This window comes from Netta rufina (assembly GCF_964035555.1).
Source record: "Netta rufina genome assembly, chromosome: 12".
Taxonomy (NCBI): domain Eukaryota; kingdom Metazoa; phylum Chordata; class Aves; order Anseriformes; family Anatidae; genus Netta; species Netta rufina.
Window position 1 is genome coordinate 19,268,654 of NC_140135.1, and position 220,864 is coordinate 19,489,517.

Consider the following 220,864-nt stretch of genomic DNA (forward strand, 5'->3'; position numbering starts at 1 on the left):
ATTAGGAAAACAGACTTTAGGCAGCATACTTCAAAAACATTACGTAAAACGAAGGTAAGTTGAAGTCTTACACTCCAAGCTGATAAATTTACTCAGGTGTGCCAGTTCACATTTAGTAGTGATATATGAAACAGTCCTAAAAATCTTGCAGCAACGCTGTTTGAATGATACAAGGTATAAGAGAATAAAGAAAAAAAAATCAGGAAAAATAACTTCTTTCTGTAGCAGACTCTAGCTACAAAATAACATGAATAACCTAGTCAAACACTTAGCCATTTTACTGGATCTTTGTCAGTTGTGTGCTACTGGCAAAACTACAAAGTAATTCGCAGTCTTCAAACCAAAGTATAACGGAAAATGAACAACAACAACGAAAAGGAAAAATAACAGCATACGTATAATTATCTGGTTGACTTGAGGTCGGGAAATCATCAAAATCTTGTCTTCTCAGTACAGCTTTTGGCATTTTTCCAATCCAGGCGTCCTGTTTGTAAGGGATTAGGTGGTTACAAAGTGAAAAAAGGCAATAAATAATAAAAATAGCTCACCATGTACAGTATGTTAGCAATTGTTTTTGGTGGAAAAAATGTATAAACCTATTTGTTTATCAGTTATAAAATACATTGTTTGTTATAGACACATTTTAATATGTATAAATTCAATTTATCTAAAAAGACTCAGTAGAAGAAAAACCTTTAAATATTTTGGTCATGTGGAAAACGTACCTCTGAGACATAACTGAGAGATACCCAGGTAAGTCTCTGCGCAAGTTAAGTGAACTAGGTATTAAGGGTCTTATTGAGGCCTGCAATTTTTGTTGAGTCTCTTATGATTAAAGATATTAAAAAAAAAAAAAAACACCATTCCAAAAATAGCAGTGGATTTACTTCATATTTATGCAACACAGAGTCCAAAATTAAACTGAATACAATGACTGATAATTAAAATCAATTCAATATTGCTGTTTAATTTAAACTGGCTTCTGTCTTCGAAGACATATTGCTAGAAGAAGAAGGAAAACATGAAGAAACAAAATATCTATTCTATACTGTTCATAAAACTAGTAAAATATATTAATTTGCTAAAGGTATCTTTGTTTAGAAATACAATGACCTGAGGTAATTTTCAAAACATGATACCCTCAGGAGAGGGAGCAACATTCAGGGTAGTTCATCTGCAAGAGCTGAAGCTGTCAGATACAGATTTCAGCTTTGGCAAAGGCTCCTCAGACTACATGACAATACGTGCACTTGCCTGCCTTGTCAGCAGCTCACTTTTTCCTGACCACCACATCTAGCAAGGAGATGAGGCAGGCAGAAACACACCATGTGCCTCTGGGCTACAGCTTGCTGTCCGGAGCATGAGGAAGTAGGGAGTACTGCAGCCTTACTCAACACAGTTGTTTTACAGTAGTACTTCTTCCCTGAACAAAATGTGCAGGATTTCATCTGATTTACACTTTGAAAGTGACACCATTAGTTACATGAAATCCAGGATTATTTAAAAAATAAACAGCACCATCTGCTGGTGAAGGTAGGCTCATGTCTTAGTTTTTCCCCAGAACATTTCCAAGATATCGATACTTCACAATTACATTTCACAGAAAATAATCTATCATACAAGATTATCTTTTCTCATACAGCCTATAAGGTCTTATTCTCAGCGAGTATACACTCTTATGTATAATCACTTGAAGTACAGAATGAGGAAGCAAATAGACACACAAAAACATACTCCCTTTCATCTTTCTTTTTATTTCAGATTTCCTGTTCTGATCTTGGAAAGTATTTATCCACCTTTTCTTTGCGCTAACCACTAGTTCAAATGATGATCACCTTGCCTAATGGAAAAACCTTGCATGCCAGTGTTAGCCTAGTCCTGAGTCAGCATCCATCCCTTCATGGACCAAAGGCCAAATCCCAGCTCAGTCACAGATAATAGCAGTAATCTTGTAAATGACTCTGTCTGCTCTATCTAGGAATGTTGCAAAGGTCCCAGTGAAATACTTTGTTACAAAGGTGGTGCAGGTAATTTAATCTCAGATTTGTTTAAGGGAGTTTTTCCTTTCTAATATAGACACCAGGAAATGGTTAAATATTCTAGCCCCAAACCTAACACAGCTGTAGGCAGTGAATTTTAAATAGATATAGTGAGATCTGTGCCAGTGGGGCTTATAAATTAGGTAGTTACATACTGTTTACTGAATTCATAGATTATGCAGCTGAGAAAGGATAAAGATCAACAACATATTTGTTACAGCCACTTCTTTCTGATCATCTAAACCGACCCCGCCCAGCCTTCAAAAATGTCATTGAGAAGCATTGCTCACAACCTGAAAAGAAAAGAAGGGTCACAGTATTGCAATTAATCCAGCCTGTGAATTCTTAATCTACTGGAAGTGGAATGAAATGTATTTGAAAGAAATATATCTAATTCTCAAAGTTTTAAGTCACAAATAGCTGTGGGACATTACTGATGACTCTCATTCAAGCAAAAGAATTTGAAACTGAATAGATCTTTCCTCCGGTGAAGTACAATGAATAAACAGTCAAATAAAACTGCAGGTGTGGCTCTTCAAGCAGTTTAAACTGGTTCAAGTCTAGAGAGTACCAAATTCTCTCTCTCTGACAATGCATTCCTGGCCCTTTCATTGCACTGGTACCAGCACCAGTAAACCACATGCACTGACCGAGTTCATGAGCTGGTAAGGCTGAAGCTAGCTTGCTAGGCAGCTGGTAGAGCACAATGATGACACAAGGGAAGAGGCTAGAGCATGTAGCTTGAGCTTATATTCAAATTCTCTCTCTTTATAATGCAGGTATTCTAACTAGCCTAGGAAACATTAATTTGGTATGGTTTTAAAATAATCCCTAGTTCTTTGCTTTCTCTTATGCAAACTAGATTTATTCCACACATCCTGGAAATCAAGTACTGGGCAAATAAAATGAAGATTTTGAACTCAGATTAATTTTTAGTTTGACCAGATGACAATTTTATGCTATTAATATACCACGCTGCTGAACCACAAAATCATCTCCAACTTCCACTAGAATGAGGAACAGGTGATACACACCACACAACATCTCTTACCCTTGGTGGCTGCTGATGTCCCAGGTTACCAGACAGCTCATGAGTAAATGCAGGGTTATGCTGTGCTTCACGGTATGGAGAATTTGTCTGTTTCCTGGCGGGGGGGGGGGAACGTGCATTTAGAACATTAGCAAGTTTTGCAGGTCACACTGAATCTTTTTGTGCTGCAGATTTGTTCAAAAACCCTATCATAAGTTTAGATTTACTGTGGAATGACTATGTGAGAGCTATGTATTATTGCATTCTTCGATGACAGAAAGAAGGAAAGGAGGGGAAAAAATATATATATATTTTCAATATGTACTTGGGTCAGATTCCAAAGAAAAAAAGCACAGAAGTGTTGAAAGCAAAGAGCAGGTCAAATTGCCAATACTTAGGACCAAAGAATGAGTGGAATAGCGTTTAATCTGCAAGGCTCTTGCCAATATTTAATGGTCTTATATCCTTTTCATTTTAAAATTTGTGGAAAGTAAGTCAAGCCTTACTAGCAAATAAATCAACAAGAAAGATTCGCCAGTCTTGAGTTAAAGTAGTAAATGGACATAGTAATCTTTAAAGCTTGCCTGTTTAGTCTTAAACAAGAGAAACAATGACTTTGAGTGAGTTTGTGCACACAGTGGTAAAGAGTTGAATAACTGTTAAGGTGCTTTGATTTAGGTTTAGACTGCACAAAGAATAAGAATACTTTGGTAGAGGATGATAGATGGCAAGTTTGATTTAAATATCAAGAGGTTAAAAATTAACTAGAATGCCAGACTTCTTTTGCTGTACTTCCATTTTGATTATAAAAGCCCTTTTCACTGCATACAGAGTAACTTACCCTTCTGTTTTGCTTGTACAGTAGTGCACACACTGGAATATTACAATAACTAGGAAAACCAGTGCTACTGCAGGAAGAGTGGCTACTAAAATTAAATCCACTGTGCTCCAAAGCTGGTTGCATTTAGGGCCCATGTACCAATAATCCTTCCAGCCCTCTTTGTAGTAATCACATCTGTAAACAAAAACATTTTAGAAACATCGTTTTAGTTTAAAAATAAGTAATAAAAAATGGAAATATATTACTATTTAATTATTAATTATTGAATACAGCATGGGTCAAAGGATTCAGTACTTTTCTCTGTTCATCTACAGATGTTTCTTATCTGAGAAAATGTCTACCCTTCGTATTCTAGATCTGATGCAAATGCACTCTGCCAGTCTCTGGGTCAACCAATAACTGCAAATCCAGGCTAGCATTGCAGTAAAACCAAGATGATAAGCTTTGCTGAGAACTGGGTGTATTTCTCCAGTCACAGCACGATTCCGGTCAAAGATCTTTTTGCCAACAGTAAGCATGTAAAACCTTCAGTATCTCCTGAACAGATACACAGATATTTTACCATAATTAATATGCGATGCATATATTGACCTGGATATGATTTAAAATACATATTTATAGTTTCAAGAATGTAGCATTGTACTTGTTGGGGTTGCACTAACATTTAGACAGAATACTCAGTTATCTGATCTGGTATATGTTGGCTAAAACTGGAGGTCAGCTGCATACAAATAAACAACCAAATATTATGAATATATTTCTTTGACTCAACCAGGTAATCAGACGAGCTTCACAATTCGGCCCTGTTATTTTCTTGTTGATTTCCTGCAACAAGTGTAAGGGTCAAACTGTATGTATAAAAAAAATTATGCCAAATATGTGAACAAGATCTTCTGTTCATATGATGATTTTTTTAAAGGAAAAAAGCAAACACAGAAAGGAGAGTAGGATGTTTATATATCTGATTTTTTTTTAAACTTTAAAGAAATTTTGATTTACCTCGAAAAAACTGTCATGACTTATTTCAGTTCTAAAGTACAATATCTGAGACAATAGCAAGCATGTGAAATTCGAGGATTGTAGTACTTATCTAAACTATGAAATAGTTCTAAAAAAAAAACTAAACAAGAAAATGTTACACTCATATCCCAGATGTGACGCTTTGTAGCAGATTTATAATCTTATTCAGACTGTGAACCAAGAACTACATCTACTGTTGCGGATCACCACTGCAGGGTCTAAATTTAGCTCTTCATTAACAATGCATTTGACAAGCTGCATTTACATGGCATATAATTAAAAAAATAAAAAACATGTAAGAGAAAACCACACCCTACCTGCAAAAAGGTTTTTCATTTTTACATTGACAAGAGATATTCGTAGGACAGAAGTCGTCTGTATCACCCAGGCAGGCTTTAAAGTCCTCAACTGCAGTGCAGTTGGCTGTAAGTCAAAAGAAAACAAATATTTTAATGCATTTATACAGTAACATACTGTTAGTGGGCTGTATTTCTAATTACATCAGAAACATAAGCTTCATATGGAGTACTCTTCACAGAGTACTAAATCTTACTTTCCAGTGACTTGCCCCTTTAAACTTTTGAAATGATTTGAGAAATGAAGGCTTACCTGCTCAAGTTACTTTGAATTTGTACTCAACCTTCCAATTAGCCAGGAAATGTATGGCTGACATTACTATAATTTCTATGGCATCATTTATGTGTGGCTATATGTAAATTGCACTATGCATCATCTCTGAATTGTTGGCAAAGACTAGAAATAATGAAACCCATTTGAGACTCAAACCCTCTAATTATAATACCAAGCGAAACCTTTTTGTGTGTTTTGCATTATGATTATTCCTTATTTTCCTACACAAAAGGATTTGTTTTGCATGAATATGGGTTCTCCTCCAACTCTTCTTCTGTGTAACATTGTGGGCTGTAAATTATGTTCCAGAAGTTGACTGCTTACAATACTACAGAAACATATGGCTGTCTAAAAATAATTTCCTCATTAGCAAACCTTAATCAGACACCAGAAGTTACCGCATTTGGAACTCACACCCTGCAGTCTTTGCTACCTGTTTCTTCCCTATGATTCAGACTAAATGCTGTACTCATCACTCATACCAGGAAGGTACAAGATGACTCAGAGGTTCTGGTGAAAAGCCAGTGAAGTCTAGGATTTTGGGAGATGTATCTGAAAACTTAACCTGTAAAGTACAACCGAGTGATCAACTGATAGACACCACTGGAGAGGCTGAGGGAGAGAATGACAACTGGTAGGCTGTACATTGCAAGGCCAAGCACCACTATGATACTCTTAAAAAAAAACAAACAACCAACAATATGGCTGAGTATTATTTTGCATAGCTTTTCACAATGAAAAGATGTGCTTTTAGAGTGTGCCCTTTGACATTAAGGCCGTAATATTCTATTTCATTAAGGAATACACCACTGAGCCCCTCATAATACTAACTTTAAAAATGTAAAAAAAAAAAAAAATTATAGAAAATCCTCCAATTAAAAAAATCCTGACCAATCCTACATACATCAACAGAATCAGAGATACTTCCATAAAACTTATTTAAAATAACCTTTTTTCAATGCATTCTGGCTATCATGCTTAGTTAATGATCATTTTCTCTCTTTTCATCTCAAAAAATTTTGAAAAATACTTTCTATAAAATTAATGTACAAATTTTTAAAATCCATGTAGTGAATACTACTTCCTACTGAAAAAGAACCCAATTGCCTTATTTGTTTAACATACTTCCCATTTGACAGGGTAACTTAAAATGGTTCAAAACTACCAGACAACATAATATATCTGTTGCATTTCATATGGTTGTGATCTTCATAATGTACAGAATACACGATAACAGGTGTAAGTGAAAGCATTTTTGTCTTCTATGTCTCTATAAAGTCTCACTACACTCTTAGCAGTATAGAACCCCAAAACTATGAAAAACTTCAGCAAACATGGTTAAGCAGCTATCACACAAAGGTTTTAACATTTTCATTGTTTTCCCATAAATAAAAATTATCTCTACCTAACCAGTAAGGAGAATTTACTCGGAAACAATACCATTGGAATCACAATACCATAGAAGCACTGCCAAAGTTTGGCCAGCTATTTGATAAAAGCATCACTCTTCTAACAAGCTATAGAGCAAAAATGCGACCATTTCTTACGTTCTGAGGCTTGTTGACTCAGCGAAACACCGGCCAGCAACAGAATGAAAAGCAAGACGTTAGGAACGGACATCCTGAAGCCGAGCGTGGTAACAGATGGTTTCTTCCACATTTTGCTAACAGCAGAATGCACTTTCTGCTACTGTTATTGACTGTCGCAAGTCAAGGATCACGGATTTTGAGCTTGTTTTACAGCATCCTTCTCTATAAATATTACTAATTAACTTATGCCAGATACAACTTCCTGGTAATCTCTGCAGTCTATTTTCTTTGACAGAAACTGGGTAGTTACATCTAAAGAATTTGAGTGCTACCAAAAGAAATCGTAGAAGACAGGTAGGTCCCCGTGACAAGACAGAGCTGTGAGGACTGCTCTCCTGGGACAGAGAGCACAAGCATGCACCTTTACAGGCAGCCACTCTATATAGTATAATGTTTAGCATTTTTCAGGCAGCTTTTTTCAGTTTTGGGGGGCTGCATTTGAGCAATCCCAGCATTAGAAGCACATTGCATGTAACTGTTACCTAAAATTAGTTAAGCACTCTTTTAGGCTGTCTTGTGTTGTTTTTTTTTTTTTTAGCTGCCAAAAACGATTTATACGTGATGCTTACATGCACATTCTATTATTTTAGTCTTGAAAATAATAACTGAATAAGAGTAACTGACTTAAAATCTGCTTTACTGAAACTAATCTTAGCAAGAGTCCCAATTACAATACACAGTAGTGACACCCAACTCACTAGCTCATGCTAGAAATCTTAGTGCGCTACAAAGATTTGTAGTTGACAGCACTGGTGTCAGTGGATTTCAACAGCCCACTGAGTGCCTTACTAAATCGAAGTTGACTCCTTTGAAGTACTACCAATGCCAACATCTCCAGAAACTGGAAAACTACAGGAGAAGAGAGGAGGGAGAAATTAAGATCTGAAAAAAGCGCTAAACAACAAATCTCTAGTATTTAATCTCTTTCATTATTGCAACAGTTTATATTATTTATTTTCTATGTGATTTCTATGATGCTATGGTTTGATAAGATGCGCTTTGCACAATGAATGCTTTGTTTTTCAAGTGCTTTAGCAGTTTTCAAGAAACTGGTATGAGCAGGAAGCTTTAAACCCTGGAAAAATGTGGTTAACGGCCACTGGAGGAACAGAAACTCCAATTATTACTTCCTGGGTGAGGAAATAACCTCAGTCACTTTATGGGCCCTGAGCTACAGCCTGAGTCAGGTTACAAACCAAGTTACAAAGGAGAGAATGGGAAAGTGTTTATCCATTCTTCTGAGACTAAAATTAACTAAGGATGATTTAGAAGGGCATTTCTCCCCCAAACTACACAAGAAAATATTTTTGAAGTAGTTCAATTTCAAAATCACACTGTCTGATTAGTACCTTTACTTCTGAAAAAGTGCTACGTTCATGAAAAAGATTACTTGGGTCACTTTATACTCAGTTTATGCAGTATTACTCTTGCAATTTCCACAGTAGGCTGAAAAAGACACACAAAAGGACAATTTTGGTCTACCTTCACATCAAATGTTCCCTGAAAAAAAATTCACTGCACAGTAATATCCTCAATTTGTAAAGGCTTCTGTGTGAACACACACGAATAAATGGAGATACACCCAAAGTTTGTAAAATACAAGCTGTTTAGAAATTTGTTAGTACAAATTACAGTTTTTATGATGATGCTCTTGACATTTCTCTCTAACTCAAGATCCCAACACAGATTTCTTTGTTTAACAGGAAATAGTTGCTTATGAACACATGCCAAATGCAGTTACGTAACAGAAAGGTACACTTTAACCTTTATTTTTCAAAGGATAAATAATTATCTGTAAAAATCAATGCCTGTCATATTGTAAATTCTTAGAACAATACTGCTTTGACTGTAATGCCAACAGTTTTATAGCAGGGGATAAGACCGATTCTCAACCCTGCCAGAAGACTGTTTCACAACAGATACCAGAATCATACTGTTTTCTCAAACAAGAAAAGAGAAATTAACATATACCTCAGTAAGAAAAAATGTGGCATCTTTCCTTCGACATTACACAAAAGCATAAGTACCTGTCGGTTCACATACTTTGCTCTTCCAGCTGACACGAAATTTTCCCTCTGGCTCCAGTTCACAACTTCTGAGTGCTAAGCACTAAACACAGGCGCTTCATGTTGTGGGATAAAGAAACACCTCCACCTCCACCAGGGCTTTCAAATTTGATTAAAGCAGAAGATGAAGGAATTTTTTGATTTGCGATTTTTACACAGGTGAGTTGTTCTAAGCAGTAAAAACAATTTCTTACAACCCATAACTGAAAAGTCAAAGAATGAATTGCATCTGGAATAGCGGTATTCTGACTCTGCCCCTCAAACTCCAAACGCCCAAATGAACATCCCTTTCACCCTTTTCAAGTCAGCGCTACAACTTTTATTCCTCTTTCTTTTTTCCTTCTACAAGTTGTTAGTATGTACTGAGACACTCTTTCTTGTAGGATGAAATAGATGTAGCTATTAGACTTGAAAACAAAGAAGTTTCTTCAAGTAAAAAAATGAGTACACCAACAGGATTTTCCACCTTTGAGATTTCCTTCTCCTTAGCATTTCTGTTTGGTTTGTACGTTTCTTCTGGTCTACAGGAAGAGCTCATCAGTACCGTGGCAATATAAATATTATGGTAACTTCTCAAATGGTTTTGGTTATATTCTATCTGCTTGACTGTAGCTTCCTATCAGCACCTATCTGAGCTTTTATTCCTAGAATCCCTGCAATTTAAAATAAAAGCTACATGCAATCTAGTGCACAGTAATGCTCCTCTTTAAAAGCACAGACTTTGTAGTACTGGACTTTCTTTTTAGATTTAGAATATACATTTATATATTTTAATGTTATTCAGAAATACTCCGTCACTACAAGATAGGTGCACTGATTAATTAATCTGTAAAATATCTACTAAGTTATTCAAGAATCATAATGACAATCTGCCATTTAAAATAGGTACATTACTGGTTTACACGTTTTTCATTTGTCTAGGTAGTTACATTCTTGTTTACACCATGTATAACATTATTCATAACCCCTGGATTGGCAAATTACTTTACCTGGAATATTATCATGGAGCCATATGGAGGTAAATACTTCTGCTATCTGGCTCATTCCTTAAACAATATGTGCCACTCCTCCAATATGGATAAAAGCCATTTTTTGTCAGTTCTGAGCTTCAGCATTCTTGAAAAGAAATTATCAAGAAAAGATGATGGAAGCACTTCTCAAAATTTAACACACAAGCACAAACAACTGAATGGTGTGTATTAATATGTCCTGCATGTTGCTTTGATGATTTGTCCCAGGAATGCATGTTTCAGCACTTCTCAGATGAAGTTATTTTCTTCCGAGCATTGGTGACATGGGTGTGACTTAGTCATGTTTATCGATTAACATTTACTATGTACTTTAAAGAAAAGGAACAGAATATTTGCTCTACAATTGAGGAAACACACGGAAGTTAAACTTAATGTTTAAAAGCATCTTATCACCTTTTATTTTCAGGTGCTTCACAATGATAGCACAAAGTAAAGTGCCACAATTGGTTTTACGTAAATAAAGAAAAAAAAGAATCAACAAACTCCAAATCTCTGTGTAAGCAATAAAATAAATCTTAAATAAAAGAGCATACATTAATTTAAAAATATTTATAAAATATTATCTTGTGACTCAGTTCTTTATTGGACTTTTCAAAAATATATAATTTACATCATATAAAAAATACAATATATATTCTTACTTCTATTGTGGTACTGTGTAATTCTAATATGAAAGGAACTCTATCAGACTTAGGTTAAGCTGTAAGGTTAAGTTACAAAAAATCAGAGAAGCTTTTTGCACTCTAGTACAGGGCTGCCTATGCCTGTTCCTTAACAGCTATCCAAGGGAGCTTCTTCCCCTGCTCCCAGAAAAGTAATTGCTATGCAGTTTCCCTCTGCATCCTGAAAAATGTCACCACAGTAAACAATGCAAATCTGCATCACCTCTTACCTTTCTTGTTGACTTCTTGTGTTAGCACATCACTTGAAGGACGTAAGTTAGAATTTAAATAGAATCTATGTGTAGAGGAGATGGTTTTGCCTTTTATTTTAATCCAGAATCTAACCAAGGGGCCAGAGACAGAGACAGACAATACTGGCCATCCAGTCTTGCACTTGAAAATGACCATTTCTTCATCACTTTCATTTCCTGCCTTATGTCTTCAAATGTTTCCCTGAAAATGGCACATGCAACCAGCCATCTAATTTTTCTACTGCTCTCTCTGTGATGGAACTCTATGCATCTTGTCTGGTTCTGTGAAGATTGACTTAATATCCTCTGATTGCTGCCTGAACTCTGACAGTTTCCTGGGCCTTAAAAAGTGATTAAAGAAATAAAACATGACTAACTCAGGCGGCCCAAGCAAGTTTAACTAACTGAAATCGTTTTTTGTATCTCACATTTACTGACTTTGTGTTGGACTCTGTATAGGCCCAAATTTGGATACCAAAATATCAGATCTGTGTTTGAGCCACCGTAAAAGCCTTACTTGTGATTTGCTTTTATTCAGCATTTCTGCTTTGTGCACATCCCATCATGCAATATCCCCTCACTACTTTTGCTAGTTCCACAGTAACACAAGGAACACTGTTTGCCTGTACTAAATCTTCTGTCTTTGCAGAAGCAGCCTGAGAAGAAGGAATCAGGTTGTGAAACCTATTCTTATTGAGAACAGGAACAAATATCCCTTCACACCCCAGCACTGAAAATATGCTCGTTTGAGGCAGTGCTTCTTTGGGGTTTAAGACTCCCAAGCAAACCATCTGTCTGCATAGTGGTGTTCTCACTTTCTGTTCTCACTGCCTACTACTTCAGCGTTTTTACAGATTTGTCAGCACTTTTAACCATTTATGCATTTCTTACTTTAACCCTGCAAATTATAGCAGGTTTCCATTTCCTAAACATTTCTAATTCACTCTATGTAAATTGAAGCAGTATCATTCTCATGCATTAAACAATTTGCATATAGTTCTTCTAAGTATTAGAAGTAGGTAGAAGCTAATGCATAATCCATAATGGATGTTTTAGAGATCAGTTGTGTGTTTCCCAACTTAAGTGACATTTGAACACAAAACAAGCATGCAAGACAAGAAGTTCAGTTTCCATTTACCTTTGTGAAAGAGGTAAACAACAACAAATGACTTTGCAATGAAAAGAACTGACTTGTTTATACAAGCATTACAGATAATGCTAATCATATGATAAAACAACTAATTTTTTAAGGCTACTCAGAACAATAAGAAGTTGCACTTCATTCCAGAGCTGAAAGTGAAAAAGAAACAAAGAAGCCTCTCTAACCCCATCAATCACATTCTTCTATAGTGAAAATCTGAGCTCAAGTATAGAAATACGTTTACATTTTCAAATCTCCTTTGTGAAATGTCATTTATTAACATGTTTGGCACAGAGAAACCTCACTGTGAGAAGACACTGACAAATCTCATTTTCTCAGTGTCGCACTAGTAACACTGAATACGAGTGAATTCTCACTGCTCATTGGTAGTGAGAAACTAAATATTCATTAAACAGAATCATGCGAGGCAATAATACAAACTGGGATATATGAAAATACCTGATTAAATTATACCTCACAGAGCATGAGTCACAAGGATCATTCCTTCCCTTCTTCCCTCCCCCTTATCTGTAATACTTCGTGAAGATTTCTAAGCAGACATCTTAGCTTCTTGTACTGTACATATCCACATCTTCTGGGTTGGACTGACCATGGTCCATAAGTTTTGGGTCAGGTTTAAATTTTGTCGTCTTCCCTGTTCCTGTTAAAAACATGAAAGAAGCATTAACAAAATATATTTAATATATTTTTGAGCTCTAAAAAAAAGTTTATTGATGCATTTTGAGAATTACTGAATTATTAAGCTGTTACAAATGACCAAAAATACACATGTTCTAGTTAAAACTGTAAGTGTCACAGACCGACAAAGTAATGGTTGTCAGGGCTGTTGGACTAGATGATCTTCAGAGGTCCCTTCCAACCTCAGCCTTTCTGTGATTCTGTAATGTTGTAATTATTAGCATACAACAGCAGATGGAGTTCCTGAACACCACAGGGTGAGAGAAGAATTAGCGATGCTTCTTTGCCCTACAGATGGAAAGGAAGGGAAAGCTTAGGATGTGGAAGAAGTCTTGATTCTTTCTGCCCACGCTGCTCCCAGGAGCACAGCTGACCCCCCGGCACAGCTGAATCTTCCTTGAAGCTGCTGCACAGCCACTCACAGCCATATGGTAAGGATTCCAAATGGAGAAAAACACACTTACATAGTTTCACTTTATGACTTCAAAAAGACTAAGATTAGTAAAATGTGTAGCCCTCACGCTCAACCTGCACGTCAAGGCACAAACACTGAGACATTTACTGATACTGTCATTATGGAGGACCTTTGTGAATACGATGCAAGGTTTATCTAGGACTGTGCCTCCTAATACTGCTCCATATCTTTTCCAGCTACATCATCAGTTGGTTTAATAAACGGCGCTATGTTCCCGTAAAAACTTTGCTTTGTTTGGACAAATAAAAATAAAGCTTGCTGACAAACCAGATTAATTTAGGAAACATCTGTATTAGGGATGTGAACTAATTCCATGGGGAATTCCATGGGGAACTAATGCATGGGGAGCACCACTGCAGAAAACTAGCAAAATAAAATCCAGTGCTTTATCTGTCATTTACTTATTCCTCTTTTACCAACATCTGAAGATAAAGAACACATAGAGAAAAATGAACATTAATTCAAATTAGCTGTTTTCACAAATAAAAATCCAGCAATTATCCTTAAATTCTGGCATAGAAAGATAATGTAAAGTAGGTATTTTACAGAAGTACTTGATGACATGATCTCATTGCTAGCAATATGCAATACGGTACAAACCGCATGGAGTGAAAGAAAACATTACTGAGGAAGAACAAAAAATATATAATAATTTTCAAAAATCTGACAGGTTCCACAGTGAGAAAATTATCTCCCTGAGGCTGTGATATGGTTATTAAATGATTCTGTCTTCAATATATTTTCAAGAATAATACACTATGACAGCCTGTTCCATTTTAAAGCAAGGGTAACTACAAAATGAATCCAAGGAATTCAGAACCTGCCTTAGATTTGCATGTTGTAACTGAGATTACAGTTTGAATTTTTAATTCACCTGATGAAGGCACTGGATCTTTAGTACTCCAAGACTCTATTGGAGAAGATTCTGTTCTATTAAATGATCTTGACTCAAAAGCAGATTCAGGTTTTGTATTAGAAATTTCTTTCTTCTTCTTATCTTCTTGTGTAACTGATTTCGACTCTTGCTGCAGCTGTGAACCAAACATGAATAAAATGCTTAATACATTACTGCAAAATAAGGTTAGTGAAAGTTTATCTTTTATTAAATTATTTTCAGATATGAGATCATACAATGACATTCAGCTGGTAGTATTAGTCAGTTGCATGCAGTGGACACAGCTGTGAAACAAAAACAAACACAAACAAACCTGCATAAAACCTCCCCCCAGTTCAGATAGCATAACTTCAAATTCACATGTAAGCAATTTCATGAATGCATACTTCAGTCTGATCTTGTTTATACTTGAGACCCTCAAATTACTTCACAAAGTCACTGTTCTTTACACATGAGGAATCTATAGTCTTACACAAGACAGAAAAAATGTTTAGATCTTACAGAACACTTACTGCCCTTAGTTAACAGAAGACAAAAAGACATAGTATCTCCTTAGTAATATAAAGTAATAGGTTATTCTATGAAGAAGATAATGGCAAGCAAAATAGATAAATTTTCCATATGCAATAGGTCAATATAAAGAGGTTAATGACCTCTTCACTATGGCTGCAACAAGAACAGGACAAGAAAAATATAAGCTCAATCTGAGATGAACACAATTTAAATCACAGAGTAATTTAAACAGATGTCCTGAAAGGACTGTGGAATTACCTTCACTGATATGTTTAAAGACAAATTAGTCATATCTGTGCTAATTCTATGTATCTTCTCTATCTTAAATTCAGTGATCTCCTCAGGACCAAACCTTGAATCAGTTTCTTAAATACTAATGACAGAGGATCTGAGTGTCTATTGGTTTGAGAGGTATAACAAACCTTACATTAACTAAACAATGAAATTACAAAAATATCAGAAAGGTTTTTGCGCCTCCCTTAATGCTATCAGTAATCTTACTGATTATACTTATCAGCAGAATGGTACTTGACCTTCTCATTTACTTTTTTCTTCCTTTGCATTTATGAGTTATGGTCATTATTTCAGAAAGCCTACCTTGGAGACATCCTCCTTTTTTGCCCACAGTGATTGTACCGCCTCATAGATTCGATGGCTTGCAGAAGATACCTTTTTCCCTGTTACCTATTTAAAAAAACAAAAAAAAAAAAAAAAAAAAACCAAACAACCCACAATTTAAAAACAACTTTAACCATTCAAAATGCAACACATCTTATTTTGATGAGAACGTGATCAACACCATACTGTGTTAAGACATATTGTAATCATCTGCTTTTCAAAATCTAGTGCATATTTCTCTTACGTCAAGCAAATCCTAAATAGCTTGATTTAGGATTTTTTAGGACATTGTTATTAGAAATCCACAGGAAGCATTCATATACATATATATATTCACACATATATATGCAAATAAAATCAAAATATATACGTCTATTCAAAATAAAATCAAAACCCTGTCAGGATAGTGTTTTGTAAATGTTAGCACAATAGACTGCAACACCAGCTTTACAGGAATCCAGACTTGCCTCATTATTTTGGAAATGATCCAAGACAGTAACACAAAAGGGAAAAAAAACTTCAAAAGATGACCTGGCCCACGGAAGCAAGCAATTCTTTGCTTTAAAATGTCCAAATCCTTCAGTCTTTCATATTTTAGAAAAGTAATTTTATAATACTGCATTGAATAAGGAGAAATGTTATAAGTGCTCTGTAGATACATAGTATTTCACAGCTGCAACCACAAAAAATTGTGTTGAAGCATAATGTAAGCAGACAGGAAACAAGGACTTAGCTTCCCGAGCTAGGTTATGATTGATGTACAGTGTAGCATTTCTATTCATTTCTGATTCTTCCAACCCTGACATAAAAGTTTTAAAACGAGTCAAGGAAGTCCCCCAATGACTCTTGAGAAACTGTAATCCTCATTGATTTGTACATAAGAAAAACAAAAACAAATAAAAACTCTTAGCAGTTTAGTAATATAAGGGTGCCCAAAAATTGACACTTAAATCAAATGAAACTGCAATGTTGTGACTGAATTCTCTGTTAATTCAATATTAAAACACAAGGAAACTTACCTTAGCAATTAGTACTGACTGAGCTGGGTAGCAAACTGAAATTCCTAAAGTAGTAAGTCCCAATGGATAAGCAATTTTCTTAAATCTAGAACCTGTATAAAGACAAATATTCCAAATAATTAGACACTAAGGTAACATAAATCTAAGTGGTAGTATCAATTAAACACAATTGTTTAACCCCTAACAATTGTTTATATCCAATTTATTCCCACTATGGCTGAAGGAGGGAATGCAGAAAACGATTAGTATTCAGTAAACAGCCAGGTTTGTAAGAAAGAACTGGTATTCTCAAAGTTGGTTTCCTGAATGAGAAGCAATCCCAGACCAGATTTTTCCAAAACTCTGAAAAATGAGAATAATGTCTGTGTCAGTTAGGAGCTGCAGTGATTCTTCACTAGTTCCATGCACACTTTCAAGGACACAGACTGTATGTAGAATTTGGAGAAGGTAGGAAGCTGGAAACTTAGGCCTTTTTTATTCCAATGTAAGAATGGCTGGGCCATTCTCAGGAGTTACTGTTTGCTGTCAAGAAGCCCTGATAGCAGATTCTTAATTATTATTTTTTTAACGACTGTCCACTGAAAAGCAATAGGAATACAATAAAAATCCTTTTAGTAATTTACCAAAATCATGATGAACTCATTTGCTTTGCAAAATTCTCAGAAAACACGTGTGCACTCAGGTATTACAGATGAACATTTTCTGAACAGTATTTTCTAGCAGGATAAGTATTATTCCTTTAATATTTATCTTGAGAAAAGAGGATGATGTAAGCCTGAAATTCCCCTTTTGATTTCAAAGTTGCTGAAGTCATGCCATCTGATGTATATTCTCTCATACCTGGTAGCTAAATGCCAACAATCTGTAGTAGGTACTTTTCTCTAGATTCTCTTTGTTTTCACTATACTAAACAATCTTATCAATTTGTCTCCAAATTCCTTCCCATATACACACACGTTGAAAACCAATAATGAACAAACTCAGATCAAGTGAATTGCTGTCAATTCCACCATCAAAAATAGCTACATAGTCCTGCTGTAGTGGGTCTTAGTCATCATCTTAAAGAAACATTTCATGATGTCCTTTGAATTGATCAGGAAGGATTTTATTTAAGTAATAGTTAGGTTTTTTTCCTCAATTTCAGAAAAATCTTTTGACAAAAGTAGTACCTGCTAAATATTCAACACATCAATGATGAAAATAAGCAAAAAAAAAAAAATAGCAACCCTACCTTTTCTCGCCAGCACTACACCAGCTAGGCCTGATATTGTAATCATGCCAACTTTGGGAAGAAATTCTGGTGGTGGATTCTTCAGGTAAACATAAGCATCTTAATAAAAAAAAAAAAAGGTATAGTAATTCAACACTACTCTTTATCTTTTATTTCCAACTTAGGAAATAAAGGCGGAAATAAAATTATAAATATCCAAAACTGAAAACAGTCCAACACTGGAGTTTGTGTTAATGAATGAAGATGCCTTATTTTCCAGGTGCACAATCTGAAGCCTTTGTTAGCCAGGACCAGAATCCCAGTCCTCGAAGCACAGCAGTAAACTAAGAAATTTTCTCCTTAGATACTTATGTATGTTTTATAAAATGCTAATCCTTAAGAAACAAAAAGAAAAACATAGCTTTAAGTTATGATTTTACTGTGAGTTAATATAGATTAATTAATACATATTTTTGAATTTCCCAGTATATTACTGGGATAGAAAATTACTCTTATCTTTAGTTTCAGACTTGAGCAATTATTTAACTCTATACTCAAAAGTTTACAAATTAAAATAAGAGTTAGCATTGCCAATGTGCTACCTACTCAAGAGTCACTCCCGTACTCAAACTTCAAAAAACATTTTGCAGAATGCAAGGCAAGGGAGATGTTCTCTGTACCTTCTCTCATCACAATCACAATAAAATCTAATGTTTTGACAGTCCACAGAAAATTCTAAATCTGCAAAAACAGAATATATCACAAGATCTCAAAACATGGAGAAAAAAACCAAAGGAATAAGAAAAAATTCAAAGGAATAAAAAATACTACTTAGTTGGTCATTTCTCTCACTTGAGAACAGAAGTGAAACTCCACAGTGATATAATGAATTAGCAGTGGCTCTAGTAACCTTTTTTTACATCTCCCAAAAATATCCCAGTGCAGTCTCCTTCCATCTTTTTTTTTTCCTCTTTAAGTACAATTTACTGTTTTGACCAGTTTTCTAAGTTGCTAAGAGAATCAACAGAAAATGTTCACTTAAGAAATTCTTGACTTGCCTACCTTTCCCAAACTGAATTGAATCCATTATTCCATTTTTAACAAACAAAAAAGCATCCTATAGAAAAATAAAAATAAAATAAATGTAAATACTTTGCAAAAGTAGACGCTTTCAGTACAGAACTAGCCAGTAGGTACATAAGGATCAAAACAGTGAGATAAACAAGTATAACTTTTCAAAAACAAACAACCCCAAAACACAACAGATCAGTGAACTTTACAGCAGCTATGTTGAGATCACCAAATTTGCATTTTTTAAAACTTCCCTCCACATGCAATTAAACAATTTCTCTTTAATATAATGAGAGCATTTTCAAAATTAACAACTTTGTGTTTAACCAACAAGACTGTAGTGCAGCAAAACATCTGGATGCTACCTGTGTAACGTAAGACAATTCAATTACAAAATACAATCTCCTCTTCCCCTGCTTTATTGGGTAAGTTTCTCTGACTTCATCTTTAGATTGTGAAAATGGTGCTCAGTTTCACTGAAGATATGCAATGCTCATTTGGATTAAGAGATGCACTCAACTAGTTTGCATTACTCCTTTCAAATCAGTCAACTTAATTACAAGTTGTTCTTTATCCTATTATTAGTATATTTGTCCTCAGATTGCTACACAAATCAAGTAAATACACGTTCTTTAAGAGATTAATAAAAAAGAATCATGAATTTTATCACTGAAAAAGTATTCGTAGTAACACTGAATTTGTGCCACCAGAGGTCCCTGCTAGTCAGCCCCTGACACTTCCCAATTAAGGGCATGGAAAAGTTTGACACAGACTTATAACTAACTGGTTTCAGTTATGTAGTCATTAATAGAATTTTCAGAGACCATTGGAAGTGGAATTGACAGAAGATACATGTACACATTCTGATTTCTGTCTTTTTCTGCTCAGGTCTATTTTGTTTGTAATAGGAAAATAGAAGCATAACATTTCATATATTAACAGCAGTCAGCGTAAGAGGCTGCCATTGACTAGCAATCAGAATGGTGACAGGTATCACATCTTCTTCTGTGACTAGAATAGTCAGTAATAGAGTTGTGACATATTTTTGACAAACAGCTAGTAATATCCTGCTTTAGCTGTAATACTGGATTCACTCAGTTTGTCTTTCCTGAAGTACCTGAATCAGGTCTTTTAACCAGTCATTTGAAAGCAGCACTCTCTCTCTATGGAGACTGTACCTGGGATTTCAGAATCCCAAATGCAATAGAGTTATGCTGGCAAGAAATAAACTATGTAATTCTTGCTGCAGAAGTCAAGCAAACTTGACACTGTGGGCTGGCCTAGATCCACTTGAGTATTGACTGAAAGGGACCTATTTGATCTTCCTGCCTTTTGATTCGGAAAACAGGGAGAATGCATAGGTTCCCTATTAAAAGAACAGTAGAGGACTATGAGAGAATGGTTCATTTTTGTGTCTTAAATTACAGGTCTCTCCTAATACAAGAAACTGAAAATAAATAAATAAGTAAGTATGATGTTGTTTGAAGGTTTTAGTCTAGTGAATTATAGGAAACCTTGGATAGAGGTACTTCTTACCTTACACCATCCAATGTAGCGGCCAGTTGCCTGTCTTACTGAAGAGAATTGCTTCTGCAAGTGACCAGGCTGTTCTTCAATGTATTTCAATTTCAGAAGTGGTGAGCTGTAAATTGGAAGCTGGAAAGAAAAGCATAACTGGACTGCAGAGAGAATGTTTTGTATACCGAGTAGTATTTATCTACACTGAATAATGTTTTTCAAGACCACAAATCTTTAGTCTTCCAATTACAGCAATGTCTGCAGATTAAAACGCGCTCTTTTACATTTAGAAAATCGCATTACACAAGTGTGACTACAGGTTAATTCTTCAGAAATAAAAACAGAAAGTATTGTACAAGTTCCAAGAAGTAGAATTACTGAGTATGATAAAAATATATTTTATTCATCGTAAGCATAAGGCAGAAGAGCTGTAAGATACACATAATTTATTGCTAGAAACTGTACGATAGAAAAAGACTTACGAGCAAGGATTATACTCTTTTACTTTACCTGGCTTAAGTCTGGAAATAATGTAATAATCAAAATGAGATAAAACCTCACTAGCATACACTCTTCATGTTTTATTTGTGCTGTAGAGGCCAATTATTTAGGAGGTAATGTAAATTATCACATAATACTCAAGTATGTATTTTATTTACCGGGTAATAAAAATCAGTGGAAAGATATTTGTAGATTTTTCTAGCATTCTTTTCAAGAATGACAAGCTCTTACTTGATTTGGCTTCACCAGCTGACTTTTGGATTCCTTTTCTGTCGCTGCGTATACAGTACATGCAAACGGTAGACCAGAAGAAACAGCTGCCAGCTTTACCACCTGAGACAGATGAAAAAAGGGAGTTAAAGTAGAAATAAAAACTTCACTGCAATACAATCTGAATTTTACTATAGGATTGTGCTTGATCAAGTATGGGATTAAATTAGTCACTTTCAAAATCTTTTTAAAATAGCATACTTTCAAAAACCTCCCCATATTACAAATATTACATATTACACTTTCTGAAATACCAATGGTAAAGAAAAAGCTAGGAATCACCAAGTTCTATCTAAAATACGTGGGAGGATTTTATGATCAGTGCCACTTTAATCATCACCCATTATGATAAACTAATCTAGTCAAAGTATAAGTGGTCCAAGTCAATGAATGACCTTTTTATTTCAGGAAAAAAAAAAAAAAAAAGCACCTCAATTTTATTTACAGGAATTCCCCATAATGTCAGCCAAAGTCATCTCCTTTCCAATTCAGAGAATGGTTCAACTATTGTCTGTTTGGAAAAGCTGCATGTCAACAACAAGCAAAACCCCAGTGCAATAACTGGAATAAAGAACTGTCTGCTTAACCTTTCAAATGACGTCACCTGCAATGCAATTTACCGACATTAAGCTTGGTCATGATAGCCTCAAGCCTACTTAGAACACTGAAGTTGGAAAAAAATAGTTTATGTTACACAAAGCTTAAATTCAAATACAGCTTCATATGAACTTTTTTTTTTTTTTTTTTTTTTTTAACCTCACTGCCTTAGCATTCCAATTGGAGGTGCACTAAGCATGCTGGCATACGCTGATCGCGGAGCACTCACCACTGCCATCTCACCACACCCCAGACAACCCAAGAACGTCCCCAGGAGGCTCTGTGGGTGCTCAGGATCTTTCCTAGCACTGGAAACCCCCAGGATGCAGCAAATAGGTGGAGGAGGATAGCAATAGTCCCAGTATGAACCAATTAACACAATAATTGTCCTTGAGATAATATTGCAGAGAGCAAAACAGCACAGCCTGAGCTACAGAAGATGGTCCACGAAGATAAAGCAGTCCTCAAGGAAAGGCCTGGCTTTTATATTATTAAAAAAAACCTACTTCAGATGTCCTTTAATTCAGATAACCTATTTCAGTACAAGGTGCCTACCAAGCCAGAATACCAATCTGCAGTAGATACTAGAAGCAAACTAAAATTTAGAAGTGAGAAAGCACAAAAAAGTTACGTTGTTCGCTTACACCTGATTAAGTTGTTTGAGCACTACAAACTCTGCTGTGACTTTCTAAGTGTAACACAGGAAGCTGAAATGTGAATGCTGAAAGCAGTCCAATTCCTGACTGACACTAATTGCTTTGCTTTTGGGTACCTGAAGACTAATGCATAAATGTTTAAAAATCAGCTCTACTACCTAACGCTTCTGTTGGCACAACCACTGCAAGAAGGTTTCACTCTTTTCCATGGAAATCACAAAGAGCTGAGGAGAAAGGAAAGCAACATCACCTTGCCTACATTCAGTGGGCTTCACTACGGTGAGTTATCCTCTTTGTTGAATGACTACGTATATTAAAAATATGTAAATTAGCTAAGATATTTTTACTTTATTATTATGAATTTCTGAAAAATATTTGATTAAAATAAGATAATTTACCTATGATATCTTCAAGACATTATAGAGAACTAAGAAACTACAGGATCATGTAGTCCTATCAAAGGCTAAGAAAGAAATACAGAGAAAAACATCTGCAGGCTGTAAAAATGCTGGAATTGCAAAGTCAGTCAGTAAAACAACTCCAGAATTTCAGTCAATTACAGATTCAAAACAACAAAAAAACTCTTGCTAATAAACTTGGGAAGTATTTGAATTTGCCTTTAAAAAAAACAAAATTGAACGAGTTTAGCTCAACATCTGCTCTGCAATTTAATAATAGTTCTGCTTTCTGAATTAACGCTCTGACCTAAGCCTATGAAAGTAACAGAAGAAAATCACTCTGTCCCTCATGGCAACAGATCTAAACAACAGAAATTATAAAAACCAGGAGCCCAGATGACACTTTCTGGAGATAAATTCAACATGAATATAGATCTAAACATCACCAGAATTACAGATATCACCAGTTACATGCCTTCATGCCCTACTTAGGAAAAAAATGAAACTCCACAAATGCACAATTCTGTTTCAAGAACTGGTGCACAAACAAGGAAACTTCTCCAGAAGGTTGAAACAAATTTCCAAATGACCAGAGGAAATCAAAGAAGCGGCCTATATCCAAAAACCTGATGCACGTGTCTATATTACATATCCCTTCTCTGTCCCAAAACCAGAATCTACTAGCCAGATTAAAACGAGATTAAAATTTTAGTAGCTGCTTCATGCCACGTTTTCATTGGAGAGGTGCTATTAAACGAATGATAGGCATGGGCTTATAGTTTTCTATTATCACTTAGATGTCTTGATTTGGAGCAGAAAACTGTCTCTGATCCTTTATTTTTCCCACAAGTTACATGAGACAGGAAGATCATTAGAAGCTTTGGTTCACACATGTTTATTTACAAGTCTCTAGAGACATTTACAAGACATGCACACAGGTGCAACAAAGTGTCCTTCCACTTCAAAAACAAATCCACTGAGTTTAAGTTGAGTTGATCTTTGTCTGCCAGATGGTAACCAACAGAGAAGGTAAACTTAACAATGGAAATCTATTAATTTTTCATAGTAAATAACACCACACAAATTCATGTCACTTATCCAAAGGTACTGAATCATTCAAATCTATGTACTCGACAATATTACTTCAGGATCACCAAGCATATGGTGAAGCCAAATGGTTTCCTTTTTCAGGTACAGCCTGAGGTAAAAGGCTTCATTTCCATTCTGCCGGCTGTCCTCATTTGCATCGTGTCTTTCCCTGCAGATGCACATGCATTGTAAATACTTCGTAAAAGTATGAAGATTCACGTGTGAGCAACCTATTCCTCAGTTGGACTGCGAGGACTGGAAAACCCACGTACATATTCGAGAGAAAGCCTTGATCTCTACAGGCACGTTTTGCCCCGTTTAAACACACTGCATTATCTCCAGTTAAAGACCTTTTAGGTACTTGTGACCAGGTTAGTTTGTAACAGCGTGCTTCAGTGATGTGCTACCCTTACAATTCTAGTAACAAGCAAGTATCCTGACGGTATTTCAACTCTCCAATAAGGAGCAGAAGGCATTTCAGAAAGCCTTAGTTAGACGGAGAACGGCCCGAAGAGGAACACTCCTTTTATTCCCCGGGCACAACGCAGCAGCTCTGCAGCCAGCTCCTTGGGGCACCCGTTCCGTGACGGAGGGGCGCGGTGCCGAGGCCTCCGAACTCCCACTGCGCCTCCAGCTCCGCTGCCCCGCGCCCCAGCCTCCCGCTCCCAGCCCCGGAGAGGAGAAGCCGCGCAGGGGCAGCGCCGGGGCCACAGGAGCCGCAGGGCGGCCGGTCCGCAGCACGCTCCGCGGCCTCCCCCCTGCGCTTCCCCAGCCAAGCGGCGCCCGACCCGGGCAGCCTCCGGCGCAGGAGGCCCCGGGGTGCCCTCAAGCTTCCCCCCGGGCCGCGGGTGCCTCCCTGCGGGGAGCCCTGGGCCGGGGGAGCCGCCGCGGCAGCGCCCTCCCCCCGCCAGGCGGCACTCACCTTGGTCGCCATCTTAGCGACAGCCCCTGGCGGCCGCGGGGCGGGCCGGGCTCTCGGACGCGGCCCCGGGCTCCTCCCGCGCCGGGCGGGGAGCAGCGGCCGCGTCGGGTGTGTGGCGAGCTGATAACCTTAAATTAACCTTAAAAGATGTGGCTCTGGTCAGCGTTACCTCTCCTGGCTGTGGGAAACGTTCGGTCTAGAAACGTTCTGGGTCAGGGTATATGGTCACTGATACTGCTGCAGTCACAAAGCACAAATCCCAAGTGTCCCCATTTTAAAACATGAGAGAAACAAAACATGTAAACCGCATTTGCTTTAACCAAGGAAACATAAAAAGTTTTCTCAGGACTGTTCAGGTGAAGCAGCCACGGTTTGTTGTTCAAACAGCTGGAAGACCTCAGCCCAAGCGAGGGAGTGCATCAGCTGCTGCCCGCGTTGGACCCAGGCCTGAGGCCTGACTTTTATTACTCCTTTTCTAATTACAGTTATTACAGAACACACACACTAAAACACCGCAAACACAATTTTTTTAAGTGCAGATAATTCAGTTTATTGAAGTCCAAATTTACAACTGAAGTTTACAACTTTTTTTTTCCCCAAAACAAAAGCTTTGTTTGAATTTAGGAAGAATAAATGTTCTTTTTAATAATGTACAGACTATATCTCTTAAATAAGTTAATATCTTTGAAAAAAGAGCAATATGTTCCTTTTTTAATGTTGCAGTGCAACTTACAACTTACACGTCTGTGCAATGTACCATGAGGTATATGCCCAGTGAGCAACACACAGTGAAGTTTTCCATTCATAAATTTTCATTGTAGACACACAAAAAGTTAACAAGTTAATTCTGTGATAGAAAAAACGCAGCCAGTTACAGTAATTCACACAGAACTCATCTGAAAAGAGGAAAAAAAGAAACCTAACATTCACTGCCTATATAAACTATTGGATCATCTCTCAACATAGACGAGTATAAAATTAAAAATACTGTTGTGAAACTGAAGAAATACTGTATTATCCAGGGGTTGAAACCTAGTTTACCTGTATTAGTCCAGTTAGAGCAGTTACTTTTCTATCTCTGTAGCATCAGTGAGCTGAGGGACTTTACCACAGTACCGGTAGAGCATCTGCTCATGAAAGCGCTTAAGCAAGATGGTAATTAGAGAAAAGTTGCAGAATGTCGGAAACTGTGATATAACTCAGGCATTTTCCCTGGCATAGACAGATGGTTCACCGTGACCTCTCAGTTCATCTCACAGTTGATTAGAAAAACAAGGCTGAAACATGGAAGATTACTAGTATTTGAAGCTTTGACACTTCAAACTTTTCAAGATGGCTCTTACTAAAAATACTTATTTTTCATAATGACATAAAACATATATTTACTTTAGAAAGAATCAACCACAACATAATTTTGTGATAAATAACAGTTCTGCCTCTAATACATATATACATACTGCTTGTAAACAAAAAATGCCCACAGGTCATGGAGTCTCCATGATTTTTATACAAGGCGCTATAGATTTTTTTTGTTATTGAAAACAGTCCTAGTGAAAGTTTGGTTTATAACCTCCTATTGCTACAGAAACAGTAAGAATGTTTATATTTACAAAGAAACAAAGACCATGGAGACCCCATATCATTATTTGCTAAAGACTTTAAGTTAGCGGGGTTTTCAAAATACACATTATCAGCAAGTTCAGATTTAATTAACAGTACAGGTTGAACACCATCTACTGCTTTGGTATTTCAACCCCTGAATATACAAAGACATTACTACAGCCTACTTCACAGTTTAATGCAAGTAAAGTGCAAGCCATAGTACAAGGGTGTCATACATTTTCATACATGTAAGCATTATCTAAAAAAGGCTCTCTATACAAGTTTTATTAGCTACTTTAGTAAACTAGACAGAAGTCACCTATGGCCCAGCAATTAATGGTCTTGCAAGGATATTTTCTTTGTAATACAGTATGTGTCAAATGTAAAAAGTTTATTAATACTAGTGCATTTCTCCTATATCCTAACCTGTTCCCATTTCAGATTTTTAAGTTGAAATCCTTGTTTCTCAATAAAACAGAAGTCTTAACTGGTAACTTAACTGGTAAGGTCTTACTGTTAGTTTAGCCAGTGAACAAGATTTGTTAAGACATTTGCTTTGTGGTTGCTAGTGAAAAAATGCAATAGAGTAAATATGTATAATGTGGCATCCTTGTTTAATCTGCAGCATTCAGACAGATGCATTTACAATTAGTAAAAAGATCTGTATTGATACCCTCACCAATGCCTGAGAATGAGTAATATTCTAGAAATGTGAGGACAGAAGCCATCAGGTCTGACCTTTCTGGTCAAACAGCAGTTTGTTGACATATTTCTTCAGCATTGCTTTCTTTCAAATACTGCTCATACAGTGGCATTAATGCATACAGTAAAATCCCTAATTGTCACATTAAACGCTTTTAAGTGTGATAAAAACAAACATGTTAATTTGTCTGGCCTGCAGTAAGATGAATATGGTTCTCAAAAACAATGCTGGGCAGTATCTTCCTGAAAAATTCTGTACTTTTATTAAGACTAGGTCCCAGTAGTATATCAGCTCTCTCTCTCAAAAATATATATTAAAAAAAAGTGCCTGAGGTGCCTGTTCTATTAATAGTCAAAGAAAAGCCTCAGTAAGGGTCAACAGTGAAATTCTACAAATTTTAGCAAAGCTTAGCAATTCCCTCTGTGAAGTAACCCTTTGGAAGGTACCTTTGCTGTAGCCTTCACCAAACTTTGAATTGAAGAATAATTAATTTGGCCTGGAAAGCTGTAATTGCTGATGACAGTAAAAATAAAGCTAAGTTGCCACATACATCTAGCAATTCTCTGCGACACTCATTTTTTTTCCTTGGAAAAAGCAAGTGGTGCAGCACATTTCTAGCTTAAAAGATAGCAGCCTGTATCTGAACATTAACTAACAGATCATATTCAGAATTCCCTTCTTGGAAAAGGTATCAAATCTCATTCTCCAGTATCTTTTAGTAGCAATTGATTAGTTTCTCCTTATGGTCCTAAAATGTAAAGTGCTTGTGGCGTGTTTGAGAAAGCAGAGCTATATCAGAAGCTGATGGAACAGTAGGGTAATTTTTGCCAATGAAGTAAAGCAACTTGCTTTGGGGAGGGTAAAGACCCCAGGTCTAATGCAGGCTGGTTTCTGTGAGTGGAAATGTACTCCTACCTGCGCTGCCCTCAAGCATGGAGCCAGTATTCTCTCAGCTTTATTTTTATTAGAGGATTTGTACATACAGACTCATGAGAACCTCCTCCTCCTCCTTTGACTACTTCTTGTTCATAACAATTAGAGTAAGTTCAGGGAAGTTGTCACCTAAAATCTATGAAAACAAGAAAAAAGCCTTAGCTTTCTGAGGAAGTGATACAGAGATAGCTACTAAGGTATTTTTTAATGATCAAAGAATTCAGTGAATACGGAAGAGTGTATTAAAAAAGGAGGGGGATCAGTAGTTTAGGGGGAGCATTAAATCAGTTTTATATACCTGATATATACTTTAATATAATATACCTTAACAGTTTCATCTGCATTGTACAGTGTTAGAGTACCTTTTGCACCAGGAGAATTTGACTTATTTGAATTTTGTGCATGGATTTTAAATACAATATCTATATTGCACTGTGCATGTCAGTTACTTCAACAAAGAAGAGCAAAATCCTAATTAATGGCTATGAGAATTTCAACGCAGATGAACCCATAACACTGAAAGACTTAAAAAATAATCTAACCAGGAGTATGATATCTCGTTTTTTTGTCATTTACTCCTATTTCAGAAGTATTATTTTTTTTAGTGAATACTGAGAAATTAATATTGAGATTCCATCTGTTTTCCTTATTATTTGTATTATTTTTGAAAAACATCTTCCTAATGATGTTTGTCATTTTCAGCTGTATCTATAAGTAGCATTTTAGAAAAGGAATAGCTGTTTTCATGGTTTACTAAGGACTACTGAATATGCTCAGTGAACAATTGCCATTTCTCTTAAGTTACTATACAGTAACATTTGAAATTCTTTGTGAAAACTATTTTAAAATCATATAAATCTGTTTAATATGAAAGCACAGATCATCTTTTGGGTTTGAAATGAAAGGGAAGTTTAAATTTCTTTATGAATATATGAAATTTATTCCATTTAATTCTGTGTCTATCTATCACTGCTTGCACTTACAATATAATCTGGTTTATAAATGGATTCTATAATTTACCCTTCTGCTTGTTTCACTGCAGCATATTTCTCCCACATTACAAATAGTGAAATACATCTTTTAGAGATCTTCTAGGGAAAAAATTTAGACAAATTCCCTCTATTAATGCTTCTGCTATTCAGTTGTCCAATAACTACAATGTTCACATAGTAAATACATTGAAATTGAGTTTCACATTTTGCATGAATACTCAACTCCAATTTTGGTGAAACCTGTGGTGACAAATTGTCCTCTATTTCCTGTATGTTTTTTATTATCTCAGGTGCTTAGAAGATTAAGTGTATGTTTAATATTCAAGCAAAACAGGTACAGTGTGATCCTTGTCCACTCCGATGCGTGCATTTAAGGAGCCATTGTCTTCAGTGATTCTTAAGTACACGGTTAATTTGTTAAAGCAGGTAAAATATGCCTTCATGTTGTATATTCTATCCAAATGTTGTGATGTATTTATTACAATCATGCTGTGACTTAACTGCTTGTGTGATGTAAAGAACTCAAAACAGCTGTCAAGTTATACATCCTTACTCTAATACCTTTGACTATTATAGGCTACTACTGCATCCACCATGGTTCCAATAAATGCAAGTGGAAATGAGAAACAAACCCAAATCTGAGTTGTGTTTCTCCAGCTGCTGTATTGGGTCTACCTTACAAAGTTTGGCAGCAGACAAACTGCATAGGTGACCTTTACGTGAACAGAGCAGGGGCTGCCCTCACGTCAGACAGAGCGAGCCCTTTCTAGTCTGCTCAGAAACAGACCCTCCCTTGAGCAAAGATGAACCCATCAGTGAAGCTGATGCTGCCTCTGTCATTAGTATTTAAGAAAGGATGAAATTGCTGTGCAGCAGCTGTGAGAGAGAGAAGTGAGAAAAATAGAAGAGAAACAGCTCTGCAGACACCAGTGCAAGAGGAGGAGGAGGATGGGGATGTTCCCAAGGTGCCAGAGCCGAGATTTCCCTGCAGCCCATGGAAATTGGACCCTGGTGAAGCAGCCTATCCCTCTGCAGCCCACAGAGGGCTGCGCTGGAGCAGCAGGTGGATATGCCCTGAAGGAGGCTGCAGCCTGAGGGGAGCCCACGCAGGAGCAGGAGGTCTGGCAGGAACTGGGGCCTGTGAGGGACCTGTGCTGGAGCAGTGTCCTCCTGAAGGACTGCACCCCATAGAAAGGACCCGTGCTGGAGGAGCTCTGGAAGAACTGTGGCCTGTGGGAAGGACCCACACTGGAAGCTCGTTAAGGACTGTATCCTGTGGGAGTTACACCGTGCTGGAGCAGGGGAATATAGTGTGAGGAGGAAGGAGTGGCATAGATGAAGTGTTATGGACTGACCATATATCCGTGCTGCACAGCATAGGAAGAGATGCAAGAGTCAGGAAGGAAAGAAGGAGTGAAATTGAGCCTAGGTAGAAGGAAGTCAGCATGGGTGATTTTAGCTTTGTCTTTGTTTCTCATTAGCCTTCTCTATTTTTAATCAGCAACAACAACAAAAAATAAATTAGTTTCCCACAAGCTTTGTGAATACTTAAATCTCTTCCTGGATACTAGGACTTCTTTGAGATAATAGTTTTGCCAGTATTGTAATGAATTGTATGAATTTTTCAGTTCTTGACATATGAGAGACAATTAGGTTTATATTGTGAAAAATTATCAGTGAATGCCTGTGTTTAAGTCAAATGATATTAACTGAATTCACAACTCCTTTCTTGTGCTTTCTAGAAATATTCTAGCAAGCATAGTCAAAGGAAATTGTGAATGTGTGTTGGAAATTTAAGTTCAGTAACATTCAGAGCAATCTTTTTTTTTTTTTCTTTCTTTCTTCTTCTTTTTTTTTTTTTTTTTTCTCAAGAATACAAGTATTTTCTCCAAAATCTCATTCTTAGAAATCATTCTCATCCAGTCAAGGAAGTGAAATACGTGACGTGACGTGCGTGTCTTCTCAAATCCAATCAATACAGATTGGTTTTCTAGTGATGTACTGAATAACTTCACTCACTTGCTGATGTACCACAACAGTTAAAAATTATTGCCGGACATGATATAATTTTGAATAATTTACTTAGCTCTATATGCCAGTCTATTACAGAACTTAATTGATTAGTTCAGGATTTTTTTTTACTTAATTCTCACCCTTGAAGCATCAGAGCTTTCTTGAATTTTGTGACTCACATGTGTCACTTAAATTCACAGTGAAGAAACTATGAAAACCTGCAGTATGTGCCATATTCAGTGCAGACATTTTTCTTCCACCATGAAATATTTCAAATAATGTTAAAATCACCATAAGTTGCAGCATTAGTGAACAACTGACATTGTTCTACTCATATCTTAACTTCTGTGCCACACCTGCTCACTTATTTTCATTCATTTTAAAGGCAGGCACAGTATTTTACAAACACAGTATCTAATGGCATGTACAGTATGCCCATAGGGCCAGATTGGGATCTATTTGCTAGATGTACAGTGTACATTTTAAGGCACACTATAGGGATTGAGTTTACATTTTGATAACTCTGTCCTTTTATTTGCAAAGATGGTCACTACCTGGAAATGTAGAAAAATAATCGTTCATCTCTAAGAGCATCCAATGTATTTGTGTTTTTATTTTGTATTTTTCTCAAGAAAAATGTGTGAAAATGTTAACTTTAGGGCATTTAGAAAGTAAATATCAACTACTGTGTTACATTTTATATACATAGATATATGTTTATGTATATCTAAATATATAAAATGACTGTGGGAGCTCATACTAGAAGCTTAGTTTCAGTACAGTACTTTAAATACACTGGTGTTTGTTTTCAGTTACACTTCTGCACTGCTTCTTTCTAACGCAGAGCTTGATACGGACATCGGTTGATAATAGCAAACAAAAAATTTGTAAAGAATATTATTGTCTCATCATGCAATGTAGTAGGCATCCTGTGGCACTATTCTCTTATCCAACTTATTTACAGTACTGCTGAGTACATTATTTATAAATATTACAGTGTTTGTCTTATGGATTTTTCATGGCACCCAGCAGTTATTCACGGTACAAGTCCTGTCACACGTGAGTTTCAATGAATGAATGTGTATGTGTCAGCATTGGTGCTGAGGTTGCAAGTTCAGAGGCTCCATTTTGTGATTTCAAAGCAGCACTGTACTCACAAATGTCCAGGAAAAACTCATAGTTCTTTAGTTTCCAATCTTTAAACTTCTTTGACGTTAAGTTGGGATCATCCAGCAGGTTGTTGATAACTGTGAGGTCCCCTTCCTTTGCCTATCAAATTCCAGAAAGACACAGTACATGTCAAAATGAAATGTATGCCACACTTTGTATCTTGGCATTTTATTTCTGCTTTCATTTTAATGCAAAGTGCTAGGCAAACTAGTATTCAAACTGCACTTCAATTTTTTACCTATACTCAGGAACTACTACAGCTTAAACTGTCTGACAGCTCATTCCTTGGCACTTTCTATAACAGGCCTAGAAAGAGCAACAAGTAATGTTCGGTTGGTTTGTTTTGGCTTTGTTTTGTTTTGAGGCCAGAACACCTTTGCTCTCAAGAAGTGTTTGTTCTAAAGCTACAAAGAAAGCCTCATCCGTGGGGAACACTAAGAGATTATACGTTTACACGTTTATATTGCTCATACACAATATGAATGATAAAGCCTTACTTTTAAAGTGCTCTTGAGTGCTCTGATGTGGTGAAGCTTTTCATTGATAACTGGATCATTACATCGCTTTACAAAAGACTTGCGGAACTCCTGCTTGGTGGAGGGGCGCTGCTCTCCAAAAGCTGACAAACTAGCTTGTTCCAGAGACTTGTACAGCTCTTGAAGACCATCTGAATTTTCTCCAGTTTCTTTTAAGTTTTCTGAGAGAAAATAAAGAAACCTAAGAACAAATCCAGCAATTCAGACAAAGTTTCTAAGAACAGCAAACAATACTGCAAATTACTGCATAAAATAACTTTTAACACTGTCTTTCCATTTTCATTTTGATGAAACAATAACATTTTGATCAGCCATAAAACTATATTCTTAAGCACTACATCCAAGCATTTAAATGCAAAGTCCTGAGTAGCAACTGAAGAATTTATCAAAATATAGTTTTGCTAAGCAAAAATCTTGCTGAGAATAATGGCAGTATTGCTTTGGTTTTCAATGCAGTAAGGAGAATCAGAATATCTCTGAAATCTTACCTTCTACGCAAAAACTATTATGCCTTCTAATAGGAATTTTCTCTTCCAGCTTGTCATCTGCTCCTTCTATGGACTTCAGACGCCCCTTACCCCTGACATCTCTGTTTCGTGGAAGGCTTTGACTACGTTGCTTCTGTGGCCTGCTGTGAGAGCTGTGTCCTCTCTGACATTCCGCCAAGGGGAAAGGCCCATCCTGTTCATAATTATGACGTCTTTGTACTGGTAATGTTGCTTGTTTTCGTCTGTCTGGTGACATTCCAGGCCGGCCACTCATGTATTCTGCATCAGGAGGAACAGTTTGAAGAAAATGGAGCCCTGAACTAGTTAATGGAGTCTCTATCAGATCCTGCCATGAGCGTCTTTCTCGGTAGGGAGGTCTGCATCCTGACGAGTGTGTGCTTCCTGCTACATCTTGTCGAGAATCTTCAGCAGAAGAATGAGAATATGTGGATTCACTTGAAAAGTGTCGTCCATGTTTGGTTTCAGGGAATGGACTTGTCGAAGTCACCTGAAAAGAAACAAAAATATCTGACTATAAGACAATGTTAAAACAGACCCAAGAAAATCACGATAATGTATAACATTACACAATATATATTAATAAAATGGACTTACATGTGTGTTTTAATATGTCATAATATGAACCTTTGTAAACAATATAATTAGCAGTGAAATCTTTTATGCAAATGCTATGTTTTAACCACTCCCTATTCTTGTTTTGCACATTCTCTGCCCATGAGCAACTACTGCTGGAAAGAACTGTTGGAAAACAAAGGTTTCCTGAAGATAAGCCCAGTTTACGCTCAGTCCAGCAGTGTGCTGTGAAGACATGAAAGCCCCCGAAAGAAACCATAATTGGATTTTTTTTTTTTTTCGATAAACATCAGCCAAATAAGAAAAAAACTTCAGCACCCAGGAAGATTTTTGAATTTGGGGGGACTGCTGAGCTTATCAAATCATTTTAATTCTGCTGGGTCTGTGTATCATTTTAATTCGAAAAAAAAGAGAAAGGCAAAAAAGTGAAAAAACAGAAAGGGAGAGGCTTAACCTGTATCCTGGTTGATAAAACAGCATCACATGGGTGAAAATCAGTCTGAACTTCACCCATGTGATGCTGTTGCCTCAGTCACTCTTTCTTTGGTTCTGGTTGTATGAGGATCGTGTCATTCACGCTGAAGAAAAATCTGAAAGAAAAATAGAGAACAGTCCTATCTGTGCTTAGAAACAGATTAAATATCACAGCCTATGTTCTGTATGTTAGAAATGGTATTTGATATTAGAACCTGTTTGCATACAAAATATTTTTAACTCATTTATCAAAACTTTTCCCTATACAATATAGTAGAAGTATTTTATTGTGTTTATCAGCTTCTTAACATCTTATGACACTACCAGAAAACATTCAGTTCTTAGATCACAAGGAACACCACTAATTTCATTCTTACAATGAGATCCGTCTTTGTTCTGTCTTCATAATAACTACATTTTCTAAACTAGCAAAATGCAAAGCAAGGCACACATTGTTTGGTGACCTACTGTCAAATGCAGCATTTATAACTCACTGAGGGTGTTCGGTGATAGGATTCACACAGTGTTGAAGAACCTTCCTGCTTCAGGGTTAAAGAGCCATCAACATCATCCTGGTCGCTTTCACTCCAGTAATCTGCTAACAAAGCATTCTGGGTTTCAGTCATGTGCTTTTCCACAAGAAAGCGGTTCCCACGTTTTCAAAACATTACTAACTTACAAGGGTAAACATTTCAGTCACCTGGGTGTCTTGGCAGTTATTAAAGAGCAGACTTTGTGAAAACGTCTGGTACTTAGATACACAGGTATGAAGAACCTTCTAATGTTTTAGGATAGTGTTATGGAAAGCAGATGAGGTACCTAACTCCCAGCATACAATAAAAAAGCAGCTTCTGGTCACAGAGGAGAATTTCCTTCTAGGTGCCAAACTACAGCTGAGACTAAATACTTAATAGACCATTAATAGACCATAATCCTGGCCATCACAAAAAAGGCAAGGCTGGCACCCGAGCTCAGCAGATGAAGAATGGATCTAAAACACTTGCTGACCTGTGACTGTGATGTCTCTAGAGTGACAGGCATACTTGATGGTTCTGCTCTGGGAGGTCATACATCAGCCTGGACTTGGAATTCTATATATAATTTTTTTTTCATATTTCTTACTATTCTGGATTTTATTTGTTGGTGGCACTACTAAATCTAGTTCTTCAAGGATAGATATTCTTATGACAATCTATGTTTTAAAAGACACAGCACTCATGCTAATAAAGAAGTCAGTTATGACATCTCCAGCTTCATTCAAATAGTGAACAGGTCTACTCTGCTTTCTTCTCCTGCTTATCATCTCTGAAACATTACCTTCATCTGGATGAATGTCCTTGTCATCAGGTGTGTAACCAATTGCTGCAAGACCCAGACGATTCATCCACCTAATAGAATAAAAGAAAATGAGGAAGAGAAATACTTAAAAGCAACATCTAGTGTAAACATGAAGTCACACAGATTTCTTATTCTGTAGAAAAGTCAGAAGTAACTGTTAGTCCAAAAACTGAATACTGTTCAGGCTGTTAAAATCATGATTCAGTTGTATTCAGGGGTTAATCATTTCAAGTGAAGGTTGTTACAGTTCACGTACAGTGCAGATGTGGACTTCTGTTCATATCTGCTGGAGCAATTTGCCTAGTGGAGTATCAGGCCCATTACATTTTATTCTGCTGCCTAGAAAACTGAGGAATTAAGTCATAAGGAAAATGTGAAACATACATGCTAATATGCTTGCTCACGTTAATGGCTTAACGTGAGCATTTACATATAATCTTCTGTGTAATACAGAGAATGTCCAACTCTGTCTCCATCTTAAGCAGAATAAAATCCTCTCTAAATCTGCATCTGCAACCTATTTGTGTGGAATAGTTTCCTGAGACATTGTGTAAATGAATATACTACATTTATTCTGATAGCTACTTCAAAAAGTTTCCTGAAAATGCTGACAGAATACTATAAAATCAACTAGAATGATGATGGTAACTGTATGAAAACCTATGCTAGGAAATAAGTTGTATTAAGTTTACATGCTTAAAAAGCTGAAAGAAACTATGACGGTATACCACTAGCTATTTGCTAATCTAAATTTATGATAATGGTGATATAAATGTTAAGGCTTGTCATGCAAAATCAATATCTTTTACTTTGATTTTTTTTTTTTTTCAATACACAATCTTAGATTTCTGAAACAAGACTTGGTAAAGTGAAGATGCTTCAATATTGGTACTTTGGTATTTTACATTAGATGTTCTAGTTTCTGCTTCGTCCCCAAATAAATTAGTTTGTTCAAAAATAAGTTTTATTGTTTGTTTGTTTGTTTTTCTAGTAGGAGAGTATTACAGCTTATTTTTAGGAAAATTATTTAAAACTTTTTCTTTACCTAACATGACTTGATGTTTATACAATAAACTGTGGAAAAGGATGAAAAAACAACAACAACAACAAAGAAAAAACAACAAAGATGGATTCATCTACTGGTCTAAGCAATGCTATGCCACTGCTCGGAGCAATGGTCTTCACCTGTAACATTGGATATAACACTGACTCATTGTATGGCCTTCAGCAAATCATTCTACGTATCTTACGCCTTACATAAGTATCCAAAGAGGATAACAACATTTACTTCTTAATAACAGGTTTACTGAGAAGCTAATTTTCTACACTGCTCACCAGCATAATTTTGTTCAAGAAAGGGCAAGCTGATCGCTTGACATTTGCTTCTTTTTAAAGGCATGTTATTTATTGCAGTAACTGAAACGACATCATAACTTTGCTCATTATTAAGCACTGATACTTACTACTTCTCAACAGTTATTCCTGAATTTCTGAACTCATTAGCATTGGAGAAAATAGTTTTAGTCATACTTTGCCATATGCCTTTGGCAATTAAGCAGAATACCTCAGTGACTTTAACTACAGTTCTGCTTCAGCACCAGTGATAAAGTAGGACTCTACCATCTTCAGACTGAACACAAACTCAGCCATTTTTGTGGCCAGTGCACTGAAATTTATGTTGTCTTAAATTTCTTGCCTATTTTATGTTGTTTCTCATTGTTAATTGTTGCTCTTTGTTGATATAACCTTCAAAAGAACATGGATTTTCTTAGAGTATCAGCTTTACTCATACGGCCTCAGTGTCCAAATCTGATTTAGCAGAAGGTAATCTGCCTTCTGCAACACTGCTCGTTTTTTTTCCTTTTTTTTTTTTTTTTTTTTTTTTTCCCAGAAAGCAAGAATATCCCCAGTATAGTTACAAGTACATTCTTACCTCATTTACCACAATTTAGAGCTAGCTCTTTGTCAAGCCAATGAAAAGGATATCTGATGACATTCACTAGCTTATAATGATAAAATCTCTTCTGATAAAAGAAAAGAATCTCAATCTTAGGTTTTGTATTTTTTAAGAAAAGCATGGTGAATGTTTTTGAGGTTAATCAGGAGTTATAGAAGTGCTGAGATTACAGGTCCTTTTCTTACAGTTAACACAGGAGGAAATGCAAACTCAAATCAAAAGGAAAGCTGTGTAAACCTGATGAATTTGCCTGATGAGCAAACTACTTTCTTTTTTATTAAGAAAACAGACTGGCAAAGTTACAAAAAAGTTCTCTCTGGAAAGCTTGGAACTCAGCCTCTTGGTTCAGAGCTTTGCATTGAATGCCTTGTAGGCTAACATCAGCTTTCAGGAAGGCAAAGGGAGCTGTGTGGCAAAAGTAGACTCTTTAAGGGATAGATAACAATGTTTTAATGGAAGGCCATGCAATGCAAGACAATGTGCTACACCTGCCAAGCACCTACAACAAAGAAGAAGCTATTATTTATTTTTATTTATTTATTTATTTATTTATTTATTTAATTTTTATTTTTTACCTTAGCAAACCAAATGGAGGGAATTGTAAGCCTCAGGAGAAGTCACGTAAATACATGGTCAAGTTTTGTATTTTGTCTCGATGGCTTAAATTCTAAATAAATCAGATTTTGTTTTAATTAATTCTGTTGATTACAAATAGGCACTGTTGTCATTCATTGAGGATAAAATAGAGCTGCATGGTAGGAAGCTAAGTTAAATTTACTGAGATAATTCTGGTTAGTACCAGGGGATTACAGCCCAAGGTCTGTTCTGCGAGTCTGATTCTACCCCAAGGCTTGGAAAGGGATGTTTACTGAGGGCAGACTTGAACTAATTAGCTGTGACAATGATCAAAACTTGATACTTAAGAGTGAGTCATGCTTGAAATGTCCTGAATTGTCAGGAGTCAGGAACATGTTCTCTTACTGATCATTTAATAAAAACACTAGAAAAAATGGGCCAAACAAGCAGGGAAACATTTTCATACAGCTTCAGCATTTAGAATACTATATTAAAAAACCAACAATATGCCATCACTCATTGTACAAATGCAGTTAGGGATCTTGTAGATTCCTAAAAAAAGCTGAAAGAGCTATCAGTATGACGCAGTTGCACAAAATGCTAATGCCTATATTTACGATAAAGGAGAGTAATTATCTGGTTTTTGAATCACTCTTCAACCACTTGGCTATTTCCGTCTAACAGTCCAGAAAAAAAATGACACAAGTGAAAAAAAGTTCTTTGATAATTCCTCTCTGTATTTTATTTTTTTTTTTAAATAAATGTGTACAAGGCAGTTAATTTTAGGGTTATAGTTAAAACTGCTCCATAATTCCATGGAGAACAGGTCAGGAAGTAGTGAGTTGCTGTGATTCAAATAAATTTATTTACTAATACCCTCAATGTTGTATAAACTTTTTGCAAATGCAAGAAACTAATTCAGGTGAAAAAGTAAATAATGGGTATATCCTGAAAACGTTTAAATTCAAGAAATAGTCCCTTCACTTTAACTATTTCTTTCTATTATATATTCCCTTAAAATGAAACCAATGAAACATCAAGACATTAATGCACACAATAAATAAATACACAGTTTTATATTTAAAACCCACTTCCTAACTTTCTCACCTCTTTCATCAATTAATACTTGTAAGACATCCCAGGTTTGTATTGCAAATGTTTCAGAGTAGGAATATATCTTTGTTTTTGAGACTGCATCTACACTACAGGTTATTTGGCTAAAAGAAAAAACAGAACTGAAGTGGAAGTTAAATGTGACTTAATCAAGTTATCTTTAAGTTTATTAAAATATAGATTCCCTTGAACCATCTATTTCATACATACAATTTATTTAGTGCAATTTGTATTTAATTTCAGGTTATAAACTTTGTATTATAACCTCTTACATCACTGAGATAATTGGATTCCAGAGTTCGCTGCAAAATTCTTTTCAATATAGAATTATATTTTAAAATCAATTTTGTATTTCATTTTCTGGCTTCTTCCTGACCAGCCTTTCTTAATTGACATCTGAAAAATCAATATGTTTCCCTTTTAGGTTCATGGGGTACATTATTTTCACTATTGCTAAGGCTGTGTGGGTAATGCAGTCATTTAACAGACTAAAAGTTCCTGTAATAGGTATAGCTAAAATGATTCCTTTTTTTTTTTCTGAACAAAAATGAAGCCCAAACACATAACCAATGCCTCACTTCAAAATATAATGGTGAACAGTCTTCTCAATGAGCTCATCTCTCCAAATATGTCCAATCTCAACAGCCTATATTTTTACTACATGTATTTTATTTGTCACAGTTGCTGGAATTTGTTAGGTAAAATCATTGAAGGGATAAACTGTAAGCACTCTCCTTATTTGATAATTTGACATGACTCTGTTGATCTTGTTTCATGCATTGTCTTCTTAGATTTGTCAGGCTGGAAAAAATATGAAAAAAGCCCTAGACACTCTAAGACTTGACAAGTGAACCATAGCAATTTATGTCCTCAATGCGTGTGCACATACTTCATGCACTTAATGGGAATTTGTTTTATTTTTTTTTATTTTTTGTAATCTTCACTCTGTCAACTGAATGCACAACTAGGCCTTTGTAGTCTGAAGTGTGTGTTGTTTGATTTGCTTGGGTTTTGTTTTGTTTTGTTTGGGGGAGGGAGGAACTTTGGTGGTTTTGTTGCTGTTGTTTTCCTGGTGGATGATAGACAATAAAGTTCACAACCCCTGTAGAAAATAAATTATGCTTCCAGTAATAAATGAAATAGCATCTTATTATACAAATATAATTGTGTAACGCAGAGAATATACACACAATAACTTTATGACAGACTACAATTTCAAATAAAACCCTAAAGAAATCTACCAGAACTGTCACAGAAACTCACTCAAGTGGACCTCCTTTAGCTAAATTGCAAATACGTTTCCAAACACATTTGTAGCAGCTCTACCACTGCCTCGACAAAACAAAAGTAGTCGTCATTGCTAAGTCAGGGTTGGACTGCCACACTGATACTTAAAGGAATTAATTAAGAAGACAGTAAGATGTTTTCTTCATTAGTGAAATGCAACTACATAATGCAGCCCTGTCCTATAGACTTACCAAATTACTCTGGCTAATTCACCAGTTTCTGGCTATCCATGCACAGGCAGATACTATTAGCTGCCTGCATCTGCCACTTCCTTTACTAACTATGGCATTGGATTACGCTGCAGCATGCACAGCCACGTTGTGTTCAATTCTTTCTATTTTTGCCATAGTACAGGTAAGGAATGGAAATCTGTAAAATCCAAGCCATGATTTTTTAACTTTTAATATGTTATGTCATTTTACTCAGTTATTGAAGCTTTTATCCTAGTAATAATGACTGGCCAGAAAAGGTTTGGAGAGTCTCAGTGAAAGAGCACTCCTTAGGAAAGATTCTTCAAGGCCAGGGATGGGGTTTTGAGCGACCTGGTCTAGTGGGAGGCATCCCTGCCCACGGCTAGGGGGTTGGCACTACATGATCTGTAAGGTCCCTGCCAATCCAAACCATTCTATGACTCTTTATAAGCAAGAGAACTGAGTTTCTTATGGCCTGAAAAAGTATGGGTGGAGTCTGAGGGTTTGGAGGTGAGGGTGGAGTTTTGTTTTTAAAGACGATTTACTTCTGAAATTGTGTAATTTCATTTCTACACACTCTTAGAGAAATCAGATGGAACGGGCTACACAATAGAGTTAAAGGCCCGATTTATATATTTATAAACACAATTTCTATTATTGAAAAAAACATTTTTTGCAGTGTTGACTTTAGTATGTCCAGTATAAGATTACAATGTGACTGTAATGCATCTTCATTCACCACTGAGAGGTACAGCGCTGTTCTCAAAAAATCTGCTCTTTTAAATGCAGACAAACTGTTTGACTCCCTGAACAGCTGTATTATTTCACAGTGGTATTATTTCCAGCAGAATTTGATTAAGTTAATTCTGTAATTTAAGCTAGTACAGAAAGCCAATGTAAATCCTAGCTCCTGTGCATTAGGCATAAATTCACACCTGAATGCTAATTTGGATTGTGTATTGGATAATTGCAGTTGTGTATTGCAAACTTATTTTAAATCCTCTAATGTAATGCTATAAGCCAATGGTTTTCTAACTGTATTAGGGGGAAATCATAGTTCACAAATCTATGGAAGGTAGTCCATAGATGGTTGAAAGGAGGAGTTACGTGGCTAGCCAAGAAATAGGAGACTTTGAAGACTTGCAGCTCTGTCCTAGCACTCCCTGACCACTATAGCTCTAACTGCTCACTCCCACATGCATTTCATCCAGCCCCTGGGGCCTGCAGCTAATTCTCGTCAGAAAAATGTTTTACTTGTGCTGCAATTTATGTGCTTCTATGTGAGCACAATAGCTTAGAGGATTGCAGTGGCCTTAGGAGTGACTGTATCTTCCCTGAGTTTGAAAATAGTTTACAGGAACGTTAAAAAAGAAGGGGAAGAGCTGCTGTTCCTGTTAACTTATAATTGTATAGTTGTAGGCTTAAATTCAGGGATTTCTGCTTGAAAAGTACCTTTCACATTCCCCAGGCTTGCTTTCTTATTGCTTTTCATTCGGTTAGAGTCTGGAGAGTAAAAACTCTTTAATAACTTACTCAGTGCAGTTTCTTGAAGAACTGTCAAATTAGGACAGGCAGATCTGACAGGGTTAGTCTTCTGCTCACTTGTCTGGCAACTCTTGTTTAAGAAAGGCAGCATCTAACAGGGGCATATGTCTGAGTTTTTTACTTGCCAAGATCTTTCCTTAGGTTTTACTTTACTCATAAGGGAAGATTAAAAGTAATTTAAAACTGTAATACTAACCTACCATCTCAGCTGGCAAAGATCTGTCAAGGAGACTAACGTGCCCCAAATTTAAGTAAGATAGATGAATGAACTTCAGTAATAAACAGGATAGTTTAGGAAAGCCTTAACTGACTTGCTTGTTACATACATAACATAAAAATAAACAGGATATGAACCCTTAAATTTGCTTATATTCAACAGCATTTGAATTCAAAATACTCCAACCTTCAAGCAGTTTCTTTTTAAGAGAAAAATGGTCTTAGAAACTTTCATATCTTTACCTGGAAAAATACTGGAAACAACCTCTACAAAATCAATCTATCATCATTTTAGGTTTCAGTGGGTGGGAGATATTGGTTATATATTTGAATGAATGCCAAAGATTTATGGGAATTATTAAAATCATGAAGTTAACCTAGTTATTCAAATCAAGTGTGATCAAATTATTCAGCCTATAACAGGAGCTTTTTATTTATTTAACATTTGGAGTTTATGATCAGATTGCAAATGAACTGCACACTTCAATCACAAGAAATTTTTAAATAAAGTAGATATTGTAAAACAACTGAATATTCAATTCAATGCTAATTTCCTTAGAAGTATTAAAACCATAAACAGGTAATACATGGTCTGGTAATAGATGAAACACTTCTGTTAAATAAGGCATTTAACAAGCCTGGAATACCACATGACCATGACAAGCAAAATATGAGTTCATCAATTTCATTATTAATTCATTTCTAAGAACACAGCTATGCTCATGTAGACCTGAGAAAACAGCATGAGCATTAATTTTGCAAAGCAAAGTCTGTCTGCAACATGCTACACAGCAGGCAAAATTCAGCTGCAACAGAATAACACTACCTGCTACACACAAATCAATTACTACCCATTGGTGGCTAGCACTTTCAAAAGCAATGTATTAAAGTATTCAAGACATTACAATATTCTGGAGTGTAAAAAAAAACAATCTAGTAAACAGTGAATCTTAAGTCAGAAATTAAATAGAAACAACTGTTAAAACCAAAGGTGGTGGTAAATACAGTTGAAGAAAGGGTAAATATTCTCCACACCATAAATGAAGAAATACTGTTTCTCAACTTTATATTAAATTGCCTTTACTTTTCAGTGTAACCGTGGAAAATCCAGTTAATTTTTTTGGTGACAGCAGAGGAATAAGATACAACAGAGAGAGAGCATTTGCCATATTTCCTTAGTTTACATGGTTAGCAATTTGGTGGAAAGGTAGGGATTTAGTGATTTGTGAAATTAGTATTTTAGGTGCATTTTTCATTGATGAATCTTGCTTACTCATTTCAAATTTCAGACAGGATATATCTGGGACAAGGAATTCCAGGAAGTATGTGAAGGCTGCAGGGGATGCAGAGGGATTTTACAGAGGTAGCATTGTAATCCATCATTTGGGTTGCTGAGTGAATTACAATTACTCCATAGGAAAAACACTTCTGATGAAAAAATACTGCAGAAAATAGTTCAAGGGGAACTTTACCCTTCTTTGTCCTCTCTCATGGGAAACAGAGACAAAAAGTCAGAAAAAATGCTCTAGTGAATTCCAAACTAATGTGGCAGTATGATACGAAAACACATCCTGGCACCTTTTCAACTGTTACGCTCCACAACAACTGTAAACTGTCATAAAGACAGTTTCCTTGTCTCCCTAGTGTAAGAAAATCAATGGATGTTTTATTGAATGTGCATCAAGACTTCCTGGTTTTCCTTGAGTCAGAACATTTTATGGTATAACAGAGAGAGAGGATCAATGGCACTTCAACAAATCATAGCTATCAAAGTAGCTAGAATTAATGTAGAAACCATGCATATTTAAAAATAGCTGAAGATCCTTACTTCAGTTTTGGGCAAAACAAATCTCAGCTAGATTACATAACTGAACAATGAAACAGTGTTAACATTGGAAAAAAAAAAATCTTTGCAAATTTTCATCCTAAAAGTGATATAGCTAGCAGCGATACAGTGAGATACCCCTGAGAACTGAACCTCCTCCTCCTCATCATCAGTGGATGATGAACTGGTGTGAACTGTTTCAATACAGCTAATCTTATACGTCAATACAGTTTAAAAATAGCCTCTCAACATTATTGTTCCAAAGAAAAAAATCCAGCTGTATCCTGAAGGTGATTCAATCTAAGTTTTCAAACAGAAAGAACTAACTAAATCTCAAAGTTTCGGTGGTCTATGCAATGAAAGATTTAAGTCTTCAAAGTAGGGCAACATTGTCCCATGTGTCCTTGGTTTTTACCACAGCTTTGAATAAACAAATTCCTGAAGTAGCAGGAGGAGGTAGAACATTTGACTCCGCCTTTGATCCTCAAAGGCACCTTCCCACCTTTATCTAACCTCTGCCTTCATCACTGAATCACAGAATAGAAGCACAGAGTAATTTAGGTTGGAAGAGATCTCAGGAGGTCATCTGTTCCCACAGCCTACCCACTGCAGGGCCAACTTTAATTTTGGATCAGGTTGTTCAGGGCCCTGAATGCCCTCCCAGTGCAACCAAGGACATTTAACAACGCACAGCAACACCACCAGCAGAACTTTGCTAGCCTTGATAGGAGAGTGATAGAATGGATCACATTTATGTATTTATTTAAAAGTATTCTGTCATGAATAACAACAGCATCTCATTAGTTCAGTCCTATGTAAGTTTAAAAAATACTTCAAATTGCTTTTCTTCGGCTTTAGGTGTTATGTTCCCATGGATTACCATTACAGCCAATTTAAAACTATCTAATCCCATCATGTGGGTATACTCTCAGCTTTGGTATGCCTGTATTGTTTTTATATACCAGAAACACTTAGCCCATAACATTAATAAGAATATTACCAGCTTTGATGAAAAAAATCAGAAATGTGATAAACAAAAGTTTTAATGAACATAGATGTGACCAACACCACTGACTTTCCTAACATGCCTTTGTGGAATTATGCCATGTGGCATGACAAAAAAATTCCAGCAAACAAAATAAACCATGCAATGTAATGCTGTATGTACTAAAGTCAGTAGAGAACTAGAGTGGACCATACTGAGATCACTGTCAGCATTACATCATGCTTAGGAGCATATTTCTATATGAGACTGAATATTAGTTTATATTATTGGAGTACCAGGATAAAGAACATGTAACTTACCTATTCATTTCTTCTAGACAGTCTGTTGCAAAGTAGAAACTCTTTATTTTGGGGTGACATGCTTTGAAGGCACTAGAAAATAAACACAAAGATGAAACAACAACCTTTATTTCAAACAGCTTGTCTTCAAATTTTCTTTACTGAGTCATATGACTCTAGGACCTCTTAAATGAATGTTTCCCAATTTAGATGTATTTTTAAAAATTCCTAATTACACTCTTCCTACAAACTATGCTTAACAGAAAGTTGTAGGGAATATTAGTGGCAGGTTTACTTTGTTTGGAAGCTGATAACAATAAAAAAGTTCTTTAAAGAGCCTTCATCTAAGTAGTAGCTTCTAACTCCAGCAATTGCTTTGTCAATTTACTCTAAAATCAACCATATTCCAGGTACTTTTCATCTTAATCTATTCATCTCTACTATATTTTTTCTCTGATCAACATGAGTCAATAATAGTTAACAGTTCTTCATCTGACATCTAGCAACCGAGTTGACATTATTTAGACTAAGCCCTTATCTTTATTGTTGCATTATAATTTATGGTCAATTATATGTATCTCATGATTTTGTGTAACACAGTCTGTTCTCACAGCTAGTTTTGGGTTCAAAAAGATGGATTTTTTTTTTCTTCCCATTTGCTGATTTCCAATATATGCAGAGGTTAATTTACAGCGAAGTTCTTTGAAAAGTGCTAGTTAAATTATAAATCTCTGAAGTAGTTCCAAAAGCATATCACAACAGGTTTAAATTAATTTATGCACTCTTTTACTTGTGTAACTAGCACAATATTAGTAGTAATATTGCTGACAGCACTGACCTGTGGTACTGAATAGCAGCATGACAGAAGGTAGCTGTTAGACTGACATTATTCTCTGCACAGCTAACATACTTTCTCCTTTCTCAAAGGTCAATTCCTTCACCACTCCTCTGGTCAGTGCAATTCAATTCCATACAAGTGATTTCATGAGATAAATTCTGATTTTCACTTTAGGCTGGCTATATACAGAAACCATTACAGAGTACATGCATGGGATAATCAAGCTCGTATGTCACAGCATGAGTGATTGCAGTTCATAGAAAAGCATTAATGAAAAGCATTTTGATATTGTGTAATTCCTAAGCTCTCTCCCCTCAGCTGAGCATTTATTTGGAAACTACTAACAAAGGTAATCATAGTTCTTATGATTTTTTTGTTTGTTTGTTTGAATATAATTAAAAGAAGTATCAAAAAAATACAGACTCAGACCAATAAAGAGTACTATTTTTATTAGTTGGCAACTGTTAAAAAACAACAACTATCATTTGTAGAATTTAGGTTAAAATACTGACATTTATACTGTAATTACTAGATGTTAGAATTAGATTAAGAATCATTACATGTGGCATTAAGAAAAACCTGTAACACATGTTTTCCACTATTAATAGCTTAAATGCAAATGAATGTTTTTTTTTAATGACTATGATATATTCCAGTTTCCACAGACAAGAAATGAAGGCTGAAGAAGCTTCACTTGGGCACACCTACTTTGTTATGCATATTGGTAATACAAATGCATCCAGTAACAGACTTTCCTAACAAAAGTTCAACAGAAGAATGAGATAGCAGGGTTGTGTTCCTCTGTAGCTTCCATGAAATTAGACATACATTAAAAGGGTAAATTTACCTTTGCACTGAAGATCATCATAAAACATCTTACATCCATAAAAAGAAGACGTAAGAAATATTTAAGTATTGTTTTAGAATCTGGAAACTGGTAATTTCAACTGCAGATCTTAATCTTACTAGCTGCATCTTCTGACTAAGAGCATGTCATAAGGCCTTTATTATAAGAATATGATTTTCTATTGACGTAAAAAGGTCATCAAAACAGACAGTCTTTACTAGTTAATACCAGCTGGCAAGAAATAAGCAAGAAAAAGTGTCTGGATGTTCTTGCATGCACTGTAAATACTAATACAGAATTTTGAAACAACAGTTTGTATGTTGGCAAATGAAAATAGCAAATACAGGAGAAATCCCTGAATAGGAAGGAATTTTTTCTGTTGCCCACTAGATGGCATACACTTGCTAATTATATGTACTGAATTTTAAGATTTTAATGCAAGAGATTTTGATCTAAGCATCATATCTTCTTTTATGGGTATATTCTTTTCCCTGATGTCAGTACTCTTTTCAGTTGTTTGGAAACTATGCAACGTCTCTACCTGCTAGTCTTCCATTTGACCAACAGTCTCCCAGACCTGAGATTTAAGAATTGGCTTGAACTGGAGAGAACTATGCAGTAGATCTAGAGATTCTAATCCTGTTGATTAATCCTGTTAGGATATCACATGATGGAGTTTCTGCTTGTAAACAGGATTATTTTTCTAGACAGGAAATTTACATACATTAAAGCATTAGGATGCTAATAATAGAGTTTCAAACTTCACCTTTTAATAGGCAGAATATGTCTGATAAGCAGACCTTAAATTTGGTCTCCACTATTCTCATGTATTGTGATACAATCTGTAATTATATATTTGAATGCTACATTCTCACAGGAACCCTTCCTCAGTCAAGGTGCAGAATGAACTTGCTTGTGAGATAAATCATGATTATACAACAGATAAGTCTACTTTCTGTAGGACTCCTGTTTTAGTTGCTACAGAATTCATGAATGTGTCAAAATAGAGACAGAACAAGAATTGTTTCAAGGATAAATCAGCTACATTCTGTAGTTCTTCCTGCTTATGTAAAGGAATTCTCATGTACTCCAAGTCACAGCAGCAGACTTAATAATCAGTCACTATATAAATGTTTCTTAATGTCTTTTTGCTTGATGTACTGAAATTTACTTACATGGTGAGTATATGTGCAATAATACATGTATATTGTACTGTTATTTATTTATGTACTCTGAAGAAAAACAGGTCTTTATTTTTATGGAATGGGTATACCAGATCTGTGGATACTTTTAAGTATTTTGCAGTTCTGTTTCTGAGCTGAAAAATGCAACAATAAATCCATCTTCACTTTCCTGAAGTGTCACAAAGATTATTATTAGAGAAGCTTTTAGATACAATAGCATCAAGAACTGCAAAGAAGTCTCCAGGGAAATAATTCCATATGTGTAAATAAAAATGAATAATGTGGAAGGAAGATACATATAATTTTACCTTTGACTTGTTTTGGAGCATTCCAAACTGGATGCTGTTTGGTTTGCTGTCTACAAAGTCTGTCAGGCCCATTTCAGAAGAGCTGCTCCACAGCCAGTCAGCTGCCAGCAGGGGCTTGGCTCATTCACAAGTGCAGAATTTTGCATTGTCCTTGATGAACTTCAAAAGGCCTTTGGTCAGCCCATACACCCAGACTATGTAAGTCCTCCTGAATGACAGCCCTGCCCTTGAGAGTGTCCTCAGTTTGCTGTCATTTAAGCCGCTAATGTGGGACCAGGAGTGTATTTCAATTTTTAGGAATGCTACTCCTAATAAATCAAGTTCCCTGCTATTTAAGGCACAGTAGCACATAATTCTTTTTGCAAAGTTATAAGGAAATAAAAATTACTGAAACTGTAGCAACTCTCAAGATAATCTCATGTCTATCTATAATATAACAATGACATTTCATAAAGAATTCTGACTGCACAGTTTCAATATCGAATGTCAACAGTATGGCAGATGTTCTAATGAACTTAAGACCTAAATTTTCAACATTGTTGAAGATTTTGAAAGTTCAGGCAATACAATAGTTAGTGATTAATTACATCCATACTTCCATTAACTTTGTGCATCAGCTTCATCACAGGACATTATAATTATCATTATCTTTGAAAATAATGTGATATTCATGTTATGTCACATAAAAACTTCAGCAACTAAGATTTCTAATATTATGTGATCATTCTTAATCATGAAGATTAAGGTGTTCCCTAAAAGAAATGGAAAGTTTTGCAGTGTGAAAGCAAGAAACTGCCTCTAGCAGGGACAAGGTCATTCTACATCCAAATATAGCCTGGAGAGTTAAACCAGACTGAGATAATGCCATGATTCATTTAATAATCAGGGTACCTTCATTAAATGCATTAATGAGGCAAATCATCAAACCGTACAGAATAATGCATTCAATGACTATATATTCTTGTCAAAGCTTTCTTAATGCTATTTCATTCAATGTATCCTATGAACATCAGTAATAGCCACACTACAAAACAACATTTCCTATCTGACTGGAAAACACAAGTCTAAACTTAAAAAATAAAAGCCATTATTTTAGTAAGACTTCAAATTCCTTTGTTCAATAAGGTAAGTCTCCTGTCTGGAACATTTCACATTGATGGCTCTGAAAACAAGAAACCTAATGTGATTTTGCTGGACTTCTTTTATGCATTAAGATACTAAGTACTGTTTCAGACAATTTTAATTTATGTAAAAACATATGGACCTACCAAAAAGAAAGAAAAAAAAAAGGTGTCTTTCCCCATCCTTATTAACTGTCAAGATAACTGCTTTACTAACTTTTGCACTGGTGCTAAAATGGACTCAATCATATAGAAGAACCCAATCAGACTAATATTTTCAGATTTCAAGCTTGCATGACTTCCAACACCTACAGAAAACCCACTATTAAATGGCAAATATATCCTAAAGTGGAACAAAGTGAGAACAGATCCCGTAAAATCTGTCTTTCACTAGTCCTCTTTAAAAGGAGGCAAGAAAATCCTAGCTGAAATGTTTCTTGTAGTCTAGCAGAGAGAAGAATGAAGTGTGAGTTAGAGCTTTTCCAGACTATGTTTGTTCAGAATGGGTCACCACCACCTTATTTGTAAAAGGAATGCAGAAGAATCAGACCATGGAAAGTTGTTGCTAGGCTCACAAAGACTGTTAGCCTTTTAGTGGAATCAGGCAATATCAGTCATGCTCAGTCCTGTCCTTGGTAAGACAACGTAGAAGAGGATCAATACGCACACTTATAGAGGCTGTAGAGTAGAGCTGTAACACAGGCAGGGCCCTCCATTCACATATGCTTGATATACTGAAATGTAAATGAATGTAACACTGGATTTACTTTCTCTGCAGTTTTTGGAGGAGGAGGTAAAATAGCAGCAAATGTAAAGCTGAGTTTTTATTGTGTGGGAAATATGTAATAGTCCATGAAGGAAGAAATCAAAGGGAAATTCTGGTCAGCGAAAAAAGGGAATACTATTAACATCTTCATTATACTTTTACCTCTGGACCTACCTCTTTTTGAAAGTATTCGAAGCCTGAAGCTTTCAGTAGTGTGCAAAGTTTTAGTTAATCAGAGTTTTTCTTTGCATATACCCTGCAGAAATTGTCCTGTGAGAAGTGTTCTGAGAAAATGTGTTCTAATGCTTAGAGCAAAGCTCTGGAAGATATTTCTAGCTGTGCACAATGACCTGCTGTTTGATCTTTGTTAATTCACTGAAATTTGCTAAGTGTTTTATATTCTAACAAAAGGATATTATTTTCTCCTGTATTTTTGTTCAATATCATTATTAATATCTACTTGTTCCACAGAGGAATTTATAGTGCTCAGTTCATGTTTAATTTCTGCAGTGATACCCTCAGTTGAAAGGAGTAATGGAAGTATAAATTGCACTGTCTTTTTCTCAGGCAGACAGTAATAACACCTTCACACAAGAACAAGCAATTGAAGAGGTTTTATTTTCTAATCAGCAGTCTCTACTGTAATTCACACCTTCAGTATTTTCTTGTATGTACATTCATAGTTGTGGAATGTATTCCTCAGAGCAAAACCATGTTTAGTCCTTGGAAAATCATGACAAAAATTCAGGATGCTAGTTAAAACTAGGAAAGCTTTAGTAACAGTATCTTATATGCTGTTCTATATAGCTCCTGATGGCAGCAAGTTTTAAAAATCTAGATGAAGCCTGCAAATAATTCAGGAGATAATGGTGAATTGCTAGGCTCAAAGCATTAGAATTGTTAAACCTACTGTTTGACGACTATGACTTCCAATTCCAACACTGCCTGCAAACAATTTCCAATGAGTGTCTGTTATTAAATATGTAGCAAAGCTTAACATATGCTTTTTACTGGGTGCGTAATGCAGTAGCAGCAATATGCGCACAAGAACCAGACATAAAAACACAATGTTGGCTTTGTATTTGGAACCTAAATATTTCAGCAGTTGAGAGTAACTCAATATTGGGTATATAAACTTCCTCCATAAATGTGAAAATGGAAATTATATTCACCATCCCTTGTTATGATATTTAAGATATTTCCTCCGGTAATTGTTTCTTGCACATTTGATTCTTATCTAGACGACAACAAGGTACCCGAGAGTTTTATTTGTTTGCTTTACTTATTTAACTGAATTTGGAACTAGTCTATCTGAAAAACTGACCAAGGGGTTATCCAATTGTTTGGAAGACAGCTTATGGATTTTACATCTTTCGAAGTAAAGAGAAACATTAAAACCTAAGTAGTCTTGTAATGTGTTATTTACAAATTTCAAGATTTTCTCTGCAAGTTTTCAGTGCTATATGTATAATATACTTCCAAGAATGATCATTTGATTTATAAATATAATTGACACATTACTTACTGTTTTTTTCTGCATTCAATTGCTCTATCGATCCTGAACTCAGGTAAGCTAATGAATCCTTCTGCTTTTTCATCCTATCAAAAGAGAAGAAGAAGTGATGGTGAAAAAGAACATACAGTTCAAGAGAGAAATAAGCAGTAGCCATTTAGATCTTACACTAAGAACAACTATCCAATCAATTAAAATACTGAGCATATTTTCTACATAATGTTTTTACTTAAGCATTCAGTTTACTCGATCACAGAAGGTCAGAAACTTCTAAGATTTAAGTTCCTTAAAGGTGTTGCAGTTATCCTAATTCCTTTTGCAGAAGGTTACACAAAACTTTCCAGCACCTAATATAGCATTCAGGTCATTAACAGCTACAGAAGAAAACTGCCAGTTTTTTCATCATATAGTCTACACTTTAAAATGGTCTTCTGGATGTCTCCTTTTAAAGCCATGATTGTGCAAACCATGAGGAGGTTCCTACAATGAACTCACCACTGTTTAAATGGAAAAGTAATAACTAGAAAATATTTCTTGTCACTTTTTACTTCTTTTGATGTAAATTTCCAGAAAAAGCAAGGAGACACAGTAACACGAGTCAGATTTTGGAAAAGTTTTAGTAAGTGTACTAAGAATTATGGCTTGGCCATAAATGGACTGAAAATCAGGGGGACATATAAATACCACCTTGCATGTAACAGTATCAAACAAAACTTACAACCCTAACCCTGAATGCCTTTCTCATTCACAGCCTGCAACAATCCTGTTTTGAGCTGCAGAGGAAATACTAAAACTGAGGATAACAATGCTATTCAAATTGTCCTCTTGAAGAAAATTGAAAATATAGACCAAATACCAGTAAATCAAAGCAGGCCGTACACAGACAGCTTAGAACAGGCAGTGAGGCTCAATGCAAACAAACGGGAGAATAGCCGTCTAATGATCTTTGCCCTGCCTTCCCTCAATTATTTCGTTCCCACAGATATCCAGATTGCACAAGTGTAGGTCCACTGGTTTTCAATAACATGTCACCGAGCACAAGGTGTTACACATGAGAAGTTTCAAACTCCAGAATAATTCAGCAAAAAGCAAGAAGAACATCTACGTAAGAACAACTTTCAGAGAAAGATTGGCTAATTCCAATTTTCATACCTGCTTTGATGGTTAATTGACATGAATGGCAAAACTTTATACATCTTCCCATACAACTGAAACAAAGGACAGCTGAATGCGAACACTCTATTATTCCAAACAAATACTATCTGTGGAAAAATATTAACTATTGACATATTTATTACTTTAAGAGTACCATGAACTTCTTTTATTTTATTAGGCTTAGACATCAACTTTGGAGACTTCAAAAATATTTCCAAGGGAAGTACTTCCAGCTTGAGTGACTCAGACATGGTAATTAAAGTTCTCTAATATTTTATCAAATATTAAAAATAGACTTTATTTAAAAGAATGCTAAAGCTTAATGTTTAATTTTGTCTTTCTCCAAACACAGAATATACTTACATTCTGGTTTGTGTACCAGTACAAGGAAGAGTCCTTCAAAATAAACCAGTACTTCTTCCATTTCTGTGTGAAATAACCTTTGGCATCTTTTTTCTTCCACAGCCAGCCTTCACAATCTCCATGCCCCAAGTCTTTGCAGGAAATCCGTCTTCTGCTCCCACCCGTTAGAGAGCTCCCTGAGAATGTGATGATAGTGTAAGATGTGTGAATGCTATTCTTCTCAATATATAGTATCTTCTAATATAATATCTTCTCTAATTCTTCTAATATAGTATCTTCTCAATATGAGCATGTTACTAATTTTTACTGATAAATCAATTTAAAATCTTTCAAGCCAAATCTTCTCCAATTTCAGAGAGGAGATTGAACGTACAGTTTCTAAATTCCAAATACTTTGCAGCTTTGCTTTCTGGATGAATAAGAAACAAAAGGGCCTTATGTAGAGGCTTAGTTAGTCTCTAGAGGGATCACTTCTTTTAGGGTCGCATTTTTATCTGATTAAGATTTGTATCATCATTCCAAAGTAAAAACATATTTCATTTAGCCTTCAATTTGAAACTCAGAGAATGACATAAACATAATCTGTGTATTGATGTAAACAGTACTTCTTCCATATATCTTCTGTTGCTACTTTTATCACTAGTAGGCCTGTCAAATTCTGGGAGTTTTAAAAGTCAATTTTTAAAGTCAATAAAAAAGAAAAATAATCCATTTCCATTAAAATGCACGTGTACATTTCTCCTATACTGAATTTAATTGAAGAATTGTCATTTGATCCTGACCACCACCATCAGTAAAGAACTCTCATTTTTTGCTTTCAAAATGTTAACTCAAATAAGTTACCTTTTGACCATTTTCTGGATTTTACCCTGAGGGAAGCGTAATGGAATGACTGTAAGAAACAAACAAACAAAAAGGAACTATGAAAAAACAATGCAGGTAGTAGTAGAAACAAGAAACAGTTAGTTTTCACTGCCATCTCCATGGTTATCCTAGGGTTAGTTATCATGGGATAACTTTTGTTGTTTTTCTCTTTTTACTATTATAAACATCATAAAGAAAACAACACAGTGCTAAACCTACAAATTAAAATCTAATTTTTCATTTACTATTTACACTTCTTGCAATCAAATCATTAAGAATGGGCATGCAGTAATTTGAAAACTGAGGATATAAACTCATGAACCACCATGCCCAGAAAGCAAATGCATGCCACAGAAGCAACTGTGAAACCATATATTACGTAAGAGTGTAAATACCATATTACTCAAAGAAAAAATAACATTAAGATTTTTTTTTTAACATTTATATTTAGGATAATGGAGGATTCCAACTTAAGCAACTTTAAGCACTACCAAAAGTCAGTATCTGAAAAGAGGACCCAAGCTACCTGAGAGACTGAGGCAAAGTTTAGTTTAAAATAAAGGTGGAGGAGGAAGGAGTGGTTTTGCACATTCTCAGGCCTATTTTTAACCTTTCTGTAACAATCACCAGTTTACAGTATTGAACATCATGGACATTTTCTACGGTCTTTCAGAGATCAGTAATTTATTCTGGAGACAGCTGGCTCAGAGAACACCAGCTTGCACATCCACAGACAAACTGTCTCAGCTCCATCCTGTGTTCTGTTTATCTCAGGTTGTTCTCCCAGTCAGTCACAGGATGAATGCTTCACACAAAAAATACTGTAATTCTGACAGGTGACAAGCTCTGTAAGTGTACATGCATTGTGTTGCTAAGATAGTACATATTCTCCATTGACTTGATAGCTGCGAATTTATCTCCTTGTTTTGAGCATCAAAGAAGGCAAAGATTAATGTTTGTTCCTCTGCTACCGTAAAAAAAAAAAAAAAAAAGTCAGAAAATGAAAGAACAAAACAAAAGCTATGAGAAAGTTAACAGTTGTACGGCAACACTGATGTTTCACTGATGTACTGTAAGCTGCAGCAGCAGAACTGGTCATAGTGTGCCAAGAGGAGTTCTGTGGTGACCGTGGCTGAAAGAACCGGGTCAGTGCTCCTCTTTCTGCATAGAAATGTGTTAGGACAGAGCATGTGTCTGTGAATAAGAGATCACTACATTTTTACACAATTTAGGCTAAAAAATACAGTAATGAAATAGAACCCTGTACATTTAATCACATCTGAAAACTGTAATTTAATTAAAGAGCTGCAAGAAAATGAACAGCTGGAGGATATGTGCATTAGGACCCTCACCAGAAACCGGTATGGATCATTCAGAATAGCAGTTTTTAAAGTAACGAAAATGCAAGTACAACAAATCAACGAGAGCTGAAAATACCAGCTATTCCAAAAACATAAGTTAAATAATCCTACTATGCTTTGTTTATGCATACACAGAATGCATTCAAAGCAAGAAAACTAGAGGAAGTGAAAGGTTTGCTATGTCTTGGGAACAAAAGCTTAATTAGCACTGCTAACTTAGAGAATTCAAGCTTCATATTCTGAGAGATAAAGCAACTAACATATAATTAATGTTGTGGTAAAAACTGTAGGAAAACAGTCAGAACTTGCAACTTAAAACAAGTCAGAGTTGCTATGGGAAACAGATTGATGATAGGAGAACATACTGTGGTTGTCAGCATTTAAGTTCTCATCTTAAAACCACAACACAAAGCAGAGTATTAAACAAAACGCACGTCCCCACCCCCACCTCACCCCCAACAGAAGCACACCACAGGAAAAAAAAAAAGTGATAGAACTGAATCTGTGCTACATGAAGCTAAATTAACGAGACATCAACGTAATCACAGTGAAGCAGTAGGAGTGCTGTTTAGGTGTCACAGAACCACCACATGAAAAGTTAGGCTTCGTTTAAGAAATGCCCTGGAGACTAGAGGTTCAGTTACCTGTCAGGATGAAGGGAACCAAGCCTATTAATGCAAGGCTGCTTGCACATACCTCTGCTAGTTTTAGACAGGGATTTTTAGCGAAGAACATAAACATGTTCAGAACATGGCAATCAGTGCATCCGCTAGTAAAGTACACAAATCAGAGGGTACACAGTGCTGATCTCCTCAGATTACATGCAGCAGATTATTTGCAGTACCACGATCCTGAGGAACAGCACCAGGTTCAAGTGCTTGCCAGGGGAAGCAGCAGGCAAGGCAGGGATTGGCAGGTAGAGTCAATATATCAACAAACACAACCACAGCTTTTCACAAACTTCAGAAAATACAGCCATACACCTTCCACTGCTGTCACTGGTCTTCAGCATCACTGCATAAATCCCTGGGAGGCAGAACAACATCTGGTAGCTTTCAAAAGTTACTTAGTGCCTACTTAGGCAAACCAAGTACTAAGTCATATTGAAGAAACAGGTGTTCTATAAATGAAGTTTCCACTGCTTGTCCTTTCTTTGAAGTAATTGCCAAAATATGAAATGATAAAAATGTCTATATATTTTGCATTAAAGACCTTTAAAATTGGCACTATCAAACTCTTTGAAAATCAAAATCCAGTATCACTGAAAATCTAGATCCTATATGTATCTCTGTCATAGTATGATCACCATTTAAATATTTTACGAGTTTTTAAAATTTTCTCTTCCCTTCGGGCAACATTCTCCCCAGATGTTCCTCCTCCTCAAACTAGTACACACCTTAGAACACATAATAAGGGTCTAACTAAATTTAACTAAAAGTACTGCATGCACACCAACATGCCGTGGTTGCAGTAGATACTTTTCTGAATACGGAAATTATTGCTAGGTGTTTGTTTACAGCTTTTTCACAATACAGAAAAAATTGAATATCTCTAGTATCTTCTAAAGTATGCCAATTGAATTGATTTTTTTAAAAAAGTATTTTATAAATCATTACCTTCCTCATGGATGTGCTTCCTTGACGGTCAATGGCAGAACTAGCATATCTGGGATAGAGAAGAAGAGAAATAAATCATAGGTTTTTAGTTTCAGGGCTAGCTGTGCGTTTCATATAGCAGCAACAACATCTACCACAGGTATAAATAATGGACTCCTAGAGTTGGTAATAAACTAGGAAGGAATAAATATTTTTAAACAGGAAAAAATAGAAATGCAAAATAAATAAATAATGTAGGACTGTCATCTTAGGAGTTATTTATGTTTTAAAATGTAACAGCTTATGGAAAGGCATTTGAACTGATACTCTGACATTTAGGAAAGACCTACACATGTTCCATATACTGCAGATTTGGTTCCTTCCCTTGTCATTACAGAAGCAATTTGAATTTGCTTCTCTGTTTGATAAATATGTATCTTCCTTTGTGTTATTTTCTGGGTATCTTAACTTTAGCAATACGTAAGCAGATTTATAAGCACTACAACATTAACGAGCATGTAACTGTTGGGCCAGATCTGATGTGATTGTCAGATGTTTGCACCTAAAGAAAGTCTATACAGTTCTTTCCCTGCTACCTTCTCTTTGATGCTCTGGAAGCACTTCAAAACAGGAAATTCATGAAGACCACAGCGATTTAACAGTTAACTAAAGAAAGATTATTTACATAATCAGAAAAACAGTAATATTTTTGCAGTAGTGATATCCTAACACTGCCTTCTTGGCTGGCAAACATGGGATGCAACAGTTCCATTTGCTGCTGGAAGGAAGTCTACTGATCACTTTTTGTGCACCCAGAAGCAATCTGGATGTAAAGAATAGAAACCGATTCTTAGTAAGAGTCATTGTGCTTGTTAATAACAATTTCCCTATAGCAGAGAAACTGGTGTGCTGCTTACTTCTCAGAAAGGGAACTGCAGAGTGCAGTTTGAGTTCTTTATCCCCAGAGAAGGTCCAGGAAAATTTCAGTTTTCTGAGGATGAATGATTAGCATCCTGACAAAACAGCAGTGCACACCATGTCAGGGTAGAAAAGGAAATGCCTGAGACAGCCCCAGTTCAGCAGCCCTGTTTGTGAATTTTTCTTTTGTTAAGAAAAGGGGACATGTTCTGCATAAGTTTCTCGTATAAATACTATGTGCACAAAAATCTCTCTCTAGATATTTAGCAGCAGTTGTATTCATAAATCCCTTTGATACACTGCAATAGTGAAGGCTGTTAGGTCAGTACAGATACAGCAGTGGTGCACCAACACTTTTAATAGCATTCAGTTCTGGTTCCTCAATATCAATAAGGATAGAGGAAAGCTGAAAAGGAACTCATTTGTCTCCCAAGGCAACTAACGGGAATGTTATGGAGGTTTATGAACTCAAGAGATCTCTGAGGAAGCAGATAGCCAATGTCTCCTTCAATAAAGGGGGTGTATAAGCCCCTAAGATATAGAAAATCTGCAGTTAGCTCCTTTTGTTTTGAACCTTCATTCATTAACACAATTAACATTTTTGGTATCCACGGCATCCTGCAGCTATGTTCCATATCATTTTGCTACAGGATGCCGTGGATACCAAAAATTCATATGGATGTTATATGCAAAATTATTATCTATTAACTTGTATTATTTATTATTAATCCTATCATTAAAATTAAATTTATTAATTTAAATTAAAATTATTTATTATTTATTATTATTAAAATATTATCTATTAGCTTTCTCCTGGAGTTCTCTAAAGGCTAACAAAGCAGGAAAGCATCACCAGAAGCTACCCATATATAATTACAAGTATTGGGCACTGATGGAAACATGGTGCTGAGTCTGAGTCAACTTTGTCTGACCCATCACAGAATTTATTACACTCTTCTTTTCCCCTCATGCTTTAAAAAGTAAGAAAAAACAGAGGTGGGAAAGTCTTAAAAATGCAAATGCTTTTCCATATGTCATATAAATAGAAAAAGAGTGCAAGAATGGAAAAGAAACTGAAAGAAATCTTTTTAAAAAGAATTAAAAGGACTATGGACATTTTAAGAGATTCCCAAAAATCTGTCAGCCAATTGACAGTAAACAATAGGCTGGCTTCAGTCAGCAAGACAGGAAATGGTATTTTTTCATATAATAGTTTCCATTATTAAGAGAAATTAAATTTACCAGTATAAACAACTACTGCATTGTCAGCTAAAAGCATCTATCAGTCCTGAATCAAAGGAAATTTCTAGACTGCAGTGAAAAGATGGGATGACACCGATAGATGGATAAAAAGATGCGTAACATTGGCACTGAATTAAAATTATAAAAGTTAATAGGTAAGTCTTAGAAGCTCTGGGCTGCCCATAGATTACACGGATTAAAGGAAACAACTAAAAAACAAAAATGTTCAACTTACAACATTTGGTAAAGGAACGGACAGAAGCCCAAACCGCTGCAAGGCAGATTTTGTCATTAATGCTCCATTTCTGTCTACCCATGAGAATGCCATAAATGCACTTCAATCCTGCTGGGCATTTTCCCCCTGATTTCTGGTCTGTTTCTTTAATCACAGCTTTGACCCATCTGGAAAGTGTCAGTTTCAATGCTTCCATTCTTTCTCTCAGCCAATATACAATATGAATAATACATCTGTTTTTTTATCTGAAAAGTCCTTAGTCAAGTTTTATTAGCTTCCATGCAAACCCAACAATGTGTCTCCTTACAGTAATCATAGACTCTTACCAGCAAAAATCTTGTAGTTACAGAAATAGCCTGCAATCAGCATTCTGAAAACTGTTCAAAAGTTATCTTATGAAAGGTCAGGAATATGTGGTCTAATGTACAATGAGCGTAACTTTTCATTTGGATACATTTTCAACAGTCTAGAAGAGATTTTTTTAAAAGGTTTTATGTCTCTCAAATACTGCTTCCAAAATTAAATGATTCCTCAGATATTCAGATCCATGGATAATAGAAGAAATGCTGACCTTTCCTTCTCTTCAGACAAGCAAATTCTCTACATGGTAGTGACAGAACTGATTAATTTATACATAAAGGAACCCTAGGATGTCATCTGTTAATTTGTCTGTATCGTACTTGGTTGAGTTATTCCTCACCTTTCCTTTTGTGTAAGCAGTTGTTACAGAAGTGAAAGGGAAAAGAATGAAGAGGGGGAAAAAGGCATATGGAGTTTTATGGCTATAATGGCCTAGACTGATATTTCCCAAATAAATTAAGACAGTTGATCTTCTAAATGCTTGTTTCATGTCCATGTATAATACTATTTTTGAAACAAATTCCAGAAGCTAGAAAAAGGAGGCTCAATCACTTATGAGTAACTTGTACCAGTCTAATAAAAGAGCAACAAATCAAAAAAATTATTTTAGGGTATTTGCAAAATCAATCATTGCATAATATGACATAAAACTCAAGGTTAAATGCAGTCTATCTCCAGTCTCAGTGTTACCTGCATATTGACTCAGTATTCAATCAGAATGGTGCTGAACATAGAGCTAAAGTAGAAAGGCTAAGAATGAGCTAAGAAAAGATTGAAATAACTGACATAGTTGGATCCAAAACACCGAATTTAGAGGACTCAAGTATTGTGACTTTTGACTAGCATATTAAAGGACATACAAATGAAAGCGCAGTCTATTGATAAGATTTGTAATCAGGATTTCAAATGAGAAATAGTGCTATATGGTTAGAAAAGAGGGATAGTGAATTAGAATAGAAAAAGTAAAAGGATGAGGGATAGCAGTACTATTTGATAAAAGTTGTAAGAATCTGAAAGAACAGGCATGCCTGTTGAATTATTTGTAATAAATGCTGAGAATTGTCACCTACCAAACACTGAATACATGAAATCAACAGAATAGATGTACACCTCTCTGCAGATTTGCTATCAGAGCAGTTATAGCCATTTAAAAGCATCACCAACATTTTTTGCATTTTTTATTTTTAAAAAGCTGTTTCTTTTAGAAAACAGAAGTGACTTGTTATTTCTTCATTTATTAAGCATTACTAAACAGAGTGCAACTGTGACACTCATTCCCATTTTCCCTTCCAGGAGCATGTTTTCTTTTTCTACCATATGAAGATAACAACACAACTTCAAGTGTCCCATAATCTCGAGCAAAGAATAACATTTCAGCTTGTAAAATTCATAGAATATCTACTGAAAGCAAGGGCTGATTAAATCAGCTGCATATAAATGAAGTATCCCTTGATCACATAAGCAATCCTCAAAAAGATCAGATAAAATCACTCTTACGCATTATCAGTCCTCTTAATTATAATATCCCAATTCTCTTTGTATTACCTTCAGGGTCACTAAATCCACCGTTAAATGAAAGTTATAACCCTATCTGAACAAACTGATGTATCTTGCTAGATTGCTATCATTTTGGCTTCTCCACAGGTGATAGGATACAGATAAAAAATTCTCAAATGATGGCCATGAATACAGTCTAGAAGCAAGAATAATTATTTTAAATATTCCTTACCTTTGACCTAGTCTTTGGTATCTAGAATAGTTACAATCTATACTGTTTACTTTCTTAAGCCCCTGATTAAGGGAGCTCTGGCAGTAAGGGATTATAAACTAGAAGCAATATAAAATGATTCTAATTATAATAAGTTGCTAATAACATTTTCCATTGATTTGAAAATCATTTTAGATACTAATCACTTCTTCGATTTGTATTTAATATTTGACCAAACAGAGCAACCCAAATTTGTCTTCTGATTATACAAATTTTTAAGAATTTTGTAATCTGTGAAAATTTCCAGTATGCTTAAATTAAAAAAAAAAAAAAAAAAAAAAGACAAGCATTTAGCAGAGCTAACTCCTGGGACAGAAATAACTTAACAGGGTATAAATTATATAATAGTGCATTTTACTACTGCAGTGATATAACCTTCTCTGAACATTCTGAGTGGGGACCTATCTGGAATGTCCCACTTTATGCACAGACTACTTTGAGAGCTTTTGTTGCGAGTTTCCTGTAAGACAGTCCCTGTTTCATAAAGTTACCTGAATGTAGGATCTTAAGATCCTTGCAAAGAAGATTCAAGAGAGAATTTTTAATCTGCTGCTTACGCATTACAGACTACAGTGAAGCCAGCATTTGAAGATACTTCCTGCTGTCAGCTGGATATCTAGAAGCATATGGGGATCCAAAACCCAAGAGTTTTAGTAACTCCTCCATTAATCCACAGCAGCTGAGAACCAGCAAATGGCATATCACAGCCACTGAGATGATAAACATTTTTAGGTATTAATATTTACAAAGACTTAGCCTATTATGAAAAAGGAGCTGAGTAGTACTTCTACATACAAGCAGTCATAAAGTAATAGTTTTAAAACCAATTATTCAGCAGCAGTTGGGCAATGCATGAATGATACCATTCTTTTTGCCTTCTTTTCCTAGCAGGCCTCTGTAAGATCTTCAAAACCCAAGGTCCCTGTAATGATGTCACAGTTACGTTACAGACGCACGTCTAGAATTCACAGATGTCAAGGCTTCCTATTACTAGATTTTTTTTCCCTAAAGTAAAATTAAGATCAAAGAACACAATGAACACTAAGCGCAGTCAGAGGTCTGTGCGCAGAACAGCTGCAGCAGCAGCTACGTGTTAGATGCCTATTATCACTTTTTCAGCCCTGAAACAACAATAAATGGGGTGAACTGCTTCTGGTAGAAAGGAAAACAAATTAGCTGCTTCTTTGGGAACCTTTAATTCGGCTTGTCTTCTTAAAACCTGGGAGCACTCACACATTTAGTGATTCTACCTGCAATTGCAGAGGGTAATTTCCTAAATCATGGCACCTGCTCAGAAGTGAGTCCCAAATTCTCCAGGGGTGACCTACTTTTCTATACACAATATTGCTTATAAGTACAGCTCAAATTTTCTACATTGGTCAGAAAGAGGTAGAGTTTACTGTGTGAATAGCCAATATCTTACAAGGAGGAATGTGGATACTTTGCATGGGCAGGGGAAATTCAGCTAGCTCTACGCATAGGGCAGGGCCAAACACATCCAGAAAAGTTCCAAAGAGAGTTTTAATGTACAAATATCTCTTTTTTTTTTTTTTTTTTTTTTTTTTTTTTTTTCTGCTCAAGTCTAAGAAAAGCTACTACATCAGCTTTACATTCTACTACTCTGTATTTCTTTTAAGCTAGATATTCATAGAAACATTCTGTAGTCTCATATTTCTCACTCATCTGTTTTTTGATGTTTGGCTAGTGTTTGGTTTTGGCTAAGGTTTATGGTAAATATTCCCTGCAGAATGATGTATATTCTACTACAAGCAAAAAGCATCTTTCTCACAGCTTTTGGCATTTTCTTTTTAGAAAAATAATGCAATCATATCATGAAAACTGCATAAATAGTCTTACTTTCATTGATTGTACAGTTATTTTATCCAAATATGTGAAGCTACCCAGTGTTTGTCTCCAGCATCCCAAAACATTATTATGCATGTTTATCTGAGCTGATTTTAAGCTGAAATATTTCCATTTAAAATTATTTGAGCCCCTAAAAGAAGATGATTAGGAGCAAGAAGATATTTTTCTTTTATTGCTATTTTTCTTTTATTTGTATTTTTCTTTTAAAATATTTTTCAAAGTTTTGAGAAGATACAAAGGAATCATGTTTTGGACCTAAAATATAAAATGTGGGGGAGAAAGATTAGAAAAGGGAGAGTCACTCTATAAAAGAATATGATTTCCTAGGCCCATGTAAGTTTTCCAAAATTGCATTAAGCCATACATCCATGGAAAATATGGCAGAAGTCCAGTAGAGATTTGTGTCCTGTTCACCAAGGATGCTCCATCTGCCAAACTGAGCATGTGCGATCCTTTCAAATTAGGCATGTTTTGCTCTAGGAAGAACAACTCTTCTTTGCAACCCTTCCTTGTGACTGCAAGAAACTATGGGAGTGGACAAGAAAAACAAAAAAAGGCTGCAGAAAGTCAGGTGGGAGGCACCTGAGCAGCCATACTGTGATGAGGAAGGAAGTAAAAGGGAGTAGCAAAAAGCAACAAGAAACAAATGTGAGGGAAGAATAGGATATAATCGTATTCTTCTGAAAATTTGAATGGAAGAAGGGCAAAAGGTGTAATCTAATTGCTATAAAAAAAAAAAAAAAAAAGAAAGATAAAAGAAAGAAAAAAGACTAAGAAAGACACATTTTTTCTTCTTATATAGTAATTCCTATTTTACAAGATGGATGCTGCTTTGGCTCTGAATTGGGTCTAAATACCAAGTCAGACTATACTTAATTTATTGCAAAAATATCTATATTTAGATGTTGAGATAATGGACTACTACGTGGTGTCAATAGAGAGAAGACTGCCCTTATAAGATGAAATAGAATTTTACCCTAGATAAACTCATTTGAACTCGATCTTTACATCACCTTCTTCTTAGATAACACTACTACTCAGTTGAGTTGAATGCTGTTTTAAACATGCAAACTACGATGTTTAATACACAGACATAAAAATTCTGACAATCCTGAAAAATCAGGCACCAGGTCACTTGTGTTTAGGGATGAACAACTGTGTTTGCTCTACCTAAGGGTTTTGATTGTAATGTAGTAAAATTTATAATTTTGAATAAAACTGCCAATTGTAGATCCTTTCAACCGATAAAAGCATTGTAAAGAATTTTATTTTATTTTTGGTATTCAGTGCATGGCTTAGCTTTGTAAACAAGTTTAGGCCATATATGATGAAAAGATAAAAAAAATTCTCCACGTGAACACACTGCAATAAACCTTAATTATGGCATTCCATGATACCCAAGTATCTGTTATTTCAAACCTTTTCTTTAAATATGATATATTGGATGCAATTGAAATATTTGGTACATACTTTATCAGGTAACAGCAAAGGAAATGAAGACAAAATTACTATAGTATTCATTAGAATTAGTTGATTAAATTCAAATGTAAGAGAAACTTAAATCCTCATTCTTATCAGATATCAACTATGAGACAATTATAAACAGTAAATTTTGTACATACTGAATTACATGTTCATTGGAAAATTCTGCCTGTTATTTCAAAAATTAGGCTAATCATGCGTTTTTATCCTCAAACTGATTCTGAAAAGATAAGTTTAAAAAAAAAAAAAAAAGCTGGGGGGGAGACATTTGGTACTTTGTAGTAGGATCATTTTTTTACCCTTGTAATTTTTAATAATTTTACATCTGATGTGTTTTGAAGTAAATCCAACCTTTGTAATCTATCTTCATATTTGATGTAGTTAGTAGGCGAAACAATTGCATCATTTTCTAAATGTTATTAATGCTTTTCTCACTAAGACCTGAAAATTTATTCCTCAAATATTGCAGCTAAAATTCTACAATAAATACATGTAATTCATAGATAGATTATGTATCTATTTAAATACAAAATTAACAGAAGAAATTACCTTTCAGTATCTCCACTGACTGTGTCCCCTGCTCTCTGTAGAGAAAAACAAATAGAATTAAGCAAGACTAAAAAGTACACTTCCTTGGTGCACTCAACTTTGTGGTAACTTCAACTGCAGCGAAGACACAGAAACAAACCACAGTACTCATTCTGTAACTCTAAGGAAAAGGAAACGGAAAATTTGAATTTCAAACTAAATGTTATTTCACAATGAAGATCATGTATAAAGCAACTTACATCTGCACTTTCAAATAATCTCAGCTGCTGTAGCATTGTAACCAAAGCTCTTCAAAATAAGAAAGGAAGCTAAAATGTTAGCGTGTCAATGTTTGCAAAAATGTTAAAATGTGAGAGAGCTATAGAATGTGTTAGATGTAAAGGATGAATATTGCAATATAAATATCAGAAGAAAACTGTAGAGGATTTTAAGAACAATGAGGAACCTGTCATCAAAACTTTCTTCAATCGCATGCTTACCTAGATTTACGTAACTTGATTTCCTACACTGAAGTTTTTCATCTAAGGTTTGGAGATGAACATGCCTTTTAGGAGTAAGTGATTCAGTATTAAAAATAAAATCTTCAGACTGCTTTCATTATTTAAAACTAAACTTTCTGATGGAGGAATTTTCCCACAGCTAAAAAGCAGTTTCTCATCATGAAATACAGAAACTGACTCTTGAAATATCTTAGACTTTAAATCCTTTCTGAATAACCAAGTAGGAAACAGATTTATTTTGGGAATTCTAGTGCTTCTGTTTTAACATCATTACTTTAAGTATACTGTAAAGATATTTAATCACACATGACCTCAGTAATCAGTCACGAAACATAACTGTATACTTCATACGTGAAAGACAGGAAGTCTGCTGGTTCTATTTTTAAGCCTGCCTGTTCTGTATTTAACTACATAGACCATAAAACGTATATTCCAATACGTAAGGATTTCTAATAAAGTTTTAAAATGTTCGGGGGACAAGCATTAATTTTTCCACCTCCCTCCTTCGCATATCCCCCTGGTGTATCCATGCAAAGAATCATTTATCATCTTTTACCATGCCATTTCTACTGTGGACAGTAGGTGGTTTGCCACTGGAAGCAGACAGAAAACCTTAAAGTATGACAGTCCATGTGCCAATCATCAGGGCATGCTAGTATCCCAGTTACCTATGATACCCCTCATGTTCCTGCTCTCTCTGTAATTATATAAAAAAATAAACAAATAAATTTATGATAGGCCTTACAACAGCCCAAACCTAAGTTTGCTACAGGATGTAGGGGCAGCTACAGCAGTTGATCTTACCCCGTTAAGTATTTATTACAAACAATATGGAAGACCATTCAAATAAGGCAGCTGAGGAAGAGTATTGAAATGGTGCCTTCACGCTTAGAAGCAGGGAGTTCTCCCATATTTCTTTTTGAATCCAGGTGATGATAGGAGATCCTTATGGAGTAACTGAGCTCTAACAGGCTTTCCTGTTTAACCTGAGTGCTATAAATGACTTAACCCTTCTTAGAGTACACTTGAAATCTAAAGGATAAAAAATATACAAAAATGAAAATACACCATCCAGAAATATTCATCAAATTTTCTTGAAAGAGCCTGAGAGATAACAGCATACACCTACAGCAAAATATCTGTTTGAAGAGCTTCAGGAAAATCCTGCATAATAAAAGTCAGATTTCTGCTGCTGTTAACACACTATTAAACGTGAACGAACTGATCGTCCCTGAAAATACCATGGACAGCCCAGTAAATATTGTGTGGCCAACCAAGTAAAAAAGCTTTGACAGCAGAACTACCCATGTTATTGTTACCGAAGTAAACTTTATTCATACTAAAATGCTCAAAGATTTTCTTCTCACGTCCCTCTGCTTTCTCATGTTACTAACTCTAGTGACTAGGAAAGCAATTTCATCAGTTTCAGTGTACTAATTCTTAACAGATAGAGGTCTGGCTTTTCTAGCACTGCTCCCAAATTGAAGTAGTTCCAGACCAAGGTTTATTCACTTTCTCTCCAAATGGGACGCATCCCACACTCTCCTTCCCTGACAAAGATAATATACTTCCCCCTGTTCACACTCTGCTAGCCATCTTCTCATCACCTATATTACAAACTTTCAGTATCACTACAGAACTTATTTACAAAGACCACCTGTACCATGTGTGACCATCTCAGATCAGTGTTCCAAAATTGCTTTTGATCAGATTATTCTTTAGTGCAACTGGAAATGTTTGTTTGGATGTTGTGAACTCACATATATTAGACTGAAAAAGAAATAAGTGAAATATGCTTCTGCTCATAAAACATATTTTTCTAATAGTCTTGTCTTTCAACACCACTATTTTAATAGTGCATTAATGACCTCTAATTTTCAAAATTATTGAATAATGTAATCTAATTAACTGAAGGATTTAGCAGGCTTCTTTCAGTAACCTTGCATGTCAGTTTTATGAACAGTTGCTTCTTACACTGTTATGCTCCTGATATGTAGAGAACAAATTGCCTTATCCTAGTTCTCAAACTAAAATTTTACTTCATCTTACTAAATGCCACATCCATGACGAGTAGACACGTGGGAGGCTCATGAAGCACAAGTCTTGCTATGCTGCCACAGACCATAAAGCACAAATTCAGTGAATTCAGGTCCCTGACACCTATCAGCCTTCTTTCAACTAACTTCACATTTATGTAGCACCAGCAATTTCACTGGATCTATTTCCATTTCTACTCATGAAATTCAGAAGGAGAATAAAGCTCATACATTCTACCAAGCAGATCTGATGATCTTCTCCCATCAGGAGAAACTCTTATTTACCTGAAGATTTTATAAATAATCGATAACTAAGTAAATCATTAAAAATCACAGAAAACGAAAAACCTCTGAATCACAGAGAGAGTATAAAGATATTTAAAATTCATTGTTTACTTGTTAAAAGTGGGAGACTAGAACAGTTTGATAATGAGAGTCACTAATTGCAATGATCAAATGAAATATATTGCATCTGGATATGTCATTTATTCAGATGCAAAATAGATCTTCTTTTATTTTTATTATACATACTGTTTTCCTGTACTTAGATATTTAATGCTCGACAAAAATTATTTCTTCAGCTGCTTCCTTAACTCACATATTCCTTATCCTAAGCATTTCTTTACACTATGCTTGATCAGAAGTGAAACAGTAGCCTTGCTGCCAGGGGCTTTATTTATCTCTCTAGCTCAGTGAGCTGAAGCCTAAGCCATTCAAGATGTAACGCTTGCAAAATTATTATGCTCTGCTAAAAATGAAAGCTGCCTTTGAGGTTTTTCTTCCACTCTCGTTTAGGGGAGAGATAATAGACACAGGAAATAATCTTATGCAAGCTACATGCATGTACAATTCCAAATCATACTCAATTTTTAAGCTGAAAAAACTGTGACAGGTGACAAAATTAGCTAAGGATAGAAGGAAAATATCCACTCAGAATTTTTAATTATTTTCTACATCATCAATATTAAGTCAGTGAATAGTAAGTAATAGCAGAGCATTTTTTTAACTATTTGGGGGGAGAGGGGAAGGGAACACATTCCAGATCATACATGAGATTTAAAAAAGTGTTCTAAAAGACCATCTACAAGAAGACTGCCCTGTGGCTAATAATTTCTTATGTAATAAAGAAAAAAAAAAAAGAGAGAGAGAGAAACAAAAAAAAAAAAATGTACTTAAAGCCCACAATTCAGCAGTGATTTTGCTGCACAGGATTCTATGGAAAACGTAAGGGAAGTGAAGAAGGAGAGCTGCTCAGGTGGGAAAGGTGCAGTGCAGCTTCAAAAAGTTATACAGGTCAAGAAAAGAGACAATTCTTTTCTCTTCCTTTTTCACATCTTTCCCATTTCTCAAGGTAGGGCAAGGTAGACCCTGCCCTATAGGACTGACCTCCTTTGCTATAATGCCAACAGTGTTTTCTCTCAACCTCCCAACCCCCTTGCTCATTCTCTCCCTAGGAAGCCTGCTAAGAAGGAAAAGAGGGAAAGGATGGGGGCCAAAACCCAAGACAGTGTGTAGCGAGGAAGACTATGAGGACTGTCTTCAGAGTACTACAGCTGGCTTTCTGCACACTGATCCTGTGGTCAGTAACAGCAGGAGATGGTATCTGTACTACAAGGGAGATGAGTTGTGTATTTGTATTTGGTGCATTCTTCTGGATGATAAATATTGCAATTCTGGTAGCAGTAATATCAGTTGTTGTTAATATTTATGAACAAATGCTGAATCAGATCAATCCAAATGGCTCTTAAGTTATCTTTAGAGTGTACCAACAAAATCAGAAACAGTTCTTCAGGCTACAAAAAATTAATAAAAATAAGCTTTAAATTCATTTTCTAGAATAATACAATACAGTAAATCTTATCTCTGTTGTGATTTTTTGGAGTCAGAAGACTCCAGAATGCTTTACAAATTGCAGTTTACATATGAGCATAAAGTTAATGAATGCTTCATTTGCGACCTTTTATTGATACTTAGTACTAGCTCATTCGGAGAAACAACAATTGAAGAACAATTTAAATATGTGCCAATACAGTAAAATTATTTATGAAAGCATGGTGTACGTTTGTGCATATCATTGTATTTGCTTTGCTGTGAAGTGTCATAATATAACTATCAGTTTAAAGAGTTCAAAACAAAAAAGGAAGCATAACCATTTGGAAGCAAGCAGTAACACATAGCCTGCATTATGGTAGAATTGGTGAAGCAGGTATCACAGGCCACTGCAAGTATAACAGTTATAACCACTGCAGTTGTGTTCAAAGCAAAATTTCAGGACATCTCTTGTGAAATACTGCACGGCTGGGTCCCAAGGCAGGTCTACACCAAATGATGGAGGTGCCCATAGCTCACCTGAGCTTCACAACTGCATGTTGCTCTATGGAGACAGATGGAGATACTGAGCTTGGATGCAGATGTAGTGTACTATTTCAGGGGCAACTTCAACCATTTTTCTAAGCTACATCTGGAACTGAAAAGTATCTCTGAAACACATGCTGGTTTACATTGTGCAGATACATCAGCTAAATTTGGTCTTAGAGAATTCTACACACTTCTCACATTGCAGCACAGATAGAATATAAAGGGTACCAAAAATTCAGATTCAGTGATGGTTGACAATTTCACTTCTTTAGTGCAGTGGAACTTAAAGGCAAAACTTTTCAGCCCACGTGACAGAATTTATTTCCCTTATCTTCCTAGATATACTCTTCTGAGCTGTGTTTATAGATACAGTGTCGTTTACAGAATTATGTCTGGAGAAAACTGTAAAGAACTATATTTTTGGACATTCGTGCTGTAAGGTCACAGCCAGATACTTGTCAGCTCAAGTTTTGATGTACCCAGTTAAGGTACAGTACAAATGCAAAATCTTATCTTGCAATCAATAAGACTAGACAAAATCAGTTCAAAGCTACAGAACCTAGAAAAACTCATTTTAGCTACTCTGAGCTACTAGGTTTCTCATAATCACTCTCACAGGGATTGCTCAACATACCTAGGAGGTAGGGAAAGAATGTTTTCCATGTTACAGATGGGAATAAAATAAATAAAAAGAAAAGATAGAAGTTATCCAGTAATTCAGAAAAGAAACAAAACTGAAGGAACTCTGCTTGACAGTTAAACTTTTTTTTTTTGTTTTTTTTTTTTTTTTTTGTTTTGTTTTTTTTTGTTTTTTTCTTCTTCTTCTTGCAATAACAGAAAGCAAGAAATAAAATATAAGCACTTTTCCTACAAAACTGGCAATAAAAAACACCTCCTTCAGTTATATGGAACTGAATACATATGATTCTCCCAGATTCGCTCGATTATTGTACTTATCATAGTAGTACTTAGATTGATCATCATCTAAAAAAAGCATCTGGAACATCTGGCACATCCCAGCATGCATACATTATAGAAAAAGACAAAAACATTGTTCCTGAATACATTTTAGTTCTCAGCATGTATCACTAAACTGTGTGTCATTTGTTGAGCTGTCTTCTGCAGCTCCATGAACTGTTAGATAGCATTTACATCACTCAGTGCTGACAGGCATGTATTACCAACTTGTGTGATCAGCAGCAAGAAAATAAATAGCAAGTTAAGCAATTGCTGTGAAACAATGACTAGCCCTAAACCAATATAATGCTTCAAATTATCTTTAAAATAAAACAAACAGGTCTACTGCTGTAACATTCTCACTGACTGCCCTGCAGCAGCTACTGTTTGGTTTACGACACAAATACATCTTAATATGTATTAAAAATTAAGCCTCTTTTACATACTGAATTTTAATTCACAGAAAATTTAGGTGATCTAACATTTTCATAATCCAATTTCTTAATATATGATGCTACAAAAAAAAAAAAAAAAAAAACAAACAAACACAAAAACAACCAAACAACAACAAGAAAGCCAACAGTTACTTTGTAGATAATAATCCAGAAGATCAACCATCAAGTAACACCAGATGAGCAACTATTACCTTATTTGAGAATTTAATGTAGTAACCACTTAACTGAATTTGAGCTTCAGAAGCTGAATTTGAGATGTTAAAACCATGAAGTTGAACATTTTGTGGATTTTCAAGTTGATTCTGGAATAAGAACTCCAATATAGACAAAAGGTGGTTCACATGGTGCAAAATGAAACTGAGCAGCAGAAAATCTACAATTTGCTAGAGATTTTTAAAATCCTGAACAGCACTTTAAAGATGGAAAGTGTTTTCCATTCAAGACTTTTTTTTTTTTTTTTTTAACTATTTAAAATACTGAAGGAAAATTTATTCAAGTATATTTGGTCTATTGTGTAGGGGTCCTATTTGATAAATCAATTTTATTCAGAAAGAGATCCGATAATACAAACAAAATAAAATTATTTTCATTATTATAAAAAATGCAAAATAAAGATTTTACCTTTGTTCTTTTAAGTCCATAGTCTATTTCAATAGTATATTTCAGCAATGTATGTATATATTTTTGTGATATTTAGATATGTCTCAATACTTAGGCTTAGGCTAAAAATGTCACTACAGAAGCGAAGGATTAGTATACATACACAGCTATATTCTAAGAAACAATTTATTAATGATAACAGAATTTTTAATTGCAATTCACTCTGTGTCAGATTCAGTGACAAGCATCACAAAATTGCCTATCAACTAAATTAATCATAAATATATACTGAATGGACAGTGTTTCTTATATGAAATATTTTATTGCATCATGGTGTTGTGGATCATTTTATATGCTGGGCAAACTGCCAATACTGCACTACCTAAATATCCATTTTATATAGTAACTCTGCATCCTCACTTCAACTTATGAAATCAGTCTAATTGTTTAATTCTAGGTTCCAAATCCACATTCCTTCCAAAGCATTAATCTAGTACTGAAGCTATGCAATTACCAATTTTGTAAAACTTCTTATATCCATGTCTGGTAAATCTAAACTTTTTTTTTTTTTTCTTCTTTTAAATATGTATTTATGTAAGAAATACATTGCTTAAAAAAGAAGGCAATGGCTAAATGACACCATGTCTCAGTTTCTCCTTTTATCATGCTGTATTTGTTTGCTTACAAATATATATAATATATGTCTTAAGGAAATGAGATGATCTACTTAAAACCAAAATTTCTATATAAAAATATAAATAATTTTTCTTTTTGATGTCAAAATGACATAAAATGCTCTTTGATATTTAAAAGTTTAATTCTGACTAGCTATTTTTCACATTTTTTTTTGCTTTGCTTTTCAGAATTCTTTCAGTATTCAAAGTAGAAAGATGTCGTTAATACAAATGATCCTATACTGGCAAGAACCCAGAAAACCTGTGTCAGCAACTCCTGTGTATTTGTCAACTCAGTTCCTCTTGTATATTTATTTATAAGACAGTAGACTGTGTGCTTGAGGTATTTTGATTCCTTTGACTCTCTCTTGAAGGACTGCAAAGTTCTGTCTCAAATGCTGTTTGGAACACTTCTGCCGATAGAAGAATTAACACCACTGTATGTCAGTCTGTAGAACGCTGGTGACAACAGCCCTGCATCTGGGAACTCAACCAACAACTATCATTATCAAAAAGGCACAATTAACACTTTATCATTTATGAGCCATTTCCCCTTCTTCAGAAGTCAGGAGAGTCAACAATCACCACTCAACCAAAACCTCATGAAAACCAGTTGATTTATCTACACAGTTATGATTTTATTTATTTTTTCTTCAGACTTGCATAATGACTTTTTCACTCACCCTAGCAAGGTAGCTAGTAGTTTTTACTCTGGATTTGAAATCCTTTTCTTTGACTTTGTGATCCTGACAATCCGTGTAAGAGTTTACGGATGGAAGAAACACCTGCAACTAAGCAGTCACACAACTTGACTGATAAAGTACTTGACATTTTCTGAGGCTGGGGAAAAAGACCTTCCATGTTTTCCAAAAATACTAAGTCCTGGTGGCATAGGAAAGGGAAATTTAATTATTCCTGAAGACAGAAGTATCTGATCTTCAGACTACCAAATGCTGGCAGATTGCAGGAAACAGAGATGAATGGAAGGCTATGTTCTGAATGTATCCCCTTAGGCAGACCTTACTCAGCTCTCACACTTGATGCAAATACAATCATCTCCGAAGCTTTTGCTCAGGGAGAGAAACACTCAGTAGAAGCCCCAAATGCAAGAGTATGAAGAAACTTGCTACAAGTCCTGCTTTTTCCTCTTACATCTTCTATGGAACTGTTATGGAACTGTTTACAAGGGAGCCATTTACATTTTACTTCTAAGAGGAATCTCAGCATGATTAGAAAATAAATACACATTGAAAAGCTTCCTTACTGACTGCAGGGAGGAATAATGAAGATACTAATGTTTGAGCCCCAAACACTTTGAAGATACTACTCCCCATCGTGAGAGTGGAACAGTCTGCTCCTAAGCTGTAGGACCATGAGCAAAACTTAAGAAGGCCTCTACAGAGGACAAGATACACATACAAAGCATGAACAGTGAAAATCGATCTCTGGAAGGCTATTCATTATTTCAGGGTGTCCAAATCAATACAACAAAATTCTGTACTAGCTGACAGTCATGAGAACCTAGTGATTTTTCATGGTAGTTACACGAACTGCCTGTTCCTATGGCAGTTACAATTATTAGAGATTTTTTACTTCTATGTTAGTTATAATCCACTGAATTTTACTTTCTCCACAGTTTTCACTCCAAAATATTTCCTGCATTATCAGAATGAACAAATTCACATTACTGGACAGTGACCATGGTACTGCAATATAAATAAGCAGTAACTCCATTAAGCTTAAGTACATTTTTAGAAGACACAGTGACTAAATTGGATATATAATAAATTTAAAAAGAATCTATAATTAATTATTATCAGAGCAAGAGAGCCTTATAAACCTTTGAAAAAAATATGATTGAATTTGACTAAACTCGGTGAGAGTAATTAACAACACTACTGGACTTAAAGTATCTCATACCAAATGGTGCTTGCCCTGCATTTTTTCATCCATGTAGACTATTCTTATGTGAAAGCTATTTTTAAAGGAACATTAAGAATATTTCTTGGACCATAAAATACAATATTAAAATGTAAAGTTCAAAATATGCCTTAGTACCTGTATCATTCCTAAAAGGAAATGATTTTAATGTTCTTTCCATGTAACAACATAATAAATAAAAATGTAGTAATATCTTTTGTTATATACTTACATGATAAAGTGGAACTGTATTGTTTTCTGGGAGTGAGAAATTCAAGATATCTTGCTGTCCAGGTTCAAGCCTAACGTTAACAGTTGATGTCAACATAGATGAACTAATGGGGTAGTTTGGACTGCTTGCATTTTTGCCCTTTTTCCTTGACCTATAACCTGTGTCCCTTTTGCTGTCTTTCTGTGTCAGAGGTTCTTCTTGGATAACCAATATCTTGTCATCACTCAGATACCGCAGGAGGGAATTCTCAGAGTCAGTGGTTGGATGGAACAAAAAGAAAAAAGAAACATCAGTAAGACAAAACAGAGAATCTGTGTTTCATTCCTACAATCATAAATGTTAATGCTTACTACCAGCTAAAAAGAAAACCTCATTTTCTTTTATTACAAGTTTACTTTAATCTCATGTAAGTTTATGATAACTATGTGGTATGATATTTGAAACATACAGCTTGCTTCGACTGAATATTATCTGAAGTGTGCTTGAACACAAGGGAAATACAGCATAGATGATTTTTCAGTTTTACATATATAGAAAGTACTGGCTGCCATGAAAAACCATTCTTATTAAATATATGGTGGTCCACCAACACTATAAAACAAAACAATAATAAGAAACACAAATGTATAATACTTTTCTTTTTTTTTTTTTTTTTTTTTTTTCCAACAATACAGATAGAGATGAGACAATCAAATGAACCTTGAAAACAAAATTATTTTTAATTTGTTAACAGAATCTTGGAGTCTAGGAATTCAAATTTAAATCTGCCCAACAGACCAGTTGGTGCATGCTTCCTCAAATTTTACATCATTCTCTCATCTCAGTGATACAATTGCTAAACAACACTGTGAATTCAGGATTATGGAACAGTTTACAGGGGAGCCATTTACATTTAAATTTGGAAAAGGCAAACAAAATTTCCAGTCTTTATTGCACGTGGTATTTAATCACCCAAATTTAGAATGTACATGTGGGCTGGTACTCACAGACAGAAGTAACATCTAACTTACCATTATTATTAAAACCTTCAACAGTACTTAAACAGACAATGAGATTTACAGCATGTTTAATGTCCCATTCAGTTAGAGATATTTACACATATAACAAGTGGAGTTGAGTTATAATAGAATTATGTATGCCATCCTCAACTCTTTGTTAATAAAACGACAGTACTTTTACATGCTTTGCAATCTTTAAAACACTCAGTGTGAATATTGGGAATATTTTCCAGGACACATCATATGCATGTTGCATATTCCTTTTATTAATTTATAAGCACACACACTTCTAATCTTTATATACCTAATTCCTGAGTCAGTGCATCTTTACAGAATTTTATGTGCCATTTCCAATTAAAGTTTTGCATTTAAAAGTAAGTGTCTCCTGTACTTGACAAATTCCACAAAACTTTTGCAATGTTTCCACTGCAGTGTTCTTAAATATATCCCAGCTATTCAGCCACAAAGCAGAATGAAGTGTCAAACTCCTGGTAACACCAGATGGAGATTGTACTTCTAATATTTTAACATTTACTTGAATTTACTATTATTCTTATTTTTAATAAACTAATTCTCGCATCTTTTTAATCTTTCTAGAAATCCTATTATTTTCATCTTCTACAGGTTACTTACTCCTACAGATAACTTGCTGTGGTGGTTTTAGCACACTTGCATAAATACTTTGTGTTTCCTTTAACATGGTGTTAAAATTTGAATGGACTTTTTCAATGTATTGTTCATGATTTATGTTCAGCTGTCAGCCACAACAATGCCATTTGTGAAGGCGACTTCTTTAATCTAAGCAAACTTTACAGAGGAAGCCTTAACTGAAAATTAGCTCTTAATCACCTAAATGGTTATCTTGGATTTTGAAGTCTCAAAGGTGGATTCCACAATATAATTAAAAAAGTGTTCAAATCAAGGCTGCTTTACAATGAAATTCTTTGAACCTTTCTAGAAGAAGACAGTTAAATTCAAAGATAATCAAGACAATTAATTAAAAAATATCCGTTGTTAATATTTCAAGCTCTTTCTGAAATTAATTTTACAGTTGCAAAAAGTTTAGGACTGAAATAATACCATTCTGTGTAAAAAAAGTTTGATTGATACCTTGTACTTATAACACCACTTATTATTTTACAGAACTGCAAGGATCAAGAACTGTTATTATTAGCATATGATGTCTAAATCTTTTAGTCTTTTTTCTTTTCCCTTTGGTGTTTATCTGTCTCCATACTAGAATCAAAGTAAAACCCTTCTACTGATACAAACTCAAATTTTCAGAAATACAAACAACCCAGATACTAAAAAGAGCCTTTTATATTTTTTTGTGACAGTCAAGAAAACTTGATTTGGTCCTTGTGATGATATTTTCATGGTTCTTAAGAAACAAAGAAAGAAATCTTGGAGAACAGCAGAGGGAAAAAAACAAAACAAAACTCACCTCGGCTTCCCCTCTTGTACATGTTTTGTTCTTTTGACTCCCCTATCCAACTGTAGTCAGTAGGCATTGAAACAGGTCTTAAATCACCTGGAAACAATTCAAGATGAACAAATAAAATTTTTGAAGATTAAAAATAGAAGACTCTAGAGTAAGTAATGCATGTAAATTAGAGGCATGACATAACCCTTCAAAGCAATCCTCTTTATTAGCACCTATACATTATGAAAGCTGCAGCATTCAGAATTAATTGAACACCACATATGCCAGATTCTCCTCTTCATTATACCAACCTGAAGGAACTGGCTTCAGTGAAATTTTTTGTAAATATAAAGAAGTTTTTAAGTCTTTTCTGGAAGAAAACAAAAACAAAAACAAACTTGCTCGCTTATTAAATAGATGTTTTGGAATAAAGAAACAATAAGCACCTAACATGCTTTAGTAAAACTAGAAGGATTATTACTACAGCTACATTACATATCTATTAGCTATCCAGTAGAACCTATCTGATCTGGAAAAGCACATGGTGAGTAACAAGGGGATCTTACAGTTTCAAGGAAGGTTATTGATTGCCTTAAAAACAAAAGATGGAGTACAGTTTGCTAACAACAACAACAAAATAAAGATTCAGTCATTAGGGTTTTAATTAATGTGATTTTATAGCACTGCAGTTGTGAGGTATTCTTGTGCATTATTCATTCCCTACTATCGTATCCGCAGAACAGTGAGAGCAGGCCATTACACTCGGCACACTGCAAAACTGGCTATAAAGCACAAGCACTTTGTCCTTGTCTGTGTGCATTAGTATCACAAAACAAAGACACACAACCTCTCAATTACAGGTTAAGGTCTTTTTGAACCATAAAGCCAAAGATTCCTTTTTTCATATGCCAGCTGACTAAATACTTCTTTAAAATAATAATAATAATAAAAATCTCTCGATTCCTCAAGTAGCTTGCCACTGGTTTGTTTCTGAGATAATTATAGAATTTAAATGTCAACAACTGTTTTTTTCTCACTGTCAGTTTCTTCAGGTTGCTTAGAATGACTAAGTATTTTCTGTGGGTTATTACTGTGTTAATACGGGTTTTAATTCATCTATCTCCCCAAAACAACATTTTCAGCTACTAAAATAACAGGAGGATTTAAGAAGAAACAGTCATACAAGACAAGTATGTTTTCAGATAAGACTATTTTCTGAAAATTGAGGGGATAACATATACCTAGAGTACTGAGATTTTCAGTGTATGGATATATATGTAGTTTTCCTATGTGCCTAAAAGTCGATACAACCTTTAAATGCAAATTTATTACTCGACTCCTAATCTAAAAGCTGGTTTTAGAAGAACAATACGGACAAGGAAAAATAATTAAAAAACAACAAATCAAACAAAAGTAAGACCCAGTAACATAGAAAAGAATGAGAACAAGTAAGGATTTCAAATTTTAGAAAAAGCAACAACAAACAATATGAAACTAGAAATGCACATAACAAGTGGAGATCAACAAAAAAGCTTAGCAGTATATCTGTTCAAGAGGAGGAAAGTCTGAAACCCTGATGAGATTTGTTACACATAAATCTGAGATGCTGCAGTATGATCAACATTAAAGATATGAATTTTGGATGGGAAACATACAAGTTGAACAAAGAAAAAAAGAGATTTTGCATATTATTTTTAATTGCAAGTTCTTTCCCAAATACCTGTAGCCTATATATAAACTGTTTTTAACAGTGCAACTTGAATATTAATCAGAGAACTGGAAAATCTTTGTGTATAATAGTAGAAATTGAAAGGAAAAATACTGATTTATGATGTTTTTGCCTGTAACACAAACAGAGGAGATTTGATATGCATTGCCACAAGAACTCTAAATACCAGAGCATGTTGGAATCAAGACTAATATGAGATGATAAGCCTTGGAAAAAAAAAAAAACAAAATGCACTGCAGCCATGATAAATAAAGACTTAATTTTGACAAATGTTTGGAAAAAATGGGCTTATTTGCCTCCACTGATTTTGCATATATTATCAGTACTGAGGGTCTCATTTTCCTGAGTATTCTTCCACTTACCACCAGCTGCAACAGAAACTGGTTTGTAATAATCACTTTAATTCTGGAAAATCCCTGGCAGGAATTTTTGAGCTGCAGTTTGTGTGAGTCCTAGCAATAATGAAAGCATCTGTTCAACCATGAAAGGCTTCAGAACTCTTATTTTTCCTACTTAGCCCATGGCTACCCGGCTCCAGCATCAGATGCATGTTTCTTAGACCCACCAGAAATCATGTTTTTCCAGAGACATACAGTCACTTTCATGATTCAAATGTACATTTTAAAGTCAAAAATTTAAAATGTACACTATAGAAGAACAGAATTTGGATTTGGAAATCTGTTAATTATCAGATCAATATAATCTGTAGTTAAGAAAAAAAATATCTGGTTTAACTATTCTTTTAAAAGCTACTAAAATGTATTCCTGAGATTTGTAAATCAGATTCCTTCTAGATTTTCAATGTCACATAGTTAGGGAAAATCACACAGAACTCTCTATCATAAACACAAGACTCTGGCATATTACTGGGATTAGTTGCAGAGCCCAATGTCTTAAATTTGAAATCATTATGCAGCATGATTTTAAGCAAGCCAAATACATCCATCTGGCTCCAATTTCCATCACCGTTAATATTTCTCTTTCATTCTAATTTTATTCTAGAACCATGCTGCATATCAGGGAGATAAAGACAATGTTACTGTACTTAAGATGGAGTCCTACTCTTTGGTGTTAACCTGGTTACAGATCATATAAGCATCAAGTATATGGCTGTACAACTTACTAAAAATGTTTTACTTGTAACAAAAATCTGTTAAAATTTCTCTATTCTGAAGAAATATATTCTTATATATAAACATGATCATGTACATAAACATGATCCTGGCCACACCTAAACCAGGATTGCTTTCAAACTATTAGAATGAAAAGAACAGTGCAATGCTTAGGAAACTGGATGTCATTTGCTAGGGAACTCTACAGTGATTAATCATTGCACTTGACGTAATTTTATGTATACTTGTAGCTGCCACATTTTTAGACTGGAATCTACCCTCTCAACTCTGAAAACAGCAGGTGAAATGACGTAAGCATCACTCATATGTTGATCTTAGCCAAAAGGTAATGTAGTTTAGAGTTTAGATTAGATTAGCCAGATAGATTAAGTAAACTATGCCACAGATGTATGTATGTAATACATTCAAAATACATATGAAAGTAATAAGAAAACCTCAGCAAACAGATTTATTGACAGTGGAACAACATGCTTGTACATCTTAACTATTAAAATGTGTTCTGGCACCTGTGGCCCTCAGTTGCACCCTCTTCTAACATTTATGGTGGAAAGAACACCTCAGTCTGAGAACAGGAAGAAAAAGCCACAGAGTCTCTAAGTGCCAACAACTGAAAGAGCAGGGAACCCACATTTAATAACATCATGGTATCAAATCCTACACCAGACTAAACCAGTTTTAAGACAGACCAACAGCATCAGTGTCCAGAGTGCTTAAAAATCCCCTCCCCAGCTGTTCCGTTTCACCTGTTACCGAATCTTCCACTATTAACTGCCTCTGGTGTTCTCTCCTTTGAACTGCAGCATGTTTTCATTACCTGTGTTCTTCACAGACACATTTTTCTTTACTACTGTGAGCTTGTGAAATATTTTCCCTTTTCCAGCTATCAAAGACCCCACCAAAAATATATATATATACATTTTTTAACAAAACTAGAGAAAGGAAAAAACCTTTAGCTTCAGAGTAGGTGAATGAAGTACTTATTGATGGCAACATATAAATTGATCAAAAGACAGAACCTAGTCTCAGGGAACATTATGACCAAAAGGAGTTGTCATGCCTTTCTCTGAGGCATGGAAATGCCATTTGCACCACCAAAATCACATGCTACTACAGATTTATAATACATCTTTTATCTTAAAATTCTGTAAACTTTACAAAAATAACTTACTGCCTCAAAAATAACACCACTCAAATACATGGAGAATACACTGGTAAGTCTATTTAATACAGTGCTGAATTTGGTAGACCTTATGTCTTATAGATACTTTAATACCACGTCTTTTCAGGCCCTTCATTAAAGAATAATATCCAAGACTGTTACAACCAGAATAATCTCCAAGAGCTTCAGAATAAAAGCTGGTAAATCAAAATGCTACCTATCCAAGTAATGTGAACTCAAATATTATTCCAAATTTTAATTAAGAACTGCACAATAAAATTATTTATAACTTCTATAATCCTGATCCTGAACATTAGATTGTATTTATATTAATTATTCCTTCACATAAACTTTTGTCTGAAGTTCAGAGCCAACAGGTCATGATCTAACAAAAAACGACAGATATTTGGGGGTGCTGTAGCATTCATAGTACAATTTCTAAATCCAGTCAATCAAAAAATGTTAAAGAAACCAGGCCTACCATGAGTGGGTGTTTTTTCTCTTCTTCGCACTCCTGTAACTCTGCTTCTCTCATACTCAGAGCCCAAAGGATGGCCTTCACCTTCAATTAAGGTGTAGTATTTACCACTCTCGTGTTCCAGAAAATAACTTGGAGACTCAGAGCCTTTCATTCCAGATTTCCCAAATTTGCTGATGTCATCACAAGACATTATTCCAATTTCATCCCTAAAAATTGTAAGCCAGAAGATTGCAGGGAAATTAAGCATTTTATGAAAAAACTAAAGTGTACCAACTATCTAACCTAAGCACTACAAATGAAAAAAGTAATGTAATTGAATTGCTACATATGAGAACTTTTTAAGAGTTTCAATTTCAACAAATATAAGTTAAAGAAATCATCATTAGATTTTATTTTAACTGAAAGATAAACATAGCTATTCAGAAGTTTTCTACTATTTGAAAGGAAGCATAAGTAATTGGTGTAACATGAGATGGCAAGGATTTCTGTTGCAAAATGCATGCTTGAGAATAAGCTACATGTGGTCACAAAAGCATAAGTCAAAATAAATGATTAAAGACTTCTTTAAGTGGTTTTCTAGTTTAGGACCCAAACCAGGTTTTGCTCAACCTGTATCTAGCTAAATCAAAGGTAAAAATGTCTCAAAACAAAGATACGTTACTTAATGCAATTCTAACTCTTAATTTTACTAAATATATGGGTTTGGGCATTTTTATTTTGTTTACTTTTATTGGTCTAGTAAAATTAAAATGTTATTATTATTATTATTATTATTTTGTCAAAAGCTCACATTCACTAGGAAGTAAATACCTGGGGCCATAAAGTCCTGACATAGGAGAAAGAATGTAAACATCTTGGAGTGCTGAGTTCTCCATTTTGGAGGACATGCCCATTGTACTTGTTGGTGTTGTAGAACTGCTTGTTGGACTGGTTGGAATTACAGGCTGTAAAACAAACAAAACCCAAACACATGAAGAACAAATTAATGTTTTCAGTGCTACAAACAACACTTAGATCAACAAGCACCATTTTACAAATCATGACCTCTTTTTGGATTAGCCATTTTTGGATGAAGACTACAAAGACCAATTGTAATCTTTTTTGAAATGCAAGGCTTTCTGTCTTCTAGAGATAAACTTTGAGAATATTTTTATGTGTTTCGAGTACAAGCAATTTTAAATAGTGGCTAAGGATATTTTTCCTTGAGAACATCAGTCTGCATAGGGGTCCAAATTAGAGTCTTCCCTGCTTTACTGTTAAACCTCTCTTACTCTGATCAAGTGTTTTGGGTTTCTTTCATCAGTACAAATAGATAAAAAGTCACTGCCCATGACAAGTATCATTCATGACTGTCTTTCTCATACCTTGTCTGGAAATTAAGACCTACTACATTATACACAGTATTAACCACTGCATTTAGCATACAATCACTATTTCAACAATTTTCTAGTGACAATAACAGTAAAAAGACTAAACAGAACATATTCTAGTAAACCTCCAACTTACCTGCAGTTGGATACCCAATTTATCCATGGGTCAAAACATAAATTATCACTGTCACCAACAGACAATCAGAAACCCAATTTCACAGAGAAATTACCTATACCAAGTCTCTTGTGAATAATTCCCAGAAAATAAGATCTTTCCTTTCCACTCTTCTTTATCACTTTAGTTACTTTTTACGTTCTAAATACTATCTGTTTCCCCTTATTTTGGCTAGCAAGTTTGAAAAACTTGAAAATAATTAAGCAATGCTTCAATACCAGAATAAAATTGAAACATAAATGGTAAAATCAACCCTCACCAGAAATAAACAATTGTTTGCCAAATGGAAAAAAAAAACAAACAACTGTTTTGGAAACAAAATATATTGCTATGATCCTGAGTGTGTTTTGCAAATATTGGGGATAATTAAATAGTGTATCTATTTAAAAGTGCTGTTCAAAACAACAAACATATGGCCCCAGTCCATCCTGCAAAAACAGCAGGACAAGATACAGGAAGCTGCTAAAGCCCATTAATACAGCAACAATAGGCTTGAACATTGACATCCCTTACCTTCTGAGGGAATATGAAGATTAAGGATGGGGTACTGAGTCTCTGCTTTCTCCTTTGAAGGAATAAACTCAATCCCCAGAATTCCCCTGATGGGTGAATTCACAGAAAATACACAGGCGTCACTCTTCTACATGGATTGCCTGCGGTAAGGGAAAATGGGGCTTTGTAACTGTGTATCACCCTATGAATTCCTACAGTGTGGCATTTTTGTCGGAACAGATTCATTCATGCTAGTGATACAGACAGCTAATTGCTTATTGGACAAGCTGCTATTAAGAAAGGCTGAATGTTCAACAATAAAAGTACTTCTACTCACAACTAAGAAACAGAAACTTTAATATTATTACTCACAATAAATGAGTATTTCTCACATATTGGCAAATTGCTACAGCTGTGCTCTAAAAGAACTGGTACATTCACGGTGTGTTCAAGTCTTCTGGATTATAAATTTTTGAAACTTGAAATATACACATTTTAAAGTGTGTAAATAATTTTTGTCCTCAGAGTAAGAGAATGCAATGATACACATGAATACGATGGAAAAATAATGAGTAGCACTAAGAAGAAAAGGGATTCACTGTTCATCATTTCCTCTAAAAGAAGAGATTTAGGAGAACAAAACACAACTATTTGCCACATTTTCTTTGCATGAGGTGTTTCAAGAGTTTCCTTGCCCAAGACATTTCTCACTGAGACATGAAAGTATATGGGCAGCACCCTAATTTCCAAGTTAATCTAAACAGATTTGTTATTTTCCTTCTCATAATGTCATAGAATTTATAAATATTTATATTTATTTATAAAGCGACATCTCTCCAAATGCATATAGTTTTCAAAATCTGAAATGAGCTACTTGAGTAGAATTATTCTAAAGTTACTTAAAAAGTTTCAGGGCATAACATGCATTTTCTGTTATGCAAAAATTATTAGAAAACTGTCACCGTTTGACTAGTTTTACTACTCATGTCACTACAGAGCAGATTCTATAGTTCAAGCAAAACAGTAAAAAGTTTAATGTTCCAGGTCAAGTACTTGTAACAGGAAGAAATATTCTCATTAAATATTTATAGAAATAAAAAATACAATAAATGTACTTTCATTGAATGAAGTTTCTGGTGTGCTTATTTTTATTTTTTTTTTAAACAAAACAAAACACAAGAGTACTATTCGCCATTGAAGATAAAGTAAGTGTTGAGTGGGAAGACAATCGGAGTTTAAAAATGAAAATAGATTTCTATTATAACATAATGTCAACTAGAGACAAAATGAGAAAATGACTGAAATGTCTCACTGAAAGATAACTGTAACAGAATGTCAGCCTATTTTAATAGTCTGCTGATGTTACTTATCCATCAAGGGAAACTATATACAGCACAGAAATACTACAATTAGACCAAAAAAATACATTCACAAATTCTGTATCTCTAATAATTCAAAAATTAACTACTTGGTATGCTTTTTAACATAAATATTGTGAAAAAATAAATAAATCACAATGCCTATAAGAACCTTAGGCAATAATAAAAAACATAACAACTTCCTGCTGAATACCAGCCAGAGCTAACAAATATTTCAGGCCTCTGAATTTCAAGTTCTGAGATCCTACTGTCTGTATTCCTTCCCAAACTATGTAGTGGTTTTGCATGAGAAATAAGTTACATTTTAGCATTTAGTGAAAGAATCATCGTATTTGTAAATAGTACACATACAATACTTCATGTAGCTATGTACAAAAGTGTTTGCATGATTTCTTCTAAATAAATTTATTCTAAAATTATTCTATTTTTAATTATTCTAAAGAAGAACTTTATACATCTCCCATCAATGACTATGCAATATTCTTCAGAAAAAGGACTGTCACTTCCTAGGTAATGGAGCTAATAGCCTGATTCCTCTAGGATCCTGCTTTCTACAGTATATCAGGGGAGGGAAGCAAAGAAAAGCAAATGTTTCTCTCTGGTTTTTCTAGAAGATTTAGGTTTGTTTCATCTTGATATATCTATATTTCTTTTCTTACATCTTAAGCAATAAAGTAAAAAGGAAAATACAGAAGAAAATCAGACAACTGCTAGTAAGAAAAGAAAGCTTGTAGTCAAAAACTGTTCAGAGATTTGCTGTTTAAACCTTACCGATCCTAAATCAGGATGGAAGAATTGCTTTGCATGTGTTCTATTTCATGGTGTATTACGTTACCCTTTTTTGTGACAGTCTGACATTTGCTGAATTATTTTCAGTTTTTCATCTACTTTAACTCAGACTTTTTTGACAGATTGCTACTTAGCCAGTCATTCCATATCCTACATTCATGCAGCTGGTTACTTTTGTCTAAAGTAAAAAAAAATTCTGTCTATGCGGAGTGTATTCCACTTATTTTTTGAGAGTCTGTCAGCCTCTGATGCTCTGAGTGCCAATTTAATCCATTAGTGATAAAAAGCTCCAGAAAAACAAATAAATAAAACCAGAAGCCTCCCTACCAATTCAATGAATTAAACTGATCTGGAGGATCTAAACAATGCCAAAGTCAGACAAAGGCAAGGACATTTGGCAGCCAAGAACAGGGCAAGGGAAGTGAGATCACTGTTTTTCAGCAGTATCAAGCTGTTAGGTCAGCTGTCCAGGAAATACAAGCTTTGGTGTCATCTTGAAATCTAATCATGCTAGTTCCAAGCCATTAATGACAATAATAAATAACTCCAGATAGAGGTAAGAAACTGGTAAAACTGAGAACTGCATTTGGATTTTTTTTTTTTCTAGGTCCTATCACTTGAGCTCACTTCTGTGGCATGAAGACTAAAGAAGACCACAAGATGCCAAAACCGTGAAGTTAGTTTATAACTTATTACAAAATCTACCCTTAAGAAATAATATTGGCAGTGCTCTTTTTATTTCCTGAGATGATTTATATGTTTATTGAAATCCCTCACTACTGTTTTCTGGCATAGAAGAAACATCCTAGTGAGAATCACACTTAAAGCACCCTTTGTTCCTCAGGGGCTCTGGGCCATCAGAAGAGAACACGTCACAAAAATAGAAATTGTTGATAAATCCACAAAAATAGCTTGGTGCACTTTCATTTATCTGACAACCATGACAAAGGATGACAAGTTTTGTTGAAAATATCAAGTCATTTATAGAACAGATATTGGCATCATAAAGCTTCCTGAATTTGTGATTCTTGTGAATTCAAATTCTTTAATATAATAATATAAGGAGAGGATCTCTATGGAAGCACTCTTACAAGTGCAATTTCCATTTTGCTAGCTCTGGAGACTTCATATGAAGTTCACCCAGAAAAGGTAGCACAGAGAAAGGAAAGATGGCAGTGAAACAAAGTGTCAGCACTCCTGAGCTGCAGGGATTGCACAAACTGCTTAAGTGAAGCAGCTGTGTAGGATGCAGGCACTTTGGGGAATGAAAGGTTCAGGAAGTGGCAGGCAGTAAGAAAATTTGTCTGCATAGGGTTGTAGGGTTTGCTTTGTTCCATTCATTTAGAAACACATCCACATATCTTGCGAATCAAGCAAAACAACTAAGTTTCCATGTTATGAAAGTGTATACACTTATTACAGAATGTTATACAGTATTAAAGACAAAATGTAACTACTGAAGGCAAGCTTTTAAGTTAGTGACTATGCATGTTTAAGGTCAGTCTTTTTTATTGTTGTTTCTACAACATATGTTGATGTTGTAGGAAGAACCAGCTGTGACGTTTTTTATTTATTTATTTATTTATTTATTTTTCTTTAAATGTCAACAGGTTTTCAAGGCATATTTATGCAGAAATATCAGAGGCTCTATTAGCATTGCTACCAAAAACAAGTAGAGGAGAAATGTAGGATAGAAGCAGACTTTTCCTGAAATTCAAAAGGACTACCACTCTTGGTGAAAACAAGTAGTTGTGATAGGTTGTGAAATAATGGAAAGAAGGAGAGGCAAGGGGAGGCCTTTGCTAGCCAAAGAAAACTACTGAATCTTTGGCTGCTTACTTTCTTAGCAGTATTATTCATAGATATTCTTTCCTTTTGTGAATTCCTGTGGTTCCCAAATTCAGGGAAAAACAGAGGAAAACAACCTTATTGACACATATTGCCACACAAACTTAGCACTGTATTTCAAAGGAAATAGGGCTTTTGAAAGAGGTTCCTGTTCATCCCATCAGAAGGAACAATTCTAGAGATTTCCTTTATTAGTGGAAAGAATTTGCCATGACACCAGAGTTGCAGCAGCCTTCTTACCTGAAGCGCAAGAGGCTTCCACCTCACGTTTTTCAGCAGGGCAGGAGCAGAAACCAGAGTATTCTGAGGACGTTTTTTCAAGGTTAAAATCACTCCATTTGGGTCTTCCCGCAGTGCATTTACTAGGTTCTTCAGCTGCCAGCCAACCTAAGAAAAAATTCCATAATTGAATTTTGAAAGCTTTCCATTTAACTTTACATGTGAAGGAACTCTTCTATTAGCTGGGAAGGTGTATTACAGCCCGCTCTTTCTGAACATAAGCAGTTTTTATAAAGAGTTTCTGATTAATTCTGTTGGACTGAAATGCTGCTGCTGAATCTGGGTTATTTTTGTTATTTCTTTTTGCTAGGTTTCTCAACAAAATAAGGCATAAGTGAACACTGTCTCCCTTTAGATAATCTGTGAGGTCACCGTACATTTTAAATCAAGTTTGCAAGTAGAACTGATGTTTCAAAAATAGTTAGGGTATAACAAGTGCCACACAGATTTCAGGAAGTGATTTTGCAAAGGCCCAAATTAATACCCCTCAGAGAAAGACAAGCAAAACTCCCCTTTTATACAAAATGGTTGACTGGATAGCCATTCCATGTGCATGTTGCTTCTGAACAGACACAATATTAGTATTAGTATTAGTATTTTCCCCAGGTAGTGAAAGCATTACTGAAAAAGAGGGCAGGGAGATAGGATAAGGAATAAGAGGAGGCAGGTATTTTACAGGAAGCCAATGATGAGCCAATGGACAAAGACCAAAAGTATAATCCCTCCTTTCCTAAAGGATTTACTATAGGGGACACGCCAACAAACACACACACACACACAAAACCCAGAAAAAAAGCTTCTGAAAAATTATCCTTATTTGTCTTCTATAGCACAGCTATCTCCTTCACTTAGTCTCACCTTGTTATTACTGGGAAATAACTCAAATTACAAGAGCAAGCCTATATAGAAAGGAGTTACTAGAAAGAATGACCTCTTGTAAGTGACAATGAGGTTACTGGTTCACATTTAGCTGTGTGAAACAGCAAGGCCTGCAGAAATATTTATAGGGAGGACTCTGGAGGACTTTCCTAGCCTTTTTTTAAAATCACATTTTCTCCAATTCAGATTTGATTTCTAGAGTTGCTACTGAAGAAAAGTGAATAGGTGCAGGATGTTACTGAAGTGAATCAGGCTTTAACTTGAACACTGATGGTCACCTTCTCCCCCAGTTCTGCTAAACAAAGCAGTATGGATCCAATCCTGCACGGAATATGTCCTGCAAAAGTAATTTTCTTTTACAGAAAAGCTGAGCTCCCAGCAGCTCTAAAAGTAGCCTGTATTAAACTCTTCTCACCTTTTTCTATTCCAAATACAGCAGATTTTTATTGTGTTAATAAAGGACCATAGTAAAGGCCTGTTGTAGGTTACTCGTGATTAGATAAAAATGACCACAGCTCTTAGGAATCAGAGCACTGTGTGTGAACAGCATTTCTGCAATGACAACATTACTGAGGCTGAACTGTGGCAGCCTTGAAGTGAGCTATTACGAATAAAATGCTTTAGGGAATCCAAGAGCTGGAGCTGTACAAGTGTATGCGAGCCTTTGGTGCCATTATATTTGCTATGCCCCTTGACTATGCTTAACTGGCAAGTTCATGGTAACATGACCAAAATGTGTATTCCCACTACTATTAAAAATAAAATATTAAAAAATTAGATTTAAGTGTTCAGAATCAGTGCAGTCTACATGTATCAGCATATTATATCAAGTACCATTTATAATTACTTCCTTTTAGAGGAAGATAATTGATTATACATGAAGGTGGAGGTTCAAATCCTCTCACAAAGGCCTGAGAGAAGTTTAGCTAGAACTTCACGGTTTATACCTGATTTCTACAGTGGGCCGAAGCCCGGATCCCAAGTGTGAACATTTGGCTTGGAAAGCACTGTATGTCTCATAGTGCTAAAAAGCATTTTAATAGCTCTTTACAGTTCTATTCTATTTTTAACATTGCTGGTTTACTGAAAACTCTCTAAAAATGCACTGGTCACAAACAGACCACAACTAAACAAAAATATCTCAACTTCCATTCCATACAAATGCTTCTGGTTTGCACTTTGCTTATAACATGACAGGATATTTGTGTAGAAACACACACATATATTTTGCTGAATTTTAAATTTAAAAGTGGACGGACTATTTTTGATTTTTATAGATTGCTGTAATTTTCAGAATGCTGAAGCCTTTGGAGTTTTGTGTGCTCCTTTTAGATAAGAATGATAAATAATTAAGCTAATGATAAATTATTCCAAGGAGAACCTTAATGACAAAACCATTAAATAGCAAGATCTATTAAAGAGAAGTCTGCAATCATTACTACTAGGCTATGATAAAATGCTCATAGGAATTTGGACATGTTATTATAAATTGTATTACTAAAAATATCTTTGTGAAAATAGAAGTCATTACAGTGGATTAAAAATCTTAGTTGAAAACCAGTCCTTCAGACAGATTTTGACATTTATTCTTAAACAGTCTTTAATTGCAATTACTGGCTTCTAGCTGTGGTGAGATGTGTTCAGCAAAACGTTTTTTTGCTCCTTTAAAGTTTTTTACCATTCAGTTAATCAGGTTCTACAGTATGGGTTAAGATATTTCACTCGGTAATAAAAGTTAACATGTAAATTAGATTAATGAAGGAAAAAAAGGCTAGCATGATGCTTTATTTTCCTGAATAAATGAAATTGGAGCAATTAGGATAGCCATTACACTCAAATCAACAAATTCAGGGCATTGTTATGTTCTCTTTGCACAGCACAGTAAAGGTCTAGTCATGGTGCATGTTCTCTGCTAAACAGATTTGCATATTGTAATACAACACGCTATTTCCATATATTTGTTCTCTTTGTAAATCAGACCTACAAAGCAGAGTGTGGAAAGTCACACGGCTGCTGTACTCCTTGTTCATAACCCAAAGAATGTGCAAAATACTGTCAGATGCCAGCAATGAAAATTGCCACCACAGTAATATACAGTTTGTAAAGAGAAAAGATGAGAATCACAGGAAATTTGATACTCACTGGCTAAAAGTACAATTGACTTAATTAGTCCAAAGAAAATACTCTTTAATTTAGATGTTAAACATAGAAGAAACAGAGATGAATATAACTCACTGAATAAGGTAAGAGGCAGGCAGAAGTTTAATTTTCTTTGGTAGTTTACATTTAGGATTGTTCAATCGATAATTTTTATTGCTTTGTACATCAGCAGTGCAGAAAAAACGGCTCCAGGGGAAAAAATGTATTGCTATAGTCTATTTTAAAGGATTAATTTTCTCATAGAAAGTACAAGTAAGTTAATTAGTGGAAAGTGCAATATATGGTAACTTTGAAAACAATAACTAAAAAATTTTAGTCCCTATGGTGCTAAATTTCTTTACCATAAAATTATAATGATATAAATATCCAGAATGCTATAGTAATTTTGTATACCTAAAACTGATGATTTTGTAGTTGGGACTGCATAAGTAGTATATGCAGAAAAACAAAGCTTGCTCATTAACCCACAGTAAACTAGTTTGTCTTCTTGTTCTTCAATATCTTCTTCAGAGTCCCCCAGTAATGGCTTTTTCCTTCTCATTTAGAAGATCTAGATTTGTCTGAATGTGATTCAGAACACATCCCACCAGCAGTAGGGATTTGGGCATTTTTATACATCCAAACCATGTTCATGCTGGACAAGCACCTTTTCTCCTTTTTTAAAATAAAGGCTATCTGGCTGATGATGATTGATGGATGATCTGTATGAAAAATAAACTAACATTAAAAATTCCTAACATGATAGACAACGACAACAACAAAAAATCTGAAGAAAACACTAAACACTGCATTTGTGGATGAGTGCATAGGCATTAAGTCCATGACATACTCACCTATAAAAGGAACTGAAAAAACAGCAGGACTGTTGAACACATTGAGGCTTATCAAAGGATTCCAGTGGTTAAAACCACCACCACAGTTATTTACCTCCATGCTGATTTCCTCAAAACTCATTATGTGTATTTGTCATGGTACAAATTTAGAAAACAACTCAGAGTGGAACTCTGAGTGCTTAGTGGACAGAATATCTATATTAATTTCTCTGTTTTTCCCAAAAATTCTGGGGATAAAGCATAAATGTGATCCTTCAATTCCTTCACTGTTTTGTCAACCTCTAAGTACTGACTGGGACTCTGAAAAAAAAAAAAAAAAGAAAAACTTCCAAGAAATACAAAAATACACAGTGCACCTGCCAGAAGGAAGGTAGGCTAAACCTCCATGTGTTTCTGAGAGTTATGCACATTAAACTCACTGTATCATTTGACCAGCTTTAATCTTACCTAGGATGCAAAAAGACAGACCTTAAACTAAAAATGAGTTTAAGAACTGCATTGCTGGGCATTTGATCTGGAAATCAATTGTACAGAATGGTATTTACTAAATAACTAGAACATATGATATTGCACACCACCTGCAAACAAGTAATTTTGCTTTGACTCCAGTAGGACCTAACCCCTACATGAACCAGGACAGATGTTTCCCCTCAAGGCTCTTTCAATACATAAGCAAACCCATCTGGATATTTACTTGAATCTTAACTGTATGACCTTTCTTCATATTTTCATTAAAAAAAAAAAAAAAAGGGGAGGGGGGAGGAGAGAGAGGAGGGAGAGATGAGCAAACTCAACTTGTTGTTAAAGAAACAGTCATCTTTTGTATGTTAAGTCTGTTGGTAATTCACTTTGCCTTACAATACTGCCCAGGCTAGGGAATTTATCAAGGGAATTAGTTTCATTAACATGGAAATCAGAAATTATTATTAAACAAAAATGTGCTGCGAGATCATAAGACTTTCTGTCACTGATTGGAAAGCTCATCATTAACACCTGTAGCTGATTCACTCTCCTCATTAATATCCTTAGTGTTACTAAAAATAGTTGATGATGGAAATACCAACGTTTATCTATTATCTTACAGTTATTTTCATTAAATAACAGAGAAATGCAGCAAGATTCCAAGATAATGCAAAATGTGCTACTGGAAGACACTGTTACTAAGCCCTTTTGAAAGGCAGAATCCTGAGATTCAGTGATACATGGAAATTTCTTTGCAAACCAAATGACTTTTTTGGGGGGAAGAAGTTGTAATTGTCATGACATCTATTGTTCAGTTTTTATCTCTCCTTTTCCTACTTGCATTTCACAACACAGTGTGCTGAAACACAGATCATATGACCTATCACCACGGCTACAGATTTACCTCCATCTAAAGTGAGCACCCATTAAGACTCAAATTTCCAATTCAACACACATAAATCTGGAATATTAATTCAATAAATATCTTAACATAAATAAATTAGTGCTGGAAATCATTAATTGTTACAGGGCTCTTGACTTTGTATCTTCTCTTTTAGAAGACTCAGATTTCTATGAATGGGATTCAGAATGCAACCTACCAGCAACAGGGATTTAGACATTTTTATAAATCCAAACAGTGTTCATGCTAATTTCAAAGTACAAAATTTGACAGACAATGAGCAGTATGAAAGGGCATTAGGCTGTGGCTCATGTATTTACAGAGCATCCTCCATTCCAAAGAATGAACCTATCAACTATGAAAATGCATCCCCATTATTTTAAAATAACAGCTATTTAGATGTAACATAACAAACACCTTACACAACAAAGCAAATGTGTTTGAACGGAAAGAGCTGTTCTAGGCTACTACATCCTTTTGTTATCCCTTCTACATAGTTGTAGGCAGCTGTAACTTAATCATATTCATCAGTTCTTCAGTCACCATCTTAATCAGACCTCTCAAATTTCACCACAAATTTTCTTACAGATGTTCACATGGATGCTTGCTCTTCTACAGTGTTGTTCTCTTCCTTAAACAGTTATTTCCTTTCCTGGTCTGTATAGCCTATAGACCTAGCTGGCTGGGTAACCAAAATTTAAATCCTTTTAAAAAAAATAAAAAAATCCTTCAATACATTTTCCTTTTTACCCCATTACATTTGCAAATGTTCTTACGCAAATTCACCTTTGAAGACTGCAAATGACCTGAACATCACACAGTATTTCAGACAAGATATTACCAATGTCAAGACAATGGTATTAAAACTCTGTTTCTCCTGGAAACATGTTCCTGATTAATTCCAAGTTCATCTTTGCCATTTTCAGTCACATCACCTCCATGGTGATGAGTTGATTTGGGATTAATTACTACATTCTGACTTCAGGATTCTTGCCAGCTGCTCCTGAGTAACATTTAGCTTTCAACATGAATTACTAAAAGCATTATTATTGCTCTCTGTCCTATCAAATGACCTTCAAATTCTAATCCTAAAAAGTAAAAGGAAAAAGGTTTTCATTTTTCTGAACTATTTTCCCTAGTTTACCTAACACTTTTGTATACAAAAGTAGATCTAACATCTATATCAATACTTGTTTGGATCTGGAAGATTTCTGTTTGAAAAAATTATCAAATGTAGAACATTAAAAAAAATTATTTTTCATAAACTTATACTGTAATTCATCTAACATTCCATTTTCTTAAAGTCTTTAGTTATCCTTCATAATCCTCTAAATCACCTGTAAAACCTTGCGTAGTATTGACTAGTAAGTTTGCCTCCTTATGCTTCCACAGCATACAATGTTATCTTAAAGCAGACAACTCATTAAAAATCCTTGCTTAGTGAGTTGCAATTGCAAGTGTCAGTCCCTTCAGTAAACATATGCAGATGATTTGGCTTTAATTTATCAGCTTTGCTTCCATCCTGAGAATGGATGTACATATATATATATATTTGTTATGACTGGGTTTCTTCTCTTTGTCTTATATTCTCTACTATTCTTATTATGGAAATTTGAAAGAAACAAATATTTCTTGGCCACAGACAAACTTATCTTTAATTTCACCCTATTTTCACTGCACGACAGTCCCAATTCTCTGACTAAAGAATCACATCCCATCCATAAAACAACGTTAGTTAAAGTTAAGACAAAATGAAATTTACTTTCCTTTTATTTCAACTAAGCAGCAGAAAATACTATTCACAGAACTTGAGGTGTAATTATTATTTTTGTAAGCAAATAAATGCACAGTGGTATATTCAGCACTTCTGTTTAATTTCATAGGAGAGGAAAGAAAAACTCCACAAGGCATTCCATTTTTTGCCAACAGGCAAGAACTAGTGCCTGTTGTTACTAGTAGGGTAAAAGAAAAAGAGCTAATGTCATTGGATTTTAGAAGGTGTAACTTATTTACCAAGTTTCTTGTGCTGTTTTATTAAAAAAAAAAAAAAAAAAAAGCAAATAAGGACATTGGATAATGATTAAATGATCTTAACAGCTAGTGGTGAATCAACTGATTTAATTAATTTCTTGCCTAAAGTACTATTATTTTTACTTTGATGTTCATAATTATATAACAGAGGGTTCATTGGCTTGACCAGTTTTGACGTAGTAAATCTTTTATTTCTAACTCCTTCAACTGTTGCATTATATAAGTTTTAAGCTGTTTCCCTTTTGGAACTCATTTTTTTAAAACTTTCAACTACACTGAAGAATTAAAATAAGTGTTCTTTTTTGTGTTAATAATGTTAATATATTTGTTAATATAAATGATTTCAGTAAGAGTATGAATACAGCTATCTTTAGCAATCTGATCATTTCTTACTTAATTCAGATAATGCTTTATATAAAAGTAGCATATGAATTTTAAGTAAAATTCAATTATTTTGAAGACATAAAGCCAAAATATTCTAGCCTCATCAATACCAAAATACTTAACTCCACACATCAGCAATCCAATGGACTGACATTGTCAGCATACTTAATCCTCTGCTATAGCTTTACAACCCCAGAGAAATGCCTCCAAGATTAAAAGTGCTGTTATCTGTGCTGACTCCACTGGAATGCAGGGACAGTACAACTGTTTTCAACTCTACATCTTAAACCTGTTTAAGAGCTTACTCCTTGCTCAGCTATGAAATGGGTAATGATTCTTCTCTTAAAATGGACCTCCTGATGAATTTCAAATTGAAATAAATTGAAATTATTTTTTATTACTTAAGGAAAAAAATCAGTATCCTATTAGATTAATTTTTGCCTATGTAGGATGAAAATGAACATTAGCCTTTTAAAAAGTACAGACTTATTTGTACTATATTAGCACAGGAGTACTGCTTTACCTACGAATGAATATGTTTTTACTGTACAGCTCTGTAGCTCGATGTTAAATATGCAAAGTATCACAGTTGGGAATATGAAAAGGTTGTCAAGGAGGGTCATGCATTAGGATGAAAAACTGAGAGTGCTCCAATTATTTAGGTTACCAAAGAAAAGGTGAAGAGGTAGTTTGATTACATCCTGAGAATGCCTAAATGAGAAACTGGGTCTCCAGTGTAATAGATAAAAATAGATCAAGATCAAATGCATACTACAAACAAAAAGACACCCCCCCACTCCCCTCCAACGAGAATAATTAACTAACAGAACAGTATATTACAGGTTGTGGGAACGTCACTGAGTGTTTTGAAAAAATCTAATTATCTTAGTAAATGAGCAAACATCAATTTATCCAGAAAATACACTGGCCTATTTTAGTCTAAATCAGATGAGATGATGCCAATAGTCAGCTACAGGATTAGCACCTAATGAAAGAAACCTACACTTTCTTTAATCAGGAAAGTATTTTCACTAATGGTAAAACAAAATGACTATATCTAACCATCTTCAGAGCAGATCTTTTCAAAACAGTTAAGAGAAACTTTATGTGATACAAATCCTCTGAAACACAGAAATTTCAGAGGAAAGTGTATTTCTCCATTTTTATATATTTTTTTGGCCTTTTTGTCCTGTGTATACATTTTGTGAAAGCATGGAGTGCTTTGTGCCTACATGTTCCACTGCTGGGTGAACAAGACAGTCTGTAGCTCTGGAAAACGTGCAAGACCACCACGGATATGCAAGACTTGTTTTGTACAGTTTGCCAACTGCCCCCAGGACTGTTCATTTCAAGTGGGTTGAAATGGACTGTTCATCTCAAGTGCATTCTGTGAGCTGGCCTTACTAGTATAAAGATATTGACTATATGGGAATTTAATGAACCTAATGAACCTAAAGAAACCTCTGAATTATTCTATCCCACTAGTGGAAATAATGGTATTTATAAGTATGATATCAATTGTCACAACTTGTGATAGCTTGGGTGAAGAAGCAAAGTATAGTTCGCAGTTGGACACATACCTCTGAAACACAAACACTAAAAATTACTGGCTGACTTTAAACAGTCACAAGGAAGACAGAATAAAGCATGCTCAGCATTTGCAAAGGAAGAATACATTTCTGAAAGAAACTGCTTGCCATTTATCCCTTTTCATAGCTTGTTACAGACTTCAGAATGAATAATTAACAGTGAGGTTTGTTTTTTTGAAAAAGTATTCTCTGCCACTTGACTCAGCTGTTGGCAGCGTGCCTGCCCTTAGATAGAGAGGGATTACAAGCATCAAACACTTTGGGCTCGTTATAACACACATGGGAAGTTGCTACCCAGAAAGCCAATTCTTGAGTAGTTGAATGAGTGGATTTTCACCTCTGGGAGTAAAGATTAAATCAGGTTTGTCACTTGAAGAGTATGTCTGATGGAGAAAGCCAGTCTAATGCATATTTCAACTTGTACTGTGACAACTCACAGATCCTCTGTAATGTAAGAGTTTCATGTTGCATTAAAATTGTAAGTAAAAATGAGGAAGTTATACTTCTTTTGAAAAGAAAATATTTGCTCTCTAATCATTTTCACCTCCCACAAATGCCAAAGAGGTTTCTTAATTTTTCTGGTTTTGTAAATAAAATGAAATGTAGGTTGGTACACATAAACAATAACTGCATACGCTGTGAAAAATACAATGGTAGGCACACTTAAATGTACACAGATCAGGCACCACAGTATCTTAGACTTAACACACGCTTCCCCATACATATGCTTATGCAATATGAAATGGATTAACAGTTCCACCAACTTTATAAAACTGCTCATCACCTTAAAAATAAATATGAAAAGAAATATATGGCTGTTACAGAATTCCTGCATTTTGAGTCTGAATCCCAGATTAAAGAAAATGCATATTTCTGTTTAAGGGAAAAAGTTAAACTTGCTGGCATATCCATAACAGGAAATCTAAGAACTACAACCAGTGCAATCACTGTAAATTGTCAGTGTTGATTCTGGGACCACAATCTTGAACGGCAGCTAGAGAAAATATGTTTGGCTTAATCCTTCTGGGTTAATTAATGACAATTTAAAAAAATAAAAATGCACAAATTAAATGTAAGCAATGATTATAATATTTTAAAAGGCATAAAGAGTGATCTAGTTTGCTACAGTTACCTAGTAAGAATTATTGTCTTTTTAGCAGTGGGAACAGTCAAAGCCTGCAGACCAGAACTTCTAAAGTACTTACCACAGTTTGATGGTTGACCTGGATCACCTCATCGCCAGCATGGATTTTCTTACACTGGTCAGCAGGAGACTAAGGACAGGAGATAACAATTAACTTTACATTTCAGGGGGGACCACAAGGAAAGAGCAGGAATGAAAACTATGAATGAGAAAAGAGGCAAAAAAGCTCTGCTCAAAGAAGCATTATTATCAAATAACTATAACTTACTATATTTACAAGAAAAAAAAAAAAACACATTTATACAGAACAATGTTTTTCTGGTAACCAATGACAATTCAAAGATGAATTCAAATCCTTCTTCCCATGGTGATGATCAACCTTTTTGACTGGTTGAGCTATTTTAGTTTCTTTACCTTTCGGAGGGGAGTACTGGGCCGTGAGCTGTCACAATCTTGCTGGGAATTCACTGAGTGAATTAACATCACATAGCAGTAAAGCTGCTAAGCCAACAAATACTGAACTTACTACATGTGCAGGGTCAGGGCTGGAAAAAAATGCATATAACAGAAAAGTAGGCCTAATGCAGTCCTTTACATAGCAGGTTTACTGCTTAAGTTCATGGCAGATACCCTGCAAATATACTACAGCTCCAGCACTTCCAAGACAGCACTAGATTAACCATGTGAACGCGAAGTGGTAATTTAAAAAAGGATAAAGTCCTCGACAGTCCGGGTGTTCTGTATAGTATATACTGAACATACATACATACGCACACATACTACTCCACCACCATAATTTGGGGAACTCTGAGTCAAAAACCTACCTTATTCTAAATATAGCTGCTTCTGATCATGTTAAAATGGATCAAACCCCATTGCCTTGCAAGCCACTTGTACACAGTCAACTGCATGTCAACAAATGTGTCAGAATACAAGATTTACCGGAGCTAAAGGTGACTTGCAGCTTATATTCATTCACTGAGTACCAATCAAAACTTCCAGGAAACTGTCAATAGCTCTTTTGCTGGACAGACTTCTCCAATCACAAATCCCATCCATTATGTGGATGCATACTATAAACAAATAGAAGGAGTAAAGACAACAGGAAACAATGCAACAAAAGCCCAAACAGCCACTGGGCAAAAAATGGCTGCAATTGCCTCTAAAAAAATGCCAAATTAACCTCAATAGGTAGGCAAGCATCACACAGGTGGTTGCTTCCTCCTCCTCCTCAGCAGAAGTGGGAGAAAATATGATGAAAATGCTCATGGGCTGAGATAAGGACACGATTTTACCTATGCACAGGATTAAACATAAGCCAGAAAGATATTCTGTTTCCTTTTGTGGAACACAATGCGAATATAAAGTTGGTTGCTTTAAACAGTGAATGAAAGGTAAGCAGGAAGCTGAAGTAAGCGCCACTATTCGTAATGGGTTTAACTTCAGTTGATATTAGCTGAAAAAGCACAGGCCTGGCGCTTTCTCTTTTTAGCTCCTTTCCTGACTTTGATGAGGCTGAGCTAATTATTATCTTTCAAAATTAAACACTGGCTCTGAGGTCAATTATACCTTCAAAAGGAATGAAAAATCAATTTGCTGAAATGCCAGAAATTAAACATCTTTGAAGCTTTTTTATCTGCACATATGATTACACTTTTAGAAAAAAGAAAAAAAAAAGAAAAAAAAAGAAAAAAAAAAGAAAAAAAAAGAAAAAAAAAGGAACTTAGTCTTATCAAAAAGTCAAAATAAAAATGCAAGTTTTAATGGCTGGTGAACTTTGTATCTTTTCACATGAATTTCAGTTATAAATATATATTTCCCTGCAAATTGTATTATATTTCTAAAATAAATTAAAATTACAGTGAAAAAGTATATTAGTACTTCTAAATGTTGCCAGTAGTGTTAATATAAGTAAGCACACAAATTTTAAGCTTAACTTCCATTAGACTTGTCTTATGATTCACAAATTTTTGCACACAAAACATAAGGCTTTCCCTGGGTCTGTAGTATCTAAAAATGGATGATGAAAATGATCAAAATTATCTCAATACATACAAACCAAGCAGAACAAAATATCACACATGAAGCTCACCCATACGGTGCAGAATATCACTGATGTATGCAGGTAAGTGTGTACATTTTTGGCTAGCTGCACAGAGGAAATTTCATGTTTCTTGGGTGTCAGCATTGCACAGTTTCAATATTAGCTGTATAAAATTTGAACTTGTAATTTATGCAGCTATACGCTCTTAGAAAGAATGAAAACAATGTGACTAAAACATGGACTATTTGAAAAACAGAAGGGATAGGTCCTATTTTAAAGTCTGTCATAATAATTACATTGCAGCAGTTGAAGTAAAATTATTTTTTTTTTCAAATTTGTAATTATGAATTGCAAGTTAAGTAACAAGAAGCTTCTTCACAGAAAAACCAAACAATGTGACAAGAATAACAATCAGTCATACTGATTTACATGCTACAGCGTTTCTGTGTACTTTCAATCCAGATATTGCCTCATTTCTGGGACTACAATGAAAAGGATGGTTAATACATTCTTGATATCTTCTACTTGCTACAGGTACTGGAAACTATGAAAACTTAGTGGTGGTTAACTCCTCCTAATACAATTCAGGAATAACTATTTTTATAAAAGAATTTTTCATATGTCCTCACACAAAAATCATTCAGATTCTTAACTTTTCTTTTTTCCCCTAACATTGTCAAGTCACTCCCTTCTCTTTCATTTGCTCCTTTTCACCATTTCTCCCTTCTTACTGATAGTCTTGTCAGTGATTACTGCTAGCTTGAAAACCTTCTGGTTTATCAAAGATTATTCTACAACCTGAATATAATATTTTAAGTTATTTTTCTGTGTTATCCATTTATTTTTATCAGCCAATGCTGCTGATACTGTAAATGCTTTAGAATTTCTTATTTTACAGTCTGTTTTACAGAATTGCTTAGACCCACAGAACCTATTCGTTTCCTATGAGGCAATCTTAGGACAGGTATCATCTCTACAAGTTTAATTTTTCTAGCATTCTACTTTTCAAGAAATTTCATTTACTAATTAGGAAAAGAATTTAAAAAAATACTGTCCATTTTAAAAAGAAAACAACAACAACAACAACAACAAACACAAAAACAGCAGAAAAGTATTCATCATTGTATGACAATGTACTCACTGCAAAAAGTAACCTAAAGTACATATTAAAGGTTGGTCAAATTACATCCACACTTATCATCAACTCTGCAATGCTTTAACTAGTCTGGTTATAACCGTATGAGGCAGATTGTTTTCTGTTATATTACTGATCTGTTGAAAGCTTTATTTTTTTTTTAAATATGAACTTGAATTGTCCTATGTTTTGAGAGGTTTATCTGAAGGAGATAAAATTAAATACAGCAGATTTTATTTAAGACTAATGATGATGCTCTTGTATAAAACAAACAAACAAACAAACAAACAAACAAAAACAACTAAATATAAACCAAAATACCTTTGTGACAGAGAAAACACATAATTAGAAAGGTGTACTGGAAGATAGAAGTTCAAGATTTTCATTTTATTATAACTTTTGGTCACTTCATCAAAGATATTTTTCTATATCTATTTTTAATGGTTCTAAATTTTTAAGGTAACATGATATATGTAAAAAAAAAAAAAAGATAAAAAGTAGCTTGTTTCATAGCAAGTTTTGACACTACAAAATAAACTGCAGATCTAACAAAGATATTTGCATGCATGATAGAAGTCTTTTAGGATAAGGAAGCTTACATTTTCAGTTGTTCCTGTGATTACATGCAGCCCATCATATGTTGATTTGATATACATCCCCTGAAAAAAGACCAAGAAGGGTAATTAATTCTTGCAGAAAACAAACAAGTGATGTTTGCATGATGATAAAATAAGTACACATATTCCAGTTTAAGGACAATACTATTTCAACAAACTGGCATAAACAATGCTTGAATAACATTGTTAAAAGTTAAACAAATATGTACCAAGACCCATGATAAACAGAAGTTTTCTCACTTATTGCATTTATAATTCCAATATACATTTTTTGAAAGAATTCAACACCAAGCATCAGCATAAAAGCTTGTTAAAATGCGGTATTTGTAATATTTAACTTAATATCTTTTTATTACCAGTGTCATAAAAGAATCAACAAAACTGAAACAATGAACAAGAATAGTCTTTAAAATTATATGCCACATCTTCAGAGAGTTACTGGTTCATGTTCTAACTTGGAAAGTACGTAAGCCAGTGCTCATATTGCCAATTTATAGAGAAAAATGATCTTGGTGAACTAACAGGAGCTTTATAATTAGTCCAGCATGAATTGTGCTTGAAGGAGGTGATTGATGAGATACAGAGAGACAACCTACGTGGGTATCTATGTATACACACACACACACACAAACACACAGAGCCTTGAATGTCAGTGAGACTCAATTGCTGCATTCTTCTTCAGGAGTAAGGTCATCTCTCCATATAGTATGGTTATCCATCAAATTTTGAAATCTAATTAATCTAATTGATACATTGCACTGCTGATTCATTAGCCTTCCAATAATTCTGCATCACTGTGTATTGTCAAAATGGAAGTTTAGAGCCCCCAGCAAATAAGAAAGAACATTTTGTTCACAGAAACCAACTTCAAGAATCCTGAACATTAATGAAGATTTGCAGGCTAGTTGCTAACCTAAAATAAGTAAGTAAGTAAATAAATAAATAAATTCTATGAAGGTAAGATCCTATTGCTTTATACAACTACCTTAATTGTAAGTGTGTAGAGAAGACAGACCCAAACTCTTGGAAGAACACAGTGGGAACGAGAGAAGCAACAGACACAAGATGGAACTTGACAGACCTTTATTTGTTTATTTATTTTGTACTATTATTTTTTAAAATCATGATGGTGATAAAACACTGGATTTAGTTGCCTGGTCAGGTTGTGGAATCTCTGATATTGCAGATGACCAAAATTAACTGGATGAAGCCCCAAAATACGTGCTCTAACTGTATCTGTTTTGACTTTTCATCATGACAAAATGTGGCTTCTACCTTTATGCAAACTAATTCAATTTCAGCAAGTTTTAACTTTATTTAAATCTTAAAAATAAAGACTAGCTAAAACTGATCATGTTGCTTAACTCTGCTTCTTAGGAAACTCCACTATATATATTACACACTCTAACTACTTGTTCTTGTAAGAGACAGTTTTATAAGTTTTTTAATTTGTTCATAACATAGATGCTCAAGTTAAGTCTTGGCAGTTTTGAAATCATTTTCATAAAATACAGTTAGTTGGAAGAAAGTTTACTAGTGAGTCTTCCACTATTTCCTTCTCTACAGCTGGCTTAATTTTATCATTGTTTGCTATTTTACTGTCTCTACAGTACCTTCAACTGCTATTGAAAAACATCTGATTCACTCTTTCCCAACTAGAAGACATACACAAGAGATCATGAAAAACCCTGAATGTCCTCATTAGAAGTGGGATACTGAGTCTCCATTAAGAAACTTACACAGAGATTAAAATTCGTCTAGTATGCTGCAATTCCACAATGAACTTTTCACCAGAATTTTAAACAGCACCACATCCATCACAGAGGTCTGTTACTTTAGCACATTGTAGATTTCAGTCACATTTCCAGCCACACTTTTATTATCAAATTTAACATCACAATTCTAACACTTTACTTGTTGACAAGATTAATTCCTCACCTAATGGATCAATAGATTAATAGATTTTTAAGGTGAAAACAAAACACAGTGGTAACTTTTCACTAAGTTTTACCATATATTTCTTCATAAAATTCCTAGCCTCTTGTTAAGTTATATGTATTTTCTGGAAAAAAAATCACACACTATGATTCTATCTTTTAACATATGCCATCTGAGAGACAGAAAAACTGACTAATCAACTAAGAATTATCCTACAGTTTGCTCTTTCACTTCAGCTATTAGAGTTTAAGAACAAAATACATTAAAATAAAGTATTTTTGTGAATGATTCAAATTGGTCTAGATAGAGCTTTCATCCTTGTATCCCCTTAAAGAAAAATGACAGTTGTTTTTTGTTGACCACTACAGTAGCACTGTACCTCCTTTACAGGAAGAGATACATTACCTGAGAACCCTGAAAGATTGTATTTTATCTAAAAAATAATAATAAAAAAGTTATATTCAGTTATTCCTCTATATAGTTCAGAATGCAAGCTATTTATCAAATATTTATATATTGAACATAAACAATAACATAAATATTTATATACGCATTCCCATCATATATAGAGGAATAGCTCAAAAATATTTTTCCACAGAGGAGAAAGCTTTGAGTATAATTCTGAAAATAAGAATAAAAATATTCTTAAAAAGCACCCCCTGAGAAACAGATACCAATTCTGAAAATTGCTTTCTTTAGTCTGTGCTGTATGTTCTAGAGGCCAGATACGTTCCATGCTTGAAAGACAACACTTCAAATCCCTCTTTCCAACACTGTAAACGTTTTTCCCTAAAAGACATGTCCTTGATATGCCACCTGTCAGCACTTGCCTACCCTTCGTAACAGACAATGCAGTGTGTAAGTTGAATCCAGCTCTCAACTGCCTTCTGTGGCATGAAGGTTTTTAAAGGATGATTTATCCTTCAGTAAGAAAAGACACAGTCAGAAAAACACTCAGAGGAGGGAGCTTGTAAATCCTGAAACACATCCTAGCCTCTGGATGGGAGACTTGCAGTGGGAAGTGGCTTTTTTGCCTTTTCTGGGATAGAAGTAAACAGTTGCTCTTTCATAACTGATTACGATATTCTGATATGATCAGATAGTATCAGATCAGATATTCTCTCTCTACATATATGATATCACATCAGATACCATATATTCTGATGTAACAGTCAGATATGATATTCTGAAAAATCATGCTGATCTGAGAGATCATGCTGATCTTGTACTGAGTTGTGTGCAGTGTTTAGAAATTAAAATCACACGTTAAAATTCACCGCAAGTTATTGTAACTTCAAAAAGTTTATCGTGCAAATGAATGGAAACATGTCATTGTCTAAACAGAAAGAATGGTAGATTGGATTTCCATGTCTAGTAAGAGAGACAGAGTTTGACAATGTTGAAAGTTACTTTAAAATGTAATAGAGAATATATGGAGAGTGTTTTGGCATTTGACTGGTAGAGCTTGGGAAGGAATAGAAAGAGACAAAAAAAAAAGTAGTATGTTTCTAAGGTGTGCTTCCCAATGGAAATTATTTTGTCCAGCAAACAGCCATGAAACTATCAGCAGAGTGTCTTCTGAGGAATGCATGAGATTAGACTATTTTTTTGACAAAGCAGACTGAAAAAGAAGACACTTCAGAGGCCAAGAAGAAAGAGTATTAAGCTCATAAATGCATGTATAGAAAGCTTGAAGATGCTAGAACTCAAGGTACACATTCAAATTGAATAATCTCTTTGTGAAAATGTAAGGGTACAGAATTTATACAAACAATTAAATAAAAAGACACACCCCCGCAGGAATACTGACTCAGTGTAGTAACTGCATGGACTTGGACCTGGAAATTAATTCAGTTTATGTTTAAGTTTATGCAGTATCTGTAGGATTTCTGGCTCATTTGCTGAAGAAATTAGAAGATATATAATAAAAGCAATTTTGCAAATGAAGTTCTGCAAATAGAGAAAAACTCATAATTAAGGCAACTGAATATTATTCCAGATAACTGAATTCTAATATAAATCTGAGCAAATAATTTACAATAGATTTTTCACCAAAGGCAAACAATTGTGTTCATTTTCTAGGTGCCAGCCCCGTATGAAGCTGTAGCTAGAGTTCTCAATAGCTCTGAAAACCTTAGCTATACTTAAAATCAAGGGAGACTGTTTTAAACCGAGTCTATAAAAGTAACAAGCATTCTGAAAAATCACACCATAAGTACTTCCAGTTGAGTTCCAAAAAATAGATTTTCGGTGATTTTGGCCCAAATTTCTCTGTACATTAGATTCTTATCTATACAACTAGAATTGCAGCATCATTTTCACAAGTGTGTTTTGAGGATAAATTAATTAGTGTCTGTGAAGCACCCAGTAAGGCCATAAAAAAATCTCATGATGAAATTAGTATCTCAAAGGAACACAGAGCTTAGATGAAGAGTGGTAAATAAGACATCAAACCCTACACTGAATGATAAGGATAAAAATGGAACTCTGAATACTTTCCATTCAGTGAATAGCATTCATTTTTCTCTTGAATGGAGCAGAGATCCTGTGGAAAAAAACTGCTATACAATCATGAGAAAGCCATTTGTAATTCATTACTCTGTTCTATATTTGATTCTGATTAATGTTTTCTTTTCCTAGTCACATGATTTTTCTTTTATTCCCATTTATAGTCCTTTTTTCACATGTGTTTTTTTTTTTTCCTAAGCAGAACATAATGTCAGCAAAATTGATTATAAAGAACTTTCCAACCTACCATGTTATAGTGCCTTCACAATTAGGCATAGAAAACTCAGTCATTCACGGTGATTTCACTTCATCTAAAAAAAAAATTTAAATGGGCAATTTTGATTGCAGTATTTGTCTCATGTCCTCTGTCAGCAGTACCCACTTATTGCAGTTGTGTTGGCTACAAACTTATCGGTACGCTGCAGATGGAGAAGTACACCACAGTTCTTCCACTTAGTGATAGAGCCCAGCCTGCAGCAGTGGTACAGCACAGGCCCTGTCTGCTTGACGTTCTGCTGGAAAAGAGGGCAGTCTGGAAGAAACTGCAGGCCACATGACTGACCACGACAATGCAGCCAACAAGTCTTACCTCCGCCACCTATGCCTTAAAGGATTAAATCATACTCTGAGGTTGCATGGTAGTCTGTTTAGAGAGTATACCATTCATAACCAAGAACTCCTGAAAGCCACCTGCTTAATAGGGCACATTTCTGGATAGAAAGGAAAGTCACAGAGATCCAGACTGCTCGTGGGCAGGATGTAGTAGTCTTAATGCAAGTCAAAAGCACTGTCTGTTTTACAATATATGTATTGGACAAGCTGTAAATGACACTGATCTGGCATTTCCTGGATATCCCTGCACTAACACAGAACTTGGACCAAGAAAGGAAACCAAACCACAAGTAGAGAAGATCTGGCAATTAGGATGCAGCAGCACAGCAAGCAATTTGTCTGTCTTTAGGATTATGTACTGGGCTACGTGTCTACGATGCCACAGAATTAAAATTAAATGCACTTTATGATGCTGTGGTGTTCTTTGTTAACTATAAAGACTAAAATAATGTATCTAGTCATACAAAAAATTACTCATTAAAATACAGCAGTCTCAAATTAATATGCATACATCAATAATTATGCTCTTGTAACTTTGATGGAACTTGCACATGATGTTCATTACTATTCAGTGTCAGAGCAAAGATTAACATGGTGAAATAATACAAAACATCTCAACTGACAGGAATTAGAACAAATCTGTAAATCACACTTGGTTACAAACAAGAAACACATCACAATGCATATAATGACATTAAAACATATTTTAAGTTGTCAATACCGGAACTTTCTGCAGTTGAGCCCGTGCAAGAACATCCAAATGCCTGAAGTGCTACCATATACTCTAGATTTTATTGAATGGTTTGAGTTGAAAGGGATCTTAAAGATCATCTCGTTCCAAAGTTCTAGTTTTAGCAGGATGTTAGGTTCCCAGGCACAATCCCTATGAATCTTACAGCCTACTGATGTCAGAATGATTGTGAAGTGGGGGACTAGGGAGAGGAGATAGAAGCCTTTGCCCATTGACACTTAGAACCTCATAAAAAACCCTTGTCCAAATATAACAGTACATTAACACTAACAAAGGGTAGACAAATAATTATTACATTATCAACTCAAGAGAAAATCTTAATGGTATGATCAATTGCTACTGCAAGGCAGCCAGGATGTTCAGAAGATACCTACCTAGTCTGCTCAGTGAACAATAACTTATGAACGTAAGGGATGTGTTTTGTTTCTTGGATGATATTAATTAAAGTTTTATTTGAACTGAGTCATAAGGGAGTCATATAACTTCAGTGCAAGACCAAGAAACATACCGTCCACTAATCATTTTCAAAGCACATTAACTAATGGTAATTAATCATATGCTCATATGTTTGCCGCTTGCACATGAAGCCCTAGGTAAAACAGGCTTTATTATTATTATTATTATTATTTATTACAGTCCTTTTATTTACATTAATGCTAATGAAAGCACTTTCAGAAATCAGATTCAGCTTACAAAAAGAAATAGGACACTGCATGAAAATACATTTTGATTTCTTGACAAATTAAAAACAGAAATAATTTTCAATAACTGATGCTTGTATTCTGTATTCTAACAGTTAAACTGCTTTGCTACTTACCAGACCCTCACTGGGCATAATGCTGGTGAGATGAACTACCTCAAGATGTGCTGACTGTGACACCAGAGAATCAGATGAGAGTGAAATGATGTGGTCACAAATTCCAGACAAGGTTTTACACTATGAAGAAAAACAAGTCAATATAGTTACTTATATTCAACTGCAACTACTGGCAAAAAAGTTCTTCTTCTGAGAACTATCTGAGAATAAACAGATCATTTATTTCTTAGCATTGAGAAACCTACAGGTTGTCAAGGAGCTGGAAAGTCAAGGATGAGAGCTTAAGTGAACAGAAAATATCCATGTCAATAAAATATACATGCATGTGCAGCTCTTTTGACCAAAATATTTTATTATGCACTGAGAACATCTAAATACCTGAATTAACTTCTCCACCCTGACTGTATGCAGTTTAAAAAAAAAAAAAAAAAAAAAAAGCCTGATGAACTTCAACTCATCTGTTGTCATGATGTACCACTACAAATAAAATGGAAGTAGAGTGAAACAGACAAAATAAATGCCTTATACACCAACTTAATAAGCTATTTTGGTTACCAAATAATCAGAGAAATTCCATGAACAATGGTAACTCAATGAATTTTGCATTTTACAACTTAGGTCTTTCCTTTGTTTAAAATAATACTGGCAGAAACAGTGCCTGAAATAGTATTCTTACGCATCTTCAAACACATCCTTTAACTGATATTCTAGGTCAATGTAACAACGTAATAATTTTATGCTACGATGCCTTCCAGCTAAAGATCTCAAAACCTTAATGTGAATTCACATAAACACCTTCCAAGTAGGAACTGTAGTGCATCAATGGTAACAGTGATAGTGACAGATTAAACCTATTCATCAAAGCCAAACAACAAGGCTGTGGATCAGAAAGAAATTCATCTGGACTCTCAGAGAATTTTCATGTGTAAAGATTTATTCCCATGTTTGCATGTGTTTCTTAAAGTGCTCCTTCAAAAAGAATATACCTAAAAATATTTGAAACTAATCTGAAAGCATTAATTTAGATGAATTCTAGAATGGTCTTCCTGTCAAAGTTACACTGTATGCATCTATTTTCCTTCGGGGGCTATACTCTCGTTTTCACTAATTATTGCAAATGGTAGTGAAATCCCTTAAGGGAAGTTTCGTTTCAGGCATTTGCAAAACCATGAGGATTTCTAATATCTCATTTGACACTATACATATAAGTTAAACAAATAAAGTTGTCACAATGAATAAATTAACTGACTGAATTTATACATAATATTTCAACTCACTGTATAGTTACTCATCTGGAAAGTTAAGTACAGCTCTGGAGTACTGGATGTGGCATTTGCATTTTGTACCAGATGCAAGTAGCAAAGCCTCACATTCAGGTATGCATGACTGCAGCTAAAGGTCACCAAAATAACAGGAACATTTCTAGCAGTTTCAGCTCTGGGCCAGAAACTGTAAACGAAACTTTAGGTCTTGTCTTCTCCCACCACAGATATGGAAACTGGCTGGCTCAAAAATATATTTTACTGCTACATACCGCCTGACGGCTGGTCTGGCTGTGTGGATATACTTTCAGCCTCCTTTCAAATTACTATCATATCCAAAGATTATTTTGATTTCAAACTAAGGCAATCTCTTAGGCTTTGACATCTTTTTAACATCATACACACAGATGTGATGCAGACTAAATCCACAGACAATGCAATCTACTTTCTCATGTTTTATAATTTTACAGTTGTCACCGGCAAATACTTTCTCAGTAAATAAACTTTGGAACTAAATAAAAAAGTTTAATCTTATGGATCTTTAACATCTCACCACAATTCAGAAAGTTATTGAAAGCTGATGTAGGAGATTAGCAGCAGCGAAATACTTAATAATAATATATTGAAATGATTAAAAATACCAGTTTGCTGTAAAAGTAGTACAGCAGATACAAGACAGACCTGACATCAGTTACAAATAATGTAAAGGCTGAGACAGTCTTGATGGAAACAACTGAGGAGAATTCATGAATAACAGCACAGGGACTGGAACTAACATTTGATCTAACACTGTCAATGTGAGGAGACACATTAGCATATGTTAAAGTATTTTTAGTGTAAAAAAAATAGCAAGCACTGAAATCCTATGTACTAGTTCCAAAAACACCATGAAACCATGTTCATGCTCTCCAGATTGTGCAATACCACTGAACTTAAGAAAATCTCAAACAAAAATGGGTGCTTCATGAAGCTCAGTACTTGATACAGTGGAACTCTACGTACATTTTTACAGGCTGTCTAAAACTATTTATTACACTCCTGCAATGTGCCATGACAAGAACAGAATCTCTAAGACAGCACTAAGTCTTAAACAAACCACAGAAACTTGTATGTCACAAAAATATTTAACTATGGCAGCTACTGCTAGGTTTGTACAAAGAATTTAAGTTCATGACCTGCATTTACTGCAGAGAGAAAGAGCACCTAGCAGGTTGGCATTTTTAATTATCATAGGTGTACTGTATATATATATATATAGAACTGACAGAGTCCTATAAAACCTATTTTGCTGGGCAGACATCCAGACAAAAGAAACCTGACTCTCAGACATACGCTGTTGCTTGTTAATTGATCCTGAAAACTACTCCTTCATAATTTATCTTTTCCCATAATACCCGAGCTGCAGAGCAGACACAGTCTACTCATATGACTTGTGCAATCACATCATCTGAGCATACATATGCCTAGTGTGGAGCTCCTCCAAAAAAATCTACACTTCAGTGAAGCTTTCTGGTGACTGATGAAGAAAGTCAGTCCTGGATCATTGGTTTATACATCTGCCTTCACTACTCTACTCTATCTGTCATAATAGCTTTCAGAATTAAACCAAAGTTACACGTGGTGTGGAGTTACAGATCCTTTGTCCTATAAATGTAAAATTTTACTTCAGAGTATCACAATTATTTTTCTGGAGCATTTTCTTTTATTTAATTTTGCTGATTATTTTTAAGAAATAAAATAAAACCATAAAGGGAATCAACAATTTACAAAGCTCATTCTCTAATTCAGTATCCTTAATTTTTATTTTATTTTTTAAAATCCTGTGAGAAATATGGTGATTCTTCTCACTCCACTTCAGAGTTATAATGAACAGGCTGATTTTCAGAGCCTGGATGCTCTGTATTGGGTAGCTCCAGGTAATTTTGCTCAGGCTACAGTGAGTTCTACTGCCTTGGGATCCAGGCTCCTTAGGGCTCATCACACTTTCATTGCTAAGCCTAGAAAAGACTTATAACTAAAACTTTTCTCTCCTTTTCTACCTTTTCATGCTTCTATCCAGAACAGGTAAAGTCAAAAGTAACATTCCTGATAAAAATGGAGTTCTAGCTGTTGTATACAGTTAGAATTACAAGTCATGGGTTAAAAGATGTTTGTATGTATATAAATATACACTCCAAATCCCAGAAGGTTTCAGGTGCTTTTAGAAGTTCTTTTCAGAATCAGGTTTGCAATAGTAAGCTTTTTTTTTTTCCTGAAAGTCACTGCATGCTTTCAGAATTTAACAGCACATCAATGTTTTATGACAAATTTTAATCCCTGCTGGAAGCAGAGTATGTGTAAAAGGGTTTAAAAAAAAAAAAAAAAAGAGTCAGGCACTTGGTTAGAGCTTGTCAAAAGCTTATCTGAACTTGTAAATCCTTTGAGATTTCCCTTTTACAATACATTTTAAGTCTATCTCACTGTCAGTATAAGCTTTCTGTGCTGGTACCATGAAAATATAAAGTATTTGCACTTAAAGGCCAATATCCAATCAATAACTTTGCATGAGATACTTCAATTTCTCTTGAGTCATTAGATTTTTAGAGTGCTGAAGGCTCTTACAGTGTTCTCAGTCTGACAACCAATGAAATTAGTAATGCAATAGGCGATGGATCCATTGATGGAGTTCCACATCAGCAATCCTAGTAAGACTACTACACTTCTAAGAATGCACCATCTCAGAGTACCATGAAGCTTCTAAAACAACCTGAGAACAATAATTTGCAATTAACTGCAGGTATGACAGAGAGCATTCCTCCGGGGAACTGTGTGAAGGGGGGCTAAGAGGATATCCAGTAGGATAGTAGGACTAGAGAATACCGAAGTAGAATACAGAGATTACTTACCACATGAAGAATTTTATTTTCTGTTTCATACACTGTACAATCCTGTGGTAAAATAAAATAACATAAAAAATAAATAATTAAAGCAACAATTAATTAACTTTATTTAAAATCTATTAAGAAAAACATGCTTTATGCTTATAGCTCTCTCTTACAGATTTACCTGTAAAGACAAACAAGCTCTTTAGTTGTGTCCAAATGATTATTTCACAAAAGTAACCATACTTCTCTTGTGGCTAAGCTCCAGGACCTATTTTTCCATTTATAGTAAGGAAAATCCTGTGCTCAATACCAACAATAATATACATGTAAACCAGGGGGACGGATTTGTGACAGCAAGAAAAAAATAACTGAATATAATTTATCTGGCATGCTGGAAATTCACTGATAATCAGATCGAGAGAGACATTGCCTGGCCTTGCCAGGCGGAACACCAGCTAGTGGTTGTACAGGTTGTGTAGGGTGCAGCCATGTCAAAACTACAACTAGGTAGGCTGTTATAAGGCACGGGAAGGAAGAGTAAATGAATATATCGAAAATTACAACACAGTGTGTCCACTTTGCAAGTTTTCTTAAGGATAATAAATCCTAGCACTCCATAACTTCAGCCATTAGTCCCTTAACTCACATTTTTATTTAACAGAATTTCAGGTGCCTAGAACATTACTTGCTTTTTTGAAGCTTTTTCCTAAGAGATCTACCACCTCTACTGTTATTTAATGTTTGATGATTTTTTCAAAAAGATTCTGTATTGCAAGACAGAGTCACGGCAAGACAGTATTGAACCCTTTGCTACAGAAGTGGGCCCAAATGCTCTGAGGCAGCTCTAATTCACCTTTCTCCTGCCCGTCGGCACCTGGAAAGCCACCCCAGCCATCAAGATGTGTTTTAGTATAAAATTAAAAGGAGCATAAAGAAAACACAAGTTGGCCAGGCAGTGTGAGGAGAAAATAGAAATTCCTGGAACTCCCCCCAAACCTCGTTACCTCTGAGGGCAGCCACAGCCAAGCCCATGGCCCTGGCAGCCCCAGCTCCAGAACCTTCCACTGCTTGCCTGAGGCACGCAGCCCACCAGGCTCCTACATGGTGGGCGCCCGCCTGTGATGCCTACCTGCCGTGTCAATGGGGTGCTTTTATGTAACAAAATTAACACAGTTAAGTGCAGAGGCCACGTCCAGCTCGTGAGCCTGCTCCTGTGGGGCACCGCATCAAGGAAGGAGTCCCTCAGTGCACCTGAGGCTACTGCAGGGCAGCTTCAGGCTGAGCAAAACCCACAGCCCAGCGCACAGACCCAGAGCACAACCGACTGCCTCAGCCTCAAATCAAAGCATCAAGTTCATCTTCAAGGATGGGCACATCTGAAGAGAAATTAATTTCTAAGTGAAGACTGTTTTCAAAATATTGTCACGGAATAAAAGTTAAAACCAGATCATGAGTGCCAAGAAACACAGAATTTATATTAGCATTTCATGGTCAAGCATCCCTTTGATGTTTCTTCTGTATTCATACAGTTATTTTCTTCAGCACAAAAAAAGATTTCAATTAGTCAGTTCGGTTGGCATTGCCCAAGGCAGTTTTCCCTACAACTTGTACACACTTCAAACAGCATATCCACCATCTCCTTTAACCCCTCAAGTACCAAGAGAAACAAATGATCACAGGACAGCTTATAGCTTGACTTCAGAGCTAATGGTCCTATCTAAATTATTCCTTTAATTTCTGTGCTAGAAACACAATATGAGCTTAATTCTGAACAGGCTTAATTAGTTCAGGTCAAAGACTTGCATAGTAAAACTGAAATTTTACTGTTTTGTAGAGCAGAATTAATGTTAGCTATACTTAGGTTGCACATTCAAGATTAAATTAGCATTAAAAATGTTAATGGTTTTGGGATTCCTTCCAAATTCTATGCATATTGACTTTTTTTTTTTTTTTTTTTTTTAATATACATCAGACTATTTTAACTGAGAGGTTAAAAGCACTTGTGATATTATACTAAAAATATTATGATATGTAGGACAATATTCTTCTGTGGTTTTTTTTTGTGTTTGTTTTTTTTTTTTTTCTTTTAAATATATATATATATATTTAGAAAATAAATATCACTTCTTGTGATATTCTTTCTCTGTCCTGCATAAACAAGAGGAGGTTAAAAAATTGTGTTTTTTATAAAATTATTTTTTAATTTTATTTAGTGTTTAAAAACTTTTTAAAAATAGTAGCTGCATTCTATTTCTTTAATAGCTGCATTCTATTTCTTTACTGTAAAACAGCAAAATAAAGGAACTGCAAAATAGTCACAGCAACAGTATTACATAAAAGCCAGCTTCTGCACTGTCCAGAACATCATATCTTTCAAAGGTACAGGACACCTTCACAACTCTGATAAGGTAAAAGAGCATGTTTCTGAATACTGATAAAGAAAAAAAAAAATAGGACTCAGATACAACATTCATAATTTTAGTTTACAATTCTGAAAGTGATTGCAAGTACTGCTGAAATTTTCAGATACTGTAAAGAATATTTTATGACATGTCTTGAGGACAATTAACACACAGAAGTACTTACACATGTAAAATATTTAGTTCATTATGTTAGCACAATAAAGCAGCATGAGTTAACTCAAAAAAAAAAAAACACAAAAGAAACCTTATGATGGAGCAGGTCTGAAAAGAACTTAAAACTTTGTATTTGCCAGTTGAATGCCACTTCCCAATATTACACTTCAGTAGAGACCTACTGCAGTCTGACAAAATGATAGTTAAATTATGTTGCTTGCATACATAGCATTGAACACTTCTGGAATTCACACATTAAAAAGAATGAGACTGTCTTAAATTAGGTAAATACAGCCTGGTAAAGACACTAGAGTAACTCATTTTACCTGGTTTAATTAGTAAAAATTTGATCATAATCTGCATTTAGACAACAGTGAACAGATGTTTGATAACAGAATGTTCTTCTGCAAGCAAGAGCATAACAAGATTGAGGGGCTGAAAGCTCAAATCTGTGAAGTTCAAACTGAAAATAACACTCATGTTTTTAAGGGCAGTTGCTGAATCACAGAATAATTCAGGTGGAAGGGACTCTGAAGGTTATCTAGTCCAACCACCTGCTCAAAGAAGAGCTAATTTCAAAGTTAGACCAGGTACAGGAAACTTCTAAAAACCATTTTTCCATCAATTGCAATGTGAACTAGATAGCTTTAAAAACATACGCATCATCCTAAACATAAAGTATTTGACTAAAAGCAGGGAAAAAATCTGTGATATGATATCTTAATTTATCTCAGAGAGGTTGATTAAACATGACATGTGGAAAACAAACAAAAAGTATTTGGCTGTTATTGAAAAAAAATAGCTCAAGTTGTGCTGACGTTCTTTGGTAAGAACTTTTTTGTTTAGAGAATGTTTGCTTCTATTGAAGAATCTATCACAGATTTAAACATCTTTGAAATTATCAGGAAAAAATAGTCTGAAAACAGCTTCCACTAGAACAAGTGAACACTTTCTACTCAAGGAAAAATTAACCACTGGCTACATTTTAATAACAAAATCCCTAACCTGTTATCTCCCAGTTCCTCCAACGTAGCCACAATTCTGTATCAAAACCAAATCCAAACTCTGTTAAATTAATCTGATGAATTCATTTTCAGAACAAAAATAAGAGTTATTCTGCTTTAACACTAAAGTTATACTTCAAAACTTAGTCTACAGAGAGCTGAAATTTTAAAATACTCATCATACTTTTATGAACATTATCATCAACACATTTTAATGGATCATTGGACCTCAAAATCAGTGCCTCAAAGTTTATGTAGTTTTTTACATAATGCTATTCTTTTTCCTACTTATTTTAGTGAAAGGGGGATTGTGAGGGATAAGAAAACTGAACAGGTGTAAAACTAGAGAAGATCCATTTTCTTATAGCCAGTGTGAGAAGATACTATTTACAGATGAACAAATGGCTGATGACTCATCATAGCACTTACATGGCATGTAAATAATAATACCCAATGTTGCAATGCTTGTTTTTTGTTTAAACTTTGAATGAAAATCTTATTTCACACTTACACAAAAATTATGACCTAACATCTAGAAAATTTATTTCCTCCTTACATCCAAGATTATGACACTAAGATATGTACAGTACATCCTAGCAAGAAAATACATAAGGATTGTCTGTATTAAACTCAGATTACACAGTTATGTCCACTACTTAACGGGAAGTTCACCTTGAATGGCAGCTGTAAATAATACACACAAAGCATGTTAATTTTGCACAAAATATATCTTCAGGTTGAAAACATTCCTCACTCACCTAATGTGCTAAATGCATGGCCTTTGCTGCTGCTTTCACACTGATTAGATATTTAAAACTTATTCATTAAAAAAAAAAAAAAGTATCACAAAGGATCTGAGATCTAGGTTTCTACTAGTTATGTCTTTCTATTAGTTATGCCTTTGAATTCATATTTATTCATATTTTATCCTACAGTTAAGACCACAGTTTTGGTTTAGGTGAGACACCTTTGTTTTCACACATCAAAATAAATTTTCCTCAAATTTAGTAACAACAAAACCATCTCCCTAAGAATGATGCTGCTTTATAAAAACAAGTTAATAGATGGCTATTAAAAAATAAAGATCTGAAAATAAGATAAGGAAAAGATAAAACTTGACTTGACTTGTAACTGATCTGAAGAAGTAACTAAACATTTTTCATTTTGGAATGTATTGGAGTTTACAGTAAAAGACAGATTGTTTTTAAGTTGTCAAAAGAAGGACAGCTTTTGCAGTGGAGTAGAATTGAAGGAAAAAACAAACCTCAAACTATTGCTAGCAGAAAACTGAATTTCATCTGCCAAAACCAATCAAATGAATGGCAGAAATGAAGACAGCAATTCAAAATTATATGATTTCCACCAAGTCCATAGGGAAAAATCAAACTCAAACAAAACGCAGTATCAGCTGAAGGATGAAATCAGAATCCAAACTTTTTGTATTGTAGAGAAGTTCATTTTGCTTAGTCTGTAAATCAAAAATAGTATAGTGTTATAAACACCTTGTAAGAGAAAGCTTAATAAAGATACATAAATAATTAAATGTCTACATAGGAATTTGTAAACCAGGAAAAGAGAAGAAGGATCTTTGTTTTCCACTGCAAAAATGCATAAAGGACAAAAATTCTTAAAAGGAAAGAAAGCTAAATATTAGAAATTAAGGATAATATTGTAAAAGACAAAGACTGCTATTTTTTTCTTAGCCTTAGTTAGAAAATACAAATTCAAAATATGCTTTTTTTTTGTTTTGTTTTGTTTTGTTTTGTTTTTGTTTTCCTGTAAGAACTAAAACAAAACAGAAAAAAATAGTCTGCAGAATGCCACTACCTCTGGAAGCCTTTGTAACTAAACAAGTTCTATGACTACTCTACGGTGTGGCTACATGGAAAAGTTTGCCAGCATACAACAGAGGGAGGCAATGGAGCCCTTCTTTCTTCTTGCTTCCCCTCCTACACTCTTCATCTTCCCCTTTGCTTCATTCTAAGACAGTCCTTATCTGTTCTCTAACCTCTCCACATATCCCAGTAACACTATTTTGTCTCATCATTTTTTTTTTAACAACTCACAAGAAGGGACGTTGAGTGTAAAACACTGCAAAATGAATTTACACTCAGCCTTTATGTACCTATTCTTACTTCAAGAATATGTACCTATTTTTATGTACTTTTCTTACTTCAGCAGACACTGTCAGAGACTAATATTATTTACATACTGTATCAATCTATCCAGACAGATGAGGATAGCCAAGTCTAAAATCTTTCCATCACTCCCACAAAAAGAGAGAATATACAAGGAACAGAAAGATAAGGCTAAAACATATTTTTTTTCTACTGAAGTAAAAGCTTAACAATGCTTTTACTATGTCGATTTTAAGCAAGGGGACTCAGAAACAGTGGAAGATAACCACTCCTACCTGTTGCACAATGGTTGTTAATTCCAGGCACAGTTGAACAATGTTGTTTTTCAGCAGTGAGTATTCTGTCACGCTGACAAATGGAGACCTGTGAGAAGGAAAGAATAGCTTTACATAGTGTTAAGGATAAATCGTGTTTACAGTATAAGCAATGGTAAATAGTATAACAGATTAATGGTTAGTAAATTCATTTTCATAAAGGCAAATGTAATCAGGTCAGTTAATTGTTCTATGGCTTAGTCCAAAAAAGTCTTGAAATCATGAATATATTTTTCAGTAATACAGTCTATGGTTTTTGGAGTCTCTGTGGGCATTTAGAAGATATATGTAATACTGAGATCAGGTCTACACCACAGAAGTGTGAATCACCTAACCACGACAATATCCAGCAGCAAATCACACAACTTTTTAAAAATATGCCTTTGAAACAAGAAACAGTGTTGGCAGGAAGGATGTAAAGTGGATTTTGGCCAGAACACCAGCAGTTATCATTCTTAAGGATGGTGAGATATGAGCTTCCAAAAAAAAAAAAAAAAAAAAAAAAAGTTGAGATTTCTCGTGTATTGTTCATTAAAAAGACAACATTTCTAGAATGACATAGAATGACATCACTCTTCAGCAGCAGTTAGCACCTTAATTCTGAGAGCAAAGTAATGCATACTTAGTCATTAACAGCTTCCTTCACACTAGGATTTTCTGTAGGCTTTCCAAATTCTAGCTGAATCTGACCTCATTTGAATTTACAAGAACTGACAAGGTCATAGCCCAAGAGAATATGACTGCTGGCATTAGGTTAGGAAGATGTCACCAGGATTATATAAATCCTGTGAAGGAGGGTGATTCACTCTCACTATGATTTCTAAGGTGCCATTTATACATTCAAGAGCAGTCAGATTCCAGATAAATCTCTCCATTGCTATAACTCTACAAAACTGAAACAAAACATAAATTTCATGATGTCATTTTATGTTTTGGTTTCTGTCTTCCTACAGCCAAAATTTTAACTACATTTATCTGGAGCATTACTCGTCATCAATTCAAATTCTCAAATTCTTGCTAGAAACTCCAATAGGAATTTTTTTCTTTCCTGACTAAGCAAGTAAGATAATATACTTTTAATATTCTTAATTGATTAACTTAACTCCAGCTTATTTTGTGTCCTTTTGATGAAAGAAAGACTGTTCAAATTCTATGATCTTTTCTTCCTCATCCTCCTTTCTGAAATTACCAATAATGGGCAACCATTTACAGCAGTAAGATGTCAATTTTTGCAGGAAATACTATCAAACTGAAAGGAGTATGAACAAATAAATAGAGAATAATTTATCACCCTCCTAAGAGAAAAGGGTTCTACATTTTGCCTCTGATATTTTTGAAATTTGCACATCAAAATTCACAGCTAGAATTAGCAGAACTGACATTTTAATATTAGAACAAAAGGGTACAAGAACAAACTAAAAAATCAAAATCAAAATCAAAATAAAAATAAAAAAGAGGAATTATTCTCATGGGTAGAGGATCAAGGCAGAGTAAATTACCTGTCCAGCCAGGCTAGTAAGTTCTTGGCAGCACCAATCAGGTCAACTACAGAGGTAAGAAAATCATTTGGCAGTCGTCTGGAGGCCCTGCCATCATAATGGCCACTCCTCCTTCTACCCGTTATAAAGTTCTGAAGATTTTTGGCTGAGGCATTCAGCTTGTGAGAGAGAGTTCTCAGGTTTTCGGTCTCCAAACCATAGTTCTGAGGGGAAAGAAGAAAACAGACAATCAAATGAAACAGGGTGTTGTAAACTATGTGAAGGGAACCGTGAGGTGAAACCGGCACGTGGCTGAAAGGATCACAGATCTGTGGATGCCTAGTGTCAGACCAGCAACAGGCCGCTTTGCTTAAAGCCCACCCATGGTGCCCACCCAAGCCTCTTGGTCCCACCACACAGGGTCCCACTCAGATTAGCATTATTCCCCCTACTAACTTGTAACGACTTCACCTTAGCAGTGCTCCGCTACTACTTATACTGTGAATAAGGTTAAAAACCTTAAAAACCTTAGGGAGTCCTAGCAACAGGCTTTTATGGGGTAATTCCTTGCTGAACTTTGCTGCTGTTGGTGAACAGCTGTCACACCACACGCAACATAACATGCAAACGGTCAGGTCACATCAGACCAAAGATGTGGTACTCCTGTCACCAGTGAATGCCTAGGGACAAATCTGAGAAAAGAGCAGGCGTGTAGTCAACGTGCGAGTGGTTCAGAGACTTCAGGCAAGATAGCGCCTTCATACTTAATAGTTCTTAATGGATCTTCTTCCACTGTTATCATTCTGACTGTTTTTGTTTTGTTTTTGTTTGTTTTTAATTTACAACTTTTCGCATTTTTATTTTTTTTTCCCTTTATGAAGGGACTTCAGCTCAAATAGAGTAACTAATTAACTCGGATTCACATAGAAAGTCTCAGGCTGAACTGAAACAGGATCTCTTGCTGCCACAACAGGATGTAGCATGGGAAAGATTTTAATGAGCACTTAAACAAAATCAACTTTCACAGTATGAATTGATTGCCCACTATTAATTTCAACTATGCATATGTTATAGAGGATGACTGTTCATCAATACTGCATATTAATTTTTCTGCCTCAACTTCTTCCTCAAAACTGAGGATAACGAACAACAAACAAATATGCTATCTTGCTGAATGCTGATGTGGATACATGTACAAAAAAGATTAAATATTTCCAACGCCAAAAAAGGAAAATTGTATGGAAGTCAAACAAAACACAAACGAACAGTAGGTAAAGTTGTTTTCTGAGTTTGGACCAGTTCTGGCCGGTGCATAGGCCCTTGCCTTCTATGCCAACCACTCTTCCTCTCAAAGTTCACTCTGAAAAATGAAGGAAGCCCTCCACCTCAGCTCTGAGGAAACCTACCAGGCATGGAAACACTTTGGTGCCTTCTAAGTTAATTCATTACAAAGAGCTTACTTTTAAAAATAATTTTAAATGCTAGGGACAGAATTAATTTCAGTATTATATAGATATCATGCCTAAAGCATCCCAGTCAGTCAATGGGGTTTGGAAGCATCACATTTAAGACTGAACAGTGAAGCAAATGAAAATTACATTGGCTTAGTTACAGACAAGAACAATTCTCTTAATCTTTTTTCCAAAACAAACATTGTACAGTTAACTACAGCTTCACTGAAGTGAAGCTGCTATTTTAGAAAAGTTTGTAGTTAAAAAGAATACTGTATTTGATGTTAGTATTGGCATACAATCTGTTTGATATTTGCAACTAATCTTTCTTTTGTTAAAACACTGAATTCCCTCTGCTATTTCCCTCTCCTTTTTCTGTCACTTCTCATGCCAAGATGATGAGTAAGTGGGTGTATTGCAACGTCTTCACCAGCTAGCAAACTAAGCAGCGTCCCGTTTCCCCTTGGGAAAATTTTGATTTTGCATACTCAACAGCATTTTATAAGGATGATAAACCAGATCTTCCCAGTTTTATTTCTCAGTCCAACCTCGGTTATCCCTGTGGTAACAAACACAAAATGTTTCTCCCAATAATTCATTATTACTTAAAAGCTCAGGGAACCTGACAGTTTGCTTTCAAGGAAGGCCATGTAGGAAAGGAAAAAGCTTGACCAGTGAATCTCCAAAAAGCCAGTATGCTTTCACTGAAGTACAAATCTTGAAGAAAGAGGGCTAGATACTACCAGTGCAGTCAGCTGGACTGAATTTTATAGATTTGCTGAAGTCACCAGAAAACACAAAACATGTTTGAGGAAATCCACCTAATGTTGTATCTTAAGTTTTTTAAGTAGCATACCAATGGCAGCCTTAATTAACATCAATATAAAATTGTAAATATAGTGAAGCGTAGATAAAATATGTCCATAAAGATAATCAGAAGGTTACAGGAAATTTTTCAGCAAAGTAAGAGTGCTGATGCAAAGCAGTGATTTAGCTGAGATTTAGATACAATAAAGGCAAAAAGATAAAATATTACAAAAATGACAATGACTCAACATCTCTGTAGAAGACAAAGTAAATTGCACTAAATTTAAGATTGAACACCTAAGATGTTCAAATAAATGAAACAACCATAAACAACTATAAAATTAGAAAAAGAACGGTTAAAAATAATCATTGAAAGTATCTTCCCCAAGCACGTCCTCCTCCTTTACTACATCACTGCTCACCTCGTGCCACCTGCACGTTTCTCTCCCCACTGCCAGCCTCCTTTGTGACAAGTTTGGCTGGCTGCAGGCCTAATGTCGTGAAGCCCTACAAGCCCCACTGTGGCATTGTGTTAGGAAACCATCAAAAGAAGCTACGGCTCCTTTCAACCTGCCCTAGCCACTAACCAAGGTGAAGGGATATAAAAGAGATTGTCTCAGAGGAGACAAGAACAAACAGGTGGTTACACACAGAATTTGAACCATATCCATTATGAGTCAGTGAAGGTGCTTAAAAACAAGGATGGAGAAGTTGCAGTTTATGATAATGAATACGGAGGTGGGTAGCCCTGTTCTCTATATATGACACTGCAAGTATTCAGATCTCTTCTAATTCCCATAGGCATCTCATCTGCATGATGCTCAGAGATAGTCTCAGACCTGCCAAACTAAATCATTATCATGGCTCAGATATCAGACCTCAGTTTTCACAGCTTTATATTCTTCTTTCAGTATTAAATATGTACTGTTATTGTGAAAGACACAATAGAAATACAAAATATAGAAAGACAAAATAGAAATTTTGTTCTCGAGCTTGTAAAATTCTATCTCTTGCAGGTGATTTCCTTCTTGCATGTAAATCCTAGATGTAAATCCTGCTTACAAAACAAAATGAAACAACAAACAAACAAACAAAAACAACAACAAACAACCAAACAACCAAACAAAAGAGAACAGCAACAGAAAAACAGATACACAACCTCTAAATGGGTTCAGGAGAGTGCCATCAGCATAACTAGGATTATTCCTAATATCAAGTCGGAAAAAAACAACCAATCAACGTTTGCTTGGTTCCCTGTTTCTATTTCATGCCACTTAAGGTTGTTACATTGTCTTTTTTTTTTTTTTTTGGTCAATTTACTTTATTAGTGGCAATGGACATACAGGTTTAGATAGCAAATACTGCCTATTAAAGTGACTCCAAACACTGTCTGACTAGAATGCCATGCACTTTGTCAAATTACCCTAAAAACTTGGGCCCATGGCAGCAAAGCAGGCAAAGCAGGTGTGTTGCAGAAAGGACAGCCTCTAAAAAAGGATTAAAATAAGAGCAAATCTGGAACACAGAGGTGTGACTGGCAAATCTACTAGAGGTTTACTTCATGTTTTTCAAGTGAAAGCACTGTTCAAACAGTAAGATTTTTTACATCTACTGAATATAGTATATGGCAGCATGAATACCTTCACATAAGATGATGATTACCTTATGTGAAGATGATCTGGTTTGCTCAGTGACAGACTGACTCAGTAGTATATTTTACATCAGAGCTCAGCAATTCCTGGTGCCAAATTCAATGATCGGAGTTGGAGAGAAGGATTTCAAGAAGTAGAAATTAAATGCAAATGTGAGATCAGAGCCAGACAGGCTTATTATGGAAGAATATAATTAGTAATGATGCCAAGATGAAACTGTGCTTAAAGTGATGCTTGACAGTGAGCTGTACGACTGAAACTTAAGTCTGCTTGCTGTGTGTAAAATATTTTTCAGTTTTAGCTATTACACCCTCTAAGAAAATTCTCTGATTTTTGAACCATTCACAAGGATTTCTCACCATCCCCCCAGTCCTGTTCAGCCCCAGACACTTACTCCAGTGTTACTCCCGGTGACTGGGGTTACTGGAGGGTGGGAAGAAGAAGGAGACAGGACAGATAGCCTCCAGGGCTTTTGCAGTTGATTTTTTTTTTTTTTTTTGAAGTCCATAATAATAATAACAAAAACAAAAACAGGTGGCTGTTGTCAGAAGCCATACTATATCAGAAGACAGGAGATAACAGCAGTTTATTTGAACAGCCCAAAATAAACTATTGTTTTTACCAGTGAGATTTGATTTTTATTTCCTTTTAAAGCAGAGTGGAAGGAATAAGATCTAAGTTGGTGAATATTCAGTTTCCAATATGCCCTTTTAACTATACGGAAAAATAGGAAATCTGCATCCAAACAGATATTTCTTCCTTTTTACATTATAAATTCCAAATGAATAAATGGCTAACTAAGGACACTGTGACAAGGAACCCTCCTGCTCTGTGTCCATAGCACAATTACAGCTGAAACCTGCTTGTTGTGTACACAGATTTTGGTATGAAAGTTCCAGTTTTAACAGCGGAAAATTGATTTTTCTTCATCCGTCTGACAATGTGACTCATTTGTTTACATATTAAAGTAGAACGAAACAGAAAAAATCTTCAGCTCCACTTCAGGTGTTTGCAGATCTTATGGCATATATGGAATAACAGGATAAATTAGCATGTAATGCTAATAACACGATCTGTGAGGATTTTTGCTACTAAGATAAAATAGTGCTATTTTTGGTAGCAAAAAAGCAGACCCATTCTCAGATCACACAATCGACTTAAAATTGCTGTGGACTTGCAACCTCTGAAGCAGCTCTGTGGGGATGCCCTGGTCCCATCCCCGCTGCCTGCTGGCCCCCACCAGCCCCCTGCTCCTCAGGGGCTCTGCGGCCGCCACTATGAGCCCCGGCCCCACCTGCCTCCCCAGGGCACATAGCAGCACATGGGGCTCGGAGCTGGCGAGGAACTGAAGTCCCCAAAGGCAGCTCTGGGCTTCTGGAGCCCTTTGGGAAGGTGTGACGCGTCAGATGGGATGCCACGGCTCCCTGCGGGCTGCAGTGCGCGACGTGCTGCATCTGCGCAATGGAAACTGCAGCGCCCACGAGAGCATGTATGCAGTTAGCGCCTACGGAAAACAGGCAAAAAAAAGCCTCATAAAAAACATAAATCCAAACCCACATGTTGTAATTTTAGCAAAAAGTTCTGACAGTTGAAAACAATGAAAAGCTAGGTGGGTTTGCGTAGTGGTTTTGTTTTGTTTTTCCATTTCCTCTCTTGTTGTATATTTGAAAGGTTAAAAACACAACACAAGCTTATTCTAAAATACTTGTATTTGTAAAAAGTTCTGTGATGTCATCAGGTAGACCCAATGTTAAATAGGAAATCTTTATGTAAATAGGAAATCGAAGGAGGTAAAATAAATTTTTCATGTAAATCACTGAGGACATTATCTTAAAATTATCTGAACAAATAAACAACTTTTACTATTGCATTAAAACACTAAATTAAAAAGTATGTATAAAACCTCGGTTCCCCAGAATGTGGCCTACTTTAAGTATTTATTATAATTTCAGATAAAGTGCTAAAAGATCTAGATTGGTGTTTTATGTGAACAGAGGTGACGTAAATTGAGCTGAAGGGAAGAATAAATTATACCCTGTAATTAGCATATTAAACTTGGTAGTGTTAAAATTCTGCTGGAGCGGTATGCAGATAGAAAAAAAAAGCTACGTGATTTGCAGCCCACTGACTGCTACTCATTTGGCATCACCAGTTCTTAGGGCATACTGGAGCCCACCACTCCATTTTTGACATGCTGTACTAAATATCTTGTATACCTGATCCTGGGGATCTGGGGAAAACCAAGAGTTGCATTGCCAGTGATCGCTTGTGCCTGAAGGCTCAGACCTGAGCAGAGTCGCCTGCCTGGCAGCTTCTAGCATGAGGCCTAAGAACTCCTCTGTCTAAAACCAGCCAGCAAAATCCATTAGTGACCATGTCAGCCAGGATACAAATTCACATCTAGAGACTGGAACCTAAAACTTAACACAATGGCAAAAATGGGACAATGCTTATAATAAATATATATATAATATGGAAGTTAGTAAAAGTTAAATATACACATTTATATAAAAGAAACACCCTGTTAGCAAATCTGTGTCAGATGTCGTTCACACAGTGTCAGACTTGTCACTGCACAGTAGTATTTTAATTAGGTAATGATCATGATCACACACTTGGTGAGCAAAGGAATGAGACTTCTGAATAACAGGCAATTGAACCCAACATGACCTAATTCTCAGAATGTCTTATCACAAACCTCCATTTCTGCACAGTTTAACTTCTCTGTCTGTAGTAATGTCTAGTGGAGTTACTGTTATAATAGCTTTTCCTGTTACTTTATAGCAAGGAGATGCCATACTGCACACCTAAATGTATTAGCACACAAAATGATACCTATTCTGAAATTACATTTGGATCATTTTCCTGGATTACAAAAGATACCTAGCTTACTAAATAAAGTGTGCTTTGCTCTGAGTTATGGCAAGCAAAAATATAGGTCACCTCTGGATATGTGCTACTTAAACTAAAATATTCAATAATTTTATGTATTTTTGAAAATACATAAAATCCTAGCACCTGCTGTTTTGCAAACTAGAAATAAATTCCCCTATTCAAAAAATTCATGTCTGGGGACAGCAGTTCAAGAATATTGCCTGAACATGCTTCAGCATTTTCTTTGAAAGATCTCATTCTAAATCAGTAAATTAACAACAATATAATAAAAACAATCCTTATCACCTTCTTTAATAATATTTGACTATCAGTTTATTATGGCCGTTAAACTCCAGTATTATAGCCTAGTTTATGTACATAGAACACAATGATATTTCATAAAAGTATGGAATTTATTAATTTAACTATGGTAATAAGATGCAAATATGCAACAGCATAATACAAATTAGAGCATATTATCCGAAACCCCTCAATTCTTTCCTGTGCAAAGCTTTCCTCCCCCTTGTGCTCCCTTCCATTATAATTATCCTACCTTTCCGAAGCAAATTGTGTCACAGTTCTTTCTTGCCTCCTAAGCCTATAATTTGGAGCTTGTCACAGTGCTTCTAAGCACTTCATGTACCTTCCTATTATCTTGTAATAGATACATTAATTAAGATTAAATATTTTAACCCTATTTAAAAATGCAATGTTTGCATTATATTTTTAACTTCCAGAGGAAGCTTTAGCATTTCCATTGTCATTGATATGCATATTTTAACCTTATTTAAAAATGCAATGTTTGCATTATATTTTTAACTTCCAGAGGAAGCTTTAGCATCTCCATTGTCATTGATATGTATAATGTAATCAACCGTAATTAAGGTACCTTTAAAAAGTCGTTTTATGGGGAGCGCCACGCACTGCTGATTCCAGAATTAGAACACATGATAGTCATTCCTTTAACAATCTGTCTGGAAAAAGACCCTAAGACCAGCCCCTGAAGCAGATTCATTCAGAACACAGAATTTAAATAAAGTTGAAAAAGTTTTATCTGAGTGCTAAGACAGTTAAATGGCTGGACACCTGCTCAGAGGAACCAAGCGTGAGAAAAGCAGATGAGGGTGCATTGCTGTGGATACCTCCTCTGAAGACATGAAGAGGGTACAGCTGGAACGGGCCTTGCTGTGAGAAGGGAAAAGAGATGGTCAAGACAAGAGCACTGGCCCAGTACACAAATATGTTCTTTATGGATCTCAGAAGGGCCACTGATTGTGCCCAGACTCGGCTCGCTATATACCAGGTTAAAACTGCACAGTATACTTGTTTCTATTGTGGACTGGTTAGGATGATCAAGAATTAACCAGTGTTCTTATCTAATCTCTTGCCTAAACATTTTTAAGTGGCTTTTACATTGTAGCTCTTGCTGCAGATCTCTGAACTGCATAAAGCCTTCTTGCTCTGCTTAATCCTAATGAAGACAACATGATTTTAATTCTGTAATATCCAAATACTCTCTCTACTTGGATAAGCTTGAATAAACTGGAACATCTTAATTTTTCTGTTTATATCCATATACATATCTACAGGGAGAGGGTAAGAATATATTACTATGGTACAAATATCTGAAACAGAAAAGCATTAGAAAATGAAGTTTGTTATATTAGATTTAAAAATAACCTACATTATACAAATAAACTACACAAGTACGCCAGACTAATCAGTATGAAAAGTATACATTTTATTAGTATATTATATTTTTATTTGCATCTTTCGATTATACATTTAGCAAGAACTTGATTATTTTTTTCTGTTTAGCAATAATTAAAGACCTATGCCTTGCTATTTATCATAAATGTATATATTTGTTTAATAAATATTTAAAAATATTACCTTCACTGGAGGTATGTAGCAGGGACTGTAGAACAATAGTAGGAAAGAATGGTTTTTGAAGATTTTGTTAAACACAACTTTTTAATTTCTAGATTAAAAAATCTTTGATATTTGTTACAATGAAATGGTTTGACATTACAAATGGAACAAGAGGATAGGACTAAAGATATATTAAGTGTCAGTTGCATTATATCACTTGCTTGGAATCATCTTCTAAAACGTTGAAATGGCTACTTATCTATAATGTACACCTTCACAAAAACTTTGAAAAAGAAAGCTTCTTGAGATAAGGTTCTCATTTCAGTTGAGAAGCGGGGCATGGACATTCCCTTCTGAACCATCAGTAGCGTTATTCCTCTGCAGGCAATGAACCTTCACTTTCAGGACCAGAAGAGACTGAACCTCACCTATGCTTAAAATAGTACTTTAGTTTATCTCAAAGAGAGGATGCTTTTACTACTTTTACTTTGAACTTCAGCAGCATGCCTCTGAGCAGTTCTTCACTGCTCTTCTGCTGTACAGAAAGAGCAGAAAATTCACATTTTCTGCTCTGCTCCAACTTCACAAAGGGCTGGGATCTAAACTCCCAGGAAGTGAATTTGCATTTAAAAAAAAATTATCTATTTTAAAATGCTTTTTTTTTTTTTTTTCCTGAGCGAAATGGTGTTACAACAGTACGAAATAATGAAGCTTTCTCATAAACACACTGACATAAAACTGACTGTTCTTCACCATCCATACATCATTGTTGCATGTCAACCTGATATTTGTGCATATTTAACAGCTTAATGATGACTTTCAGAAAATATACCTGCAAGAAAGTAAATCTGTGGCAACATTTCTTTTCTGATATGCACAAAATCAAAACCAAAGAAGATGAAGGAAAGTTAGTCTATTTTGTGGTTTCTTTTCACGTCACAAGATAAATTGATTCCAATTACTTTACTTCAGTATTAGGTAAGGCCTGATCTGCATATGGTTTCAATTAAAAGCCATAAGTAGGCCAGAGCTCTGTGATGGCTTGACCTCTTCCATATGTGCTATGCACAATAAGCTGACTGGGGATACAGTGGTAAATAAACAAGACCAAAGGATTTTAGAACTGAGAACTAAGTATTGCCTGCGTTAGTGGTTACCATGCTTGCAATTGCTGTTTCCCAGCATGTGCCATGATGCGTGTTCCTGCCAAGATGTTACATCTTTTTTTAGGGATATCTAAACTATACCCAAATCCTTCTTTAAATTTCCTTTTGCAAATCCATGAAACTCCACTGGCTTTATTTCTCCGACATAATGTTTCAAGCCTGTACCTACCTTTCCAGCACTCCCTGATCCTTATATGTGTTCACCATTCCTCTCAGCAAAACCTACTGAAGGCACAAATGTGGAGCATGCTATTCAATAACCACAAACTGTTATTATTTTTTCACTAAAATCTTGTGACCAATTAACTTAAGGTATTTATTTAACAATAATCATAGTCTTGTGGAAGAATCAACCACCCAATAACAGGAAGTTATTGGGTTTCTTAAGATTCTTTAAGTATCTCTTAAAATGAATTATAAGACAAGTGCAAGACTACAGAGAATAAGAGATGCAGTACATCACACAAATTTACAATTCTGAACAGCCCTGAAACGTTCAAAGTTCAAAGAACAAATGATAGGCTTGTCTTTTGGAAACATAATGTCAGAACTGAACATTTCACTTGGTATTTTCAAAGATTTTATCTTAGGTTCTTGCAAAACTGGTAGTCCCATGTAAAGATTTTATCCATGACAATTCAGAGAGAATCACACAATAAATTAAATTAGTAACAAGATTCCTTTGAACTAACAACAATGATAGTATGATATAAAATTAATTTTTAGTCATGAATTTGGTGAATGCCATTTGAGCAAGTCCACCCTACAACTTCATGGATATGGTCCTCTTTAATATCTTCATTGATGATCTGGACGAGGGCATTGAGTGCACCCTCAGTAAGTTCGCAGATGACACCAAGTTAGGTGCGTGTGTCGATCTGCTCGAGGGTAGGAAAGCTCTGCAGGAGGATCTGGATAGGCTGCACCGATGGGCTGAGGTCAACTGCATGAAGTTCAACAAAGCCAAGTGCCGGGTCCTGCACCTGGGGTGCAATAACCCCAAGCAGAGCTACAGACTGGGAGAGGAATGGTTGGAGAGCTGCCAGGCAGAGAAGGACCTGGGAGTGATGGTGGATAGTCAGCTGAATATGAGCCAGCAGTGTGCTCAGGTGGCCAAGAAGGCCAACGGCATCCTGGCTTGTATCAGGAACAGCGTGACCAGCAGGGCGAGGGAGGTGATCGTCCCCCTGTACTCAGCTCTGGTGAGGCCGCACCTCGAGTACTGTGTTCAGTTTTGGGCCCCTCGCTACAAGAAGGACATCGAGGTGCTTGAGCGGGTGCAGAGAAGGGCGACGAAGCTGGTGAGGGGCCTGGAGAACAAGTCCTATGAGGAGCGGCTGAGGGAGCTGGGCTTGTTCAGCCTGGAGAAGAGGAGGCTCAGGGGTGACCTTATCGCTCTTTTTAGGTACCTCAAGGGAGGCTGTAGCGAGGTGGGGGTTGGCCTGTTCTCCCACGTGCCTGGTGACAGGACGAGGGGGAATGGGCTTAAGTTGAGCCAGGGGAGTTTTAGGTTAGATGTTAGGAAGAATTTCTTCACTGAAAGGGTTGTTAGACATTGGAACAGGCTGCCCAGGGAAGTGGTGGAGTCACCATCCCTGGAAGTCTTCAAAAGACGTTTAGATGTAGAGCTTAGGGATATGGTTTAGTGGAGGGCTGTTAGCGTTAGGTTGGAGGTTGGACTCGATGACCTTGAGGTCTCTTCCAACCTTGAAATTCTGTGATTCTGTGATTCTGTGATGTATATATACACATATGTATATAAATTTATGCATAACTGATCAAAAAATTAGTCAAATATTCAGGCAGCTTATTGCAAATGATATTATAACAGACTAGTAACAAAAATATTGTGAAATGGTATTTATGAAACAGATTACTTCTTGTGAGTGAGAAAAACACTTTTTCATTTTTTTCCCCATCATGGAAAACAATCATTCTTACATCAGTGTATTCCCTGTACTTTCTTCCCACTGCAAACCCGTGGTATATTGCTACCTGTACAATGTATCATGCATTGCATCATTCAGTATAGCTTTCAAATCAGGACCTTAAGGAGAAAAAAAAAAAATCCATTGCTTTTTGCAACGGAAAGAAAATTTTGCAATTGAGATACATAAGCAATAAATAAGAACTAATCCTTCCCCATGAAGAAAGCTACAGCCTTAAAAAAAAATAAATAAAAAATTCATAATAAATATAATAATAAATAATTTTAAATAATTATTTTAAGCATCACATAAGTCTTGCTCAGTTATTTTTCATTAAAAGACTAAGAATTACCAATTTATGTGTTTCATGTAGACCAATACTGAGACAACAATTTATTTGACTTTTAAGACTGAACACATCACTAGGCTTTTATGTTATTTTAAAGAAAATTAAATTAAATTTTATGTTAGTGGAATAGTATCCTTTTCATTTAATGGGAAAGAGTTTATCTCTTCCTGCAACACTCTGTGTTATCCTCGCTTTATGATCCCAAAATAGCACCCTGTACCCCCTTAATCCAATATACTTTTCCCCAACTATTTAATGTAATTTCCTAGGTCTGAATCGATATTCCATTAGCTGGATTCAGTCAATGAACTGGCTTTCACCACCTGCATATTCTAGCTCTCAGGTTTTCAGTGCTGGCACACCACAAATATAAGCTACTGCAATCGCATACGTACAAAGGAGTTAAACTCTAATTAAAGTTCTTGGTTCTGGAGTGCTCAATGACGGTATCTCTTCTATTATGAACTTCACTGCAAACACAGAAATGCTCTTTTTAAATAGCTTGTACTGAAGGAAATTAATGGCTTTTCAAAAATCATCAATTCTAGAATAGAGGGCTTTCATGTTTTCTGTCAGAAATTTGCATATGTTTCTTGGTATTGCTGCATAACAACTGTATGCTATTTCATAACACATTCTGATAAATAACTTAAGTCCATTATCCTGCTGAAATTGTGAACTTAGCACATTGTATTGAAAGACTTTACCAAAGGTTGAGAGTGGGAAACACCCAAGAGCACATAATTGTCAAAGCAGATGAGGTTTCTGTGATTGCCTCGCCAGTATCTGCAGCAGCTGATCCTTTTAATTAGGGGATAACTCTTTTGTACATAAGGAGGGAGTTTCAGTGGCGTTTTCATGAAATCACAGCAAGATCCATCCTTTCATACTTCACTAAAGGGAGCATGAACTTTTCAAAGTCTTGCAGTGGCAACAGGCCAACAATTTCCAGCCATTTTTATTGCAACAATGATGTCAGTAGCAAGCATTATTTAATCTTCAGCATATATCTGTGAGGGTCAAATAGGTATGCACAGCACAGAAGCCAATGGAACATGAAACTGAAGTTACCGGTTCTGAAATGACCCTTTGTTATTGTTAGTTTTCTCCTTCTCACACATGAAATGAAATATGAAGGATAAAGACCATCTGAAGCCAGGGACATGAGTCTTGGTTTTATAAGCCAGTGCACATATGGACATCTGAGCTCAGTAAATTAACGTGGACACACATCACCAAACAATAATTATGTTTTACATCAGCCAATAAAGAGCAGAAGAATGATGGGCTCCCACTGTCAAGGCTGCACTAAATTCAACTACAGAAAAGTTTTTATTAGTCTAAAATTTAGTACACCTACCAAAAAGAAACAAGCCTTAAATACAGTCCACAGCCAATATCAAAACAAAACGTCTGACTAGAGTTCCAGTTCCGTATTCTGTCAGTGTTTCTGTGCTGTCCAGAACCAATGGCATTTCCACTGCTCTCCAGAGCCGGAGCACTCACCAAAGTGTACTTGGTCAAGATTCAGTTCACTATGCCACTTTTATGAAAAATTTAACATTACTTGCCTTTTCTATCTATACGCGTTTATATGAATCAGTACATGTTGTGTATTAGAGCTCTAAAATTGCCAAATCAACGCCCTCACATACACAAATGAAAGAAACGGTTGCTAAGTGTTAAATACCATGTAACAACACAACGCTGTTGTGAAAAGCACATTTACTAAAGAAATTATATTCTGTAGTCTAGGGAGTTCTATATAAAAGCAGGAACTCGTAAAAAATAGATCCTATGACAGCTGACCAGTTTCATATGACAGGATTGCTACTTGTATTATAACATAAAAAATGACATAACAAAGCCCAAGAGACCTAAAAAGGATAGCCCAGCAAACTCTGTCACTGCAACTTGAAATGGAGCTTCATCCCTTCAAGCTGGTCCACACTTGGCTCTTATTCCTGTACTCAGTCTGTATTTATAAAAAATCAAATGCACAATTTCCTCGGACCCGTGTGTAAATACATAAATGCATTCTCAGCAAGAAGTCCCCCATAAATATGCAGAAATGGAAAAAGAAAGGTGTAAAGCACTGTTTTATCTCAGATTAATGTTTGTGGCAGCATCGATGCAATCTCTTACAAGATTTCTTTTTGTGGAAAGCTTTAATCAAATATACTCTAACGTTGTTAAAAGCACTGTAGAAATTTTGCAAAGTGTTTTAGCATGAGGCAAGAAATGACACAGGACACAAATATTACAAGGCCCTCATTTTAATTCAGTTTGGACTTGAAAATTTTACTTACTAAAATTTGATATTGCTGGTGGTACTGCTCCAGTACTCCAAAATATTCTTTCTGTGCAAGCGATAGTCTTGGAAACCATGCACAACTAGTTTCTGTTCTGGTGTAGATGTAGTCTTAAAAGCACAGAGTAGTCACAAGGAAGACTACTCTCTCCCCTTGTCCTCTGTTTAGATAATTCACATAGCTGCATTTACCCCTGGTAAGGGAACACTGGGTAATTTTCAAATTAAAGGGTATGGTTGGACTGAGCATTCAACACAGGTAACATAATTGCACTCAGGGTTTTTCCTTTTCCAGCACACCACGATAGCAAAACCCTGATTTTCCTTCTTCTTGCCAGTAAGACAAAGCTACTATGCATGCACGTGTGTGCATGTGTAAAATACCTATGAGCAAAGATATTTTTAGCCTGCTGCGAACTGTCTGTAGAAACTTAATTATCTTTTGTCAGTGTCTTGATCATAATAGATTTTTTAGAAACGCAAGAATTGGCAACACACTTTGAAACGACAAAAAAAATTACAAATCAACATGCAATCCTTAAAATCACCCAAACTGCTTGACTTGAAAGCCTAAAGAAGAATGAAGCAGCTAATTAGACTAAGCAAAAGATGATACATCCTTTCTAATATGTGGAATACTTAGCTAACTTATTCAATAGCTTAATTCAATAGTTTGGCACAGCATAGCAAACACCACAGGGCTGCCAGAAGTTGAACTTCTCTTCCAAGTGAAATTAATAAAGCTTTCTGGATGCGTATGTGTGTGTATAGACAGAAATAATGTATGTGCCATTTTCCTCATTATACTGAGGAGAGAGAATATCTCCATCTCTCTTGGAAGAAGAAAGATGACTTATTTCCATCTATTTAAGCATCAATATATAAAATGAAGAATTCACTCTAGAATAATTGTATTAACCTTTGAAATATTGGGGGGTGGGTAGAGGGGAGAATGAGTATCTGACACATCCAATGACTTAAAGATGAAATTTGATTACACATTAGATAAAGGAAGAAAAAATCCTTCCCAGTACTCTCACAGCATTGACAAACTATTAAAAAAAAAAAAAAATCAGCTGAAGAAAAGATGAAAAGGATGTAAGGATGAAAGAATGTAAGGCCACTGAAAAGTAGCATTACTTTAAGCAAAACTTTAAATTTATATGTAATTTTAATACAGAAGAAACCTCATTGCTAGATGCAGAGACAGCTATGAAAGGCTGGCTGTGTCACCTTCAGCGTGGTGTATCTCACAATAAACTCCTGCCAACCGCTTTCAGGCTGACCAACATAAAATACTAGTATTGCTGTTACTTTGTCAGAGATAAGCCTAATTATCTGTCAGAAAAAAATCATATTGATTTGGTAGCTACATCCCTCCCATACATAGTTTTAGAAGAGCAGTAAATATATGAGCAAATTAAAGGCACACCAGCTGTTCCAGCCATGTTGATGCACAGGTGAGTGTTTTGCCTTCTAGCAGAAAAACTGTCACGCTTGGGCTGCTAGCCTTTGCTGGAACTGCAGAGAGAATTTTTCTAATCTTTATTTCTCCTTAAACGTTACCACAGCACAGAATTTCACTAGCTGAATGCCTATGAATTAACATCATTTTTAATTACTTTAGATACAATCTAACTTTGAGCATGCTTTTCTTCTTCTTCACATTCATCTTGCTTCCATTCATTATCAAAGTATTTCTTCCTACCAGACTGTTTATACTTTAATTTGCATGGCCTTTTACAACGTAGTGACTCCAACCGTCCTAGTTAAATTTAAATGCATAGATTTGAAAAAAAAAAAAACAGCCCATGTAGACCCCCCACATTACTCCTTTTTCCTTCCAATATATTTTACTGTCTCTAAAATAATTATTTTCCCCAGGCCCTACTACTACTCCTTCAGGTAGCCAATGCCTTTGTGTGGCTAGTCCTCCCATACACAGCCTGATTAGCATTTCAGTGTTAATACCATCACAATCCCAATCCTAAATGGCGTGCATGTTTCAGTTCACAGATGTTATTTAGGGCACTTCAAATAAATAATTGCAGAGCAGCCTCTGACCACAATAATGTGAAAGGACTTCAAGATGATTTTTTCACCACATCCATCATTTCCAATTATCTTCATAATTAAAACAGTACACAAAAAATCATCTTTCTAGAATGGTCAAGTAATTGAAACAAAATATGGCTTACCTATGACTTTTCCTTCCATAATACATAAATTCAACCCTGAGTAATCCCCAGAAAATGCCAATACTTTGTCCTATAGTGAAAGATGCTCTCGTCTTTTGCCCCATAATGTTACCTTTTCAAAAAAATAACGGATTCTAACCTTTCGAATTATTTAATTTTTAAGGTAAATACGTGTACTTCGATATCATCATATTGCTACTTCTGCTATGTTTGGGTGCATCAAATACTTGTATTTTTCCCTGTTTACATTTCTTGCATTGCCTTCTTTCACACTGCAGCTCATCTTCCAAAAGAGAATTTTCTCTGTGCAGGATTCTCATAAGTCTGAATAGAGAAAGCTCTGAATTCAGCTTTCAGAAGAAAAATTACAATCCTTGATATATTACTTAGTATATATTACTAACCTCTCTTCTGATTTTATTCAGAAATAGTAATATGGTTTGAATCAATTAATAAAGAAATAATATTAGTTTATATTTTTACTATATTTTATTTGCCATCAATAGCTTGCATTTGAGTCTAATTAATATGTGTTTAGGACAGGGAAGAAAAACAGAGGTGCCTTCTTTATTTTTTTGTTTTACTTTTGCTCGTAGAAGCCCTCATTATTGCTGAGCCTGCTCTGATGAGCGTTTAGTTGTGTATATGCTGTGTAATGGTTTGCATCACACAGACAGAAGCAGAGGTACTGCTCTTTAATGTGTAACCCCAACCAAACAAGCACTCCCTCCCTTTCCCCAAAAGCCAGTGGGCTGACAGCCAGACCCTTAGGGAGTGCATATGGGAGCACGGCTTCACAACACGCACTTTCAGCGTGTTCCAAGAGCCTGAGACAAGACAGTCAAATTTCTCTTGGCTTCCTGAAGCAACAGAGCTGTTCTGCACCTGAACTCATGACCAAGGTGCAGCTGAAGTTCTGATGCATCGCTGAGCCTAAGCTTACCTGAGAGATTTCTACAGTACATGTAGCTTCTGTTTGAAGCATTATGCAACCCATTTAGCTAAGATGGAGTGGAACATCCTGCTATTACTGCCTGTAAGAAATAGGTCACGTAACTTGGACTCTGCCAATTGCCAACTAGAAATCAATTTAGAATTCCATGTAGAGAAAAAAAATAAAAATCAATGCTCATTGACATGGCCCAGCGAGTGGATGATCCGCAGCGCACAAAGCAGTACTGACAAGTATTGATGTAGCCAGGAGTGCAGCTATCTGTGGGTGAGCCAGGCAGTGTGCAGAGCCTTGCGGATGCTCGGCCAGCATGCAGCTGGCAGCGCCTGCCCTGCTGGGTGGTGCTGGCCAAGGCAGTGAGGAGAGGAGAGAGAGCGAGCTGCTTACTGCTCCTGCTGCAACCGCCCCTCCACGCACGGCATTTTACACCAGACGGCTTAAACTGACATTTCCTTTCTTTTTTTTTTTTTTTCATAATAAGTTTTGAAAAAATAAGTTTTTGAAAATGTGGATATATGAATCTGCAAATACACTTGGTACATACTGACCAAACATAAAAACAGACACACAGTTCATTAATGCCCTAATATCTCACTGGCTGGGGCTGTTCCCTGGCTGCACTTAAGCTACCTTAAGTTTGCTTACCATGTAACTCAGAAAATTAGGGCTCCTTAAGACATTTTGATTCCAGTAAGGTCATCAAATTTCCAGAAATTATGCTCGTTCCTGTATGGTGCTTGTTCCATTAGCAAGACACAGCTCCCTGTATTATTTATAAGTTTTTATAAGTTTTGCTTTTTTTTTTTTTTTTTTTTTCCGCAAGACTACCCAGCATATTAAATATCCATTACAGTGACAAACTCCGATCCATGATTCTAATTGATCACCTCAGCCAGCAATCAAACTCTAGTACAATAACTCATGAACGTTTCAAGATGGAGCACACTACTGCAATATCTTAGACATGTATTTCAGGTGGTAATAAAGGCAGCATCACATATCCTGCCATTCAATTATTGCTATCATTTAAAAGAATTAAAAGGTTTCTTTTCATCGTGCTTTTAAGATTTAAACACTTATAAGTGATTATAGAATAAAAATAGACATATTACTTGATCTTGTAAAACTTTTACTTGTGATCCTTGTTCAGTAGGAAGCTGCAAGGACTGAAGAGCATGTTGTGCATAGCAGCAAGGAAGAGATGTCAGAGGCAAGAGAATAGCCCCAAGAGCAGAGCCGCAGGCAGCTTCGATTCACTCAGCAGAAAGACACAGAATGGGCAGGAAGATAAAAATTTAGAAGCAGAAGAAAAAAAAAAAGTAGGAGTTCTAGAGAGTAAAAAGGAAGGAAGGATGAGGGCTTAAAAGCAGGACGCTAAATAAATAATACCAGGAGCTGGAAAATCCCCATCCCTGCTTTAAAAGGAAAAATAACAAGGTCATGAGGTGGCACAGTAAGAGAAGAGCTGCCCTGCTGACCTGCAATGGGGCCAGCATTTAGGAGGTATGGGGTGGTTTTGTTGTTGTTGTTATTTAAAGAAAAAAAAAAAGGGAGGGGGGGAAGAAATCAGCAAGGGTCCTCCTAATGGGTACATTTGGCTGAAATTTTCTTTTTCCAGAGGAAATTTCTTGGGTTTGCTATGTCTGACAGGCAAGAGCATTGCATTGTTCTTTAGATAAAATAATGTAACACTGTGGGATATTTATGTTCATTTTATGTGGAAAGCAATGATTTAGATGAAAAAGTTCTAAGTTTGATTCTAAAGGCTTCCAAAACAAAAAAAAAATAATGTTGGGCTATGCAGTGCACATCAGTTTAGGGGTATGTCTGCATCAGGGCCATAAGCATTTTTCTGGTTTTGATATTATGCGTTATTTTTTAATGTATTATGACATACAAATTATTTAATTCATAGAATTTCATGTCAAGTTACATTAAGTATATATTGTAATTAGAGGTACTTGCAAGAAGCACACATCATATAATAAAAGGTACTTCATACTGGTTTTAATTCTATAACATCAAGTGCATTGTTGAGGCAATTGTTCTCTATTTTATTGCTAAGTGACAGTTTCCCTGCTGGAGACAATTTATCTTATCAAAATTCCACAAGATAAGCTACTTTGTGCAAAAACAGGACTCCTGAGAAAGAAGTAAAATACTGGAACTGTCACATATAATTTACCTACTTAAAAAAAAAAAAAAAAAAGGTAAAATTAATTATATTTTCAATAACCTGTTCACTATAACAAAGGCAAGCTTTTTTTTTTCTCCATAGAATTTGGTTAAGTCTATTTCATTAGCTGGCAGGAGTTAAATAAAAGGAAAAAAGATCACTTACTGATATCAAATATTTTGTTCAGAGGCTAACAAATAATAAAATAACCTGTTACATGAAAAACAAAACGAAACAAGCAAACAAACAAACAAAAACAGTTTTCTTCAAAATCTGGATGCTTTCAGGTTGTTAAAAAAAAATTTAACACTGACACCTGTCTGTACTTTGGATAAAGTCAATGTTACCATTCCTATCTTGTCTTAAAGCTCATTTTAAACAATCTTCCTGCCTAATTAAAATTACTTTCTGGCTCTTTAATACAATCTTTTTGAATGTTGGCATGGTTAAAACATTCAAGTCTACTTGGTTTAGGATAGTGTGGCAAATGTCAGCGGAATACAAGGGCATATGGCATATAATTACAGAACCATATGGGTGCCAGTAGTAATAGTCAACAGCATTTGAATACAGGACCTGAGAAGTTAGAGGAAGAGCAATAAAACACTATCATACGTAATCATAAAATGGATACGTATGGTTTCTTTATAGCTGAAAGAAGCCTTTAAGGTCTGCCTTTTAATCTAGCACAGCCACTGTCTGTCCAAGGATATAGCAATAGAGTTTAGTATACATTATTTTGATTTTGGCTTGGAAATTTATAAACCCAGGTCATTAAGATGAGTGATGGAAAAAATCACTTACCAATGCACATAGCAGATCAACAGCTTCCAGTATCAGTTCTTGGTGGCCAATGCGAGTGACTCCCAGTTCCTCAAGCTCTTGGTGAGTGATGTGTAGCAGCTGTTCACCATTGATCTTTTCCCTTTCAAAATTTTTTATGTATTGTTGGAGGCAATCATCAAGGCCTATTGAAAAAAAACAATGCCAACAATGCATATTCAGAGAATGAAGACAAACAATAATAATACTTTAATCTACAAATACAGAAATTTCTGCCGAACACAAGTATAACTCCTTGTTTGGATCTATTATGGAAAAGAGAAAAATATAATTCAACTTACATAGTAGCACACCTCAGACTTCTAAACCCCAAAATTTGTGCTACTCACATTATTTTCAACATCCTTAAACATTTTAACACTAATTTAAAGCCTGTGTGGTAGGTATTAGGGATAACTAGATGATACATATTGCTAATGATAACCAGAAATATATTCATCTCAAGTAGTACAAGAACGCTAAATGAATTAAGAGGATGAAAAAAGTTCACCAAAAATATCTGAGAAATGCATTGCTATCCATTATTCTATTTAGAGGTATATTCCTTAGCTAATAAAGTGATTTAATTAGATATAATACAATTAGCCTATTTCATTGTAATAGAAAATATGAGCTAAACATGTTACTAATATGCGACACCATAGCCTTATTGAATGCTAGGAATAGTTAGCATCCAGTAATAAATTTCTAAAAAGAAAGTTATAGGATGACTTAGAATAACCAAACCACTTTCTAGGGGAGTGAAAGCTTTTGGAAACCAGGAGATCATTGTTCAGTGGTCATGAATAAGACTTGGATTATCTAGCTGTCTTTTGTCCAGAAAAAGGAACTGTTTCCTCGTTATGCTGTTGCTGACCTTAGCACCCAAACCAGCAGCCTCTTTCTAACAGGCACCCAAGCCTTCGGGCTATTGCAGAACAGCCTGCAAATGGGAGATGACTTCTCTGCATCTGCTCATGGTTGTAAATGATTTAATGAATGGTTTTATGAAAGAGTATTTCAATTTGCATTGATTGCAAATTGGTCACTGCGACTTCTGCATTCATCATGTAACATCTGAAACTCAGTTGTTACGCGGTTCTGTCCCCAGAAAGTTGCACAGTAAATCCCCAAAGCCACGTATTTCAGGCTTGCTTTTAGTCAATACTTGCCTAAAACTCCTTTCTGTGAACAAACTCATCAGAAAAAGTTTAATTTCTGATAGTACTTTCAGTGACTATTTTGAACAGAAATGAAGCACATTAATGTATAAAGTGTCCTTGGCTACCAATAAGCATTTGTAGCAGTCGGAAAGATTTAAACAATACCAGATGAACGTGACATCCTATGAAAAGTGTGTAGCCAGACGTATGAAGCGTGCTTTTATGCCAGAGACAACGTATGACAGAAGCAAAATATGAAAATTGTGTTAGGCAGACCGCTCTGTAATAGCTCCCCAGGGCACCTTCCAGAGGCGTTGCCTCAATGGTGCAAGCAGTATGGCAGCTGACAGCAGAATCCAGAAATACATCCTTAAAGGACACAACCACCTCGTAGTGTGACAGCACCTCAGGAATACCCACACCAGGAGACACCAGCCCTGCTGCGCCTGGCCCTGCCCGGAGCCGTGCGTTGGACCCCATCGCTCCTCGCCTTGCGATCCAAAGCTTCGCGCTCAGGGTGAGGCTTACAAAGGAAGAACTTGGCTAAGAGTACTTTCATCCTTCCTGATCGTGGTCGTGATTATTTTTAGCATGAAAATATCAAAGATTCAATTAGAAAGAGTATAAAATGAGCTCACTTTGACTCACCAGAGCCAAACGGAATATTTACTTCCTCAAGCTACTTAGGCCTCATTAGTGCTCTTTATGCAATTTTCTCAGTGTAATTTCTGTTTACAAATAAGACTTACATTAGTTAATATTCATAACTACGAAGTGGTAAGGGGCATTAACCCTGTTTTATATGTAGGTAAATAAAATTAAATCTCTATTCCCAAGTTACATAGCATCAGAGTTCGGCAGGCTTGCAGCTCTGAGTGTTCTTACAAACCTCACCCAAAAATGTAAATACCCAACATATCCTTCACAGCGCAGTACAATAATTCAAGGGAAATGGCTTAAACATGCATGTTTAATTTAAGGCTGAAATTTAACCTCCATGAATGAAAATTTGTTACATTGCCTCTTTGCATTTTTAATTAAAAGACAACTTATTCCATCCAGATGGACTAGGAAAACTTGATCTCTGGATCCAAGAAATAAAGGAAAAACTTTGACATGTTTACTGGAAACTGTGATCTTGAAAATTAGGCAAGCACAGGGCCTAATTCAAGGAAACATCAAGAGAAAGGAGGGGAAAAAGTAGGGAGAAAGGGCTGGGGAAAAGAAAACCCTGTTAGCTTTGAAAGATTTATTTCCTGATCCGCACAATTAAAAAAAAAAAAAATCATTAAAACAACAATGCAAGGCAGAATGTATTAAAAGGAAAATAAAAGTTCTGCATAGAGCTAGCTCAAATCAGATTTAGGTATTAACTCCAAGCCAATGTTACAAAAGAGATGCTGCATATTACGGGCATCAAGGCCCAGCGAGATTAAAATGAATCTTCCCATTGATGTCAGCAAACATCAGGGTTGTTTTACATTAAAAGCACAAACATAGTTTGCATGTTATGTAAAGGTCTGTCCCTTCGTCTCTGGCATTAGAGACAGACAATGAAGAAAACGGTACAGAACTGAGCGGAGGACAAGCACAAATTGTTGTCTTCTGTGTAGGGAGTCAAATTACGAAGACAGGGCAGCTCTCACGGGGGAGAAGTGTGGTAAAAATAACCTAGTCGAGTGTGAGCCATCACAAAAGAAAAGTCATTTCTAAGTTAAAAATGTGGGATTTCAATTTTTCATAAGTGTCTCCGCAAATTACATTTATTCTCCTCTCCTTTTCATACATGCTAATGGATTTTTGTTACTTACCACGGATTATGTTGTTCTTCCCATCTATCCTAAAAATTCCTGACCGAATGATGGTTTTGTTCATACAACACCATTATTCCCAGGGGAGAATGTAAGACAGCTGGCTGGCACGACAAAACGCTGGCTGTGAAACGCGGGGTTACAGGCAGGGCACACAGGAGAGGTCCCTGCCAGTTCAGCCTGTCACAGACGTGACTGCTCTCATGAGCTGATTCTTCTGACAGAAGAGGGTACACAAAACAATACGCTCTCTCACAAAAATGCAAGGTTGCTCATTCTGCTTTTAGGGTCTAGCATGAAAGAGCAGGAGAACAGCTCCGTGACCAGTTTGTGCGATGAAATGAAGTACGGTTACGGCCAGTTTGGCAAAGAAATCAGAAATATTTTGAATAAAGCTCTGAAAATATTTAACACTTTTCCCAATTAAAAAAAATAAATAATAATAATCATGTGAAAAGCACATAGCAGAGCACTGAAACCATGTCTGCACAAATGCTTACATACAACAGCAGACATGAAGTACAGACGCTGCTGTCTGTGGAATCAGGCTCTAAAGGACAGAGCCTGGGAGTCGATGGAACAATCTCAGTTTCTTCAGAGGGACTGCACTCTGCTCTGCCTTTGACCTGGAAAGAGCAAATTAGTATTCCTATGGAGGTATCTCACTAGGCTAATAAAACTAAACAGTCATATCCATCATTACGTGATGGTGTCTTATGAAAAAAAATCAACAGAAAGGGAAACAGGGACAGATTCAACTTTAAAGTACTCTTGTGCTAGGTACTGGAAGGAATCCGTTCAAGCTGCTGTGTCCTTCAGTCGAGGCAAATGCAAATGGTGACCGGGCTTGTCTACAACGGTGGCCCCTTCTGTAAGAGGACAGCAACCCCCAGCAGGCTGCAGAGCCAGCCGTGCACCAGCGGGGTCATCCTGGCCTTCCACCAAGCATGGGCTGGACTCAGCCTCCTTGGGTGACATGGATCAGAAAAGGACAAACTGCAAAGAAAGGAGGAAAAGGCAGAGGACCAGAAGGAGCACATGCTTTGAGAAATGCTTTGAGAGGATCCTGCTGGGGCAGGTTGGAAGCCATAAGGAAAAAAACATGTTTTCAATTCCCTGCTTTTGCGAGTGACCTCAGACGTCTCAGATAAACAGGACTGCACCAGGACCACCCGCCTGCTGCCATTAAAGGCTTCTCTTCCAAGGCAAAGCAGCTCACAGGTCCAGAAAATTAGCTGTTCTTTATTTGGAAGAAAGGAAACCATGATTTCTGTGCTGAAAGTTAGCTAATTGGCAGGGGAAGGCATCACACACTTCTCCTTTCACAAACTGCAGAGAGCATACGCAGATCTGCTTCATTTTAGCCAGGGCCCAAGAGCAGCTAACGGCCCAGTCCAAGCAGCAGCAGTTACAGAAAACAAATAGGTTTTCTGAAATCATTTGATATTTTCTACATAAAGCAAATTTTAGCAGCCAACTAGAAAGATCTGGAAGAAATGGCCTGGTTAGCAGCAATTCATGGGGGTTCTTGAGCAGAAATACCTGGGATTTATTACATTGGGCTTAGGCACAGTGCATGTTTTCCAGTCCTTACGTAACTTCTGACAACGCAGACCATCAGGTGGGTATTTTCTGTCCGTGACATTACAAGCTCTGTAAAAATTATTTGGTCCAAATAAAAGGAAAGGCATAATCCTCAGGACCACGTTGATGCTAAGCTTACTCCCAAACACTGGCTGCTTGTTCTTAAGCCCTACCAGGAGGAAAAAAAATGGTTTAGAGTGCCTTGAAAAATTATCTTTATGACCCCACAATTCAAAAACAAACAAAGGGAACATCTTTGAGACACCCTGAAACATCAGCCCTGGAATATTTCAGTCCTAAACTTTAGAGCCAATCTACAAATTAGAGTCTCATGTCTTTTGCACCTTCAAACCTACTTGTTACAAGCCTGACCTATAACATAGTATTTAGATCACAAAATTGTACACAAAAACTGCATTAAACATCACAACACATGAATGCAGGAATAGACATAAAAGAAAATTATGAATATTCTTTAAAAAAATCTCAGTTCTGGATTATATGACCTCTAGATGCTTGACTGTGCACATGTAACATGCTGAAATGGTGCTTCCAGGATAGGTTTCCTCCGTGCCATTATGGCACCGTTCACACAGACGGGTGCTTTTGGTGCAAATCCAGGCAGCCTTCTGCTGCCTGAGTGCCACAAGCAGGAACCACAACAGGACGGGCACTTAGAAAGGGTGTGTGTCTCCCAGGGACTGACTGGTCCCTCCACATCCCCCACTGTCACTACGAGCACACATGGCACCAGTCTGCAATACAAGCCATCCTCATAAATCCTATCCCATATGCAAATCCCAGGGAATCCATCACCACTGTCACTTTTTTTCTTTCTAGCCTGGCCAAAGCAACAGGCTTTCCCGTAATCTCTAATTGCCTGCTCCTTTTGGCAGCAATTTCCCAAGATAACTATAGTATCAAGACAAAAGCAGTACTGAAATATTAATATTTTAAGAGTTCAGAGCACCTGAAAAGAGGGTTTTATAAGCAGAGGTGTCAGGCAGTACTAATAACAAAGGAACAAACTGCTCCACTTACAAAATCTGATTTAACATTATGCCGTCACCCTTAAATTGACATCTGTATATATGAAGTAAATGACTTAATATAGTTCTGCCTTCACTACCTATGAGGGAAAAGAGCAAGTGAAGACATTCTACTTCTTCCCCACAAAGTGACAGCCATTGCTGAGCCGCGGTATAATCGCAGGAGTAATAAATGGCATTTTCAATCAGCTTGCTGGAACTAGACCTGACCTTAAAGATGTTTCTGGAAGAAAAGTGTCACGCTCAGAGAATGTATCACATTTTCAAAGCAAGAGCACACTCCTTCACAGCAACATTAAACCCGAGAAATGTCACTAATGCTGTCGCTGATGAACTTCCCATAAAAGTGATAAAATACCCAAGCAGTTTTGCTAACTCTGTGCTAATACAAGTTTGCGTTTGCTTTTTCTCCTTGACACAGACGCAACAGCAGCCTCTGGTCATTTTTGAAGCAGCATGGCTGAAGAAGGACTGGGAAGAGCCAGCAAGGCTGCAGCAGCTTTGCATCCAAACCTCCTCTTTGCTTGATTGCATGCCTCCAGATTGCAGTCCAAGCCGAGGACACTTCGATGCTGAACCTGTCGCATTACATTTATTTTAAAGAGAAATGTGTTGGCCAAATGCAAGGCAAGACGTTGCATCTCTTTCCAGTATTGGACTCATGTAACACATGGCTTTGCTTTCAAGGGGCAGGGTTTGCTGACCACCTCCGGCAGAAGCGCAGAGCTCTGCAGAGAGCACGGTGCCACTCGTCCTCGCCGCTCCTTGCATCTCACCCAGCTCCATGGGGGCTGTGCAGGGAGCTGGGTCAGACTGCCCCCTGGGAACCTCGCCCCGTGTCCTCAGCTAATGAACTGCCAAAAAGGGGGTGGCAAACATCGCTGGGTGAAAGGGCAGCTGCTAAAGCTGGTACCACTGCCAAAACCCGGGCTTTTCAGAAGCTGCTCGGTAAGAAAGCCCCATCTGACAATTCTTTACTTTGCTGTCATCCCTATCTGATGAGACGGCAAATGTAGGATCACCATCCCAGCCGTATTGAAACTATAAAAACTGATTTTATGTAGTCTTTTTATGTAGTTCTTAACTGAGAGGGCCATAAGTAGATAGGGCAGACATTTAAAGTTGGGTGAGATGAATCTTGCTCTAAAAGCATCTCCGATAAGCCTGCAATAGGGCTCTACATTAAGTTCAGTTCATATCCAAAAACATCCAGGCATAATGTCATGGAAACTCCAGAACAACTTTGGACAAAGCATGGAAAAACAAACTGGAAATTTGAGGCCTGTATACCACTGCAAAACTCTCCTAACAAAGCAAAGTAAACTTGTAACAGGGTAGCCAGAAGCCCCAAATCACATTTTGTCAGCAAATGCTAACACTTGCAGAGCTGAGTGGTGGTAAGAGAGCTGACATGGAAGAATCAAATGTGCTACAGATGTCTCAGTGCCAAAAAACATTAATCCTTGGTTTGACTTCACAGACACATTTCACTAAAACTTCTAGATACCAAAAGAAAGGCAATCCCAGCGTGTGTATTTATAGTAAGAATCACAATGAAATGAGGTTTCTGCTCAGCGTAATTTCTCCAGCATCTATGACTCTAGGCCCCAATTCACAAGCAGTCGTTCAAACACCTGCAAGACACAAATCCTAGAAGCATAACATGGGCTTGGTAATTCCTCCCAAAGCTCTTCCTGTAGTTGCCAAAACCATGAGGAAGCTGCTTTCAGATGGTTGCAGGCGGTAAAGAGAAGGCTGGGGCTCAAGGGTTTCTCAGGGATGTTTGGCAGCTTTGTTGGCAGCATCTCTTGGTCAGCTGCTTGGGAGCCGGGGTTTCACACACACCTCTCATCCTCCACCTCAAGGCACAACGCCTCTCGGTTGTGCCATCCTGGTGGCAGTGAAGATCTGGGTGACCTGAAATCAGGCTCGTAAACGCTTTGGAGGAATTAGCTCCAGCAATCAGTGACTAGCTCAGCTAGGAGTCAGGTAATTGGCAGGAACTGTCAATTAATTGTCAGGAAATTCCCAAACTAGAAATTACTATTATTGTTACACATGGTGTAACACTAGCCAAATGGGAACAAATCACACACACACACACAAAATCAAACTATAAATCCTACCAAAGAAAAGGTTTTCTCTTTCCCTGCATTTACTTATTTTTATTCTACTTATTTATGTTATATGACAGTGCCAGATAAATGTATTATGGTTGGTTTTGAATAGAATGAGGGCTGGGCATTTTTATTTACTACCACTTTTCATGCGGTACCAGATTAAGACAGATTAAGTCTCTGGCTTCAACTACATGATGAAAAATATTACTACATTTTAAATCAGTTATTTTGTATTTTAACTCTGCATTCTAAATATTTTGCTATTTGATCTGGCCATGGGTTGTTCAAAATAAAATATGTCTGTGAACATGAAACTGGCAATAATTTTATCATATCTTGAAAGAAATATTTTGCCAAAAGGCCATGAATAAAATATGATTACAGCTCAACATATCAACACGCAAAAAAATCTCATCTGCTCACTGAAAGAGCGAAGTTATTGGTAATTCAGTACCAAAAGAAAAAAAAAAAAAAAAAAGCAAAATCAGGTGATTACAGAAAAGCTAAAAACCACAGGAGATCACACACAGAGATATTCTAACTACTACTTTTTCAAATGCTTTGGATGTTTATTTTCTTTTAAATTATTTTTTTTATATGGCAGCATGCAAAAAAAAGGGACTCAGGACAGGACCAACAGGACCGGCACCTGACAAAGCAGCATCAGAGTGGAAGTATTGCAAAATTCCCATCTAGAGCTAACTACTGCTGCAGCTCTACAGGCCATGGCTGCCGAAAAAGAGCAAACGAACTCAGACAGATTCCAAGCCATTTCTAGTTATTTTTGTGTTTTTCATGGGAACAGTTACAGCTACTGACTTAAAACATCAGGCAAGGAGTAGATCTGTAATAGCAATGTAAGTAGCAAGAGCTGCCTATAAAACCTCTAACCAGCTGCTGGTGAAAAGGCAAACGTTTACCTTGCTAGGAACACTAAACCAACAACCCGGAGCAATGTGCTGCATTAACAGAGCAGGAGAAATTAATTCTAATGTAAGCAAAAGCAGCACAACATAAAATAACATTTCTGGGGACATTCCTCGTGGCTTCTTAGGGAGCAGCCTGCTGGAGTACTCCAGCAGTCATTTCCCAGGGACATCCTCAAACAGCCTCCTCTGGCTCACCGCGCTATTTTCCACCTCTGCCAGAGAAGCTAAGAGGGAAAGCCATTAGAGGATTAATGGAGCTCGACTGAGGTTAGGCAGCTCCTTAAGTCACTCTTAGGAAAAGGCCTGCTCTTGTCACCACGCTTTCCCTGCCACAGGCAGGAGGCTGACAGACAGACAGGCTTTGATCTCCTTGAGGTGTCTTGGAGCAAACCCCAACACATGGCTGGGTAGCTCACGCAGGACCAAGCTATGCAAAGATAACACAGAAACAGTTAGTGGGAAGAGAGTATATAAATAAATCAAAGAATTGGAGGTTTCTGTAGAAAATAAAATAGGTATGACAAGAAAAAAGCAGGGAAACAAGCCTGAGATGACCTAGAAAGGTGACAAAAGTGAACAAGGCACGACTTTCGTATTTACATAGTGTGTTTTTCTCTAAATTATGTAATTAGTGTTTTCTAAAACATTTTTTCTGACCTTCTAGAAATATGGTCTGAAACAACTGTAGCTTCAATTCATAGTATATGATGGATCCTTGTGCCACCCGTCACTGCCATCAGTGTTTCTGGTGCTGCCGCCCAGCAGTTTCTCAGGGCAAGGTGGCTGCTTGCAGCCAGCTGGCTACAGCTCGGTGCGTCCAGGTTCCGAGGGGCGGTCTCTTGCCTTGTCTTATGCAATAGTAAAAAAAATATCAACTTGATAAGCTTTTACACGAGTTATAACACCACTTACAACAGCAGATTTCAGCCCCCAGCTGGTGTAGAGCTGCTTACAAACAGGCAGAGCTGCTGCAGGCTGCCAGCGCTGGCTGAGCAGGGCTCCTCAGGGGGTTCATGCCACCAGGGGCCCACGGCATGCTCAGTTAAAAGAAGGCAAAGAGCAAATACAACTCGGTTGCTGATTCTACAGACCACAGCAGAATTTCAGGCTGCTTAATCAGTAAGAGGATTTAGCAAACAGCGAGTTACAATTTGCTCCCTACCCAGCTGGAAGTGGAAGCCCAGAACACCTGCGTAAGTGGATTGCACGGGGAAAGGTGGCAACTTCTGCCTTCGTTTCTGCCAGAAGGAGAAGCATTTTTATGGGATAAGAGGATTTGATTAGTAGTTTTAGTTACAGTTGTGCTAGAACTGTATGCTCTTCCAGGTGCCATAGATACTTGGATCATCATAGATTTAAAAAAAAAAATACACCAGCAGAAACTATTCTTGTAACCTGAACCTTAGCTCAGTCCAAAGAGTAAAACAAGTACATAAAAAAATGATGGAAATAGATTCAGTTGTGTAAAACCATTTCAAATCGTACTATTTCATTTCCACTACTTAAAAAAATATATATTATTTTTTAGCTTTTAGAAATTAAATACTAAATACATAATTTCACTGAAACAAACATGAACTATTGGTAGTTTTCGGTTTGAAAATGCATTTAATTATTTTGTTCTACATGCACGATGTGATTCTTGCTTTTAAATGCTTTAAAGTTACCAACTTTCTACATAAGACATCTCTACCATCACATCCCCTATTTCACAATCTCTGTAAGAAATAATTTAAAACCTTTCAGAAACTAAAGGCTAATGCCATTTTGATCTCAAACACAGCAGCTGTAAATGACTGAATCAGGATTTTTCCCTGGCAGTTCTTTAGTAAGATAAAGTTACATTCTTAAATGTAGTTTATAAGTAACTTGATAATGTAGATTAATTGACAGTGCTGTTCACAGTGGTTCTTTTCCCTAAAATGTATAATTGGAACCAGGAAAACTCAATTTATGCTGTCCTTTAAAGCCCAACTAGTGATGTTATTTCTCACTACTATCAATTTTCAAATTCTAACTTAAAACTCAAACCAGGTGTACCTGTAATCACATTAAAAATGGTTTACAAAAATTAAATGTCCTTGATTTTCTTTAGTCATTTTCAGAGATTGGACCAAAAAAAAAAAAAAAAAAGTATTTCCTCTAGAGGGCTTCAGGATCTCCAAGATTGCACAAGCTGTTTCAGTTATATTTCACTGAGTGCCTGTATTTCTGAGGGTCAGAAAGGCTTACTGCTGTTCTGACTGCTCCTGCTTTGAAAGAAATCACAATTAGTTGAGTGAGAAGATAACAAGGATGGTATTGTAAGCAGTGCCTCCCTTTCCAATGTGAGTAACCAAAAAAATGGGACAGGAACTAGCTATATGATTGCTTTAACTAGAAATGCTGAAGTTAATGCAATTTATTTTATACTTTCTTGGACTATTCTTCCCCATACAGGACTAGTCTTTTCTTTAAACTTTCTGCTAACACTATCCTAATAGCAACTCATAATTTAATAAGACATTCTAAACCAAAATACACTAAACCCATATGCTAAAACTACTATTTTCATTTTTCTCTAACTAAGCATTGTGATAATCTTGCCAAACAAGTTCCTGATTCCACCAGAAATGCCATGCCTGATCAGCCAAGCTAGTTTCGTGTTGTGTTCAGTCCTTGTTCCTCTGTTCTTCTGCAAGGCTCGTACTCGGTATGCCTGCCTCACCCCTCAGCCACCACCTCATCCACTGCCTCTCGGCAGCTTTCACTTTTCAAGCATCTGATGTGTCAACTACACTTCTAGCGATTATTACGTTTCTTATCTTTTCAGGTATAAAAATGCCACTAAAGGTGCAGCCCCATAATGGACTTAAGCCAATTTCAGATGCTGCTGCTGCCAAGCGAGGAAACAACCTTCTTCACAACCTTCTTCTCTCCCCCCGCGCTGGCATTTGGCATTTTCTGACAGCACAGGGGATCAGCTCAGCCAGTTTCAGCAAACTAAAGGTGAAGCATGCAAACGGTGAATCAAAGCTCAACCTATTTTTTTTTTTCCTCTTCCTTTCTCATTTTTGTTGCCAGCATGTGACTGAGCAGCTAACACCAGTGTTTTCTGCGCTTTGCCTCTTGCCACTTGCTGCCACCTCCAGATGTCCCGGTGGCTGCATGTTGAGCTGAACAGGGGAACTGCTCCATCTGAACAATAGCCCGGAAAAAATCCAAGCAGAAAAGGTTGTTGTTTGGCAGGTGAATGTGCTCCAACCCAGTTTACAGTACAGACACTCAGCCTTGGCAGGGGACAGGGCAAGAAGAGCTTGAGGGGCACAAGCAGCACGGAGGTAGAGCAAGGGGCAGGAACAGCCCCCGTGTACGGCAGGACAGCCCCAAAGAGTGCTCCTTGATCGACCACCCCCTTGTGAGCAAGCTTTTGAAAGATGATTACGATACGCAAAGCTGCTACAAGTTATGGCAGCAAATTTTAAAAATGTGTGAGCAATACAGAGTGCAACAAATGGGCCCTTTTCTACCAGGCATGGCTGGTTTTAGCCCAACCCATCATCTGATAGAGCAGGAGGTCAATTTATATAAATATAGCAAGGAGGAAACTGAAGAAGAGGTCAACAAAACAGTAAGATGGTAGGGAGTTAATTTTGATATGTTGTCCTAAGAGATCAATTAAGTCCTTGACAGTTACAGGAAATCTTAAGATGCATCTCATGTTTAATTTAATAATTGCAACCGCAGTTAGACTACGTAGCTTGACAAAATTAAGCACATTGCCTTTTAAAACATCAATCTAATTAACTGGACTTAGCTTTAGTTTGGTGCTTGATAGATGTTTGAGGTCTGTGGAAATTGTAGTACTGACTTTCCCAGTAGAAGTTTCCCCCCGGCATCACTGGGCACACACGGCTATTTGAAAAACTCTTATTAAAAAAAACTCTGGTCTGATCTTGGAGGGCCCTATTCTTGCTACCAGTTATTATTTAATATAGGAAGCACTTCAGAGATTATTTTGCGAGTCTGGCCTCGATCCAACTAAGATTTTAAGTGCCTGCCTCCCTTCCATATATATTGCTAATCCTCCAATTGATTTGTGCAGAAATATTCACATGATTCAAATTAAACTTAAGTGCATTGCTGGAGCAGAGCCAGAGAGCACCGAACATTGCATGATTGAGCCCACAATGGCCAAAGGTTTGCAGATTGTCCCATTCAACTTCACGGATCGAAATCCACGTCTCTGTGGAAGGACATCGCACAGAAAATTTATACCTCACTTAAATCCTCCTCCAGCTTGAAAAATCCTCTGCAGGAATTATCTTTTCCCATGATACTTCTGGTATGTGCCCTGATTTCCTCAGTAAAGATGGACCTGGGTAGTGTAACTACATTTTCCTGTGATTGCAATGCACCACTTGAAGTATTCTCCACTCCAGGACCAGCAGTGGCAGAGCTGAACAATGCCTGCTGGCAGAAGGTCACATTCCTTCATATACCAATAGGTTTGGCTTTCAGAAAAATAAATAAGCACTAAACAAGTTTTCTCATCATTTAGAAGTTGTCTTCCCTTGTCTTAACCTTTTAATAAGACTTTGAGAACTTAATTATAAAGCCCTTTAAAGTCATGTATAAATGCTAGTTTGATCAAGAAAATGCCATGTAACCTTTCAGAAACCCCAGCTCACAGCTTTTCAGTTGACTAAGAAAAATTTAGGAGACAAAAGAAAGATAAGAATAGAATACCGGTGGCCTTCACCAAAGTGAAGATGCTGATCCCAAGACAAGCAAAATATTCCTCCAGCCTGAGTGTGGGGGCGAGTCAGTCCTGAAGAACCATGGCCAAGAGAAGCAGCAGTGGCTTGCTTGGCAGTTTCCAAAGCTCTATGAGGGGAAATGGGTGTGAGATTTAAGGGCTTTAAGAAATGAGCGTTTGCCTTTTTCCTGGACAAGGCTCTTGTTCCAAGGTGAGGCTGGTACATACACCGAGCCCACACCAAGGCTAAGGAGATGGGGCTCTACATGTGGGAAAATACAAAGGTCAAACTGAAGCTGCCTTCTCGATGACTGGAGGAAAGATCTTTGGAGATCAGTGTGATAAATGATGGGACTTAAATGGACATTTTCGTCTGTTTTATCACTAAGCCCATTTTGACTTCCCAACAGAGGTGTTGAGCTGCACCCTTCTCCTTCGAGAGCCAGGAAAACACCCTTTTTGTGAACAGTAGTGGTTATTGCCACCAAAAATACATGCACACACACAATCTTCTAACATCAGCTTTATGGCATCAGGAATTTTCATCTCCTCAAAGTCACCTGGGAAATCCATGGAAGTGGCAACCACACATTTGAACAAACTCTCCAGTGTTGTAGCCTACCAGAGGAAAAAAATGCCCTAACTTGTCCCCTTTCCAGCTATAAATCCCTAACGCATTTCTCAATTCTGCTGAAGTAATCATCTGAGGACTACCACTACGTCACTTAAGGTCTACTCAAATAATTTATTAAAATAAAAGGGTGCGATAAGGAGACCAAAATCAGTGTGTACTGAGTTTATTTTGCATATTGGGAAATTTTCATGTTTCGTTCTGAAACAGGTCGTTACACTTGCTACTACAGACTTGGCACTTCGGCTGTATTTTGGGTGTACTGCGAACACATTTCGCTTCGGTTCTGGCAGGCTCCCAGTTCAGCTGAATTACAGCGAACGCCAACACACTGTGATTTCTTTCAGTAAACACAAGCCAGAGTTTCTTAGGCAAACGGCCATATGCCACGTTCTCCCACTAGTCATTTTTAACCCAAAGAGCTGAATTTAGCAATTGCTATGAAGGAAAAAGGAAAAAAAAAAAAAAAATCTCTGAGTTTGCTCGAGTTTGGGGGATTTAATATCAGCTCCTGTGGCCAAATACATGTTCCAAAGCTACACTAAACCATCAGCTGCTCCTACGTGGAGACATCTAAGCGTGCCATGGGGAGTTTTGTCAGACTGTAGTACAATTCTGTTTGAGAACACATCAATTTATTTTACAGAACATATTAGAATTTTAGTTTAAAAAGTGCATGAAGACATTTCTATTCATTGTTTAACAGTAACCGAGGTATTCCCGATACTTCAGAACCTCTTCAAGACAGCTCTGACCAAACTCCTGGTAAGTCAGTGACAGGCAGAAGCACTGCTAGCAGATAGCTCTTCTGTTAATCTTGTTAGAGCCAGCAGAAACAACTCTCTTCTTTGAAGCCTGTCCAACAGGCAAAAAGCAATGGGAGAGTTCAAATTCACCTTAAGAGAGCAGGACAACTCAGCTCCTCGAGTGGAAGGCACTTCCCCAGTGCCAGGCACCTTCCTCCGACAGGCGCTCAGGGCCCCAGCTCTTGCATCTGTGCTCACACCTGTGGAGCTGTGCAGTGGCTTGGAACAGCTCACTGATGGGAACGAAAATATTTTTTTTCCACCCCCTTACAGGACAGCAGATTGTGAGGATAACGACAAGAGCACGGCTATCAGTGACAGCACGGTGCGAGATCAGCTTCAGCTGATGGGGAGCCTACACCGCTGGTGCGGAGCTGCAGGATGCTTCCCGGAGGTGCTCCAAGGTCGGCTCTGCCCTCCCAGCACAGCAACCCACCAAAAGCACAGGTGTATCAACCCGTTAGCTGCAGGGTTATTATTACACATATTATATGTATTATTAAAATAATAACACCTTATCCTTCTGTGGCACTTCGTGGTAGCAAAGCTCACAGCTCATTATAATTCCCTATTTCACAGGTTGGAAAAGCAAACCGAGGAGACGTAAAGCAATTTCCATGAGATCACACTGAAGAGCAGCGGGAGAACTAGAAATAGGCACCGTGCCTCCTCACAGTTTTCATGCAAGGGCTTGATTAGCTGGGAAAAATTCGAATCTTCTCTAAGCAGAAGTGAGAGGGAGCAGGCAGACGACTTCACCAGCCACCCAAATCTTTGTTGTCTCGGAGCAAAGGAAAGCTTGTAACGTACACTTTGCCCTTTGTTTTCTGAAAACATGTCAATATTTGCTATAAGCGCTGCTCAAACTACGCTTTCCTCTAATGCATTTCAGTTCACAAGTGTTCATAAGCAAAATAAATTCAGCCAAGTATTGTGAATGAGACAGGGGAAGTTACATCCTCTTGGTCTATCACATCTTCACCACATTCTCGATGCCAACAAACCCAATGACTGCATCACGTCTTCACACATTCTGGCGCTTGCTCTTTAACTCTGCTTGTTTTCCCACACAGCTCTTGTTCATTTTGCAAATGCTGCCTGAGCAACCCTGCCTTGGTTTAGTTGTCTGCGCTCCTGTTTCTTAATCTCAGTACCTCTGGTTTTAGACTCCCCTTCCCCTGTTTATTTCACCCTGCAGTGTCAGCGCTCCCTGCTATTTCCTAGCCTGCAATTTCTCTCACCACTCCTAGTAAAGCGCAGCTGAGTGGTGCTGAGAGCACAGTAATGGTGCAGACATATTACAATTTGCAGTCCATCTCTTTTTGTAGTCCACTGTATTCCCTCCTAAACAACCTGAATTCAGCTTGGCAAGTTTGGCATTCTGGTCGTCTCCCCCAGGAATCCGCATACTTTGCTAGGTCAAAATTCATCCCCTTCAAAAGTTTATTAGCAAGTTAATAAAATAAAAATAATAAATTCCATGGACATATGGTAGCTCTCAAATTTACCTGTATTTCCCAGTTCCATTTTGTAGAGTCTAGTTATCTCTCTCACAAGCACCTTTTTTCTTTCGCTCTTACTCTCATTATCCTTTAATTACTCTGTTCTTTTTTTGATCTTAAGCGCTCTTGCTTCCCTCTTTTGCAAAGCATCCAGTCTCTCTGGGAATCCACCTCCAAACTCTTTGTAGATCCTCCACCACGGCACCTCCCGAGTCTCGCGGTGTAGTTTCTCTTCTTCCCGCACACATTTCCTTTCTGCTGCCTTTTTAAGCTGGCTTCTTTCACACTCTGTCCAAACTGCTCCTTTCATTTCCATAGTCATGGCAGTCGGCGTGCTCATGATTAACAATAAACTTAAAAGGCTGTGTCAATAAAGACTGAAATATTGTCTGAAAAGAACTGTATGACTGCGAACGAGACCACTGGAAATTGAATGAAATATAGTAATATAAAAGGTCACACCGTCTGGGACTATTAACAGATTACTGCTACTGTGAGGAAAGTCATCAGTAATGGGAAAGAAAGGACGAAAGGGAAGGAGCCGAGCACTCCAGTGGCCGGGAGACTTCCAGACAGCAACGCGGTGGGGCTGGGAGGAAGGCAAATATAAATCTCCAGTGCAGTGGGAGATGTATTTTCACCATTTTAACTTACTCATACTAAAATTAGTCAAGGATGTGGTAATTCCTCCTTTTCTGTTGTAAATCTGTCAAAGTCTCCTTACTGACAAGCTTTATGACTGCTAAGCACGACCCTGGTTCTTAGTTTTTACCACAAATATAAATAACTTGCAGTACACTCTAAAAGCTGGTTTTCTCCAATATTTTATATTTTCTCTTTTTGTTTTAAAAGCCTAGGATGCCACATTGGATTTTCTCAAACCCCAAAGCCTCCAAGCCCATGTCCCCATTTTGTCTGCTTATTCTGTAGCTGCTTTCCCGAGACAGTCCTGGTGGCCAGAGCAGAGAGAGGAATGGGTCTCACTCTCCCACCCAGGGCCAGAGAAGACTGCCACAGAACCACGCTGCCTAATTGATTTTGCTGAAATGCTACAAAATTCTATCCCCTTTTTGACAAAGAAGATCTTGAAATTCAAAATCAAATCCATAGAACAACTTTTTCTTTATCACAGCACCGCTCAGAAATTGCACGGACCGTTTCCAGGTGCTTTATGCCGTGCTCTGTGAGGACTTTTCGGAGAGAAAACTTCACATAATTTACATGAGCATTTTGGGGTGCTCTCGTTTTCTGCTGAACTCACTGTAACTCCAATTCAAGGCTGATTAGAAACTGCTGGCTTTACATCCAAGAAGCTTCTTTCAGAGGAAAAAAAAAAAAAAAAAAAAGGTGAAATAGTAGCAGTGAGGAGGCGATGACAGAATCTCAAGCGTTCCTGATCAACGGGCTTTCCTTTATGACAGACCCACACATAAGAAAATAATAAAGTGGAGTTACATAGAACAAGTGAGGTAGCCCACAGGGACAGTGCTCTTCTCCAGCTACATCTGCTCCTACAAGCTTTCATAGGAATTATCCCTTGCTTTGTCGAGTTTCAAGCGCCTTAGGAAATATTCAATTCCCTGCCACTGAATTTAGCATATATGCAACTCCTAGTTTAAGCTGCTAGCAGAAATTCTGGGTTAACCAGGCTTTTTTACACTGCATTATTATAACGTGACATGAAAATTGAGCAGAGGCAATCTGAGAGATTTGTTAAATGTAACAAAGTTATCACATTTCCCCAGCAAACTTGCAATGTTTGTTAGATACACAAAACTGTCTGCTGTGGCCTCATGCTGTAGTTAGCTTTAATACTTTGTGAAACTTTGTGCAAAACAATTAAGACTATAAATACCACAAAGGCATTGACAGAAGGAGGTGTGGAAGTGCAAAACCACTCGCTCAGGCACGCAGTTCTGTCACGCAAGGAAAAACATCTCTGTCTCCAACATGTAAAGAACAAGAATTGGGAAAGTAACCGAGTGTTTATGCTAATAGTTGGGATGAGAAATGCTTCTTTTATGAAAACAAATATTAGAAGCTATGGAAAAGTGATTTCAAAATTTAGTGACTCCAAAATCAGCAGGTCTTACACATTAAAAAGCAATCGCCCCACAAACATTTGTCGATTTGGCTCCTGGAATGAGCAACTTTGGTTGCTTGTTTTTTTCTCCCTATACACAATGAATTAAGTTATTAGTAGATATTTAGAGCTGTAAGATTAAGACAGAATGCCTAGAGGAAGTCTGGAAGAAGCAAAGCAAAGGACTATGTGTTGAGAAGCCTGCAAAGCACTACTTGCAGAGACCATCATGCAGCAAAGACATCCTGCTGGACAAAAAGGGAATGTTCATAAATGCTCCTCTGATTTTATGGCAGCCACATCAGATTGATTTCATCCAAAATACCATCTTTATAGCAATCTCCCATCAGATATGGGTAAGAGGCACTTTACTAAACATGTCGTGCATCATTCCATTTTTTCTAAAGCTTTCTGAAGTCATTCATAGGCGGCATGCAACAACCCTCTAACAGCAAACCAAATTGGAGGTCTTTAGAGACGTCCAAGAAGCAAAAATCTTCATTTTAAATATCGTTCCTGCTCTAACAGCACAGCCACTGCAACAGCACAAGGGCTGTCTGCCTTGTCGACCTTTTAAAGGTTGACAACCTTATTTGCAGTCTCCTACCCTTCTCATGCTGGGGCTGATTTCAATAAAAGGTTGTATAGCAGTCGCCTCACATTTGAAGTTATGTGGTGGCTTTGTTGGTTTTGTTTTGGTTTGTTTTCAGGTAGGCTTTTTAGAATTATTTCAGTATAATAACAGCTTGCAACAATTTCGTATTGTCACCTAGCAATTTATTATATAAATTGCCTGCTTCCATTTCACACAGTGCTCCAGACATGCTCCCTGTAAAGAACAGCTCTGATCTCCTCTAGTGATGGAGTTATTTTACATTATATTTTCAACTCAGCAGACAAAAGACAAATGATGTTATGTAAAATACAGTTTAACAGAGGAGCTTATAATGCTCAAATTAGGCAATTACTTGTAAAATAGTTGTGATGAATACTGCACTTAAACTCAATCATGCTCTTTTTTCTTTTTTTTTTTTTTTTTTCCTGCACCGTGTACAGGCCAAAGCTTTCTAAATGGATGTAGATATCCAAGCAGCAAAATGAATCATTAGCAGATAAATTAAACTTGTTATCAAAATGCAACTCTATTGTTAGCAGATGAAAAATGAGTAGATCAAATGACGGCAGCAGGAAAATCTAATAACAGCTCATCTGTGACCTGTCAGCTCCTGCCACAGCGCTTAATTCAGGGTAACAGATACTCACCAATTATTTTGTACCTGCTTGTATTTTTGTATCTTAAAGTAATTTCAGGATTAAGCTATGCAACTTAATTTCTGAATTAGTGGTTCAGGGATATTTCTGAATTAGTGGCTTGCAGAGAGTGTGCTGTCACAGCAAAAGACTGTAGAAAACAGGGGAAGAAGGAAGCTGGAAACCTTCTTGGCCAAGCACAAGGTAGGTGCTTACAAGGTTTGAACATGAAAAGATAGAGGAAAAGAAGGAGAGTCTGAAACCAAACAAGAAGTTCCCCCATCTATGCTGAGCTTATTATAAATTCTCTGTCCTAATGACAGAACCAAGAACGGCCAAGGAGACAGATGGACCAAAGCGGTGACACACAGCTTCCCACATCACCAATTTCCTTCAAAGAGCTCAGCTGTTAGAAAGTTGTTATGCTTTACTTTAACTATTGAGACATGTATGCCTCGTATCCATCACCTGGTAAGGAGCAAGTCAACCTGCAGCAAACCCATCTAGCACTGTGTTCAACTTGCTATTTCAGCAGCCTCTTGAAATCTGGGCTTTCCAACAAGCAAGGAGAGAATCCTACTTTTGATCTGAAAGTTTGCAAAACAAAGTACAAAGCTTTCTTGGTCCTCAGAGGTTTTTCATGTAATATTCTGAAGAGATATGAAATGCAAGAGAGGGTGGAACCCGTGAGTCAAAGGGATGGGGCACACTCAGCCCAAAGGTGTTAGAGGTTTGAGGCTCTGCATCTCCGTTACCCCAGCTAATGCATCAGTGGCAAAGGCAGCCAGAGAAACACCTCCAATTCCGCCTGTGTATGAAGATGCAGTCATTGCAGAATCATCAAAATGATTTAAAAATCAACTCTCTCAGATACTTCATTCATATAACCTCTATACGGGTTACTCAACTTTTCCTAGAGACTCGGCATCTCCACGATGCAGAAAAGGGTGGCGTAGGCAGCGGGGTGTATGGTGACTGCGTAACCGCGCCGCACCGCTCGCTGCAAGAACAACCACAGCAGACGTTAAGGCACACCGCAGTGCGTGGCACTTTGAAAGAACTTTTAAGAAATCCCTACGCTAAGATCCTCCCTTTCTTAAAGGAAACGGGAAGATTAGGCAGCAGCAACATCACAGAGCACAGGGACTAGGAAAGTTTAACTTCAGAGGGAGCGGTCTGCCACCGACATGAGTCTGCGACAATCCTTGAAGTGCGGGTTTAAAAAAAGAATGCTTTTCTGAAAAGGAGAAAGCACCTAAAGTGCCCTTTTCCTCTTTGACTGACATTTATATGAATCACGACACTGTGAAGAAAACACGGATGTCAGCTGTGTTCATTTCTCTTCTGCTATGTTGTGATGACTTTCAACAGCCTGTCTGAAATACCATTTGGTAATCTTCATGCCTTTAAACCAAAACTGTACAAGCGCTACAAAACTCGAGCTGCTTCCTCCCCCAGATGTGTACCACAGATCTCGTGGCTGGGCGCAGACCCCAGCAAGGCTCCGGGAGCAGGGTCCAGCAGCCACAGATGGGGAGAGTCAGGGAATGGGCGCTGGGAGGCTGGGCAGGAACAGAGCCAGGGCCAGAGCCAGAACTGGGGACGAGATCCAACATCATCCAGTGTACGTCAGCCAGAGCAGCTCCAGCCAGAGCACAGCCTACCTCTGTCCCAGGTCCAAGGCCCATCCACAGAGCCAGGCTAGATAGCAGCAAGTCCTGCACACCTATGTGTAGAAGGGCTGAAGTCCCAGGCTGGGCTCGCGTGGGGCTCTTGGGCAGTGGGTAGCAGGTGGAAGCCCCAGGTGAGCTGGTCAGAGCATTTAGAGCTTATCAGCACCCTCAGAGCCCTCTGTGAGGAGGCAGTGGTTACAGCTGGTGCTACGTCAAGTATTCCACTTTTAAAACAGGAAGGCTAAGTCTTGGTTCTCCCCTAATACAGATTTAATCAGTCATTAAGCACAAGGGCTATGTTCTCTGGGAAACGAGGAATATTGTCTGTCTGAAGCACAGCCCAAGTTTAGCACTCAAAACTGCACAGTGTCTGAGCTGTCATAAGCACCGTGTTGTTGAACCACAGCTGACAACAGGTATATAAAAGGAAGGAGCTGACAAATTGAAGAAGTCACCACACAGTGAGTAAAATACTCAGGTATCGATGGAATAATAAATGCCCTGAGAGCATCTCAGAGAACCCTGAAGCCATCACACCGTTATTCAAAGTATTAGTAATGTGAGCAAAATCTTCACAGGGAGATTATCTTCATCTTCCTGCAACATAAGCTGCACACCATAAGCAAAGCTACAAAGTCCTCTATACTCAGCTTTCCATCACCATCTCTATGGATAACTTTTGCAAGACAAAGCCACACAGGAGTCTATAAAGTCTTTCTTTTGCTTGGCTTTTCTTAGATGGAAAGAAAGGAAATCACAAAAATCCTTTTCTTTCATTCATGGTTCATATCATCCCCAAATTTGCTTTTTTGTGGGAGTTAAAAAACATGAATCGAAATGCGATGCCTACCTCAATAGGGGAGGACACAAACTTCATGTCAGGATCTCTAAGAAGTGTGTCCTTCTGTTTTACAAGTACTTTAAACTGATTTCTGTGGTCCATAATATTAGAAAGCACATTCACCACTTCCCATGTGAAGGATTTTTTAAACCTTGCCCAAGTGCAGGTCCTGAAGTCGTTGTCTCCAAAACACGTGCAGCTGAATATGGAAGAGCAGGAAGGCAACCCTTCCTTGGTGTATGCTGTTTTCTTAATGCTATTTTAGACAAAGTATTTCTTAAAATCACATTACACAGCTTCAGATTTATTGTAAAAATACCCCCCAGTAATTGCTTTTACCAGCAGCCTAAGAGAAGCCATTAGTATGATTTCAGTTCTGTAATCACCACGCAGTCTCAGCCACACAATTCAGTCTGACTCATTCCCTGCACAGCCTCTAATTAACTTCCGAAGGAAAGCCAGGGGATTCCTGTTAGAGTAATAATGCTTTTGAGACATTATGCAAAACTTCACCTCTAGGAAACGATCTTGTCTAACTGTGATTGCATCTCACCAGCAAAGCAGAAAGCTTTCTAATTTGGTCATGAGGAGAATATAATCAGTCTGTTAGCAAGAGTCAGGGAAGATTATTTTTTCTTTTTAAAATGAAAATATATCCAGAAAAATGATTGGCAAAATACCATAGATAAAACTGGATCCTATGCTGAATGCTTTGAACCTACAAACCATATATTCAGTTACCAAAAGAGGAAGCCAGTGACTGTAAGCCCCTGAAACCTGGCATTGCTGAGGCTGCAGTCACCAAGAGTCTGCCTCTGCTAATGGGGGGGAAGAAGTCTCTCACAATAGTTATATTACACAAAGGCATGGAAATAGTACACAGCACTGGGAAAAGAAAACAAAACTAAACTAAACATCCAAACTCTGATCCCTGAAGAACATTTTTTGTGTATTTTTTTAATTCATTAAATACGTACAGAAGTGGTAGTGAAATTAATCTTTAAGAGAGAAGCAGGCCAAAGGATGTCTAAGTTCAGTTATTATTTCTTTCTTAGGTTTTTGATCTCTTAACTACATAAGAAACTCTGGAGCTCCTTCTACCTCTCCTATCCAGTTCCAACACCCTGTATTTACACCTTGTCTGCTTTTGCAACAGAGTAAAAAGCCTCATTTTCACCTTGCAAGCCATTCTTGAACCACATTTAATTCCTTTCTTGCATCATTATATCATTAATCTTTTTTATTTTTTTGCATTGCTTCTTTTGAAGCAAGTTTTTATATATCTTCATTATTCCCATCCATTGGCAGGTGGTTTATTTTTGACGTGTAATTATCACAATTTCATTCCGTCCTTCATTAAAAATCTCAGCTGGCACTAAGTATAAGAACTCTGCAAATAGGATGGACAGACTGCAGGAAGGTCAGTACAACTGTAAATATTGTTGAAGTTCGGGCAATTTACAGCACAATCTAGATCATGTAACATGTTTGACCCATTCAAAGAAGTGCATTTTTTAAACGGCCAACTACGTTTTACACATTGGGGACTGAAGACTGTAGGGCATAGCTGCAGAATGGGGGCACACATCAGGCAGATCAGATACTCTGAACAAGACTTGAGATGGTCCAGTAACTTAATACGAGCCCCAGGATAAAATCCTATGGGGAAGACATAACGTGAACCTTAGATAAATATGTAAGAATGTAGTGACGGAAAAGGGAAGAGACTCCACCTCCAGATGCACCACTAGTGAAGTGGTACCGCCTCCAAATTTGATGCTTATAACAATAGGACATTTTTAAAAGTCCAAAAGGATGCAGAAAACAGGCAACAATGGTCCAGAAGTTAGAGGACCGACATGAGATAATCTCCTCACTTTATTTAACTTGTCAAAAACAAGACTGAGGTGATACACCTACAATTTATGGGTACGTGTCCAAAGAAAGGAAATATCAGCAGCTGAAGGACTTTCATTTTGCAGAGAAAAACTGGTTGAAATTTAAAGCCAGACAAAAAGATGGAAATTAAGTTCATTAAAAAACAAACCAACAAAAACCCCAGCAGAATGCAGAAACCCCCTCATTAAAGATAAGAGCAGGTGCCCTAAAAAAATGATGGATATTCTGTTTGTTAATATTTTTAAATGTACCTTTCTGAAAAATTCTGCTGTAGTACAGTAAGGTACTACACACAATGCTTTGGAAATGAGTACAAGATTTTATGTAGCACACGAGCCTTGCCAGTCATCTCGGAATACCTTTACTCTAGCTCTTATTTCATCAGCTCTTCTTTTCATAATTTATTGATCACATAATTATAATTTCATTACCACCATTACTATTTTTAAATAATAGGTGTAGTTATCAGTTTTACTCACTGCAGACCTGCAAGAAGAAGACGACAGCTATTGAAAGCCTCAGGAAAAAATCCTTAGAAGATATTGAGTGGGGGAAAAAAAAAAAAAAGAAAAAAAAAAAGGAGATTTTACCAGGCATATTAGAGCCAAAGAGCAGTTGCTGTACTCTCACTAGCACTGTAGAGGTTCTGGGGGGTTCTGCTTTTATTTTTCTGAATGCTACCTCACTCAATCAAGACCATTTACTTTTTCTTCCCTGACTTACTATGCAATCTTTTTGTTGATTCCGATCTGCACTTCCAGCAATGCCATTCCACATAAACGAAATCTCGCCGTGGGTAGTAGGCTCTGAGCTGTGCAAAGCACACATCATGGTCAGGTAGTCAGGTAAATCCCACGGGAGCCCTGAATGTCAAAAGGCAGCTCCCTGGCTTGAAAAGCAGAGCATGGGAGGGACTGGAGAACTCCACCGTATCCATCACTACCAGCTCAGATTATTTTCAAATGCCAGAATAAGTATTTGGACTCTGTGTTTATGCTGTTCACACACAAACTATGGGGTTTTTGTGTCCATGTACATGTGATTCCAGGGTAGCATGTTTTATAAGATTAGCTAAAGAATCAGGACAATCCAGCTTCAACTCGATATACTCCATCTGTCATTTGCTTTTGGAGAAAAAAAAAGAAAGAGTGGAAAAAGGAAAAATAACAATAATAAATTTTTATAGAACGTCATAATGTTAAACTCTGGTGTGTGTATGCATGTGTAAGATTCTCCTAGTATTACAAAAATACTACTCTCATCATTGCTTTCCAATACTATCTGGATTATTCTATGATTTTAGGAATATTGTTTCTCCCACTTAAAATACATTTCCCTGTCACTGAAATGAAAAACAATTGTTTCAAGAAGCTAGAATGAGGAAAACAGGTTTTTGTTGTTGTTTTCATTAATTTTCTTTTTCTTTTTTAATCAAGAAGGGATCACTGTAAATCCAGTCATTGCTTAGACTGATGCAAGTCTACAACACTTCCAGAGAGAATTTTCCATCAGGTGAAGACAGTGGCTTGATTTTTAAAAACAGACTGTGGCTTGAATTTTCATTTGCTGATGAAGCACAAGATTTTACAGAATTCAGAGTTCTTAAAATGTGTTGACTTTGCTCTAATTAAGGCTGCAGGTATTCTGCAGAAATCAAGCTGACAAGCAGAACTATGCAAGGCAATTCACATCATTGGCAAAAAGAAGCAAACATTACAGTGGTATGGGATCAGAGCAAATTCTTCTCCACGGCAAACATTTCTGTTTGATCATACCAACTTATCCATACAAGAAATTTAGGATTTACAAAAGTTGATGGGTATTTTATTATTTGAGTCAGTTACCTTGACTGTCTGATAGCTTTGTTCTATGCTATCCATTTGCCCCAACAGCTGGGAATCTGTACGAGAGCCAGAGTTGCACATAGCTGGTTGTAGTCCCACAACTCAAATGCAGAACAAAACAAGTGTGGTTTTTTTTATTATTATTATTATTTTTATTTTTATTTCTTTTTTAACAGCTATTATCATCTTTCGGAGCATTTCATATCACGGTAGATCTCCTCCAACGTGAGACTGCACATAGCTTCCTCCCCTGCTCCATCAGGGGAACCATGCAGAAGGGTCCATGCCCTCCTTGCAGGATCCGTGCCCCATCTGTTGAGCTTGTAAGAGTGTGCGTGGAGCCATGCTGTAAGCAGGCTTAATGACATGATCTAGCTTAAAATCAACCCTGAAGAAAGAAAAGGAGGACAGAGAGGCATTTTTAGCACAGAATTTCAATGATTCCATGCACAGCAAACCCTACATACACTTGTTACCAGTGCAATCAGGGAGATGGAGACCTTCTGAATTCAATTAATCTGAATTTAATTCATGTAACCTAAATTTTAATTCACCTAATCATATGAGAAAATGTATTTTATGTGTTCACTGAGCAGTAAAATAGCGATCTTTACTCTTGTGCAGAGATTCACTTACGGACATGGTAAAATCAATGCATTACAGTAAGTAGTAAATTTGAGAAAACGGAACATGGCAACACCTTTGTGACTGAATGAGACGATTTTTGTTCAACAGCTGAACTTTTTGTTTTGAATTATGGGACTAACTATTCCATTTAACTACATAATGCCTATTAATATTGTGTGAAAACATGGCTGACTGATGTTTTGTATGTGATAAAATCATTTACTATGTGAGCTGCCTACTTAAAGCATGAGTAACATTATCTGAAATACTGTCAGTGAAAGTCCCCATTATGTCAGGAGTAAGATGCAGGAAAAGGCTGGAAAAACAAGCAGTGCTACAATTATCTAGGTTGTAGAACTGAAAATACAAAAGCAGATTTTACTGGAAAACATTTAAAATCAATTAAAATTGTCTAAGTGAAAGACAAAAAGCAGGAAAAGTCCCACTGTCATTCTCTCAAGCTGAATTCTCTCCATCTATAACCTTGGTATTCCTACAGCCTAACTGTTATATCTTCTTTATTCTGTCATCTAAGTTCAAGTGCATAGCTTTGGCGCTAGAAATAAATCATATGTATTTGCTAACAAGATAAAAATGCAATAAAAAATGGGAAAGCACTGTGAAAAAAAAAAAAAAAAAAAAAGAAAAAAGTAAATATTTGCAGTCAGTTTTGTTTGGGATCAAATATAGTATCTTTTATCTCTTTATATCCTGAATTTGGCCCCACTGAGATCAGAAAGATTTGCCAGTGAGTAAAACAAGCATAAGATCGAGCCCTAAAAACAAAACAGTGGAAGAAATGAAACCAACTGACCTGTCACAGCTATGAAACTCCAAATATAGACACGTGGCCTATAAGAAGGAATTTCTGTGCCTGTGCTTGCTATTACCATTCCACACAGTGATTCCTCCTCCTCAGGTTTATGTTCTCTCTATCGGACTGCTTTGCTTTTCGTATAATTAACAGTTTATTCTGAGGCAATGATTTTCAATTTTTTCCTCAAGTGGCTCACAGTAGAAAAAGGTTTTACAAAGTGACCGCAGGGGGACGGGTTGCACCAATGTCACAGCGACACTTAAACCCCCAGCCCTCAGCTTCCTTAAACCTCTGAAGTGAGATGTGCAAGGCTTCAGCAGGAGCTACATGTGGACAAGTATGCTCTGCATACACTACAGCGAAGTTAGCATTGGGTTCCAGATCTGCAGAGGGACTTCCCAAATAATGAAATGCATTAAAAAGCTGTGGCCCACCAGAGAGAACATACACAACTAGAAGGCTGTGGTAGACCAGCGAGATATTTAGATGGCCTTTTGTCAGCACCACCCGGCAGAGCTTTAATCCCCTTTCATCCACACACGCATAAAACAAGCTCCATCCAAAACTTCAAACCAAAGTTACAACAAAACTTCTGTCACACACTCTGAAAGGACAGAGAAATACCGAGAAGGGCAGTAGCCGAGCGTTTAATGTTTCAGCCACAGCCGACTCCTTTGCTTCCACTAACTGGGGCATGAAACCACAGGCTCCCACGGCAGGTGACTGTAAGGTGACTCTTACCTCTTCTCTACATCTTCCTACAGGACAAACATAACATAACACACAGAAGCAGAAGGCCTCCGCGTAGAGCTGGATGCTCTATAGGTTTCTGAGCTCGAAGGGGCATTCTGATGCAAGTGGCACATAGCTCAGGGTGCTCTGAAGCCTCCATTTCCAATTAAACCAGCAGCCATTCTGGTCTGGAAACTGATGTTTTCAATGGAACTTAGAAAGATACGTTGTTATTTAACATATCTTCCCTGCAAACACTGAAGTTTCAGTAACATCAAAGCGTTATCATATATGATCAAAAGAACAGATCTTACCAGCCCATACTTAGCAGCGATGAGTTAAAGTTAATTAATGTTTTGCTGTCACTGACGTACAAAGCAGCAGGGAACAGTTTTTAAATGGAAAACTGGAAGTTTAGGAAGTTTTTGAACATCTACACAATGATCTTCTGTATTTATTAAGGCTAGATTTTACTTAAGGATACTACTAGATGGTGGATATACAGTAACATACAGAAGCCTAAAACACAGTTATCAAGAGCAATTACCCCCTTCACTTCTCAAAAATTATAGAACTTTTTTATTTCCAAAATAACATATACTGTGGCAGAAATATGTGAAGTTATATATATTGTAAAAGCACTTCTAAAAGTTGTTAGTCAAAACCACTGAAGAGATACAAAACAATTACAGAGAATTATGTATTTTTCCCTGCATTAAAATGACCAAAATCCATCCTGGCTGTAAAAATACTTGACTCTGATGTTTTGATCAACCAAAATTAAACTGGCATTTTCATAGTTTTTCCAAAATATTTGTTGGAATTTCTCTGCTCTATTCATGAGCTGGGACTCTCAAACATACCTGAAAGCCTTTGAAAGGGACAGTTCTAGTGAATACCTCATAAGACTAAGACATACCACTTTTCTTCTTTTAAACATCACAAGAGCTATGTGCTTCTGTTCAGAGAAAATGTAGCGTAGGTGTCCTGTTTATGAGCTCATTGTAGTATCCACTGAAAATAAAATTAATTCACCATAGCCCTAAAATTAAACAGTGCTATCCTTATAGTCATGTATGCAATGTAATACTCCACTGGAAATGAAACGTGTAATTTTGATAAAGCATTCCTTAAAAAAATAACTCCTGAACTGCTTTACAAAATAGCTTTTTTTGGTACCTAAGGTAGCTTTGTGCTTAAACCAACTTAAAAATAAAAATTGCTATAACATAAGCATTCAGCACTTGATACTCCAAGTCCCTGCATACTCTGGTCTAATTCCAACTAAGTATCCTTGTAGTTGAGCAGGTAACAGCTGGGCAGCTCCAGTGGTCACCAATGACCATACTTCTCACACCTTCAGAGCAGAGCTGCCTGAATTTTTCCTCTCAAAAAAAAAAAAAATCAGGCAGAACCACATAATGACAAAAGTCTGCACCTGAGCAAGGTCAAGCCTTCATTTCTCTTCCATCTAAGATTTCTCCAGCATATCTGATAGGAAGATGTTATCATTAGCATTTCATCTTTCATAATTAAACAGGATTTCAAAAATTATATTGAAACTTTTAATAGAAGTGGGTACATCAACCTGCGCATCAGCTTCCCGTTACATTATTAGCAAGCTCATTATTGACACTTCCTGAATACATTTTCCTGTTAACAAGGAGATCTAAAACCAGCTCTCTGCATTCGTCATCTGCAATGCTCATAGCCACATCCTCAAAGGTAACTTCATGTCAGCTTTTTCTTAAAAAAACAAAAATAGTCACTAGCTCAGCAGGAACATGAAAGAGAGTTTGCAGTGTTCAAAACAAATCAAGGCTCAGTTCCATGTCTGAACGAGCACAGAAAAGAGTAATATAATACCTAATGGGGCACTTGGTAAATTATACATAGTGCTCCCCATTTTGGAGGGAAATGTTGCATAAACACAATCATATAATTCTCCAAAGTATAATGCTTTACAGCGCGTGCATTAAAACTAATGTCCAGCAGAATTCCTCAGATATGGGACATAAGTGTCAGTAGAATTTGCCCAAATTGTCTGCAGATGTCTGCTGGCCATGCAATCAGGCAGTAAGTCAGCACCAAAATGGTATTTAATGCAGCCATGAAAAATCAATTACACAGGACCCCTGTGTTTCTCTGCTTTTTAAAAGATGGCCGGGTTCCCTACACTATTTTGTTATTTTCACTCATAACTTCCCATTAGCCTTGTAAAAAGCCATTTGTTCTTAAATCCATTCATTCTAGCTGACCAGAGTTCTCCAACTATATCAGCCCCAATATAAAAATGTGCAAAATCAATCTTGTATCCTGAAATTTTATTTAAAATATGAAGAGGTATAGTAAATGAGTCTACTTGCAAGACTCAAGACTCATATTTACAGAGCAAGAAGGCTTCTGGCCCTGCTTCTAAAATGAAAGTAGCCAGGAGATCTTTAACCATACATTCTTAACTAGCAACACTTCCAAATTGGGAGCAGACACTCACAAATAGCTAGAATTAAAACTATTACCAGAAAAAGAAATCTATGGTTATTTCCAGCTGTAATAAATACACAGTCCTCCATTCAGCCCTGACAAACAGTCTATACTCTGAAAAATATTTAAATGCTGTATCAATAGGCAGGAGAAACGAGTAATACACAGGATGAATACTTGTTCATGTTGGTAAAAGTACACTGTAGGCATATAGAAAAAATGAAGCAAATAAATGTAGTTCAGGAATAATTTTTCTTTTGGGGGCAAAAATATACAATGGGTGCTCAGTTAATTTTCCCTTATACTGTTTACATATTATTGAAGAACTCATATAATGTTGAAAATATGTGGAGCTATCATAGCTAAAATATAAGAAAGTCTTACTATGCCCATAGTACTTTCAGCATTTAAGCAGAAGTACTACTTGTTTAGTTTGCCTTCAACAACTACTCAAGTACTTTGCTTTATTCAAAGAAACTCAGTAGTCTTCCATGCTCTTGCCAGAAATTGCTTGAATTACTTTAATTCATAAAGTGGTAGATCCATTCTATTTCATATTCTGGACATTTCAATAAAAATAATAATAAAATTGTATTCATGTTTTATGTTCTGGATAAATCCACATTCAGAAAATGCATTCAAATGAGCACCACTCACTCCCCTTTCTAGCCTTTCAGATTCAAGTCAACAAGTATTTGAAGTGTCTTACAATATACTTTAAAATCTAGTTTTTCCTCAACAAGATCACAGAATTTAGCATAGCTTGAAAATATTGTCAAATAAGAAGCTAAAAAAAAAAAAAAAAGATTAGAGAAAAGTTGCATTTAATGTAGAATGTCTCTGTAATTATCTCTATAAATATACCAAATAGAACAATTGCATAACTACTCAAAGCTCAACCCTTTCCCTTGTTAGTTTAATATATTTATAGAGAAAATACCATAATCCATGAAAAATGAATTTAAATTTCAGGATGACTTTGTTTATAGCTATTGAGAAACCAAAAAATTCTATAAAGATTACATAGTTCCTCCTGTTTAAGGTCTTGCAGTAGAGCTCTGCTTCAAACCTACATTTATACACATTTTGTTGTTCAAACCCCCCTTCAGAGAATACTAGTGCCACACTGCTGGCATGAACACAGAGGAAAAAACTGGAGCATGAATAACTCCTAGAATCACAAAGCCATTAAGGCATTACCACCGTCTACTAACTGGGAGCAAGTTTTAGAGATCTTTTAGGAAATATATAGGTCAGCAGCTGTCATTCGGAGTCCTACTTGATGAAGTTTCTATCAGTTCATGTTTTAAAACTGGTCTGTCATCTGGGCCTGGTGCTCTACGGATCAAACAGCATGAAGCCTGTATTTACAGGCAGGTAAATCACCCTTCACTCTCAAGCATTGCAGACTTTCCCCCCTCCTTCCCACCCTCCCTAAACAACACGAAAATCAATCAGCAGGAATACAGTTTTGTTTGCTATTTGGGAAGGAGTTTTGCTCAGCTCTATGTGTTTGATTTCTGAGCCAAAGTGGTGATCCTTATTTATTGTGAAGGAATAAATTGGATGTAACTGCTTACTCTATAAAAATAGGAAGTTTTGCGAAAGTGTTAATAACCGAATGCTAATCACTGTATGCATTTGGTTCTTAATAATAATAGTAATAATAATAATAAATTTCAGGCTTCCAAACCTGAATTTGAGTCTCTTAGCATTCACTGAACCTCTGAATAAGTTGCTTTTTGTACTGTTAGATACAACTACAAAAATGTAAGCACAACATGCCAAGCAAATAAGAAAGAGAAGCGTGGTACCAACATGCTGTTTGAACCAGGTTTTCATTCCACATGAGAGACCGTATACAGGCATTTTTTACAGAGGCAAGACTGGAACAACATTACTCCCAGGTCTCCCTGTGCTGGTTGTCATTCCTCAGAGCTGAGATGAAGAGTGGCCAAGGAGGGATGCAATGGCTTTCTGAGCATAAGAACTGAAACTGCTCCCAAGGGATCGATCCATAGGGAAGATATAAAAGTTCTACCACTGTAGGGTAAGGAAGCTTTCCTTTACTCTAGGTGGTAGAGAACTGTACTTAGGACTAAAGAAATCAGGGCTGCAGTCTTCATTCCCTACCTCTGTACATCCACAGTTAATGCATTTGTGGAAACTGTTGCACTGATGTCTTCAATGTAGCCTAGAAATACAATGAGAGAGCTTAAAAACAAAACACCAAGTAGAAGAACAGAACCAACTTAGCTGTTGTGGGTCAGTTAACTCTGCTGGCTGCCTGTTTATCTGAAGTTATTCTGGATTTGTGTTCACTATGCTACAGTTTTCAGTACAGACTTTTCAGTCATTTGCAATACACTGACTCCTTTCTGAATGCTAAAAAAAATCAATTAAAAAAATTAAATAACTAAAAGAAGATGCCAACACTGCTCTCAGAAAAAAATGTACATTCAAAACTAAACTGACCAGAAGTAGATACAGTTAACAACACTCTTTATAGCATTTTAAAAATGTTAAATTTGCCTGGCTTAGTTGTAGAGTTTGTACTCCCTTTTAGAATGATTTTGTAAGAGCAGTTTGAGCAGCATGGTTAAGGATTCAGTACGAGTACTGCCTTATGTTACATTTGGAAGATTTTTACCACAGCAAAATTTGGAAGTACATTCTGGGCAATATTTAATCCTATTTAACACTCATTTAGACCAAATATCAGTGAATATTTACAAACAAAATCTGACCAGCTAAATATTACACACTCTCTCCAATTAAAAAAAAATAAAAATAAAAAAATCCCAAAATAAATCTTGGCAAGACTGCTGACACGGGCTCTGATAAAGGCACAGTTTTTGCTTTAATGTACCAATTTCAGCTAAGAGCATGATTTTATGCTGGAACCATTTCTGATGGTACAAGCCCTTGAAGTGGGTTATTTTCCTATAAAAGTTCTCACACTTGATTTCCATATTCCTCTCTTCATAGCAAAATAACAACAACAACAAAAAATGACATCCTGATAACATTGTCCCTCCAAAAAGGAACACTTAGAGGTCTAACCAGGAACTAACCGATCTAACAGGCCCTGTAAACAGGGCCGATGTCTCTTTGAAGCCCAAGGCATTTGGTAAACCAGCCTCTTTTGTAACCCACCTGCAGATCAGATTAACAGCTGGCCTAGCAGGCCTCTCCACCTTAACTCAATTTGACCTTTGTGTGTCTGTTTACTTACAGAAGTATCATCTTTTTACTTACAAAGAGAGATAACCAGTATAAGATTAATATTTAAAAATTGACTTATTTATGCCCTGGAAGCTCCTATTTAAACAATATATAATCAGGCCTTTGTTTGATCTCCTTTCTCTATTTTTTTTTTTCCCCATCCCAAGACTCCTTTCAAGTGTTAGACAAATCTCCTCCAGTCTAACATCAAAACATACTGACAGGAATAAGACTGCAAGGCTGCTAGCTTCTCTCAAGCAATGCCACCCATTGATCCATGAATAAATGTTCCATCTTCAAGGCACATCTCTGTTGTAAAGCTCTCTCGACTGAGATTCAAAGAAGAGCTCCTTGTCTGGTGCCCGGAGATCTGAAAACCTGCTGTAGTAACTGTGGGAGTCAGAAACTGACATCATGGTTTGCAGGGCTCAGTAGGATTTACCGTCTCATTCTCTTATGAAAAAAAAATAACAGAAATTTAAAATAATTTTATATAATACTCAAACATTCTATTTTCACATTGGAATTCTGCTGCCTTTTTTTTTTTGTAGTTTGTTTCAATTACTGATTGCTTAAAATAAAAACACTGCCTAATTTCAAATTAACATGCAAAAAAAATTACAATCCTGAATTAAAAGGGACTTGATTTTACTTTGTTATCAAATGCTTGTTAGTGACACTGTAAAATTCAAAAAAAATTACTGGAGAATTTTGTTATTTATAATATGCTAGGAATGTTGAAGCTGTAACTGAAGTCTTTTAGAAACTGTGTTTAACTAACATTAAAAACATTTTAACTAACACTTAAAAATTCAGGTGTGTTGCTTTGATTTTAATTCCATGTGATGACCAGAACGTAAAATAGACAACTTCATTTTCCTCCAAAAGTCTCTGTGATGCAGTAGCCTGACATCTTACCCAGACCTTGTTTTAAATCCCACCCCAGAATTAGCTCCTGGAAACCAAATGCATGTAAGAACAGTAGTACAAGTGCTCCTCAATTATATTCTGGATCTTAAATATGAATAGGACTTACATTCAACCTTTATTCAGAGCTTCAAAACCTCACTACCACTGAGACTGGAAAATATTAAAACCTATACACTTTAAGTGGATACCTATAATAAGCATTTTCTCCTGAAATTTTGTGGCACTAATTTATTTCATGTCAAGTGTTCCAGTTCGTAAACAAACCTGAATGAGACAGTCTGAAAAAAAAATGAAAAAAATGAAAAATAACAAACATAACTGGCCTTCTGACTGAACCTTATCTGAAGAGTTGTGACAAATTCTGGTATAATATATCAAATGCCAGTAAACAATAGTCTACTGAAAATGAGTTGGCTTTGGGATGTATTTACTCACGTCATTCTTGGCACACGTACAAAGTATGAGTCAGTCCTGGAACATTTACACTACTTGTTACAGTTAAAATTATATTCATGTCTGACTATTAATACCCAAAACACTTTATAAAATATTTGTTTTTCTACATGACTATTTCCTAAATTCTGATGTTCAATGTATATTTAATTTCTTTTTAAGGAAAAAAAAAATACTGTCTTGGAAGCAAGAACCTATTTGTGAAGCAAAACTGATAACGTACATTGACTGAATGTGATTAAAATTCATCTGAGCTAAACAATGAAACTGAAATATAGGTTGAAACAACTGCTGACCTGCTTCTGACATGGGTTCTAGCTCAATTTCCTCAAACCTACAATAGTTCACACATTTGCAAGAACTGTCATTAGTTTTCCATGACTGTAAAATCTGTTCCAAAAATCACACCAAGTTGCCAGAACACCAAAAACAATCACCTTTCAATTACCCAAAGTAATTGAGAGTTCTGGTAACATAAATGAAGCAAAAACTCATTAGTTACACAAACACATGCATATTAAGCTGCGGAGAGCACAGAAGAATCAGGAACGTGGCGGGCTGTGAAGGCAGAGATCCTGCAGTGAGCACTGACCTAAGTCACGAAAGCCGTGTATCGCAGCACTGCATCGAGTACAGCTCCGCCGCTTTCACACCCACGCAGCTCAAGGGGAACCAGCTCCATGTTTCTGCACCTGCAGCCTGAATAACTGTGAGGTGATTGCTGATGAAATCAAAGAAAATGAGCAAGCTTTTACTCTCTGCAGAGCTATTTATCACAAAAGCCTAACTGCAGTGCATATAGATTGTAAGAAACTAGAAAAGGAAGGGAAAATAATGGACTAGTGCTTTCCTCAACAGCTAAAAATAATATAATTTTAACTTGAATATACCTCATCATTTTCTAGAAAATTATATACACACAAATTAACAACAAATACTGAATTTAAAATGTGATTTGGGTTTTTATTGCATTGCATTCTCTTAGGACATTAGATAATTATGGAGTTATTGGTGCTTTACATATGAGCAGACAGACACATACTGACTAGACCACTGCTAAGTGTAGGTACTTTTAAAGTCAATAATATCCAATGGAGAAATCACAAGTACTCCAGTGAGCTGTGCCTTTTAGAAGTATAAAGCTGCTTGGAAGAAGATGATAGCAGGAAATCAAGGTGCACACAAGGTTAGAAGTTTGCGTGGGTTTATTTTTGTTTAACAACTGGTATTTACTCAATGTCTATTCTTTGTTCAATATAAGAAACAAAACAGACAAAAAGATGTGATTGACTGCGATGTTTTTAGTAGCTCCTCATCAATATTTGGAAAACAACAACAGTATCTAGTTCACACATAGTTGCACAAGTGCCTGTTTAGTCTCACCACGTTGCCTGTTTGTCCTACTCCCACCCACTCCCTTCAGCGAGCATTCATAGCACACAACCACTTGCTGGAATTGTTTCATCCTGAGCAGCTCTGCCACCAATCTGTTTAGCACAGTGTCCAGGTACCTGGGCGCGTATGGACAAATTGCTCACAGCGGTGGCTCATCCTCTCGCTCCAGGCCCAAACCCTCTCCACGCAGCTGCTCATTACGCTGCTCTCCCCCTTCATTTTGCGCACAGTTTGTGCCCTTACACTTTATGGCCATTCTTTCTGTTAAAGTATATATCTACCATCCTCTTCCTCAGACACAAGCCTGAATTTCTTCCCCTACACCTCAAACCACAGGGAGGAAAGCCACAGGTAAGCTCTGGAGAAGCACAGGAGTCCCCTATCCACTCACGCCAAAGCCCTCCAGGCCCATTCTTGCTCACATTCCTATTTTCCTTTACCATCCCGCTACCATTTATCCCAGCTTTATTGCCCAGTAGGCCCACGTCATCACCAAAAACATGCCAGCCTTCCACAGCATCAGCCCTCCATTTCTACTCCGCCATTGCAGCACTCTTCACCTTCCCCACCCGAAACCAGTCCCCCCAAAGCCCAGCCACACTTCTCCATCCTGCCCTGCCACCTCCCCACCTGCATCCCCTTGGGCCTACCTTTGGCAGCCAGTTTGACCCTAATGCTGAGCAGCCATCTTCTGAGGGGGTCCCTGTGGTGGGGTATCTCAGGGGAAGGTCTGAGGGGAAGTCCTGCCTTCATCTGCCTCATGGAGGGAAGCGCTGCTGGGCTCCCAACGTGCCCTTTGAGGCAATGAAGTGCGGCTGCAATGCTCTTTGCTGAGTCTCTATGATGCCTTGGTGGCTGGGGACATCCATGTCACACCCTCAGGGACAGCTCTGAGGTGAGGGAGCCCTGAATTTCACCTCTGTCTCCTCCTGCCTGCGATCTGGCTGGTAAAGCTGCAGCCTTGGTTTTCCCCATCCCAAACTGGACAAAATAGAGAAATATTGCTGTGTGTTTGGCTGTGGAATTGCTTCATTAGTCCCTTCTCTCCAAATAGGGAAAATGAAATTAACTGTAGAGGCAGGAATTGCTTACTGAGCGATCCAGTTTCTAAACCATATTATGTTTTAACTATACTCTCTATTGTATTTTCCATATCCAATATAGTATACCTTAGCACAACAAAATATGCAGAGGTCGTGCACATTAATAGATTACACAGGAAAAGAAATCTTAAGGAAAATTGTGCTCAGGCCATATGGTTTCATATGAGTTTCATTAATTCAAAGTGTCTTTTCCTGGCATGATCTTGTTGCTGTAAATGTAATACATTAGCATTATTTAGTGTGCAATACTATCTTTATATATAAAGATTGTAAATTATTTAATGAGAATAAGCTTTTGCATCCATCAAAAATGTCCAGTCTGTTATGCACCTGATGTCCATATGAAAATAAGGACCAAGTTTTACCTAAGAGCTTTTGCTTGTCCTGGAGATCTGGGCAATTAACTGAATGTCCATGTGTGTTTTATAACACATATCCGTGTGTCTTCTGTCGAATGTGTTTTACAAAATTTACAGGCCCTTCCCCCTTCAGGCATGACAGAAAAGTTTAGTCCCAGTTACTCAACACTCATGCATACTTCAATGATTTTATTGCATAATTATTAAAAATGAATGTGATAATGGAGAAGCGTATAGGGTGAAATAAACAGGTGATTTCTGCTGAATTCACATATACATTTTTCTGGGTCTAGAAGTAATCTCACAGAAGCCTCAGGCATCCTGGTGGTGCCAGTGTTCCAGCAGACCCTGGGGCTGTGGTCCCAGCATCCCATCATAGCCAGGCACTGGGGACAATTGGCAGGGAGAAGCCTGCTGCAGCAATTTCCGTGCTCTTCCACAGGTCTCATGCCCACCGTCTGTTATTTTTATACGGCATAAATAAGTACAAATGGCACAAAAGAAGCAAACATAATGCACTACAGCTTTATATTGCTTGTTCGTGTCCCCGTTTTGCTGAAATCTCCGTTCCTTCCATTTTCAAGTGCAGAAATTGATCTGTAATTTCAAGTGCAGCAGGTTGCATCAGAACATGTACTTTATCTGAGAACAAAATACATCTTCTGTTAAACAGAGGTTGTAAAAAATCTAAAAAGGAAGTAGTACAAGGTGGTATAGTTTTCATTGATACATACAGCACTTACCTGAAACCAGGGTTGGTTTCCTGAAGTCTCATTTATATATGCACCAGGTAAGCTAATTATACCATTAAGATCATCAGTGATGACAGCTGTTGCTTTGGTAAAACAAGCTTGAGATGGCAGTGAAAAGAAGAGTTTTATTGAACTGTCGCCTCACAGATTTCTCAGTTTATTGGAGAGTAAAAGGAAGGCTGAATCTTTTCAGAGCAGCTTTCTGGAGGCTACAGGGAGCACTGGTTTGTAACCATCAGGATCTCCTCTGCTCTTTCAGCAGAAATGTTTCTATACGCTCAGGATATTGTATTTATATCTCAACAGCAGATCGCGTGTATTTCCTGAGTGTAGTTCAGTGTTAGTTTGGGACCTGTTTTGCAAACATAATCATTAAGATATAGTTTATTAGAGCCAGGTAATTTTGGTTGTATATTTAAAATAGTGCTATTTGCATAAAGACATATCCCATTCAAATACCTGAAAGGAGCAAATCAAAATCTGTTTCTGAGAAAAAAAGTAAATACCAATGAAATAAGCAGGCCTTTATAATTACATTTTGTGCAATGCTAACAATTGCAACAAACTAGGTAGATACTATAGATAGATTTATGGAAGTTTAATGGCTGATAGGCAAATACCATTCAGCAACCTACCTCAGCCTGGTGCAGAAAAGTTATCAGACCCTTGAAATGGAGTTTCTTTTTCCTAGACTTCTGGAATACAGTTTAAGCACATAAGAATGTATAATACAAGGTAGAAAATAAAGCTAGGCAAATAAGATAGAGACATAAACACTGTTACCATATTTTGTTTGCTTTGATTTCATTTGGTTTCAGATTATTTAGGGAAAAGGAAGCTCTGGAGAAAGGAATTTATTAAGCATGTAGTAAAAAAAGGAAAAGACAGTAGCATCCCACTTCTGAAGTGGAAGAATTGTACTGGAAAGAGAGAATTAAAAACTGAAAATAGTTATTATTCTTGCATGCTGAAGACCATGGTGGACAACTTGGACAAATACAAACGTACTTGATTTTGGGTCAATTCATATTGTGCTAGCACGTCTGTAATTGCATCGGCCTAGTTTAAAGGCAAAAAAAAAAAAATCTGAACACTGTAGGAATAAATAGCTCATTGTAAAGAAAAAAGAATTCAGAAAAGGAATGTAATGTTAGAGGATTATTAATTATTCTATTATTTTTAAATTGAATATGACTTTTTAGGACTAATTTCTTTTAGTGATTTCCATAAATCCATTTATCAGAGTGGATAGAAATATCATTGACTCAGACTTTTACCGTGCCCTTAACTTAGTCTCACTTTTTGTGGTCAAACATAATTATGTATATACTCAATGGTCTTTTTGACCATCAGGGGATCTTTGAGGCAACACTTAGGGAGGTACAAGCATTTTATTTTGTTTAAGACTATTTCTTGCTATTTCTATGATTTTGAAGTTATTTACACAAATAAGGGAAGTGGATGAGAAAAATGCTTTTTTTTCTCCTAAAGAACAAGGCACCTATGGGGATAAACTAAACGTGACCCTTGGATCTGTCAAGACAAATTAACTGGTCAAGAACCATCTAAACAAGTTTGAAATTTAAAGTGAGTAAAACTGAAAAGGAGGTCTTTCAGCTTTCATACTTAACATTTAGACCTACAGTGTTTAAGCAGTGAGCTGTACGTTCATTATTTTTTTTTCCCTAAAGGATAAATTTAACTAAAAAATAAATACTGATGGCTGAAGCATTACTTCATTTTTGCCAGCAGCCTGATTCGAAAGTCTTTCTAAGGAACCCGGTTAGGAAATAAAGAAAAAATACTCTTTTTGAGATTAAAATGAATTCAGTAAAAGTTATCATACCTGCCAAACTGGTAATGTGATGACTGTGGTAATTTAAATTGTAAGCAAAATCAATTTTAATTTTCCAGGCAGATGAGCCAAATGCCACCAGGGAGCATTGTATCACAGGTATTTCTTCAGACTGAAGTCCTCTTCATGGAAAAGGTAATTTTTGATCCAAAAGATTGAGTCTGTATTCTGAAAATTGTTCAAATTGTACTTGTGAAATTAAACAAGAAATATTGAGTCTGTAAAATGCTAAAAGTTAACTGTTAGGGAGAAAAAAGTTTGATTTTTGTTAGTTATGGGTCAATTTAGCATAGATTCCTCTGCACAATATATGAAAGTCCTCGGTTCCACAAATTCTCGTGCCATTCTTGACCAAATATCAAAAAGGGAAGCAACTAAATATCCAGTTTACATTATGACTGCAGCTGTAAAACCTTCTGCAAAGTGTTCTCTTAAATGATCCTAGATTTATTTGAGGATCTCACCATTCAAATTTAGTTGTAAGTGTATTACTAAATAAGAACCGTGCTTACTCCATAGTTGCTGAAAATACTGTAATAACCAGATGCTCCCAGTTTGGTACTAGGTTTGGCACTGGAAAGTTGCTGACAATCACGTTAGTAACGCAGTGAGATCTGGTAACACAGTTCCTCTGTGTTACTCGAGTCCTTTTTTGAATTGTAAATGTTCCTAAATGAGCCTGGCTTTGAACTAGCACCACAGTGAAGGCAATGTAGATACACAGTAAGAGCGACTGACCACAACGGTGCAACAGATGTGTCTGAAGTAAACAATACTGTTTTCCAAGCCAGCATTTCACAGAAAATCGTACAGCTGGATTATAATTGTACAGAAGGTTGCCTTTAAATCTGTTCTTTTTTCTTCTGGAATTGATAAATGATGTGGTCAGTCAGGAGCCTGTAAGATCTAGGAAAAAATGTATCTATCAAACCTATACAGAAAAGTGCATTCTGTCATCTTTTCTGAACTGACCCCTCCATGTAGTTGTCATCTGTAAGGGACAACCACAGGTGTCTGCATCAGTGCCTGGAGGAACCATCAGAGAAATCATACACTGGGATCCCAGATACTATACAATTCTGAGGGGTGTTGATCTCTGATATTTTGAATCAGTTTTGTGATTCTCAATACAGATGAGTTATTTTGTATAGCAGTTGTTCATCTGTGCTTCCCCTCATGACCCTTCTGTCATTTCTTTTAGCAGCTTGATTCCTAAAAGCCTACTTGCTGCATATATTGATTTCTGCTCTAGTTGTTCCCTATAGCTTTGTGGTATCACTTTTATGCTTGTAATAGCAATCCTCTTTTGCAAAGTGTTGATCCTGTTTATATTTTGTATATTTAGAGCAATCACATGTGTTTATTAGGATCTGTTCTCATGCAAACCTTGCCTTGGATGAGATTCTTGCCATGGTCCAAGAAAATGGAAAAAACAATGATTTTGAGCAGAATTTACTCCAGCCTTTTGTACTTCTGAAGGCCTGTATGAACTTTGCGATTACAAGAGCTAATTTGGCTTCAGCTGAATTCAGGAGACTGAATTCAGCAAAAAAGTACTATACATGCTTCTTCAATAAAAAGAGTTAGGCTGAGTGGCCTGTTTTGAACTGAAATGCAAAGAGTGCCTCCTCCAGATTCATAAACGAATTAAAATCTGTAATGCAGAGAGTACCAAGATAGATACGACAGACTTTACATACTTGGTTCATGTCCTACACTGAGTATACTTGTATTTATCTCTTAAAGGCCTATGCAGTGCATAATTGGCAGGAAAGTAAGAACTGTTTTTTTTTTCTTACTCTATTAAATTACTAAAACAAATATTTTTGCGCATAGGACTGGTTATGAAGATATAATTCTCCTCTTCTGTGTGTTTGTGTGCTCTGCTGTTAGAATAACTTTCTGTCTAAAAAAATCCATCTTTCCTGGCAAAAAGGATATATGAAAAGAGAAGACTGAAGCGTTTTCCTGGAGATGAGGACAGTCAGAACTTTCGTATAGCCCTCTGTTGCAGGGGATTTTTCATTTTGCTGTAGTTCTCCTTTGTGGTGCCTACATTATTGGCTTAGTGTACATACTGCTTGAGGAGAGATTTTCTTTGTTTGTTTTGATGTTTGTTTGATCTTTGCATCTTCTCCTTTTGAAAATTATCAGCATTCTGGGCCAATGCTTTCCACAGGGTAACAAAGTATATTGCAAATACCCAGCTACATCTTTCCAAAAGAGTTGGCTGTCCAAACACAATGTTCCAGAATTGTCTGTCTTTTTTGATGTCTTCCTCAGCCTGCTCCTCCTCCTTTCTGAATTTCCTGCCATGAATTTTTTTTAAGGATAACATCAAAGGAGCCCGTATGCATGTCAATCCCACAGATACTTAGCACATTGCTAGCGTTATGTTATGTAAATGGAAGAGAATCGCTGCTTGAGAGAAGCGGCTACAAAGCAGGTAGTGATTTAATGAAAAGCACGGAGATTGAAAGGGGTTTGCCGGAGCCCTGTGTGATGTGAATGTTAAGAAGCCCATTGGCGTCATCAGCTTCCCTGCTGCACTTTCTATTCTCCCTCCTTTTTCAAGGCAGCTTGAATACGGGGACTGCCTGCTAGGGAAAACCTGAAACTAAATGTATAATGAGCCTGGCCACGATCAATGCAGCACAGTTAATCATTTTTATTAACTGAATTAGCTTTTTTTTTTTTTTTTTTCCTTTTTTTTTTTTTTTTCTTCTGTTTCTGCATCTTTTTTGGGGGCTGTAAGGCATATTTAGGATATTGTTGCTTTTGGAAAACTTTGCTTGCACCCAAAAATAAACACAAGGTTGTTTTGCCTAATAGAAATGTTCAGGTAAAATATATTTAAATAAAGAAGTGTACGTCTAATGCATCATTTAGCGTGCGAGTTTAGCTCTGAAGATCTGATTCTTCTCTTCAAGCATTGAAAATGTGAACTAATGCAGCTGAAAAAACAAACAAACAAACAAAAACTAATACTGTAAAACCACTATTAAGTGAGTTTGCCGGAGTCAAAGAATTTCTGCTCGAATTAGTTATGGGATTACAGCCAAGCTAAGCCTATAGGTGTCTGAAGGTACACAGGAACAGACAAATGATCACCACAAGAGCTTTATAGGTTCACGGAGCCAATATTTTCTTGGCTCAGTAAGTTTACAAATTTTACATTAAGTCTTCTTTCAAAAGATAAAAAGTGCCTTCGCCATTGGGGCACCTCACTTCCAGCAAACTGTCCATTTGTTGAGTGTGCTTGTTCATAGACACAGTAATATCCTCAATAGTACCACATTCTGCAGGTGGTCCCGCTGATTTCAATGGACCATCCAGTACAGGTGATGTTGATGTTGTTGATTAAAGCAGTTTCCATTATGTGACATGAGAAACTGAAGTGGAATTTCCTTTACATAGAACGAGAAAGGATTCCTTCTGTTTCTAAACCAAAGATTTTTGTAAGCAGTTTTTGTAAACAGTGCAGAAATCCATTGGCAGCTTGATGCAATGATTTACAGTGAAAATACACTGGTGATTTCCAGTGGTAGAAGTGGTAGGACAATGAAGCATCCTTTCCCTGTAAGTGCTTTTTCATAAATATGTACTCTCATTACTAAATACTCCATTGCAATATACTTATTAACATCTAGAAATATTATTCTAACTGCTGATTTAATTTGATGCTGCACTTTGCCATAGACTGTAGTAGAGTTTTCTCTTTATTACACATTTTATCTGAGGCTCTGCTTTGTTTTGCTAGTAACTTTGCTGTTTCCTCCAGTGACTACTGAAATGGAAGGTTGCATCTCTATTTCTATCTGCATGCATTTAGGGATGGTCCAAAACCAAATTCACTACTAAATGGTCATGCAGAAATCAGTCGGTTCCTATGGGAGCTTCTGGAAATCTCTTGCTGTCTTGCAGCCATTTACTAATGGGATAAGTGGATCCCAAATACTAATACAGGAGGAAGTTGCTGTAAACAGACGTTTGTCTTTTGGACTAATCTGCAATGCAAATAGTAACCATATAAGCCTATTAGGAACACTCTTCATATAACCTACTCAAATACGTAAACAAAAGTTTCTGTTACTCTCAGGTCATTTCAGTGCATTGAAACAAGGCTTCTGTTTTTTATTTCAAACAGGAAAACTTGTTTTGCATTCAAGTATTCATCCTATGTTATTTCTAAACTAAGCAGTGCTGCAAAGTAAAATCACCTAACCTGCTGAATCTTTCAAAAGAAATAAATTGGTAATAAATGGATACTAACATTTCACTTCATTAAAATTTATGTTGGTACCACATGACACGGGAAATTAATACTTTTATAGAATTTTCTGAAAATTTTTAAAGTAATTTGACTGTAGTATTTAAATGCTTTTGAATTCCAAGGGATTTGACAACCCGAAGTGTAACTTAAGCCTTTTAAAATTAATAAATATTTCATAAAAATACAGAATATAGCATAGTATAATTACTTAAGATTTCTTGTCCGGTGTCTGGAAATTTTTCTTTAATTCTTGTCCACCTTTTAAGGAGAAAACCCTTATACCAAGAAAGAGGTTACCTACCCATGTACTTTCCATTTATTTTCTCTTATTCACATCTTTTTTCCCTCACCATCCTTCTCATTCTATGCAAATCAACTCCTTGATTTGCATGCAATGCTTTAATTTCAAGTCTGATGAGATTACATTGTTAAATAGAACTTTTTTTTTTTTTTTTTTTTTTTTTTTTTTTTTTTTTAACCACTGTATTCTTGTTTCGGCCGTGTATCTCTTCAGTGGCAAATTTCAGGTGAAGTCAATGGACACTGACTTGTAACTGCTATGTAGAATTTCAGATTTCTTCCTGACTGACCTGCTTAACATAATTAGCTTTTTCCTTATGCTGAGCTGACAGATACCTGAGAAACAGCAGGCATTCTCAATGTTAATAATGCTATGCAGCCCAAGGCTTTTTTTCTTAAATTACTAGAATATAGAAGATAGCAGCAAGTCATATTTGTTGAATAAATTGTGAAGATGTTTTAGCTTAACGGAATCAAAGATGAAATCAAAAGGCATTAAAAAAGGAACAGAGAAATAATATATTTTCCCAGAGGCTGTGGTCCACGAAGTACTTGGCTTATGATGACCAGACTATTTGATTTTGTTTCTCTGTATGATTCCTGTTCAATGCTGAGGCATGGATTAGTATGTGACCTATAAGAGATGTCTGGAAGGGTTCTTTGGGCTTTAGCAAGAAAAAGGTTCTCCGTCATGACTTAGAGGTAGCTCAGCACAGTATCACTAGGTGAAGAATCAGCAGATATTACTGAATCAAGGTTCCTTATGCTCATGCTGCATGCATCTGTAATGAGAGGTCGTCCGTCCCTTTAGCACAAGACAGGAAAGAATGGCCACAGGAGAGACTCTCTCCAGGTAGCAGAGACACTCAGGAGCTGTGCCAGAGCTGTCTCCTTGTTCTCCTTTTCCCTAGTATCCCAAGCTTCTTGTTGGGCCATACAAAATATAACTGTTGTGCTTTCCCTGGCTTACCTTAAGACACGTACCCATTTATTTCTTCTAATAACTCACCTGAGCATTTGTAACACGTCTTATATTAACACACGAACTAATATTAATTACACATATTAACTACATTGACACGAAGCACATTTGTACCAGGACTTCACGCTGCCATGCAATACAAACCCAGAACATACCGACACTTAGAAAATTCACCATACAAAAATCAGGGCAGCATAAAACGTTTTTTTGAAAATTAGTTTTGACAACAGATATGGAAGTTATTTTCTACTTTGAATATGTTTCAAAATAAGTAACCTCTAACTTGACAAGCACGGTAGTTGAATTGTTCATATGCTTTCAGAGGGCTGCAAGGCATAGCAGGGATAGTAAGAAGCTTTCATTCAAGAAGAAAGCACTTGCAGCTTCCCGAAAGCCTTGATTCTATCATTAAAAAGACATTTTTGTTTTATTTTTGTAACAATTAGCTAATGATTCCCAACCCATATGCTTGTACCAGCTGTCTGAACCTTCACAGACCCAATCATATTTTTTCCTTCAGAGAAACCATTTCATATTACTTAATAATAATAGTCAAGATCGTTATTTTAATTCTCATCACTTGGAGTCCAAACACAGCAAGAATGATGAATAATATGCTTCAGATTTTTCCCTTGATTAATGGGCTGTGTGTGTGCAGAAATCCATGTCAGTCTCGAAGCTGTGCTTTCCCCAGCAAAGCAGTTGCTGGCCAGGTCTTACCTCCTGAGCAGTTTCCCTGCACTATGGAGCAATGATCGTGGCTCTGAAGCACAAGCACCCAAAATGAAATGTTATAACTTTCGCGTGCTACAGAGGCTAACGGTAATACCTGCCATTTCCTTGCATTTCACCATTTCTACCTGTCATTATTTAGAATTGTTGCTCTTGAAATACTTATTACCCGTCAAGCTCAGAACCTTTATCTGCATCATACTTTGTTTGAACTAAGTCCTCTTTCAGTCCCTACCAACTCTACCTGTCATTGTGGGCATTTTTTTAGCAATCCGAAAATGTCTCAAACCATGCAAAAGCAGAGTTCTGTGGTGAAATATTGCTATATAGGATACACCAAAGCCCAAAAAAGCTCTAGGACTCCCCAAACAGCACTGTGTATGATGCTACCATTACTCTTTGATAGTAAATACTGCCTTGACCTAGGTTACTTGATCTGAAAAAGAGAAGAACCTAACAAGCAGCAGGATGCTAATAATGATCCTACATTTGCATAGGGCCTCTCATCTCAAAAGCATTAAGCACTGTTGTAAAAGCTGCACAAGGACAATTTTATCCTTAACTGAAATGCCAGCTGTGGACCGACCTGTGATTGCTGTTTAGGACAGAAGTGAACCACACAATACAGACAGTGAGAAGAGAAACCACAATCTACCTTCTAGCTTTCAGCAGAAGTAGTTAAAGGTTCACATTTTAACACCATTTTTAAAAGCATTTTGACTGCTTTCTAATAGCTCAAGCTGCTGGAATCTCAGTTTAGATCACATGAGCATGTACTTTCATCAGTGTATGTATGCAAAAGCCACCGTGATGACTTTGGTTAATACGGATTGAGAAAAATGATCATTTTCTGAATCATAAACATCATCTTTATTAGGCCAGTACATTCATTTCCAGTCTGATATATCTACAAACCAGAGCAAGTGCATCTGTACTCAAGCAGTACTTTGGACTTTCATTAACCCATGTAATTGTGCAATTGCGGATGTTTGCTTTATTGAAAGTTGTATGTGCACTTGCCCATAGCTGCACTAGACTACTACACCTTCTTTAAATGGTTTTCTACGCAGGCTTTTTTCAGCTCTTGTCATTATACTCCTTGTCTGTTAGCATTTATTGATTTTTAGAGTCAAACCAATGAGTTAAAACACAGGAGGTGGAAACGGAAATTGCGCAGGAGCAAAATAGAAGACAAGGAACACTGGAAGTAGGTATGGCTTTAATGAGCATTGCTTCTTTACTGGTCGCTAGTTGGATATATCAGAAGAATTCTTGACAGATCACTATACCTTTTAAATAAGAAAAGAGAATACACCAGTGCATGATGGTACTGTGAACTAAAGTGTCCCTTGAGAGCATTTCTTAATTATATTGCTTGATCAGTTTTATCACCTTACCCAGAGCAGCCGGTGTGCAGGATATACTGACGTTACTGTAAAAAGAACGCTACGCTGTAATAATTGATTTCATTGTACATAGTTGTCTCTCATTTACTAGCCTGATTTTTGTGGGCCATGTCTCACTGTATGCAAGTTTCCCTAATATGAACTCAATGGCAGTTAGCTTTAGGACGATCTACTACAGAAAACTTAATAACAAAACATGCTCTTCTTATGCCACTTTAGTGGTCAAGTGCTATTGACAGTCATTTGGACTGAAAGCAGCACAGACAATAGTGCATCAGTAGTCTATGAATACAACTGAATTTCTAAGTTTTCAGTAAAAATCTCAGATAATGCCCCTTTCCTGAGATTTGTACAGATAAAAAGACTGTGGGATGGACCTTAAGGAAGACCACATGCTTTTTTTAAGTACACGTAGGCAGCTTGCAGTAATTTTGAGGCATCATGTGAATTTATCACAGAGCTCAACTGGCTATCTAGACGTGTAAATCAAGTTTATTGAATAATCTTGCCTACAGAAAGTGGTGAAATGACCTTCAGACCAAAACAACACAAAATAAGTTTACCTTCAATCTCCTCTGTACTTTTTGGATGTAGTTTGGAAGCCTTTTTCATTTTCCACTCTGCGATGAATCACAGTTCCCTTTTCAAAACGTACTTATTTAGAATAAGTTGGCCAATATTTTAGCATATTCACTGGTTTTGTTTATTTGCTGTTTTTTTGTTTTGTTTTGGTTTCTGAGAAACTTTCTCTGTTCCTTATCTGCACAAAACTCATAAATGCGGATTCAGATATCATTTAGGCAATGCTTAGATATGGAGCTTCAGTACCCTGTTTTGGAGATAGTAGCTGTGGAGTACAGAAATCCATCGGTTCCCTATTTATTAGTGATGGTCTGATTAGTCCATCATGATTCATTCTGGTGTTTCTTGAACTGCTGCGAAGTTATAATGCATATTCCAGTATTTCATGTAATTTATGAATTTTGTATATAATCGTGGCCTGCTCTTAATCATTTTCATTAAACATTTTCAACAGCATTAAGACAGTAATCCAGGATGTGGCTTGCACAGATAAACTTAACTCAAGCTTGCATGAATGCCTACTAAGCTTAACCATAGATGCAGATTATTTGCCTCTGCTCTTTCACCATTGTCATGGCTTCATTATAAGAACAAGCGCAGACTGTTCCAGGATGGCATTACATAGCTTAACGGCATTCTGTGAGGTTTAATTTTGCTGGTGACATTGTCCTTTTATGTGACAGCTTACCGGTCTGCAAACAAAAATTTGAAATATTGTCCATCGTTTCACCTCAAATACGGGATATTAATGAGATTTGAAAGAACAAATTTTATGAGAATTCCAGCAATTCAAATTAAGTATGGCATTAGATGGGGGAGGAAAAAACAAGGCACTGGAGTGAATAATTTCATATGCCCTGCAATCAGCAGGACAGACTGACATAACACAGAAGAACCAAACAGTTTTGGTTCACATTGAATTTCTGTCTGGACATATGTCATGAAAACTGGAGACCTGTCAAAAGCATACAGGAGGTACTTAAATACCTTCAAAAATGCCTTCAAAAATGCCAAGGTTTATGTTGAATTAATTTATAAGGAGTGCCAAGTTTCCTCATATATCAACATCCTTGTATTGCAAAAGTTGTTCATAAAAGACAATGTAACAGTATAAAATATTTTAAGAATAAAGCTGCTAAATATTTTTCTACTAAAGGAACTCATAAAGGAAGCCTTACTAAAGAAAGAACTACAGAACTACCTTTAAATACATAAAATTTGTGGAACTTAGCAGTGGAGAGAATGACCTAAGAGCAACTGACAATGACAGGGGTTAGGAAAACTTTTTTTTCCATGTTTTAAGTAATCTTGATGGCTTTTTGGAACGATTCAGAGGCTGAATTAAACCACTTTTTTTTTGATAATCATTTGAGCAATTTCTTTTCTGGTTAAAACACTTCCTCATTGCTGGTATGCACATCATTACTTCTGCTGTCACCACAAAAGCTATTGATAATTTTTCCCAAGGATTATCAGAGAAACAAGAAATAGCAGATAAGATATCCCAGCCCATCTTTCTTTCAGTGAATGATGGTTTCCTCAGCACATTTCTTAGTGTTTTTAAGTCCACTGTTGAAAGTCTCAGTAAGTGTTTTCCTCCATTTTTATAAGAAATTTGAAATTATCTAAACTAATCCCTTAAGTGTCTTTTTATTACCTATATGAAAATTTCTTCTTTCTCTATTTATGGTTATAATTTCTCTGTTTTATTATTTCAATGCATTCATTGTTGTATTTTTGATGCATTATTCTCTAATTCTCTTCAGTCTCCAAAATTTCTTTCTGGAAATGCATCATCTCTGACTACTGCACTAAGTGGATCCATTTCTTTTTATAGGAAATTCAATTAGCAAATAGTCTAAACTTCTCTATTAGTTCTGAATTTCTCGTACATTTGTCTACTGGTTTCTTCCAATTATATGGTTCAAATGCAGGGTTCAAAGTGTTTCTTCTCTGCTTTGAATGCCTTTTTCCTCTGTAAATTATGAAGTTGTTTTCTGCATAACTAAGGAAAATTCTCAGTGTGGCTTGGCAATGAACAATTAAAATCTCTTGACAATGGGCAATTAAAATCTCTCCTTAGTGTTCTATAATTTAGGACACTTTCAATATGAGCTCGTTGTTCGTGCTGAGTGATCAATAACAGCTGCCTACGTGTGTCCTTCCTGGTGTTAGGAACGTGCCCACTGCAGCACATCCCTGCTTCGTACAAGAGATGTTTCTACCCATTGCAGAGAAGTTGGGAAGTTGGTATTGTTGTTGAACCACCTCTCAGGGAAGCAAAATTTCAGTCTGAAAGAGAAGTGAGAAGATCCTTAACATTCACTGTGGATTTTAATGTGCGGCTAATGAAACATTAACATAGGATTTCTTTCAGCTCCACCTTAAGGCTACCAGAAGTTGTGCTAGGGCTTTTTAGGCAGGTTTTTCTTACCCAAGTAGGAAGTTTTTAACTTTCTGTAAGCAATATGAGGCTGTCATAGTGGTAGACCTCTGGTTATAAAAGAATATTTGGATGGAATTGCACACATTTGCAATAGACAGATCCGTCTTTGCTTTGCCAAGCCTGAGATCAAAACTTGCTGATGTCATTTGGTTTTTGTTATCTGCTAATGCTTAGTATGGACACGTCTCTGTTGTTTTGGAAGAGTATTTGCATTTCAGGACAGGCAGCATAGCACAGCAGCTGAGCTTTGTGGTTTTTAGTAAACTGCCAGAACTCTGCCCTACAGGACCGTAAAAACTCCTGTGCAGGTCCAGGCACTGGCTGGTGAATGCTGGGGAGAGGGGAGAAAAGGATTTTACCATTGCCACATTGTTTTTTCCATTCTTTTTTTTCCCCTTGTTCTCCCTTCATTACTCTCTTCTGGATTTTTCACTTCTAGATCACTGCAACCCCCTACTCCCTAAAATACATAAGCCCAGAGCCAGTATTTTTCAGTATTAAATGAATGAAGTACTTCACAGTCTGATGCTTACTCTCCATCTGATTATGAAAGAGGCAAGAAACATACTGCTAGGGAATAATATGAATAAACAGGGGGAGGGAGAAGAAAAGAGAGCAGAGGAAGCTGGTGAAGAGAGAGAGCTGTAACATGCTTTTCATTCAAGTGATAATTGCTATGTCTGAGTTGTCAGGCTGATGACACTACTGTCTGTCTGAACTCAAACAGGTAGTTTTCCATATAAACTAAAAAGCAGATGTGTCAAATTAATCCTTTCTGTAGTTGTAGTAGTTTCAGTTCAGTTACAGAAGACACAATTAGTGCCTCCTAAAATCTGTAGATTTGCTGTAGCCTTTGCATGATGCTTAGAATGAAAATGGTGGATATGTTTCTAGGGTATAGAGCTGAGTGTATTTTGTAAAATTAGCATCTGTTTCATTTTTATCTTAAACCTCACCCACGCAATAACTAAAATGCACCACAGTCTTTTTATAATTCATGTTTACTGGAAAACAGCTGCTGAAGAATTCGAGTAGGGAAAACCAAATTTGCATTGGCCTTGAATTTTTCTGAGTGCATCACTATAGAAGGTCAACAAGGATACTTGTTGGGAGCCATTTGAGTATTAGTTAATCAGGAATAATTTCATTTTGAATCATCACTAGAGCTCTTCACAAATACAACCTTACAATTTTTTCCTCTATCTGATTCCTATAATGATAACTCACTGCGCTCCATCTTTCCAACTCCTGTCATCAGTACATAGCATCAGGGTATCACTGGAACGCTTCAGATTTATTTGGAAAGGTAAACTGCAGAAGCAGCATTTAGAAGATATCCACAAAATTAAGCTGGATGGAGACAATGAATGTACATCATTATTCAGCAATATTCCATACCATAAACCACTAAACTTAACAGTTTAGTAGTGCAGTGCTTCATTTAGTATCATCAATGTCGCTTACTTCACCAGCAGAACTCTCCTTTTTTTTTTGCTTTTAAACCCTTCTAGGTGTTAAAACTATTGCTCAAAACACCTCAGGACAAATTGTAACATACTTTTTGCTTTCCTGGCATTTGAAAGTGTTGTAATATTTATTGTGCCTCATGCATTTTTTCCTTCATTATAAATAGAAATGTAAGAAAGATTAAACCTGTCAAAACCAGACGGATGGACTGACTGCTTAGTTGCAATGTACGGTCAGTATTGACCGCAGCTTTCTTCAGATTCCACGTAGGCAGCATGTGATGATAGAGCCATGCCATGCCTGCCAGGTCTTTTTGCCAGGGACTTTTATAAATACTTAGTGCTATGCAAATGTTTTAGAAGAAAATGAGAATTAAAGTGAATTTAAAGAAAATCAAGGCGATGAAAGAGAAATTTAAAAATTAAAGATACTGAAGGTAACACCGATGCGTTCTCATACCATCCTTGTTCATCATGAACTCACCTGGCCACGCTTCCTTTCTGAGATATAGTGAGCTGAGACCCTGAACTTTAGATGGCAGTTGCTGTATGACTTTTTTCATGCTCCTTCCTAAGCAATGTGCAGCTACTCCCCGACCCAACCTTCCCATTGACAATCCCTCTCAGAATATTTGAAATGCAGACCCATCCCAGGCACCTACCTATGTCTGCAGGTAGGATACTCTTCTTACACAGGTATTCTGGAAAGTACAGACCATGGAATATCCAGAAGGAAGCTAGAACTGTAGTCTCTCTGAGAGTACTTCACGTTTCAAAGATGAGAGTCATACATATGTAAGAAACCATCACAAGCTCTTGTCTGACCTGGCAGAAGCCTTGAGAAGGCGTTAGGCTGTTCTGCAGACAGCCAGGTACAGAAACCATTGCAGAGGGATATTTGTCTCAGTGCTCTTAGCTGCGTTCAAACCCTCGTGTAAAGGAAATGCCCAAACACACTCAGCAGCTTATTCCAATGCTTAACCATACCTATGTTAGGAAACTGATTCTTGAAATCTGATCTTAATCACTCACATTACAAAGTGGTCAAACAGAGGTGTGCTCTGCTGGCCTTTTAGATCAAATAGCTTAGCATGTAGCTGTCTTTTCGACGTGGGTAGAAGCATTGTTTTAACACTGTACTCACTGACTCTAGCTGTTGATTACCCTTCGTGTCTGTGTTATAGACTGCAGACCTTATCCCAGCTTCTCTGAAGTTCCTTCTCATTTGCTACTCCTGTTCTATTTCACTTTTGGATGAGGTAATTGACTCAGGTTAATAGCAGAAACTAAAGGTACAATAGGCTGAACCAGGTGCTACAATACCAGCATGAAATAATGGGTATTTCCTCTCGCTCGGTGTTACATTTCTGTGACAGTTCACGCAATACAAAGCTGAGAGACCAAGTTCATTCTCATACTTGCTGTTCGTACAGATCCATACATGTATGTAAGAACAGAGCTGCAGTTAACAGTCTGAGGGAACTGTTAAAAAAGAGAAAGCAGTGATGATTAATGTAATGTTCATTCAGAAATATAACTGGTCCTAGAGACCTGAGATTTTAGCTGCACAGATCACTGATGAGCAAGGATTAAGACCGAGCAGAGGGAAAAAGCCAGTGGCTTTGGCAGCAAGCTGCTGCAGGCAGCAGGCAGGTAGGTCCCCACTTCGGGTACTGCCCACAGCAAAGCTCTGGAAACCCACGGTGTTGGTGCTGCCCTAGAGAGGGGCCAAAACGTGTGGTGCAGGAGCTGCTGCTGGAAGTAGGGCGGCAGCTGGAGCAGAAACCCCAACTCCCTAGGGCCCCAGCTATCCAGCCTTCCAGCCTCGTTCTTGTCTTTCTTTCTTTCTCTCCATTTCTGTGCCACTCCCTCATCACTGCAGGAGAAGTTAGCTTTTGTGGCAAATTATTGAGAATCCTGGAGCTCGACTCGTCAGTCAGGTATTTATTAGCACCAACTCTGCCTGTTCAAATTGTTTTTTTAAGATACCCTAATTTTTCATTGGCAAAAAACAACATTCATCATAACTGTTGCCAAATTTTATTGCTAAAAGTATTACAGTTGGAAACTTTCAAGAGGAATTGGAGAAGAAGTGCAGACAACTCTGATTCGATGACTTCCTAGTGACAACTGGAAACGTGGTACTAGTAGAACACAGAAATCCACGGGGGAGCCACAGCAGTGGATTGTTTGTTTCAGTTTTGAAGCTGGTGAGTAGGAGAAAAATGATGAAACCTTTGCCTTAGCAGTGCTTGAAAATTCAGTGCTAATTCTGAGGACATCTCTATTTGTGGCTCTCAGTCAGTTCTCCTCCGATCCTATTTGTCTATAGAAAGAACCAAAAGGATGCTATCAAACCTACATTTTTCTAAATAAGGTATGACCTGGGTTATCTGCTCAAGTTTCAAATTGTATCTTGTGAAACCGAGTTCTTGCATTACGGGATTCTAAGGTCACGAAGGGGGATCAAGGCAGCTAAGCATCATCCAGCTCAGTTCCTGCAAGGCTGCCTTTGCAGTAGATCATAATATTTAGCTGTGCCTCCAGTACAATCTAAGATTTTATATATTACACTCTGCAAATAGAGGAGACTCCCTGTTCATGACATACTGCTACAGAACAGGTAGTGATCTAATGAAAAGCAAAGGAGACTGCGAAGGGGTTTGCCGGAGCCCTGTGTGATGTGAATGCTAACAAGTCCTCTCACGTCATCAGCTTCCCTGCTTTCAGCTCCCCCTCCCTCCCTTCCTTTCTCTTTTATGAGCCAGCTTGAAATCAGGGAATTACATGCTAAGGAAAACCCTTCAGCTAAACATATAATTATTCCGCACAGGATCAGTGCAGCACAGTTAATCAGTTTACCAACTGAATTAATTTTTATTTTTTACGTGTCTGCATCTCCTGTTGAGAGTGGAGAAATTCTAGGTTTAAGGAGAAAACTGGTTGCAGTTGTGAAATGAGCATCTGAAGCATTGTGAGAGAAACCTCCACTGCAGGCTTGGAGGCTTGGGCAGGCAAACCTCAGAGCCAGTCCCCAAGACTTTGAATAAAGGACTCCATGTGGAATTGTTACTGACAGGTACTTGAGAAATAACTGGCTTCCTGTTTTAATTTTTAGCTGTTTAATAACATTCTACTCTCTGAAAGTCACAGCTGTATTTCATTGCGTTGTATTTCATTGTGTTTCATTGGATTGTTTTGGAAAGTTAGTGTTTATCTGTGCACAGGTGTCACTTCCCTGTAAAAGAGTTCATGCATTAAATGCCCTACTTGTAAACTGCTTCATTTAGGAAGTACAAAATCTGTAAATGCTGTTATTTGTAAAAGTACAGAGCAAGCCGTGTAGGTTCTGCTCACAATGAAAACACAAAGCAGCATGCACCTAGTAACTGTAGGTGCAAGAGAGAGCCAGGAGCAAGGTAGCATAGCTCCCCTCTCCCCCTCTAACCCCCCAAATTTGGAAGGATTACATTCCATAGCGTGCACATACATATTAAAATAGATGGCCTCTGGTTCAGGAGTGCTCACTGATAACGTGCTAGCAACTGCAGAGTGTCTTTGAGTTTCAGAGCAAGTGCAGGGGTTCATAGGCCAACAGGTATTCCAAGTCTGCAGGTCAAAGCATTACAGATGTAAATATTGATGTGGTTTTTGTCATTTAATCACGCTCACATGCTAATCAGAGGAAAAACAGAGCCAGCTTGAAAAATATTGGGATTGTTAATACACTTGCAAGTTTTACAGGTAATATTTGTTTTCCTAGCTGTGCCAAAATGGAAGTTGAGCAAGGCAATGTAAAGTTCTTTCTCCTAAAGTAATTTTTGAGGCCATAGTATATACCCCCAGGAAAACATTTGAGTTATGTACAAAAATGGATATATACCAGGAGATATACTGGCACATTTTCTGAAGTGAAAACTGTTTACAGAAATTTAAAATTTTTTGGGAAAAAAAAAAAAAAAGGAATAGACTGAAAGTGTCTGTTAAAAGTAACTTCACTATTCATGTTATCGCCCCTTTGAAAACTTCCTTTTTACCACAGTGCTTTCTGCTGTGTAATGTGTAATCTTTACAAAATATTTTTGTACACTCTCTTTATAAAATATTTTTGTACTAATTTCTTTAGTACAAAGGTACCCCAACCCTTAGTTTCCAGATCCTCTCTAATCCTCACGAATCAATTTCTGAAGACTTGCACGGCCTTTTCAGGTTGTCCACCACATCCGATGCGGTGCCCAAGTTTAATTCCAGATGAACGCTTTCTTGAGATAGGAGCCATGGGTAAATACAAGATGCCAACTTGTCATAATAATGTTTCTTAGAGCCTAGTAAGTTTTACTTTTTTTGGCAAGTAACATTTCCGTAGGGAAAAGAACAGAAGGGTGTCTCCTCTTGGTTGGAGCTTGGGCTGATAACAGCACCCCGTGACCAGGACGCACGGTGGGTAGCCGGGTCTCAAGCTATTAGCATCATTGCTGTGTCTTTCTCCCATCTTCTCTCCAACTACTAGATGCTGCTGGTACTCACTACCAGTTAATTTCAAGCTGTGTACTGTACTACAGCTTTTAAAGCTAAGTTATAATAGCTAAAATAATTCTGATAAATGCAAGTAAAAAAAAGATTATTTCACTGTGAAATACAGTATATTTTGCAACCTTTACCTATAAAGGTAACTCACTACCTATTTTTAAGGAACAAAAAGGTACATTATGCTTGCCATATTAGATGCATTGTTTATTAACATGTTGCTTTCTATAGTAAAGATAATATGCCACATTTATAACGTGACAATTTGCCTAAAATGTCTTCACTGTACCTTTTAATCCTGCTGAAGAAGTGTACCTTTCAGTATAGATGACATATGCAAAAGAAACGTTATCACTTGGATATTACTACCTGGGCAGGACTTCGACCTCTCTGATGCATTCGAAGCTATTTAGAGGAATGACTACAGCTAATGGAGCTGGCATACAGAATACAAATGGAGCTGACCTACAGAATATACAGCAATTACAGGGAAACAGTGGCCACAGTTAGGCAATTTTTGTGAAGTTAGGGATTTCCACATAGTTTTAAACTAATTTAGGCATGCTTCCATTTGGGCTTGTTAGGTCATTTCTTTGCCTACAATTGAAGCATGGGTTTAAAAGTAACCATTGGGATAAAACTGAGGCTTCTCATACTGGCACAGTGAAAATGGGTAGATGTGCAACTTTCCTGGTTGTGGATTTGTAGCACTCATGTTACCAAGGAAAATCCCTATCTTGTGACTACTTAAATGTGTTCATTGCATTATATTTATGCGTAAGCCCAGAGGCAAAAAACTGACAATGCTGTCTGCTGCTGACTTCCTTACAGGTGCAGGATGCCGTCTTTGTATAGAAATATAACTGTCAGACAAGTCAATATTTAAAATATTTAATATGTAAAATAATTAAAACCCTTTAGTTTGTATGATCTTCTTGCTTCCTCTGGTATGTACTACACATGCTATGGCCAGTGTTACCCAAGATGAAATTAGTTTATACCATAAAGGATAAAAAAGTAGCAGGGAGTATTTTTAAATTTAGCAACAAGTATTACACACACTTCGACATTTAATTTACATTATAATTTAACTTATATGCTAAAATACCGTAACAATCTGTCTACTAATAAAGGTGTGGATCAGCAAACTCTGCTCTGCCCATACATTAGGTATTGATTTCAAGTAATGGCATTGGAGTATGGCAATCAATCCTACATCTAATGGCTTTCAGATCCATCCTGACGACCCGCTTTAGACCTCCCAGTTAACCCAAGCTGACAAACACCTGAGCTACAAGCTACATACAGTCCCTCAGATAGCATTCACTTCCCAATACTGCGTGCTCGTAGAAGAATAGTTTGCTTGTAAACGTGGTATTTCTGATGAGCAGCCCAATTCCAGTTAAGTATGGAGCTGTACCCCAGCAGAAGGAAATGTGAGCCATTCCCTGGTGAATGACAACGCACCAAAACCCTTAAGGACATTATAGTGGGCATCCAGCTCATCCCTCCAGTAAGTTCAGTAATCACATTTAAAGAAATCATTTCTGTGAGTAACGTACAAGCCAAATTTGCACCTCTTTTCCTTATATAATGGAGATCCCTTACAGCAGAAATCATTTGTCTCCCAGACAGACAGCTCATCAGAAGCAGCATATAACAGCAGTGCTTTCTACCGTGTCAATACATTTTCCCCCACTCAGGAGAAATTTAAAGCACTTAACATCGTGAGCGATTCCTCACCCTCCCCTTTGAAGCAAGCAGTGTGTAGCACAGCTGAGCGTTATAAAGCAAAACATGTCACAGCTTATGGCTGTGTTGTGAAACTGCAAATGTGCCGGGAAATCGTCGTTCTGCCAAGTTATCCGGGAGAGTTTCCCCAGCGAGGCTGTGCTCAGCCCCGTGCGTTCCCCCTCGCACGCCCCACACACGGCTGGGGACCGCGGGGTGTTGGGCAGAGCAGCAGCACAGGCAGGAGGCGCCGGGAAGCCCGAGCAAAGCGGGACCTGTCACTGAAGGATCAGAATTCCTCCGTCCAGCCACCGGCACTTCATGCTCCCGGCGTCACCCTAAACTACACACGAGTGCTGCACAGCCACTGCATCAGATCACCTGATATGAGCAAAACAGAGCTAATCAGGGCAAATTTAAAGCAGCCAAACATAATAACATCACGCTGTGCAAGGCATGATGGAGTCATGAGACACAAACACTTTATGTCTGCGTTTCCCAACAAATGCATCAGAGCCCTGCTCAGGGCTGGGCAGAAATTCCGCCAACATGCTGTACGGCTTAAACCACCTCGCTCCTCAGTCGTGCCTCTGAAAACTACTGTGCAAAGCAGCATATGGGTGATTAGAACTGCATAAACTCGTCCCAAAACAAAGAACACAGGAGCAGACATGTAAATTGCAAGGACCCAAAGTACAGACAATACATGGTAATAAAGGATCGTACCTTTCATCCAATCCACTACTTGCTTGGGCGTCCACTTGCTAATAGGTTCCATAACGAGAGCCATCATCGGATCACTTTATCATTCACACCAAAATCAGAAAAAGGAGAGCAAAAAACGTATCAGAGCATGGCTGGGATAAGAGAGCTGGAGGATTTTACAGTGCAGTCCAAAGACAAGATGATGCTTTGTCCCTCCAGGTTTCTCCTGCACTGATTCAGTAATGTATAAAATTACACTGCTTGATCAGCTCTGGCACCTCCCCCACTGCACACAGCCTGCAACACACTGGAGCACACGGAGCCAGGAAATGGTGCAGTACGTATAGACTTACTTACAAAAGCCTCTACCCAGTGATCTACTTATTAGACTGGCACAAATATAAAATTATATTACACAGAGAGCAATTCGAGCTGGAGCTATTCCAGGCACTGAGTTTTAAGGAGCTTTATTCCAACAAGCTCTGGGATCTTCATCGGGGAAAATATCACTACTGTAACTTGATAGCAGATTGTCTCGGCTTCATTGTGAATATGCTGACTGTCACTCAATGTAAAGAGAAGATAGAAATATCAGAATATCACTTGGCATCTGGCAAAATGCTGAGCATCTCCATCTTTACAATGCAAAATGTTGCTGGAGTCTTAGCCTATATAATCATGTAATCAGAATGTCAAACACAGGATAAAAAGTCTCACCCAAGATAAAACTATTGGAAGGAAACTCTTTTTTTTTTTTTTTCTTTTTCCCCCGGCCACATTCAGAGTCAGTATATTTCCTCCTACGAGCTTCTCATTTTGTGGTGAAAAATGACCATGTAGAAGGTTGGAGTCAATTTTTCCTGCTACAAGACCCTAACACAGACAAGTGTAGCAAGTGTTTTGATTCAAAGCACTGGGACTATTAGACAATCTCCCCCTTTTGTTAGGGACAAAAATTTTTTAAGTAATCCTAATACTGAAGTTGACTACCCTTCCAAAAGATGAAGGTGAAGCATTTTAATGAGCTGTGCTGAGCAGCACTTTCTGGACCCTTTGGTGATTCCTTGCACCCCCCGCAGCATGTGTTCTGCATCATGTGGTTGGAGAGGTGCGTGCGTTCTGGTCAACCCACTGTCTGAGATATGCAGCACCCCTATTTTATCTAAGGGGGGAAAACTCAGACTCCAGAAAAAAAGGCAAAACAAAGCAGTTCCACCTTTCTTTCCAGAAATCTTTCATCTGAGCTGTTTCTTCCTGTACTGTTTCAAGTTCCACCAGCATATTGGAATAAGAAAATGATGTTGTTACCATGTCTCCCTCACTCCACTAGGACTGTGTTAATTTACCCAGGCTGAGACCTCTCCTCTCTTTCTCCTTTGGAGGAACATAAAATACAAATGGAATATTTATGCTGTGCTGTTTCAGGGGTCTTCTTTAAGTCTACATAGACAAGGATGCAGACAGGCATCCTTCTCCCCCCCCCCCGAAATGTCTCCAGAGATGTACCAATCTCAGTTCAGTGATGCGCTCTGTCCTTTTTTGTTTTTCTTTTGCTTTGGGAAGTAGTGTGATTAGTATTCTGTGATGTATTTTGAGTGCTCAGAGCACAGATCTCCTATTCAAAAGGATTCACATCAATTCTCCTTCAAGAAGGCTGTTTGCTGTTTCCAGCTGAACAGCATGTCAGCTTCCTCTATGAGTTTTAGGAGACCACTTTCAGTAGCTTTAGTTCTGTCTAAATAGCTGTTTACAATGGACATAATAATGACAAAGATTTCAAACACACAATACTTCTCTTTTTAGGTAATAGTAGACTGGAATTGAGATATGCAGAATAAATATTTGTAGGCTATTGGAAACAGTGCAAGCTGTTTGGTTTAGGGCTATTCTTTCTTAAAATTATTTTTACAGAATGATCATCTCCCTTGAATTCTTTTGAGTTTAGTACAAGCATGGAAGAATTTGGGATAAACTATGTTGTGTATGAATTTGGTATTTGGGCATAATTACAGGAAAATATCTTCATTCATGATTGCTTGGGCTATTTCCCTAATTCCTGTAATTTGACAGACGCTCTGTCAATGTCCTTTTGTCTCACATTTCCCACCCATGCTTGACTGGGCAGACTTTTTTTGTATATTTTGACATAGTTTTGCAAGAGGATGGAGCCTGAATTCAAAGCTCATCAGTGTCAGTGGGCATACTTCCATTCATTTTAATTGTGTTTGGATGACAAAAGAAGCTCAAGAACTATTATTTTAGAATCATTACTTCCATTTTCAGAATGATTTTTTAACTTTTTCATGTCCTGTTCCTGAGGCCCCCCACCACAAAGACCGTGTGCATTTTCATTTACTTGCAGTGTTATTCACCACTGTGTTGCTAATTCATCTCCTGTGTTTTTCCTTCTTATTACTAGTCACAGTTTCTCCATATCTGGGGATTCTGCAAACTTTTGTTCAACCATCTAGTTTTGCTACTACTTACTGGAATGAAATATTTAAAGTTGTGAAAAGTAGTAACTTCCTAAGCAGATGATTTATTCATACATTTAGCTTCATTATCTGTTGCACAGATCATTATGCGGAGCTGTAGCTTGTCAGTAACCATTCTAAGCCCAGAAAAAGGCTCCTCCAACTTATTTCATGGATATGTCCACCATGGTAGTCCATGGAAGATTGTATCTGGGTACTTCCTCTGCTTCTTGTTTTCTTATTCCAGAAACATTTATTTCTGACACCCTGCCAAATGGGAATGTCACAGGAACATGGGAAGGCCTTGTCAAGATCTGTAAAGTCCCTGAAGTTGTTCCCAGTGTTTTGCTATCCATTTATTGCCAGGCTTCTGCCTGGACCTCTCCCCCAGGCGCTCCTGTGTTGCTTCCTAATAGCAGCGTAGGAGAAACAATGTGCTCCTGTGACTGTGTTTTTCTTCCAGGCTGAGTACAGCAAGCCAACAGAAAAAAAGCTCAAGGAACATCTTTCTCACTATGCTTCTTTCTATCTAGGTCATGTAAATGAGAAATACTTGGTGACTGAAGTCTGCATAGGCACTGGAGCAAAGTACAGCATTTGAAACGGGGAAGGAGACAGACCTCTCCCTGCGTGGCGCACAGTTGTTGTCGGAGGCCTACATAAAGTCATCTGGTCATCTCGGGTCACTGGCACTGCTCTCGGCTCTGACAGCCACGGCCTCAGACCAAACGGGCTGGCTGAAAGCTTTCAGGTCGCTCCACCTTCACCACAGTAACGCCGGTCGTTCTGGAGCTTTTGAGCATTGCCTGGCATCTCTGGGAGCCCTAATTAAACCCTTGTCCTCTGCATCCTCCTGGTCATTTGTATTCCTTACGTCTTTCATTTGGTAACTATTCTTCTTATATTCTTATTTATTTATTTATTTATTTTTCTGGAGTACCCTGTACATTGTGAAATAAGTTCCTTATAACTAAGTAAGGTTAAGAAAACCTTGGCACAGCATTTGATAGCTATTGCGGAAAACCTAAGTGAGCCGTTTCAGGTTAAATAAGTCACGAACGCCCTGAAAAAGTGGTGTGCAACTTTATAGCTTAGGACATTTGTAAGTTGTATTATCAATGGAAATACATCGCAAAATCTCCATGGAAATGCCTGTTGAACTCCTGGCTGTCATCGCAGTTCCTCCTCGTGTACCATTCAGGTACCGCACAGCTTCTTTTTGCAGAAATGAACGTTTTTATAGAGCCCAACCAGAGCTAGGCAGAACACAGCCAAATGACTCGTTTAGCCCAGCTCTCCCTGATGCCGCTTTCACAAATCTCCGCACCCCAGCTCTGCAGGCTCTCGCGTTTTGAAGACGGGCAAGAAAAGGGCCCCGGGTGCGTGTGGCACAGCCCCGCAGCACCCCGGAGGAGGCCGAGCCCCGGCCCGGGCCCCCCCGCTCACCGCACGGCGCCTCCCCCCCCCCGCAGCCGGCCCGGAGGCGTTTCGGGCCTGGGCCGCCTGCTCCGCCGCGCCCTCTGCTGGCCCAGCCCTCCCCTTCCCCTTCCCCTTCCCCTTCCCCTTCCCCTTCCCCTTCCCCTTCCCCTTCCCCTTCCCCTTCCCCTTCCCCTTCCCCTTCCCCTTCCCCTTCCCCTTCCCCTTCCCCTTCCCCTTCCCCTTCCCCTTCCCCTTCCCCTTCCCCTTCCCCTTCCCCTTCCCCTTCCCCTTCCCCACATTTTGGCACCACCAGTGCAAAGTTCCTGCAAACTCTGGCAGCAAGGAATCTTTTTGCCTTCTGAAATGGGATGCAAGCAGTTACTGTTGACTGCGAATGTTCATTGCTCTAACATTTTCCACGAGTTTTATAGGAACCCACTCCAGCCTCTGATACTCAGTCGGAGGTACGGTATAAGCATTCCAGATTTTACATGGAGCTTCATTAGAAATTTATATTTTTATGCTCCATTAGATGGTATAACTCTTTTTTTCATGTGTGTTAGTGATAATAAATGATACCTTGCATTAACTTGGTATTAAAACACCCTTAAAATGGCTTGGAAATCAGGAGTATTTTTTGCAAAAAAGCAAGAAATGCTCAGTTTTTCAGCATTATAGGAAAACTATTTTATAGTCACTCGCTAAAATACGTCTTGATATTTCTGATGTTTTCGTGCAGTGCTTCTTCTTCATGTATTTTAGAGTTCATGAAAGCTCCCACTCTGACATCTCCTGAGACTGAACTCCTCTATTTAGCCACAAACAGGTATATTGTATGGACAGAGGCAGTGCAAACTTCATCCTGTCTTGCCATCACTTTTATCATCATCTGTTTTTTTCAGAACTTGCCCTTTAGGTATGTTACGATGCCTTGACATCAGTCATGGTTTATATAAGATGGATTTCCTAGACTATACATCTCTGGGAAAAAAAAAAAAAAAAAAAAAACAAAACACTTTTTGCAGGCATATTCAGGGTTTTGAACGTACTCTGAGTATGTTAATGGCAAAGGTATCTGAAACCATACACCCCAAAAATATTAACAGAAATAATATATTTCCTTGCTAATGTAAATACCTTGATCTTGGTGAAGACACTGTGAAGTTACAGCAGGAATACATTTTTCCCATAGAAGATGAACTAGCTGCTGCTTTGACTAAGATTGTGAATGGTTTTCTGAGCAGAGAATACTGAAATATTTTCATATTAAAGGAAACGGGATCGTCTGATTTATTTTTAGTCTTCTTGATAATATCATCAACATGTTTACAGTCTTCTAAACAGCTCCTCTAAGTGGGCACTCAAACCTGTGAATCACTGCGACAGTCTTCAAAGCACAGACACAAAAGGAAGGTACCTTGAAGAAGTGCGTTTGTCAAATCTGCATCTACCTAGCTGGGGAAGACGAGGCTTTTATACAGAGACTTGTAGCACTGGAACTACTCATTTCTTCCTGTAGGAGAGTAAACTTCATGAGGATACAGGTATTTGGGAAATCTTTCAGCGGCTGGAAAACAGAGAGGATTGGTTATACAGGTACCTCATCCGCATAATTTCTCTTTTCAGCCTGCGTAATTAATCTCTTCAGTTTTCTGTCATGTTGCATAAAGAGGGAACAAGTGGAGAAAGAGCCTTTCTTGTCGTGCTTCTGCACAGAATTCCTCAGGAAAGAACTGCGAAGTTTCGCTAAATTCAGAATGGTCTGGATAGTGTAAATTACTAAACAGGAATATCTTGAGGCAAGGTCTATGTGAGTCTCACACAACTTGTTCCTTCAGAAGGGATCCAGTTGCATTAGGGAGGCACAGGGTAGATGGTGCAGAGGGCAGCAGCAGAGCTGGTTAAGATCCATCCCGTACAGATGTTTCTTACTAAATCCGACATTATGATGCCTCAATTATATGGCAGAGCCTCAGGACCTGCACGTCAGGGATCTGGTGCTGTGCTACCTCTCAAGGCACAATAGTGAGCATGGTGCAGCGGCATGCAAGGAGGGAAGGGATGTAGCAATAGGGAATTTGCTTTTTCAAATGAAAATATAGATTGTAAAGTGTTTGTAAACTTCCTGAAGGACCCCTGACTGACTGAACCCAGCTTTGTTGCCAGTCTGTCTGAAGCATTACATTGACAAAGGGGGCAGGCAATGGAAGTCCTCTTCTGAGTCAGCTAATGCTTAATCTCCAAAGGCAGCCTCCCTGTACCTTGCAGTAGGAAAAGGGACCTCTCAGGGTTCCTCCTGCCGCTGTTTTCTACCGTTCTAAGCTCAGAATGGATTCTCTCTCCTAAGTTTTCCAAGACATAGGGCTTGTAGCACCAAAGTCACAGTGTCAACATGAGAATTTCTGAAGTCAAAACTGGACAATCTCTTTCCAAAAATGTTCCAGCTCAACGCAAATTAACAGCGTGATGCCAAAATTATTACATATGGTCAGTAGCCTTTACTACATGGGTATTATTTAGATCGGACTACATAGCTCCTAAAGCCTTTGCATGTATGAATTTTTAAATTGAATGGCCTTTAACCTCAGCTTATTTTAAGAAAACAAAGTATTAGAATATTTATTACTAAGTTTTTTTTTTTTTTTTTTTTTTTTTTTATTTCCTATCAATATATCCTTATTCATTTGTATACATTTTTTGCCTTTCCCCTTCTTCTAGGAAATAAATGGAAAATATTTCTTTGCTAGAAACAGAAAAGTGTTTATTGTACTTCCTTTGCAAGAATCACGGAACCATTTATAAGCAATAAAACATCTGCCTCTCACTACATTAGGTAAACCGTATTACTTTGGAAAAAAACAGCAATAACAGGAAAGTTGACAACAGTAATAAAACTTCCAAACTATTTATACCAGTTTCCCTTGTTATTTATTATTTGTTAGCTGGAAAGCGGGCTTTGAAATAAAATTGCCCGAAGATTTTCCTAATGCCTTCAGGGAACACGTTCTGTATATTTTCTGCACTATTTGTGGTTAGAAGAAAACAGTCCAGCAGCACTGCACATGGGCCTTACTTGCCGTTGAGGGCCACTTGCTCTGGTGGTAGAGGAGAGAAAAGCTCCAGCTGAAGAGAACAGGAGAGCACTGGAGCACAAACAAGGCAAAGATGTGGAGAAGTATTGCCCTGAGAAAAGACACTTGATTCTTTTGCTCTTCAGCATCATCTTCTTCTCTGTCATTCTCTAGTAGAATTTGCCTTAAAGAAATATTTGAACATGGGCTTAAATATTAAAAGAGTCATTTTTGCCTTGCAGAGATATCTGACGGGGTCACTCAGGATGTGCTCGCAAGCAGGATGTCAGATTCATAAAATTATAACAATTATTATTAGGTCATCTTCATTTTCCTGTGTGATTCTCGATCCAGGCTTGTCTTTCATGTTGCCAAGTGACTGGTGACAGGCAAAGCTTTTCTCGAAGGCATTCTCAAGATGGCTTTTGCTTTATCTTAGCATCTCTGCAAAGCCCTGCTATTATTAGGTCTTTCTAATGCCTCAGTTAAAACCTCAGAGATTATGCTCCTACTTTATACTCCAATAGCCTCTTCATTCATGATGTTTAGTTAGACTAAATATTTGCCTGGAGGACTGGCTGTGCAGCGACTACCGAGATATTCTCAGCACGTGACTCGAGCCAATTTTTTGTTGCCTTAATACTGTGAACAGAAAAAAGAGATACAATAATCTGGAAGCTTAAAAAAAAAAAAAAAAAAAAAAAAAGAAAGAAAAAGAAAAAAGAAAAGAAAATTCATGCAGGCTGCTGCTGCCTCCCAGACTAGCCGAACATCAGATGTTCCCTTCAGTTTTCACCATGTGTACTTCAGAGAATTTAATGTATAAAACTTCCTGTCCTGGTCTTCCCAAGTCTGTGAATGATGTGGACAAAACATCAGGTTTAAATGCAGAGCTACAATTTCTTGGACCTCTCTGTAGTAACACAAGTAACACGGGCACAAAAGAAGGCTACAGAATGAAAAGCTCTTTCCCCTTCAACCTGTCTTCCCAAATTATATTCCTTTAACGCTGAAAGAGCCCAAGAAGATGACGGTGATATTTCCTGCTGTGGTTTCTAGTGCATCCCAGCAGCCTGCTCTTTGCTCTTTACCAGGAGCCTTCGCATTAGCAACTTGTTTTTCCCCTCGTAATTCGTTTGTCAGGACTCTTCCTTTGCTCTTTTCATTTCACACAGCTCTGCTCTGCCTTACGTGCAATGGTAGCTTTGTTTTTAAAGAGCTTGGGGAGCAAACAACATCTTGTTTTCCTTCTCTCTTAAAAATTCACTTGGACAACCTTAAGCCCTTGAGATGGTGACAATACGTGCTCCGATCAAGTGGAGGTGGATTTAAACTAATTATCGAGACCTGAGAGGCTGGTGGCTGTGGTTCAGTCAGCCTGCATTTCTCTCTCACTCTCCTGTAGCCACAAACGCACGAGCTCAGCTCCACAATGAAGGCCTGCCCTCCAGAAGCCCTGGTTGTACAAATAGTCTGAGACCCCGGCCGTCTGCAGCTCCTCTTCGCCCTTCCTCCTCCCGACCTGTGCCAATTCCTCCCTTCTGCCGGGCGTCTCGGCAGCTGGCCAGCCTGAAGCAGTCCTTGTGTGCCCTGGCGGAGAGCGACCATCCTGGTGACGTGTTCTTTGGCCAACAAAGGGCAACCACAGCCCTGGCGTTAAAATCTGGGAACAGTCTTTTTCATCTTTCTTTGTTTCAGGAGCTTCCAGTAGTTACAGCAATCCTTGAAATGCTCTCTGGCTTCTGATGATAGCCAACTGCTGAGTGTTTCCTTAGGACCTGCGTCCTCCACGTCCTTGCAAGGCCTACTTTCTTTTCAGGTCTGCACGAGGAGTCTGTCCTCTCTCTCTCAGACTCTTCAGAGTGATAGAAACCTCTCTTTTAAACTCTGCTTTTAACGGAGATTGTCCCTGGCATACAAGAATAATTAGAAATGCACCCTAATGGCAGCAAGTATCGAAATACCTGATCCTGCAAAAGGAGCCAGGACACTTTGAACACAGATATGCGTGAGACTTAGCCTTGCCCTTGGAGTCCTGCTACATGTCCATCAGCAATTTCCCATGTCACTGACTTTTGCTATTTTTATTCCTCAGGCTTGTGTTCATTTCCCAGTAGCATTCAGTCCAGCAGCTGCAGAACAAAGGTTTTCTCTGAAGGAAAACATCTCCTGCCATTGGGGTTGTTTTCTTGTTGTTGTTTTTTAGTTCAGTGCAGTAGCAGCAGCAGCAGCAGCAATTTTTGGCTATAAAACCTCTCTGTAGGTGCTTAGCACCGTGAGCCAGTGCTGTGAAAAGGTGAGACAAACAAAAATCCTGGTAAGAACTTGACCTTAGTTATTGGTGCCCGTAGAGAAGGCCTTTCTGTCTGGAAGAGCTCAATGATTTTTGTGATGATTTCACCCTACTTTCAGTCCAGATTCAGATTCCAGTCCTCATGCCTTCTTGGGTCTGCTTTTCATTAGTAGGGAATTAAAATAGGACATCCAAAAGCGTAGCTGAAAACTTCTCCCTGGGTTTAGCTGAGAGGAGGGCTGCTCCTGCTCGATTCCTCAGCTCATTTCTCCCTCCTCCCTCACTTTGACCTTGGTGCCAATTTCCTCTTTTATTTGGGATGGGTACGGTGCTGCAGTTTGCAAGCACAGAGGAGCAACAGGTACTGGCTAAAGGCATGGTCACTCACACAGGCAGCACCTAGCTCAAGTTTAAACAAAACCTTAAGCCATATATTCCAATATTATTTGACTCTTTGTAATAGTTCCTCTAAGGCTAATCTTGGGTTAATAACTCTTCATCCTATAAGCTCCCCATGTAACTTCCTCTCACCTCTTTGGTGAAGGGGAGCATCCGTGCACCTGACCTAAATTCATGTGAAAGAGCTAGGAGCAATATTGATCCATTCCTCTGTCTATGAAACTATGAGCACATCTATTATTTACAAATCCATTTTGCATTCTATACTAAAACCCAACACCGTTGCCTTTGCTTGATACTGGCTGCGTGCTACTGATGGAGTGCCACATTCTTGGCACTTCTGCATCAGATCTTTCTAATAAACGTCTACATTTCTACAATCATGTGTCTTCCTAAGAAAGTTCTTGCACCTTTTTAGAGCTCACTAATTTTGTTGGATTGCTGCTTCTCACACTACATCATCATCAAACTTAACATTTTTCATGTTAATTGAATGTTATGCCCATATACACAGATATTCATAATTTCCTAGGGGGAAATTATTGCCTTATGAAAAGCACAACTTCATGTGGCAATTAATTTTATAAATATTTTTTATAAATAATTGCACTTCATTTTATCTATGTCTTATATCTTGTAGTGGACGTGCTGTCCAAGTATTTTAAACAGATAATTGGGGAGCTGGAAGCATGGTGTTCTCTCTACATTTTTTAACCTTTAAGAAGTGTCTTAGAGGATCTTTCCTGAATTGGAGGGTTCTTTTAGCATTCATTCATATTGCTAAAGGATAGATTTTTTTTTTAATTTTTTTTTTTAATACCAAATCCCGATTTTTATTGTTGATTAAATTTAGGATGTGGCACTGCAGGCATAGGCTGTGACGTGCTTTGTTGAGACAGCATTTTCAAATTCTTTCCTTAACTTACCACAAATGTATGTCTTTGACAATAAAATGCTCCCCAGGCAAATCATTTTTTCATGCTTTTTATAAGCATTCCCCTTTGTACAATTTTAGCAGTATCAAGTTAATAGCTCTCAAATATTATTTGATTTTAATCTTACGTTTCATGCTTTGCTACTGAGTAGCACTGAGCCAGTGATGCTGATGCAAATTTGGGGCAAGCTTTCCTGGCAACACATCTGCTTACCCAGAGCCTCAGCTTGATCCTCTGCCTGGGTTAGTAACTCTGGGAGCTTTCCATTCAGTGACCATTGGCTAAAATGCAAATATTTTATCCAGAGCACCGAGGTGAACATTTCACAGGGCCATTTCTGCAACATGCAGATCTGACAGTGAGAGGATTGAAGTTTGTACACAAAACACCACTGAATTAAACTTCCATTTTCTAGAACTTGGGTCTGCTCCTTGGTGGGTCTGTTGTAGCAGTCTCGTGGATATTTGACGGCTTTCATCAGAATTTCTTCTGAATTGAATTTTCTTGGTTAAACTCAGAAATTCCTATGAAAGAAACATTCATCAGAATTTCTCTGACATGTTTATGTCCATGAGGAATTTTGTTGCCTGGAGTAAAAAGTCCTTTGGGTTTATAAGTTCCCTTTTCCTTCCTACAGGAATAAAAACAACGGGTTGTGTCAATCAGAATTCATTCATGTATTAATACCACTTAAGCAAAATGTGAGGGCCTGGTTTCGGTTGGAAAGTAGTTATGCTAATTATCTTAAATTTGCAGGGATTTGACTCAATAGGAACAACTTGACATTTAGTTTGAAAGGTCTAAATGTTTCTGTGCGGTTCAGATAACAACACTGCTGGTAAGATACTCCTTTTTTTTCCTTTCCCAAATGACGCGACAAATACAAAAAGTTAATTTGCAAAATGTTTACTTAAAATAAAATGACTTGCATTAAGTCCTGCCAGTGCAGCTGACACAGATCCTGCTTACATACAATCTCAGGCAACAGAGTCTGCCACAGAAGTTGGGCTGTTTGCTTTCCTTGAATCCTCCCTGGCTTTGGATGCTTTCAAATCTTTTCTAATCCTTGCTGAAGGGCATAGCTAATTAACCTGGGAACAGTGCTGTGCTGCTGCTTTTGCAAACTACAATGACATACCTGCGTAACACTGAACCGTGTCTGTAGATGTATCAAGTAGCTCAGGGAAAAATATGTTTGTGGTATGGCACAAAGCCACCTTTCTCTCCCCTCTCTAAGACACACAAAAGATATCTCTCCTACCGCAACGCATCAGAGACATGCAGTTTGCTGTGCTGTACCTACAACATCGGAGGGATGACAAATATTATTCATTTATTTATTTCCATACTTTATGCTTACAAAAGCACATTAGTTTTTCATGGCCTGTTCATGGGCCTGTTGCATGCAGCTGTTTTCCCTTAGCAAGCAAAGTGGCATTTGGCATCTCCTTTGTAGTCCTGTTTCCAGTAGGCTGTTAAAAACCCGAGCTTTGAAGCAATGCTTCCTCTGAAATTGTACAAAATAACGTGTTGACCACTGCTTAACTCTCCATTTTTTTAATTCCCAGAGTTAGAAATTGATTAGTTAATGGAAGCTTAAGCTTGATGTGTTGCAGCACGCTGCACCCTTCTTGTTAGCTGTGAATCCAAGATAATCACTGTGATTTAAGTCGGCCAAGCAAATCCATCAACTGCGTAGCGTGACAGGTTGCTGCTGGTTTTCCTTTGGGGTATTTATTGAAATAGACTACTAATAGCTTTCTTTTTTTTTTTTTTTAATATTATACCAAAAAAAAAAAAAAGAAGATTGTTTTACTCTTCATGTAATTGTAGGGCACAGCGGAGGTGGCTGCTCCCATGGGACAGGGTCTTACACCAAGACCGAGGTGCGCTGCGGGGCTGACATAGGGTGCGCAGAGCCCCTGGTGAGGCTGCTCTGGGCCACTGGTATCTTAACCATCCCATTAAAAAGCCACAAATGTCTGGCTGTCCTTCCAGATGCCACTGATTGCACCTTTTCCAGTTCAAATTTTTAATTTAAATGATTTTTTTGAGTCATTCCAGATGAGGTAAGACTCTCTTGTGAATCAGCACTGTCCAGCTACCCGTACATGTGCTCTTACTGTACCTGCTTAAACGGAGCCTAAGTTGTTGGCTGGTTACCTATAAATACACATTTGAGTTTTCTACTAGGATTTTTAGAGGAAACCAAGTGACAAGCTGACTAAAAAGCAGATCGTGTGTTGGTGGTGCAGACCTTACTCTGACTCAAAATTGTTGCATTTGATTGTATGCTGGAAGGGCAACGTGCTCCAAACCACAAGTCTCAGTTGCATTTTTAACAGTAGCATGGCTGTATGTGTCACTCTGTATGCCACTACAGAGCAAGCAGTTTACACATCATTCACCAGGTATTATTATCTTTATGTGTTAGTGTAGAGGGTTTTTTTTTGTTGTTGTTGTTGTTTTTTGTTTTTTTTTTTTGCAGTTTTGCATCTTTTTAGGAGAAGCCAGCTTTCAGAACAATAGTAAATAAGAGTCTAATGCAATGTAGAGCTTCCCTGATTTTATTCCCTACAGAATAAAAGAGAATAACTCATACCATTGCTGAAAATGATATATCCACTAATGTAATGCTGCTTGTTTTTACCTTCAGTCATTCCAAGTAATATAAAATACACTCCTAAAATATATCTCATAATAAAAAGGGCATGTGAATGAGATTATTGAAATATGAACCTTTAAATAGGGACTTACTTTTGAAGTCTAACAATGCTGTTTTGATCTTTGATTCTATTTAGTACATGATAAAAATAAGGTGGAATAAAGAGGAGTGATGAAATATTGTACTGGATGAAGCAACAGGATTCCTACAACAGAAGACGTTGGAGACAAAATGGATCAAAATGTCCATGTGAGTGTATAGTATACTACTATTTTTAAATGACAGCATATAAAATACCGATTTCTCTTTGGAAATAGAAGGATCAAAATTAGTTACTGATGCTGATGAACATCGATGATTAATATTAATTAAGAAAACTGTAAGTGACCCACCAGCATGAAACTGATGCACTTTACAAGCCTAAAGTAGCAACGGGAACCCTGTTTCATAAATATCCCAGGTTTCATAGCTGGAAGTTCCCACTGTGCCAGCAGGCATGTAGCAAATAGCAATATGTTTATACTGTCAGGAAATTCAAATTCCCATGGCTCATCTTTGTTGCATTAAAATATGATAAAAACTGTATTTCTATTATCTAAAACACTGATTGCTTGAATTACAAATAAGTGGATCACTCTGTGTGACTTACTTATGTTCTTTAACCCAAAGCATCTACGGTCAGCCATTGTCAGAGACAGGATATTAGGCTAAAAAGGCATTTGATATTATCCAACACATTTGTCCTGTGCTCATGTATTCTTATCTTGCTTTTAAAAGGAGACAACTCTCTTTCTGCACCAAATGCTGCTTTCAAGTGCATCACCAGAGCAGCATTGCCTTATGATAACAAGTGTTGGTGACAGCGGCTAAGCCGGTATCTAAAAAAGATTTGGCATCCTGTCTTGACTAAAGAGAGATAAAAGGGCATTTTCTAGATAGGGTTGTTCAAGAAGAAGCATCTATTAGGAACCCAAGAGTACAAACTCTATTGCCAGTAGATAGCTGCAGCGATTGGGAGAAGTATAACCGTCTCCTCCTCTTAAAAATCTTCCCTTTAGTGTTCCATCATTCTATTTTATCTGGACCGAGATTAAACGAGATTATACGTATGAAGTAAAACAGATTGGAATCAAGAATGTAGTCCTACCACAAGTGGGACTTCTTTTAAAGACATTGCTTAAACAAATAGTGATTCATATGAAAGTGCCTGCAAAGCTTTCCCAGATAAAGTAAAATCACAGGGTTAGTAGAAGGGGGAAAATTATTTGCCATCAAACCATCAATACTTCAATGTCATTGTTATCTTGAAGACAGAAACGGAAGATTATTTTGTAAACATATTTCTTATGAAGATAAGTTTCTAATGAGTGATAGCAGTTTGTGATAAGATTTAATCTTCAGTCTTTTTGCAAAATGTATGCGATGCTATGGGATTAAACAAAGTAGGATTCTTTATCTACAAAAGACAAGGGTTCTCTCCCAAGGAGGACATTTCATCAGGTATACTTGGTCTCACTAAACTTTAGGAACCAGCGCATGCTCTTAGAAATATACATAAGAAAATAATTTTTTATGAAATAGTTAAGGGTGAAAATCTGTTTTACTGTAGACCAGGAAAAAACAAACAACAAACAAACAAACTGCTACTCTCACATTAAATAAAAGAAGAAAAGACAGTAAACTGAGGAGCAGTTCAGGAATGCAGCTGATTTTCCACTTCCAAAAATGTCAGGAGGCATATCAGTGTGACATACATGTACAGCCAGTCTTTTGAAAATGGCATGTGGTGGAGTTTGTAAAGATACTGAATGAAAGGTGAGGACAAATTTAAACACTTTGCAGCCAAAAAGTTTTTAGACAGTAGCACTCCTTCTTAGTGCAGAATATCCACTGTGTAGGATGGTTTTGCTTCAAGTGCACTAAGAATCACAGGATTATTCAGTAAAGACTGCAACTCTTTGACTTCTCCTGAACTTCCACCTGCAAATTGATGGCTGGATCAATTGAACAAGGATGGAAGCTGTGTCTATGATTTCTTTAGCTTCTTGGATTCTGTAGTGACAGAATTAGGATGTTTAGTTGGTCTCTTCCTTTTGGAAACCCAGGAAGGTCATGTGAAGGCTGTGGGTTTAGCAGGAGCGGTGTTTATATTGTTTTAGCATTTCCATGCTTTCCATGCCTATGGTAGACATGTTCACCATTTCTGCTTCAAAGAATTTCCTCTGAATCCCTCAGACCCTTTCAGGCTGGTCAGGGATACAGAATAAAGGTGAGGAGCTAGTGACAACGGGGATAGCTGTGAGCTTTTGTGGACACACAAAAGTGTGGGTCCACAGTTAGAAAAGAAGCAAGAGAGGAACACATGGGTGTGGGAGACTGAAAAAAAATGAATTTAAAAAAATATAAAATTCAGAAAAACTGAATTAAGGAAAACCTTCTTAATTTCTGGAGAAATAGAAATCAAAGAAAACTAAACTGCTTCTTAACATAATAAATGCTCTGAAGAATGCATCTCAAAATTTCCTCAGTTCATTTTTTCAAAAATCATGGGTAATAAGAATTTCTTCTGCTTTGCTTTTAGATGATCCAACTTCCCAGCTGAGCAGGGGATCGTGGTGAGGTGTTAAATTACCAAAAAGGGGGAACGTATGGATCACCAGGGGGGACTGTATGGATTGACATTCGCTGTTATTGATATCACAAATAAACTTCTGCGTGAGCGAGATAGGAGAAGAACTCATTTCATTTTGTTCCATGCATCAGTAGATAGGACTTATGATACTTTACGTACTGGAAGGAAAAATTGTGAGAGCGGGAATGTGGTTAACCTGGAATGGAGCAAGTTTCTGTAATGTTCTGAAAAGCAGCGAGACTCTGAAGAGTTCATTTAAATGGGAAACGTACAGCTGCATCCTGGCCTGGAAAGCCAAGAAATGGAGGCATCCGAAGGAGAGTGAATGGCTTCAAAAAGATTTACTGGTTGTGGAGTATACTTTTTTTTTATTATTATTATTACTTTGGAAAACAAATGCCTGTCTTTTCAGGAAGTCTGTAGTAATGAAGTCTGAAATGCAGACTGGTGGACTCTGTGCCACACAGTCCAGAAGAATATGGGATTCGTTTATAAAGGATTTTAAAAACAAGTCAATTGCATAGGAATCAAAGGCAGGGAAAAAAATTATAGTGTCCCTCTCCAGGTCTTCTCTTCCCCCTGCCCCTACTTGTTTTGTTTTCATTTTTATTTTTACTTTTTTTTTTTTTTTTTTTCTCTAATTTTGTGCTGTGAAACAGTCTATGCTATTAGTACTAATAGGTGGAAAGCCAGTATTCACTAATTCTCTCTCTCGTCGTTTTTGGTGCATAGCATTTTTATGTGTTCCACAAGTGATAATTTGTATGGCTCATCGCAAGAAAAATACTTAAAGGTAATAAAAATTAAAAGAAGCCTCATTCCTGATCTTCTTAACAAACATCCCAAGTAGTAAAAAAGTGGAACAAATCTGTAAAGTATGTACACAAACAGGCTCTTCTGTGTTTTTTTTCCTCAAGCACCAGCTGTTTTTTGCATACGAGCATAAGGGACATATTTGCAGATTCAGTTTATGGGAGCTTTGTTTATGCACTGGCTGAGGATTAACAGTTAATTTTAATTAATGTGGCAAAAGCAAGTTCAAAGAAGATGGAAAATTTGTAAATCTCAGTAGACCCCCTACTCCTGGCTGTGTTTGTAGATGCAAGACAAGGTGCTGTATGGAATTTTCCACAAAGTTTTACACACTGTAATCATTTCTCCATCACTATTTCACGAGGAACCCCCTGATTTAGCAGTTCTTTAATTACACCCCTATGCCCCCCAATTTTTAGTGTGTCTTTACAACTTATCTGTAAAACAGACAGCTACCGTTGTTGTCATTTCAAGTGACTGCTCATCAAGAAGGAAATCCGTGAGAGAGCAGGCAACTAACCCCCAAGGCCTGTTTTTCTGAGCAGCTCCTACCTGTGCAAAGCTGATTGCATTGCTACAAAAAGAACAGCACGCACATTTTGATGGAAACAAGTAAATAAATAGCAGGCAACTTGGATTTCTCCAAAATAAATCATGTCAAAACAATCTAAGTCTCCTCTTTGACAGAGTAATGAGCCTTGTGGAGACATGGAGCAGTAAATGTCATCTATCTTGACTTTAGCCAGGCTTTTGGCATTGTCAGTGTTCCTACAGTGAAGCTGGGAAACAAAGCCTCCAAACTGGTTGAAGGACTGCTCAGAAAACTCTTTTAGAATAGTTTTTTTTTGACAAAATGAAAGGCGTGAATGAGTTTTTTTACTGTGCTCAGTCTTGAGTCTGAAGTTTAATAAATCTGCTCCGTGGGTTTAACTTAACTTAATCGAAAATTCAGGATGAATGTTAGCAATTTTTTTTTCTAATGGGAAGGACTGTCAAGCACTGGGATAACTGCACTTTTCAATGTTGATTCTTTGATACAGTTTCCCAAGCACAAGTTTGACACTATATGGGGGACAAGAGGACAAAATTACTGACAAGATCAGGTCCCTTTTGGGCTGATGCCATGTAACTGCAAGATTTTATGCCTTACTTCAAGGTAATAGGCAAATTACCCATTTGCAATCAGGAATCATTATACCAAACTGCAACCCAAATTAGTGGTGGTACATTTTACTGTTCCTTTTCACTTGGCTTTCCTGTTCTTTTCCAGACTCAACAGAAAGCCAAGAAATGGTGGTAGCAGTTGTTCTACAGTGCGGGGCCAAACGTGTCCAGGTGTGGAGCAGCTGGTATAGCTGCTAGAGCCACACATCAGCCCCTCCATGTGGGATTCTTCTCGTGCATCCCTACAGAGACCTGCACGATCTGGTACGAATCTGCATGTGGCATGAGCTGCTGGAAAAAGGGGGAAGAGCATGGGATGGGGGGGTGGGAAGGCTGGTGTGATTTTACAGTTTGGTTCCTGGCTGTGGAATACAAAATGGGGCTTTTGACCTCTTCCATACCCCGTATGGGAACAGCGTGAGAGTCGCACCCAGCGGCTGCCCCAAAGGCAGGGAACGTGCAGCCACAGTGCCTGGAGACTCAGCCCGGTGCCGTCCTTCTGAGGAATTCTTTCTCCACCCTGTGGAAGTAGCAACCCATATTGAGCCAAGTAACTAATAGTAAGCTGAGCTAATTAGTTTAATGAGCTAATACAAAGTGGCTACATCAGAGAGTCTCTCTTTGATGCTAATTCCCTCATGTACGGAGTCCTTTTATGTCCCGGGCTACTGTTTAAACCACTGGACCAATTTGCCAGCCTCTGTTAATTTAAATCTGTTATTAATGAAAGAGAAAGCATGTGGATCTGGTTGCAATAGCAGAATATTTGTTTTATTTCATCCTGTCACAGCTTTTCCCTCAAGGTTTGGCTCACTGAGAGGCGCTACCAGGGAAGGAAGTAGCTAGCGTGAAGTTCTTTTGGAGCTTGTCACTCGGCTGCTGTAAACAGCCACCGCAGGCACCGCATGGTTTTAAAGCTTTCTGCTAAAAGCATTGATGTGACGTTCTGAGCCAAAATCCCCAAGATACAGCACTTTCAGAGCAGGAGCCCTTTGACTTGCTTGTCTGTCTCCTGCCTTTTTTTAGCCTGTATGTTCAGTTTACTCCTCTATATTTTAAAGTAATTCCTGGTTATTATGGAGCGCACCTCCTCTACCCCACTCCTACCACTACCATTGCAGTGTTTTTTCAACTATCCTTTTTTCCTTTCCTCTTCTCCTTGCTGAATATAGACTTTTCTGCTTAAGCTCAGTCTTACCTTTTGTACTGAGACAAATTCCTGTTACTGTGATCCATAAATCTTTTATGTGGTCCCATGTCTGCATATGAGATTCTTTGATAAGG

At 36.9% G+C, this 220,864-nt stretch overlaps 2 protein-coding genes across 2 annotated transcripts; both read right to left on the reverse strand.

Moving 5' to 3' along the window:
- Positions 1-10,694: 10,694 nt before the first annotated feature.
- Positions 10,695-24,773, reverse strand: APOOL (apolipoprotein O like). The gene is made up of 9 exons (XM_084294318.1): positions 24,752-24,773; positions 21,051-21,152; positions 20,337-20,456; positions 18,792-18,846; positions 17,751-17,849; positions 16,520-16,611; positions 15,480-15,566; positions 14,349-14,505; positions 10,695-12,961 (listed from the first exon to the last, which is right to left on the reverse strand). Exons 1-9 carry the CDS (start codon positions 24,761-24,763, stop codon positions 12,864-12,866), a joined length of 822 nt encoding a protein of 273 aa, XP_084150444.1. The 5' UTR covers positions 24,764-24,773; the 3' UTR covers positions 10,695-12,863.
- Positions 24,774-32,047: 7,274 nt separating this feature from the next.
- LOC311213940 (connector enhancer of kinase suppressor of ras 2-like) lies at positions 32,048-201,803 on the reverse strand (the record flags this gene model as incomplete). Its single annotated transcript, XM_084294277.1, has 25 exons — positions 32,048-32,263; positions 32,662-32,861; positions 33,189-33,696; positions 34,751-34,851; positions 35,574-35,644; positions 45,610-45,681; positions 52,178-52,251; positions 53,684-53,859; positions 54,527-54,575; positions 57,525-57,573; positions 65,924-65,958; positions 75,656-75,901; positions 76,666-76,691; positions 78,098-78,184; positions 82,579-82,784; positions 83,389-83,522; positions 88,872-89,018; positions 99,355-99,423; positions 103,072-103,131; positions 109,716-109,835; positions 113,863-113,904; positions 119,835-119,922; positions 121,373-121,575; positions 141,892-142,055; positions 201,737-201,803. 25 exons carry the CDS (start codon positions 201,801-201,803, stop codon positions 32,048-32,050), a joined length of 3,210 nt encoding a protein of 1,069 aa, XP_084150403.1.
- Positions 201,804-220,864: the final 19,061 nt, after the last annotated feature.

Bases quoted from the DNA above. Each gene is read 5' to 3' on its own strand.
- APOOL (XM_084294318.1), bottom strand. The intron at 20,457-21,050 runs GTAAGAGCTTGT...TTTTCTTTCCAG, and splicing joins AGCTGGTGAAGCCAAATCAA to CTTCCAATTTACAGCTCACC. The intron at 12,962-14,348 runs GTGAATTAAAAA...TGTTTTTAACAG, and splicing joins AGATCCAGTGCCTTCATCAG to GAACAGGGAAGACGACAAAA.